The sequence below is a fragment of the Dunckerocampus dactyliophorus genome, chromosome 8 (assembly GCF_027744805.1).
Source record: "Dunckerocampus dactyliophorus isolate RoL2022-P2 chromosome 8, RoL_Ddac_1.1, whole genome shotgun sequence".
Taxonomy (NCBI): domain Eukaryota; kingdom Metazoa; phylum Chordata; class Actinopteri; order Syngnathiformes; family Syngnathidae; genus Dunckerocampus; species Dunckerocampus dactyliophorus.
The window spans coordinates 29,887,516-30,174,629 of NC_072826.1; the positions used below are offsets into that span (position 1 = coordinate 29,887,516).

At 41.0% G+C, this 287,114-nt stretch overlaps 9 protein-coding genes, 2 long non-coding RNA genes and 2 other non-coding genes across 28 annotated transcripts; 11 read left to right on the top strand and 2 right to left on the bottom strand.

The window, feature by feature from the left end:
- The first annotated feature begins 5,344 nt into the window (after nt 1-5,344).
- vhl (von Hippel-Lindau tumor suppressor) lies at nt 5,345-8,404 on the top strand. Its single transcript, XM_054784654.1, has 3 exons — nt 5,345-5,781; nt 6,091-6,213; nt 7,271-8,404. Exons 1-3 carry the CDS (start codon nt 5,595-5,597, stop codon nt 7,462-7,464), a joined length of 504 nt encoding a protein of 167 aa, XP_054640629.1. The 5' UTR covers nt 5,345-5,594; the 3' UTR covers nt 7,465-8,404.
- Nucleotides 8,405-10,779: 2,375 nt separating this feature from the next.
- On the top strand, nt 10,780-21,154 carry tatdn2 (TatD DNase domain containing 2). Of its 2 annotated transcripts, none has more exons than XM_054785368.1 (7): nt 10,780-10,976; nt 12,145-12,421; nt 12,493-12,786; nt 15,540-16,448; nt 16,525-16,652; nt 17,594-17,777; nt 20,386-21,154. In XM_054785368.1, exons 2-7 carry the CDS (start codon nt 12,155-12,157, stop codon nt 20,524-20,526), a joined length of 1,923 nt encoding a protein of 640 aa, XP_054641343.1. In that variant the 5' UTR covers nt 10,780-10,976; nt 12,145-12,154; the 3' UTR covers nt 20,527-21,154. The 2 variants fall into 2 exon arrangements, with proteins under 2 accessions (XP_054641343.1, XP_054641344.1); XM_054785369.1 differs by lacking the exon at nt 10,780-10,976 and adding an exon at nt 11,162-11,325.
- A 111-nt stretch (nt 21,155-21,265) lies between these two features.
- On the top strand, nt 21,266-29,975 carry ccdc174 (coiled-coil domain containing 174). The gene is made up of 11 exons (XM_054785370.1): nt 21,266-21,424; nt 21,555-21,662; nt 21,734-21,834; nt 21,910-21,968; nt 22,045-22,186; nt 22,259-22,354; nt 22,432-22,568; nt 22,642-22,736; nt 25,979-26,123; nt 26,213-26,356; nt 26,877-29,975. Exons 1-11 carry the CDS (start codon nt 21,383-21,385, stop codon nt 27,509-27,511), a joined length of 1,704 nt encoding a protein of 567 aa, XP_054641345.1. The 5' UTR covers nt 21,266-21,382; the 3' UTR covers nt 27,512-29,975.
- A 14,781-nt stretch (nt 29,976-44,756) lies between these two features.
- LOC129186876 (FYVE, RhoGEF and PH domain-containing protein 5-like) lies at nt 44,757-80,027 on the top strand. Of its 4 annotated transcripts, XR_008572312.1 has the most exons (22): nt 44,757-44,919; nt 46,996-48,925; nt 51,723-51,876; nt 53,665-53,723; nt 53,798-53,828; nt 57,180-57,331; nt 57,431-57,587; nt 62,294-62,384; nt 62,466-62,516; nt 64,194-64,252; nt 66,905-66,976; nt 68,084-68,152; nt 69,956-70,039; nt 70,232-70,311; nt 70,376-70,472; nt 70,539-70,676; nt 70,798-70,900; nt 73,876-74,015; nt 74,087-74,212; nt 74,297-74,451; nt 74,635-74,928; nt 77,407-80,027. XR_008572312.1 is itself a non-coding variant. In XM_054785585.1 (21 exons), the coding sequence occupies exons 1-21, from the start codon at nt 44,910-44,912 to the stop codon at nt 74,669-74,671; spliced, it is 3,795 nt and encodes a 1,264-aa protein (XP_054641560.1). In that variant the 5' UTR covers nt 44,757-44,909; the 3' UTR covers nt 74,672-80,027. The 4 variants fall into 4 exon arrangements, 3 of the variants coding, with proteins under 3 accessions (XP_054641560.1, XP_054641562.1, XP_054641561.1); XM_054785585.1 differs by having other exon boundaries at nt 74,635-80,027; XM_054785587.1 differs by having other exon boundaries at nt 70,376-70,421; nt 74,635-80,027.
- On the top strand, nt 72,557-72,638 carry trnas-cga (transfer RNA serine (anticodon CGA)). Its single transcript has one exon. It is a non-coding gene; the product is annotated as a tRNA-Ser (tRNA).
- On the top strand, nt 72,878-72,959 carry trnas-cga (transfer RNA serine (anticodon CGA)). Its single transcript has one exon. It is a non-coding gene; the product is annotated as a tRNA-Ser (tRNA).
- Nucleotides 80,028-85,752: 5,725 nt separating the features above from the next.
- On the top strand, nt 85,753-113,028 carry prkcda (protein kinase C, delta a). 3 transcript variants are annotated; one of them, XM_054783442.1, is made up of 18 exons: nt 85,753-85,860; nt 91,282-91,415; nt 91,474-91,673; nt 91,754-91,820; nt 95,829-95,985; nt 96,372-96,403; nt 98,843-98,928; nt 100,684-100,813; nt 100,891-100,991; nt 101,930-102,026; nt 102,112-102,242; nt 104,049-104,222; nt 104,286-104,377; nt 108,050-108,112; nt 108,223-108,361; nt 110,132-110,320; nt 111,596-111,724; nt 111,811-113,028. In XM_054783442.1, exons 2-18 carry the CDS (start codon nt 91,307-91,309, stop codon nt 111,967-111,969), a joined length of 2,055 nt encoding a protein of 684 aa, XP_054639417.1. In that variant the 5' UTR covers nt 85,753-85,860; nt 91,282-91,306; the 3' UTR covers nt 111,970-113,028. The 3 variants fall into 3 exon arrangements, with proteins under 3 accessions (XP_054639417.1, XP_054639415.1, XP_054639416.1); XM_054783440.1 differs by having other exon boundaries at nt 104,049-104,377; XM_054783441.1 differs by having other exon boundaries at nt 85,776-85,860; nt 91,285-91,415; nt 104,049-104,377.
- Nucleotides 113,029-113,272: 244 nt separating this feature from the next.
- Nucleotides 113,273-125,808, top strand: rft1 (RFT1 homolog). Of its 5 annotated transcripts, XM_054783448.1 has the most exons (13): nt 113,273-113,475; nt 113,550-113,635; nt 115,423-115,545; nt 115,618-115,909; nt 115,992-116,126; nt 119,170-119,430; nt 119,503-119,647; nt 121,507-121,612; nt 121,703-121,952; nt 122,018-124,492; nt 125,236-125,366; nt 125,534-125,600; nt 125,664-125,808. In XM_054783448.1, exons 1-10 carry the CDS (start codon nt 113,413-113,415, stop codon nt 122,180-122,182), a joined length of 1,626 nt encoding a protein of 541 aa, XP_054639423.1. In that variant the 5' UTR covers nt 113,273-113,412; the 3' UTR covers nt 122,183-124,492; nt 125,236-125,366; nt 125,534-125,600; nt 125,664-125,808. The 5 variants fall into 5 exon arrangements, with proteins under 5 accessions (XP_054639423.1, XP_054639421.1, XP_054639422.1 ...); XM_054783446.1 differs by having other exon boundaries at nt 122,018-125,366; XM_054783447.1 differs by having other exon boundaries at nt 125,236-125,600.
- A 3,616-nt stretch (nt 125,809-129,424) lies between these two features.
- On the bottom strand, nt 129,425-139,642 carry ruvbl1 (RuvB-like AAA ATPase 1). Its single transcript, XM_054783450.1, has 11 exons — nt 138,956-139,642; nt 137,964-138,050; nt 137,751-137,883; nt 134,331-134,482; nt 132,737-132,826; nt 132,299-132,448; nt 131,610-131,673; nt 131,324-131,522; nt 130,413-130,515; nt 130,224-130,315; nt 129,425-129,762 (listed from the first exon to the last, which is right to left on the bottom strand). The coding sequence occupies exons 1-11, from the start codon at nt 139,094-139,096 to the stop codon at nt 129,603-129,605; spliced, it is 1,371 nt and encodes a 456-aa protein (XP_054639425.1). The 5' UTR covers nt 139,097-139,642; the 3' UTR covers nt 129,425-129,602.
- eefsec (eukaryotic elongation factor, selenocysteine-tRNA-specific) lies at nt 139,352-159,919 on the top strand. 4 transcript variants are annotated; one of them, XR_008572150.1, is made up of 8 exons: nt 139,352-139,623; nt 139,703-140,079; nt 142,037-142,244; nt 142,317-142,413; nt 145,504-145,668; nt 147,337-147,960; nt 150,404-156,523; nt 157,448-157,597. XR_008572150.1 is itself a non-coding variant. In XM_054783444.1 (8 exons), the coding sequence occupies exons 2-8, from the start codon at nt 139,785-139,787 to the stop codon at nt 157,627-157,629; spliced, it is 1,728 nt and encodes a 575-aa protein (XP_054639419.1). In that variant the 5' UTR covers nt 139,352-139,618; nt 139,703-139,784; the 3' UTR covers nt 157,630-159,919. The 4 variants fall into 4 exon arrangements, 2 of the variants coding, with proteins under 2 accessions (XP_054639419.1, XP_054639418.1); XR_008572151.1 differs by having other exon boundaries at nt 150,404-154,960; nt 157,448-157,571; XM_054783444.1 differs by having other exon boundaries at nt 139,352-139,618; nt 150,404-150,560; nt 157,448-159,919.
- A 62,289-nt stretch (nt 159,920-222,208) lies between these two features.
- On the top strand, nt 222,209-223,305 carry LOC129186640 (uncharacterized). The gene is made up of 3 exons (XR_008572273.1): nt 222,209-222,404; nt 222,568-222,636; nt 223,163-223,305. It is a non-coding gene; the product is annotated as an uncharacterized LOC129186640 (long non-coding RNA).
- A 14,059-nt stretch (nt 223,306-237,364) lies between these two features.
- On the top strand, nt 237,365-254,213 carry LOC129186722 (uncharacterized). Of its 2 annotated transcripts, none has more exons than XR_008572284.1 (3): nt 237,365-237,468; nt 242,123-242,292; nt 254,156-254,213. It is a non-coding gene; the product is annotated as an uncharacterized LOC129186722 (long non-coding RNA). The 2 variants fall into 2 exon arrangements; XR_008572283.1 differs by lacking the exon at nt 254,156-254,213 and adding an exon at nt 243,395-244,202.
- gata2b (GATA binding protein 2b) lies at nt 246,147-260,599 on the bottom strand. Of its 2 annotated transcripts, XM_054785251.1 has the most exons (6): nt 260,442-260,599; nt 259,916-260,344; nt 259,209-259,784; nt 258,151-258,296; nt 252,413-252,538; nt 246,151-248,596 (listed from the first exon to the last, which is right to left on the bottom strand). In XM_054785251.1, the coding sequence occupies exons 2-6, from the start codon at nt 260,139-260,141 to the stop codon at nt 248,318-248,320; spliced, it is 1,353 nt and encodes a 450-aa protein (XP_054641226.1). In that variant the 5' UTR covers nt 260,142-260,344; nt 260,442-260,599; the 3' UTR covers nt 246,151-248,317. The 2 variants fall into 2 exon arrangements, with proteins under 2 accessions (XP_054641227.1, XP_054641226.1); XM_054785252.1 differs by lacking the exon at nt 252,413-252,538 and having other exon boundaries at nt 246,147-248,596.
- Nucleotides 260,600-287,114: the final 26,515 nt, after the last annotated feature.

Genomic DNA, 287,114 nt, shown 5'->3' on the forward strand with positions numbered 1-287,114 from the left:
TTTTCCACATTTTTGCTGTTTTTTTATTTTATTTTATTTTAATCTGTAATTTTTTTATTCATATTAGGACCTTATTCCCATCATATTTTGACTTTATTGCCATTATATTCTAACATTTTTTCCCAGACCTAATTTTCCCCCCAAAAAAGAGATTTTGATTTAAATTTATGAGAAAAAAAATCATGCATTTACGAGAAAAAAGTAATATTACAAGAAAAAGTCATACATTTTTTAGAAAAATGTCGAAATATTACGAGAAAAAGTCACAAATTTCTGAGAACATAGAAAAAGTTGTAAATTTACAAGAAAAATCTTGAAATATCAGAAAAAAGTTGTAAATTTACAAGAATAAAGTTGTAAATTTATGAGAACAAAGTCGTAAATTTTCAAGAATAAAGTTGTAACTTTATGAAAATAAAGTCATAAATTTACTAGAAAAAGTCGCAATATTATGAGAGAAAAAAAGTCATAAATTTATGAGAAAAATGTTGTAATATTATGAGGAAAAAGTCGTAATATTGTGAGAAAAATGAAAATGAATTAAATTAATGAGAACAAAATCATAAATTTACAAGAAAAAGTCGTAAATTTACAAGAAAAGTGTCATAATATTATGAGAAAAAAGTTGTACATTTATGATAACAAAGTTGTACATTGACAAGAAAAAGTCATAAATGTATGAGAATAAAGTCGTAAATTTATGAAAATAAAGTCTTGTAAATTTACAAGAAAAAAGTCATACATTTACAAGAAGGTCGTAATATTCAAAGAAAAAAAGTCATACATTTACAAGAAGGTCGTAATATTCAAAGAAAAAAAGTCATACATTTACGAGAAAAATGTTGTAATATTACGAGAAAAAAGACGTAAATTTATGAGAACAAAGTCATAAATTTATGAGAAAAAAATTGTAAATTTACGAGAAAAAAGTCATAAATGTTCCTGAAAAATGTCATATTACGTAAAGTTGTAAATGTTCGAGAGAAAAGTTGTAAATTTACAAGAAAAAAAAGTCGTAATATTACGAGAATAAATTTCTGATTATTTTAATAATTGGTAACTTTATTCCTGTAAATTTACAACTTTATTATTCTCGTAAATTTACGAGTTTATTTTCGAAATCTCCGATTTTTTTTTTTAATGTGGCCCTAAAATACTCCGTTGAAGTTTCTCATAATATTACAATTTAAAAAATGTCTTTATAATTTAATTCAATTTTAAGTGTATGCTACTAAAATTGCATTATTTTTCCTCATAGTATTACGAGTTCATTCTCATAAAATTTGTACTTATTTTTCCTCGTTAGAATACGCCTTTTTTTCTCTTAATATTTTGACTTTACTCTTGTAGCATTAGAACTTTTTCCGCAAGCTAACTGATTTTCCACAAATTAGAACCTTCGCAGCTCCCCGGTGCCTGCAGCACTCGTGCACGGGCAGACACCTTTCGCCCTGCTGCTCGCTCGTGTTGGCGGCTATTTAGACAATAATGGTGTGTTGACTCTGTCAGTGGATCGTTAACGGCTATGCGAGCTGGAAGCTTCATTCCTACAGTATTGTCTCTTGAGAAGATATACAGTACCTGCACAGTATACACAGTATGCACAGTATACTGTAGTGGGATAAAAACTGTACTGTAATGTGAGATATTGTAGATAGATAGATAGATAGATAGATAGATAGATAGATAGATAGATAGATACATAGATAGATAGATACATAGATAGATAGATAGATAGATAGATATGCGGTGCTGGCAAACTAACACACGGCTTTTAAATCTCACACGGCGATTCAAGTGGGTTGCGATATCGGCACACGTGATTCACATCTTCCTCATACTCGTGGCACCCTTTTGTGACTGCTTGTGGCCTCCTAGACTGCTTGGATGGACAGTAGCTGCTTTTACCACACTTCTGGCTTTAGCCACACTTTGTTGTTGTTTAACTCGCATGTTTTGCTGTACTTGCTGCTGTTCTCAAATACCCAAGCGAAAAAAATACGCTAGTACACGGGGGTGTTTTAGGGGCATGTTTTGCTTTTTCTTTGGATTTTTGCACCACGCATACAAATGTGGGAAGAAAAATGGACTAACATATTTTTCTAACTACACTGCTCAAAAAAATGAGAGGAACACTTGGAAAACCCATCAGATCTAAACTGGGGGGAAAATGATGTTGAATATGTTGCCTGATAATAAGTGGGTGATGTATTAGTAACAAAATGATGCCACATCATTTGATAGAAATGAAAATGATCACCCTATAGAGGGGGGAAATCAAAGACACCCCAAAAATGAAAGTGAAAAAACGATGCAGCACACTGGTCCATTTTGCTAAAATGTCATTGTAGCAACTCAAAATGATTCTCAGTAGTTTGTGTGGCCCCCACGTGCTTGTACGCATGCCTGACAACGTGGGGGCATGTTCCTGAGACTACGGATGGTGTCCTGGGGGATCTCCTCCCAGATCTGGACCAGGGCATCACTGCGGTACCTGGACGCATGGAGGAGATTCCAGGAGACAGGTAGTTACTCCAGGAGAGCTGGACAGGGCCGTAGAAGGTCCTTCAACCCTCAGCAGGATTGGTATCGACTCCTTTGTGCAAGGAGGAACAGGATGAGCACTGCCAGAGCCCTAAAAAATGACCTCCAGCAGGCCACTGGTGTGAATGTTTCTGACCAAACAATCAGAAACAGGCTCCATGAGGGTGGCCTGAGGGCCCGACGTCCTGTAGTGGGCCCTGTGCTCACTGCCCAGCACCGTAGAGCTCGATTGGCATTTTCCATAGACCACCAGAATTGGCAACTACACCACTGGTGCCCTGTGCTCTTCACTGATGAAAGCAAGTTCAACCTGAGCACATGCGACAGACCGTGGAGAACGTTATGCTGCCTGCAACATCATTCAGCGTGACCGGTTTGGTGGTGGGTCAGTGATGGTCTGGGGAGGCATATCCCTGGAAGGACGCACAGACCTCTACAGGTTAGATAACGGCACCCTGACTGCTATTAGGTATCCGGATGAAATCCTTGGACCCATTGTCAGAACCTACGCTGGTGCAGTGGGACCTGGGTTCCTCCTGGTCCACGACAATGCCCGACCCCATGTGGCTAGTGTATGCAGGTAGTTCCAGGAGGATGAAGGAATTGATACCATTGACTGGCCCCCACGTTCACCTGACCTAAACCCAATAGAACACCTCTGGGACATTATGTTTAGGTCCATCCGGCGCCGCCAGGTTGCTCCTCAGACTGTCCAGGAGCTCATGGATGCCCTGGTCCAGATCTGGGAGGAGATCCCCCAGGACACCATCCGTAGTATCATTAGGAGCATGCCCCGACGTTGTCAGGCATGCGTACAAGCACGTGGGGGCCACACAAACTACTGAGAATCATTTTGAGTTGCTACAATGACATTTTAGCTAAATGGACCAGTCTGCTGCATCATTTTTTCACTTTCATTTTTGGGGTGTCTTTGATTTCCCCCCTCTATAGGGTGATCATTTTCATTTCTATCAAATGATGTGGCATCATTTTGTTACTAATACATCACCCACTTATTATCAGGAAACATATTCAACATCATTTTCCCCCCAGTTTAGATCTGATGTGTTTTTGAAGTGTTCCTCTATTTTTTTGAGCAGTATATATTAGATCATCATAACTCTTAGCACTTTTAAACTTCTATTTGTCTTTTTGATACAGTGGAGTTTTTGAGAAAAAAGTCGTATATTTATGAGGAAAAAAAGTTGTAAATTTACAGGAATAAAGTTGTGAAGTTGTAAGAAAAAAGTTGTAAATTTATGAGAAAAAAAGTGAAAAAGACAGGAATAAAGTCGAAAATTTATGAGAAAAAAGTTGTAAATTTATGAGAAAAAAAGTCATAAAATCACAAGAATAAAGTCGTAAATTTACGAGGAAAAAGTTGTAAATTTATGAAAACAATCATTTTAAAATGACAGGAATAAAGTTGTAAATTTATGAGAAAAAAATTCATGAATTTACTAGATTAAGTTGTACATTTACAAAAAAAAAAGTCTTACATTTATGAGAAAAAAAAGTCATAACATTACAGGAATAAAATCGTAAATTTACAAGAAAGAAGTTGTAAATTTATGAAAGGAAATGTTGTAAAATGACAGGAATAAAGTTGTAAATTAACAAGAAAAAAGTTGTACATTTATGAGAAAAATAGTCGTAAAATGACAGGAGTAAAGTCGTAAATTTATGAGAAAAAAGTTGTAAATTTAGAGAAAAAAAAAGCAAAAATGACAGGAATAAAGTCGTAAATTTATGGAAAAAAAAAAAGCAAAAATGACAGGAATAAAGTCGTAAATTTATGAAAAAAAAAGCAAAAATGACAGGAATAAAGTCGTAAATTAATGAGAAAAAAAGTCATAAAATTGCAAGAATAAAGTCGTAAATTTACGAGAAAAAAAAGGTAAATTTATGAAAAAAAGTCGTAAAATTACAGGAATAAAGTTGGAAATTTACAAGAAAAAAGTTGTAAATTTATTAGAAAAAAAGTCATAAAATGACAGGAATAAAGTCATAAATTTATTTTAAAAAAAGTCATAATATTACATTCGCTCAAGGCCAAAGGTCACATGAGTCCCCCCTTTTCATAGCTGTCTCAGGCAATGCCTGTTACAACAGAGTATTAAAATAATCTAATTTTGAGAATAAAGTCATATATGTATGACTTTTTTATCGTTAATTTATGACTTTATTCTCATAAATTTCCGACTTTATTCTCTTGTAAATTTATAACATTATTCTCCAAATGTCAGATTTTTTTTTCAATGTGGCCCTAATACTGTCATATTTTAACTCTTTTTGCGCTTACATTGTTTGTATTTTTTACAACTTTTTTTTAAACCCTTAACCTCCTCTGTTTGTCTTTTTTACTCTTTTTGCACCTGCGCTTTTTTAAAACTCTCCTCAAACTTCTACTGTTTTTCTTTTTAATTCTTTTTCAACTTCCACTTTTCCTCCGTTTGTTATTTGAAATATTTTTCAACTTCTACCGTTTGAAGGTAGAGGTGCTACTTACTAATCTTTTCTTTTCTTTTTTTTTTTTAGTAACAATGAAATACAAAACACCAGAGATAAAATATACATTTCATTTAAAAGGCACAATCTTCCAGAACAATAGTAAATGGTAAAGAGTTACATAAGTGTAAACTGCCACTGCTATATTCAAAATGCATGGCATAACTCTCCATAATCAATCCATATATACAGTGTGTAGTACATGTACATGTATTACCAAAAGCAACACTTATTTGTCCATTCGCGTCGCAGTGACATCACGTCCCTTTTAGCCAATCGCCTTAACAACAACCATGTGACGTGCTTTGTAACCGGAAATGGAGAGGTAAACATACAAGCCTCAGTGTAAGGGCTGTTACGTTGTTTTTTGGTTGTTCTTTTTTAAGCAGCGTTTGTGTTTTTGGTTTGAATAATTTAAACCAAGTAGGTCGATTAAAGTAACAGCCCTCGCTTTTTCTTGTACACCAGTTAGCGTTTGTTAGACGACTACTCGTAGTCCAAATAACAAAGTTAGCATTAGCGCTAATTTACTCGCAGCACCGATGTCTCAAGATGGGGATCAGCCGCTGCCCTTGGTCCGCTCCCTAAACACCCGCATTCCCACGAGTGTTGTCTTTTGCAACCGCAGTCCCCGAGTGGTGCGGCCACTGTGGATAGATTTCCGCGGAGAGCCACAGCCGTACAACGACTTACAGCCAAGGACTGGGCGAAAAGTCACAACCTTCGTGGGTACGGCACAGCACTTGTACATTGATACCAGTGAGCAGGGGTGGGGGCGGATCGTTACAGATATCGATAGTGTCTGGTCGATGGTTGGGATTTTTGCCGCTAACTGTGTCCAATAGTAAATACATATAACAGATATTTGTGAAAGTACAATTAAAGAGACCGGAAAAGTCACGCTAGCATCAATCCGATATACTGATACTTTCCTGGGTTCAGATACTATCGATATTTGTATCGATCCGCCCACCCTTCCCAGTGAGATGGTCACGTTGTTGGCGTGTGTGTGTGTGTGTGTGTGTGTGTGACACCCAGGCCATCCGTGGATGTTTAAAGATGCAGAAAGTGATGATCTGCTGAGGGTGAACGGCAAGGAGCTCTTCCTTCCTGCTCTGGCAGCTGGTGGAAGTGCTGCCTTTGTAAATATCACCTTACCAGGTGAGCCTCAGTGTGTCATTGCCACTTCAACAACTTGTACAACACAGCTAATACGATATATAAACCCTTCTCCACCAAATGCCCAGGAACTTTTAGTACTCAAAGTTCTTATGTCCTTTCGGGCTAAAGTGGAAAAGGGGCGACTATAGTGTGGTTTTATTCAAGATGAGGGAAAAGTGCGCTTTTTGGTCTTTCTGTGTGTTCTAAAGATACAAAAACAGGTAAAAAAAAAAAGAGGTAGCTAATTAATACACGTAATGGGACACAACTATTCCGCCTATGAAAAAAGCTCCAACAAGGTTTAGTGGTTTTCTATCCATGCCGTGAGCATGTAGTAACAGGTACATTCATCATAACATGGAATACTTATAGTATTTCCATGCTGTGAGCATGTAGTAACAGGTACATTCATCATAACATGGAATACTTATAGTATTTCCATGCTGTGAGCATGTAGTAACAGGTACATTCATCATAACATGGAATACTTATAGTATTTCCATGCCGTGAGCATGTAGTAACAGGTACATTCATCATAACATGGAATACTTATAGTATTTCCATGCCGTGAGCATGTAGTAACAGGTACATTCATCATAACATGGAATACTTACAGTATTTCGGGAACTTCCTTCCTGGGTGCATTGATTTCATATAGCAGCATCGAAAGGAACGCGACGCCTAGCATCAAAAACAAAAGTAACTAGCCTCTGGTGTGGCGAGGTGTCACTACGGCACTAATGTAGTTCTTTGGCGTAGCAATGTTAATAACAATAACGATAGCTTGATTAATATGCAGCTCACGTTATGGAAATGGAGCCTTGCTGGCGCTTTTTGGATTTTTCTTTCAGAAGGCTTTATAAACAGAATAGGCGAGTCCTGTTACGCGCATTCTTAGCTGCCTCTGTTTGGATTTTTTATTCATCGTCGTGGTACCGTTTAACTCTGTTTGGGGAATTCAGGTTTTGTTGAGCTGCATCTTGAGCACAAAGCCCGGGTTCGTTGAGCCCCCCGCCGATGACTTGAACCACTTCTTCACCTTCCATCTTTGACGCAGTTTACAGCCTGAAGGACCGCGCCCTCCAGGTGATCCGACGCCTGGTGGAACCGGACGACTACAGAAGTTTGGAGATAGCGCGCAGTCTCATCGAGGAGCTGGAGGATCCGCCCAGTTTGACCAAGAGTCTACGTGGCTTGAATCAACAAGTAGAGCGCCATCTCCTAGACAGAGTCCAAGGACAGGGGGAGTGAGTCACAAAAGCCCCCGCCGACTCTCGGACTGGACGATGAGAGGCCAAACAAGACTGAACTCTTCTTTTGTATTCGTAGTAGTTTGACCAGGTGGTATTTGTCAAATGTCATCCAAGTGTCTTCTGTGAAGCTGTCAGTTTTCTTTATTGCACCGCCGGCCCCTTAAATGGAACACTTGCTACACTACACTTGAATATTTGTATTTGTATTTGTATTTGTACTTTATTTATCCCACAGCGGGGAAATTCACTTGTTACAGCAGCAAGCAAGATACGCAAGTAAAGAATACATAGTGACTACAACATGGTTCAGGTGGTTCAGGTGTTGTAGAGCCTGACAGCGGTCGGAATGAAGGACCTGCAGAACCTCTCCTTCTTACACCGTGGGTGTAACAGTCTGCTGCTGAAGGAGCTGCTCAGGGAAACAACAGGGTCATGTAGCGGGTGAGAGGTGTTGTCCATGATGGATGTCAGCTTAGCCAACATCCTTCTCTCCCCCGCTTCCTCCACGGAGTCCAGAGGACCGTCCAGGACAGAGCTCGCTCTCCTGATCAGCCTATTGATCCTGTCCCTGTCCGTGCTGCCCCCTCTCCAGCAGCCCACAGCATAGAAGAAGGCTGATGTATATGATATATGTATATGATGAATATGTATACTGTGTACGCTGTCTGACTGTGCCGTGATGTCTCAAATCCATCACGACTGTTGCAAACTTCTCTCTTTTTTGGGAATTGGGAATTGCAACCACTCTGGTTAGTCGCTCCCATGCCGACGACGGAGGTGGCCACGATGTCAAGCTTTGAGCAGGAGCTGTATAAGATCATCTATTGGTGTCAGCTTTTATCCAATAAACTCAGCAACATAACATTTCCAACATACAGTAGCTGGACACGCGTGAGTGATGTTTATAATAAATACTGTAGCACAGCAGTAGTGATGTTTGTGTGTGCTGATGTGGTGGCGGCATTCCAAAGCCAATAGATGCGAGACGCCACCTCCAAGTTTCAAACTGTCCAAAACGTTCATCAGAAACTCGGAAGTCACAGGGCGATATTGTCAGACAGAGGTGGGTTTGAGATGGGGTTTTTACCTCCCCTCATCGCGGAGCGTTTGGTATAACTGGCACGCAAAATGTCTCCCTCGGAAAAGTGTTTGTTTGCAAGTGAGCTCGGGGGAAGTTACGACAGGCCGTTAACGTCACAGGCAGGAGAATAAGGAGTAGCGCTTGTTTTGCTCACCCGCACAGTACTGGTAGTCTGTCCTCACTGAAGCGCTTTTTGAATTACCGGTCGTCGGATTTGTTGGTATGACGTCATATCGTGTGTTTTATTTTGCTCATATTTGTGATCAACAAATTGAAAGCAAAATCACAAAATCATTCAATGATCTTGAAAAAAATCAACTAAAAGCTATCACTATCACACAAGGAGTATTATATAATATTATATATTATTATACATTTACAAGAGTATTCTCGTAATATTACGACTTTTTTCTTGTACATTTTTGACTTTTTTTCTTGTAAATTGACATTATTATTTATTTCAATGTGGCCCTAATAGTCCGTCGTGGTATCGCCAATGGTGGCCCTGTTGTAACTTGGTCCACTCCTATTGTTGCCGTAGTGTTTCTCCAAAATTTCTGACTTTATTCTCGTAAATCAGCGGCGTCAAACTGGTTTTCACCGTGGGCCACATCGCAGTTATGGTTATCCTCAGAGAGACACTTTTTATAATTCTATTTTCGAATTTTGTTAATTACTACATTCATTTTTCATTAATAACTAATAAAAAAATAGTCATTTTAAATTGGATTTGGAAGGTTTTCTGTCAATATTGACAACAAATACATTTAGCAAGAAAGATTGTCTTTTTGATTTTAAACTATTTTTTAAAGTTGTTTTTGTTAGTAATATTAATTTTGTTTTTACTTTAATCTATTTTTAAATGTATTGTAAATGTAACAGTAAATGTTGAAATTATTGTAAAAATGTTTTAAATACTACATTTTAAAAATATTATTGTAAAAATATTTTTATATATTAAAATTTTTATTAATTTAAATATTTATGTTAAGTAAAACAAAATTATTAAATTGCAGCATATATAAAAATACAATAATATAAATATAATTTTACAATAGTATAAAAGTAAAATCATGAAAAATACACCTTAAAAAAGTAAAGACAAAATTAATTACAAAAAAATTAACAAAATTACAATATATACAAATATTTTTTTAAAAATAATATTAAAATTAAAAAGTGTCCTTTTGACATGCATTATTTCAAGGCTTTCGCGGGCCACATAAAATGATATGGCGGGCCAAATCCGGCCCCCGGGCCTTGAGTTTGACACCTGTGTCGTAAATTTACAACTTTCAATAAATGTGCGCCATTTGTCTCGCAAATTTATGATTTTTTTCTCATGCATGTCGCTATTAAAGGTTGTTCTAACACTAACATGTCCCGAGAGCTTGATGAGAAAAATCTATCATCTCTGTCACACTCTTGTTTTTTTTAACCACTTTTGAAGAAAGTCTTCCTGAAAAAGCCTCCTTCCTCACGGATGTGATATCGCGTCAAACCCGCACCTAGCCCTGGGTGTACGCCCACCACTTTGTAAAAAAAAAAAAGGCAGGCTTCACTACACATCTTAAAACACAGCCTGGCAAGTCTGCCAAAATAAAAATAATAATAAAAATGTCTATTTTTGACGCTCTTGTCTAACTTGGATTGTGCCGCTGCATCGAGGCACAACCGTACACTACACCGGCTCGCTCCTCCCCTCCAAACCCTCCTGCTAGCTTGACGTTGAAATTCTCCTCCGCTGTCGGATCGACGTTTGCGATAAAAGCGACGCGTAGCTCCAGTGGCCCACCTCGTCCCTCTTGAATTGTTCACTCATGGTGAAGGAAGCTAACAAGCTGCATGCATAAAAGCACAGCGCCTCACATGCATTTATAAAAGCATTTTACATTATGAAACCACCAGTGACGACGATGACGCAATTGATGAAGACATGTAAGGCGTGCAAAGGCTTCAAAGTGAAGGACTTGCTCTTTTGTGGCGCCCCCAGCAGGAAGTACGAAGTACAAGCGAAAAGCGCTCAGCCGTTCAAACCTCACACCAACAAGTACGGCATTCTGTATTGTTAGCTGCTAGTCTCAGTGTTTGTGCCTCTTTCACGAAAATAAACCAATAATTTATTAATTTTCGTTATTGTCAGGCTAACTAAGAAGTGTCGAATCATATTTTGAAATCTGTATAGGCTTAGGCACCAAATCTCGCGAGATGAGATCAAAGCTGAACTTTGTCGCCATCTGGCGTTAGCGTCTCGCCGCTTAAAAAAAATGAGCAACCTGCTCCAGACAATCCACTCAAAAATGAAACTTTGCTAAAAGTCAGTCGAACAAAAGTTCGTCCAAGCTTTCTGGTAGGGGCAGCCTCAGTTGAAAGGTTGCGAGGGCACACATCATTCCATCAGAAAACCTCTACTCTTCCATCAAAAGAAGGTAAGATCTTCCGACATTTTATCCGAATAAACTCCACATAGAGACGCCGGCGTCGTGCGTTTTGTGCGTGGCCGCCACGTTTATAATGTGACGTTTAGCAAGTCTGTGTTTAGTTGATCACTATTTCGCTTTGAAAAAAAGGGAACATTTTGATAGTACAGGCAAGTTAACGGCGGTGACGCGCAATGCTGAGCTAGCTAGCGAGCACTTAATTGGTTAAAGAGCGGCATGCTAGCTAATAGGAGCACCACTTCTTAAGTTTCCACTTGTGTAGCATAAAGTAGTCACTTCACTTACGACGACGAAGAAAAACAACAACGATAGAATAGTTGATTGAGCCTAACGTAAGGTAAGAGGTCTTACCCTCAAAGGTTCCATTCAATAGAACTGGACTGTATCATGCTGGCACGTATTTCTGTTATTTTGGCCTTTTTTGCTGTAAAATAAGTAGGAATCACCTTTTTAATGATGCTAATAATAGACACATTAAATGGTGACAATAATAAACATGCTCTTCTGTTAAATTAATACCTATGTGACAGAATCTACAATACATTGTGTCTTTTTTCATGAATTTTGTTAGTTGTTGGCACAGAGTTGGAATCCCCTGTGGAGTCTGCATATTCCCTGGTATTGGGTTCCAATACAAGCGTAATCTGAAATTTGATTTCCGATTCTTGAGCAACGTCTGTGCTTTAATGTTGTCGGCAAGCATAGCCAAAAGAATATCAGAAAAACGTAGCCTAAAGAGTATCAGCAAACGCGGCTGTCTTCACACATGCACTGCACATTGGCGCCGTCTGACGGCCACACAAAACAGTCGTTATGCGTCGAGAGGAGTTTATTACAGCCTCATACCACATCAACAATAATGATTTTGTGTTTCCTGACTGTGCTTCAGGATGAGCGCTTGTGTGTGCGTGGAAGCATTGCATGTGTGGAGACGGCTACGTTGGCTGATGTTCTTCTAGCTAAATTTGCTGATATTCTTTTGGCGTATTAAAGCAGAAGAGCTCCGGCATCGGATATGTATGTAAATTCCGGGATTGGGTTGGAATTGGTGAAGAAAATGCATTCCTACCATGAGTGCTTGTTTGTGTGACCAAAGTCAGCTGGGATAGGCTCCAGCTCGCTAAGTGTACTAGTGTCTTTTCTGGCCGGCATCTAGGTTCTCCGACATGGACAGCAGCAGGAAGAAGGTGACTTTTAAGTGGCTGCGAAGGGCCTCCTCGCCACCCCCGTGTTTCCAGGAGAGAACGCCCTCTTTGGGAACAATGCTACCGAAAGAAGGTTTGTCCCTCAGTGAGTCACCTGGACCAGGCGACTTTGCTGAGCTCAGTCTGGACACCCCCAAGAGAAAGGCGGAGGTGCTCTGTGATGTGGCCGCCTCTCAAAGCAAAATTGAGCTGAGGAAGCGCTCCAGGTTGAATTTTGACTCATTCAAGGTAAATAAATGTGTTTGACAAGTCACACTCGGGACTTATTGACGTAGCAAGGTTGTTTTGTCATCTCCCAGGACTCCAGTCAGCTGGTGTCTACAACAAGCGACGCATCCGCTCACCCCTCTCACTCCTTCATCATGAAAAAGAAGGACAGGACGCCAGAGGAGGGGTTAAAGGCTATTTACAAGAGGGCTTTAACCGCAGCTGTCGGCAGCAGGGCGGTGACGCGCACCCCAACCAAAAGCGCACTCATCCCTTCGGCACAGCGGGAAAGTAAATGTGAGGATAGAAAAGATGAGCGGTCCGCCTCTCGGGTTGGTGTTTCAGTTCTGCAAAAAGATGACGCACAGGTGCAAGCAGGTGGAAAGGTAAGGCCAGCACACAATGAGAATAGAAATATACTACCTTTTATTAACCGCATGGGCAGTTTTAAGAAGCATTTTTAGCACTTGAGTGTAAAAATAAGTTAAAATGAGGGATGCTCCGATTGATCGGCATATGCCGATAAACGCCTTTCAACGCACTGCAGCCTGTAGCGATCCCTGCGTGCAGTGTAGTGTCTTGGCTAGCATCCTCCTCCTGCTTTCCTTCACTCTGTGCAGGCGTGCCAAAACAAAAACAAACACGTCTGCCGGGTCGGACTTAACTGCCAACGCACAGCCACGAAAACTATCGCATTACAAAAGCTTTAATTGAATATGGCATTGGAGGCCACATACATTTCTGAATTGCTGGGCAAAATTGTCCATTGATGTATCTTGCAAGGATCTTTGCATTGAATTAGCAGGCATTTAGGCATTTTATTCACTAACCCATAAAGCACACACGCTGTGCTGGGAAGAATAGATGGAAAATGGAATTCAAAAAAATTTAAACGGAAAAAATTAAAACAAAACAGATTTCATAGGGCCCTTAGCGTGGTCCAGTGGTGGCGGAGAAAGGCAGAGCAGAGACAACAAAACGACAGAAAATGAGCATGGCTGAAGGCGGAGGACAAGCGGAGACTATAGATGAATGGGGGAGGTGCCGCTCTAATATGGAGGTGCTTTGGTTTCTATAGAGCAGGAGCGGAGCAGGAGACCACGATATGCAAAGTTCGCAAAGCAACGCTGACGGCAAAAGGCGGGAACACGACAGATTTGTTCTGCCATCTCGAGTGCAAACACAGAGTGTGTCATGAAGCGTGATGCAGTGTCAGCGAGCACATCTACACTGACGCAGGCAAGTGCGTGTGTGGGTTTTCTCCGGGTACTCCGGTTTCCTCCCACATTCCAAAAACATGCATGTTAGGTTAATTGGAGACTCTAAATTGTCCATAGGTATGAATGTGAGTGTGAATGGTACCCTGCGATTGGCTGGCGACCAGTCCAGGGTGTACTCCGCCTGTTGCCCGAAGTCAGCCGGGATAGGCTCCAGCATGCCCCCGCGACCCTAAAGAGGAGAAGCGGTATAAAAAATGGATGGATGGATGAATACGAAACGCAGACACTAAACGCACCTGCTGTATTGCGCAGTTTGGAACCAATCAATCAATAAATGTGCGTCTTGTCATATTGTGATCTTGTCATAACGTGATACATCCAAAAAATATTGTGATACACGCTAAGGTCCATATCGCCTAACCCTGTTTTGAATCAGTGTCAGTTTTGTTATTAAAAACGGAGAAATAACCTGGAAGTGCTCTGAAGTTGACATTGTGTGTCCGTGCAGATGTCAGCTCATTTGCATATACACGCGTCCTTGACTGACTGATATCAACATGGTGTGTGGAACACGCTGTTTACCTTTAATGGGCTGTAACGTTTTGTGGGAGTTTGGTCAAAGTACATGTTTTGGATGCAAAATGAGTTGGGGTGATATTAGGGGCACTCCGATCGATCGGCGACCGATCAGTATCGACCCATTTCCGTAAAAAAAAAGCATGGTATCGGCATATACTGATACTTTATTCGTAACGCCGACCAACTCTGCCCCCTACTACTGCAGCATGCCGACTGCGACTGTCGAAACTCATCGCCAACGCGTAGCAAACCCTGTGCACGGGAGGCGACAAGCGGCTGTGACCAGCCACAACGGGGAACGACGCGCTCACATCCAGAGCGAATTGCAAGAGTCTGCCACGGTTTTGATTGGCTGTCAGGTGTGGAGGAAATTTTGGGGTATCCGAGTAGTTCAGAGGAGGAAAAGCGGTACTCTTGCTAGTATTGAAGATGAGCTCACGTAAACGAATGTAAACTTACCCGATATGTTCCCGTGCCGCTGCTTTTTTCTTTACATCTCTATATTCTTTTTCAGAAATGTCAAGTAGCTCCACGAAATCTGACATGCTGAGTATTAATCCGTGTTTAGCGGCGAGAGCATACTGATTAGCATCCTGTCCGCTCGTTTGTCGATCGAAGAAACTCCTGCTGATTGGTCCTTGTTTGGGTTGAAGGAAGCCGGGAAAATAAATGTTACAAAAATGAGTAGCTCTTGGCCATTTTCATTTTGTAAAAGTGGCTCTCACAAGAAAAACCATTGATGACCCCCAACATAGCCAATAGTACATTTAAAAATGTACACACCTAATCTATGTGATCGGTATCGGCAGCATAAAACCCTGATCGGAGCATCCCTGGGTGATATACTTCGGGAATCGCGGCAGCGGACATGTAGGTTCCAGCGTTTTGTGTGATTTATTTTATTGTCTTTGACACAAAACTTTTTCATGTCATAAAATGACGACGCACAAACGGGCTGAAATTGACATCAGGTGGCGTTATATACATGACAGGAAAAAGGTTTTTGATCGTGTAACACGCGACACACACAGCTAGCAAGGAGTGCACTCTATAGGGCGTAGCAAAGAGAGCGGATATCGTACGATTAATTGGTGTATTGATTCTGGTGACAGGCCTACCTGTCAGTCAATGAGGTCATGTTCTGTTGTTAAAAAAGCTTTAAAACGTGAGATGAGGTTCAACCAAAAGCTCCGTTTTACCCGTCGCACGCAAACACTGAATCGAGAGTTTGTGAACATTAGACGATGATGTCATACAGCACCCCGGCCACCAACCCAATGCCACAGATAGATTGCAGTCCTGTGGGAAAGAACGCCTCCGGTCCTGTTGTTGTGTTTCAGAGTGCTGTGCTCAAAGAAGAGGCCGACACGACACAGGAAAGCTTTTCTCAGCCCTCCCAACACTTTGTGTCGCCTGAACCTCAAGCCGAGGACGGCGATTCGTCCCTCCCACTTCTTGAGGTTGTTCCAGATTCTTTGTCTTGCTGTATGACCTCTATGGATGACCCTTCCGACCGATGGCGGTACCTCACGCCGTCGTTAAATGACAGCTTTGGAGCGACAGCTTCCACGGGCGACATCTGGGACACAAGGAGTATCTCCATGTCCCAGAGGACTGTCTTTGTGTCCTGCAAGCAGCAGCAAACTGCTGCAGCCGGAGTGGACGCCAAGACGGCGCGCTCCCTCAGCATCATCGATTCAGCAGACCCCTTTGCACTGCCGCTAAGTTCACCCATGAGAGCAGGAAACTCTGCAAACACACGCAGGCGATCGTATGCCAGCTCTTCCGTCCATTCCCTGCCTTTCTCATCTCTCCATGACAGCAGCCCCAGGAGAAGACTGTCCATGGGGGACCTTGAACCCACTTGGACACGCTACCCCTCCAGTGCATCTGGCTTCATAGACACCCATTGCCATCTGGACATGCTCTACGCAAAGCTACGCTTCCGCGGATCCTTTGGCCGTTTCCAAAAAGTCTACAGCAGCAGCTTTCCCGACGAGTTTGGCGGCTGCATCACAGACTTCTGCAACCCCCGCCTCATGGCGCAGGAGGCCTTGTGGGAAGATTTACTGGCTGAGGACATGGTCTGGGGGGCGTTTGGGTGCCACCCTCACTTTGCCAATGAGTACTCCGACGTCCATGAACGCAGCATACTGAAAGCCATGGGGCACCCGAAAGCGGTGGCGTTTGGCGAGATGGGGCTGGACTACTCGCACAAGAACTCCACGTGTTCCGATAAGCAAAAAGAGGTAAGCTGAATCAGGATTGTCAAACGGTCTGTCTGTTAGGCGTGGTGGAGCAAGAGAGTGTCGTCATTGTGTGAAGGTGTTTGAGCGTCAGCTGCAGTGGGCTGTGGCCATGAAGAAGCCTGTGGTCATCCACTGCAGGGATGCAGATGACGACCTGATGAGAATCCTGAAGAAGTGCGTCCCCAAGGATTACAAAATTCACAGGTCTGTATTTTCAACTTTTAGCAGTTACACCAGGGGTGTCCAAAGTGTGGCCTGGGGGCCATTTGCGACCCGCGGCTGTGATTTTATCGGCCCGCAGCACAATCTTAAAATTGAATTTAACAAGGAAATTTAAAAACAGCAGCAGCAGCAGTGTAATCTAGCAAGGATAAAAAGCCATCATTTCACAAGAATAAAGTAATAGTATGAGGAAAAATGTCATTTCAGTCGCATGAAGTTGAAATATTTAAAAAAAAAAAAAAAGAAGCTTTTTTTCTTTTTTAAAGTAAAAAAACAATGGATAAAGTTGTAATTTTTGGAAACCACGTTGGGGGAAATCTATAACATGGGAATAAGATCAAAATATTAGGAGAAGAAAGTTGAACTATTTGGAAAATTATACAAAAATAATCAACAGCAGAAATTAATTAGAAATTAGAGAAATTGGAGTTATGTCAAAATATTAAGAGAACAATTTTCTAATGAGAAAAAACTTTTATGAGAATAAATTTGTCAAATGAGGAAAAATATCACTTTAGTAATGTTGAAATAAAGAAAAAATACAGTATAGTTTTAAAAGATATCAACTTATAATTACGAGAAGAAAATTTACAAGCGGAAAGCTGAAATGAAATAGTTGGAAAATAAAAAAAAAACATCAGAAATGGAAAAAAAAACAGCTGTAACTTTACGGGAATAAAGTAAAAATATTAAGAACAAAAGTCATAATCAAATGAAGAACGAAAGTCTCAATTTTACAAGAATAAACTCATATTATTATTATTAAGTTAGGTCATTTTTAGTAGCATATCACCTGTATTACATGAGTTTTTCATGAGCTGCATATAGCTAATTAGCATATGTACATGTGTTGGTTTACAAAGTATCAAAGTGGCCCCTTTTTTGTTTTTGTCTTCCGTGATTTGATGGATTTTGGATCGCAGGCACTGTTTTACAAACAGCTATCCGGTGATTGAGCCCTTCCTGGAAGAGTTCCCCAACCTTTACGTGGGCTTCACGGCCTTGATCACCTACTACAGCGCCTTGGAGGTGCGAGATGCTGTCCGCAAAGTGCCGCTCAGCCGCATCGTGTTGGAGACCGATGCGCCGTATTTCCTGCCGAGAATGGTATGTTCACGTTGACACCTTAAAAGAAATGCTAGCAGTAGTCGTAATGGTGTGTGTGTGTGCTGCATGTGTACAGACCCTTCTCTGGTGGATATGATACCAGGACCACACCTTCATACCAGGAAAACTCCAATACACTAAGTCCCCAACTAACGAACACAATTGGTTCCAAACGACCATTCGTAAGTCGAATTGTTCTTAAGTAGGGGAAAAGGTAATATTAGCAATGATATAGGTACTACATGTACATGTATACATATACAGTATATGTGTATGTATGTAAATATGAGTTTGGATGCAGTAGTAATATTAAACCAGGATAATTAATGAAAAAAACAACAATAAAAATTATATAATAATATGTAGTGATAAATGTTATTTACCTTTGAAGAGGAGTGGTCGAGCATATGTCGTGGTGGTGGAGGAGGAGTTATTGAAAAAAGGACAAATCATCGTGGTTAGACTCTTCTAAAAGAGGTAGTGTTCTGTGGGTGGTGTAGAATTAAGCAGGCCTATTAACTCTTCATCAACTTTAATCACACACTCTGTCCGGGTTGTATCATAAAACTCTTAGCCTTCCTCGCTCCTCTTCCTTGTCTTCCTGTATCTGTTAGTCCCATTAGCAGTGTCAGAGTGCCCTCTGCTGGTCAAACATGAAAAAAATAGACCAGTCGGCTTGTGTTCGTATCTCCAAATGTTCGCACGTCGGATGTTCGTTAGTAGGGGACTTAGTGTACAGTAATTCCTCGTTTATCGCGGTTAACTGGTTCCAGACCCGACCGTGATAGGTGAATTTTAGGATCCCTTACTTATAAATGGAACATTTTTGTAGTTAACAGCGTAGAAAACCTGTTTATGAACTTGTAAATATGCTTTTTAACATCATTAGAACCCTCTAGACATATAGACCTATAGTCACCTTTACACTCCTAATACCCCATATAGTAGACTTAAATGGGGTGTCATGATGAGGCGATACACATGATTGGGTCTGTGAGAATGACACGACATTTTAACATTACTTTTAAGAAAAATGTAATGACAAAATATATACAGTATATTAAAAAAAAAAAAGTGTATCACCATCCATCCATCGATTTTCTATGCCGCTTATCCTCATTAGGGTCGCGGGGGCATGCTGGAGTCCATTCCAGCTTACTTCGGGCGACAGACCCTGGACTGGTCACCAGCCAATGGCAGGGCACATATAGACAAACAAACATTCACACTCACATTCATACCTATGGACAATTTAGATTTTCCAATGAACGTAAAATGCAAGGTTGTGGAATGTGGGAGGAAACCGGAGTACCCGGAGAAAACCCACGCACGGGGAGAACATGTACACTCCACACAGAAACCCAGGTCTTCCCGATCTCCAGACTGTGACTGTGTGGCCAACAAGCTAACCACTACACCACCGTGCACAATCTACTAATTTGATTTCCACTGCATTACCTACATTACACTCTACTGCACGCTGTGTGTATGCTAGCGGCCCGGCCTTATGTCTACATTTTTTATTTCGATTTCAAGTGTAGTTTGTGCACACCTGGAGGTAAGAAGGACTGCAACAAATTAGGATGTGACCAAGTGCACCTGTTGATTTGTCCTAATCAAATATCACTACCACATCACTACTATCAGGAAAACCAGAGTATAGAGCGGGAGGAGCCACCTGCTGTGGCCCAGCAAGGTGCACTGTATTTGGGCACACGCTCCAAGCAGCCGGTGTGACGCCACGGAGGTCTCCGGCAAACCTTTTCAAACGTTTCAGGTGGCTGATAAGGTTTTTTTTGTGTGTGCCATGTTTTTTTTCCCCTCTCATCTTGGAGCATTTTGTACAACCAGCGTGAAACGTCTTCCTCGGAAAGTAAATGTTTGTTTACAAGTGAGCTCAGGGGAAGGTATGACCGGCTTCTTGCGTCACAGGTGGGAGAAAAAAAGGAGCGCTTGATTTGCTCACCTGCACAGTACAGGTAATCTCGACTCATTTGAGCATCATTTTAAACGATGTTATCGGACTACTTCATAATTCCCTCATATCAGCCCAATAATTATCGTGCACCCACAATTTATTTATCATCAGGCCTTGTGCACATGAGACTGTGTTTTTTTCTGAACAAGAAATCTTGTTTTAACTTGAATAATACCCTTATAATAAGTCAAAACGGCATGATTTGGAAATCCATTGATAGAGTGAAGCCACAAAATCCAAAGTGACGAGGGATTACTGCACTGTCTTAACTGCTTCACTAAAACTGATTTGATACAAGGCAGAGTTAATTGGGATCTTTCATAACCGCCCCTTGGGCCATTAAAGAATGTGATTAAAAAGATGATATTTGTTTTAATAAAAATGAATGCCACACTTGAATCACAACTCTGTGTTAAATATGAAATCCCATACACTGCACTGTTGCCTAGAAAGAAAAACAGCAGCATCAGATGCAACGTCGTGGTGGATATGAATGAATTTACATGTTAGACATGCTTTTCATCCATATCCGATAATGTCCACATGTGAGTGCATGAAATATATTTTCCCAGCAGCCTGAATGAACTACTAAACTCCGTTTGTATTCCTGCATCTCTCCCGCTCTGACAGGTGAGCAAAGACCTCTGCAAATTTTCCCATCCGGGAATGGGCATTCACACCCTGCAAGAGCTGAGCCGACTGAAGGGGGAGGACATACCCACGGTCCTGACCACCATCCGAAACAACACCACTCAGCTTTACGGCATCTGAACCTGACAGTCGATGGGCTCTAATGTTAGTTTGTGGCTTACGTAGCCCTTGTTCTGTATTTATGTATGTTGGAGAGGAGGAAACTTAAGGTTTTACTGTTATTCTTTATAAGCCTCTCTTGTTTTTTGGTTTGTTTGATTCAGGATCTTTAATGTGTCCTTTATGCAGATACTGTTTAGTTTGACAGTGTGCCAAACATATTAAACTGTTTAAATCCTGCAGTTGTCTTTTTCAGCGATACACGCAAGAAGCTACAGCACATAATATGTGGAATGTACACGCTAAAGCACATTGTTGGTTGAAGGAAGCAGCACTAAGGGACACCACTTAGATGCAATGTACCTTTGTAGGGCTTTTTATTTTGAGATCCAGCACCCGAAGTCTTAAGTGTCTTACAAGGTGTACATCAAGTGTAACTAGAAGAATGGGTGGAAAACACACGTTGCCAGGTGAACACTATTCAGCCATGTAGGTCAGAGCACTCTTATGTTCCTGATGGTAGAAATAAGCCTAATGAATGCATTCTCCGCCACTCAGATGTGACCTTTTTTCTTCAGGTGGACATGATTTTTTAAAATTTATTTAAAGCACGTTCGTTGTTGTTCAATGTGTGACTCAGCTGCCCGAGTGCTGTTTTGTCCAAATTTAGCACCTATTTACCGAATGGGACTGCAATCCCTATCTGCTTTGCCGCAATGATAACTGGTGTAGTATAGCAGTATGGCCACTAGTTGGTGGTATAGCAGCATTGCCAACAAGCAAAACCGTAGAAGAAGTTCAAAGGCCGTCACTTAACATGTACAGTTACGAGTCTACGACAACTGTGTGCTAATTGTACTAAACAAAAGATTTAAAAATGGATAAAAAGAAGAAACCGTTTGACGTGACTGCCTCCTCGGTAAGTTATAAATTTGACGAGCATCGTCAACGCCGCGTGGCGTTTAAATACCGCTTCCAAAACTGTGAACGTTAGCAAACATGCTAACATCAAGTTCCATGGCTGGACTCGTGTCGCTTGTTTCTAACAGCTTGTGGACCTTAAAGCCGAACTGTACAGAAAGCAGGAGCAATTCAAACAGGAGCGACTTGGGCAAGAACATTCCGGCGCTGCATTTAAACCCAAACCCAAAGTTAAGGTAGGGATTGCTTTCACGTCTTGTGTCCAAACGAGCTGTGTGCTCAGGCTGCTGCCTTGGTCCATCTGCAGAAACCAAACGTTTGGACCAAGCAAAATTCGGGTGTTTCTGCAAGAGCTGACAAGGATGCAGAGCAGCTGGCCGAGGAGCAGAGAAGCATTGACAATGCAAAGTAGGTATTGCTCGGATTCTGTGGCCTTAAACATCAATATCCCGTGGTACTTGATCAGTTTGCGGTTCCTTTCAGGAGCAAGCTCGAGGAGAAAGCCAAACTCTATGAACAGATGACAAAAGGAGACTTTCCAGGTCTGTTGTATGTCACACTCCAAGTGCATCTCATTAGATGTGCTTGGCATGTACAATAATGTATGTAATGTATCAGACGAAGAAACGGAGGGCTTGTACCTGGTGGATTTTGCTCAGAAGATAATTGACAAAAGAAGAGAGGGACGCGCAGAAAGTGAGGATGAAGAAACGGGAAGATTGTCCCCAATCCCCCCTCCTCAGAACCCAGATGAGGAATGGTAATAGTCTATCACATCTGCTTCCATGTTGACCTGATACAACACTTGATCGTCTCCTTTCTTTCTTTCTAGGGTGGACTTTGTGGATGCATTGGGAAGATCTCGAAGGTGTATGAAGAAAGACTTGCCAGATTTTAAGAAAATGGACCAAGACCTTCATGGAAATGGGTAATCGACATTTAAAAAAGTGTTTACAGCATTGAACGGCACACTGTACACCTTTTTTTGGAATGCGTTCCTTCTAGGAGAGTGACCACTGACAAGACCTTGCTGTCAGAGGACATGCGGCGAGAGCTCCAGAGGCAGGAGTGGGAGCGAGAAGAGGAGGAAGCTCTGAAGAAGCCGGTTGGACCCATCCACTATGAGGACATCAGGGCTCAAGGTTGGCGATCGTTGGGGCGCCAGTGGTTGGGAGTTGACGTTCCTCACTTTGGTGCTTCTGTGTCGTCTCACAGAGGCTCGGGAGCTCGGTGTGGGCTACTTTGCCTTCTCTCAGGACGAGGAGCATCGGAGAAAGCAGAGGCAGACGCTGGACATGCTCCGGGATCAGGTGAGCAGCTCCGTTTTAATGTCTTCTGAAATATTTCAGAATATATTTGATATCTTTTTAAAGGGCAATGCTTTAGGAATGAAACGTGGATATACTTTAGAGTAGTCAGTGAACAGCTTGTATAGCGATATAGATTTTCAGTAATCCCACGTGGTTAATTGGTTCCGGACCCGACCGTGTCAAATAAGGTTTCTTATTTATAAATTCCATTTTTTTTTGTAGCTGCAGCATAGACAACATGTTGGGTCCCTGAAACATTATGAGAGCCCTCTAGAAGTTAAATAACACCCCTATAGTCACCTTTACACTCCTTTTACCCAATATAGTAGACATAATAAGAGAAAACAAGACATTAATGACCTTCTAAATTGGCGTTTGAACATTATTAGAGCCCTGTAGACATGAAATAACACCCCTACAGTCATCTTTACACTCCTTTTACCCAAGATAGGAGACATAATAAGAGAAAACAAGACATTAATGACCTTCTAAATAAACTTTTGAACATTATTAGAGCGCTGTAGACATGAAATAACACCCCTATAGTCACCTTTATGCTCCTAATACCCAATATAGTAGACATAATAAGAGAAAATAAAACATGATATAGACCAGCGGTGTCCAAATTATTCCAGTGAAGGCCATGTAGTGAAAAATGAAAGGATGCAAGAGCCACTTTGATATTTTGTAAAGCAACGCTAAGAAGCTATATAAATACAGGGTCAGGCAAAATGATCTGACACATTTGTAGGTTAAATAAAAGGCAAATAAAGTGAAGAAACAAGAAAGTGTTTTATTTTGGAAAAGTACATAGAATGCCATTCTGTTTCATTATGTTTTCAAAATGAAATCAGTCAAATGGGATCCATTATTGTCCACACACTCAGTGCAGATCCAGTAGCTGTGAAGTTGGTAACCATAACAAGATGGTGTTTGCTGCTACGGGATCATGTCTACCAAGATTGAAGTGCAAACGGAACGCTCGTTGTGTTGCAGTTACAGATTCGTTTGTTTTGATAAACGTTTCCACAATGAAAGCGTGATGCTCAGCAGTCCAATTCATGGCAGCGACTGAAAAAGAAACGAAAAACAAGGGCATCATAAAGAAACAAAGCAAAATGGCATTATATGGAAAAAATGGCATTATATGTACTTTTCGAAAATAAAAACACGTTTTTGTTTCTGTACTTTATTTGCCTTTTATCTAGCCTACAAATGTGTCAGATCATTTTGCCTGACCCTGTATATATAGTTCAAGAAAAAAGTGTATCTGCGCTTTGTGATGGAGGTGAAAAAGCACTTTTGCTTTTTTTTTTTTTTTTTTTTAATGTTCCAAATATTTTAACTGTCGTCTTAAATAATTTTTGTACATTTTCTTTTCGTAATATTATCACTTTATTCCCATAAGATTTGGACTTTATCCTTGCAACACTCCGCAACTTATTTTTCCGGAAATGACAAATGTATTGGTTGTTTTGTTAGTTTGCCATAATATCTTACTCGAGGTGGGGTCGCGAGGGCAGCAGCCTAAGCAGGGAAGCCCAGACTTCTCTCTCCTCGGCTACTTCGTCCAGCTCCTCCCGGCAGATCCCGAGGCGTTCCCAGGCCAGTTGAGAGACATAGTCTCTCCAACGTGTCCTGGGTCTTCCCCGAGGCCTCCTACCGGTCGGACGTGCCCTGAACACCTCCCCAGGGAGGCATCAGGGTTCTCATAATATTATGTGTTTTAAACAATTGTCTTTTTTCTTTAATATTTTTAACTTAATGCTACTAAAATCATGTTATTTTTTCTCATAATAATGTTATTCTCGTAAAATTAAGACTATTATTTTCACATTACTCTTTTAAAATGTTGTTTTTTCCATTATTTGCTGTTATTTTTGTTGTTGTTGTTGTTGTTTTCTATTCAATACCAAAGGCGTAGTTATGTTTTCATAAACTCGATCCCAACAACGTATTTATACGCCCTTTTTAAGTTTTTTTTTTTGTCCCCGAGAGGCAAAAAGATGTGATGACGCAATTTTTCACTAATGGATTCCACTTTCAGAGCAATTTTAATTCATAAAAATGACCACAAGGTGGCAGAAGTGCGTTTGATAAGCGCTCATGTCGAAGGAGAAATCACACGTGACAGGAAGGAGGAAGTGGAAGAGCGTGGAGGAGTGTAGCGTGCTGAAGGTTAAAGCATTGTAGCGACATTTTAACGCGTGCACACGCATGCACACACACAGTTCAGTTCCGAATGTGAAAATTGTAACTAGTTGATGGTGTTATATTTGTAAATAAATTGTTATTTTGGTGTAAAACAACCCTTTTTGTGTTGTTTATGCTGGTATAGTTGTTTAGATATTTGAGCGGTCGCAAAAGCAAAAAATATTTGTGTCAAAGTGAAAGTTATGCTTGAAATGGATCTTTTCACAAAAAGCTGCTTTTCTCCCTTTTTTTAGTCAGGAACTGATATTTTCCTGAAACTTACCTATGTTCTACTGCTGATTACTAAAGAACGCAAAAAGGTAGAAACAGTCTTTTTTTCCCTGATGAAAGACGGGAGTGTAATGTTTCTTTTGGTAGGTTCCATGTTTATATAGCAACACAACACAATATTCTGTGTGCCTTGAAAGATCAGTTAAAATCGTATAAAATCTTAAAAAATGGCTGGGATTGAATGAGTTAATAATATTTTTAAAATGTGCGGCAGGCCAATTGGAAAAACAGCCATGGGATAAAAATGGGTCCCGGACCGAACTTTGGACATCGTTGACATAGACTGACACATGCTAGCATTGGGAAAGTTCCTTGTTTGCGTACTTCCTGTCCTGCACAGTACTTCCTGTGGTGGTAACATCACTGACACCTGGTGGCCTGTATTAAATACTGCATATCATCACAACTTCTTAGAATGCGCCTTCTGAATGCCTTATATTTCTTTTTTAGGTTCCATCCATCCATCCATTTTCCTCCACTTATCCGGGGGCAGCAGTCTCTTTACGTTTAGGTTGTTTAGCCATTTTTAGACTTGAAAGTGCTAAATTTAGGCAAAAAATGTCAAATTTGCTTACATGTGCATATTTTTGACGAATGATAGGCCGTATTCAATTCATATCTTTTTGAAAAACTGTGACAGAGTGAAGCCGCGAAGTAGCGAGGGATTGCTGCACGGCCCTCTGAAAATGAGTCAACACGCTGCCTTTGTTGTTTAAAAAGCGGTACTGTATAATCAAGGTAGCCGCTCCTTATTTCAGACAACAGACCAGCGCAGCAAGCGAGAACGCCTGAAAGAGAAGAAGAAGGCCGTCCTGAAGGCCAGACTGGCCAAAATAAAGCAGAGGAAGATGAAGGCAAAGGGCGTCGTGGAAGAGGAGGAACATGTCGAGGCGGAGAGTGAAGGTTCGAATAACACCATTTTATTTTATTTTTGGTGATTTTAATGAAGATGTTTTCTGTCATTTCAACTTCTGGTGACTTGTTCCTCATAGAAGAGGAAGACGCGATGGCGCCATCGCCTCCACCAGAGGATCCGCCAGAGGTCAGCAGACTGAAGAAGGTGGAGGTGGAGATTCAGGAAAGGAGGGACACCAAACCTGGCGTCCCTCATGTCCGAGAATGGGACCGAGGCAAAGGTACCAAAGGGCATCGCTGCAGGAGTTGCTCTTTTGTTGCAAAGTAGTATTTTTAGCCATTTTCATAGGTAGACACTATTATGCTGGCTGTTAGCATGCTAGCAATGCTACCATGCTAACATGAGCACCCTAGCATTTTTTGTGATTTTCATGAATATGAACTTAAGCAGACACTTAATGCTATCATGCGAGGTGTTATCACGCTAATGTTTGCAAGTTAGCATGCTGCCATAATTAACATTTTTAGCATTTTCAGAGGTAGACACTTCTACAAACACTTTGCGCTATTATGTTAGGTGTTAGCATTGTTAGCGTTTTTTTTTTTAAAAGTCCTTTCATGGTATGTTTTCATGGTCAAGGAATTTAAATATGAAGATAAAATAAATGAAGGACTGTTCTATGGTGTAAATCCCAATATGGGGGGAACTATGGCGCTTGGCGGAGGTCGGCGCTCTGAGTGCTTTTCTAGTTTTAAATTCAAAGGCATGCGCATTGAATTTGATTTATTCTTTTCTTCTAGAATCCATGTTCAGTCAGTGGAAAAGTCGGCGTCAGGAAGAGCGAGAGTCCGAGTTTGCGCCTCCCACTGCATACTTTACAGATGAGAAGCGGCCGAGACCTGCAAAGATACACATCCCTGAGAAGAAGATTCCCAAAATGCCCTTCAAGGGGATCCAAGTCCCAGATGGGGCAGCCGAGAGCCAGGAAGACCCGCAGCCTGCCCCTCTTGAAGTTGCTCCTCCTGGTCCTCCACCTCCTCTGCACAACCCCCCTGTCCAGCCACAGCCCCCGCCCCCATGTCGCCCTCCTGCTCCTTCTCCCCCCGTCAACCTCCAGTGTCCACCTCCTCCTTTTTATCCCCTTTATGCTCCTCCCCACTTTATAAGTGCACCTTACTCATTTCCTCCCTTTCCACCGCCTTACCACAACCAGTATCCTCCACCGTGTCCGCCCCCGATGCCGGGCCAGTTCCAACCTCAGCCACGCCCTCAACCCACAGACCCCATCCAACCTCAGCCGCCCCCTCAACCCACAGACCCCATCCAACCTCAGCCGCCGCCCCAACCCCCAAAGCCCGGCCAGGCTCAGCAGCCTCCTCAAGGCTCTTCCCAAAGCCTGGACGACATGTTGTCCTTCTACAGGAACGCCACCTGATGGTGTTTTTTTGTGTGTGTGGGGTGGGGTCTTTAAGAAGAAGGAAAGAAGGTAATGTCTTCAAATGAAAATGACATGCATGAGCATCAACATGATGAAGAAAGTTAGATTTCCCACACCATCAGAGGAGCTGTGGCTCATCCCACCTCACTCATTTAGTATTTCATAAACGGAAGCAATCTGATTTCATGCATGATTCTCACTTGGCCACTTCATTAGGTACAGATGCAAATACAAGGGCTTTGTCCGACTTGCCATTAGGCAAACGGGGGCATTTGCCTGAGGCGGGGGTAGGGGACCTGTGGCTCGGCAGCCAGATGTGGCGCTTTTGAGGACTGCACCTGGCTCTCAGACATTTCTTAACACAACATTTATTTATTTACATTTTTTTGATGACATTTTAAAGTAAAACATTACAGAAATCACATGTTCAAAATATAAAACGTTCGTATTTATTTTAATCCATCCATCCACTTTCTACCGCATTTCGGGTGGCCGGAGCCAATGGTGAAGTATTTCCTTTATGAGGGGGTGGCTTCAATGTTTGTAATGTTTTAACAATCTTATTAAAAACAATAAACTCTGAGACTTTTTAAAGCCTAAAATATTGTACGGCTCTCATGGAAATACATTTTAAAATATGTGGCTTTCATAGCTCTTTTAGCCAAAAAGGTTCCCGACCCCCCTGGCCTAGGGTCCCGAGATGTCTCAAAAAATTATTGATAAATGCAAGGTTAGTCGCACAACAGGTGTGCTTGAGCTTAATCATAAGGACTCGGGTATGATCATTATTTAAAATTCTGTCTATCATACCATACCTGAGTCATAACGGCTTTACATATGGGGCCGTGGGGGATATGTAAACAAACAACCACGACTAGACTACTAAATAATTTGCGGTTCCTTGCAAATATAAAAAAATATGTTTTTTTGTTGTTTACCTGAATTTCAAATGACTCCCCCAATTGGAGACAATGTTTATACAACCCCTGGCAAAAATGATGGAATCACCAGTCTCGGAGGATGTTCATTCAGTTGTTTAAATTTGTAGAAAAAAAGCAGATCACAGACATGACACAAAACTAAAGTCATTTCAAATGGCAACTTTCTGGCTTTAAGAAACACTAAAAGAAATCAAGAAAAAAAGATGTGGTAGTCAGTAACAGTTACTTTTTTAGACCAATCAGAGGGAAAAAATGACGGAATCACTCAATTCTGAGGAAAAAATTATGGAATCACCCTGTAAATTTCCATTCCCAAAACTAACATCTGCATCAGATTAGATCTGCTGGTTAGTCTGCAGTTAAACAGGAGTGATCACACCTTGGAGAGCTGTTGCACCAAGTAGACTGACATGAATCATGGCTCCAACACAAGAGATGTCAATTGAAACAAAGGAGAGGATTATCAAACTTCTTAAAGAAGGTAAATCATCACGCAATGTTGCAAAAGATGTTGGTTGTTCACAGTCAGCTGTGTCTAAGATCTGGACCAGTACAAACAACATGGGAAGGTTGTTACAGGCAAGCATACTGGTAGATCAAGGAAGACATCAAAGCGTCAAGACAGAAAACTTAAAGCAATATGTCTTGAAAACAGAAAATGCACAGCAAAACAAATGAGGAACAAATGGGAGGAAACTGGAGTCAACGTCTGTGACCGAACTGTAAGAAACCGCCTAAAGGAAATGGGATTTACATACAGGAAAGCTAAACGAAAGCCATCATTAACACCTAAACAGAAAAAAACAAGGTTACAATGGGCTAAGGAAAAGCAATCGTGGACTGCGGATGACTGGATGAAAGTCATATTCAGTGATGAATCGCGAATCTGCATTGGGCAAGGTGATGATGCTGGAACTTTTGTTTGGTGCCGTTCCAATGAGATTTATGAAGACGACTGCCTGAAGAAAACATGCACATTTCCACTGTCATTGATGATATGGAGCTGCATGTCAGGTAAAGGCACTGGGGAGATGGCTGTCATTACATCTTCAATAAATGCACAAGTTTACGTTGACATTTTGGACACTTTCTTATCCCATCAATTGAAAGGGCGTTTGGGGATGATGAAATCATTTTTCAGGATGATAATGCATCTTGCCATAGAGCAAAAACTGTGAAAACATTCCTTGAAGAAAGACACATAAGGTCAATGTCATGGCCTGCAAATAGTCCGGATCTCAATCCAATTGAAAATCTGTGGTGGAAGTTGAAGAAAATGGTCCAACCTGCAAAGCTGATCTGGCAAAAGCAATCAGAGAAGGTTGGAGCCAGATTGATGAAGAGTACTGTTTGTCACTCATTAAGTCCATGCGTCTGAGACTGCGAGCTGTTATAAAAGCCAGAGGTGGTGCAACAAAGTACTAGTGGTGTGTTTGAAGTATTCTTTTGTTGTTGTTTTTTTCATGATTCCATAATTTTTTCCTCAGAATTGAGTGATTCTGTAATTTTTTCCCTCTGATTGGTCTAAAAAAGTAACTGTTACTGACTACCACATCTTTTTTTTCTTGATTTCTTTTAGTGTTTCTTAAAGCCAGAAAGTTGCCATTTGAAATGACTTCAGTTTTGTGTCATGTCTGTGATCTGCTTTTTTTCTACAAAATTAAACAACTGAATGAACATCCTCCGAGTTTGGTGATTCCATCATTTTTGCCAGGGGTTGTACATTATTACATATTATATTACATATTTTTCCTGTGGTTTTTGTTAAAATATATTTCTATATCAGAAAAGAGGTTATTTCTATTTTGTAACACAAACAAAAAAAATCAGCAAAATGTTAAATGATTTTAGTCACTCTCTTTTATGATTCATATTTTGTACAGACGAGAGCATAGTGAATTGTATGAAAGTAAGAATAAAAAGTAAAGGATGATGACCATGGATTTTAGTGGAAAAAGGGATGGGATATGCAGTTCAAATGAAAATGTCTTTCTAGAGGAGTAAAACTATCATTGCTATAGGGGAGTGCTGAGCCAGGGTGCACAGTAGAATTTTGTCCCAAAGGCAATGAGAATTGGAAGGGGAAAAGTACATTTAATATAGCCAAAAGATAGACAATAACGTATCAAATGGTTTTTAAGGGACGAAGGTTGCGTTACTTGAAGGAATGGGAGAATCTCCCCGCTTTTTAATGTAAAATATAGATGTTCTGTTAGCCTCTTCATCAGCTTTGTACACTATGTACGCTGTGCCAATGTAGTCTGCTACGTACGAGATGAGTGGTAAGATGGCCGCTCTGTGGCTTCAGCGGCTTGCACGGGCGCGTGCGACGTATGGTGTATCCAGACTTATTAGTACAGATCAGTGGGGTTACCCCAGTGGAGCGGAGAAAAGGAGAAGACTAGAAGAAAACCACCAGAGTTTTTTTTTTTTAATTAAAACTGCCGAAAGTATCAACGTCACAGCCACAGCAAACGTGGACACGTAGACGGCAGCAGCACCGCCAACCGTCCGTCAGCGGAGAGTCCAAGCTCTTGTGATAAACGTCAACTGACCGCACAGACGCTAAAGGCAGCGGATGTATGACTATTTTACCAACAACCACTAGATGGTGCAATTTCTTTTTTTATTGTTTTTTGTTGCACAAGCCACCAGAAAATTCTGGATTGATGGCCGCCTGTGAGTTGTAATAGCAGATGAATGTTTGTAATCGGCTTGTTTCATATCGACCTTCGAATGAGTCCGCACTGTCTCCTTCATTCTCCCACTACGTACAATTTCATCACGAAGCACAGACTAAAAATAGCGTTTAGCGCCCCCCCCCCCCCCCCCCCCCCCCCCCCCCCCCCCCCCAGGGGACATGGAGAAAAAAAATGATGGAAAAAACAAACTTTGCGAGAGCTAGCAAAACTGTTTGCATTAAAAGTATTGTACTTCCACTACTTCCGTGTTCAAAGCGGATGTTTGCTTTGTGACTTGCAATTAAGAGCAGCACATTAATTGAGACTGATATGACTGTTTACTTTTAGGACAAGCAGTGCACACAGTGAAAGAGTCCCATGTATGGCTGTTCAATGTATTTTCTTTCAAGTACCCGTGTCATTACGCAATCTGTACCCGAAACGCAAGCGGTTCTACGCATGTGCAGAACGCGTCTACATCCGGTGGGCATATTTTTAGGCAGTCACATGTTAGGCGTGTGTAATCTACGCCGTAGTTTCGCAAAATGGGGTACGCCATTTGTGATAGGGAGTAGGTGAACAAAAATGAGCCTAACTCTCACAATTACGAGTGCGCCTGAACGCCTCACTGCGACAAAAGGAGTGCATGGAGTTGTTCATTGCTTGAATGGGGCTTTATTGTTGGTTGTACAGTATGTATATTTATTATTGTGATTGTTAAACTGTAACCTTCCATTTAGTATTAAGTGAAAATGCAGACTTAAACCATAGCCGTCATGAATGGACAAAAAAAAGTCAAGCTCAAATTCAAGCCATTCAAACGGAAGGATGACAACATCAGAGTGGAATAAAAGACATGCAGGATGATTACTTATCTATTTATCAGTGCTCATGTGAAACTTTATTCAATTGTATTAAATTTACGGCTTTATTCTCGTAAATTTAAATCTCGTAAATTTACGGCTTTATTCTCCCAAAGACTTTTTAGTGTAAATTTCTTTCGGAACTTTATTCTTGTAAATTTACGATTTCATTATTGTAAATTTAAGTCTCATAAATGTACGACTTTTTTCTAATAGATTTACGGCTTTTTTCTTGTAAATTTACAACGTTTTTTTGTCAAAAATGTACAACTTTTTTCTCGGAAATTTACAACTTTATTCTTGTAAATGTATGACTTTTTTAGGAAGTACATCTTTTTTTTTTTTACATTTTCAGGTTTATTCTCGTAAATTTACACCTTTTATTCATGTAGTTTTACGGCTTTATTCTAGTAAAGTCTTACAAGAAAAAAGTTGTAAATTTACGACTTCATTCTTGTCAATTTAAATCTCCTAAATGTACAAGATACAAGATACAAGATACAAGAGAGTTTCATTGTCATGTGCATAGTAAAACAGCAGTTATACCATGCATACAACTTTTGTGTGTAAATTTACGGCTTTATTCTCATAAATGTACGACTATTATTCTTGTCAAAAAAAGTCAGAAATTAATGAGACTTAAATTTACTTAATTTAAATTTTTTGTCATAAATTTTTGACAGTTTTGTGTAAATTTACAGCTTTATTCTTGTAACTGTACGACCTTTAGTGTAAATTTACAATTTTATTCATGTAAATTTGCGACTTTTTTTCTTGTTTTTTTCTTGACTTTTTTCTGACTTTATTTTGTGTAAATTTGCGTCTTTATTCTTGTACATTTACGACTTTATTCTTGTCAATTTACGACTTTATTCTCGTAAATGTGCGACTTTTTTTCTCGTACATTTGACCTTCTCCTCGAAATGTCAGACTATTATTTTTTCAACGTGCCTCTGATGCTCCGTCGTAGCAGGCAGCCATGCGTCGAGCGCACGCCGGCGTAAGCTCACGGCCCATGTGATTGGCTGACTCGCCACTTCTATGCATCTAATGACTTTTTAGGGAGGGGAGGGTTCGTCCCACTGACAGGTCCGCCTGTCTGAGCGCCACCAGTCTGAGAAATGATATCAGCACACAGATGTGGCACTTTAATCCAACCACGGCTGGGGACAAAAACAAAAAAGAAAAGGGCTCCCTGCTTGTCATCACAGGAAAATAAAAGTGAGCATCATCATGAGGAAGCCAACTGAGAGACTGTAGAGGGAGCATTTTTATTTGAACGTGGTACTGGTTGGTCTTGGTTTGAGTTGGACCTCACTGAGGGCCGCATACTCAAACATCAAAGGATGAAACCAACCTGTGTAGATCCGTTCTTTATAGTGAAAGCAGAAACAGCCTCCATTAGTATCGTCACAATAATAATGGATTCAATTTTATGTAGTGCTTTGCAATGCACTCAAGGCGTTATGCAGTCACACGCTGGTGGTGGTAAGCTACATCTGTAGCAACAGCTGCCCTGGGGTAGTCTGACAGAAACATGGCTGCCACCAAACATGCACTCACGTTCGTGGCAAAGTACGAAGCTGGCGTGTGTCACCGTAGGGATTGTAATGTAAAGGTTCCTGGTGAAGACAGGTTGCAGGGGGAACGGTATAAGGCAGACACATTCCAGAGAGTGTCATCTATCGTGGCTGACTACGGCGTATCATTAGTCACATAATATGGAAAGATAAAGGTATATGCAGTACTCCTAGTACCCACTAGGTGTCAGTAATCTCAGACAATCCCCTCCCATTCAGTGTGGAAGTGGTACGTTTTTGGCTTCTTTTTCCTTCTTCCCACTCAATCTTAAACCCTTTCATAATGTTTGTGTCCCTGCGGTGATCCCGTAGCCTGCGCATTGCAGTTGAGCAATTTGGGGTAAACAACGAATAATAGGAGTGTCAGGTGACCATAGGGGTCTACGGGGCTCTAATAATGGTAAAGATTGTAATTAAACAGGTTTTCTATGCTCTACGAAAATGTTTCATTTATTAAAATTGGCAATTGAGTTATCGCGCTCGGGTCTGGATAGAGTTAACCGTGATAAACGAGGGATGATCCTCTATTTGGATGCCTGGAACGGAATAACTGGATGTGCATTATTTCTTGATTGGGTTTTAGTACGTTTGGGATTTCATCCGACCTTTCGGAAAGGATTGATGACGAAAATGGAGGTTTTGTGCCCCCCTCCTAGCGTGACCGTAATGATGCTGTACTTTTTTTGGAATAGTTGAAGCCACGTTTCAATTGTATTAACATCACAAACCTGATCCAAAAAGCCTCGTCTTCCCTCAAAGAGACCATCTCATAATATCCCGGGGCGCTTTTGGAAATGCGTTTTGTCGCCTCGCCACGGCGTGCTTGATTTAAGCGGTTGAGTCTTAATGACCTATTATGCTTAATGGTACCCGCAGCACTTCCTTATACCCTCCACTTGCTTTTATGTTGATGCTTTGCCATTCAGGGAGGGGTCCTAAACTGATCCAAAAAGCTCATCGTGTATTTTTGTCTCCATTTGACTGCCTTGTAAAATTGTCGCGTGTGGCGCTCCGCTCGATGAACGTGGCCGCCGTCGTTAAAAGTGAGCCGTCGTAAAAGCGCCCCAAAGGCTTAATTAAAAATCTCGCACCGTTGAGGGCCTTGTTTGAGCTTGAACCGTGACCAGAGTGCCCTGAAAACCACAGGAATACCAAGTACACTTTCCCACCCACGAGCTGGAAGAAGGACATTCAACCTCACAACGCTTTAGGTTTCATCACTTTATGTTACTTCTCAACCACTGTTGCAAACGTCATTTCCCAAAGCAGGAGTCCTCATTTAGAAAAGGAATGCTTTTGTAATTACAGCATAGAAAACCCGTTTACAACCTTCTAATTACACTTTTTAACATTATTAGTGCCCTCTAGACATGAAATGACACCCCTATAGTCACCTTTACACTCCTATTACCCAATATAGTAGACGTAATAAGAGAAAACAAGACATCAATGACCTTCTAAATATGCTTTTTAACATTATTAGAGCCCTCTAGACATGTAATAACACCCCTACAGTCACCTTTACACTCCTATTACCCAATATAGTAGACGTAATAAGAGAAAACAAGACATCAATGACCTTCTAAATATGCTTTTTAACATTATTATAGCCCTCTAGACATGAAATAACACCCCTATAGTCACCTTTACACTCCTATTACCCAATATAGTAGACGTAATAAGAGAAAACAAGACATCAATGACCTTCTAAATATGCTTTTTAACATTATTAGAGCCCTCTAGACATGTAATAACACCCCTATAGTCACCTTTACACTCCTATTACCCAATATAGTAGACATAATAAGAGAAAATAAGACATCAATGACCTTCTAAATACGCTTTTTAACATGATTAGAACTCTCTAGACATGTAATAACACCCTTATAGTCACCTTTACACTCCTATTACCCAATATAGTAGCCATAATAAGAGAAAATAAGACATCAATGACTTTCTAAATATGCTTTTTAACATTATTAGAACCCTCTAGACATGTAATAACACCCCTATAATCACCTTTACACTTCTATTACCCAAAATAGTAGACATAATAAGAGAAAACAAGACATTAATGACCTTCTAAAAACGCTTTTTAACATTATTAGAGCCCTCTAGACATGTAATAGCACCCCTACAGTCACCTTTACACTCCTATTACCCAATATAGTAGACATAATAAGAGACAATAAGACCTACACTCCTGATCAAAATGTAAGGAGCAGCTTAAAAGTGTGAAGAATGTACACGTTTCACTGTTGGAGCTTAAAGAGGTTTTAAGTAGAGCTTCAGCCTAATAAAAAAAAAATACACATATTTTCATATTACGACTTTAAAAAAATGTGCTTGACTATTTGGAGTCGATGCTGCTAAAATGACATTACGGTATTTTTAATCCTAATATTACATTGACTTTATTCCCGTATTGTGATTTTACCCCCCCCTCCCCCATCTTACTTTTCCAAAAATGACACCTTTATTTTGTTTTGCGTTTTTCTCTTGATATTACTTGATATTACTTGACTTCAACAATTTTCTTCTTTAATATTTCAACTATATGCCACACATTATTATTATTCTTACAAAATGGCTGCTGGCTTGTTGTGTCTTGGCCAGGCTAATGTTTCAAATGTTGCAGCACGCATAACGGCTAAGCTGTGTGTGTTTGCGTGTGTGTGTGTGTGTGTGTGTGTGTGTGTGTGCGTGTGTGTGTGTGCGTGTGGCTGGATCAAATAAAAGACCTTAGCTGGTGACTGTTGACACTGCATGCTCCCTCCTAATGGCCTCATAAAATGTGCTTGTGTGCAAAGAAAATGGTAAAAAAAAAAGGACTGAAAGGGACGAGTGGTCTCATTGCTAGTCTCCTCTTGTCCTCTTGTCTCCTCTTGTGCCGGCCGTGAACGCATGCAAGGGAGTCCTGTGAGGGCGGTTTGACATTACACTTTATTGACTTGGCGTGGACACACTCTTTGGCCCCGTGGGGACACCGAACTTAAAGTCACGTTAAAGTGGGGAGGAGACGTGCTCTTACTTTACTTGATGCTGCGCCCATGTGCTTCGTCTTCAATGTTTGACACTCTGCAAGCCTCATAGGAGCTCCTTTAATACGCTGCAGTGCTGTGCTGTGCAAAGTTCACCTTTTCAATCACATTCTTTCTCATTGGAATATCACACTTTGTCCCCAGACCGGGGGGGGCCTACCTTTTTACCTCCAGCGAGGGCCACATCGTGAATTTACAACTTTTTTTCTTGGAAATTTACGACTTTTTCTCTTGTCAATTTACGGCTTTTTTCCCCAATAAATTGACAACTTTAATCTCGTAAATGCACGATGTTATTCTCATAATAAAGACTTTTTCATGTAAATTTATGACTTTATTCTTGTGACACCACAACTTTTTTTCTTGTAAATTTCCAACTTTTTTTTCTTGTAAATGTAAATGTTTTTCTTGTAAATTTACAAAAACATTTACGACTTTATTCTTGAAAATGTACAACTTTATTCTCGTGAATTCACGACTGTTTTTCTCGTAAATGTACAACTTCATTCTTGTAAAGTCACAACTTTTGCTCCATAAATTTGCGACTTTTTTCTTGTGAATTCACAACATTTTTCTCCTAAATTTATGACTTTATTCAATTTCACACAAAGCACACAACATTTGCCAGGTGTTCCCCCCACGTCATGCCATCACTCTTATTTGGACTACCTTCCTTTGGAAAAGACGACACAAAGAAGCTCACCGCCGTGTTTTCCTCACGCTGATCTAAAGTTAGACTGGTTGTTTAGTTTTTTTCCTAGCATCCTCTTGGTCGCGTAAGTAAACCTTACTTTCTAAGACCGAAGCTTTCTAAGTGCTGCTTAACTCCACCTCATCCTCGTGTAACAACACAGCATACAGTATTTTCAATTATTGATCAATTCATTACATTAGTCTATATACTGAACATCATTTGACATGTAATATGTATTATTTAATGACTATTGTTTATTTTTTTATATATTTTATGTAATCTGTGTTTCTATTTTTACCGTAATTTAAATGAATTTTAAATATTTTTTTGAATATTATTCAATATTTTTAATTTAAATAAATGTGAATGAAAAATTCCGAATTTTACATGTTTTATGTATGTCATATGTATTCAATATTTTTTATTTCCACAATAATCCCAAAAAATTATTTTATTTGATTAAGAATGAATTCAAACTTTTTGCAATTTTTAATAATTTTGTGTCATGTGTAATATATATACATTTATATACTGTATATATATATAATCATGGAATATAACAGATTTTTAATAGATAGTATAAATAGAAGTACATTCTTTTGAAGTACATTTCTAAATATTTTTATGCATTATGTATTTCTCTTTGTACCGTAACTTAAATTGCTTTTACATTTTTCAAAACATTTTTATTCCAAAAGTATTTTTAATTTAAATAAATAAAGCTTAATAATTAAAAAAATATATTTTATGTATTATTATTTATGTCAAATATTTTTAAAAATAAACAAAACACATATTTTATTGATGAATTCAAACTTTTTGGCATGATTCATCATTTGCCATCATGTATATTATACTGTATTTATTATCATGGAATATGAGATATTTTTCATATCTATATTATAAATGAATATAGTATAATGTGTTTTCTTCTTTTGAAGTTAATTTGTATATGTTTTACATATATTAGATATATTTTTTATTTTGACAATTATTTAATTTAAATTCTTATTTTTTTTATTTTTACTAACAACATTTTAAAAAAATATATAATTTTGTATGATGTATATTATCTGTATATTAATATTCTTTTAAGTCATTTTTAAATCTATTTTTTGTACATTGCATTTATTTTTTATTTTTACAATTAGTCTGTTTAAAATATATTTTTAATAGCATTTTTATTTATCATCAATGAATGAAAAGGACTTTTTCTAAATGCGTACCGTGTAGGGAGTTGATGCGATCTGCCTTTTTATGGCAGCGCTATGCCTTCCGCGCTCCACTTTTAGTGCAAAACAGGCAAACAGTGACAGGAAGGAGTATATCAAGATGGAGTTCCTTTTTTAGGCCGCTCAATTGTTTCACCCCTCCCAGCAGGAGGGAGGAGGAGACGCGCTCCTTCCTGGCCTGATGCAAATGACAGAGAGGCAAGCGTTTCATCAGGTTATTATCACACACTTCCAGTCGATTTTTGCTGCTGTGGGGCCAAAGTGATGTGGTCGTGAGCCACAGTGTGAGCAGGACAACAATCCACACACACCAGCGTCGTGTTGCTGTTGTTGATGATGACGATGGCGTCACCGCTCAGCTCAGGCAGGAAGTACATCCTCTCTTTTTCACCTTCCTGTTCCGCTTTGGAGTAAAGTTTGTTCCCAGGGATGGGATGGGAACTGCCGACGAGACTCTCCTCCGGTCCTGTAGGTGGCAGTCACGCATGTTACAAAGAGCTGCAGAAGCAAAAGAAAAAGTCATGTTTTCACTATTATCTTTTTTTTTTAATGCTGGATTCCTTTATCTTCATCCTACTCTTCCAGAATCCTGCCCTCAAACAAACCAAACCAAAGTGAAAAAAATAACGCAGGCAAAGGCGCATAGACATAATAAGAGAAAATAAGACAAAGAACACCTGTTTAACACCTTGTAAATATGCTTGTAAACATGATTAGAGCCCTGAAATAACATCGCTATAGTCACCTTTACACTCCTATTACCCAATATAGTAGACATAATAAGAGAAAATAAGACACTGATGACCTTATAAATACAGTTTTTAACATGATTAGAGCCCTCTCGACATGAAATAACACCCCTATAGTCACCGTTACACTCCCATTACCCAATATAGTAGACACAACATGAGAAAATAAGACATATTTTGGGAGAATGAACAGAACAAGAATTTCATTGCATAGCAGAACTACCTGTTTTACTGTGCATATGACAATAAAAACTCTTGAATCTTGAAATATTGAGCATAGAAAACCTGTTTACTACCTTGTAAATACACTTTTTTAACATGATTAGAGCCTCTAGACATTAAATAACACCCCTATAGTCAACTTTACACTCCTATTACCCAATATAGTAGACATAATAAGAGAAAATAAGACATAGAAAACCTGTATACCACCTTCTAAATACGCTTTTTAAAATTATAAGAGCCCTCTAGACATAAAATAACATTGCTATAGTCACCTTTACACTCCTATTACCCAATATAGTAGACATAATAAGAGAAAATAAGACATTGATGATCTTATAAATACACTTTTTAACATTATTAGAGCCCTCTAGATATGAAATAACACCCCTATAGTCACCTTTGCACTCTTATTACACAATACAGTAGATATAATAAGAGAAAATAAGACATACAAACCCTGTTTACCACCTTCTAAATATGCTTTTTAACATTTTGACTTACATATATTTGTAAGCCTAATCCGTTCCAAGATCTTCCCAAATTCACCCCTTTGGCCCTTCAAAATATTCAAAGTCCACCAAATATGGTGGGAAAATATAAGAAAACGTTAGCATAAACATAGTAGAGCAACATTCCAATATAAAATAAGGTAATAAATAAGATTACTGTAAAGGAATAAAACTGAAAAACAAAAACAATCCTACCGTTCAGGAGATGTCTTGATCAGGAGTGCAAGTGGAGGCAGGAAGGAGGAGGAGGACTAGCCTGAGTTGAAACACGACTCAAAGAGTCTAAGAGTCAGCTGGTCTCAGACAAACGCACACGCACTACACGATAATGCTGTGTGCAACATTTTAATTTGTAACTTAATTGTTTAAGTTAGTTTAAGGGGGACTACGAAGAGGAAGGAGTTTGAAGGGAGAAGCCTGTCAATCACACAAACTCACGTACGCGCTGTATAACTCAGCCAATGAGATGAGAGCGGAGGCGGTGCCCCGAAAATCAGCCAATGAGAGCGTGCTGCGTCAGAAGGCGTCACCAAGTGTTCACCAAGTGAACTTGCACTGACTTGAGGCATTAATAAAGTTGATTAAAAAAAAAAGACTTGCACTGACTTGACGCTTTATGTTATATGGAATTTCTTGTCAGGTTCTCGGTGTGGTTAGGACCCCAGATGCAGAGGCTTAGAGTTCGTGTGGTCATTCAGGATTTTTAATGACAAAAAGTGCAAGAGAGAGTAGATCCAAAAACAGAAAACGATGGTGTTGTGGCAAAAATAGAGACAAAAGGCAAATGAAAGTTACACCATGAAGAAAAGTACAAACACTGGAGTTAGCTGGACGGCAGGGAGGCGGCAGGTCCAAATGGGCATGGAACAACGACTGGTAGCAGAAGCACTCGGGTGTGTTGCCAGCAGAGGCGAAACAATGAACCAGCGGCTGCCAGCTGTGGGTAGTCTGCTTAAATGAGTATTGGGTAATTAGCCACAGGTGTGCCCAGCGTCCCCGCCTCCAGCCCGCTTAAGGTGTAACTGCAACCATAAAGGAAAAACAAGCCAGAAGAAGGCAGGTACCACGCAGTGACAACCACAACAAATGGTAGTCACTAGCACATTGTGACATTTCTTTTGTAATACGAAGCAAAAACTTGACATAAATTCTTTATGTTCAGTGGAATTTACATAAAAGGAGGTTTATGTTATGCGAGGTACTACTGTATTTCAACTTTCTTCTTCAAGACTCGCTGTAAATTTTCTTCTTGTAATATTATTATTATATTATCATCATAATATTTACACTTTATTCCCATAATATTCTAAATCCACAACATGCATTTTCCAAAAATAGCATTATTTTGTTCCCCATAATATGACAACTACATTTTTTTTCTTTAGTGTTTCAACTGCATGCTACTAAAATTAAATTATTTCTCCTCATAATATTACAAGTTTATTTTCTTAAAATTTAGACTTCTTTGTCGTTATAATACAACTTTTTTCTCTTAATATTTTGACTTTATTCTCGCAAAATTACAGCTGTTTTTTCCATTCATGCCATTTTTCCCTTGTCATTATAACTTTATTCCCACAATATTTTTATTTTTTGTAACATTATTTTTCCACAACATAATTTTCCCAAAATTACAAGTGTATTTGTTAAAAAAAAAAAAAAATAATAATAATATTACGACTTTTAATAAATAACCTCTTTCTATAATATTTCAACTTTATGCTACTAAAATGATGTTATTTTTCCTCATCATATTATGTCATTGTTCTTATTCGATTCATGCTGATTTTTCCATTTTTGCTGTTTTTTTATTTTTATTTTTCTTGTTAAATGATATTTTGCACTTTTGACACCCCAGGTTTAAGGTGTGAGCTCATGTTTTCCCAAATAGATGATTACACGTGCAGTTTTTTCACAACCTCAATTCAGAAGTAAAACAAAAAAAACAATAATGTGACTGCGCTGACTGCCTGTGACTCACGATACATGACACATTGTTTACATGCACGCCTCACGTCTACGAGGATGTCAAGTGGGCTTTTGGCAGGAAACTGGAGAGCAACTTCCTGTTATGTACACTGTTGTTTGGTCATCTGCTGTCAGGTGTGTATATTGTTTTTTTTCCTTTAAACAACACATGTAGGGAAAATAATGGCTTAGAACACAACAATTCAAAGCAACTTGGGGGAAAAAAATCTCCAACAACGAGAGAGAACATAAAAAAAAGATGTGTGTGGGTTTTTGTTTTTTTTGCTATGGTTAGCTTTATATTTAAGAAAAATAAACATGACATAATTCCCCTTTTACATAGGAGTACAGTAATCCCTCGTTTATGGTGCTTACTGTGATAAGTCCATTTCCTCAAAGTAGGATTCCTGATTTATAAATGGAATATTTTCGTAGAGCGTAGAAAACCACCCTCTAGATGTGCTTTTTTAACATTATTAGAGCCCTCTGGACATGAAATAACACCCCTATAGTCACCTTTACACTCCTATTACCCAATATAGTAGACATAATAAGAGACAATAAGACATAGAAAACTTGTTTACCACCTTCTAAATACACTTTTTAACGTCATTAGAGCCCTCTAGATATGAAATAACACACCTATAGTCACCTTTACACTCCTATTATCCAAAGTAGTAGACATAATAAGAGAAGATAAGACATATAAGACATAGAAAACCTGTTTACCACCTTCTAAATATGCTTTTTAATGTCATTAGAGCCCTCTTGACATGAAAAAACACCCCTATAGTCCCCATTACGCTCCTATTACCCAATACAGTAGACATAATAGGAGAAAATAAGACATTAATGACTTTCTAAATACGCCTTTTGACATTATTAGAGTCCTCTAGACATTAAATAACACCCCTATAGTCACCTTTACACTCGTATTACCCAATATAGTGGACTTAACAAGAAAAAAATAAGACATTAATGACCTTCTAAATACGCTTTTTAACATTATTAGAGCCCTCTAGACATGAAATAACACCCCTATAGTCACCTTTACACTCCTATTACCCAATATAGTAGACATAATAAGACAAAATAAGACATCAATGACCTTCTAAATACGCTTTTTAACATTATTAGAGCCCTCTAGACATGAAATAACACCCATATAGTCACCTTTACACTCCTATTACCCAATATAGTAGACAGAATAAGAGAAAATAAGACATTAATTACCTTCTAAATATGATTTTTTAACATTGTTAGAGCCCTCTAGACATGAAAGAACACACCAAAAGTCACCATTACACTCCTATTACCCAATATAGTCGACATAATAACAGAAAATAAGACATATTGAGCATAGAAAACCTGTTTACCACCTTGTAAATACACTTTTTAACATTATTAGAGCCCTCTGGACATGAAATAACACCCCTATAGTCACCTTTACACTCCTATTAGCCATTATAGTAGACATAATAAGAGAAAATAAGACATAGAAAACCTGTTTACCACCTTCTAAATACACTTTTTAACGTCATTAGAGCCCTCAAGACATGAAATAACACACCTATAGTCACCTTTACACTCCTATTATCCAAAGTAGTAGTCATAATAAGAGAAGATAAGACATATAAGACATAGAAAACCTGTTTAACACCTTCTAAATATGCTTTTTAATGTCATTAGAACCCTCTAGACATGAAAAAACACCCCTATAGTCACCTTTACACTCATATTACCCAATATAGTGGACATAACAAGAAAAAATAAGACATTAATGACCTTCTAAATACGCTTTTTAACATTATTAGAGCCCTCTAGACATGAAAAAACACCCCTATAATCACCTTTACACTCCTATTACCCAATATAGTAGACATAATAAGACAAAATAAGACATCAATGACCTAAATACGCTTTTTAACATTATTAGAGCCCTCTAGACATGAAATAACACCCAAATAGTCACCTTTACACTCCTATTACCCAATATAGTAGACAGAATAGGAGCAAATAAGACATTAATTACCTTCTAAATATGATTTTTTAACATTGTTAGAGCCCTCTAGACATGAAATAACACCCCTATAGTCACCTTTACATCCCTATTACCCAATATAGTATAGATAATTAGAGAAAATAAGCCATTTGAGACAGTTTACTTTGTAAGGGAGCAGAATGGGTGGATGTCGGAGGTTCAGAGTTGAGTTTTAGCTTGCTCTGGGTTATGGCCGCATCATTAGCCCATGTTATTGTTATGTTATTGTGCCTGGTGTGAGATAATTTAAAGCTGCAATAATTGATTGCTCTTTATTTGACCAATTATTGGTATTGTGCCTTTTCCACAAATTACTTTCTTCTGCTTTGTTGTGTGTTTTTTGTGTAATTTTAGAATGTTTTATGGGAGCCAATTTATAAAAATAAACATTAGAAAAATTTAAAAAGAGCTGTGGTTTTACAAAAATCCCCCTGCCACACTTTGGGCACATGCAGGATGTTTACCAAGTTCCACTGCAGCCATGCTGTAAGGCAGCACAACCATGTGATCTCTCCCAGCCAATCAGCAAAGAAAGGTAAAGATCATAAAGAAAAGCCTATACTCTCTCACGCTGCCTCGCTCTCTCTCACGCTGCCTCGCTCTCTCTCTTCTCTGTCTACCTCTCTCTCTCTCTCTCTCTCTCTCTCTCTCTCTCTCGCTCTCTCTCTCTCTCTCTCTCTCTCTCTCTCTCTCTCTCTCTTTCTGTCCATGGGTGTGAATGGCGAAGAGGAAACATCACTTTGGTCCAAACGGGACAAACAACAAAGATCCCGAAGTGTCTCCTTTGGTTTGGACTCTTTCTTTTTGAAGCATGTTGCGTTCGTAAAGCTGCTCTTATGGACGACATGTTGGGGACACTGGCTTCGTTAAAATGAACACAGGTGAGTCTTCTTTTAAACAGATGGCATTTTAAAACACAAATCATCATCATTAAGTATGTTTTAGGGGTCAGCTCGTCAACAAGGTGGGGGGTGAGCAACGCGAAAGTATCACTAATATGCTGTATTAGTTCAGCTAGGAGAGTCCAGTTAAAAATAATATTGGAAATTTTGATAAGTATTAGTAATAACCTAAAATAGCTAGCTAGCTGATCCACACGTGCTCGTTAATCCCACTTTACCATTACTAGGTGGACGTTTTTCATGTGAAACACATTTTTTATACACATTTTCTAATCAACCGAAGCTTAAGTCTGCTCATGTTTTCGAAAAGAAATACTGCACATTTATCACGTCGACGTTGAGGTGGGCGGATCGACCCGAATATCGGCAATATGGATACCAAGGGCAGGATCAGTGGCAAGTCAATGCTAGCGGGATAACATCTATATATTTTAGTTCTCATCTTTCCCAAATCTCAGTGTGTTTTTTGTTGGTTGTTCAGTTCGCAATAAAGGAGAATATCCTGGCTCCATACAAGTCAGACTAAGAGAGAAATTCAATTAATTTAGTTTTACTGCTTTACTTGATAAAGATATTTATTCTTGAACTTGAACTATTTCACTTTGTGTGTAGTTCAAGTACCAACTTTTGAATTGAACTACTACTATATATTTTGAATTGAACTACTAAATACATTCACGTGATAAAGATATTCTCATGTATTGAGAATAATACACGTTTATATTTATAGTCCATGTTATATTGTAGGATATATTTGTAGGACTGGAATCAGAGCCAATAATCATTTCTGCTTTTGTTGAGTTATTTTTGCAGTATTTATTTAACTCAAACAAGGGAGTCATTTATATATATTTTTTATAATGTTACATTGTCCCATATAGTTGTGTTTATACAGCCGTCCCTCACCGCTTTGCGCTTTGAATTTGGAGGCTTCGCTTTTGGTTTTATGATAATTAAATATTTTGTTTGTCAAAAATATATTAATTAATAAATCATGTTTCCTGGTTGAATAAGATCTATTATTAGTATAATATACAGTATATATATATATATATAAGTATTTAAAGGTATATATATAAGTATATATAAGTATTTTTTTTGCCTAAATGAGGCATTTTCCATCATTAAAATGTTTAAATTAAGTCAAATAGAAATATAAGGCATTCGGAAGACGCATTGAAAGACGTGATTATATGTAGTACTGTACACCGGCCACTAGGTGTCAGTAATGTGACTGTAATGTTGGCTGAGACACACAAGCACCAGACTTAATGGCCGGAACAGCAGGCTTTTATTGCAGTGCTCACAACAGGGACAATAACCCGTCATAAAAACACGGGCTACTGTTGCGACTAAAACTCAACTCTGAACCTCCGACGTCACTTCCTGTCCGCCCATCTACTCAGCTCCCCTACCACCTGAACACATTTACAGCAACACACATGAGCACGAGTCTTATTTATGTCTTATTTCCTCCTATCTTGTCTACTATATTGGGTAATATGAGTGTAAAGGTGACTATAGGGGTGTTACTTCATGTCTAGAGGGCTCTAATTATGTTAAAAAGTGTATTTAGAAGGTCTTAAACATCATGCTGTAACTACCATAATATTCTGTTCATAAATAAGGACTCCTAATTCACAGAAATTCACTGATCACGGTCGGGTGTGGAACCGATTAACCACCATAAACGAGGGATGACTGACTTGGCAGTAGCAAAAGTATTGGCTATAATCTGCAGTATGTTCCACCCCTGCGTGGTCATTGCCTGTTGTGTCACTAACGCTGCTGTGCAGTAGCTGTGTTTGAAATACATGCACAGTTACTTTAAAGGAGGCTTTTCAATCACAGGAAGCCACTCAGGAAAATCCCTTCCATTATTTTTTGTTCTTCCAAGGGTGTACAAGCATTCTGGAAATATACTCAAAGTCGAAACTTTATGGAGGAGTACAGCCTTGACTTAATAGATATACTCATCCGTTACACTTTGACCCCACGAATGATCTATTTTAAGGCACAACATCTCAGTGTTTCCTTTTCCTGTTGCTCTTGCAGACAAGCCCTGTGTTGCTCCAAAGCCAGCATTTGTTTGTCCCGCCCGCCTGACGCTGGCGTCGGCAGCCAGGAGTCCCAAGCCCTCTGTCGCCCCCAAGCCCATTCTGAAGCTCCATTCCAGAGACTGTCTCTTGACAGGCACCCTGGAAGGATGTGTGAATGGGGGCGTGGATGGAGACGCAATGAGAGGTCTGAAGGAGGATGAGCCTCACCCGGAAAAGAAAGAAGAGGCGTTGCAGAAAATGGACGAGGACTGTAGACAAACGGAGGAAGCGGACTCCCTGGACGGACTGTGGACGACTGACTCTGAGGAGGCGGTGGAGATGATTGACACCACGGACGTGACAGAGGACATGGACGAGGACGCGGGCGAGGCGCTGGCTGACGCAGACGGCCTCTCGATGGGGGACTTTTCTGTTAATAGCGTGGATGAGGAGAAAGGGGTGAAGAAGAGGGCGCGGGGACAAGACAAAACGGACGATGAGTCTCTCGCCGATGATCTCCTCAGTGAAGCGTCTCCCCCTGATGGTGGAGGACACCAAATGTATCACACGCTAAAGTGGCAGGTTGCCTTGGAGGTGAGTCCAACTGACCAGCCGTATTACGTGGCGCCGGAGGACATTATCAATAAAGACTTGACCCCAAGTTATAACGGAGATTGTCCCCTGTCACCACAGACGTGTTTTCTCGGTGGTGTTTTAGCAGGGAAGTATCACACAAGTCATGGCAACCAAGGTCCACGAAGATGCAGAGGGGGTGAAGAGCACAAACTAGACACCTTATTGTGTCATTTGTACTCCCAGCCCAAGTTTAGGCTGCTGTGTAACTCTCATACCTCAGAAAACCGCCTGAAGGACTTGGAGGTGCGCAATGACCCGGGCACCTGTGGCGATCACCTTTACGAGGATCCGGGCGACGATAGTTCAGAGGGTGAGAATGTCTTCCCTCTAAGCAGGAGGACAACGGGAATGCGCTCACGCTCCCTGTCACACAACCTGAAGAATGATGCAGGGGACCGCCTGGTTCACGGACCCTGCATGAGCAGATCCAGTCAAAAAGGACCCGTGTTGAGCAGCAGCCCCACGTTGAGGAGCCACTCCAAACCTCACTACTTGGCCCTCTACCCCTCCTCCCCCCACGTCCACAGAGACACCCAAGCTTTCCCGTCCGGAAGTTTCTCCAGATGTTCACCTCTGTCATGCAGCGGTCTGTCCACGCCCTCGTCAGTGGTGGACATCCCTCCACCTTTTCAACTGGCCTACATCACCAAGAGGCCCATCACGAAGAGCACGCCCTCACTTCTCACCGATGTGGACTCCTCGGAGAAAAACAGGAAGAAGAAATCCTCCATCAAGCGCTTCCTGATGCTAAAGTTTCGGCGGAAACCAGAGAGCAAGCCAGCCGTGGTGGACTCGCCCTCATCGGAGTCCTCAACCGACTCCAGCCGCCTCACGCGCAGCAGACTGTTAGATCTGGATAGACACAGCCTTGGGAGTTCCCCACATCTCCGCTCGCACGCCGCATGCCAGCCTCAAATGTCTCCTCAGCCAACACCCGCCTTCTTGTTCTACCCGGAAACCAAAAGAAAAGGAAGCTCTGTGGCCTTCCTCAATCGTAGCGTGGTGCGGGTGGAGTCCTTCGAGGACCGCTCCCGCGTGCCTTTCTCTCCGCTCCCCCTCACCAAGCCTCGCTCCATCTCCTTCCCCAACACGGGTAGCTCCGACTACGAAAATGTGCCCGCCGTTAACTCGGACTATGAGAATGTTCACATCTCGCAATGGAGGCCCCTGCGCCCCCGGGATCTGGGGGGCTTCTTTGAGCGTCCGCCAAGGGTTCTGTCCACTACCAATGAGACGGACGGGTACGTGGACATGAGCAGTCTTCCTGGATTTGAGTTCAAGACGAAGTCACCTGTACAGGAAGAAGAGAGGTGAGTGTTCATGTAGGCTAATGGAGATGACTTACGCCTAGATCAGGGGTGTCAAACTCGTGCCATGGAGGGCCGAGACACTGCAGGTTTTCTTTCCAGCCAGTCAATAAAGCAGGTGATTTTAATGATCAACACCTTCAGTTTGAGGGAAGGAGCTCATCAATTAAATCACCTGCTGACGAAACTGGTTGAAGAGAAAACCTGCAGCGTCTCGGCCCTCCAGGGCACGAGTTTGACACATGTGGCCTAGATTATGCTCCTGCATTGATATGCTACGCCGGCTTCCGCTTTTCCGGGTCCAATGGCACGTCGTAGCGCGCCACCAGTCCTGGACTCCCGGAGCACCCCCCAGAGGTTGCATGCATTGACTTGGCATTTTTGCAGACCTGCCAACATGTATGCCTTTGTCACACTTGGCTTGCATTTTGAGCCTTTCATAATACACTTGTACGCTTCACTGCTCTCCAGGTATGCATTTAGTAGGATTTCTTTAGTTTCAGTTTTGAGTTCTGTCTCTGAAACGTGCATTATGTTCCTGTGTGTAGGCACCGGCATACGCTACAACGTCTCTCTCTTGTGTAGCGTGACGCCAAGCCCACATTGTGGAAGAATATCATCATATTACGCATGAGCACGTGTGGTGGGCATGTTTTGATCAATGAGTCATGTTTTGCAAGAGGATACATTTGTATGATCGGCCATGCCATGCTGACATAAACGCCTCCTTCCCTCCTTTGCTGTTGGCCACGCCCACATCATGATTAATAGTCACACAGCTTTTCTCTTCTCGGTCCACTCAGGAACAAGAGATTGTATCTCAGCACGTTCTCTGCATTCTTTAACATTTCATTGCCTGCACTAGCAAAGTGGTACACACATATACAGTACACACTGTATACAGTACACTATATAGTATACTGTATATACAGTAGTATATATACAACATATATATCAAATGATTACAGTTTTAATCAGTTTAACCACTACTGGGACAAAGAGGCTTAATAGCTGAAAAGATTCTCACTCTCTTCTGTGTTCATTTCATATAGAGCCAATGCATTGTATTGGTACTTGTCTTGTATATTTCTGAGTGTTAATTTTTTTAGTGTTAAGTTACTGTGTGATGAGTTTAGCGTTCTTTGGAAGATGACACCATGACTCAGACTGTCAAACTGAGTAATGACATCCTGCGATTTCCAGTAGGTTGACAAGCTCGTTGTGCGTTTTTTCATAGCTCATGATTGGCTCCTGTCAAATAAAGAGATGCCTGGTCGTCACGGACTCGTGTGTGCCACAGTATGTCATTTTTTGACGTGGACATGTGCGGCTTATAGTCCGGTGCGACTTACACATGTGCAAATCTGTTTTTCTTTCTAAATTTAGTGGGTCCGGCTTAAACACCAGAAATTATGGTAAGTAAATAAGTATGTAAATAAGTAAGAAACAATAAATACATACAAAATACATTTTAAAAAAGTTTAAAAAGAGTTTTAAAAAACCTAAAAAAAATCAAAAATACAATTAAAAACAATAAATACATACATTTAAAAAAAAAATAAATGATGAATCACCATTTGCAACTATATCTGAAATATGCCCATTTTTACTGTATTTTATGAACAGAAAAACATACAGGATGTACAGGAAGTCGGTATCAGCGACAAGTTCCATCCATTTGTCATTTATCATTATTTTGCATTGTGCATGTAAAACTATAATTATTCTCTGTAAAATGTATTTTTGTGTGTCGAGTTTATATTATTTCCTTTGGAAAAACTGTCTCGCTTTTCATACATTTTGATTTGAACTTCTTTTTACACTTGCTTGGATGACACTTTTGAGTGTTTATTTCAACATGGGTTGTACAGCTAATAATGGTTGGAGCCTGGGAGAAATGCATTGGCTTGACATGACATGTTATGGGAAAACTGGAAGTCAACTGGTGTCACATGACGTGTGGTTGTGTTGGAAGTTGTGTAGATAACGGTACTACTAATATGAATGCTAATTCCTCTGCCATTACTCTTCCATCCCTAAATAAAAGCAAGAATGGTACTGTACTGCTTGATGGTATCATTAGGGCTTTCTGTGTATGGTTTGAGCTTCGAGGTAGAAGAGAATGATCCTGTAGAGCACAGTATGTATACTTTAGTTGTTTAGTTGACTGAAAAGACCAATTTAGCAGCTGGTTGAGACACAAGTGGTGCATTTTGATGCTGTCAGTGGAGCAAAAAGGCTTAGTCAAGCAGAAGGACAGTCGATAGTTTGTATCTCCTTAATGGTTTTATGGCAGTACTGTTTTTTCCACATGTCCAGAGTCAGCGTTATAAGAGACTAATGTAGAACGTCTGTTTGTCGTTTCATCCAGAGTTGACAGCAATGGGCCATGCTGCTCTAATGTAGACATATGTTGTTCATATGTGACTCATTCACATCTCAGCGGGGTTCAGTCCACCGATGCTCGGCGTGAAGACGCAATTGCATCACTGGTGTAACGTAAAGAGGCGTTCTTATTTGCATACAGCCTCCCGCTCCCTGTCGAGTTGCAGCCGTACATTGAGGCTTCCCTGCAGGCCCACATGGGATGACTTTATTGGCCCCACTAAAGCTTCAGTGTTTGAACAGTTCACACTTGCTTCCAGCAGGTTTATTATGGGGATAATTCAACACGGGCTCGGACGGCTAATGAAACTGATTTAGCGGCAAATTAAAAGCTTGAGCATGCCAGTGTCACGTACGCCCACAGGACGCTTTGTTGGGCACAATCTGATGTGTGTCTCTGTGCTCCACTCTGCAGTGCCTACACGGAAGCCTACAAAGTGTGTCCAGTGGCTGTGGTCCCTCCAAGCAGCCCGGTGACTGGTGTCAGCGGGCCCACTGCAGCAGAGGAAGACAGCGGACGGATCTCTGAGGAGGAAGACGCAGGCAGTGAGAGCCCCTATGAGAGACAGGTACAATTGGACAGACAAGAAGATTTATTCATCAGAATTTATAGCAGGAAAGCTGCAATACTCTTGGAAATAAATATGGACACTAATGAACAGGAGTGTCACCAGGTGCTTGCACAAGACGAAACGATGCGTGAGATTGGGTCTACGAGAATGACAGGAGACGAGATTTATTTTAAGAAAAGTACAATGAAAAAAAATAAGACAATATATTGCAAGCTACTAATGTAATTTCTACTACGTTACACTCTTGTGCACTGTGTGTGTTTGTGTGTATGCTAGCGGCCCCACCTCCACCCACTGAAACAAAGAGACTGTATGACTGACAAAAGGCCTCACTCCATTCATGCCGTTGTTCTATGGAACAAACGCGCCAAGGTGCTGGAACCGCTGCCCAGAGTGAACTCTCTTCCTGCCTGTTTGGAGGAGAACAAACACGCATGCACATGCCAATTTATTGATGATGCCGTTCATTTTCATTTATTGTGTGATTCATTCATTTATTATCGGCCCAGGCCCAGTGCCCAGGAGGCCAGGTTTTTTTCTGAATGAGAAATCTTGTCATGTTTTAATCTGGCAAGATCTTGGGACACCCCTACAAATGAATGATTATGTAGAGAAGTAGCACAGAATTCATAACATAAATCAAACATCTTAAGTCAAGGGTGTCCAAACCTTTTCCACCGCAGGCTGCATTATGAAGACTTGAACCACTTTTAATCAATTTTGGACATTAAAAATGCTAAAAGCAATCCAGTGTAAGTTACTATATGCTAAGATGTCTGAACAAAACATCCACATCTTATTGGTTATCTGTGACCAAGCTAATTAGTGTAATATATTCGGACACTGGACAGTGCAGGTAAAGTTTCCTAGATTGTTGTTGTTTTTTAGAGGGGAATCCGGGAGAAAGCCCGAACACCAGGCGCTTGCCTGCGAGCCCCTCCCCCGGGCCTGGCTTCAGGGTGAGGCCCCGGTATCCCATGTCCGGGCGAGGTGCGGTCCCTCCTCTTGTTTTTATTCATAGCGTCTTCTGAATCGCTCTTTGTCTGGCCCTTCACCTAGGACCTGCTTGCCTTGGGAGACCCTACCAGGGGTATATAGCCCCAAACATAGGTCCTTGGAGTCCTTCGGGGTCTTCACGAGTGAGGGATGGGTGGAGTGTGAGGTCGACAGGCGGATCAGCTCAGCATCTGCAGTAATGCGGTCGCTGTACCGGACTATCGTGGTGAAGAGAGAGCTGAGCCGTAAGGCAAAGCTCTCAATTTACCGGTCAATCTACGTTCCCGCTCTCACCTATGGTCATGAGCTTTGGGTCGTGACTGAAAGAACGAGATTGCCGATACAAGCGGCTGGAATGAGTTTCCTTAGGGTCCTTAGGACTCACCCTAAGAGATAGGGTGAGGAGCTCAGAGTAGAGGCGCTGCTCCTTCACATGGAGAGGAGCCAGTTGAGGTGGCTCGGGCATCTAGTCCGGATGCCTCCCGGGCATCTCCCTGGTGAGGTGTACCAGGCATGCCCAGCCGGGAGAAGGCCCCGGGGCAGACCTAAGACACGCTGGAGGGATTATGTCTCACAGCAGACCTGGGAACGCCTTCGTGTCCTCCCGGTGGAACCGGAAGAGGTGGCCGGGGACCCGGAAGTCTGGACTTCCCGACTGACACTGATGCCCCCGCAACCCGGACCTGGATAAGCGGAAGAAAATGGATGGATGGATGGATGGACGGATCTGCACATTGTTTGGAGGAGAGACAAAATGCTTGTTGCAATGAAATATTCACTCCTTCACAGATAGACGGGCGATCGCGAGCCTTTTACATCGCAACGGAGCTGCTGGATACTGAGAGACTGTAAGTTGCATTGCAAATATTCATTCAGGATGTGGTCCTGTTAAACTGAGTGTACATTATTTTTCTGTTCATAGACACGTAAGAGCCCTCAAGCTTCTCCAGGAAGTAAGTGATGGATCTGTGCCTTCTCTTCTCTTTTTATGTCTCATACTTGAAGGAAAAGTGCATTTTTGGGGGGGAATTTTGCCCATCAGTCACAATCCGTATGTGGAACATGAGCACACATCTTTGTCTTTTCTGTGCGTTCTAAAGACATAAAAACAGCTTAAAAGAGGCAGCTAAGAATGCCTAAGAAAAACCTCCAAAAAATGCCAACAATGTTGTATTTAAATAACTGACCTGTATATTAAACCAAGCTACAGCGACATTGTTATACACCAAGAAGTATTTTTCTGACGTAGTGACGTTACCAAGAGGTAATGGGCCCACTCCAAAACAATGCAATAGGACAGCAATGCGTACTGACTGGGAAACAAGAACAAGCATATATACAACTACGAATACACCAAGGACAGTTGTCCGTCTGGTCCAGCTGGTCTGGGGGGTCTTTTCCGGTTTATTTTGGGTAGGTGGGTGGTTAGCGCCAAACAATTCTTCCTTTGTTGTGATGCAGTCTCTTGGAGCAGTGTCCTCCTCACCATACACACCAAGCCTTTCCATCCATGGTAACACTGTATTCCGCTCAGTGCAGCACAAACACTCCATTTCTGTCAGCATGGCTTGGCAAGCTCCACATTTACACCACCAAGTCATGCCGGTCCTGACTCGGTCCTGACCCCCATCTGCTCTTCTTGCGGGCTCAGCTTTTAAAACTTGTAGATCATCCTTCGTATATATTCTCATATTTACATACATACACATATACTGTATATGTATACACGTACATGTAGTACCTATATCATTGGTAATATTACTTTTGTTCGACTTAAGAACAAATCGACCTGCGAACGTTCGTCTGGAACCAATTGTGTTCGTTAGTTGGGGACCTAGTGTATTAAGGCCACATTGAAAAATAAATAATAATCTGAGATTTCCAGAATAAAGTCGATAATTTCCGACTTTATTCTCAGAATTTTTTTAAAAAGTTGTAAATTTATGAGAAAAAAATCGTAAACATACAAGAATAATGTAAACGTACAGTTATGTAATGTTATAAATTTATGAGAAAAAAGTAGTTCAAAAGTTACAAGAACAAAGTTGTAAATTTACAAGAATAAATTCATAAATTAACAAAAAAAAGGTGCACATTTACGAGAAAAAAGTAATAAATTTACGAGGAAAAAAAGATGTAAATTTATGAGAAAAAAGTGTTAAATGTGTGAGAATAAAGTGTTAACATGAGGTGTGATGGTGTCATACGTGTCAGAGGGAAAATAGAGCACAGCTCTTCAGGAAGGAGATAATTTTAATACTCTGTCATAAACAGGCATTACCTGAGACAGCTATAAAAATGGGGGACTTATGTGACCTTTGGCATTGGGCAAAGGTAATATTACAACTTTTTTTCTCGTAAATTTATGACTTTATTCTCGTAAATTTATGACTATTGTTGAAATCTCAGATATGGCCTAATACACGTCAGAGCAAGCAGCCATGCTTTGATCACATGCTGGAGTAAGCTCACAGGCCATGTGATTGGCTGCCTTGCCACTTTTATACAAATTTAAATTTACAACTCATAAATTTACGACTTTATTCTTGAAATCTCTGATTATTTTAATACTCCGTCGTAGCAGGCATTGCCTGAGACATCTATGAAAAGGGGGGACTTATGTGACCTATGGCCTTGGGCAAAGGCAATACGACTTTATTCTTGAAATCTTTCAATTTTTTTGTATTAGGGCGACATTGGAAAAAAAAATCCGACTGGCCACTTTTATACAAATTTCTGAAAAAAAAAGTTGTACATTTCTGACTTTTTTACTCGTAAATTCCCGACTTTTATTTTTGTAAATTTACGACGTTACTCTCGAAATCTCAACATTTTTGTTCTTTTTCAATGTGGCCCTAATGCTCGTCGTATTATTCAAGATTCAAGATTCAAGATTCAAGAGAGTTTTATTGTCATGTGCATGGTAAAACAGCAGTAATACCATGCAATGAAAATCTTATTCTGTTCATTCTCCCAAGAAAAGAAAGAAAACACAAGAAAGAATAAAAACATAAGAAACAAACATAAATACCAATAAATTAAGCAACAACAACAGAAGAGACATTAATACAAATAAATATACAAATATATAAATAAATAAATAAAGTGCTATGAGTGTGTGCGTGTGTTGCGTGCGGCGTGTGTGAGTGCTTCGTTGAGAAGCCTGATGGCCTGTGGGTAAAAGCTGTTTGCCAGCCTTGTGGTCCTGGACTTCAAACTCCTGTAGCGTCTGCCTGACGGTAGGAGTGTGAATAATGAGTGTTGTGGATGTGTGCTGTCCTTGATGAGGTTGTGTGTTCTTCGTAGGACTCTAGTTTTATAAATGTCTTGCAGTGAGGGGAGGGCTGCCCCAACAATGTTCTGTGAGGTCTTGATCACCCGCTGGAGTGCCTTCCTATCACGTGTTGTACAGTTACCGTACCAAACAGTGATGGAGGGGGTAAGGACACTTTCCATAGTGCATCTGTAGAAGCAACTCAGGATTGTGGTGGACATGCCAAATTTCCTCAGTCTTCTCAGGAAGTACAGTCTCCTTTGGGACTTCTTCATAATTTGTTGGGTGTTGTGAGACCAGGTGAGGTCCTCGCTGATGTGTGTGCCAAGGAACTTGAAGGTTTTCACCCTCTCCACCTCAGTCTCATCAATAAACAGGGGTCTATGCGGCTCCTTTTCCCTTGTTCTTGGGTCAATGATCATCTCTTTGGTCTTATCTGTATTGAGAAGGAGATTGTTATCACGACACCAAGCCGTATTATGTATTATGTATGTATTATGTATGGAAGTATTATGCCGCTATTGTTGACGGAAGTAGCGTTAGTTCCTATTTTTGGGCCCTGCGAAATCAATGCGTCCAGGAAAGACGTTCCGGCAATGTTTAAAATGATCAAAATACGGCAAAATACTGTAAGTATTACATGTTATCATGAATGTACTTGTTACTACGTGCTCTCAGCATGTATATACAACCATGAAACCTTGCTGGACGTTTTTTAGAGGGCTTTATAATCAAAATAGATGTGTCTCATCATGTGCATTGCCAGCTCCCTCATGCTGACCATTTTTTTCTCTTTAGAACGCACAGAAAAGGGGAAGACATGTGCTCATGTTTCACATAAGGATTGTGGATGATGGGCAAAATTCCCCAAAAAGTACCAACACTATAACACGTCCCATGCAATAACACCATTCATAAGATATACCGTCTTGCAAAAGTGCCGCACAGAAAGGCAATGAAAACACACAAGAGGAAATTGCGCCTTAATTGGAAGTGTGTTGATTCAAAACTCCCCCGACCCATGGCACAGGATTTTCGAGGAGCGGTCGGCGCCGCGGCCGGGGACGACGGAGAGCCTGCTTTGGATGACGGAAGACTTTGTGAGATCCTCAACGAGCTGCCTGATGTTTACCTCCTGCACCGTAGAATCCTCAACGAGCTGGAGGATGGAACCCGGCGCTGGTGAGACACTTGAAAATACTTCCTAAAGTACGTCACCTCTGCCATCCTCTGCTGCGCATGCTCATTGACAGCACCCAACTTCATCCTTCGCCGATTCAGGGAGGAGAGCCAGAGGATAGCAGACATCTTCCTCTGCAGGAAGGCAGAGTTTTTAGTCTTCACCACCTACATTGGACACTACGACAGAAGCATCAATCTGCTGGATGAGAGCTGCATCGCCTCGCCTGCCTTTGCAGCCATCGTTCGCCAGTTTGAGGTCAGTGACACAAGTGGGACGGGGCATTACCTCACCTCATTTGCATAGTGATGCAATGATGCACGCATTTGCATGTAACTGTAATGGAAGCTGTAGGAGAGGGTCAAAAAACACAACAAAATGTTTACAACTTTAAATGAACTTTCTTCTGTCGCTTGTTTTTGTCGATTCATGAAATGTCACAAACAAGACGGAGCCACCTGCACCCACCGGCCCACAGCAGCACCGCTGCTCATTGAGAAGAGCCTTTTTTCTTTTTTTTTTTCCTAGAAAGCCCACAATTTATTTCACTGATGATGATGTTCGTCAAGCACCTTCTTCTTCGGCCATTGAACGCACCATATTTATGAGCCATGACATACAAAAGTGAAACCTAATACGTTATGTTCTCCGACGCTGCCACAGATTAATACACAGGTGTCTAACTCATGGCCCAGGGTGCCAGATTCGGCCGCCATATCGTTATATGTGGCCAGCAAATTACTCACGTTAAAAAGAAATATATATTTTTGACAATTATTTCATTTTTTATTAATTATTGTTATTATTTCTTTTATTGTACAATTGAAATAAAAAAAATGTAAATGTGTGTGTGTGTATATATATATATATATATATATAGTATAAAAAAATGTATAATTATTATTTTATTGCATTATAAAATAATTTCAGTCATTTAAAAAAATCCAAAAGACACAATCTTTCTTGCTAAAAGCAACTGGAATTTCTCATTGAACAGGATTATACAGTCATTGTATACGTGAATTTCTGCTTGGCACCTTGACTTCTGACTTCAGTGTTAGTTAGTAAATACACAATCTAAGTAACTAATCCAGTGTGTAATAAGATCATGAGATGATTATGCATTTATATGGTTTCACACTTACAGGCGGCCCTCTGAGGGCAACCGTAACTGCGATGTGGCCCACGGTGAAAACCAGTTTGACGCCCCTGGATTAATCAATCTACCAAGTAGACGACAACCTGCCATGTTCTTTAACTTAAACACACATCTATGCCTCTGAACCAGTTCAAAACTCTCTTAACTAGATTTGTCACTTATCTTAGTATCTTCAAGGGTCTGATTACTAGCTAAGTCGCCAACACAGACCCTTTGCTACATCTTCTTATTCCCTGACTGACCAGGTGTGTATGAGGTGTGTTAACAAGTGGAGTTACACAGACAGTCCCATTAAAATGTGTTTATGAGGTCACGCCAAATCTGGTCACGGCGCTCCAACTTTATTTGTGGCGGGCTGTCAGTTGCCATTGTTCACTCGTGACACGAGCATTGTTGGCGCCCTAAATATGTCTCTCACACCTATGAAATGCGTTTCAAGTATAAAATGCGTCGGCATAATGCCTAATGAATGATAACGGAGGATGATGCATGATCACATGGAATCAGAGGTACGGTGCAGCCTCTGGCCTGGACGTCTAGCGGCTAGCAGACTGGACTCCAAGCCGAGTCACTGCATACAACTATGGTGCGTTCAAGGACCGCCGCAAAGTATCAGTGAAGCATAGGCACATAAATGTATAAAAAATGTGGGCTTTTTTTTTAGCAGGTGTACATGTATGCTGTATCTGCATTATCACGTATTTATATTTATTTTTTTCAGACATTGAGGCAGTGCGTATTTACAGCAGTGATGGACATATAGAGTGCAGATTTACATACGTGAGGGGGTCACAGAGCACAACTCATCAAGCATGTCATTAAATAAAATGAAATGAAAAGTGGGCTGTATACAGTGTTCCTTCGTTTATTGTAGGGGATGGGTTTACAAAATAGCCTGCAATAAGTGAAATCTGCCAAGTAGCCAACTATATTTTTTTAATATATGTTTTAAGGCTGTAAAAGCCCTCACCGTACACTTTTCTCACATTTCTCTCTTGTTTAAACACTCTCAAAGTTCAAATTTTGTTTGGATTTTAACGATCGACCTACTAGGTTGGACACAAGAAATTATTAAATGACTCCGACGTATTTCACTCTTCTGACTGTGCCTCGTCGTCCTGGCGCCGTTCCGCTGTACTGTAGCTTTTTTGTATCCATTTTAAAACATATTGCTCCCGTCCTGTGGTATTTTCCTCACACGGTTAGCTTTTTCTGTTTACAGTATTGGCAGTTAGCAAGCAGCTCACAAGGTTAGCTAGTTTGGTAGCAGTGACCACAACAGGAGACGGCACAAAGGAGATTGAAGACAATGAGACAGAAGACAATGGACGGTCTAGTGGGCCGTAGGACTGGGAAGATAATAAATGATTAATTAATCACACGATAGACGAAAATGAACTGGATAATCAATATATTGCCATGTGCACGCGTGTCTGTTTTCCTCGTCTATCGCCTCCAAACAGACAGGAAGAGGACACTCTGTGCATCGGTTTCAGCACCTTGGCGTGTTTGTTCCATAGAACAACAGCATGAATGGAGTGAGCCCTTTTGTCAGTCATTCAGTCTCTTTGTCTCGGTGGGTGGGGGCGAGGCCGTTAGCATACACACACAGAGTGCAGAAGAGTAACATAGTGGACATTAAATAAGGAGATTGCAATATATTGTCATATCTTTTTTATATTTTTTCATCTCGTCTCATTCACGTCGACCCAGTCTTGTGTATCATCTCTTGAATTGTCTCCAGACGCCCCAGTTGCCAACTTATGGTGAATGAGATGCCTTGTCTGCGGGAAAAAAACGTCCTATTTTCGTAAAAACATATATATATAGATTTTTGAGCAACAGTATGCAAATTTATGAGTATGCGCCTTACTGTAGAAAGCTTTCTCCACAGTTTGAAATAAGCTCGTACGTCTACAACAACATTGGAGAGTGAATTCTTTCAAAGGGTGCCTGTACATGCATTGTATTCCCTCCGGAACCTCAAAGGGCAGACGTCAACTGTGCTTTTTTTTTTCTTTCTTTCTTTTCAGTTGGCCCAGTTGCAGCCGACTTTTAATGCGGTTGACATTTCAATGGCTGCACACGTGCATTCTGCACACTTTCCTGTGTTGGAAAGGTCTTTTGGTCATAAAGAATGGTGTGACAGTGTAGCTCTTATTCAGCTGTAGACCACATCACCGCAGCGGAACATGTATTCATGATTGTATTTTAACATTTGCCACGGTACTAGCGGGAGTCATGGTTAGAGACAGTGCCAAGGAGTAATGGAAAGCACTAGAAAGACTCCAAATTAAGACATGCCATTTCATTCAAGCATTCTCAAACCGGGGTCCATGAAATCTAAGAACCATGAATTAATTAATGCAATCCTTATATGACCTCTGTTGCTATTCTGTATTGAAATTCAAATGAAATCAAATGAAATATGCCTCCTAATATAATGGGAGGGGAAACATTAGCTCTAAAAAAAAAAAAAAAAAAGTTTTCTCTCATCTGTCTCTCAATACCGTTTTGCACATTCAGTCAGAGGACTTGAATTGACCCACAGTTAATGTGGTGTTCCAGTGTGAGTTCACGACAGTCGTCGCTCGCTATGTCACTCCTTCAGTCTATCGCGTTTTTTCAAACATTCACTCATTCATAATCACTACTTTGTGGTTGGATATTGCCTATTATGAGTAAAAAATATATGCACATTTAAGCAAATTTACCTAAATGAATCATTTTCAAGCATAACAATGGCTAAGCAAATTAATTCAATGGATTGAAATACAAATACAAGGCAGAAGACGTGTTAAAATTGTGATAGTAGTATTCCACATTGGTCGCTAGGTGTCTAACTAACACGGGCTACTGTTGCGGCTGTAACCCACGACATCACTTCCTGTCCTCCACACAGAACACATTGACTGCACCACACGAGAAAGGGTTTTATTTGTCTTAAATGTGTTATTTTCTCTTATTATGTCTTCCATGTTGGGTAATAGGAGTGTAAAGGTGACTATAGGGGTGTTATTTCATGTCTAATGTTAAAAAGCGTATTTAGGTCATTAATGTCTCATTTTCTCTTATTATGTTGACTATATTGGGTAACAGGAGTGTAAAGGTGGGTATAGGGTTGTTCTTTCATGACTAGAGGGCTCTAATAATGTTAAAAAGCGTATTTAAAAGGTCATTAATGTCTTATTTTTTCTTATTGTGTCTACTATATTGGGGAATAGGAGTGTAAAGGTGACTATAGGGGTGTTATTTCATGTCTAGAGGGCTCTAATGACGTGAAAAAGCGTATTTAGAAGGTCATTAATGTCTTATTTTTTCTTATTATGCCTACAATATTGGGTAATAAGAGTGTAAAGGTGACTATAGGGTTGTTATTTCATGACTCGGGGGCTCTAATAATGTTAAAAAGCGTATTTAGAAGGTCATTCATGTCTTATTTTCCCTTATTATGTTTACTATATTGGGTAACAGGAGTGTAAAGGCAGCTATAGGGTTGTTCTTTCATGTCTAGAGAGCTCTAATAATGTTAAAAAGTGTATTTAGAAGGTCATTAATGTCTTATTTTCTCTTATTATGTCTACTATATTGAGTAAAAGCAGTGTAAAGGTGACTATGGGGTGTTATTTCACGTCTAGAGGGATCTAATAAGGTTAAACGTGTGTTTAGTCATAACAGGTTTTCCATGCTCAAACTATGAAAATATTCCATTTATAAATAAAGAATCCTACCTGGTGGAAATTCACTGATCATGGTCAGGTATGGAGGGATTGCTGTATTACAGAGTGTTTTTTTGTCTCCACAGCAGCAGAGTCCGTCCGGCCAATCCATCTCTCTCAAGCAGCAACTCCTGCAGGTGATCGTGCGTGTGGCTCAGTACCGCATGATCCTGACAGGTGACCCAAATGTTTCTTTTCATAAAGTTAACTTAAAAAGAAAAGCAGTTTGAATGAACTCGTCCTCACTCTTGCTTTCAGATTACTTGAACAACCTCTCCCCTGATTCACAAGAATATGAGGACACCCAAGGTACACTTAAAACACGTTGAAAAAAAACAGTATGGACACACGCTCACATGGGAGTCTTACTGTAGCTTAATGGGGACTTCCTTTCATCCGGCATGGGCAGGTGGTCATCGGAGAGCCAATTTAGGTGTTTTATACGAGAGCCAGCAGTGGACTTTTCCCCAATGACTGGAATTCATCAGCGTGGTAGCGAATATGAAAACAAGGAAGTGTAAAACGTGCCAAAATATTCTGTGACTGTCTTGGATGAAAGTGCAAGGAGGAGTTCGACATTTGCGGACCGACTTTCAGGCCATGTTCACACAAACATGGGCACTTTCATTTAAAAAAACGCGCATTTTTGTCCTGCCCACATAAAAACACATTCACTGGCTGTGCAATCAGAAGCCTGAAAAAGCTGACTTGGTCTTGCATTCTGACACTTCTGTTCATCAATATAGTGATATACAATCCTGATCAAAATGTTAAGAGCAGGTGAAATATGTGAGGAATGTACATTTTGCACTGTTGGATCTTAAGGAGGTTCTAAGTAGAGCTTCAAAATGCAAAAAGAACAAATGGGAGTGAGACAAAAAAGTAATAGTAATAAAAGTAATTTATTGCAAAGAAGCATTAAAGTGAAATAGGCTGTTCATCAAAAGTTGAGGAGCACAGCCTTTAAAAGGCAAAATGCTGACAAAAATGCAGATTGAGAAGTGGAAGGCCCAAAACAATGTCAGCGGAGTATCCCACTGGCTGTCCGTCAAGACACGGAACCATCCTCGGCCCAAATGAAGGTTGTTACCGGTACCGAGTGCAGACGCCATCTGCCAGAGAAGAAACAACATCTTCAAAGGCCTGGTCGCCTTCAAGGTTTGGAATTAGGTTTGGGACATTGAAAGGTGGAAGGAAGTTTTATTCTCCCTTGACGGTCCTGATGACTTCCAACGTTACTGGCATGACAAGGAGATCCCACCTGAGATGTTTTCCGCAATCACGATCCTTCAGCGGAACAATGGAGCTTCAGGTGGCACAGGGGTGTCAAACGGCAGCCAGCTAGTGGAGATGTTGCATCCCTCATGATTGAAGGCCCTCGTCCGTGTGGTAATGACTGGCTTTTTCAACAGGACAACGCTGCACTTCACAGAAGAATAAAATCACTCGTTTGGACCATCCTGCGTGTTCCCCTCTTCTAAACCCAATGGAGAACATTTAGGGATGGATTTACAAAAATGGACGTGAGTTCCAGACAGTGAATCCATCTTCCCCACCTGGAGCAACATTCCCACTAGCCTCCTGGAAACACTGGCATCAAGCACACCCAAAGCCAACAAGAATGGCACAGCTACTCATTACTCACTCCTTTTTTTACACATTTTATTCCTATTTTAGTTTTTTTTACAACAGCCTATTTCACTTTAATGCTTCGTTGCTATGAATTGCTTACGCTAAACATTTTTGTCTCACTCCCATTTCTTCATTTTGCATTTTGAATCTCTACTTAGAACCTCCTTAAAATCCAACAGTGCAAAATGCACATGCTTGACATGTTTCAAGAGCTCTTAGTGTAGTGTATTACATGTACGAGGCCGTGTACATTACCTTTAAAATCAGCAAAACAATCAAAGTTAACCTTGAGCTTTGCTCCCCATTGGCTACAGCACTTTAATGCCAGCATGATTTTTGGTTGTCTTTATTCAGCTGCCATCGTGATGGTGTCAGACATTGCAGACCAGGCCAATGACAGTTTGAGACACGGGGTGAGTATCAGGTCCTTTACCTCCAAGCTGGAGTGACTGAAACCTGAATTCTGTGCTCCATGTTCCTCCTGTACAGCAGGGGCGTCCTTTGTCCAGCGAGGGCCACATAGTGAAAAATGAAAAATGAAAGGTTGCAACTTTGCCACTTTGATATTTTGTAAAGCAACACGTAGATATGCTAAGAGGTTATATAGATTTCAAGAAAACACTGCATCTCAGCTTTGTCATACCGATGAAAAAGCATATTTGTCTCAACTTCACTCTTTGCTTTTTTCCCCTCATTTTTGCTGTTTTTTTAATGTTCCAAATATTTAAACTTTCTTCTTTACAACATCTTTGCAAATGTTCTTCTTGTAGTATAATATTATGACTTCATTCCCCAAATATTTTGTCTTTATTCTCATCGTATTTTGATTTTATTCCCGTAATGTTTTCACTTTATTCTCATATTATTTGGACTTTATTCCCGTAATATTTAGACTTTATTTCCGTAATATTTAGACTTTATTCCTGTAATGTTTAGACTTTATTCCCATAATATGTTGACTTTATTACCGTAATATTTTGACTTTATTCCCATAATATGTTGACTTTATTCCCGTAATATTTTGACTTTATTTCCATCATATTTTGACTTTATTCCCCTAATGTTTTGATTTTATTCTGATAATATTTTGACTCCATTCCTGTAATATTTTTACCTTATTCCCATAATATTTAGACTTTATTACGATAATGTTTTTACTTGGCTGCACGGTGGTCTAGTGGTTAGCACGTTGGCCAATACAGGAATAGCCTGGAGATCGGGAAGACCTGGGTTCGATTCTCCCCTGGGCATTTCTGTGTGGAGTTTGCATGTTCTCCCCGTGTGCGCGTGGGTTTTCTCCGGGTACTCCGGCTTCCTCCCACATTCCCAAAAACATGCAGGTGAGGTTAATTGGCGACTAAATTGTCCATAGGTATGAATGTGAGTGTGAATGGTTGTTTGTCTATATGTGCCCTGCGATTGGCTGGCCACCAGTCCAGGGTGTACCCCGCCTGTCGCCCGAAGTCAGCTGGGATAGGCTCCAGCATGCCCCCGCGACCCTAATGAGGATGAAGCGGTATAGAAAATGGATGGATGGATGTTTTTACTTTATTCTCATAATATTTTGACTTTATTCCCATAATATTTATACTTCATTCCTGTAATATTTTCAGTAATATTTTCACTTTATCCCCATGATATTTAAACTTTATTCCCATAATGTTTTGATTTTATTCAGATAATATTTAGACTTTATTCCTGTAATATTTTCTGTAATATTTAGACTTTATTTCTGTAATATTATGACTTTATTCGCATAATATATAGACTTTATTCCTGTAATATTTTCTGTAATATTTAGACTTTATTCCTGTAATATTTAGACTTAATTCGCATAATATTTTGGCTTTGTTCCTGTAAAATTTTGGCTTTATTCTCGTAATGTTTTGCCTTTATTCCTGTAATATTTTGACATTATTCTCATAATATTGTGACTTTATTCCCATATCTGGAGAAAGTCTTTCCAGGAGAGTGGAAGCTCTTCACGTTCCGCTTGTCAGGCGTCTCATTACTTTTGTTGTATATCACCATAAAAGCTTTGCCAACGTGCAAATGACCAAACGGGAAAAAGTGCACTGTGGTGGCATTTCAAGTCGGATGGACTACAGCAGGCAAGCAGAACAAGCGATGATTTATTTCCTTCCCTTAATGAAGAATGTGTGCGACTCTTCACGGCTCAGAAGATGCCGACAAAGCTGACGGGGCAGAACGCGAGCGACCTCCAACAACACGGTGCTGCTGGGAGATGACACATGCGCGAGTCCTTCTCACACGAGCTGTTTTGAGTCAAGGAGCAGCCGCAGAAAGCCTCACCTTTGCAAAATCAAGTCTCCAAATCCACCAACAGTCACTTTCAGTCGCCTTTCAAGGTCCAATATTGTTGTATTTGTCAACAATTTTAAATGAAAAGATGCCATAATGGTGGATTGGGAGTGAGTTGCCCGCATTCTAGCCTTGATGCTGGAATTTAGACAGCTTTAAAGCATTTTTAGTAAGCCCTGCTGGGAATGGGTACACGCCATTTTGTGCGTCTGCAGCTTTAATGCTAATGAGCTGTGTTTGTCCACGTCCACTTTATCACTTTTTACATAGACTCTGTAACTTGTAATGGATGTCATATATCACATACAACAATGTCACATTAAGGAGCCGGACAGGAGGTCACAAATGTTAGCAACGCTAGCGTAGCTATGTGATGCTAAAGTGCTCACATTGCACGCACATGTCAACAGCAACGTTGTGCTAGGTTAGCCTGTTCGCATAAAGAAAACAAAAAGATCAAACTTACAGCTCCCACGTCTGTGGCTGACTGACTTCAGGCTGCATTTTAAGATGTGTCGTGAAGCCTGCTATTTTTTTTAGAGAGTGCACTTCATCCACTTTCTGCATATACACTGTAACAACAACATGACATTATGCAGTGGGACAGGAGACAAACATTAGCAACACTAGCATAACTAAGTGATGCTAAAGCGCTAACGTGACACTCACGTTTGAACAACAGTGTAATTCATTGATTTTGCCCATTCCTCGTAGCGTCTTAAAAACTGTGTTTGTTGTGTCAGGAGAACCTGCTGCGTCTGGTCAACATCGAGTACAGCGTGCACGGCCAGCGGGACCTGCTGCAGCCTGGTCGGGTATGACTCCAACAACTTTGCATTGTTCCACTCCGCCCTAAGCCACGCCTCTTTTAGCCTTTACAGTTTACACAATGACCCAAGCTGGCCTTCTGCAAATCTGAACCAGAGTGTAGAGGGGAGGAAGCCACCTGCTGTGGCCCAGCAAGGTGCACTATATTCGGGCGCACGCACTGAGCAGATGGTGTGACGCTATGGAGGTCAGGAGAACCAGAGTATAGAGGGGAGGAGCCACCTGGTGTGGCCCAGCAAGGTGCACTGTGTTTGGGCTCAGCCGGTGTGACGCCACGGAGGTCTGTGGCAAACATTTTGTAGTTTTCAAACATCGCGGCGCTGGCATTTCAAGTGGCTGATAAGGTTTTTTGTGTGCTCCGTAGGTTTTTCCCCCCGCATCGCGGAGCATTTTGTACAATGTGCTTCCTCTTAAAGTGAATGTTTGTCTACAAGTGAGGAACTTATGACAGGCTATTAACGTCACAGGCAAGAGAAAAAAGAAGCGCTTGATTTGCTCACCCCACACAGTACGGGTGATTTTGCCTCATTGGAGTATTATATTTTTGTATTAATTATTGGTTATCGAAGCGGGCCGCACGTTGGCCACACAGTCAAGAGATCGGGAAGACCTGGGTTCGAATCTCTGCTGGGCATCTCTGTGTGGAGTTTGCATGTTCTCCCCGTGCGTGAGTGGGTTTTCTCCGGGTACTCCAGTTTCCTCCCACATTCCAAAAACATGCATGCATGTGTGAATGATTGTTTGCCCTGAGATTGCCTGGCGACCAGTCCAGGGTGTGCCCCGCCTCTCGCCCGAAGTCAGCTGGGATAGGCTCCAGCATACCCATGACCCTAGTGAGGATAAGCGGCATAGAAGATGGATGGATGAGCTATTTTGAATGTTATCGGTTATCCGTGTGACATCATAATTCCCTCATATCAGCATGATAGTTACCCCTACTGTATCCTGGATGCCTTTAAGTGTTTCTTAGTGTGTGAAAGTGTTTTTGTGCCGTTTGTGGGGGTCTTGGAACTCAAGCGCTTGCATCTACTGTAAAAATTTTAAATGTGTGTTGTGATCACTTTTGAGCAATAGTGTTTTTGTGTGTGTGTCAGGTTTTTGTGAAGGAGGGCACCTTGATGAAGGTCAGCAGGAGGAGCCGACAGCCTCGTCATCTGTTTCTGGTGAGCGCTGCTTCCTGTTTGTGCTTTACGTGCTACGCTGATGTTGACATGACTTTCTGCCTGCTTCAGTGTCATGTGCTCTAGATGCGTTGGTTGGTATGTACTGTATCTACTGTATACACATAGACAGAAGGCAGGCCGTTTCCCTCTGGTCTATTTCTACAGTCTATGCCAGGACCGCTCTATGAAGAGCCTGTTTTCCTGACAGGATGTTTCTGGATGTTGACTTCCTGAGGCGCTGACAGCACAGGGAAGATCAAAACTTCCGAACCAGCTCCTCCTGGTTTAGATTGTGCTCTTCACTTGTTGGGTGTTCTGTAGTACAGTACCGTACAGTAATCCTTTGCCACTTGGCGCTTTGAAATTTGCAGCTTCGCTCTATCACGGTTTTTCAAAAATAAATTCAAGAATAAATCATTCTGTTTCTTGGTTGAATACGGCCGAGTATTAGTCACAAAATATGCATATTTTTAGGACATTTTACATATTTTTTCACCAAAATGTAGCATGTTCAATCATAAAAATGGCTAAATGAAGTACAAATACAAATATAAGGCGTTCCCTCGTTCATAGCGGCTAATTGGCTCCAGACCCGACCTCGATAAATTAATTTCCACGATACAGGATTCATTGTTAATAAATGGAATATTTTTGTAGATACAGCATAGAAAACCTGTTTATGACTTTCTAAATATGCTTTTTAACATTATTACAGCCCTGTAGACAAGAAATAACACCCCTATAGTCACCTTTACACTTGCATTGTGCAACTCATATGCCGAGCGTAATCTAGCAAGCTAAGCAGTTAGCCTGGAATTTATTTCTTCTAAACTTAAGCAGCCATAGGAGGATAACTTTTTTCCTACTCTATCACGTGGGACATACCATGGCTGACTTCATATAGTGTTAAGGTAATGTCATGTAAGCTAATGTCTCAATGCTTCCTGTCATTACTGCCGCCTAGTGACCACAATGCCACATACCACTTGCATTTACGTATGTTTGGACTAATAATACTCCATAGTCTACCACTAAACAGCCATCATTCATTCATTTCAGAAAAAGTGCAACCTTCCAAGGCATGTAGTACTGTACGCTGGTCACTAGGTGTCAGTCATGTTACTGTAATGTTGGCTGAGACACTCAAGCACCAGACCTGATGGCTTGTATTGCAGCTTTGAATGATCTCACAACAGGCACTCTAATCCCTATTCCCATAGCCCATGCCAAGATAAAATCCCACAGCAGGGAAATTCACTTGTTACAGCAGCAAGCAAGATACGCAAGTAAAGAATACCTAGTGACTACAACATAGTTCAGGTGGTGCAGGTGTTGTAGAGCCTGACAGTGGTCGCCTCTAGTTTTTAGTGTTGTGTGTGCATACATATGTCAATTTCAAATATTTCTCCAGTTTTGTTGAGAAGAGTAGTTGTATTTTGGTTTATTTTGTTTTACTTTAGCTGTGTGAAAACGTACCACATTTGGGACTTTAGGAATAAAGGCTTAGTGTGTTCTCCATGACCAGCGTTGTGGATTATCCTAAATGAGCTTTTCTTTGGAGCACAGTTAGTGAATGAAGTGCACTTTTGTCCCCATATCTGACTGATTTTTGGTATTATTCAATTGTTTCTTGCCTAAATGTCTTCTACAGTATGTGTGCTAGAGTCAAACAGTGAGGTCAGTATGAGATCCAATACAAGAGCTTACAGTACCACCTGGTGGACAATAGCCGCACGTGCAACATTTGGAACGGCCGGAACATTTGCCGTCCTTCCAACGATTCTGCTGTCTTTGTGTTTCCAGATGAGCGATGTGCTGCTTTACACCTACCCACAACAGGATGGCAAGTACAGACTGAAGAACACGCTGTCGCTCACCGGGCTGAAGGTCGGCGTCACATGACGTTTACGTGACATTACCACCTTGACAGAAATCACTGATGCTTGTCTGTCAATATTGTGCAATTTTCCAATTTGTTCAGAAAAAAGAAGTGAAAAATATCGCTTCATGTGGATTTTTTCTTCATGTTGCAACCTGCCACTAATTACAATGAAACTAACTCCACTTGTGTGCTTTTAGGTTACAAAACCCATCATGGAAAACGTCCACAACGCATTGAGGATGGAGGGGACAGACATTTCCATCACTTTGTCTGCAAGGTGTGTGTCTGATGCTCATTATTTCAAGTATTTATCTAGTAAGGGTGCGTATTCATTTGCTCAGCTCCTTCCTTGAACGAGAGGACTGGTTTTCCGCTTTGAGTCGCACTGTGAGTGAACATGCCCGAGGATGTGCGCCCTCCGACAACTGCTCAGGAGAGGTGCGCACGTCTCTTTAGCGCCACTGCCCTTGCCGTCGCTCTCTACTGATGTGTGTGTGCGTGCAGGTCAGAGATGGTCTTGGGCTCACGTTAGGAGAAAAGCCCCCCACGCTCGTCCCGGTGTCCCAAGTCATGATGTGCATGAACTGCACTTCGGACTTCAGCCTGACTCTGCGTAGACATCACTGCCACAGCTGCGGGAGGGTACGTCACCATGCAGATAACACATCACAGGAATGCACATGAACAAAGCTACTGCAGCTGCTCATAATAATAATAATACTAACTGTGAAGTGTCCCTGTGGCGGCCCTCCTGCTGCCACAGATTGTGTGTAGGAGCTGCTCCAAGAACAGATATCCACTCAAGTACTTGAAGGACCGTATGGCCAAAGTGTGTGACCACTGTTACAAGGAGCTGAAGAAGAGAGGTGCGAATGCTAAACGTGCTGTTTATTACAATTACATAAGTCCACTTTACAGAACTACTTGAATTCTACTGAAATCAACACCACACACACTGCACAGAGCACATGAAGGAGAAATCAAATAAAAAGATCAAATACAACTAGATTACTGCAATGTCTGAAGACACTGCGTGTGACTTCTCAAGCCTATTGAGGTGGGGAAAAACAAAAATAAGCATAAAAAGGAATAATAAAAGGAAAAGAAGGAATACAAATTGTATGTGAGTTATACGGGTATTCAAGACTATGACATCATGAAAGACAAAATACGTATGACTTACAGTACGTTAAATGTTAGAGGTGGCCTTAATGTCTGGATTGTGCGGAACGATTTGATGTTGGAATTGTTACAATTGGTTGAAAAATGTTGAAGTACTTGAGTAATTGAGATCAAAGGAATATCCATCCATCCGTTTTCTATGCTGCTTATCCTCACTTATCCTCGCGGGGGTACGCTGGAGCCTATCCCAGCTAAGTTTGGGGGAGAGGCGGGGTACACCCTGGACTGGTCGCCAGCCAATTGCAGGGCACATATAGACAAACAATCATTCATACCTATGGACAATTTAGAGTCGCCAATTAACCTAACATGCGTATTTTTGGAATGTGGGAGGAAGCCGGAGTACCCGGAGAAAACCCACACACGCACGGGGAGAACATGCAAACTTCACACAGAAATGCCCAAAAGAGATTTGAACCCAGGTCTTCCGGATCTCCTGACTGTGCGGCCAACATGCTAACCACTAGACCATCGTGCAGCATCAAAGGAATATCCTTAAGTTAATTACTTTTTAAATATGAAAAATAGATATCCCTAACTGTGCTTAATGATTTGATGTTGGGATTGTTTGAAAAATGTTGAAGTAGTGAAGTACCGAAATCAAGATCAAAAGAAATGAGAGTAATTAAGATCAAAGGAAAAGTTGGAATGTGGGAAAAAGTAGTACATTTTGGAATGTTAGTTTGAAGCGCTGGATGTGTGGAATGATTTCATGGTGGAATGGTTTGACTGGCTTGAGAAATGTGCGAATGGGGGAAGTTTGAAGAATGGCCCATTCATTTTCCATCGGGAAGAATTCTGTGGAATTTTTGGACTTTTGGAAAATCTGGGAATTTTTAGAAAAAACTGAAACGGTTGCATATGATTCCCGAACGAGCTGAACGATTTGCTTGAATGGTGTGAATTGGTTGAAAAATGAAGGAGGACAAAAAAAACGCGGAATTGATGAACAAATCGTGGAGAAACTTCTACAGTATGTGTGAAAGCCCTGAATGAAACAAAATAGTCATGAAAAAGAGAGAACACTCCTTACTTTTATCCCTGTGGTTGCCCTGCGCACTGGAAGGGGCTTTGCAAGGGAGGGAGAGACCGGAAGCCGCCTAATGACCACTGTCCATTTCATAAGAGCAGATCCTTTCACGTCAGGGAACGATATGCAGTTTTTCGGGATTCCCTGGTGGTCCTGGAGAATAACCCTTGTACGTAATCATAATCATACATAGAAGGGCCTTGTAACCACCAAACATCGTAAGACAAGGACCGCCTGTGTTGGCGACACGATGCTACAACTGCCAAGCGTCAAGATCAACAAATTAAATGCAGGGGTGCGGGTGGCTGTGGCTGCGATGGCCGAGAGGTTAAGGCGTTGGACTCGAAATCCAATGGGATCTTCCCGCGCAGGTTCGAACCCTGCTCGCAGCGTTGGTTTAGCTTGCTTTAATTTGTCACGCCGAGGAGTCACTTTCAGAGCCTTTTACGACGTCCTATTTCACTTCCGTAGTTAATGGCTTTCCTTTTCCTTGGCACACTGACATCAGATGAGTATGCCTTATGCTTGCAAGATATCACAAGTATTGATTAAAAAGATCAAATTTGACATATTGTTTGCCTAAATGATTTGGCGTATTCTAGAAATAAAATGTATTGATCCTGCTTAAGTGGCTGTGATGGCCGAGAGGTTAAGGCGTTGGACTCGAAATCCAATGGGATCTTCCCGTGCAGGTTCGAACCCTGCTCGCAGCGCTGATGTGTCTTCCTTTAAATACTGTATATGTGTTTCTTGCAAATAAAATATTAACAATTGCATATAAATAGATAAAGTAATGCGTCTGTGTAGGCTCTCAGTCGTACAGGAGTTGTCCATCGAGGAAAAGGCTTCTTGAGACGTCATCTGTACTTCTGTGTAGAAGGTGTCGGACGTTTCGCTCCTCATCCGAAGAGCTTCGTCAGCAAACTAATAAGTGCTGGTAGCTTAAGGCCTAAGCTACCAGCACTTATTAGTTTGCTGACGAAGCTCTTCGGATGAGGAGCGAAACGTCCGACACCTTCTACACAGAAGTACAGATGACGTCTCAAGAAGCCTTTTCCTAGATAAAGTAATGTCAATAAAATGCCAGTAATATTCGAAGACATGTAAATAATTCAAGTAATATAAATAATATGCAAATCACAATTTAGTTTTATCTTGCAATTAAAGTATTATCAATTGAATGTAAATAAGTAAAGTAATGTCAATAGAATACAAATAATAATTTAACACTTTAGTTAATCATTAGTTTTAGCATAGCAACAAATATTAAATGTATATATTTCTTGCAAAAAAATCAATAAAATACAAATAATAATTTAACACTTTAGTTAATAATTCGTTTTAACGTAGCAAAAAATATGAAATATATATATATATTTCTTGCAAAAAAAATCAATAAAATAAAAATAATAATTTTACAGTTTTTTTTGCAAATAAAATATCAATAAAGTATTATAAATAAAACACAAATAATAATTCAACAGTTTAATTAATAATTTGTTTTAGCATAGCAAAGGATCTCAAAGTATTAGTTAGTTGGTGTTATGGTGTCTCAATTGCCCCCAAAAAAGAAGCCCATCCTGAGTTTCACTTGAAGTCACGGTTGTTTAAAATGTCTCCGCACTGCAGGAGAAGACACGTCTGCGCTCCCGGCCAAGAGCAGCCCTCGTCTGAGCCGCGCCAGTCGCCCTCTCTCTTCCGTCTTCCAAAGCATCCATCCTCCAAACATTTGGAGGCATCGCAAAGGCACCCTCTCCTTCAACCACCAGGTGCACAAGCAAGGATCGGTTGCGCGCCGCTAAAAGAGCCAGAAGTGACACCAGCCTGTCGCCTTCCGCAGGTGAGCACGTCTGACGGGGGCTCCATGAGTGGCAGCTTGCATCGCAGCAAGAAGAGCAAGAGGAACTGGAAGAGACTGTGGTTCCTGCTGAAAGACAAGGTCCTTTACACCTACAGAGGCCAAGAGGTGAGGGGATGCATGCATTCCCCTTTGACCTTTTTGTCACGCCGTGAAAGGTGCAGAAAGCAGCCATCGTGTCTGTCTGCGCAGGAGAAGGTGGCGTCGGAGAGTTTGCCCTTGTTGGGCTTCACGGTGAAGTTACCCGACAACCTCGGAGGCGACCAAGAGGCCAACGTCTTTCAGCTGTACCACAAAAACACTTTGTACTACACCTTTAAAGCAGAGGACAACCACACGGCCCAAAGGTGAGAAACATGCTGCTCCGGCGTGATCGTGTTTTCAGTGTGGGGGTGGAATGCTGCAAACACTTGTAATCATCAATATCTGATGATCATTTCCATGTATTGATCCTGCACAGTGAGAGATATGATATTGCGCACGTTGTCTTTATGTTGTTGTTAAATGTGTACAACCTGCTCATTACACAGGTGGGTCAACGCCATGGAGGAAGCCACCCTTTTATAGGACCACGCAGCGTGCCACGTGCCTCTTTGTGAGGGGGCACTGTCACCTTCTTTTGTTTTTGTGTCTTTTTTTTTCTTTAAACCTCCTGCCAGCAGGTGTGATGCTGTGCACCACCTGCCAAGTCATGTGACCTCTATCGCCATCCGCCGCTGGTCAGCACAGTAAAGTCCTAGAAAACAATGTTGAAAGACTGTGAAGCATTCAACGTTTTCACTTGAAAAAAAATACCCTCATCTTCAAGTATTACATTTGGAAAGGTATGTATTCTTTGAATTATATTTTCTAGGGCTGCACGATAATTATCGGGCTGATATCAGGGAATTATGGCATCATACAGATAAGTCTGACAATATTAAAAATAGTTCCAATAGCTGATAATTTAAAAAAAAAAGTGCTCCAATTAGGTGAGATTACCCGTGCTTTGCAGGGGTGAACAAATCAAGTGCTACTTTTTTCTCCTGCCGGTGACGTTTTAATCCACCGGAAATGCTAGCACCGCATTTGAAAAGTGCAAAAGGTTTGCCAGAGACCTCAGTGGCGTCACACCGGCTGCTCGGAGTGTGTGCTCGAATACAGTGCACCTTGCTGGGCCACGCCAGGTGGCTCCTTCCCCTCTGTACTCTGGTTCTCCTGATTGTAGTGATGTGGCAGTGATATTTGATTAGGACAAATCAACAGGTACACTTGGTCAGATCTGTATTTGTTCCAGTCCTTCTTACCTCTAGGTGTGCACAAACTACACTTAAATCCAAATTTTAAAAAGGTAGATATAAAATAGTATCATGTCGGTCTTGAGAAGAAGAAAGTTATCTGTATCAGTTTGGGAAAAAAAAGATATCCCGCACCTGTAATAATTTCCTTTCCTAAAGAAGCATCTGAAGTGCTATAATGGTTCATGCACAGTGGATTTTTTTGCACAGAAGCCGTAACAGAGTAAAAGTGCAATGTCAGCACAACAGTTATGTTTGGACTTGTTGATGTATTGAGCTTATTTCTAAGAGGATTCTATTAAAAACCAAGTAAAGGAGAAAGCATAACAATGGGAACCATCTGTGTCCTGCTAATGGCTGCTGGTCTCAATATTGACATTTGGCAGGCTATTATTGACTTGGTGGGTCTCTGTCCTTGCAGAAGGACACGCTGTATGTACAGCATATACAGTACGTACATGAATGCAAACATTGGCCCTACTGCACTCACACAGGCCCTTACGCACAAGTCAACAGTTTGTGCAGCACGGCCGGCAAAAGGCCACCCGTGCCTGTTCTGCTTCTCCTTTCTGCCACCCCCCCCACCCCCTGGCTTGCTGACCCAGAATATTGTTAAGCAGGGGGCCTTCTTTCTGGGGATCTTGAGAAGCTGCAGACAGACTCATCCCTACCCCTAACCCTCGAAATAGTGTTTATGACGTTCGAAATATGTTTTTTAACATTATTAGAACCCGCTAGACCTGAAATAACACCCCCATAGTCACCTTTACACTCTTATTATTCATTCATTACATGACATTGCAACTTTTATGCTGCAGGGACTCGAGACGGCCGCCAGCTAGCGAGCTAACCAGTTAGCCTCCAATTTATTTCTTCTAAACTTAAGAAGCTAAAAAGTTACCACTTCCACACGGGAAGGGAGGAGAACTCTTTTCCACCCCAATCATGTGGGACATGCCGTGGCTGACGTCAAGGCTTCATGCATTCCTGAGTTTGTAAACAGTACGTACAATATGTTTCAACAACACAACATAAAAAATGACTGAAGCGTGTCCACGCAAGTATTGATCCGATACCGATACTGCCAAAATGATATGGATATTAAATACAGATACAGTAATCCCTCGCCACTTCACACTTCAAACTTCTACTACATTTCTTTCAAAAGTATAGTCATGAATAATCACTAGCGTCCGTGTGGAGCAATCAAATGACTCCTTCCTGCCGCCATAAAGGATATCACTAACAAGGCACACCTTCAGCTCGTCTGGTAGCTCCACCCATTCAAGGAGAACCAAAATGAAATGAGAAGAAACAATGAGCCTAGATGGAGACACGAAATCAAAACAGAGAAACCAATAAGGTGCTCACCTGAGGCAGGATCACTGCACAGTGTGACAATTTTCTCTTATTATATCCACTATATTGGGTAATAGGAGTGTAAAGGTGACTATAGGGGTGTTATTTCATGTCAAGAGGCCTACAATAACGTTAAAAAGCATATTTAGAAGGTCATTAATGTCTTATTTTCTCTTATGTCCACTATATTGGGTAAAAGCAGTGTAAAGATAACTATAAGGGTGTTATTTCATGTGTAGATGGCGCTAATGTTGTTAAAAAACATATTTGAAAGGTCATTAATGTCTTATTTTCTCTTATTATGTCTACTATGTTGGGAAATACCTTGGTCGGCAGCAGGGATTCATTCCCACATCCGTTGAATTTGCTTCTCTGCAGACAAAGCTCGTTTTCTGTGTTTTTTGGTCAAAATCAGGTGTTTTTGCTGAAAGTACCCTATGTTCTACCGCCAATATCTAAAGACCCAAAAAGGCTCGAAACTAACTTTTTTTCTGATGAAAGAAGAGAGTCTAAAGTTTCAATGTTTATGTAGTCTTAAAACTCTGTCTTCTGTGGGTCTTGAAAGTTGAGCAAAAATGCCCAAAAACTGGCAGTATGGAGCTCTGTGCTCTGAACATGGCTGGCCGTCAATGGGTTAAAGATGGAAGTTTTTCTTACTACCCCCAGATCCCCTTGTCCTACACATTACGTAAAGCCGGAATGGAGCAGATGCACCACGGCCCAGTCGGGGGTCATTTCGGGGGGGAAAGAACACTGGCACATGTCCAAACAACTATTGGTACAATACGAGGGACCAAGTGACACTGTGGTGCCGCACAGAGAAGACACCACAGGACGCCACGGGCAGCATGAGGGTTGGGGCGCCCATGGGGAGGATTACACTTGACCTCATGGGGCCTTTAAATGACAGACACAACTGTTACATCCTCGTTGTACAAGACTACTTCAGCAAGTGGGTAGAAGCCTACCCCATCCCCCATGAGCAAGATTGTGTCAGAGTGGGTATGTAGATACGGGGCCCCACACACACTACACAGCCATCAGGGAACCAATTCCGAGTCAGCAGTATTCCAGAACATGTGCCAGCTACTCCTTTCCACCCACAATCAGACGAGCAGGTGGACACTTGCAGCCGCCGCTGAAAGGTGTCACTGGGACTGGGAGTTAATGCTGCCCTACACAATCTGGGCTTATAGAGCAACCAAACACGGTTCTACCGGACTGACCCCTAATGTGATACTGTTTGGTTGAGAAGTCACCGAGCCCGTGGGCTTAGTGGCTGGACAATAGTGCTCGTCATAACACTACCAGCTTGCGTGGAGAGGCCCTGGGAAAGACCTCTGAAAGGGTAAAGGCCCAGTATAAAGTTGATACCGCTGTGTGCTATTTAATTAAAAGCACCCAAAGAGTAAGGAGCAAAGTTCCTGCCAGTTTGTGATGGCCCGTACTTGACCACTTGGTGTACCAGATACAGAAGGGGTCATGACAAGTTCAAGGTCTACCACTCCCGGACCATGCTATGCAGCAGCTGGATCCTTGCAGGCTCCCAACGCATCAGCACCACTGGAGGTGTCACCCCCAGCTTCTGACAAAGAATATGACATCCGCATCGCACCTCTTGAGCTGTGGGACACCCCCCCTCCAACAGTGACCAAAGGGGACGATGGTTCCAGTCCACCTGTTTCAGTGTACCCTAGTCCATCTCCTGCACAGCCTCAGCAGAGTGAGGCTGCTACTCCACATTCAGTCTTCCCACCACGGCTTAGACCGCCAAGGACAAGGAGAGCACCTGATGTGTTTGGTGACTGGGTTAATCACTAAACATCGCTACCGATGCACTTCTACCTGAGTCAGGGTGGAGGCGGATCGCTGCCCTACTGAGTGGGGAAAAAAAAGTGTTTGTGAATCCATGGTGAGTTTGTTTACATGCACTTCAAGTAGCGCTATTCCTATTCTATGTGTTGCAAATTACGTGCCTTAAGAGTTATGGGAGTCGTGGCTGCTAAGATGCCTTTTGTGTGCTGAAACAACGACAGGCTTAAACATTCCACCATGTCGATCTTCCACCATGCCTCCAAGCACGCTACACTTTATGCTGACTGGCTTTAAAATAGAGCTGTCAATTGATTAAAATATTTTATCAGGATTCATTGCATTTTGTCCATAGTTAACTCATAATGAATCACATTTAATCACAGACAGAAAGAAGATTTTATCTATAATATGTAGGGATTGAAATCATTTTGTGGTGAATGATTTGATACGTCACCTCTCAACTACACAAACATGGCGGTGTAGGAGACAGAGGATGTTTACAGTGATTATAGCCAAGATTTGAGCCATGGGTCAATAGTTTTGGAGGAGAAAAGAAGGGAAAAACATTTGGAGATGGAATAGAGAACTTGCAGAACATGGACTTGCGCCTTAAGACATGCGGATGAAGATTGGTCGCCTTCAATACACAGAATGGTGAGTGTAAATTACTCTGGAGTTGCTTATCTTTCAGTTATTGTTTTAAATCAACTTCTTAATGAGAGTAAAGTAGTCTTCATAGCCTAATTTAGTTTATATTTTGTCACCACCCACCGTCACAATCATTCATATAACATGTATAATGCTTCGCAGCCTTGTCGCTATCATGGAATAGTGTTTAGAAGACATGATGTAAACAAGACATGACTTACTCTGTTCTGTGGCAACTTTGAAATAGTGGTGAGTGTTTTTTTTTTTTCCCGGTACTATTCCGTTGTTGGAATAGCATTCTTTTTCAAAATGCGTTTATAGTGTACTTTCGAGCCAAATGCTTCTTGGAAAGGTGTTCCTTTACAGCAGTAGCAGTCATCCGTGAAATGATCACTGCAAAAAAACAAACAACAAACTGGAGGCGGGTATCCGTCTGTCTCTGGTTTTCTACTTTGTCCAATGTTGTCTTAAACCTTCCTCTTTTAAAAAAGAAAACAAACAGTATCACTGGGATACTGTGAACATCCAGCAGCAGCACAACATTTTGTCATGACTACTATTTGGATGAAAAATATACTGAACCAAGTCCACCATCTACCTCGACAAGCGTTTGTTTACTCTGCTTTAGCTGAGAGGTGTCACTTTCGAAATGACACTTTACTACTACAAGGAGTTTGTCATGGCTGCCTCCTTGAACAATATGTGTCATTTATGCAAATTTACCCTTCGCTTTCAAAAGACTAACAATGTAGAACATAATTACAAACAATATATTTACTTTGTACACATAATCTGTACTCACAAAGACAAAACGTTTTAGAGCAATCATGCTTTGTTCATTCGTAAAACTAGTACAATTTAGAATTTTTTTAATTTATGCTGTAATAATTATTTACAGTAAATTAAAAAGAATACAAATTCAAAGGAGTAATGTGTTTTTTACTGTTTCGTTATTTTAATTGATCCATTATTATTTTTGTTTATTTCATTAAAAAAATCCTAGTACAAATATATTTTTTAATTACGTTGTAATGATTCTATATAATCAATTCAAAGGAATAAAAATTCAAAGGAATAATGTCTGACTAATTTCTTTATTGTTTCTTTATTTTAATTAATTATCGTTTCATTATTTTATCCATTTTTATTTATGCAATCAAGGGTTTATTTTCGTCCAAAAAAGTAGTCCAAATAATCATTTAAAAAGTTCTAATGATTATAATAAATTCAAAATTCTAATTCTATGACTGTTTACTTATTTTAATTGATCCATTATCCATTTTTTTCATTTTAAAAACTAGTACAAATAGGTTTTTAAAATTATGTTGTAATAATTAAAATAATAAATTAAAAGGAATACAAATTCAAAGGAATAATACATTTTTACTGTCTAATTATTTTAATCGATCCATTGTCCATTTATATTTTTGCAATGATATTTTTTTTCATTCGAAAAACTAATACAAATAATATATTTTTTTAAAAATTGTGTTCTATTTGTATATAATAACGTACCTCTTTGGGCCTTTTGAAACAGCGGCCTCTGGTGGGCAGCTGTGGAACTAAAAAATACTCACGATACATGTACTACAGCAAACATTTTTATTGTCGCAATCGTGTTTTTTTAACATGATAAATACTAGTACAAATAATTGTATTTGTTTACACTTAATAATTTCACGAACCTCTTGGCCTTTTGAAACAGACAAGTTCGATACGACACTAAACATTAGAATTGTTGCACACCCACACACACGCGCACGTGCGAACAGAAGACCTGAAACTGAGTCGGCCAAGCTGCGTGCTTCACTGCAGAAACGGGCAAATAGGACAGCCGCCCATTCTTTAAAGATGGTTTAAAAATCATTTACTGTGAAAACAAAAAACCTTTTTTAATCATGTGGCGTTAGGAGCTTGAATGTTAAATCGCGTCTGACTTGGATTAGGCATAAATATTTCCCAGCCTGATGGAAGTATACCTTTGGCTAAGTGTATCCCATTGGAAACAAACGTGTTTAAGTGCAAGTCAAACGAGTCATTCAAAATGCATGTGTTTGAATAGGTTTATGATCTGGATGGCTGTTTCCCTATGATTTAACGCGGGGAAAGTCACTTTACCGTGTTCCACTGCTTAAGTGTGGCTGATTATCGTAGATTTCATCATATTTTTGGAAATGAAAGAAAAAATGGTGACAACATTTTGGTATCGTTTGAATGCCAAGCAGATCCAAGGCCAATATTGCCCATACCACTGACATTCATATCTATGATACTGGGTGATATATTGGGCGATGTCTATGATACTGAGTGATATGTTGGGTGATATCATGGCTACGATACTGGGTGATATTTTGGGTGATGTCTATGATATTTGAGTGATATGTTGGGTGATATCATGGGCTGTGCTGTAAAAATGACATGGATAGAAGACACAGTTTCAGATCATCAAACAAATGTAAATATTAGTCAATGACAACACAACTCAACACAAAACGCAGTTCTTTAATGAAACGTTTTTATTATTAAGGGATAATAATAAGCTATGGTTAGCTATGACAACAGAAGAAGTACGCACCTGAACTAAATAAAACATCTCAGGAAAAGCAAAGCAGGCGGACACACAACAGGCAAAACAGGAAATACTACACTAAAGGCATAAAACAGGAACTGAGGCATACTGTAAAAGTGAACACAAACCAAACTATCTGGTGGGCTAACTCAAGGAGCCTGACAGTACCCCCCCTCCAAGTCCAAAGTCAAAAAGAGGCAGGCATAGGTGTTGGGAGAACCCCTGGTGGGTCACCAGCGGGAGCCCTCCGGGGGTTGGCCGGGAAAATGAACCCAGCGATGAAGTTTGAGTTATTTGACCCATTTCGTGAAGTTGGATCATTTCCTGTGACACAGTCTTGTGCCGTGGCACAGAGGTTGGGAATCAGCGGTCTAGATTTCCTCCATTCCAGCCTAAGAGGTTGACGCGCTGCTTTCTCAGTGCATTTTCATCCTCGGCCATGTCGTGTGGGCAGATTGTCTCGAAGAAATAACGATCAAAAACAATCACGTTGCTTTGGTGTTTGTGGGAGTGCGCTTTGTCGCGTGTATCTTGTGTGCAGCTGGCATGCTGCAAAGCAGAACCAGTAAAGCACAGCACTCTCCTGTCCTACTTTGCAAAGTCTTTGCAGCCCACGTTACACCTTTCCCACCTCCCTGGAAGCTTTAAATACACGCCTCCCTCCTTCATGAGCAGGACAAACAGCCCTCCTGCTGTGAAGCGTGATCTGTTCCGATGTGACCATTCTGTCATCCGCAGCAAAGCATTAAGGCTTGCCAGCAAGGTCGGCAGCTGAGGCGAAAACAACGTCATTGAAACCAAGGAATGGCTTATTTTAGCACACTTGAGGGGGCGCTTGGTGCTCTGCAAAGCTCCTGAACCGATTTGATGACCTTATTGAGTGCTAATGTGCATATTTGTTCTCTGCAAAACAAAGTCCAGGCTGGTACTGGTGGATGGTGGCTCTGTATTCATTTAGCGCCTTTAATTTGATGTTGTCCCTGTCTTAGTTTCGCAATACATAATAAATATGATCAATCAGATGGCTGTAACGTACCCATGTTTTACTGGTGTGTGGAACATCTTTCCCGGTGACTAGCTGAATACGTCAAAAAAGAATGACAGAACGTAATAAAGTGAGAAATAGTACACAGTGGTTCAGGACTCTTTTTCCTTGTACCCTTGCCAACATCAACTGCTCGTATTGTTTCGTGGAAACGCTCATCTTAGTGCATTGTTTGAGCTCCTTGCTCAATCCGTTCCATCATTTGATTCCACGTACTGACATGCCGAAGGTTTTTAGCGTTGTTCTCGCGTAGAAATGTTTGAAGTTCAGTTTTTCCCTGAGGTCGTATTTCTCCTCTCATGTCGAGAAGAATTGTGTGACATTCTTAGGGAGCAGATTGCTGTTTGCTTTACGCATCATTTTAGCTGTTTGAAGATCAACCAGATCATCAAATTTGCATAATTGTAATTTTAGAAATAGATGGAGGTAATTTTTATATTCTGCTCTTTTTTTTCTTTTTTTTTATCAGAAATATTTTTTTAATTGAATTTGCACAAAGTCAAAAACAAGTGTACACAATGTTTACTGGAAGTTTGAACAGAACCAGAGAAAAGCAAAAATAGCTTAAAAAATCACAAGTCCGGTTCACCTGCGGTGCCAAACAGTGCATTTAATCTTTTTTCTGCTCTTTTTACCAGCTCAGGCTTCAAGAAAGTCTGCTAAAATGTACTTTAAAAAGAATGTCGTTGCCACTGCCGTGCAAAAACCTCGGCCATCGAAAATAAAAGGTGTGAAAAAGGACCCGATTGGTATCAGCGGAGTGTCAAACATAACTCACAGTACGCATGTTGCTGGTGATGCTGACTAGGGTCATGACATAACATTCCACACCCGTCACATGACCAAGCAGCGTGCATTGTTGAGCCTGTGTGTGCATTCACACGTGTCTGGTGTGCTCAATGCGTCCCACGGGTTGGTTGGTTGGTTGGTTGGTTGGTTGGTGGCAGCGGGTGTGTGTGCCAGATGGAGAGCAGAACGAAAAGGGGCTTTAAATATGTGTGTGTGTCAATCGGGGAGGAGCTGAAGTTTTTAGTGTGGGCTCACCTGACGTTCATACACATACACATACACATACAAATACACACACACATACACATGCACATGCACACACACATACACATGCAGAACAGTTGCTCTATGACTGAATACATTCATGTCATTCCTGCTTTTGTTGTTATTAGCATGATTGAGTGCTATGGACATTGAATCACTGTCACTGTGATGACAATAGCTCCGCTGGCTTTGTTTCGTAGACGTTTTCCACTGGCATGATACCAGCCATGATCCTTGCATAAGCGCTGTATACACTACAGTAGAACATGCTTCATATATTTCATAAGAATGTTGTTACTTCACAACAAGAAAAGATGCTGGAGGCGGGAGCCACATTTTCCACCTCCTCATTAGGGTCCAGCCATATGTATTTGTGTGTGTGTATGTGTGAGTGTGTGAGTGTGTGTGGCTTCTTTTAACGACAACCGCCTCCATAAGCAGTGCATCACTACACCATCACTACTCTTGTCTTAGTGTGAAGTTACTTAGAATAATAATAACATTCACAATCAGCACTATTTGTCATTATTATTACCGTATTATTTAAAGGGACCCTGACGATGAACTTTGCTTACATATGTTATGTATTGTTTGTAATCATGTTCTACATTGTTCCATTTTTGAAAGCAAACTGTAAATGTGCAAAAATTACATTTATAGTTGATGCCGCCAGCTAGCTCTTATCTCAGTATATTTTTCATCAAAATGGTAGTCATACCAAAATGTCGTGTTGCTGCTGGATGTTTATATCTTCCCAGTGATATTGTACGTTTGTTGTCTTTCCCAAAAGAGGAAGGTTTAAGACAACAATGGATGAAGCAAGTGCAGAGAACGAGAGACAGATGGACGCACACCTCGAGTTCTGATCTTTGCGGTGATCATTTCACTGATGACTGTTATGAAGGAACATTTTTACAAGAAGCATTTGACTTGGAAGGGTCATCACATTTTGAAAAAGGAAAAAAGACAAGAAGAACGACGTCAAAGTTGCCACAGACCAGAGTTAGTCATGTCTTGTTTACATCATGTATTCTAAACACTATTCCACGATAGCGACAAGGCTGTAAAGCATTATACATGTTATATGAACATCTTTTCACAGCCATACGTTTACTGCGGGCGGCGGCGAAATATAACATAAATCAGGCTATAAAGACCCCTTTATGCTCATTAAGAAGCTGATTTAAAAGAATAATCAAAGGATGAGCAACTCCAGAGTAATTTACACTTACCGGGGATATATATATATATTTTTAAAAAAACAACAGGAGGGACTGCACCTCGCCCGGACGTGGGACACCGGGGCCTCACCCTGAAGCCAGGTGATCGGGCCCTTACCCGTGGGCCCAGCCTGAAGAAGCCACATGGGGTCCGCCTCCCGTCGACCCACCACCTGCGGGAGCTATGTGTGTTGGGTGGCGGTCGTGGGCGGATGCCTGGACGACCGGGTCTGTTTCTTCGGACATGGAACGTCACTTCTCTGGTGGGGAAGTAGCCAGAGCTTGTGCGAGAGGTTGAGAAATTCCAACTATTGATGTTGTATTATTATTATTATTATTATTATCATTATTATTATTATTATTAGTGGTAGTAATAGTACTAGAAGGATATGTATTACTATTATTATTATTTCAAATATATTGATATATTTCAAATATAAAACATAACAAACAAACAAACAAACAACTGAAAATAATATTTTATTTATCATAAGCCATTCGGAAATAAATGTCTGATTGTATGAATTAGTCTTTATTTATTTTTGTCGTTTTCTTTTGTAATTAAAAAACCTAACTAAACTAAAGAGACACGCCATCATGGATGCGCGTTCACGTATGCGCGCGGGCGTCAGGTAGACGTCACGATGGTGCCGCCAGGGAGCGGGAGCGCGCGCCGCCGCCGCCACACTTCCTCAATCAGAGAGTAGGAGGGAAAAAAAGGAGGCGAAGAGAAACAAGAACAAGTTTGCGGTCCTACAAACAACAACGAGGTAAGTCTGTCCTTAACTTGCATTTTGTTGGTTTGTCGAGCGTTTCACACCCTTTTACGTGTCCCCGTTGAAATAAAAAACATATTTGTCGAGACTTTAAAGTCACCTTTTGATGAGTGTGACATTAGCTAGCTAGAAGCGATGCTGCTGCTGCTGGATTTTTTTTAAAGTTTATTTGGCAGTAAAATAAGTAAGATGAGCTGGTGCAATGGTGGAATATGTCAAATATGTAAAAACAAAAAAGTCCACCAACCAACTTTTGCCTTTGGCGCCGATAAAATCATTCTTGTTTGTTTCTGCTGTGATGGTGTGTTGTTTACATTACACTTGATTTGTTTGTACAGGACTAAACAGTTTGCGCTTCGGTAAAAGGACAAAAAAAAATTGAACCCCCCCCAACTAATCCCCATCCATCCAGTTACTATACTACTTGTCCTCGTTAGGGCCCTTAAACACTAACAAGTGAAGAGCATCGAAATAGTACAGTATTACGCTCCTGTCATATAGAGGATCTTTGCTCGTGCTTCTCTTAATTTGGACTGTATGACTACATTAGCCGTTTGGTGAGGTAAAAGTAATAATAATAATAATAATAATAATAATAAAAAGAAACCGTAAATAATAGAGATGTTTTATTTGAGGTTACCGCATCAACTGATGCCGATGTAGGCAGCGTGTAATTAACACATGGTGCTGCTGTGGGGAAAGGTTTACATTTTTAAATGTGAGAAATAGATATCCTTAATTGTGCTGAACGATTTGACGTTGGAATTGGATGAAAAATGTTGTAGTGAAGTAATTAAGGTCAAAGGAAAAGTGGGAATGATGTCGGGAAAAGGTGGAATTTTTTGAATGTTAGTTTGAAGCCCTGGATGTGTGTAATGTTTTCATGGTGGAATGGTTTCATTCATTTTTTATTTTTTGGAAAATCTGGGAGTTTTTTTAAAAAACTGAAATAGTCGCATAGGATTCCTGAACGAGCTGAACGATCTGACGCTTGAATGCTGTGAATCGGTTGAAAAATGAAGGAGGAGTTAGCGGACAAAAAATGGCGGAATAAATAAAAAAAAAATATGGAGAAACGTATTCAAACAATAATGGATTTGATTTTATGTAGCGCTTTTCAAGACACCCATGGCACTTCACAATAAAGTGAAGCCGTTATTCATTCCCTCCTAAAGTCACACGCTGATGGTGGTAATCTACATCTGTAGTCACAGCGGCCGTGGGGTAGTCTGACGGAAACGTGGCTGCCAATTCGCAGGTGGGTGAAGTGTCCAGAAACCGGACCTGCTCTTCTCTCCTGAGCCGCTGCCGCCCAAAATGATTATATGAGCAATAGTCGATTCATGCATTCACCAATACGAACCCAATGAAATAATGAGAACACATGGTATCAAACATCTGTAGATGTACAAAGTTCTGACAAAGAACAACAAAGCGGCCAAGAAGAAAGTTGCTGCGTGACTCGGGGTGATTCTTCTTGAGCTGTGATGTTAGATTAGAAGTATCGAAGGACGCTCCCCCCCCCGCTAAAAATAGCCATCAGAGGTGGCGTACGCTGTGTTCTGTAAAAGTACCACGGGTCAGCAGCGCTTCTGCTGTGGAAAGGATGACGCCGGCTTGCCATGATGGATGGGAAAATGTGGGCAGAAAGTGCATCTCCTAACGGCGCCCAATCTCAAGTGTTAACACCACAGGTGTGTATGTTATATAATAATACATAATTGAATAAATATTAATTCATTCTTTCATTATTATATTTATTATTGCTCTTGTATTATTCAATACTAGTAGTAATGGTATTATTAGTATATGTGTTTAAAAGAAAACTAAAATAGAAAAACCAAAAACTTCCCAAAAGACAACATTTATCAGACAACGTATTGTAATATTCATGAAAATAATATTTTATTGATCGTAAATCACAATAAAATGTCTGATTTGGTTAATCAAACAATTATATCCTATTTATTACTTTTTTTTTGTTTTTTTATGTAAAAAAACAAATGACAACACAAAACAAAAAAGAGACGTTTGCCAGAGAATAAGAAGACGGGGCAGGAGGGATCGGTGTTGCCAACTTTGTTGCTATAGCTCACCAGTAATCGGACCCTTTTAGATACTCTTTTTCCCAAAAGTGACACATTTAATCTCGTGGAGAGCCTTTTGGCGACTGACATGAAAGCACGCATCACTTGTCTCAACGGGCAGCTGGGACGTAAGTCTTTGTGGCAGGCCATTTGACACATGATGCCATTCAAAAACAATATATTTTAAAACAGTACATTTCAATACAGCGTACAAACCATATGATTTAACGGTTAGATTTGTTGATGTAGACGTGAATCTGAATAAAGAAGTAAACTGTGTAAAAGTGGCATTCTTCCAGTATGGCGTAAGGCCGCCGCGCAAGCTTTCAGGCGCAATGATAAAAAGGGTTATACATTTTGGAAATACTGGCAATTATTGTGTTTTAAAAAAATAACACGCAGTCAGAAATCCCACAGTTTTGCATGTTTAATGCGAGCGGCTACTCGTCCCACTTTGTTGGACGGTCCGTCTGAACGCACCATCTCACTTTTCACCCGCGCGGCACAGATATTTATACAAGTATTGATGTTTTGATTTCACAATCAATTTGAGAGCATGAAGAGATGGTATTGGAACAATCGATATTTTAGCATCCGTCCGCACATCAAACTACCTTGTAACTTTGTCCCACGCTGCACAGATAGACTACTATACTGTGTTTTTACCCTTTATCTTACACCTCATATTAGCTCCCAAATGATGATACTATGTGGGAATACATAAAAGGTCAGGTTTGATGACCTTATTGAGTGCTAATGTGCATACAGTATTTGTTGGGTACACAACCTCTCTGAAACACAAAGTCCAGGCTGGTACTGCTGGATGGTGGCTCTGTATTCATTTTGTGCTTTTCATTTGATGTTGTTCCTGTCGTAGTTTTACACAATACATTCTAAATAAGGTCAATTAGATGGCTGTAATGTAGGCGCTGCTACTGTTTACATCCATTCTCGTCTCCGGTGACGGTAAGATACGGGAGCATGCATGACAATCCTTTCGCCGACTTGTTCAAGACAACCGGTTGCTAGTCTTGCGATACCAGGTGGATGTCTCTACAGTTGATTGGTCTAAGGATGTGTGACTGATTGTTGTCCGCTCACATCGGTTTATCCCTCGCAATCCTACAAGCAGCGGATGGGATGGAAAGCGACATCAGCAGTTCTGAGCATATTTGTTTTGCTTTTCATGTTTTTTACTGGCTTTTTGCAAGTACCTCACGGCTCATGATGCAAATTTGACGCCAACCTCCGCACCCGCCCCTGCCGCAAACAGACTGCAGCCCTGTGGGGAACACTGCTGACTTATTACTGTATCGGTCTTATCAGAGCGCAGAAACTAATTTTTGTTACTAATTCAATGATTTGGGACTGTTCTCTGCCATCCATCGACCATCTCACCTCTATGTTTCTGCATCACCATGCACTGGTTGGCACATTGGCAGCAATTGTGAATGCATTGTTGCATTCAAATTGAGACGGGAAGCCAAGTGTTCTTCTGTTGCAATAAACCTGTTAGCTAAGATTGTGGAGTAACAGTCCTTGCTAGCAACCACATGTTTGTGTCATTCAATTAGCACACGCGCTGCAAGGAGCCCATACATTGTCCATATGCAGAGGAAGTACAGTAACAGACATGTTGTATTTTTGGAGAAAGGCGCAGCGTTGCAGTGTGTACGGACACCAATCAATCATGACTGACCTCATTCACGCAGTACACTGTTTGTATTGATTACACTCCAAAACTCAGTAGCCACCGTCAATGAGTGACTTTGGTGCAGGAAACCCCGCCCCCACCAAGCCACCACCGCCACCACTTCTCTTTCTTAGTGCACATTTTGCTCCCCATCTTGCTTTTCTGGTGTAAGTGTGGGCGGTTACGGGTTTAGGAATTGCACAGCTTCCCGTGGAGTGCTGAAGGCTTGTTTTTGGAGTAGGGACATGTCGAGGCTTGCTTTGTGCCGCGCAGGCACGTCCTCCATCTTTGGAGCTGTCGACTTTCAGGCTACCTACCCACATACTGTACACAGACACTGAACTGGAGTAGCATTTGACGTGATAGTCCAGGGGCGTCAAACTGGTTTCCAGCAAGGGCCACATTGCAGTTATGGTTACCCTCAGAGGGCCACGTATATAGTTCTATTTATCATCATTTTTTTAATAATGTATAATAATTCATTATTATATTTTTCATATATAACTAATTAACAATTGGATTTGACAGCAAAAATGATTAACTTTTCTGTCAAAATGGACAACAAATACATTTAACAAGTGCCTTTTTGATTTCATTTAAAAATTTTGTTCACTTTTTTAAAGATTTAAGTATATTTAAATAAGAAAAAAGTAAATATATATTTAAGGAAATTGCAATAATATTACAAATAATAATTAAAATAATATAAAATATAAATATTAAAAAGTAAAAAGAAAATTAATATTGCAATTATAAAATATATAGAAATATTTATAACTGTTGTTAATAGTGAATAATACTTTATTATATTGATTTCATTAATAACAACTAAAAAATAGTAATTTTAAATTTGTTACAATATACGATACGATATTACAAATTATATAAAATATAAATATTCAAACGTAAAAACAAAATTGATATGAATAATAAAATTAAAAATATATAGAAATATTGATAATAATTTTGTTAATAATGAATAATATTTTTATATAAATTTTCATTAATAACAAATAAAAATAGTCATTTGAAATTGGATTTGACAACAAAAAATATGAACTCTTTTCGTCAAAATTCACAACAAAGACATTTAGTGAGTGTCTTCTTGATTTAATAAAAAAATGTAATCAATTTTAACTTAAGTTAAAAGTAAATGTGTAAAAATATTTTACAATAATATTACAAATAATAAATAAAATAATAAAACTCTAAATATTAAAAAGTAAAAACAAAATTAATATTAATAATTAAATGAAAATATATGTACTGATACTTTTTAAAATAATATTAAAATAAGTGTCTTTTTGATGTGCATTATTTCCATGCCACATAAAATGATATGGCTGACCGAATCCATCCCCCCAGGCCTCGATAGTCCTTGACAAAACCCATGTGAAATTTCTGGTAGTAATCGGCATAACCCTCATTTGAACCACCGACAAAAATTCAAGTGTGAACGCGCCCTTTGTCTATCTCCATCTGCTCAAAGGACAAATATTGTAAAAAAAAAAAACCAACAACAAAAAGCCACATTAAGGATGCGGTGTATGATTGTTTGGCTAGTGGAGCTCATGGGGTGTCATTTGATATGTCCGCCAGCCAGGTAACAGTCCCTTGTTTATCTGCCTTTGCTAGCAGGTGACTCCTGGCACTCGTCACCATGCCTCCTTTCTTGAGGATCGCCTTCAACGCCTTTGAGCTGGGCGTCCTGGCCCCCCTACCCGATCCCCCTTTCTGTGCAATCAAGATGAAGGAGGCCAAGACGACAGGTAAGAAAATCTGCATGAGCAAAGTCTCCAGGAAAGTCACATCATTTGTTTTCCCCAGAACGAGGCAAGATACTTGTCCAGCAGAAACCCACCATGTATCCCGCCTGGAAGGCCAGTTTTGACGCACACATCTACGAGGGCCGTGTGCTGGAGGTGCTGCTGATGAAGACGGCGGAGGAGCCGCTGGCTGAGGTCACTGTTGGCGTGTCTGTGCTCGCCGAGCGCTGTAAGAAAGCCAACGGGCGTGCTGAATTCTGGGTAGGACGCCTCAGTCGGGCCTGTTTTGCCAAGCTGTGGTAAGGCCGTGACAGTTCCTGAGTGTGTGCTTTTGTGCTCAGGTGGATCTCCATCCTTCTGGTAAGGTGATGATGGCAGTGCAGTACTTTTTGGAAGGAGCGGATTCAGGTAAAAAGATTAGTATACTTTTATGATTGACTAAATTATCTTGAAGTGCACAAAATCCCTCACTTTGCTTAAAGTTTTACCGTTCCATGCATCCATCTTGTTCCACTTATCCGAGGTCGGGTCGTGAGGCCAGCAGCCTAAGCAGGGAAGCCCAGACTTCCCTCTCCCCAACTACTTTGTCCAGCCTCCTCCTGGCGGATCCCAAGGCGTTCACAGGCCAGTTGAGAGACATAGTCTCTCCAACGTGTCCTGAGTCTTCCCCGAGGCCTCCTACAGGTCGGACGTGCCCTGAACACCTCCCCAGGGAGGTGTCAGGGATGCATCCTGACCAGATGCCCGAGCCACCTCATCTGGCTCATCTCAATGCGGAGGAGCAGTGCTTCTACTCCAAACCTCTCCCGGATGACAGTGCGGAGAAAACTCATTTTGCTTGCTTGTACCTGCGACCCGCATTATAAGATCCTGCCCAAGTGGAGGAGTTTAAATTTGAGCATTCCAACATGGAATAATACTAACATTTTTGCTTACTGTAACTTTGTTTGGCGTCATAGTGTCTTATTTTGCAGTCTTAGTAAAAATAAAACACATTGTTCAGAACACTCAGAAATACGCAGTGCGCTTGAACGGCTCATTAGATACGTGGTTGTTCATTGTTCTGTGTGCATTTTCAACAAATAAAGCAACCACACACACATAATGAAGTTTATTACATGATTCCCTTCCTGAAATCTGTCTGTAGTGTCCCAAGTGGAAAAGAACCACTATCCAATCTTCACAGAGACTGATAGAGTTGTTCATCGTTCCATGTACGTTCTATGAGCTAGTAAAACGCACACACACACACACACATATCTTAAAGATGATTAAATGGTTCTATGGCTGAAATCTTTCTATAGTGTCCCAATTTAAACAAAAAAAAAACAACTATCCATTCTTCACAAAGGCTGATACAGAGTTGTTGATCATTCAGTGTGTGTACTATGAGCAAATAAAACACCCACACAGACATCATCAATCATTCCATTCCATTCCATTCCATTTTCCTCCGCTTATCCGGGTCCGGGTCGCGGGGGCGGCAGTCTCAGTAGGGAAGCCCAGACTTCCCGGTCCCCGACCACCTCCTCCAGCTCCACCGGGAGGACACCAAGGCGTTCCCGGGCCAGCTGTGAGACATAATCCCTCCAGCATGTCCTAGGTCTTCCCCGGGGCCTTCTCCCGGCTGGGCATGCCCAAAACACCTCACCAGGGAGGCGTCCGGGAGGCGTCCGGACTAGATGCCCGAGCCACCACAGCTGGCTCCTCTTGATGTGAAGGAGCAGCGGCTCTCCTCTGAGCTCCTCCCAGATAACCGAGCTCCTCACCCTGTCTCTTAGGGTGAGTCCCGCTACCCTAGGAAGAAAACTCATTTCAGCCGCTTGTATCCGCGATCTCGTTCTTTCGGTCATGACCCAAAGCTCATGACCTTAGGTGAGGGTGGGAACATAGATCGAACGGTAAATTGAGAGCTTTGCCTTCCGGCTCAGCTCTCTCTTCACCACGACAGTCCGGTACAGCGACCGCATTACTGCAGACGCTGCGCCGATCCGCCTATCGACCTCACGCTCCAACCTTCCCTCACTCGTGAACAAGACCCCGAGATACTTGAACTCCTCCACCTTGGGCAGCACCTCATTCCCAACCCGGAGGGAGCAATCCACCCTTTTCCGACTGAGAACCATGGCCTCGGATTTGGAGGTGCTGAGTCTCATCCCAGAAGCTTCACACTCAGATGCAAACCGTCCCAGTAAACGCTGCAGGTCACAGCCCGATGAGGCCATCAGGACCACATCGTCTGCAAATAGCAGAGATGAGATCCTAGTGCCCCCGAACTGGACTCCCTCGACACCTTGGCTGCGCCTCGAAATTCTGTCCATGAAAATTATAAACAGAATCAGTGACAAAGGGCAGCCTTGGCGGAGGCCAACGTTCACTGGAAACAGGCTTGACTTACTACTGGCAATGCGAACCAGGCTCCTGCTCCAGTTGTACAAGGACTGAATGGCACGTAGTAGCGCGCCACCAATCCCATACTCCCGGAGCACCCCCCACAGGACACCGCGAGGGACATGGTCGAATGCCTTTTCCAGGTCCACAAAGCACATGTAGACCGGTTGGGCAAACTCACAAGTACCCTCCAGTACCCTTGCAAGGGTGTAGAGCTGGTCCAGTGTTCCGCTACCAGGACGAAAACCACATTGCACCTCCTGCAGCCGAGGTTCGATTAACGGTCATACCCTTCTCTCCAGCACCCTGGAATAGACTTTCCCAGGGAGGCTGAGGAGTGTGATCCCCTATAGTTGGAACACACCCTCCGGTCACCCTTCTTGAAAAGGGGGACCACCACCCCAGTCTGCCAATCCAGAAGGGAATAGTCGGGCCGGGATCTGTCTGTCTATAGCAGGGGTCACCAACGTTTTTCCTTGTGAGAGCTATTTTTACAAAATGAAAATGGCCAAGAGCTACTCATTTTTGTACCATTTATTTTCAAAGCTTATTTTAAACCCAAACAAAGCGAATATGCTTGTTTTACCAGAACATTAACAAAATGCTGGTGTCCACAACTCACATTTTGTATTTCAGAATGCATTTCTTTCTACTTTCATTATTAACTGGAAACCTGAATGAAAAGCAGGCTTGCGGTCACCTCATGTGGTCGTGGGGGGCTACCTGGTGCCCGCGGTCACCACGTTGGTGACCCCTGGTCTAGATTGTCCCGACTCGTAAAGAACCACGATCCAGTCTTCACAGGGACACCAAGGTGTGGATACTTTGTTTGGGCACCAAGGGCATGAAAACCGAGACATAATTTTGGCAATGTAAAAAAAAATGTAAATAATTAATGTCAGAAGATGTCGTGTCACAAGATCTCGCAAGATTACAAGGTGACAAGATTTCTTGGTCAGAAAAAAGTGTCTCGTGGACACTAGTCCTGGGACGGTCATAAATACATGTATGAATCACAGATTCAATGAAAAGAGTAACTTATAATTTAATATACAGTATTGCCATGTGCATGCGTGTCTGTTTTTTTCACTCTGTGCATTGCTTTCAGCACCTTGGCGCGTTTGTTCCATAGTGAGCCCTTTTGTCAGTCATACAGTCTCTTTGTCTCGGCGAGTGGAGGCGGGGCCGCTAGCGTACACACAGCGCGCAGAAGAGAGTAACGTAGCAGAAATTATATTAGTAGATTGCAATATATTGTCATAGATTTTTTCATATTTCTTTATGGTACTTTTCTTAAAAGTAAAGTTAAAATCCAATCTCGTCTCGTTCTCGTAGACCCAATCTCGTGTATGGTCTGGTGACACCCCTGTCATATGATATAATATACTGTAGAAGGTTCTACGGTATAGAAAATTCCTGGCATTGCTTATCATTTTACCAATGCAGCCTGGAATAATGCAAAAAATTTTAGTGAACTTGTAACGAAATCATACCTGGAAATTGAATATGTACATGTTTGCTACGCAGTAAACTGTAGCTAAAATGTGTATACAGTATAGCTCATATTAAAGTTGCAGGTGAGCCTAAAACCTAATTCGACTTCTTTTAAAGCCAAAGTATTGACCTTTAAGTACTCACGGTAGCCCCCCTGGTGCGGAATAAAGAAAAAAGTGGAGCCCAAACACAAACGTCTCACATCCTACAGCGAGACTTGCGTGTGTTCATGAGAGAGCCCTATGAACCTTGCAAGTGGCTGATTGAGAAAAATGGGTTTTCAGAGCAAGTGAGGAAAGTGGGTGACTATTTTTTTTTTTTTCTGCTGTCGCCTAACTTGAGCATTCATCAAATACCAGGCTGATAAAGCCTTATCTGTTATCCTTGCAACACGTACACACACACACACACACACACACACACACACACACACACACTTTTCCTGCACTCTTCCAAAGCACGTAAAGTATGAAAAGAAATGTACAGTAAAAGTGGATTGTGACGTGTCAGGCGCTCTGGTATCTCTTACAGAGAGTAAGCAGGCGGCCAAAGAAGAAGAGGCTCCCACCCTAAATCGCAGACGAGGTGCCATCAAGCAGGCCAAGATCCACTTCATAAAGAACCACGAGTTCATCGCCACCTTCTTCAGGCAGCCCACATTCTGCTCTGTGTGCAGGGAGTTTGTCTGGTTGGTGCAGCCTACTTTCTGCTCCTATAAACAAACCTTCATGGGAATTAAAGGGGGAAGGGCAGATCTTCCTGCTCCACTCTGCCAGTCTGATTTCTGTCACACTTTTGAAGAAAGTGCAGTTCTCCTCTCCAGATGCACCACCCACTTGTTGTTGTGCTGTTGGCATATTCACCCTAATGGTGGCACGCCTCCACATAAAACTGGTGAAACTCTTTGTGGTCTCACCTGACAGGAAGTTGACGCAAAAGGGGAATGGTTACACAAACCGGCAGGGGCGCACCACAGCTGCCGATCATCACGTGCAAAGGATCAATCACTAAACTATTCAAACTGATGTCATCACACATTGATCGTATGCTAATCGTGTTTCCTTTCCCTCGCAGGGGACTCAACAAGCAAGGCTACAAATGCAGACGTAAGTCATTCTAACGTTGTGCTTGTAACCCTTTAACTCATTCAGGGTCCCTGACATGATTCATCAACTTGGCGTAAATATGTTATATATAGTTTGTAATTACGTTCAACATTGTTCGATTTTTCTGAAAGCAAAGGGTAAATTTGCAAAAATGACATTTATAGTTGATGGCGCCGGCCACGATGAGCTAGCTCTCGCAGTTCAGCGTCATTTCCGGAAGTGACGCCATCGGGGTACTATCGCTCAGGTAAACAAACATAGCGGCGTATGAGACACAGAATGTTTACAGTGATTATAGCCAGGATTTGAGCCACGCTTCAATAATTTTGGAGGAAGAAGAAACATTTGGAAATGAAATAGAGAACTTGCAGAGCGTGGACTTAATCCTTAAGACATGGAGAAGACGATTGGTCGCCTTCAAAACACAGAATGGTAAGTGTAAATGACTCTGCGGTTGCTTATCCTTCAATGAATGTTTTAAATCTGCTTCTTAATGAGCGTAAAGGAGTGGTTATAGCCTTTTTGATTGTACTGTATATGTGGCCGCCATCGCAGCTGCTGTCACCGCTACCCCCACAGTAGACATATGGCTGTGAAAAGGTGTGTATATGACATGTATAATGCTTTGCAGCCTTGTCGCTATCATGGAATAGTGTTTAGAAGACATGAGGTAACAAGACATGACTTAGTCTCTTGTGCCAACTTTGACATAGTGGTCGTTTTTGTTTTTTGCCATGTGTACCGGCGGAATAGCGTCCTTTTTCAAAATGCATTCTTGTGTAATTTCAAGCCAAATGCTCCGAGTAAAGGTGTTCAGATATTGTGAACATCCAGCAGCAACACAACATTTTGGAACGACTACTGTGTTGTTGAAAAATATACTGAACCAAGTCGACCGTCTACATCGAGAAGTGTTTGTTTACTCTGCTTTAGCTGAGAGGTGTCACCCCGATGACGTCACTTTCAGAAATGAGGCTGAACTGCGAGCTATTTTGTCATGGGTGGCGCCATCAACTATAAATGTAATTTTTGCAAATTTACCCTTAGCTTTCAAAAATGGAAGAATGTAGGACATAATTACAAACAACATATACAGTAATATATTTAAGGACAGTGGATGAATCACGTCCGGGACCCTTTAAGTCTCTAAGTGACGTATACCAAGCATTTTAGTGTGCTTGTCATGTGACTACCCCAGGACCTGGCTTCCCTAAAAGACCGTGAATGTGTCAAGTAAACACCTGCGGGAGCTAGCTAATTTCCAAAAGCTTATATTTTGTTTTTAAAGTGCTCATGACACCGAAATACGTTGGAAAACAAAAACAACATGAAAGTACTCCCTTAATGAAACATGTTTGTCATATTGCTGTCATAGATAAATAAACCATCTTGGTTGTGACATCACTGCGTTCCGGGTACTAGATTCGAACACATGCTGCCATTAACTCACCGCAAAGCCAAGAAAGTGACACATTCACAACAATAACACAATAACCACATTCACTCATATTGTACGATTTATTGCACACACAAAAATAAAAAATTTTTGACCGGCAATATGTGACACAGACAACTGGAAAATAAAAGACCAGGGATCAGCAATTGCTGCTTATTTATCTCTGGGATGAAAGCCCATACAATTATTCTGAGATTCCTCGAATTGATCTAGTCACAAAATATGTATTTACTGATTGAGACTGACAGATAGGCTAGAAAGACGAGTGACTGCAAGCAATTCAGGTCTAGACAACTTAAGGGGGACACCGGCCATGAACGCACGCCAAGAAAGTGACATGTTCACAACAATAACAACATTCATTAATATTGTGTTGTGAGGAGTATGATGTGTTTGACTGGAAGTGATACAGTGGCTACAACAGCGTGTTCATTAGGAATTAGCACTGCATTAGCCACCATGAGCACCAGGCTGGCTACCATGGAGCATATTAGCAGGAAAAATGGGGATTGACTAACGCTTTTTGACTTTTTATTTCCATCTGGGCATTATGGAAACATTTGGCCCACGACGTTTGCCGAGGCAAACAAGCTTGCTCCGTCGCCTCGCGGGTTCCAGCAAAAGACTTCAACACAATGAGCAGGCATAATCTAAACAAATATACAACAAGCAACAGAAACTCATCCAGAACTGGACCGTAGCAATTGAGAAAAGCAGAACTTCCAGGTGACGTCACCCGGAAGAGTTGATGAAAATTTACAATTATAAATATTTCAATATTCGTTTACACATCTAGCACAGGAAATATGCTTTTCAATGGCTTTTTTCAAGGCAGGAAGAACAAGATTAACATGTGTTTTGGTGTCATGAGCGCTTTAAAGGTCATTTTAAACCCTCGTTTTAAACAACTCTAATGCTGTCGTGGGGTGTCTATCCCCACATTTGTAAGTAACTGCAAATATTGTGTGTATTTTCTTGGCCAGAATGCAACGCAGCCATCCACAAGAAATGCATCGACAAAATCATTGGCAGATGCACCGGCACTGCTGCCAACAGTCGGGACACTGTGGTATGTAACACATCTCTCTGCACGACACAATACACACTCCCACTCACATTATACACATTACACACTCACGCACTACCATGTCTCTAACTGTCACGCCAAGATCTTTAAAGGAAAAGTGCACTTTTGCCCATCATCCACAATGCCTATGTGAGACATGAACACACGTCTTTCTCTTTTCTGCGCGTTCTAAAGATATAAAAACAGCTAAAAAGACGGAGCTAAGAATGCACGTAGTGGGACGCACATATTCCGCCTTACAACACCTCCAAAAAGCTCCATCAAGGTTTTCTGGTTTTCTATCCATGCTGTGAGCATGTCGTTAACAGGTACCGTTCCTGATAACATGGAATACTTTTAGTATTTTGGGAACTTCCTTCCCGGGTGCGCTGATTGAAAACACAGTATCAGTGGCGGCCGCTCCCAATATGTAGCGTTAACCTTTCGCTAGTGGCCAGAGGCTTTGTGAGCGAGCATGTGGTGACCCATAGCGAGCTGGCATGGTGTGGCGAGGTGTCACTACGCCAGTAACGTAGTTCTTGGGCGTAACAATGTTAATAACAATAACTAGAAAAGCACTTGGAGAGTACAGACCTCCGCCAAGCGACATAGTTCTCCCCCATATTGTGATTTACAGCATAAATATTAGTCCTACATGTATTTTATCTCCATATTTAGATTCCTTGACCATGAAAACATAGCATTAGCAAGTGGATTCATAATATCATCAATATTACTTCAGTAGTTATAAAAAAAAAAAATGGCATTTTCCGTAATGGAGGTTTTCTTGGTGATCTAGCTCCATAGCTTTTAAAGATACGACAGATCCAGATTCCACAGTGTCTCCTATTTTTTCATATTCTGGATTAGAGTATCCGGAATGATACCATGATCTGGATCAGTCTTTGATATTTTATAGAACCTGTTGAAAACTTCTGTTTTTTTTCCCAAGAGCTCTGACCAATTTTTGTGGAGTTATATACACAAATGGCGAAAATCGTCCTATCTTGCATTGTTAAAGAACCCTTTAAAAAATGTCTGGATCCAGAAGGTGATCCGGATCAACCCCAAAATGTAATCAGTCCTTCCTTATCACTTCCTTATTCCGACAATTCCTCACAATTTCATCCAAATCCATTCAGAACTTTTGAAGGTATTTTGAACACAAACCAACAGATAAAGGCCAGCAAAAACACAACCGCCTTGGCGGAGGTAATAACAATGTCGCTGTAGCTTGGTTAATATGCAGGTCACATTATGGAAAGAGAGCGTTGTTGGCGCTTTTTGGAGTTTTTTTCAGAAGGCTTTATAGGCGGAACAGGTGCGTCCCATGACGTGCATTCTTAGCTGCCTCTTTTTAGAGCTTTTTATATCTTTAGAACACACCAAAAAGATAAAAATGTATGTTCAAGTCTCACATAAGCAGAATTCCCCGCCAAAAGTGCACTTTTACAACAGAGGCAGACACCAGTCAAGGTCCATGTCCTGTCAGATCATCAATATTAAGGATAAAGATGTTGACTGACCTAGATAAGAGCTTGATGGAATTGATCAAGCACAAATATCCACACTGGGGGGGACATGCAAGATGGGTGGGGTCAATGAAGGCACCTTTGGGAACAAAACAAGAGTTTGGGAGTTGAGAAAGGCGACAAGATGAGGCAGATGTGCAAAGCCATGAGGTGTTGCAGACCCCTCACACGGATTCCTTCCTTACGGCTCAGTAACGGCGACAACGAAACTTGTTTGTCCCCGCAGTTCCAGAAGGAGCGCTTCAACATCGACATGCCGCATCGCTTCAAGGCCCACAACTATATGAGTCCCACTTTCTGCGACCACTGTGGAAGCATGCTGTGGGGTCTGGTCAAGCAGGGCCTGAAATGCGAAGGTAACACCTGGCAGATATGAAGGACCTGACCGCTGGCCAGCACGGAAGTGGGAATCTGGTCTTGGTTGTGTTTGCAGATTGTTGCATGAACGTTCACCACAAGTGTCAGGATAAAGTGGCAAACCTTTGTGGCATCAACCAGAAGCTACTCGCTGAAGCGCTTACACAAGTCAGCCAGGTGAGAGCAAAGCAAAGCTGCTACCCGCAACGGATGGTGGGTGATTGTTGTTCTGTATTGGCTTACCTGTTCTGTATTGTGCATTTATTTTTGAGTTAAAATGAACTCTAGGGCCCGACCGATGAGGATTTCTTTGTCTGATTCCAATATACGGGACAAACATTTTTTTGATGACCGATACATGGGGCGATTACATTTTTCAACCAGAAAATTCCCGTGGAAATTGTGATGTGCATGCCCCATGTTGTGTGCTCCTATATCGTGCCATGTATAATTTAGCATTGTGACATGAGTAAACCACCTAAAATGCTAACATGCTAGCGGTTAGCATGCTAGCGGTTAGCATGCTAGTGCCTAGCAAGATAGCACTATGTACCGAAAGTGCCAAGGCATTTCTGTATTGTCCCTGCATCATGCTATGTCTGTATTTACTTGAGAAAATTAGCTAAAATAAACATGCTAACAGTTAGCATGTTAGCATCAAAAATGCCAAGACTTTCCTATAGTGTTCCAACATCATGCCATGTGCACTGTGTGTGTCCGCTAGCGACTCCGCCTCCACCCACAGAGACAAAGAGTCTGTATGATTAACAAAAGGGTTCATTCCGTTCATGCTGTCAACGCGCCAAGGTGCTGAAAGCAATGCACAGAGTGAATCCTCTTCCTGCCTGTTTGGAGGCGGGAGACGAGGAAAACAGACACGCATGCACATGGCAAAATATTGAGGCCGGCAAAATGGTCATTTCCGTTTATTGTGAGTAATTAATTTGTTTATCATACCAGGGCCTAGTGTCCACGAGAAAAAACATTTTCTGAATGAGAAATCTTGCTACACCCTTACTGTAAAGTCAAACCCCCCCCCCTACTGTATGAAACGTATGTGTGGATGTGTTGCCCTGGTGTCTTCTTGGAGAACGACTTCTTCTTTTCACCACCAGAAATCCTTCATTCGCCGTTCTGATCCAAACCTTCCAAATCTGCCTGATATCGGAATCTATGATGAGGTTAATAAGCTGTCTGAACTGGATATCAACGGTCAGTGGAACCTTGCCTTTCCAAACAGGACTGCACTGAATGATACAATGGAATAACATCCCCTCCTCCATTGTTTGTTTATTAGATTCAAGTCAATATAGCAGAATATGGGGCGGGTCCAGTCCTCGGCCTCAGACACGCCTGACTCATCTGACCCACATCAACGTGGACGACTTTGTCTTCCAGAAGGTCCTGGGAAAAGGCAGCTTTGGCAAGGTAAGCAAGCAGCTGTCGTGTTCAACACCAGCCAGGGTTGATCAGATTGGCGAGTGAGAGTCATGGTGAGGGATAATGCCAAGGAGAAGCCAGAGCTTGAAAACCCTCTTCTGTCGTCGTCATTGTTTGGGCAATATAGACAAAGACAAGTGGGTATGATTGTTCAGGAGATATGGGGAACTATGAATCAATACTGCACTTCTACCAATATTCCAGCAATATTTACTTTGATATATCCTTTGTTAATTTTACTTTTACTGTGTCTTTGTCAACTATTTCATCAGCTATAATCAAGTTATTACCGTCATTAAGTCGCTTGTACATTAAACAAATGGATTGCGACTGATGTGAAACGGATGAGGGGTAGGATTACGGTAAATAAGCTTTGCTTCTTCCTGCCCCTTTTGGGACGTGAGGAATTGTGAATGGTGTGATGTGATGTGCTGTGCTTCAGTGTCATTTATGTGTTTATGTGTTACGTTCAAGATGGTTACCATTACTTCACTAAACATAAAATCATCATTCACACTCTTCAATCTGTGGAAGCTTGTTTCCACCACTGAAAGAAAAAAAACTTACATAAAAAAGTCCAAATTATTAGATAAAAAGTTGACATTATGAGATGAGAAAGTCAGAATTATGAGATAAAAAGTCTAAATTATGAGATAAAGTCATAATTATGAACTAAAAAGTCAAAATAATGAGATAAAGTCAAAATTATGATATAAAAATTTGAAATTATGAGCTAAGGTCATAATTATAAGATACAAAGTCGAAATGATGAGATAAGAAAGTAAGAATTACAAGATAAAAAGTCGAAATTACGAGAAAGTCATAACTATGAGATAAAAAGTCTAAATTATGAGATAAAAAGTCAAAATAATGAGATAAAGTTGAAATTATGAGATAAAAATGTGAAATTCTGAGATAACAATTTTAAATTATGAGATAGTCATAATTATGAGATACAAAGTCGTAATTATGAAATAAAAAGTAAAAATAATGAGAAAGTCGAAATTATGAGGTAAAAATTTGAAATTATAAGCTAAGGCCATAATTATGAGATAAAAAGTCATAATCTTTAGATAAAAAGTCAAAATAATGAGATAAGAAAGTGGAACTTATGAGATAAAGTAATAATTATGTGATAAAAATTCAAAATTATGAGATAAAAAGTTCTAATTATGAGATAAACAGTTGAAATGACAACATAAAATTTCATGATGAGATAAAAAGTCATAATTATGAGATAAATAATTGAAATTGTGAAATAAAATTTGATAATGATGAGCTAAAAAGTGGAATTATGAGATAAAGTCATTATGAGAGAAGTCATAATTAGGAGATAAAAAGTTGAAATTGTGAGATAAACATTGATATTGCTGAGCTAAAATGTGTAAATTATGAGATACATGTGCATGTGCCGAGTGCCATGTGACGAAGGCGCCAGTGAAGGTGGCACATGCCCAGTTTTATATGTTCAAAGACAATACATTCAAAGTCTTACTATGTCTTAATACTGTATGTCTACTATATTGGGTACTAGGAAAGTAAAGGTGACTATAGGGCTGTTATTTCACGTCTAAAGGCTTCTATAAAAAGCGTAAGTAGAAGGTCATCAATAGGTTTTCTATGCTCTTAACTATGAAATGATTTCATTTCTAAATAAGGAATCCCATTTCACGCAATTCACTTATCATGGTTGGGTCTGGAACCAATTAACCGTGATACATGAGGCACGACTGCATATCATAATCATCATGTCATTTGTAAAGACTCCCCCCTAAAAGATGATGTGTGCGTCAGGTTCTCTTGGCAGAGCTGAAAGGTCGGGAAGAGTACTTTGCAGTGAAAGCTCTGAAGAAGGATGTGGTGCTGATGGATGACGATGTGGAGTGCACCATGGTGGAGAAGAGAGTCTTAGCTTTAGCCTGGGAAAACCCTTTCCTCACACACCTTTACTCAACTTTCCAGACTAAGGTACATCTTATCATATTGTATATCAGCTGCAGTGACAACTCACAACGGCGCTGTTCCCTGCAGGAGCATCTATTCTTCGTGATGGAGTACTTGAACGGCGGGGACCTCATGTTTCACATTCAGGAAAAAGGACGTTTTGATGTCTGCAGAGCCACGTAAGAAACGACTCCGCGTTTGTTGCTCAGCAAAGACATGGAAAGCAGATGCGAGCAGTGTTTATTCTGCATGCGTCCTATCTCTTTGTCTTCCTCACTTTATGGGATTTTTTTGGACTTTAATATCATCGACTGTACCTCGATGGGCCGAGGCCGGGCTGGCGTCCTTTCACTGTGCTCATTGCTCATGAGCACAGTGACCTTGTAAGGACTCAGCTCGTCTAAGTGCTTGTGTGCAGCTTGTAGAAGGAGCTATCAGTCACCACTGCCAATATGTGTGCATTTTCCCTACCCGCCACGCATTTTTGACGCTTCAATAGCAGGTAAATCAAATCACGACTGTCTTGACACTACCTACACCCACCTTGCAAAAAAAGGTAAAATGATTCATTGCACCTGGGAGGACTCACAGTAAAGGTTGCTTTAAGTGTTGCTCTTGCAGCCTGTTTTACACAACACAGCATCATGTTCCCCGCAAAGAAAAAAAATCAGGCTACCAGAAGAGAGAGACAGGAGAGGGAAAGATTTGCTTCCTTTCTACAAACCTTACTTTCAACTACAGTCGTGTCTCGTTTATGGCGGTTAATTGGTTCCAGACCCGACCGCAATCAGTCAATTTCCGCAAAGTCGGATTCAGTATTAATAAATAGAATATTTTCATAGTTAGGGCATAGAAAATCTGTTTATAATCTTCTACATAGGTTTTGTAAACATTTTTAGAGCCCTCTAGACGTGAAGTAACTCCCCTATAGTCACCTTGACACTCCTATTACCCAATATATATAGACATTATCACAGTAAATAAGACATATTGGACATAAATAAGATAAGCTCCTTGCTGTTTTTTTCTGGACAGCGTACTTCCAGAGTAATTCCTTGCGGCTTTAGATGGCTTTACACACGCGTTAGCCAGTATAGTAGACACAATAAGAGTAAATAAGCCATTTAAGACGTAAATAAAACTCTTGCTACAGCAGCGTCACAGTAAATGTGTTCCCTAGGGAACGAACCTTAGTGACGAGTCTAGTGCCTGTCTCGTGGAACAGTTACTGACACCTAGTGGCCAATGTAGAATACAGCACTACATGCTGTTGTATTTGTATTTTAGTTCATGTAGTTAGTTCATTTAGCCAATTTTATGCTTGAAAATGTTTCATTTAGCCCAAAAATAAGTACAATTTGATTACATATGCATGGTTTTGTACTAATAGCATTTAGAGAATTAAAAAAAAAAGAGCAGTTATCAGAGCTATTTTTTAATGTTATCAGATTTAGCATATCAGACCGACAATTAATCAAGACGTGCACCCCTAGTATAAGGTCTTTAAAGTACACACACACACACACAATAAGTTACAACCATCTCATCTCCTTCATGTTGAAGCAGAGCATCTGGCCTGGCTGAGCGACTTTGCCCAGTGGTTATGTACTTCAAGGAGAAACACAAAAGAACAACATCAAACACTAACAACATGGAATGACCCTACAAGCAGGAGATGATAGAAGAAACATGCTTTTTTTTGTTTTTTATCTTGTCTTGGCTTTGGTCTCTGACGCTCCTCTGCCAATGATGGCAGGATGATGTTTGGATAATCTTTCCTACAAAGAGATGAGCTTCTCTCCTCAGGTGACATTTAAAAGAAATATTATGCCTGCTGCTTTCCAGTAGATCTGATGTGCTTGAATATGTAAAGGCTCTGTGTATGTGCGTGTGTGTGTGTGTGTGTGTGTGTGTGTGTGTGTTTGTTTGCGTGTGCGCATCAGTGTGCAATGGAATGTATGTGCTGCACTTGGTGATGCAATATTGTTTCCTCAGGCAGTAACTGAACTGCCCACCGAGCGTCAAAAGGCCTGTTAATCTACACAGACCTCGCTCTAACCGAACGACAAGCAGCACATTTAAAATGATTTATATTGGCTTCTTCACAAACAGCACATAGACTTTTAAGTACACAACAGTAGAAGCTTTTTAGAAATCATTGCAGAAAATAAGTAACTTAGGCCTTTTATAAGTATTCCCTGTGCAATAATTTCATCAAGCAAGAACCCCCAAACCAGAGAAAAGCAATTTTAGTTGAGAAAAAAATGTAAAAGACAGCACTGTTGCATGGATATCTGATTTCTTATTGTCCAAACCGGCGCTTGTCTGTAGTGTTCATGTTTGAAACATTTGGGAATACAAATATATACTGTGGAAAGTCTGTGTTTTCACACAGGACTGCAGTCTACAGTATTTGTGCCTATTTCAATGTATATGAAATATTCTGTAATTTAAAATAATGAAAATATAATTATATTTTTAAATAAAAAAATACAATTTCAATGCACATTAAATATTTTTTGTTAAAAATAATAAAATAAAGTCAAGAAAATGTAATATAATTTAATTTATAATTTAAAAAGGTAAAAAAAACCCACTAAATAATACCACAATTTAAATATTTTTTAAAAAGTATTAACATAATACAATAAATTATTTTTAAAGTTTAAAAAATAATACAATGCATATAAAATATTTGTATGAAAAATAATATAATGAAAATATAATTGAATTTCATTTATAATTTAAAAAAAAACACAAAATAGTACCACAATTAAAAAAATACATTAAAATAAATAATTTTGGTGTGAAAAAAAATTGTACAATTACAATGCATATAAAATATATTTAATTCAAAATCTAAAAAAATATATAATTATTTTATATTAAATTAAATTATTTTATATAAAAACACAAAATAATACCACAATTTAAATATTTTTTTAAGTATTAAAATAATACAATAAAACATTGTACACTTACAATGCAAATAAAATAATTTAATTTGACATAATAATATAAAATAAAGAAAATATAATTTATAATTTAAAAAGTAAAAAAAAAAACACAAAATAATAATACCACAATTAAAATATAAACAAAATATAAAATTACAATAAAAGTATTTTTTAAGTTTTAAAAAATACACTTACAATGCATAAACAATATTTTTAATTAATAATATAAAATAAAGAAAATATAATTTAGTTTATAATTTAAAAAAGTTAAAAAATATATAATACCACCAAAAAAAATTGTATTTAATATAATATTGTATTATATTAAAATAATACAATAAAAAAATGTATAAGAAAAACAAGTGTCTTTTTTTGTTTGTTTTTTTGCATTATTTCCAGGCTTTTGCAGGCCACAAAAACAATATGGTGTTCTGAATCTGGCCCCTGGGCCTTGTGTTTGACATCTGTGTCTTCTAGGATAGATAAAAGGATAGATAATAGTAATTGAATAGGAATAATTGTGTTTAAATCGTAAAGTCATAGAGTGTTATTTTTATATATCTCATACAATGTAATTACAATAAATAGTATAATGATATGAAAATAAGCATTCATTGAATTTGTATGTTATTTAATAGTGTTGTTTTTTTCCTTGTCTGTACTTGACACGCGTGACAAGTGAAGCGCTTCAGAGACACACGACTCTTTTCATCTCGCAGCCGCTGTTGGGTTTCACCTGATAGCAGCATTACCGGCTTTCCTACCACTCCATACGCACGTCCTCCTCAATAATTCACGTTTGCGCTGAAACGGGTTGTCGTCGTAGTCTCGCTTCCTGCCCAGTGGCGAGTTGCTGACATCTGGCTTGTCTCTGCCTCATCTTTGTCTTTGCAGGTTTTACTCTGCTGAGATCATTTGTGGCCTTCAGTTCTTACATTCCAAAGGGATCATCTACAGGTCAGACAGCTAGCCTGCTTTATGGCACGTTGTGTCGCATGCTTTTGGCACAATAAAGTTCAGTCCAAGTTGCAAGTATAAAGCTTATTTTGTTGTGTTTTTTTTTTCAGAGATCTAAAGTTAGACAATGTGATGCTGGACCACGAGGGACACATAAAAATAGCTGACTTTGGCATGTGCAAGGAGAACGTGTTCGGAGAGAACCGCGCCACCACTTTCTGTGGCACACCTGACTACATTGCCCCTGAGGTGGGCGGTGTGATGAATGTATCTCGCTTGCTGGATACTCGCTGCTCTGCAAACAATGCGGGGAGCCCCCTGCGCAGAAATCCAGCATAGTCGTCCCTCCCTCGCAAATATCGCAGTTCGTTTATCGCTGATGATGGCTGTTTCGTGGTTGCATACGGCCTCCATCCATCCATCCATCCATTTTCTATACCGCTTCTCTTCTTCAGGGTCGCGGGGGCATGCTGGAGCCTATCCCAGCTGACTTCGGGCGACAGGCGGGGTACACCCTGGACTGGTCGCCAGCCAATCGCAGGGCACATATAGACAAACAACCATTCACACTCACATTCATACCTATGGACAATGTAGAGTCGCCAATTAACCTAACATGCATGTTTTTGGAATGTGGGAGGAAACCGGAGTACCCGGAGAAAACCCACACACGCATGGGGAGAACATGCAAACTCCAAACAGAAATGCCCAGGGGAGAATCGAACCCAGGCCTATTATTAGTAAAAAATATAGATGCATATTTAAGCAAAGTACAAATACACAGCACTACATTCACAATTGTGAATGTATTCTAGATTTGCCACTGGGTGTCAGTGTTCGTCACTTAGGTTACAGAGGGAACACATTCACTGTGACACTGCTCCAGCAGGGAGTTTTATTTACGTCTTACATGGCGTATTTACTCTTATTCTTTCTACTATATAGGGTAACACGAGTATAAAGGCATTTAAAGCCACAAGGAATAACACTGGAAGTACGCTGTCCATAAAAAAAAACAAGAAGGAACTGATAACGTAGGAGTTTCTTATGTATGTCTAATATGTCTTATTTTCTCTTATGTCCACTATATTGGTTAATAGGAGTGTAAAGGTGACTATAGGGGTGTTATTTCATGTCTAGAGGGCTCTAATAATGTTAAAAAACATATTGTTTTTATTAATACTGAATCCTACACGTACTGCGGTTGGGTCTGGAACCAATGAACCGGCATAAACGAGGGATTACTGTCTCTTTTATCACAGTTCATTTGTTCCAGGCCCGACCTTGATAAGTAATTAAGTAAGGATTCCTGATTTAGAAATGGAATATTTTCGTAGTTAGTGCTTTAAAAAAAACACCTTTAAAATACACTTTAACATGATTAGAGTCCTCTAGACATGAAATATCACCCCTATAGTCACCTTTACACTCCTGTTATCTAATATAATATAGTAGATATAATAAGAGAAAATAAGACACATGCTCGTGTATGTTGCTGTAAATGTGTTCTGGTGCTAGGGGAGCTGAGTTGGGGTGGCAGACAGGAAGTGATGTCGAGGGTACAGAGTTGAGTTTTAGCTTTGCGTGGGTTACGACCGCAACAGTATCCTGTGGTAGGGGGCAAACATTTACACACCACTTTTTTTTTTAAGCCCCCAAGGGAATATTGTTTGCATAAACTTGAACATGAAACATTATGAAAGAGGAGTCAGGTGCCATTGAAATGAGGAACAGGTTTGAACTACAGTAGGCCCCCCTCTATTACGGGTTGAGCTTTGAGACCACACCTGCACATGGTGAAAAACCTCCAGTAAATGTTAAGTCCATAAAAATGTCTATTTTTGACACACTCCTCCCCCTCTAAACCTTCCTGCTAGCTTGACATTGATGTTCTCCTCCAATTTCAGATCAACATTTGTAAAAAAATGTATTGTGTTCTTTTATTGGTGAAAATGATGTACTAGTGTTTGTGTGTATACCAACAAGGAGGCTGATTTGTCCTGTGATGTTTGATGGCAGATCCTGTTGGGCCAGAAATATTCTTTCTCAGTGGACTGGTGGTCGTTTGGCGTGCTGCTGTACGAAATGCTTGTCGGGCAGTCCCCCTTCCACGGAGACGACGAGGATGAGTTGTTTGAGTCCATCCGCATGGACACCCCTCACTATCCCCGCTGGATCAACAAGGAGGCCAAGGAGCTGCTGGAGCGGGTCCGTACCATAAGTGCCATACACCCCTAATCAGAATGTTAAGAGCAGTTGAAAATGCCAAGCATGTACATTTTGCACTGTTGGAGCTTAGGGAGGTTCTAAGTAGAGCTTCAAATTGCAAAAAGAATAAATGGGAGTGAGACATATAGCAATTTATTGCAAAGAAGCATTCAAGTTAAATAGGCTGTTCATCAGTGTAAGGCAATAGCTCAAAAAAAGCCTAAAATAGGAATAAAATGTCTAAAAAGGAGTGAGTAATGAGTAGTTGTGCCATTCCTGTTAATGAGGTGAAAAATGGCTTTGGGTGTGCTTGATGCCAGTGTTTCCAGGAGACTAGTGGGAAGGTTGCTCCAGGTGGGGAAGATGGCTTCACTGTCTGGAACACGCGTCCATTTTTGTAAATCCATCCCCAAATGTTCTCCATTGGATTTAGAAGAGAGGGAACACGCAGGATGGTCCAAAAGAGTGATTTTATTCCTCTTTGTGAAGTCCAGCTTTGTCCTGTTGAAAAAGCCAGTCATTACCACACAGACGAGGGCCTTCAGTCATGAGGGATGCCCCCTGCGATATCTCCACATAGCCGGCTGCCGTTTGACACCCCTGCACGACCTGAAGCTCAATTGTTCCATTGAAGGATCATGATGGTGGAAAACATTTCAGGCGTGATCTCCTTGTCATGCCAGTAACGTTGGAAGCCATCAGGACCGTCAAGGGAGAATAAAACATTGAAGGAGACCAGGCCTTTGAAGATGTTTCTTTTCTAGCAGATGGTGTCTGCACTCGGCACCAGTAACAACCTTCATTTGGGCCGAGGATGGTCCCGTGTCTTGACGAACAGCCAATGGGATCCTCGGGCTCAGGACCCGTGTCATTTTTTTGGGGTCCTCCACTTGACTTTTATTGTTCCATGAGCCTCAGGATGTTTGAAGAAGCCATGGCAGTGTGAATACCTGGCACTAAATTGCATTCAATCCACATTTTTGCCAACATTTTGCCTTTTAAAGGCTGTGCTCTTCAACTTTTGATGAACAGCCTATTTCACTTGAATGCATCTTTGCAATAAGTTGCTTTTTTGACTTCTTTTTGTATTTTGAAGGTCTACTTAGAACCTCCTTAAGATCTAACAGTGCAAAATGTACATTCTTAACATTGTTCACCAGGTGTTACCATTTTGATGGGAGTGTATGTATTTAATTTACATATCCTAGTGATTTGACAGTAAGAATTGAATGCAGGCATTGTTTTCCTATCTTTGTTGAATTTGTCTCTCTGCAGCTGTTTGAAAGAGACCCAACACGCAGGCTGGGCATCATGGGTAATATCCGTTTACACGCCTTCTTCAAGTCCATCGACTGGCAGGCCTTGGAGAGCAAAGAGGTGGAGCCACCCTTCAAGCCCAAAGTGGTATGACACACACACACACACACACACATTCTGTCTGTGATGTTTCAAGTTTGGTGCTGAGTGTGTCCATTTTCCGCTGATGACAGCGAGCAGCCAATGATTGCAGCAACTTTGATCGCGAGTTCCTGAGTGAGAAGCCTCGCCTGTCCCACAGCGACAAGAACTTCATCGACTCCATGGACCAGTCCGCATTCGCCGGCTTTTCTTTCATCAACCCCAAGATGGAGCTCCTTTTAGAGAAGTAACTCTGGGATGAATAAGTGTTAGGGGTCGCGTACCTCGTCTTTAGGTACAATCCACTTCTTGTGTCACATGGTTCAACTTGCCAATCAGCTGGTCCGCCAGCAGTGTTTGTGTGACCGTATTGTAAGCACAAATGACTCGCCTTTAGGTACAAGTAGATTGTTAGCGCATTACGAGGAACTGGCACTGTATAAATCAACCTTATTGGATTTGTGTGCATGCATCTAGCTATTGTGTAGCCTCAATACATAATAATAATCATAATATTAATAATAATAGGGTGGTAGGCTGAAAAACTCGTACATTCCATTTAATGCAGGGGTGTCCAAAGTGTGGCCCATATGATGGTTTGTTTGTTTATTTTAATAAAATACTCCATAAATTTCAAGTTTGTGTATACAGTAAGGCAAATCTGAATTCTTCTCCTCTTAACGCGGCCTGCTCCCCCGGCCACGCCTACTCTGCTGCCATGAGGCAGGAAACTATGGCTGTGAAGTCTTTAGCTCCCGAGTAAACTAAAAAATCCTCCCATTGCTGCTCACTTTGGTCTAGATAAACAATTCTTCCATCTGAAAAAGCACTTTCTGGCTGCCATTTTCAAGAAAAAGCAACAAACGATACTGACCAAGTAGCCATACATGTTTGGTTTTAGCGCGTTTTACAAATTTAGGGCCCAAATTATTTCATTTGTCAGCAGGAGTTTGAACACTTGGACACAGTTTGGATTTTTTTGTCACTGCTGCCATCTTGTGTTGTATTTTTGTAGTGCTCAGTTCAAACCAGTAAGAAATACAAATTTAAAAAATAAATAAATTCTTCATTAAATGTACATACAGATCAACAAAAAAGGGATTCTTTGTTTTAATATTTTTTGTGCAATTCCTTCCTTTGGCTGGATGTTAGGGCGCTAAAGAACATAGCTGAAATTGTGTATATATAGATAATAAAAGTGTATATTGGTGTAACATGTATATTGGTCGCTGTGGATGTTTTGTTTTTTTTTTTAACCGTCTCTATCTCTATTTTGCATCTAATTAAAAACCACCAAAGACTCCAAACCACACCTGAGTTGGATGGTCTTTTTTTTGAAGCAGGAAATTATTTTATCACACTTTCACAGCGCTTCACTTTTCCCACATTTCATTGCAAAATTTGGCAGGAAGCAAAAGAAAACAAAATAACAATTGGCATATTGCAAACTCACTGATCAGTGTGCAAACTGGATTGGATGAACACGTGAATGTACGCCCGCAGCAACGTCATACGTATCACGTGTGACGTCATCGCGCAAACCACGTAGTACAATGTGTGCGGAAGTGGGAACCCTATTGACTTTCTTGTGTGCTCAACCTGGTTCTTTCCACGTCGTGTACAACATTTAAGTTGCACTTTTATGTCGAAAATTGAATGGTAACTTAAAAGGTGAAGCGAGAGAAAGGCTGACAATGAGCTCTCGGGACGTGCTGAAGAACGCGTCCACTCTGGCGTCTTACAACGTGTTGCTGCAGGTGAGTTACTTCTTCCGTTTGTGTGCGTGTAAAAAAAAAAAAAATGCGTCCAAGTATTACATCCTTCTTCGCAGGTGATGTTCCGTGTGCTCACCTTCCTGTTGAACGCGTTCACTCTACGCTTTGTGTCCAAAGAGCTGATCGGGGTGGTGAACGTCAGGTAAGATGCGTTTCTCATCATCGTGTAGCTCAATGCTAGCTAGCTTGCCCACTAACTGGAGATGTGCAGATCGATACTCGCATATCGATACCTCGGATACCAGCTGTTGATGCCGCAAAATTGATTCTCAAATCAAAATATCGATACTTTTCATACTTGAGTCATTTGTGAATAGGTTTAATTTTTATGGAAGTTCCCAATTAATGACTTATTTTAATGGTGTTATTATTTTACTTATTTTCATTTTTAGTGTTTAAAATATCATTTTGACATATTTTATATGATTTTGTTTTTTCCTGTTGTTGCACATTAGCTGGGCTGTATTCGAAACCACCCCACATGCTCAAAATACTTCAGGGTTTAAAATAAATTACCGTCAAACCCGTCTTAGCGGCCACCTGTATAGAACGGCCACCTGCCTATAGCGGCCACTGAAAAATCCCCCGCAGAAAATTTACGTGTTGTAGACCCTGTGTATAGCGGTCACCTGTCTAACGCGGCCAGCGGCCACCCATTTTGCATCCCTTGGTCAATATCTGACCGCATATAGCGGCCAAAATACCGACTCAAGCAGAAGCTTCATGCACGAAAAAGTTGTGTTTTTTAAGCAATGAAGCCGTCGTGTGTAGACTTTAATTACTGAGTCGTAGCTCAGTCACAATCATTCACGAGATCCACACAAACTGTCAGTTGTTCGACATTAAAAAAGCCGTCTTCTTTGGAGCTTGTTGCAGACAGTGACACCGTTTATTTCCTGGTGTGAGACAATGTGCACTGGTCAATACTGTAATGCCCCTTGTTGTGGGGAAGGAAAGACTCACGTCCCGATGCACTTTAATTTATTTATTAACAGCGGTTTATTAACCTAGTAGTTCTTTACAACTTTTATCCGCAGTCCCACAGTGCCCTCTACTGGTCAACATGTAACAGTATAATTATATGTATCTGCAAACACAACAGACATGTTAATATGTGCGCACACAAATTCAAAATGGCCACCAACCTGTCTATAACGGCCACCTGCCTATAGCGGCCACTTTTGCTTATTTCACACATAGTGGCAAATGGTGATTAATCATGATTTATTAATTTGAAAACTGATTAATTTGATTAAAAAATGTAATCATTTGACAGTCCTAATCAATACTCATTGATTTGTGGCCAGTAATTTATGTTTCTGTTCATAAAATACATCAAAACTGGGCATATTTCACACATAGTGGCAAATGGTGATTAATCATGATTTAATAATTTGAAAACTGATTAATTTGATAGAACATTTAATCATTTGACAGCCCTAATTCATTCGCATTGATTTGTGTCCAGTAATTTATCTTTCTGTTCATAAAATACGGCAAAACTGGGCATATTTCACACTTAATGGCAAATGGTGATTAATCATGATTAATTTGATCAAATGTTTAATCATTTGACAGCCCATATAATACGTATTGATTTGTGTCCAGTAATTTATCGTTCTGTTTATAGAATGCAGCATAACTGGGCATAAATGGTGGTAAATGGTGATTAATCCTGATTCATTTATTTGAAAACTGTGATTAATTTGATGACATTTTTTTACTCATTTAACAATAAGCTTTGTCACGTGTAACACAGAGCTTCAGATGGAGGCTTTTTGTTCATGAAATGTATTCAACTTGTTGGCGTAGCTACATTGGTTGGTCGTAAAGAAAATGTCAAATGTGAAAGTGGCCCCCACCCACGTTCCTTGATTTTTCAATATGCGTCCCTAAGTGGAAAATGTGTTGTTGTTTTCGTGCTTGCAGGCTGACCCTCCTCTACTCCACACTGGTATTTCTATCCAGAGAGGCTTTCAGAAGAGCGTGTCTGAGTGGTGATACGGGGGGGAAGCACAACTGGAGGCAGCATGTCAACCTGCTGTGGATGACGTAAGCATCATAAGTGGCTTTATGCTTAAGTGAGAGTATTGTGACAAAAATACCAGAGGCTTCCCCTCTTAGGTTGCCTCTTGGTGTCACATGGGGAGTCCTGCTGGCTTGCGTGTGGCTCCGGCTCCTGGAGGTCCCGGATCCTCGAACGCTTCCTTTCTACGGCCCCGCCGTGGTGTTGTTCGCCCTTGCGGGGGTGCAGGAGCTACTGGCCGAGCCCCTGTGGGTGCTGGCTCAAGCTCACATGTTTGTTCGACTCAAGGTGGTCGCAGAGAGCTTGGCCATGCTGGCCAAGTGCATCGTAACGGTGGTGCTGGTGGTGTCGGCTCGGGAATGGGGGCTGTACATCTTCTCTGCTGCTCATGTGAGGAATATGGTCCAAGTTCACAGTATTTGTTTTTCATTGATGTTGAATGAACTTACATTACCTGCTTGGTGTGCCCTAGCTGGTGTACACAGGAGTGCTGGTGCTCTGCTATGCTGGGTACTTTCTTCGCTTTTTGGGGTCCGAAGAGGCCAGCAAGAGGGATTTTCCTCTGCGCAGTGTTGGAGATCTGCTACCTCACAAAGCTAGTGGAGAGGTATATCTTGCAATTTAAACGACGGGCCACTTAGACACATTAACTCATCCAATCGCAGCCATTTTACAAAAGACAACTTTTAGACGATTATGGCTGCTCTTTCAAGGCACACAGAATATTGTGTTGTATGGCTCTACAAACATGGAACCTACCAAAAAAAACATTAGACTCCCCTCTTTCATAAAAAAAAACATTTGTTTGTACAGTTTCGCATTCTTAAGTAATCAGCAGTAGAACATAAGTAAGTTTCAGGAAAATATCAGTTCCCAACTAAAAAAGGGAGAAAAGCAGCTTTTTGTGAAAAGATAGATTTCAAGCATAACTTTCACTTTGACACAAATATTTTTGCTTTTCTGACAGCTCAAATATCGAAACAACTATACCAACATAAACAACATAAAAAACATCAAAATAGCCATTTAATATATAACACCATCAACTATTTACAATTTTCACATTTGGAACTAAACTGTGTGTGCACGCGTGTGCATGTGTTAAAATGTCTCTACAATGTGTAACCTTACACTCCGCCACCCTCTCTCACTTCCTCCTTCCTGTCATGTGTTATTCTTCCATCCACACAATTCCCGCTCTTATCAAATACACTACTACCACCTTGTGGCCGTTTTTATGGCTTAAGATTGCTCTGAAATGTTAATGCATTAGTGCGTAGTTGCAACATCGCCTCTTTTTGCCTCTCACGGAAAAAAAATGTAAAAGACGTATAAATAGGTTGTTGGGATTGGGCGTTGGGGTTTATGAAAACGTGTAACGGCCGCTGTCAGGCTCTACAATACCTGCACCACCTGAACCATGTTGTGGTCAATATGCTTTACTTTACTTTACTTTACTGTTCTCTTTACTTGTCTTGCTTGCTTGCTGCTGTAACAAGTAAATTTCCCCGCTGTGGGATAAATAAAGTACATACAATACAGTACAATACAATAAGTGCGTCTTTGGTATTGAATGAGTTAAGGGGCTATCCACACGGGAATGTTTCGGGCCAAAACAGCAAAAAAAGTGTTTTATGGTTTCAGCCTTTCATCCACACGGAAACAACCCGAAACGCTATTTTTTATTTTTAAACTGAAATTTGATAACGCCGGCTTGCCGTTGGCGTGTAGACAAGCGGAGCCGCTACGTTCCGAAAACGAGAAGTGACAAGCCAACACGGTATCTGAGTACTTGGACTGGCATGACCTCACAAAAGTGGAATACCCACTTTGTCGTCAGTCCAGACGAGCCCTGGAAAGCGGAAGACGACGGACGTTATGCCCATGTGTTGTTTCTTCTTCTATAGTTTGGTGTCACGTGGTTCTGTGTGTCTGTTTACAGCGCCACGCGTGGGTACATCCTTTTTACCCGGTGATCCCTTCCCATCTGGATCGGGCTATGAACTAATCCATGTCAGCACGAAAAAATGGTATTATGCCAATATCGGCTAATATCAAATATCAAAGCAAATTAGTGTAATACCATTAATGTTGAATTCATGTCATTTTACGATATGCCAAGGGCCAATTAAAAAAATGAGCTGTGGGCTGAAAATGGCCCCCAGGCCACACTTTGGACCTCCCTGATCTGATGTATTGACCCCAATGTAAGATATCAGGGGGGTTTTGCTACAAAATTTCCTGAAAAAGACGAGTTGCCTGATATTGGGGATGGAGAGGTTTATACATGCAAAACAATGTGCTACCAAGCTTTTCTTCCTGTCACTCACACACACTCACTGCTGGGAGAAAGAATGTCTGAAAAGTAAGGCTGTCAAAGTTAACGCATTAACAGAAGTTTCCTTCAACGGTACTATTTTGACGCGCGATTAACGTGCGTACGTCCTGTTTGAGCCTGGGCCAACACCGCGGTTTGAGGAAATGCAGCGTTGACTGTGGAGCCACAAGCGGGAGCAAATATTGATGAGAAAAAGGGTATTTTGATTGGTAAATTTAGCTTCAGAGCCCTGACAGATGGCTCCCGCAACAAGACCAAAGTTATTTGTGTCTACTGCCGCCTGCCACAGAGAAGCCAGAAGTTACTGGAGCGCTGCCGATGTTTTTTATTGTCATTTTTACAGTGGTACCTTGGCATACGAGTGTCCCAACCAATGTTTTTTAGAGCTGATTTTTTTTCCCCTTGAACTACAAGCTAAAATTTTGGTTACGAGCTGCTATTTATTGGCAGGCATAGCTGAGGACAGCTGTTTGCGGGCTTGTGTCAATTTGACCATGGCTGGACATGAGAATGCATGTAAATAGCATTAGCAGCGTGCTAGCTAGTCACCGGAAAAGATTTTCAACACATCAGCAAAGCATACGTACAGTACCTTACAGCCATCTAATTGCTCTTATTTATGATGTATTGTGTACAACTAAGGCAGGAACAACATCAAATTTAAATGAATACAGAGCCACCATCCACCAGTACCAGCCTGGACTTTGTTTTTCACAGAGGTACACTGAACAAATATACACATTAGCACTCAATAAGGCCATCAAATCTCACCTTTATGCATTCCCACATAGTATCAGCATTTGGGAGCAAATATGAGGCGAAAGAAAAAGGATAAAAATACGGTATAGTAGTCCACATGTGCAGCGTGGGACAAAGTTAGATGGTGCGTTCAAGTACACTCAAACAATTGGGACAAAACGCCGCTCGTGTTAAACATGCAAAAACTGGGATTTCTAACTATGTTATTTTTTAAATAAAATAATGGCCCATATTTCCAAAATTGATATTGCTTTAGGTGAAATTTGATGTAGTTATCGTTGTAGTTGCGTATGGAAACGTTTACCACAAGGAGATTTGCATCACTACTTACTATATGTGCAAAATGTGATTCAATATTTTAATCGATTGACAGCCGTTGTGAAAAGATGTTAGCGTACAACAGTTGTGTGGAGTTACGAAGCGATATTTAAGATGATGTTGATGACAGAAATATGATATCAGATTTTACTGCAGTCGCTCATATTGAAAACATGATTTAAAAATCTTTTATTTTTCTTATATCCAGCGTTGATATCTGCTTGTGTACTTTCAGCCGCTGGTGGATTGGAGCGTGGCCCGGCTCACCTGGAGCTTCTTCAAGCAGTCCTTCCTCAAGCAGATCCTGACGGAAGGCGAGCGCTACGTCATGACCTTCCTGAACGTCCTCAGCTTCGGGGAGCAAGGCGTCTACGACGTGGTCAACAACCTGGGCTCCATGGTGGCGCGCTTCGTCTTCCTGCCCATCGAGGAAAGCTTCTACGTCTTCTTTGCCAAAGTTCTGCAGCGAGGGCGCCCTGTCCAAAGCCAGAGAAAGGTGCCACTCCTTGAGTAAATGTTTTTTTTATTGACTGTTTTTGGCTCATACAGTTGTTACTGTTATCAACAGGAAGATGTTGCTGTCGCAGCAGAGGTGCTGGAATGTCTGCTGAAGCTGGTGCTGGTGATTGGACTCGTCATTGCCGTGTTTGGATACGCCTACTCTGGCCTGGCACTGGACATCTACGGTGGCTCGCTGCTGAGTAGCGGCGCAGGTAACACAGCATGCCAAAGCAGCTAATGGAGTATAGGCTGTCAGTGGGTAGAACCGGGACAGTGGAGCCAACTCACCCTGGCCGATGTGTACTTGTGGACGGGAAGAGTGAGAAGAGAGTGTCGGCTGTCATGCCACAACTGGTCAAGACATCAATATTTAGATATTATGATGATGATGATGATTATTACTACACTTTTAGATTGAGTCTAATAGCTTCCCATAGCGGCCTTTACAATACACACACTCACCCTCCATCCAGTCCAATTTATTTATATACTTTCTTTATATAGCACATTTATAAACGCAGTTTCCAAAGTGCCGCACAAAGTTGTGAACGAGCAAATAATAAAAAGTAAAAGTTGGAATTGAAACACATTGGTGCCTTGGTTAACGTCATTAATCCGTTCCAGAGGGTCAGACTCACACCAAAACGGACTCTAACCAAGGCAAGTTTTCCCATAGAAAATAATGTAAATCCAATTAATTTGTTCCAGACACCTAAAATTGTTAACACTAAACATATTTTATAGACAATAATTGTAGTTTTACATGCAGAAAATGATGCAAAAATACCGTCTACAGAACACACTATTTATTTCATAATAATTTAAATGAAAAACAGATTCGTCCAAGCCACACGTTTCCACGTCGATACATGGGATATTTAGTACACACAAAAATAAACAAAACATAACCGGTAGCTCACCTGTCATTGCCTTCTTGATTCTTTTCTTTAAAAAGACCAGACGTCTTGCTGAACGAGCTTGCGACGGAACATGGAACCTGGCAAGGTGCGCTGTGGTCGGACACACTCTCCAAGTAGCTGATGTGGTGCCCCGGAGATCAGGGGAATGTCAGGGGCTGAATAAGGTCCATTAACTCATTTTTCAAAAGACAACCCTTTCAGTAGCGGCCATTTTAGACCATTTGGACTGATCTTTCAAGGCCCACAGAATATTGTTCTTTAGTAATCAGCAGTAGAACATAGGTACGTTTCAGGAAAATATCAGTTCCCAAATAGAAAAGCAGCTTTAAAAAAAAAAGATACATTTCAGGCATAACTTTCACTTTGACACAAATATTTTTTGCTTTTGTGAAATCTCAAATATCTAAACAACTATGCCAACATAAACAACACAAACAAGGGGTTGTTTTACATCAAAATAACAATTTATTTACAAATATAACACCATCAACTATTTACAATTTTCACATTTGGAACCAAACTATGTGGTGCATGTGTGTGCACGCGTGGGCGTGCTTGTGCTAAATTGTCCTGACAATGCGTAACCTTCTGCACGCTACACTCCTCCATGCTCTCCCACTTCCTCCTTCCTGTCAGGTGTGATTTTTCCATCCACATGATCCCTGCCGAGCTCTTATCAAATGCACTTCTGCCACCTTGTGGCCATTTTTATGGCTTAAATTGCCCTGAAGTGAAATCCTTTTGTGGAGAGTTCACCTCTTTTTGCCTCTCGCGCAAAAAAACGTAAAAGACGTGTAAATACGTTGTTGGGATCGGGCTTTCGGGTTTATAAAAACTTATAAATACATCTTTGGTATTGAGTGGGTTAATAGCTGGCTTTCTAGACGGAATAGGTGTGTCCCATTACGTACATTAATTAGCTGCCTCTTTTCATCTGATTTTATTTCTTTAGAAGGCACAGAAAAGAGGAAGACGTGTGTTCATGTCTCACATAAGGATGATGATGGGCAAAATTCCAAAAAAAGTGCACTTTTCCTTTGACAGAAAAACAGAAGAGAAAAAAAGCTGACTCGTTCACCTCAAAGAGTCAGTTCTAAGAAGCAGATTGTTCATGACGCGCCCGTCGCTAACTGCGTGTGTGTTTTGTTCAGGTCCTAGTCTGCTGCGGTGCTACAGCTGCTACGTCCTCCTGCTGGCTGTAAACGGCGTGAGCGAGTGTTTTGTGTTTGCCGCCATGAGCCAGGAAGAGGTGGACAAGTATGAAAGACGTAAAGATTGAAAGAAGATTCCGCCAGATTGCTTTAACACAACTTAACGTTTTTTTTGGTTTGTTTATTTACCGTGTAGGTATAACGTGGTGATGCTGGCTCTGTCTGCGTCTTTTCTCCTGCTGTCCTACTTGCTGACGTGGTGGGCGGGGGGCGTGGGCTTCATACTGGCCAACTGCCTCAACATGGCCCTGCGCATCTCGCACAGCATCCTGTACATCCACCGCTACTTCCTGCCCAGTCCGTGGAAACCCCTGCAAGGCCTGCTGCCCTCGCCGCTGCTGTGCGTGGCGCTTGCCGCCAGCACGGCGGTCACTGTCGTTAGCGAGGTATCCTTACGCGCTATTTTATTGTATAATTTTATAACTTGTATAACTTTTTTTTCTGGTTGCAGGGGGTTTTGTGCTGTGACGGCGGCTGGCTCCTCAGGCTGGTCCACGTCGGCGTGGGAGCAGTGTGTCTTGTGTTTGTGCTTTTAGCCGTTCTTCTCGCAGAAAGTCGACTTGTTGCATTTGTGAGGACGCAGCTTTTGCCCCAGTACGGCAAAAAACACACATAACGCACGGAAAACGGCACGCAAGTCAACTTCTCTTTCATGGACGCAAGTACAGTACAGTATGGGAATGTGTGCCGACAATATTCCCTCAGAGGACACTTCATTAGGTACACCCGACACCCCTAACATTCCCATTTCATTAGGGACAATACTACACGTGTATAAAGTAGTCTGAGTACAGCTGGTATGACATATGCTAGCCACTGAAAATGAGCGAGCACCGCACAGGCAGCACTCGTGCAGCCCCAGACTGTATGCAAGACGCACTTATCTTTCTGAAGTATGCTCCCTTGAGAAGATACACTGTAATACAAATGTGAGGGGTGTACTAATACAGTAAGACTTGAAGCAGCTTCATATACAGTACAGTAGGATGATGAGTACCTGTAGTACTGTGTGATGATGTATTAGGGCACATGGTCGGTCACTGACTATTTCTTTGATCAACTATGAGCAAATTGAAGGGTTGTTTACCATTTATTTTTTAAATACCATTTTTAATGGTATGGGAGACTCGCCGTCTGAATGTTCTGAACTCGTTTCCGTGCCGGGGCTTGACTTTTAGCTTCTTTAGACGGCTGACTAGACGAGAGTGAATCAAAAGCGCCCCTGCTGCACTACAGCATGTACTGCAGAGCCTTCTCAGATCATGTAGTGCTCATGCTGCTGGTTTACGTACACTCCAGTCGCCCCTCATTTATGGCGGTTCATTGGTCCCAGACCCGACAACGATAAGTGAATTACGTTCTTGTGTTAAGAAATTGAATATTTTCATAGAGATGGCATAGAAAACCTGTTCACCACCTTCTTTTTTTTTTTTTTTTAATTTTCTATCTGTTCACCACCTTCTAAATACACCTTTCAACATTATTAGAGCCCTCAAGACATGAAATAACACCCCTATAGTCACCTTTACATTCCTATTACCCATTATAGTATACATCATAAGAGAAAATAAGACAAATTGGATATAAATAAAATAACATAGACTCACATGTTAGCAGTTCCTTGTTTTTTTCTGGACAGTTTACCTCCAGCGTACTTCCGCCATTACAACACATCGATGTATTGTAATGGCGGCTTTAAATGGCTTTACACTCATGTTACCCAATATAGTAGACAGAATAGGAGTAAGTAAGCCATTTAAGATGTAAATAAAAGTCCTGCTTGAGCAGCGACACGGTAGATGTGTTCCCTAGGGAACCTGAATGACGAGTCTAGTACCTGTCTCACCGCCGTCAATTACTGACACCTGGTGGCCAATGAAGAATACAGCACTACATTTACAGTTACAATGCTTCTTCTGCCTTGTGTTTGTATTTTAGTTCTTTGAGATATTTTTATACTTGAAAATGCTTCATTTAGGCCAAGAATAAGTACAATTTTCTTCAATATGCTTTTTAATTATTATTATTATTTTTTTTTTTACTAATAACAGGCCGTAATCACTCAACTCTGTGAGCAACCGTGAATGACACTCAACTACTTAGCTTGTTAGCCTCCTTTGTTGCCAGGAAGGCTGGGTGCAAATTTAGGTATAATATAAGATTCAATATCAAGTAAATAAAAGGCAATTATTGCCGATACTGACACAAAAGCATAAACCTGAGGGGCAACTGAACGATTCAATTCATTCAAAAGGTTTTTGATTCAGAACTGCCAGATTTTGCAAGTTATATGTAGCATTCTGGCCACTAAGAAAATAAATCAGATATTCAAGAGTTGGTATCATAAGTATCGACATTTCAGTACATCACTGTAAATTATAGTGATGGACATTTCGGCTCTTTTTAGAGAGCTGGTATACATAAACTAGGGGTTATTAGGACGGAACAAATACCAACTAGTGCTGAGGGAAGGAAAAAGGAGACACAACATGTCCAGAGAGCGCTCTCAACCTGTGGGTACCCGCGGTGGGCTTTTAACAAATGTCAAAAGAAGAGAGTAGGGAAAGAAACCCAAAAGCCCACAGAAGCAAAACGGAGAGGAGTGGTAGTCCCTTATGTAGCTGGGGTCTCCGAAAAACTCCAGAGGATCTAATGGCATCTCAAGAAGCCTTTTCCTCGTTGGACAACTCCTGTACGACTGAGAGCCTACACAGACGCATTTGCCTTTAACAGAAAAAAAGGCGAGGAAAAAACCCTACTCGGCTCCCAATTTGCTCCCAGTGACGCGAACCGGCTCCTGACGTTCATTTCAAAGAGCCGGCTCTTACTGCCGATTCGTTCGGGGCCGACCCATCACAATCGCACTGCATGTAGTCATTCACGGCATGTCCGACACCACGCAGTTTTCCCATTCCGTGTAGAAGTGGTAAGGTTTCTGCTTCTCACTGTGTCCTTCTTCCCCACTCCGTTTGTAATACGTAAAGTGTAGAATGAGTAACTTGGAGAGGCTAATTAGTTGGCTCGCTAGCTTGCTATGCTAACGTTGACCGTCTTATGTGTCCCTGCAGTGATCCCGTAGCCTGCGCATTACAGTTGCGCAGTGTGATGTAAACGGAGAATAATAGAAGTATAAAAGTGACTGCATTTCATGTCTACGGGGCGCTAATGATGTTAAAATCGTATTTAAGAAGTCATTAAAATATATTCTATGCTCTAACTACGAAAGTGTTCCATTTATTAACATTGAATCCTTCTTGGTGGAAATTCACTTAAACACGGTCGGGTCTGGAACCAATTAACAGCCATTAAGGAGGGACGACTGTTTGTACAGTATGGTTGTGCGTATGTACATGTAATGTATTGTAGCGTCGTCACTGACGCTACTAAAGCCACAAGAAGTTAGTTGAACAACAAGATTTTTATCGCACTCACAACCAAACGACACGGCCCCACCGCTGGTGCGTTCATAGCAACCCAAAACAATCAGACAACCAGAAGACAATCATACATAACTTAGGGTCGCTCCAGTATTTACTTCCTTCTCATTTTCTTCTTGATTTGTCTGGAAGAATGGATTTTTCCCCGTGTAAATATTTTATGGAAGAGTGGGACTAAATGCCACGCCTCAATCATGTAAATCAAGGCACTTTTTTTCTTTATTTTTGTTAGGCGCTAACAAGGATTGTAGGCTTGGTGGAAAAGCGCTGCTCTGTTTTTCCTGTTTACTCGTTCCCGCCAATATCCGTGAGGGATGGGTGATGATGTCATAATGGAAAACAAGCAGGAAACATTCTTTTCAGGTCTGCCTTCTTCACTTCTTGACTTGAATTTTGTGGAGCTGCTAAGCTTCTTTCCAATGGCACACACACACACACACACACACACACACACACACATCTTGTGTAGGAGGTGCTTTCCCCCTCATGACATCATTTGTTGGTCTTTAAAAACATTTATTATCCCCTAGAGAATCCCTGCTAGGCTGACTTGAGTGTACAAGCGGACGACACTGAGGACCAACATGTCTCAAGTAGGTAAGAGCGCTTTCCTCAACGTGTGTGTGGTCCACATTGGCAGTCTTCTTCTGCTTCATCCAGCCAGGAAAGGTACGCCAAGAAGAAGAAGAAGAAGAAGCAGTGCAGCGTCCTGCAGTGAGAGAGGACGACCTGTCTGAGGCAAAGAATAAACTTGGTAGCGGCGGACCAAAGAAGAGTAAGACGCTGCAAGTCATGTATGAGTGCGGTGAGCACACACACACACACACACACACACACACACACACACACACACACGAAAGCAGATGAACACACAGTACGTATGTGCTTAAAGTAATTCCACATTAGCATTTACGGTGCAGTACTTCGTTTAGGATGTAGAAAGTTTCCACTCCATATAGGGACAAAGGAGGGACCTTTCCCCACTGGACTTAAGTGTGTGCGTGTGCATCCTTTTTATACGGCAAGCATTTAATATTTGGAAATATTAAAAAAAAAAAAAAACTCAAGATAATTATTTTCCTACATGTTCTAAACACCATTCTTAATAATGAATGAATAAATGATATTTTATATTGTATTTTATTGATAATTAAATCAAATAAAGTGAAATAATCTGTTCCAGGGTCAAACTGTCGCCATTTTAAGACATATCAACTTTTTTTTTAATTTAAAGTGAGATCATTAAAATTATTGTTATAGAATAAATTATATTTGTTATGTTTGATTTTATGTTTATAAAATGTTCTATTTACATTATTGTTATAATATTTATTATTAATGAATTTGGAAAAATCTCCATAATATGAAGTGAATGAATCCGTTCCAGGGTCAAACTGTTAGCATCATAAGACATAAGTAACATTTTAATATTATAAATGCTCATATTTGGAAATATCCTATTTAAGCACCAGATGATTATTATTTATAACTTTATTGTTACTTTGGACAGTAATTTAAAAAATACCTTTATAAATTATTAATAAATAGTATTGTTTTGTTTTATTTTAACATGTACATTTTTGTATTATCTGTAGTATTATTATTATTGTAAAAAAAAATACAAAAAAAAACCCTTATAGGAAATAATGTAACATGAATTAGTCTGTTCCAGGGTGTCAAACTGTCTCCATCATAACACATTTATGAAGTGATTGTTTTAAGCAATATTTTAATATTATAAATGTTATATAAGAAACATTTGGAAATATCCAATTTAAGCACCATATTATTTTATTTAACTAAAAAAAAAACTTTAGACAATTATTTAAAAAAGTGTTCATTTATTAATTAATATTATTTGATATTTTATTTTAATATGCATAATTATTTTTATCTGTATTATTATTGTTATTATAGTTATTATAGGATTTATTATAATTACACAAATACAAAAAAAATCCTCATAGGAAAAATGTAATGTGAATTAGACTGTTATCGAAAGGTTTTTTTTTTAATAAAAAGTTGCATATAATTATTTTAAAAATATTGTCTTTATTATTCTTATAATTTATGACTTATCATAAATAATATCCATATATAAATAAACAAAAGTCTGCATAGGAACTAATTCGTAATTAATGTATTGTAGGAATGAAGGGTGTTGGCAGAGCAATACTGACACCTAGTGGCATTGTGTAGGTGTTGCAATGAAAAACGTGTACTCTATGTCTGGTTTGTCCTGGACAGAGACGATGGGTAAAGTGGCTCCATCCGTGTTCAGCGGGGTGAGGTCAGGAGGAGAGACGGCGTTGAACACGCGCTCATCCCCACCCGCCCAGAAGTAGACGACCGCTTCCTGCCGCGTTTGTGACGTCACGTCGCTGGTCCACCACTGAGGCATGTTTATTATTGTGCTAAAAAAAAAAAAAAAAAAGTTTATTATTGTGCTTGGATTCTACATTGAGGGCTGTTTTGGTACATTGTGGTAACCAAAATATTAGAAAGAACTGTCAGTGTGACACATCAACAATAATAAACACATTATATCACAGAGTCAATCAAAAGTGCGCGTTCTTGTAGTATATTTGATAGTTTATATTGGATCTCAGCCCCTCACTAGATCTATAATCTGTAACTATAATATAGTTTTTCAAATAATGTATAAACGATCGTATGATTTCTGGTTGAATATTGCCTATTATTAGTCCAAAAATATATAAAAAGACAATAATATGTAGTATTGTGGTCACGAGAGGTCAATCTTATGAGCCATGCCGTTCATTACATTAGCTTGCACACTGCACTGATCTGTACTAATAAGTCTGGATGCACCATTGGTCAATGACTTGTGAAGCCACGCGGCCGCCATATTACCGCTCACAAGAAACACTTCTCGGACCATGACTTATGTGAGAACTTGTGAGTTGTTAAGTCTGTTGTTAGTTTGTTACCCACTCACACTAAATGAAAGGTTAGTCCTCAGACTAACCTCGCACAACAGGTGTGCTTGAGCTTAATCATAAGGACTCGGGTATGATCATTATTTAAAATTCTGTCTATCATACCATACCTGAGTCATAACGGCTTTACATATGGGGCCGTGGGGGATATGTAAACAAACAACCACGACTAGACTACTAAATAATTTGCGGTTGCTTGCAAATATAAAAAAATACGTTTTTTTTGTTTTGTTTACCCGAATTTAAAATGGACCCCCCCATATGGAGACAATGTTTATATATTATTACATATTATATTACATATTTTTCCTGTGGTTTTTGTTAAAATATATTTCTATATCAGAAAAGAGGTTATTTCTATTTCATAACAAACAAAAAAATCAGCAAAATGTTAAATGATTTTAAAACTTGTCCAAACTCACTCTCTTTTATGATTCATATTTTGTACAGACGAGAGCATAGTGAATTGTATGAAAGTAAGAATAAAAAGTAAAGGATCATGACCATGGATTTTAGTGGAAAAAGGGATGGGATATGCAGTTCAAATGAAAATCTCTTTCTAGAGGAGTAAAACTATCATTGCTATAGGGGAGTGCTGAGCCAGGGTGCACAGTAGAATTTGTCCCAAAGGCAATGAGAATTGGAAGGGGAAAAGTACATTTAATATAGCCAAAAGATAGACAATAACGTATCAAATGGTTTTTAAGGGACGAAGGTTGCGTTACTTGAAGGAATGGGAGAATCTCCCCGCTTTTTAATGTAAAATATAGATGTTCTGTTAGCCTCTTCATCTGCTTTGTACACTATGTACGCTGTGCCAATGTAGTCTGCTACGTACGAGATGAGTGGTAAGATGGCCTCTCTGTGGCTTCAGCGGCTTGCACGGGCGCGTGCGACGTATGGTGTATCCAGACTTATTAGTACAGATCAGTGGCACACTGCCGATACTGGCTGCTAAGCTAGCACAGAGTCAAAGACTGACATGCCATCGCTGAGAGAGGTAAAAAAAAAAAAGAGGTTGTACTCTCATTCCGTCTGGAAGTGATAATCTTTTGTCACATTTGTCCTCTTTCCTCACTCCGTCTGAAAACATTTAAGTTTAGAATAGGTACATTACAGAGGCTAATTAGTTAGCTCGCTACGTTGCTATGCTAGTGGCGGCCGTCTGTTATGTCCCTGCAGGCATCCCGTAGCCCGTGCTCAATATGACGTGAACAATGGATCAAGGAGTGTAAAAATGACTATTGGAGTGTTATTTAATGTCTACAGGGATCTAATGTTAAAACCCCTCAGGCTTTCTATGCACCATCTACGAAAACATTCCATTTATAAACATTGAGTGATATAAAATCTGGAACCAATTAACCATGACAAACGAGGGCTTCATGTATACTATATAAGTCATTCTTCTTGGTATGCAAAGTTAATAAATGTAGGAAAATGTATTAAACCAGTCTTGGAAAAAAAACCCCATTTTATTCCACAGTTATTAGTCAGTAAAAGCGCATTAGAAGTAGTCCACCACTTGTTACATCTTCATGATCCATCCTTTAGATAGATCATGATGAAGACATAACAAAAATAATAATCTAAAGAACAACAAAACCAAATCGGAGTCTGCGGGCTCTCAATCACGTTTTCATTTCATAAATTTGTGATGCTGATCTTGGAGGATTTTGGCGGAGGACTTGGCGTCGTAAAAGAGCTCGTTGATCTCCTCCACCTGCTCTCTCTCCACTGTCTCTTTGCCCTGAACGCGACCCAGCAGGCTGGCCGGGGTCAGCAGCTGCACGGCGTACCTGAACACACGCACGGGAGACATGGACAGGTGTCACCTTTGGGACACCAGTAGCTGTGTGTATGGGGAGGGGGGGACACTATTATTTTTCAACTTGCACAATGCATTGGAGTGTATGACAAAACGGGAATGAAACCGTTGCTCTCTGTGACCACATGGTCCCTTATTAACAACACGGCAGCAGCAGAACCAATGTTGTAAGTGAGTTAAGGAGTCCTGAGTACAGCCAGTGTAACACGCACACCAACCGCCAAGTGGCCGCATTTTAAAGCGCATGCAGAGCACTATTGACATAAAGCTGCTGACCGCTGGTGATTCGTCAAATAAAGCAACTGCCAAAAAACACAGGACCTTCATACCGTACATGTAGGTAACCTCATGATGTCCTGACAAAAGAATTGGGACATAATGCTGGACGCACCATTGGTGTACTGTCCCAATACTTTTGTCATAAAGTCATACCTGAGGGTGGTCTTGGCACCGATCTCTGCCAGGTGTGTGAGCGCTTCCTCGCTAATGCCGAGCCCTTCGGTCTGAGCACGGATCTTGATGATCTGGACCATCGGAAAATAATAATAATAATAATAATAATAATAATAATAATAATAATAATTGCACATCAGTCAGGACAAATGTGTGTTTGATGCTGACCTGCTTCATCTCCTGCGGCGTGTACAGCATGGTGCGGATGATCATGACTCTGTCCAGCAGGTCCAGTGGAATGCCGTGCGGTGAGCTGATGTCCTCGGTGCCTCTAAACAACGGCAGACAAACCCAAAACTCTTAGTGGCACATTCCAAAAATACAAGACTGGAACATTACACGTCCAGAACACCTTTACGTCCAGTTCGAGCACTATAGACCAACCCATTTATATTCTGCTTAACACTGAATCCTCTTTTCTTTAAAGCTGCTTCCTCCGACTGGTTTGTTGCACTTCTTAAGCACCTGGGATGATTTTAGTCATCTGTTAGCGATCAGAAGGACCTGTTAGTTTTTACTATAACCGGAACAACCTGAAAGGAATCTCTGGACCAATACCGCGTACTCTTTTATATCACAGAAGATCTCTTATGACGCTCCTTTAAAAGATAATAAAATAGTGGGCACGAGCATAGAAGCGTGATAAAAGGATAAAACTCCCATAACTCCGCCTTGAAGATGACCAATGAGCTCAAGTCCTGGACCAGAATCTCAGTCCCACCCTGAGGTGTGATGATGGATTAAGAAGGAAGATGCCTTACTCCCTTCCTTGCAAATTGCATGTTTACAAACAACATCATCATCTCTCGCACACAGATATCATTACTGGAGGAAAAAACCAAACCGATATAAACCCACATCTGACTTTTATGCCAGTATCGGCCGATAAATACCAAAGTCACTCTCTGGTGGTGGAGGGGGGGTCCTCACCCTTCAAGTCACTTTATTGTAGAATAGCAGTGATGATGCACAGAAAAGGAGTGGGTTACCCAGCATGCTTTGAGGCACTGATTAATTGGTTCTGATTGGTCTCCATATGCCCCCCCACTCGATATGTTGACGTAACAGTGATGTCATACCTGATCAGACAGTTCCCCCTGTTGGACGCGAACACGACGATGGGGGCGATGGTGCTCTCCAGGGCTCGATGGAGGTACGTGAAGCACTCGATGTCCAACATGTGGACCTCGTCCACAAACAGCACGCCCGGCACCAGCTCGGCCACGCCCTGGTCGATGTAGCGATTCACCACCTTGTTGATCTCCGCTCGAAGCTTGTCTGCAAGGACAAAAGCGGACGGCGAATGACACCGGGGAAAAAACGCAGAAGCAGCAAGCGGTGCCGTGGCGCAGGCCACGCCCCTACCTGTGATTTCTGTCTTTTTGGGTTTCATCAGTTGGCCCATCATGGACAGGATGTCCTGGCCTCCCTGATGACAAAACACAACAGTGCTGAGAGTGCAGACCAATACCTTCAATAATGGCTAACCTGAGAAGCTAAACTTTGCCAAATCACTATCACTGGCTGACTACAAACACTACTATTGGGTGTGCGTGTTACGTGGGGCGTGGCTCGCAATGTCGGAGCAGGAAGAGGGCGGGTTATTATAACACACAGTACCTAACCAAGGTAGCTTCAAGGTGTCTTCTCCTGCTGTTTGTTTTTGGCTTCTTCGTTTCTGTCTTCCTGTTGTCTCTTCCTCGCATTCTTTCTTTCTTTCTCGTGTTGAACATTTTCCTCGTTAGAGCATAGAAAACCTGCCTACCACCTTCTAAATGCGCTTTTTTAACGTCATTAGAGCCCTCTAGAAATGAAATAACACCCCTGTAGTCACCTTTACACTCATATTACCCAATATAGTAGACATAAGAGAAATTAAGACATCTAAGACATAGAAAACCTGTTTACAACCTCTTAAAAAAGTTTTTTTTTTTTTAATTAGAGTCCTCTAGACATGAAATAACACCCCTAAAGTCACACTTACAAGCGGTTTTTATAAGCGGGTTTCACCGTGATGCACAGAAATTGTGAAAAAGTGTTTTTTTTTTAAATACCTGCGGCCTGGCGTTTGCCACGTCAAGGTCATGCAGCGTGACATCCTGGACGATCTCCTTCTTTTTGTGCACGTCGCCTTTGGGCAGCGGCACGTACTCCTCGGCCTCCAGGTCAAACTCTGTGGCGAACGTGTCGCAGCGACCTTGCCTCTGCGGCGGCGAGAGAGAAGCGGCAGACGGGGGTGAGGTGCAGGAATGAAAGGAGGCCGAGCAGGTGCGCTCATTAGGGCCGAGCGCTTTGACAGACGCCTGTCAGCGCTCCCCCCACCCGCCTCTCCTTGTGCGCTCTCATGCACGCCGGCCCACCCGCCGCCATGAAAGGCGCCGTCGTGGCGGCCTGTCAACGCACACTGCTGTTTGCAGACGGAAGCATATCTCTCGCAGAAAGCTCGGAAAGGAAGCGAGGAGAGATGGAAGAAGGGCGAGTGCCACGGCTACCTTGACGGCTCCGCTGTTGGCTTCGATGTAGATGACGTCTCCCACCTCCACACGCTCCTTCTGAAGGCTCTCGTAGATGCTGGGGTCCAACTTGGGGGCAAAAGACAAAACCACGCAGGTGAGACAAAAGTGTTGGGCCACGTGGCCGTGCAGGCGAGGTGTAACGTGAAGAAGCGTTGTTGACAAGATGTGTGCTAGTGGTAACACGAGAATTGTCTCAAAATGTTTAGCGGTAATTACGGGAGTCTAGCTCCACCCCTCACTGATTCATTCATCTAATAAGAGGACGCCGCCTCTCTTTGTTAGTGTGTGTTTGGAACAGGGGTGTCACGAGACGAGACACTCTATGTGTGTATGCCAGCGACCCCGCCTCCACCCACCGAGACAAAGAGACTGTATGACATGCCTTTGTTCTATGGAACAAACGCTCCAAGGTGCTGAAACCAATGCACAGAGTGAACCCTCTTCCTGCCTGTTTGGAGGCTATGAACCGCAAATTGCGGGAATGTGTGTGTATGCCACTTTTTTATAACTTTGTCTGTATGCACATTTTAGGTTTCTGGCGCCCGCAGACTTTTAGTCAGAATTCCACGCACATTTTTGAGCACTTGAGGGGAAATGGCTAAACTGATGAGAGCTTTTTTTTTTTTTTTTTTAAATAATACTGTATTAGTGGGAGTGTCACAAGGTGTCACGAGATTACAACGTGACTTATTGTTCAGAAAACTGTCTCGCAATAAATAAATTAATCACGATAAATGAAGCGTGTAATTTTGCCGGCCTCCATGTATTGCCATGTGCATGCATGTCTGTTTTCCCCGCCTCCAAACAAGCAGGAAGAGGTTCAGTCTGTGCATTCGTTCAGTGTCTAGATGCTTCATCCAACAACGGTGAACAGAGTGAGACCTATTGTCTGTCATACATAAAAATACGCTGTTGGGATCGGGCATTTAAAAGTGGTAGCAGCATAAAAAGCAGCAAAACAAAGTAGCCCACCTCAAACATATCCACCCCACCCAGTTTTCCCACCTGGGAAAAAAGCCTTCGTCCGGACTGTCAACACTTCCTGAAACGTTTGGTCAGCAAAGGAAATACAGACGAAACAGTGCAAAATGGTATGTGTTCAGAGAAAGTCATGATCAAATGAATGCTGCTCTTTAATACGGTTGAAAAGCCAACATTTCAAGAAATGCTGCAAACGTCTGACAGACGGAAGGAATTGCCAGTGAGAAAATACATGTCACAAACGCCAATTCCAGAACTTTACAGAGTGGAAGATGACATATTAAAGGAAATACTGCATTATTATGATACATTTGTTATTATTCCTATATATGAACACAACAGTGGGTTACATCGGCTCAAAGTCTTTTTTGACAATATCGTTGAGCATCAATTTGTGGGACAATAAACATTTCAAAACGCACCTGCATTGTTTAGTGACTCGGATGCTTGCCCAGTCAGATTTTTTTCATTGTGCTTTTCTTAAAATTAAAATCTGGTCTTGTTCTCGTGGGTTTTTGATGACCTTATTGAAAAAAAGAAGTACTGTTCCACGTAAAAGACGACTGACTCTCATGAGTCTCATTCTGACCTTGAGCTGCTTGGTGCCCTTGCCCGTCTTCAGACCGATGATGACGTGGCTGATGGTCTTCCCGTAGCCCCCCATTGGGTTCTCCGTCTCGCAGGGGGTCAGCTCTGTCACCTCGCCCTCGTACACCTCCTTTGTCTCTTTGATACGCAGCCCTGCAGAGGAGGAGCGGGACAGCATGGACTCAATCCCGCCTTTGTACGCCGCAACCCTCAGATGTGCTACCACGGTCAAACCGCCCCGCTCGTGTGCACGTGACCGTGGACATTCCTGCCGTGGCTGCTGTTCCGCTTGTGTGCAGCAGGTGCTTCGGATCACACAGTGTGAGGCAGGGGCCGCGTGTCTAATTGGTACGGTGCTGACAAGCTCACTGGGGTTCTGGTGGGGGAGCTTCGGTGCTGACGGCCACCTCTTCATCTACAAAAGGTCCCTTTCCTTCCCCGCAACAGGTGCCATCGACTTTGCCAGCGCATCTCAACACCAATCTATTCTACAGAATGCTACACACAGTTCTAGCCAAGGTATTTATGTGGAAACTCATACAGTGGTGGGAAAAAGTGTTTGCCCCCTTCCTGATTCCCTCGTTTTTTGCACATTTGTCACACTTAACAGGCCATCAGGCTTCTCAACGAAGCCTTCACACACGCCGCACACAACACACGCACACACTCATAGCACTTTATTTATTTATTTATATTAATGTCTCTTCTGTTGTTGTTGCTTAATTTATTGGTATATATGTTTATGTTTCTTATGTTCTTATTCTTTCTTGTGTTTTCTTTCTTTACTTGAGAGAATGAACAGAATAAGATTTTCATTGCATAGTATAACTGCTGTTTTACTATGCACATGACAATAAAACTCTCTTGAATCTTAAATCTTAAATGTTTCAAATCATCCAACAAATGTAAATATTAGTCAATGACAACACAACTCAACACTTTATGCACTTTTTAAATGAAACATTGGTATTATTAAGGGAGAAAAACATCCAAAGCTACATGTCCCTGTGTGAAAAAGTGATGGCCCCCTAAAGCTAATAAGTGCTTGGCCCCCCTTAGCAGCAACAACTGCAATCAAGCGTTTGTGATAACTTGCAATGAGTCTCTTCCAGCGCTGGGGAGGAATTTTGCACAATTGTTGTCATTCAGCCTCATTGGAGGCTTTTCCTTGTTAAGGTCATGCCACAGCATCTCAATAGGATTCAGGTCAGGACTTGGACTAGACCACTCCAAAGTCTTCAGCCATTTAGAGGTGGACTTGCTGGTGTGTTTTGGATCATTGTCCTGCTGCAGAACCCAAGTTGCTTTCAGCTTGAGGTTCAGCTTCTCCTTCAGGATTTTTTGGTAGACAGCAGAATTCATGCTTCCATTTATGCTTCCACAACAGCCCCACACCATCACACTACCACCACCATATTTTATTGTTGCTATGATGTTCTTTTTGCTGAAATGCCAGATGTAATGGGACACACACCTTCCAAAAAGTTCAACATTTGAGTATTTTCCCAAAGATCTTGGGGATCATCAAGATGTTTTCTGGCAAAATAGAAACGAGCCTTAATGTTGTTTTTGTTCAGCAGTGGTTTTGGTCTTGGAACTCTGCCATGCAGGCCGTTTTTGCCCAGTGTCTTTCTTATGGTGGAGTCATGAACACTGACCTTAACTGAGGCAAGTGAGGCCTGCAGTTCTTTGGATGTTGTTGTGGGGTCTTTTGTGACCTCTCGGATGAGTAGTTGCTGTGCTCTTGGGGTCATTTTGGATGGCTGGCAACTCTTGGGAAGGTTCACTGCTGTTCCATGTTTTCACTATTTGTGGATAAAGGCTCTCACTGTGGTTGGCTGGAGTCCCAAAGCTTTAGAAATGGCTTTATATCCTTTTCCACACTGATAGATCTCAATTCATCTCACTTAAGTTATGTTTTAACAGGATGGGGGCAATCACTTTTTCACATAGGGCCATGTAGCTTTGGATGTTTTTCTCCCTGAATAATAATTTTAATTTAAAAACTGTATTTTTTGTTCAGTTGTGTTGTCATTGACTAATATTTACATTTGTTAGATGACAAACATGCAAAAAAGTACGAAATCAGGAAGGGGGAAACACTTTCTGCCCTCTGTTCGCTGTGTATGCAACAACTTCATTTGGAAAGACAACAAGCTGGAAGATGTGTTGAGAATATTAACTTCACGTTTTCTAAGTATAATAGTAGAAAATGTAGGAGTGGAATTCTTTCTTCATGTGTAAAACAGTGTTGAACGTGTTTCATAACTGTAAGACGCATATTATTGGGTTTAGAGTATGAAAATGGACATTTTGGGGAGTTTTTTTTACAACCGATCATGGAGAGTATTGGAACATAATCCCCACAAATAGCTGGGGGGCGCTACTGTACGGTCATCCCTTCACTCTATCACCATTTATAATATAATAATAATTATATATATATATATAAAACAACATTTATATAATAATAATAATACAATAATATTTTAAAAAAATAGGAATAAATAGTCTTGTTTTGTGGTTGAATACAGCATATAAAATATGCATATCTAAGCAAGTTTGACATATTATGAAATGAAGTAAAATACAACTATAAGGCATGCAGAAGACATAGTGAAATGTAGTATTCTACACTGGTCACAAGGTGTCAGTAATGTTGCATTCATGAGACAATATACACCTCAGGAACTACTGTACAAAAAGGAATGACAAGGAACCCTCCCAATGCTAACATGTGAGTCTACATTTTGCCTGAAATAGCTTATTTTCTCTTATTATGTCTACTATATTGCGTACTAGGAGTGTTAAGGTGACTATAGGGGTGTTATTTTATGTCTTGACGACTCTAATAAATCTTAAAAGGTGTATTTAGAAGATCATAAACAGGTTTTCTATGGCTTACATGTCTTATTGTCTGTTACTATGTCTACTATATTGTCAACAAAAGTGTAAAAGTGACTATAGGGGTGTTATTTCATGTCTCGAGGGCTTTTATTAATGTTAAAATCATATTTAGAAGGTCGGAAACAGGTTTTCTTTGCTCTTACGACAGAAATATTCCATTCACTCATCAAGTCGGCTCTGGGACCAATTAACCGCCATAAACGAGGGATTACTGGATATAAATACAACTCACCTGAACACAGGCGTGGACTGAGACACATGGATGGTGGATGATTCCATTAATACCAATATAGTTTCATTCATAGTGTGGGGAAAAAAACCTTGTATGTTCTCTAAATGTAATAGTTTTTTTTAAATTATATTTTTGTATAACGCTGCTGATAGTTTATTCAAATAAATAGCACATAAGAGTAAACAGACACTTTAAGGCACCAAAATAATACATTTTAAGACTTCCCCTTAAAAGGATCTGTGCAAACATAGTAAAACGCTAGTGACAGGAAGTGACGCTCACCGATGGCCCGCCGGAAATTCTCCATCAGTACTTCTGTCTTTTTAATCTCCGAGGAGTAGACCTCGCTGCCCACCATGGGGCAGAAAGGCACCTTGTTGCCCAGCTCCTGCGCTATGGCTAAAGCCAGCGCCGTCTATACAGGAGAAGAATAAAACATAAAAACACTAGAGCACGCATTTGTACTGCTCATGCTGATATGAAATGTTGCGTCACCTTTCCAGTGCCTGGTGGTCCAGCCAGTAAAACCGCCCTTCCTGCCATCTTCTTGGAGCGGATCAGCTCAACAATGATGCCACAAGCCTGGAAAACCCATTGCAGAAATGCAGAAAGCTGTGACAGGGATTGCATGATGCATACTTCAAAGACAACCTGCTACTACTACGATGGGATGCTCAATTCACGCAAAACACACACAAAGGCCAGGAAAAACATAACTGCAATATCATGCAATTCATTATTTCACACATTTTTGGAAGAGATAAACAATCCTGCTGCACTAAAACAAACTATACAACACTCTTGATAGTGTTGCAGTTCTGACTAAAGGTGAATCTAAGCACAGTTTAATCATTTATAAGATTTACACTTTTGAGTCGTATATTTCACTACTTAACCCCTATATAGCTCCCATATGCGCAGTCTTCGTCGAAAACCCATGAGTCCGTGAAACTTGAGTCTTCGTCAAGCACCCGCGAGTGAATAATGGTTCGTTTAGTCGAGTCTGTGATGCAGCTAGGGTAGGAAGGGGAAAGCAGAGTTGATTTGAGGCAATGAGCGGATTAGTTGCTTTTCCCAACGGATTTACACATTTACACAAACGCAGCTAGAGTAACAGTAGCAAAATTAGCGACATGTTAGCTGGTTTCCTTGTGTAATTGCTAGCGGTACCAGGGGTGGTCAGTGAACGAGTTAACGGAGACGAGCACCCGCGGGTACAGGAGCAGTCAAACCAAAACCCTCGCGAGTTTTGAACGACTCGTTCACGACTCGCACATCTCTGTTACGCACTCAAAAGTATGGAAGTGATGGAATTGAATCACAGCCTTTGTGTTCTGTTTACACAAAGTGTGCAACAGCGACTCCACGTGCTAGCCGACTTAGCTTAACGGCGCAGGCCGGACATAGAAACACACTATTTCGTGCTAGCAAAAGTGTTAACTCCTGGAACTTCAAACAATAGAACAATAAAGCAACATCAACATTACCTCCCTTGCAGCTTCCTGCCCCACCAAACCACACGCCGTCTGTTTAGCGTTACCGGCCTCATCTAAGCCCAGTCCTTTGACGTGACTGTGAGAGGCGATCCGCTGAGTCTTCGTGGTGCTCTTCACCTCCTCAATCTTCATGGTTGTGTGTACAGTTTGTGCCACAAAACTCGGTTAAAGTCTTAAGAAAAATGACCACTTGCGCTTCGATTGACCACTTGCCGCCGCAATCGCCGCCGAAACTCAAAACACAAGAAGAATGGTTTCCATGTGGGGTTACTAAGGAAAGTTGGCGGAAGTGTTACCTCCAAGGCCCCGCCTGTTTTTGAGTTATACGCCACACGATTGGGTAACGACAGCACAGGGAGCACATTAATTGGCTGTGACTTTTGTCAATTATTACTATTATGGAAATTTGGCTTGTAGGCTTTTTATTTCCGGTTGCGTTTTAAGTTTTCCGTCGTAGTGGAAACAGCTAGAACATTAACCGTCAGTGAAATAAATGTCAAATAAGTGTGTAAAATAACAGTAGAAGTAGAGGTTTTAATAGCACTGTGAATATATGTTATGCTTACATATATAGCGTTGTTGGAGTTGCTTATAGCAAGTAAACGCTACTCAAGCTAACACGAGGAAGAGGCGACGTTCACGTCAACTTTTGCAGTAATGTGAGCTTTATATGTATAATTTAATACAGTATTATGTTGTGTAATTATGTGTGTAAGTATATTTCTCGTATAATTACAGTGTCGGGCAGTGACAATATCACCCGAGTCCATGGTCCAAGCAAATAACAGAAAGTGCTACTAAGAGGTGACCGCTGGTGAACATGGCTGACAGTCGGACCGAAACGTTAAATTTCAACGTCGGGGTCCTGGGACATGTCGACAGCGGCAAGACGTCGCTGGCTCGGGCGCTGAGCAGCACCGCCTCCACGGCAGCCTTCGACAAGAACCCCCAGTCCCGCGAGAGAGGCATCACCCTGGACCTCGGCTTCTCCTCCTTCACGGTGGACCTTCCGGATCACCTGCGGGACAGCGAGGGCGGGCGGCCGTATGACCGCCTGCAGTTCACCCTAGTGGACTGCCCAGGACATGCCTCTCTCATTCGGACTATTATTGGAGGTAAGGCATTTATATTTTACCTTTTTTGTGAAAGAGAAAATTATTCATTTTCACTCCTGTTGTCCCGCATAACTCCAGCAGGGGGCGCCAGCCACACAGCGCAGTACACTATCGCCTCAATTTTTTCCTTATTGCTTCACAACGAAATAAATATACATGGACTAGTCCAAAATGTATTAAAATATGAATTGCATGCAAAATTATTTTGTCACAACCCCCTCTTGAGTGCACAAATTAAAGTGTTCTATGCACAAATAAGCAAATAAATCAGTCATGAAATACATAAAAAGCATACATATTTCCGATACAATTCAAATATTAATTAATTACTGGTCAGTTTAATGCATTCACACTTTTAAAAGCTTTTTTAAGTAAATTTGGTAACATTTGAATAAATGAATGCATTGCGTTTACTTCATTTTGGAACAAACAAACTGGTTTGAAACAATAATGTCACAAAAATGAAGGAGGATGTTAAAAAGACAAACACAATAAGTGAATAAATACATTGACCATGAAATACTGTACATGAGTGAATGGGTTCGGTACCATTATTTCAGGTTCATAGTTTAATAAGAATGACACTTTTAATAAATGCGTTCACATTTGAAAGTATCTCATTGACCACAAATCCTTCATACATACTGTACATGGTATTTTTTGTAAGAATATTGTACTTTTTATGGGATTGGATAAGTTTGGACAACAACGCTCCATTTGACATAATGTGACCTGCATATTAGCAAAGCTACAGCGACATTGTTCATTAGCATGTGATCCTTTTGGCTATTTTCAAAGCTATCACGTTACAAAGACAGTGCTTTCATGTTAGGTGTTAGCATGTTAACAGTTAGCATGCTAATGTCAGCATGATAACCTTTAAGCCACCGTTGTACTGCATGTATAAACGTACATGATGACTAAGCGCTATTATGCTAGGTGTTAGCATGCTAACAGTCAGCAGACTAGCTAGAGCATTTCCGTTTGGCGTCAGCTCGTCAGGGTTTGGGATTCGACAGGGAGTGCAGCATCGCAGTTCGGGGTCAGCATCGCCAGCAGTCACACGAAGTTTCTTCCGAAATTTCACAATTATAGTTGCTATCAACATTGTTACGCCCAAGAACTACGTTACTGGCTTAGTGACACCTCGCCACACCACGCCTGCTAGCGACTAGCTTCACCACACACTAGCGAAAGGCAACGCTACATATTGGAGCTGCCGCCACTGCTGCTGTGTTTTTGTTCCTTTCTATGTTGCTATGTGAAATCAATGCACCCAGGAAGGAAGCTCCCAAAATACTAAAAGTATTCCAAAAATTGAAGGCTGCGGGACCACTTTGATAGAAGACAAAGAAAATGCAACAGCTCATCATATATCTCATAAATAATGCATTTATTGGACTTTTTAGGGTATGTGGAGCCAATAAAACTTGTTTCAGGCCCAAAATGGAGGCCGCGTTGCACTTTGGACAGAGTGTATCATCATTGCCGCGCTGTTGCAGAGTCACTTCAGATGTTACACGGCACTGGAAAAACATGATGCTGGCGCAGAAATCCAGCGGAGGGCACATGTTAGAGATTATGCTGGGAAGGAGAATGTAGCGATTGGGGTGTACATATATTAAAACTCCCCCTTGTCCCTCCCTGGTCCCAAATGGGGAAAGGACAGGAAAGCGATGGAGCCAAGTGGAAGCAGAGAAAAGCGCAGGAAAGCAAAGTCAGGAAAGACAACCAAGCGTGCAGCAGCTCTAGTTTCAACCCTCCAGCCTTATTCTCCTCATTTCTTCCCTTGTTGGGCTGTTTTTCTTGGACTCGTGTGTCCTGTCCTGTTTGCACGTGTATTGTCGGTCACCATCACACTCATTTTTAGCACAGGCGCGCGTGCACGTGCTAAATTCACTCAACAAAGTGTTGGTGTGTGTGTGTGTGTGTGTGTGTGTGTGTGTGTCTCTCGTAGGAGCGCAGATCATCGACCTGATGATGCTGGTGGTGGACGTGGTGAAAGGGGTGCAGACTCAAACCGCCGAGTGTCTGCTGATCGGCGAGCTGACCTGTCCTCGCATGGTGGTCGTGCTGAACAAGACCGACCTTCTGCCAGCCAGCAAGAGGCAGAGCGCCGTGGAGAAGATGACCAGGAGACTACACAAAACGCTGGAGAACACCAGGTCTGCATTGTGCGACCGGAGGCCGACTTTCATCAGTTTTAACGCATCTTTTCTTTCTTTGTTTTTTTTTAGATTTAAGGACTGTCCAGTCATTGCAGTGGCAGCCAAGCCCGGGGGCCCCGAAGCTCCTGACGCAGAGGAACCGCAGGGGGTATCGGAGTTAATCGAGGTAAAAACCCTGGCTCCCTCATGCATCTGCGACTGATTTAAATGCCCCCCATTGTGTGACCTTTTAGCAATAATACAGTCCTGATCAAAATGAACAGCGGTTGAAAAATGTGTAGAATATACATTTTAGGGATTATCCCGATCCCATCTTCAGGATCGGGATAATCGGCTGCCGACCGACTTCCGCCGCGAGATCAGGTTGATCCGGTTGCCGTACAACGTTGGTAACTCTGGGCCACACTGCAACACGGCAGGTGCGGTAATGCGCCTCAAAGCTGCTTGCTGCTCGACTCCCGCCAGCCGCAGGAAGATGAAAAGGCAACACCACCATGCAGACATGTCCGCCGTGTACCGTGGGGGAGTTAGTTTGGCTCCGTAGCTACAGCGGTAGTTCCCCCTCACTGTGCCCGGACTGCTGTGTCATGGTGCGGGGAGCTCACACCGGAAGTGCCCCTCTACCCGCTGGTTGTTTATACTAGGGACCGTCAATAAATTACTATTGCGTTTGAAGAGAGTTTGTTTAAAAAAAAATAAAAAAAAAAGTCATATATTCTAAATGACACCACAAATGGATCTTATAACCATGTCACATGATTAGTCCTACCCTGAAAGTATTTTGCACGCCCATTTTTTTCCAATTTAACCTTTTATTGGATGGACTTTTATTGGATTAGGGACCTGACTCACAGAGGTTTCTTCCAAAAGCCAAACAATATTGTTGGTCATACTGTGAAATAAAAGACATTCAGCCATACTTTGCATTATTTTTAATGCTTTGACGAGCTATTTTCATAAATTCATGTTTGTAACAAAAGCTTATTATTATTTAAAATAAAAAAAAAAGAATCGTTATTGGATTGGTTCAGCAAGACTAAAAAAAATCATCTCGGAAGCCAAGAAATGTGGACCGGGACATCGCTGCTACATTTTGCACTGTTGGATCTTAAGGAGGCTCTAAGTAGAGCTTCAGCATGCAAAAAGAAGAAATGGGAGTGAGACAAAAAAGCTATTCATTGCAAAGAAGAATTCAAGTGAAACAGGCTGGTCAAAAGGTTATTAAAAAAAAAAAGAAGCCTAAAATAGAATTAAAATGAGTAAGTCACGAGTAGCTGTGCCATTCTTCTGAAAAATAGCTTTGGGCGTGCTTGACGCCAGTGTTTCCAGGAGGCCAGTGGGAATGTTGCTCCAGGTGGGGAAGATGGTCTGATGTTAAAAAGCGTATTTAGAAAGTCATAAACAGGTTTTCTATGCTCAAACTACGAAAATATTCAATTTATTAACATTGAATCCCGGATCACAGAAATTCATTTATCAGTCTGGAACCAATTCAATTTTCCAGTAATGATGAGAAATGAAGTGTAGTGCAGTTGTCATTTCAATTAGCATCGTGCCGATCATTCTTCTTTGCCTCTTTTGATGTTATGAAGAAAAGTAATGTCACTTTATTAGCAAAGTGGTGAAATATTGGGGGAAAAAAGTTATTTTTTCAAAGTCATAATATTATGACAAAAAAACGTAACAAATAAACAAAATAAAGTTGTCATTTTTGTAAAATTAGGATGGGAAAAAATGATTATGTTACAAGAATAAAGTCAAAATATTATGAGAGTAAAGTCATAATTACTAGAAGAAATTTACAAGAAGAAAGTTGAAATAGTTGGAAAATGTAAAGAAGAAATGGAACCCCCCCCCCAGCTATAATAAAAAAAAAAATTGTCAAAATATAAAGACGAAAAAACTAAAAACGAAGTCACAATTCGACATTTTAGTAGCATAGAGTTGAAATAAAAATAACTCATTCAATCCCATCCATTTTTCAAAATAGCGTCCATTTTAAAGCATTTTGACTGATCTTTCAAGGCACACAGAATATTGTGTTGTATGGCTGCAGAAACATGGAACCTACCAAAAGAAACATCAGACTCCCGTCTTCAAGTTTCAAGTTTATTAGCCATATCAACAGTATAGGTATACAGTTGCTAGGAATGTATTTGGTGCGCTCACAGTTTGACAATACAATCACGACAATACAACTCGAGAAACAAAACTAAGGAGGGGTCAAAAACAGCACATAGAAGACAGGAATGACGGCGTATGAACATTGAAAAAGTGTATCGGTAAAGGTGCATGGTTGTACGGGGCTGCTGGAGTAACAGCGTGCAAAATAAGCAGAAGAGGTAGCAGGTCGGTAGTGGAGTCCAGTAAGTGTTAGCGCACATTCAAGTGGCGGATGGCTTGTGGGTAGGTGCTGTCCCTAGAACGTGTGGGTTTGCATGTGATGCTCCGGTACCTTCTACCTGTCTTTCATCAGGAAAAAAAAGTTTGTTTCTACCATTTTGCGTTCTTTAGTAATCAGCAGTAGAACATAGGTACGTTTCAGGAAAATATCAGTTCCTGACTAAAAAAAAAAAAAAAAGAGGGGGAGAAAGGATTTTTGAAAGGATACAGAAATATTTTGTGCTTTGGTGACAGCTCAAATATCTAAACAACTATACCAACATAAACAACACAAAAAGCATCAAAAATCAAAATGTATCTACAATACAATAAATATATATAATATAACTATAACACCATCCACCATTGGAACTGAACTGTGTGCGCAAGCGTGCGTTTTAAAATGTCCCAACAATGCGTAACCTCCTGCACGCTACACTCCTCCACTTCCTCCGTCCTGTCATGTGTGTTTTTTTTCCATGCAGCTTCACATGCCAAGCTCTTGTCAAATGCACTTCTGCCACCTTGTGGCCATTTTCATGGCTTAAAACTGCTCTAAAAGTGACGTCCGTGAGTTTGCCCCACGCAGAAAGACGTTGGGGGTTTATAAAAACGTACAAATACAAGTTTGGTATTGAATGCTATTATAAACGAGGGGCGACTGTAATACGGGACCTTTTTAAATGCACCAACTGCACACAAGGGGCTAAATACATGAGTTCCGTTATATCCTAGTAAAAGTAGCAATTTTTGTGATTAGTGACTTGTTCCAGAGATCTCTCCCGCCTTGCATTGGATGACATTAGATCGAGCGAGTGTGTTCCCTCTGTAAGATAAGTCGTGGGTTTTCACATGTATCCTTCCTCCTGCTCAGCTGTTGAAGGAACAGACGTATCTCCCGCGGAGAGACCCCGGAGGCGACCTGCTGATGGCGGTGGACCACTGCTTCTCCATCCGTGGCCAGGGGACGGTCATGACCGGGACCATCCTGCAGGGGTCGCTGGCCGTCAACGACACGGTGGAAATCCCAGCGCTGAAGGTAAGAAAGCGGGCACTCGATGCGTACTGTGTGCGCTCTATCGTTACTTTCTGCAAATACTGAATATCTTTGTCGATGCTGCAATGAAAAGGGGGGGGGGGGCGAGGCCGAGTGCCTGTGTTAGGCAACCTTAGACCTTAGAACTAGGAGCGCTGCACATGCCATCTCAAAGGCAAACCAAACACTTCTCATTTTCACCTCATGGTGGCAGCAAGTGCTTACTTTAAAAGCCGTTTTATTTTGGCTGCTCTGCCAGTGATGCAATGATTGATGGTTGATGGTCAACCAGCTAGATATTATACTTTATAGTGGCGGTTTCCAAAGTTATCTTCCGCTCAGAGATTATAATACACTTGGGGCATCCTCCCCTACGCCCCAAAAATGTGTGTTTATTTAATTTTATTTTTTTCTGGTGCGTATTGTTTGTCGTGTTGTGCTCCCCCCAGGCTCTGTTTACTCTCACAACGTTGGAACTAAAAAGCAGCTGACTTTGCCTTTAAGCATGACTCAAATTAGCTTAGAAGCTTTGGGGGAAAAACATGTCGTCGTCTTCATTTTGGCCAAACTGCTGCGCCCCCCCCCCCAGGGATGGCCCACCCTGCCCCACACTTTGAAGGCCGCTGCTCTGTAGTGTCTCTTGCGTCAGATATTTCATCATTTGATCATTATTATTATTATTATTGTGTAATTCATTATTTTATTATGTTCATTAATTTATGCAATATTTATATTACTTTAATTCATGTTATATGTATTTTATGTATTTAATTAAGTAAAAATGAATTTGGCCACTTTCTTAGTTAAATCATGATTATTGTCCCTTCACAAAAATGTTATTGTTTGCTTTCAAACAGTTATCAAGTATCCTTATTATTATTATTATTATTATTATTGAATTAATGCTACAGTATTTCAATATATGAATTTATATATAATTTGTATTAATTTAATTAATGGAATATATATATATATATATATATTTTTTTTTTTTTTAATTATTAAATACTAATTAAATTATGCAATTTCTTTTGCTAATTTTGTCATTATTTAATTTATATATCATTTAAATAATATATATATATTATGTGCATTAAGTTAATGAGTATATTTTTTATTGTAATGAATGAAATACTACTTAAATAAATGATGACAATTTTTTTGTTACATTTTAATGAAAGTTTTGTCATGGAAATGGTATTTTATTTTGTATTACATGTGTTTGAGATAACTGTATCATTACTGTTATTATTGTTTAATGAATGTTATTATATCATTTAAAGTTTGAATTTGTTATTTGTATTAATTTAATGTAATATTTATTTTATTGTAATCCATTAAATGCTAATTAAATATTTTTTTTAATTCAATCTTGAAAGTTCATGAAAATTGTTTTTTTTTTTTTAGTTTTGTAGTACATCCATGAATGTAATATTTATTTTATTCTAATTAATTCAACGCTCATTAAATAAATGGTGACAATATTTTTTTGTTAGATTGTAATGAAAAAGGTATTTTATAGTTTGTATTAAATGTGTTTGAAGATGTTTTAATTATTATTCTTGAATGATTTAATCAGAAGTGCTGAAAGAAAAGGAATTGTATGAAAAGTGTTTGAGGCTGTTGAGATGTTTCTACTTGAGATGTTATTCTCTCGCCTCCTCCCATCAGGTGACCAAGAAGGTAAAGTCTATCCAGATGTTTCGGAAGCCGGTCTCGGGGGCCATGCAGGGGGACCGCGTGGGTGTGTGCGTGACCCAGTTTGACCCCAAGCTGTTGGAGCGGGGCGTCGTGTGCACCCCGGGCTCCCTGCGCACCGTCCACGCGGCCGTCATCTCCGCCAGAAAGATCGGCTACTTCAAGGGCTCCCTCAGCACGCGGGCCAAGTTCCACGTCACCGTGGGACACGAGACCGTCATGGCGAGGGTGACCTTCTTCGGCCTTCCCGAGCCACGTTCGGACACACCCGACCTACAGCCGTGCTCGCTGGAAAGCGCCTTCGCTTTGGACAGGGAGTACGTTTACCAGGAAGACTACGTCACCGCTCAGGGAGAGTCCGGCTCAGGCCCCGACCCAGAGCAGTGGGCATTGTTGGAGTTCGAGCGTCCGGTCACGTGCCCTTTACTCTGCCTGGTGATCGGTTCCAAGCTGGACGCCGACATCCACGCCAACGCGTGCCGCTTGGCCTTCCAAGGACGCCTGCTGCACGGCTTTGAGGGTAAAGGCTACGCTGAGAGCGACCTCCCTGGCCTGCTCATCTACAAGACCAAGCACAAGGAGGGACAAGTGGAGAGGGTGAGTGCTCGCTCAAAGCTCTCATTTTAATGCGCCCTCGTTATCACTCGCCCTCGTTTTTGCCTTTGCCTCTATGCCCTCTCCGTCACCCCGCAGCCCTCCTGCTGATCTCGCTTCTTTGAATGTTTCTCATCGCTGGTGGCACTGGAGCATGGCTCGCACACAAAGCCCACATTGTGCCTTCACAAACACACACGTACACACAAACAAGCGTGCCCTGGTGTTTGAGACATGTGGGTGCACATGCCTGTGTCACAGACGTGTGTGTGTGTGTGGCCGCCTGACGCCGCTCGCTCCGTCTAGCTGTCAGAGACTGGCGCTGTTTGGACACACCTGAGTGGCGCAGGAATACCCACATGACTCGTAGTTCAGATGACTCGTCTTCCCCGTCGAGCATCTGACTCGACAGTTGTCACTCGCTGACTCAGTCTTTAAGGATTATACAAAAACTACAAAAGTGAATTTTATTTTTTTTGTAGAGCAGTGCCACAGGGGGCATGGAGGAACCCACAGAATCATGGAAGTTTATTTTTTTTATTCTAATCATACCGGCCATCTGCGTGTTACTCTCCATGAACCAGGAAGTAGCTGCTAATTACCCAACCCATGCACAAACAAACACAATTTGAAAAGTAACTAGAAAAGCACCTCCGCCAAGCGCCGTAGTTGCCCCCCATATTGTGATTTACACAAATATTAGTCCTACATTTCTTTTATCTCCATATTTAGATTGCTAATGTTAGCATTCTAGCAATGCATGTTTTAAAATGAAACTTTTATTATGAAGGGAGAAAAAAACATCCAAAGCTACATGGCCCTGTGTGAAACAGTGAAAAACCTAATCCCTGGTTGGGCCCCCCTTAGCAGCAACAACTACCACCACCATATTTTACTGTTGCTATGATGTTCTTTTTATGAAACGCCAGATGTAATGGGACACACACTTTCCAAAAAGTTCAACTTTTGAGTATTTTCCCAAAGGTCTTTGGGGTCATCAAGATGTTTTCTGTCAAAATTGGGACAACCCTTAATGTTGTTTTTGTTCAGCAGTGGTTTTGGTCTTGGAACTCTGCCATGCAGGCCGTTTTTGCCCAGTGTCTTTCTTATGGTGGAGTCATGAACACTGACCTTAACTGAGGCAAGTGAGGCTTGCAGTTCTTTGGATGTTGTTGTGGGGTCTTTTGTGACCTCTTGGATGAGTCGTCGCTGCGCTCTTGGGGTCATTTTGGTTGGCCGGCCACTCCTGGGAAGGCTTACCACGAGGGGTGTAACGATTCATTCACTACAGCTGCTCCCGAGTATGGAGCCGTGAATAAATGTGTCTCCCGCAACAAGCAAGAGGCCAGCTACGAACGTAACAAGATGAACATCCATAACTGCACACTTGCTGAAGTGGTCGGTATGGCAGAAAAAACAATAAGAAGGTACGAATTGTGCAGTAAGGGATGTGCAAATGCTTAAAATGGAAATTTCCACCCAATTTTGGCTATGTGGAGGCTAGCTATGACTGGAAGTGTGTCTTGTCCTGCCCTCTCCTGTTTTTTTTAATTTTTTTTAACCCATTAAATAAAAAAAAAGAATATTTTATTTATCAATTGGAAAATGAAAGTGTTATGCAAAGATTGATGTGAACTTGACATTTCCCAAATCTCTTATAAAAGTGTTGTAAAGCAGCAGCACATCAAGTTATTTGGGTTTGTTAAAAATATTTTTTTATGCTTTCCGCCGTGCCGACCCTCGTGTCGGGGTCAGGTTGAGGTCGGAGGGTCAAGTGTGCAACAAGTTTCCTGCTGTTTGCACCTCAGAGGTGTTGACTGCTCCAGTCCGCAACTCTCAAGTGAAACAGTGCGTGCGGGAGGTCAGAGTGACGTCATGTGACAGTCGCCGGTTATTTCAAGGCATGCAAAGCACGTTTTTGTGTGTGTGTGTGTGTGTGTGTGTGTGTGTGTCAAGACACATTGTTGGCATTGTGGCCTCATCCAGTCGCTATTCCTATGGTCTGTCAGACGTCTGTAGCCACTGTATGGTTTTTATCAGTGCATCAGTCATGCTTGAGGGACGTGAGGGTCAAATGTTCAAGAGTGAATGAGGGTTAGGCCCCAAAAAAAAAAAAGAGGACGAGCTAGTGGTGGCGGAGGAGGCTCTGAGACAGAGCGGTGCCCTCCTGTTATCAGATTAGTGGCGGGTTAGATGGGCTTAGTGATGGACGATAAGCAAGGAATACAAACAAATATAGCATCAAATGTGCAGGAGGAAGGAGAGACAGCCAGGCGGCGAGGCTGGAAGAATGCACCAGTGGTGGTGGGGTGGATGAGGGCGCAAGACAGAGGGTGAGCTGTTCTCATGGCGGGGACCCATCTCGCTGACATTTCCGCAGCTCTAATGAGGTGAATTCATTCCGCACTCGGCCCGCTCACTTCCTTCCTCGTTCTTTCACGCGCAGGCGACCGACGACTACACCGTGATCGGCCGAAACCTGTTCAAGAAGGAAACCAACCTGCAGGTCTTTGTGGGGCTGAAGGTCACGCTGTCAACGGGCGAAACGGGCGTCATCGAGGGCGGATTTGGACAGAGTGGGAAGTTCAAAATCCGGGTGCAAGGTAAGGGGGCGGGCACCAAGACTAGAACGTCAGTGTCTGCATCAGTTACACGAGGGGTGTAACGGTACGTGTGTTCATGCAGTAATCCCTTGCCACGTCACGCTTCCAATTTCCCAAAAATATATCAATAAATAAATCATTCAGTTTTGTGTTTGAATAGGCCTTACATGAGTCAAAAATATGCATATTTAAGCTAATTTTATGCAAGTCTTTTTTTGTCTTAATGAGGCATTTTCAAGCATAAAAATGTCTAAGTGAAGTAAAATACAAATATAAGGCATTCCAAGTAGTATTGTACACTGGTCACTAGGTGTCAGTGATGTTACTGTAATCTTGGCTGAGACACACAAGCACCAGACTTGATGGGCGGAACATCCGTCCATCCATTTTCTATGGGTATGCTCGGTGAGAGGCGGGTTACACCCTAAACTGGTTGCCAGCCAATGGCAAGGCACATATAGACAAACACTCATTTTCATACCTATGCACAATTTAGAGTGTCAACATGCTAACCACTAGGCCACCGTACGGCACAACAGGCTTTTTTTGCAGCTTTGAGTCATCTCGATTCAACGAGGTTTGGGCATCGCGCGTTGATGTAATCAGGGGCTAACATTGCGATTCCCCCGGGGTCGTGCAAATGTTTTTATTTCGATTCTTAGTTTCGAGGCCCACTTCGTCACCCGGAAGAAATAGCTGCGAGCACCAGCGAAGAAGAAGTGGCTAAAAAGTGTGGCTTAACTTAAAAAAAAAAAAAAAAAAAAGAGCGTTCGGCTCATGCAACACAAAGATATCATGCAACTCAGTGATATCATGTGACAATATCATGCAACACAAGGATATCATGCAACTCAGTGATATCATGTGACAATATCATGCAACACAATAATACCATGTAAGTCAGTGATATCACACAACACAATGATATCATACAACTTGTGATATCATGCAACTCAATGATATTATGTGACACAATAATATCATGTGACAATATCATGCAACGCAATATCATGCAACTCATTGATATCATGTGACAATATCATGCAACACAATGATATCATGCAACTCAGTGATTTGCAACGTAATATCATGCGACACAGTGATATCGTACAACTCAGTGATATCATGCAAGACGATATCATGCACCTTAATGCGACAAGGATATGCAACACTATCATGCAACACAATTATATCATGCAACTCAGTAATATCACACAACAAAATGATATGCAACTCATGATATCATGCAACTCATGATATCATGCAACTCATTGATATCATGCAAGACAATGATATCATGCACCTCAATGCGACAAGGATATGCAACACTATCATGCGACACAATGACATCATGCAACTCAATGATATGATATGCAACATTATTATATGAAACTCAGTGATATCATGCGACACAATGATATCATGCATCTCAGTGATGTAATGCAACACAATAATACCATGCAACACAGTGATATCATGCAAAGGAGGGTGCACCACCAACATGACACATTCATGGTGCAAATATAATAATTTTATCACCCTGCCTCCTAAAAAGCATCGGAATCGAAAGTCGTTGGGAACCGGAATTGTAATCGTTCAAATTCAAACGATGCCCAACCTTTCTCACGACAGGCATAATAATCCCTAACACGGGCTACCAGCACAAATCTTGTTTATGTCTTATTTTCTCTTATTATGTCTACTATATTGGGTAATAGGAGTGTAAAGGTGACTATAGGGGTGTTATTTCATGTCTAGAGGACTCTAATGATGTTAAAAACCGTATTTAGAAGGTCGTAAACAGGTCTTCTATGCTCTAACTATGGACATAGTACATTTATAAATAAGGAGTCCTGCTTTGCGGAAATTCACTTTGGGTCTGGAACCAATTAACCGCCTTAAACGAGGGATTTCTGTGTTCTGATTCTTTAGTGTACTATTTCCACGCTAGTTTTTATGTGTCATTTAAAAAAAATCATTACCGCTGTTGACACAAAAACTAAGTAGTCTTCTGGTTTACATGTTTTCTCCAAACCCTACCCAAAATGAACCAAAGCGTCACGTTAAAACCGATGTACGTACCGAGCGGTGATCGCACCGTACCATTACACCCCTACTTCACACCCAAAACTTTTTTTTGTTTTTTACCCTGATCCGGGGTCAGGGAAGATTGTTGTAAGTATATATATTCAGGATGTGGTAAAGAGCGGCAGGGTTGACGTCTCCAGCCGCATTCCCAGGATTCCTCCGGGGATTGCCTGTGTTCCGGGGGAAGTCTGCTCTCTATTTATTTTACCTTCTGTTGCTCCAAACCCACTGCTCCACACCAGGAGGGGAGAGAAAACAAAAACATATCCAAGTCAGAGCCTCATCCACATCCTCTTCACTGCATCTCTCACACACACACAATTTGGGGAAAGGCGGAGCTGCTTACGAGGTTTCAGGTTAATAGTTGGTTATTTCTTCAATAAAATATGACCATTGTACTTGGTGTTTTATTTCCAGCATAGATAACAATGCGTATTCATGTGGATAATGAATGCTCAACTGTAATGCGCAGGCTACGGGATCACTGCAGGGACACGAGAGACAGCCATGGCTATAAACGCTAGCGAGCTAACTAGTTAGCCTCCAAGTTATTTCCTGTATTTTAAACTTAAGAAAGGATTTAAAACCAAGTGGGGAAGAAGGACATAAAAGCCAAAAACATACCACTTCCACACGGAATGGGAGGAGAACTTTTTTTCCCCCAGTCTATCATGTCGGACGTGCCATGGCTGACTCCATGCCGTGTGACGCTAATCTACTGTCATGTCCCAATAATGCAGTGGCCAAAATACTACATATACTTTTGTCCTTCAATAGCGTTGAGCAAGGAGTGATAATCGAACCGCGATACTGTGAGGGACTGTACTGACAAATCTAGCGACTTTTTCTGGTCTTTGGAGACTCGTATGGCTCTTCTCAACGAGCAGAGGGTGCTCCTATGCGCCTTCCCCCACCTGAAAGCACTCACAGGCGGCTTCGTCTTGAAACAGAAGAAAGTTCATTTAGTATTTTGAAACATTTGTTTCATGTGCTTTTCATGTTGTTGGTTTTTTTTTGCTTGCTTTTTATTTCCAACAGCGTACATAAAAACAACACACACGTGCATGACGGCTAATTATGCAAATTATACGATCTGTAATGGCACGTCATAATCACATACAGAATAATGGAAGGATTGGGGGGGGCACTCAGATCCAGAATTAGGTATTCCTCTTCTGCCGCTTGTTCCGGTGTACGATTGAAGAGCTTGTCCAGTTGCTCTATCCGCCGCAGCATTAAAGATGCTGTAGGTCAATATACTGTCTGATACAGTGGTGCCCCCTTCCTGATTTCTTGTTTTTTTGCAAGTTTGTCACACTTTAGTCAATGACAACACAAGTGAACACAAAATGCAGTTTTTAAATGAAACAAAAAAAGTCCAAACCTACATGGCCCCCAAGAGCGCTCATCCAAGAGGTCACAAAAGACCCCACGACAACATCCAAAGAACTGCAGGCCTCACTTGCCTCAGTTAAGGTCAGTGTTCATGACTCCACCATAAGAAAGACTAAGTGGTGGTAGTGTGATGGTCTGCTTCAGGACCTGGAAGACTTGCTGTGATCAATGGAAGCATGAATTGTGCTGAAGGAGAATGTTGGTGACCTCAAGCTGAAAGCAACTTGGGTTCTGCAGCAGGACAATGATCCAAAACACACCAGCAAGTCCACCTCTGAATGGCTGTTTCATTTCAAACGTGCATTTTGTGTTGAGTTGTGTTGTCATGGAGTAATGTTTACATTTGTTTGACGATCCCTAACATTTAAGTGTGACAAACATGCAACAAACTAAGAAATCAGGAAAGGGGCAAACACTTTTTCACACCAGTGTATATGCTTTGTGTTGTAGGTGACAAAGGAAATTTGGGTAATATCTAATAATAAATCCTATCAAGAGTCCATTGATTGTATTTTTGAATTGGCTGCTCCATGTTGGATAGTAATAATCCTAATAACACTGCTATGTTAAGTGATGTGTCACTTCCAGGCAGGATGTCTCCACAGTGTAGTGAATGAAACCCAAACTATGTTGGAGCGTGTGCATGCTGGCGTAGCCACAACTAGCAGAGATATCAAGCCGGCGTAACGAGCCTGACGTTGGCATAACGATAACGGCAGGAATGCTGGCGCCGTGATGCATGAGGCCAGACAGACAGCGTGTCAAGCAATAAAAGCAGAACATTGCCTACCTTCCGTGTCCTAAACCGCCAGCAACATTAGTAGCTGCTTTCAGTGGCGGACACACACACACAGAAATGTGACTCAACTCGCACAACGTTTCTCCTGGAGTTGAGGTCAGAGCCGACAGACAGGAGGGTACGTGTCAGGGTTGGTCATTTGACTACATTTTCATCCATTAAGCCAGTTGCTGTTTGATGGAAACAACAATCCAGCGGAACCTCGGTTAGCGTCATGAATGTGTTCCAGATGGTCCGACTCAAACCGAATCCATTTTTCCAACCATGCGGTGCGCAATGTGATGTAAACAAAGCTGGAGGTAATGTCGGAATGTGCGTCTGTGCGTGTCAGATTGGCATGAATAAACCAATCAAGTGACAAACGTCACAGTGAGGACGGACGGCAGGCTGATGGCCGTCTTCATGTTCAAGATACTACAACAACCAGGAACATCCCCAATGCTAACGATGACTTAGTATGTCTTATTATTGCTTATCTTGTCTGCTATATTGCGTAATAGGAGTGTAAATGTGACTATAGGGGTGTTAGTTCCTGTCCAGAGGGCTCTAATAATGAAAAATGAATTCTTCAGGTGCACTCTGTAGCCCGGAAATTACGTCAGTTTGCTGTCTAGAGCAGTGGTCCTCAACCCCGCACAGTAAGAAAACATCATTTCCATTATTTCATATTTTTTATGTTTTATTTTGAAAAGTGGCCGGATTCTCTCTGTTACATCCGTCTCACTTGACGCATGTCCGTGGTGCATGTGCTAACTTTATCTCATGCCGCACAGATAGACTACTACTGTATTTTTACCATTTTTCTTTCACCTCATATTTGGTGTGAAATGCTGATACTATGTGGGAATGCATCAAGGTAAGATTTGATGACTTATTGAGTGCTAATGTGCACATTTGTCTCAAGTTAATTCATGCTAGCACACTTCCTCTTACCACACACGTCAAACAGCCATGTAATCATCTCTCTGGAAACACTTGGCTGGAACTTGAACTGGTGGATGGTGGGTCAGCATTCATTTTGTGCTTTTAGTTTGATGTTATTCATGTCTTAGTTTTACACAATACATCATAAATAAGATAAATTAGATCGCTATAATGTACGAGGTTACGCGTTGTGGAAACATTTTAAAGCATGCACACACATAGTTTAGTTCCAAACGTGAAAATACTTCATGGTAGGGCTGGGTGATATGTCCATATTTTTAAAGGTCGATATTTCTTCTAAGCACGATATCGTTGATATCCACAAAGACTGGATTTGATGCGGAGGTCTCATGTTTCAATGGTGCCGCCCGAGTGGCAGCTAGTTACAGCAGCTCCGTATTTTCAACATCGTTTTTCGTGTTTAATTGTGCTTTATTCGTACGTCCTTATTGTTTTTCAGCCATACTGCCCCCTTCAGCAAGTGTGCAGCTATGGATGTTCATCTTGTTATGTTTGTAGCTTGCCTCTTGCTTGTTGCGGGAGACGCATTCATTCACGGCGCCGTTGTTTACACTCGGGAGCAGCTTTGAGCCACACACCACTTTGCTACGGCGAGCGACCGGAGATCCCCGCGGCGATACAGAGGAGAGAGGCTGCATAGCGGGAGTGAAGCAGCGATAGCGGAAAAGACGGCATCGAGCGTGTTTAGCGTCTGTCATCATGGCTAACGTGATGGAAGAGCTAACGGCGCTAACCCGTGAGTGCAGCCTGATTCAGACTGAAGATTATATATTATTTTTTCTGTATTTATTTCAAAAAGAGAATGGATTGTTTTATTTCAGCAGCTAGTTTTCTCTAAGATTTAAAAAAATGTTTATAAAAGAACTTTGCGCGCATATTTGGCTTTGACTTTGTCTAAACTCACTTTGTGGTAAAAATATCGGGATGTGTATTGTACAGTATATCGGGATATGAGTTTTGTTGATGGTGCTATATTTGTAAATGAATTGTTATTTTGATGTTTTTGGTGTTGTTTATGTTGGTATAGTTGTTTAGATATGTGAGCTGTCACAAAAGCAAAAAAATATTTGTGTCAAAGTGAAAGTTATGCTTGAAATGTATCTTTTCACAAAAAGCTGCTTTTCTGTCTTTTTTAGTCAGGAACTGATATTTTCCTGAAACTTACCTATGTTGTACTGCTGATTACTAAAGAATGCAAAAAGGTAGAAACACACTTTTTTTTCCTGGTGAAAGACAAGAGTCTAATGTTTCTTTTGGTAGGTTCCATGTTTATATAGCAACACAACACAATATTCTGTGTGCCTTGAAAACACAGTCAAAATGCTCTAAAATGGACGCTACTGAAGGGGTTGTATTTTGGAAAATGGCTGCGATTGAAAGAGTTCTTAAATGCAATATGTCCGTACAGCATCAAAAGCCTGTTTATGACCTTATTAAAACACTTTTTAACATTATTAGAGCCCTCTAGACACGAACTAACACCCCCAGAGTCAACTTTACGCTCCTATTAATTAATATAGTAGACATTTATTAATGTGGTCTTAATGTGTCTTACTTTGCGGACATTCTAGTAATTGAATTCCAACCCACCTCCCATTTTCCGGGATATGGGTTCACGGGTTTTTCCGTACACTAGCATGACTGTGGATCTTCTCCACAGAGGGTCTTCGCCCGGACACCAAGCAGCTGCTGTCCTCGTCTTCCAAGAAAAAAGGGAAGGCGGGCGGCAAAGACGGAGCCACGATCGAAGAGGAGCCCAAAGCGGACGCGCATCACGTCAACATTCACTTGAATTTCAAGCGCTACGTCTTTGACCCCCACAAGAAGATGGTCCAGTTGTGACCCACGACGGACGCGGAGACTCGTTTCCCTCGGAGAACCACTGCCGGCTCAAATGAAATGATATCAAATGATGCCAGCGCGGCTACGGAAGGGAAAACCAGTTGAATTTGAGATGAACTCCATTTACTTTCTCAGCATAATCGCAAAAATCTGATTTGCAAATCATTGACTGTTTGCACACACATCTGATAACATGCATTATAAAAACAATCATGCTCTTATCTCTTTCTTCCTCTGCCACGACGCTTAAAGGTCACTTTTGTAATGATTGAATGAGTCATGCACTCATGTTCTTCCTAATTTTTATAGATTTTTTTTACATCATTTCTTGTACGGAAGGTTTTGACCCTGAAAGTTAATTATGTCACGAATAAAAGAACTCCTTTCTGAAGCTCCATTTGCCGCTTTATTATTTTAGCATCAGTGCTGTTACGAGTGTAATTGCCAGGCTACAAAATAAGATGATTTAATTAGCAGAAAAAATGCATTTACCAAAACAGAAACTCCTAATAGACGTCACGCTGACTCGAGGCATACACTCCTGATCAGTAAGACCCGCTGAACAATGTGACGAATGTACATTTGGACTGTTGGATCTTCGAGTACAGCTTCAAAATGCACAAACAATTTATTGCAAAGAAGCATTCAAGTGAAATAGGCTGTAGTGGGAATTTGTGTAAATCCATCCCCAAATGTTCTCCATTGGGTTCAGATGAGGGGAACACGCAGGATGGTCCAAAAGAGTGATCTTATTCCTCTTTGTGAAGTGCAGCGTTGTCCTGTTGAAAAAGCCACACAGACGAGGGCCGTCAGTCATGAGGGACGTCCCCTGCGACATCTCCACGTAGCCGGCTGCCGTTGGACGCCCCTGCGCGACCTGAAGCTCCATTGTTCCGTTGAAGGATCATGATGGTGGGAAACATCTCAGGAGGGATCTCCTTGTCATGCCAGTAACGTTGGAAGCCATCAGGACCGTCAAGGGAAGCTGAACGTCCTTTTTCACTTGAATGCTTCTTTGCAATAAATAGCTTTTTTGTCTCACTCCCATTTCTTCTTTTTGCATTTTGAAGCTCTACTTAGAACCTCCTTAAGCTCCAACAGTGCAAAATGTACATTCTTGACATTTTTCACCTGCTCTTAACATTTGGATGAGGAGCGTAAAAAGGTCCTATTTTTTTCTAAAGAAAAAGCGCGACTGGGTGGGTTGTGCAAATGTATCCCAGTATCCCATTTTTCATTTTATGAATGACGTTGCTGCAAAGTGTCGCGAAAGGCAACCGAAGCAGACGTCTGTGAAGCGGCAGCGTGGAGGCCCTCGCCGTGCAGTGGATGATGTCAGCAAGCCGCCTGTGAACGCCTGCGCTGCTTCTATCTCGGCAGGAATCTGAGGAAATTGGAGAGAGCGGGAGGAGCGGGAGCAAGAGGGGACACTGGAAGGTTTGTTCCCCTGAGTGACAGTCCTTTTAGTCTTATCTCCTCTCCTTCCTCTTATAGAAAAGCAGGCGGGGAGGAGAGAGGAAAACAAATTCTCTTGTCTTACGCCTCCACGTTTTGCTTTCATTCGTCATCCTGGAGTCTTTTTTTTCCTTTTATTGGACCGATCCAACGCATCAATTTCAGCTTTTTCCAAATATTATTTACATTGCACACTTCAACTCTGAGACCTTGCACCCCCACAGGCTTGGCCCTGCCATCACCTTCAACCTCCTAAGCAAGGTCATTTTGGTCTTCATTATTTACATTTTTCATCTAAATTATTGGTTATTTTCATTCTGCACCTAAATTGTATTTTTCATTCAACACCATTTTTTTTCTATTTCTATTTATTCTGCACCAAAAATCTTCAATTTGTTACTTTCAATCTACGTACACCAAATGTGTTCTGTTTATCTTTTTCATTCTGCACCAATTATTTTCATTGTACACCTATTTTTTACATTTTCACTGTACAGTATTTTTGTACTATTTTCATTCTGCCACAAAATTCTATTTATTTTCATTCAGCTCCAGTTTTCTTTTGTTTATTCTCATTCTGCACCAAAGTTCTATTTATTCTACACCGATGTTTTTCTATTTGTTGTCATTCTACATCCAAGTTTTATTTATTTTGAGGCTACACCAAAATTTTTAATTTTTGTTCTACACCAATTTTTGTATTTATTGTTTTCATTCCACTCCAACAGTTTTGTATTTATTCTTTTCATTCTGCACGAAATTTCTTCTATTTATTTTCACTCTGCAAAAATGTGATTTATTATTTACATTCTACGGCATTTTTTTCTATGTATTGTTGTCATTCTACACACCAATTTTTAAAAATTATTGTCATTCTTCACTGATTTTTTAAAATTTAATATTTTCATTCAACACCAAAATTCTTCAATTTTTTTCATTCAACATTATTTTTTTCAATTTGTTCTTTTCATTGTACGCTAATGTTCTTCATTTATTTTCCTTCTACACGTACATTTTAGTTATTGAAATTCTACACCAACATATTTGTATTTATTTTTATTCTACACAATGTTTTAAAATGTATAATTTTTAATTTTCATTCTGTAATTTTTTCATTTTCATTCCACACCAAAATCTTTCTATTTCTTATTTTCAGTCTGACCAAAATGTTTGCATTTTCATTCTGGGACAAAAAAAAAAAAATCAAAATTTTTACATTTATTTTCATTCCACACCACAATTCTCCTATTTATTATTTTCACTCTACCATTTTTCCCCATTTATTATTTTCATTGTACACCAAATTAGTTGTCATAATTTTTATTATGCCGTTTTTTCCCCTCTCAACTAGTTTGACATTTGCCAAGCCGTGGAAACCATGTAAAAAATGTAACATGCCGAAAAAAGTAACATGCCAAATGTCAAAAAGTAACACGTCAAAAAGTAACATGCCAAATGTCAAAAAGTGACATGTCAAAAAGTAACATGCCAAATGTTAAAAAGGTAACATGTCAAAAACTAACATGCCAAATGTCAAAAAGGTAACATGTCAAAAAAAGTGACATGTCAAAAAGTAACATGTCAACAAGTAACATGCCAAATGTAAAAAAAAAAGTGACATGTCAAAAATGTAACATGTCAAAAAGTAAAATGTCAAAAACTAAAATGTTAAATGTCAAAAAGGTAACATGTCAAAAAGTAACATGCCAAATGTCAAAAAGGTAACATGTCAAAAAAGTGACATGTCAAAAATGTAAAATGTCAAAAAGTAACATGTCAAATGTAAAAAAGTGACATGTCAAAAATGTTACATGTCAAAAAGTAAAATGTCAAAAACTAAAATGTCAAATGTCAAAAAGGTAACATGTCAAAAAGCAACATGCCAAATGTCAAAAAGGTAACATGTCAAAAAAGTGACATGTCAAAAATGTAAAATGTCAAAAAGTAACATGCAAATGTAAAAAAAGTGACATGTCAAAAATGTAACATGTCAAAAAGTAACATGCCAAATGTCAAAAAGGTAATATGTCAAAAAAGTAACATGTCAAAAATGTAACATGCCAAATGTCAAAAAGGTAATATGTCAAAAAAGTAACATGTCAAAAATGTAATGTAAAAAAATCCCCACTTTTGTTGAAATTGTACATTTTCCGTAACACTAATTCCCTTCCATATTCACAATCCTTAATAATGGCCATTTTGCAGCTGATTCAAACCTTTCCAACACCAAAACATTCAGGCTGTCTATTTTTGACATTCCAATCATTCCCGCTTTCCCAGGAATTCCACATTTTGCGTCTTCCTCATGGCTTGTCTATCGCTAGCCATGACTCCCGCCATCCAAAACGTGTATTTTCCTGACCAGGTAGACGTGCGAGGTGACTGTTACATGTCAGCGTGTATCGCAAATGCCCGCCGCTTGGCGCCAGTTTAGCCGCTGGAGTCTTTTCCGCACCTTCCACTTTTCCAGCTCCTTGTGATGGCCGACCCTGAGGTCAAGCCAGTAGCTGAGGGTCAGCAGGCTGCCAGCTGTCCGAGGTTTGCTGATGGAAAACTTCCATTGATGTGCGCAGATAACCGCCATGTTCCTCCCACACAAAGAAGCGTTGGGGGGGGGGCAGTTGACAAGGCTGAGGAAGAGGACGGTGGCAAGAGGAAGCGCTCCAAACGTGTCTCAAGGCAGAGGAGATTGAAAAGACTAATTAGCCGCCATTTGACTGATAAATGGTGGCAACATTAATTAGCAATTTAAGTGGCGGGGGGGGGGCACAATCACCAAACCAACGGCAAAAGCACAAATACTTTCTTTCTTCATAGCAAAGCCAGCATGCAGCGTTCTTAGCACTATTTCTTCTTCTCATTCCAACGTCAAAACGCTCAGGATATCTAGACTGACGTATTTCTACATCCCCAAATTTCACACTTTTCACAATTCTCTAACACAAATTCCCTTTCATATAAAGTGCACTATTTTTTTTTGGGGGGGGGGGTTGTGCCCATCATCCACAATCCTTATGTGAGACATGAACCCACACGTCTTTCTCTTTTCTCTGCTTCTCCTGACCTCCGTAGTCGCAGGCCGGCTGCTCGGAGCGTGTGCCCGAATACAGTGCACCTTGCTGGGCCTCAGCAGGTGGCTCCTCCCTCTCTATACTCTGGTTCTCTGTGACAAGATTCTATTTATTATTTTCATTTAACAAATGTTTTTTTTCTATTTGATACTTTCATTATGCACCAAAATTCTTCTATTTATTTTCATGACACACCAGCATTTTTCCATTTATTTCCACCCTACACCTACATTTTATTTATTTTCATTCTACACTACCATCTGTAATGTCTTATTTTCTCTCATGATGTCTACTATATTGGGTAATAGGAGTGTAAAGGTGACTATAGGGGTGTTATATCATGCCTAGAGGGCTCTAATCATGTTAAAAAGTGTTTTAAAAGATGATCAACAGGTTTTCTGTGTCTTATATGGTTTATTTTCTCTTTTGTCTACTATATTGGATAATATGAGTGTAAAGGTGATTATAGGGGTGTTATTTCATGTCTAGAGGGCTCTAATCATGTTAAAAAGTGTATTAAGAAGGTGGTAAACAGGTTTTCTGTGTCCTATATGGCTTATTTTCTCTTATTATGTCTACTATATTGGGTAATAGGAGTGTAAAGGTGACTATAGGGGTGTTATTTCATGTCTAGAGGGCTCGAATAATGTTAAAATGTGTTTTTAGAAGGTAGTCAACAGGATTTCTTTGCCTTAACTACCAAAATATTCCGTTCATAAATAAGGAATCCTACTTTGTGAAAATTCACTTATCACGGTTGGGGTCTGAAAGTAATGATCCTCCATAAACGAGGGATTACTGTAATTCCCAAATACTAACAAAAAGATATTTTCTAGGTTAACATTCGGGACATGACGATGATCTCCCTGAGAGGGTGGAGGGGAAGGGACGCCATGTTGGTTAGTTTGTGATGACTTTCTTCTTGAACTCAGGGGGTGTTCGTCACCTTCTTGGACCCCCCAGCCATAAGAGATAAGGATGTGATGCATCCTTGGTCCGTGTTTGTATGCATGTTGCTTTGACACAGCTGCGCCTTGCTAATGAACGCGATAGAATCGCACTCGACCCCTCAAACCTCACCAGCAAACGTTAATTAAAAGCGTGATTAAAAATGGCCGTGGTTTAATTAATAGCACCACAGCCTCTTTCTTTCAGTCCACCTCTCCCATTTCCGCCAGCGGTTATCTCCCACCTGCGCAGCTGTGGGAATCTTTTAGCGGGAATTGTGCCGCTATTATCGCTAGAAAGTTCTTCCATGATTGGAAATCATTCAGGCGTCTTCCCGCCAACGTGGGTCCTTTTGCAAATGAAACGGGCTAATTAGCCCATCTCTTCTTAAATCTGCAAGGCCGACCCGAAACGCCAGACGGAAAGAAAAGGCTCGAAGACGGCCATTGTTCCTCCGTCATCGCCGAATTGTAAGCACGTCCGCCGCCGCTGTCTCGCCGCGGCTGAGGAAACAAAACATGCAAATGAGCTGCCAATTCAATCAAGCGGCGTTATTGATGAAGTGTTGCCACATCGCACAGTCACGCGCATTCACCGCAATAAGCTAACATCAACACACGCCAGCTGTCATGTATCAGCACTTGCACAATAAGCTAACATCAATACACACCAGCTCAGCAGAGCCGCGCGGGTCAGGGGTCGCCTGCCGCATCACCCCCAACAATACCAGCCAGGGTTTGTCTGCTGGCTGATATCATCTTGTCATGCTCTTGCTCTGAGGCCAGCAAGGAGATTCCGTCTACATGTTAGCATTGACCTGCTACCCCAACCCGCTAGCTACACACCAAACGCTTTTTCAGTTTTTGTATTTTCTAGTCAGTGTGTGCTAAATGAACCATCTGTATTTGCACCACTCTACATACACTTCTGGAAGTAATGCTGTCGATTCTAACCTCTGGCACTCGAAATACCAGAATGATCTACTTATTCTATGCAAATATGTACAGTGTACTATAGTATCGTATACCAGACTATAATATAGGATAGGATAGGATAGGATAGCATAGCATAGCATCGCATAGCATAGCATAGCATAGCATAGCGGTGTGTATTTCAATTCCCAGATTCAATGCCCACTTCGCCAACCGGACAAAATATCAGCGAACACCAACGAAGAAGAAGCGGATAAATAGTTTGGCTTAACCTCATTAAAAAAGAGTGCGGTTGTCTCAGTGCAACATTTGCAACACAGTGATATCATGCAACACACTGATATCACGCTACTCAATGATATCATGCAACACAATGATATCACGCTACTCAATGATATCATGCAACACAATGATATTATGCAACTCAATAATATTATGCGACTCAGTGATATCATGCAACACAATGATATCACGCGACTCAATGATATCATGCAACTCAACGATATCAGGCAACACAATGATATCACCTTACTCAATGATATCATGCGAGTCAATAATACCATGCAACTCAATGATTCAATGATATAATGTGACTCAATGATAAATTTGCAACTCAATGATACCATGCAACTCAACGATATACAACTCAACGATATCATGCAACACTAATATCATGTAACACAGTGATATCATGTAAATCAATATCACGCGACACAGTGATATCTTGCAACTCAATGATACCATGCAACTCAATGATATCATGCGACACAATGATATCATACAACTCAATGATATCATGCAACTTGATGTCATGCGACATAATGGTATCATGCAACTCAATTATCATGAAACTCAGTGATATCATGTAATTCAGTGGTATCATGCAACACAATTATATCATGCAACTCAACGATATCATCCGACACAATGATATCATGCAACTCAATGATGTCATGCGACATAATGGTATCATGCAACTCAATTATCATGAAACTCAGTGATATCATGTAACTCAATGGTATCATGCAACACAATGATATCATGCAACTCAACGATATCATCCGACACAATGATATCATGCAACTCAATGATGCCATGCGACACAATGGTATCATGCGACTCAACGATATTATGAAACTTAGTGATATCATGCGACTCAATGAGATCAGAGATACTTTATTAATCTCGAAGAGAAATTTGCATAAATCATACGACTCAGTGATATCATGCACCACAATGGTATCATGCAAGTCAATGATATCATGAAAGTCGCTATCATGCAACACAATGATATCATGCAAAGGAGTGTGCACCACCAACATGACACATGCTGGTACCTGGTCTTTGATGCGCTACGTTGGACTTCCTGTCAGCACTGAGGATGAGGGAATGCGGTGTGTCTCATGCCAAAGTAAGCCAGGGTTTCAGGATGCTAGCTGATGTCATGGAAGTCGGCTGTAAATGAAGGTCCGGAGCCACGGCTAGCCAAGTTCATCATTCGCACAGTACGTCTCCGTTAGCAACAGTCACGGGATCTTCAACACTCACATAACACACTTTCCGCCTTCAAAATAAGAGTGATTTTGGGCTACATCCTGTTTACTTGCGTTAACAAAATAAGAGTGTAATAAAAAAATAGACAACATATGAAACAATGAATTCAGACATTTCATCCAAAAAGAGCTCTGGTTAGCACCCTCCTTTAAACCATGCAAACTTGGATGACCCCGCCTCTAAAAAGCATCGGAATGAAGAATTGTTCGGAACCGGAATGGAAACAAGGAATCGGAACGGGAATCATTCAAATTGAAACGATGCCCGACTCTCATGTTCAGCAGTCGGAAAAATGACCAATAACCTCCTCGCTGCCTCAGACAAAGGCCTCGTTTCAGTGTAAGTTTTATCCGACCTTACAGCAGCATTCCACACAACTAACCACCAAGTTCTAGCAGAGATTAGAACACGCCCTCGGCAATAAAGGAACTGCATCCAAATGCTTTCAGTCCTGTTTGTCAGATGGCCTGCACTTTGTATCCATTAGTAATAAAGAATCCAGACACATGAATGTCAGTCATGGCATCCCACAGGGTTCCATGTTAGGACCGGTATTGTTCAGCCGTTATATGTCCCCCTCAGGCAGTATCAGTAGGAAACACTCCATTAACCAAACTAATCAGCTGTCCAGACTCCGGGGGGGTCTTAAAGACGTCAAGAGCTGGATGACCTCAAACGTTTAACTATTAAACTCGGATAAAAGTGAAATCATAGTCCTCGCTTCCCAGCACCTCAGAGGCAAGATTGCAAATGATATTACTGCCCGAGATGGTCTGGCTCGCCCCCCACCTCCACAGAAACCTTGGTGTCATCTTCAATCAGGATCTTTCCTTTCGTTCCCAAATACAACAAGTGTTAAGAACAGCATTTTTTCATTTACAAAACATTAAAAAATAAAAAAATTCCTGCCACTACCAGATGCAGGAAAACGTGTTCAGGCTTTTGTGACCTCCAGGTTGGATTATTGTAGCTCTGTAAATAGTACGCATTTTGAAAAAGGATGCTATTTCGCTGGTACACAGGAAAAAAAAGTCAAGGACGACCACTACATCAAAGTTGGCACAAGAGAGTCAGTCATGTCTTGTTTACATACATACAGGTAATGTCTTCTAAGCACGATTCCATGATAGCGACAAGGCTGCACAGCATGATACATGTTATATAAACATCTTTTCATAGCAACATATTTACAAAATAGACAATGAAACAGGCTATAAAAAGCCGTTTATGCTCATTAAGAATCGAAGGATGAGCAACTCCAGAGTGATTTACACTTAGCATTCTGTGTTTTGAAGGCGACCAATCTTCATCTCCATGTCTTCAGGCTTAAGTCCCTGTTCTGTAAGTCCTCTGTTTCCTCTCCAAATGTTTCTCCCTCCTCCAAAACGACTGACATATGGCTCAAATCTTGGCTGTAATCACTGTAAACATCCTCTGTCTCCTGCTTGTGTAGCTGAATGATACTACTCCGATGGTGTCACTTCTGGAAATGAGACTGAGCTGCGAGCTAGTCCGTCATGCGAATTTACCGTGCGCTTTCGGAAATGGAACAATGTAGAACAAATTACAAACAATATATAACATATTTAAGCAAAGTTGACGAATCGTGTCAGGACCATTTAACACTGACCATAGCTTGCTAGCTCACTAGCTAGCAGCCGTCTTGAGTCCCTGCATAAGAGTTGCAATGTGATGTAAACAATGAGTGTAAAGGTGACTTTAGGGGTGTTATTTCATGCCTAGAGGGCACTAATAATGTTAAAAAACGTGTTTAGAAAGTCATAAACAAGTTTTCTATAACTATGAAAATATTCTATTTGTTAATATTGAATTCTGTATCACGGAAATTCATTTATCGCGGTCTAGAACCAATTAAACGAGGGACAAATGTACTACCTTCCAAAGGATGAAGGCTCCTTTTGTTGAAAGTGTCATTGAGTTGGGATAAATAAAAGTCAGTAGTAAGTCAACAGCTTCTAATACGTCACCACTACAGTTAGCGTAACATCCTCAATGCTGACATTAGGGAAGTGACTAAGCTATCAAATTAAAGGTTTTCAAGGCGTGTAAATTGGTCATTATAAAAATTCAGTGCAAGTCATTTGGATGTTGCCTGTGTGTGCAGCAAGGAAAAGGAAAGACGTGTGGGCGTGACAGAGGCCAGAGAGGAAGACATATGGCTGTCATGGCTAAAAAGGCCAATGACATGGCACCTCGTGTGGCGCCTCGTGCAGCATCATGGCCGTCACGCTGCTTTCTAACACTCACGGGGCTGCTGTAAATAATATCAGAGCACAGGCAGAGGTCAGAGGCTGTGTGTAAATGCACACTGCCTGGGGACACGCTCCCACACAAATAAAATTGACTGTCACCAGAAACCACCAAACTGAATGCATATCGATGCAAAATGGTTGCGACCTTGACCCCGCTGAGAAACAAGGCTTTTATACAGCAAAGGCTTTTCACAAAATGTTTCAGAATGGCATCCTTCATTTTCCTCTACGTGACCCTCAGTGGAAAAAGAAGGGTCGTCTTATATTTGGCTCAATAACGTAATACATGTGTAAAATGTGTAAAAGGTGACAATATTGCTCTGCAAACACTTTCACGCTCCCTCTCTTGTCTTGTCTAGTTTTACTTTATTTTAGTTGGATTTCGTGTACAGTAATCCCTCTTTATGGCGGTTAATTGGTTCCACACACACCGTCATTCTGCAAAGTGGGACTCCTTATTTAGAACTGGAATACTTTGGTAGTGAGAGCAGAGAAAACCTGTTTACCACTTTCTAAATATGCTTTTTAACATTATTAGAGCCCTCTAGACATGAAATAACACCCCTAGAATACAGTCAGCCCCCACAAACTCACAGATAAGCTCCTCACACTTGGCCTGTCACCCTCCCTCTGTAACTGGGTGTTTAACTTTCTAACAGGCAGGCCCCAGTCAGTCAGAGACCACAATCGCACATCCAGCTCAAGAATTGTGAGCACTGGGACCCCCCAGGGGTGTGTGCTGAGTCCGCTCCTCTACACGCTCTTCACCTACGATTGCGTGGCCTCCCAGAACAACACCAGCATCATTAAATTTGCGGATGACACTACAGTCATCGGACTGATCACTGGTGGTGTTGAAACATCATACAGAAGAGAGGTGGCGGACCTCATAGCTTGGTGTCGTGATAACAATCTCCTTCTCAATACAGATAAGACTAAAGAGATGATCATCGACCCAAGAACAAGGGAAAAGGAGCCGCATAGACCCCTGTTTATTGGTGAGACTGAGGTGGAGAGGGTGAAAACCTTCAAGTTCCTTGGCACACACATCAGCGAGGACCTCACCTGGTCTCACAACACCCAACAAATTATGAAGAAGTCCCAAAGGAGACTGTACTTCCTGAGAAGACTGAGGAAATTTGGCATGTCCACCACAATCCTGAGTTGCTTCTACAGATGCACTATGGAAAGTGTCCTTACCGCCTCCATCACTGTTTGGTACGGTAACTGTACAACACGTGATAGGAAGGCACTCCAGCGGGTGATCAAGACCTCACAGAACATTGTTGGGGCAGCCCTCCCCTCACTGCAAGACATTTATAAATCTAGAGTCCTACGAAGAACACACAACCTCATCAAGGACAGCACACATCCACAACACTCATTATTCACACTCCTACCGTCAGGCAGACGCTACAGGAGTTTGAAGTCCAGGACCACAAGGCTGGCAAACAGCTTTTACCCACAGGCCATCAGGCTTCTCAACGAAGCACTCACACATGCCGCACGCAACACACGCACACACTCATAGCACTTTATTTATTTGTATTATTTATTTATTTATTTATTTATGTATTTATTTGTTTGTATTATTTATTGGTATTAATGTCTCTTCTGTTCTTGTTGCTTAATTTATTGGTATTTATGTTTCTTATGTTCTTATTCTTTTTCTTGTGTTTTCTTTCTTTTTCTTGGGAGAATGAACAGAACAAGAATTTCATTGCTTAGTATAACTGCCTGTTTTACTATGCATATGACAATAAAACTCTTGAATCTTGAATCTTGAATCTATAGTCACCTTTACACTCCTATTACCCAATATAATAGACATAATAAGAGGAAATAACAGATTAATGACCTTCTGAACATGCTTTTTAACATTACTAGAGCCCTCTAAACATGAAATAACACCCCCATAGTCACCTTTACGCTCCTATTGCCAATATAGCAGACAGAATAAGAGAAAATAAGACATTAATGACCTTCTAAATGTACTTTTTTAACATTATTAGAGCCCTCTAGACATGAAATAACACCCCTATAGTCACCTTTATACTCCTATTACCCAATAGAGTAGAGGTAATAAGAGAAAATAAGACATTAATAACCTTCTAAATATGCTTTTTAACATTATTAGAGCCCTCTAGATGTGAAATAACACCCGTATAGTCACCTTTACACTTCTATTACCCAATATAGTAGACATAATAAGAGAAAATAAGTGATTGTGGTGATCTTGTCACATGAACAGGGGTGTTACTACACAAAACACTACCTATAATTGCTGTATAAACACAAAAATGGCTGCACAGCATGTAACCGGCATGTAAACACACACAGGACAACTACCACTGCTATGAATAAAAAATTAAGTAATCTTACTTCGCGGAAATTCTCTTATCACGGCCGATTACCAACTAACCGCGATAAACGAGGGGTTTCTGTAATTGATGCGGACCAGCAGCCTCCAGCGGCCCCCAGGTTAGTTGAGACCCTGTTCTCCGGGAACGGTTATTACAACAATAGAGCTCTAGACGTCTTTGCAGGTCCCCCCGTACTCGCCTTTGCACCGTACAGTAGTACCACATCAGCGGTGTAGGAAAACATTCTTTACGTTTCAGAATCTGTGCTCAACGTCCCGTCTCCAAAGCCGCAAAAACCTTCCAAAAAAAGCAAACACCAGGATATCAGATTAGGAGTTATTTATTGTACCCGCAGGCTTTTCTAATGTTCTGTAATGGCCCAGTGTATACAGAACTAATCCTGGACTGACAGGCTGGGACAGTGGGGTTGTGATGGCTTTGGACTGGGGCTAATGGGGGGTGGGGGTTGGGTGGGGTGTCACCAGACCAGGCTTTCAGAAGAGCAGAAGAAACGTGACACTGCAAGATGTTTATGTATGTTTGTGTTATTTGTGTTATGTTTGTATATTTGTATCTATGTACTGTATATTTATGGATATGTTTATGTTGATGTATGCTAGCTGTCCGTCTACTGTAATTGCAGCAGCGGGCTTGCATGGTGAGTGAGGGACGCACGTGAGAGAAACAAAGATGTTCGAAAGAGGAGTTCCATCTTTACTTCTTTTCTGACAAATACTTTAACTCCATCTAAGTAGAACAAACGCCCCTCACAGTAATCCCCCCCCCTCCGCCTCCTCCTCCGCTGACTTTAATTTGATTCCCCCCCTCTCGTCTTTTTTTTTTTTTTTTTTTGGGCCCTTTGGTTGTCTTCCTTCCCTAATTAGCTCATATCCCTCTGGTTTGCCATCGCCAGGGTGATGACATGCACACACACACACACGCACACTCACACACACACGCAGGCAGTCCCGCTTCCTTTCACTTGTCTCTTGTAAGATGCTCACCAGAAAGCCCAGCGTGGTAAAGTATTACAATTAGGGCTGTCAAAGTTAACACGTTAATCACGGACGTTTCCTTCAACAGCACTGTTTTTTTTTTTTAATGTGTGATTAACGTCTTGTTTGAGCCTCGGCCCACACCGTAGTTTGAGGAAACGCAGCGGTGGATGTGGAGCCACAAGCGGGAATTAAGCGGAAATGGAGAAAGAAAAGGGTATTTTGATCGGTGCGTTTGGCTTCAAAGGCCTGGCATTTATACAGGGCTACCTTGGCATGCGAGTGGTTTTTACATGCGAGCCGTCTCTCTGCTGATTTTTTGCTTTGACCTGTGAGATCAAATTTGGGCTGCTATTTACCGGCAAGCATAGCCGAGGACAGCTGTGTGGGGGCTTTTGTCAATGTGACCGTGGCTCAAGACGAGAATGGATGTAAATAGCATTAGCAGCGCGCGAGCTAGTCACTGGGAAAAAATGTTAACACATCTGCAAAATATACGTAGATTATAGCCATCTAATTGATCTTATTCATGATGTATTGTGTAAACTAGGACAGGAACAACATCAAATTAAAAGCACCAAATGAATACACAGCCACCATCCATCAGTACCAGCCTGGACTTTGTTTTTCACAGAACAAATACACACATTAGCACTCAATAAGGTCATCAAATCTGACCTTTATGCATTCCCACATAGTATCAGCACTTGGGAGCAAATACGAGGCGAAAGAAACAGGCTAAAAATACAGTATAGTAGTCTATCTGTGCAGTGTGGGACAAAGTTAGATGGTGCGTTCAAGGACTATCCAACAAAGTGGGACAAATCGCCGCTTGCATTAAACATGCAAAAACTGTGTTTAAATATAAATATGTCTTGATTATCGTTGGCCGTACGGCGCACCTAGCGAACATGTTAGGGGTGTCACAAGATCTCGCGAGATTTAAACGTGACAAGATTTCCCCTTCAGAGAAAAAACTGATTGGTGGGCACAAGGCCTGGGACGTTATTAAATTCATTCATTAATCTCGAGGGTTGTCACGAGACGAGACGGGGCGACACACGAGATTGGCTGCACGAGAAAGAGACGCGATTTTAACATTACTTTTAAGAAAAGTACAATGAAAAAAAACAATACTGTAAACTGCAACTCATTTCATTTCTAACACTCTTCTGTACGACGGAGCATTCGGGCCACATTGAGGAAAAAAGTTGTAACTTTACAAGAATTAAAGTCATAAATTTACCAGAATGAAAATCATAATGTTACCTTTGACCAAGGCCAAAGGTCACATTAATCCCCTGTTTTCATAGCTGTCCCAGGCAATGCCTGTTACGACGGAGGATTAAATGAGATTTCCAGAATAAACTCGTAGATTTACAGGAATAGTAGTTGTAACTTGATGTTTCAGGCATGGCCTGAGACAGCCATGAAAAGGGGGGACTTGTGTGTCGGGGGCGGGGTAAGGAAGGCGGAAGTGCGATGATGCAAACCCGTGCTAATCTCTTTGAGCTATGCTCTACTTTCCGTCTGACATTGTACTTTTCTTAGAAGTAATGTTAAAATTGTGTCACCCAATCGCGAGTATCGTCCCATGTGTGTCTCGTGACACCCCTCGTGGTTCATTTATTATCGTCCCGGGCCTAGTGCCCACCGACTTGTCTGTTAGGCGCATCGTACGGCCCCAGGATAATCATTTTATTATTTACATTATTTACATTATTTTCATCGAAAACCAAATCCTACAAAGTAACCACGGGTCCCGCCCTCATGTGGCCCCAAAGCAAGCAGATTGTAACATCTTAACGCGCACTTTCCTTGCACGTTTGCACCAAAACGGACCGGCTTCTTCTTTGGCCTGAGCGACTCCAGGCTACACAAAATGGAGGGGATGACTAATCTATTTTTGCATCATCTTGCGTCGTCTCACGAGAGCAAATAAGGTAAGAGATGCAAAGTACGAGCTCAAAGACACACGTATTGTCACATGAATACGTCTCTGCTGCTGTCAATCAAACCCGGGCATTATTATTACTGTTATTATCTCTCTAAAGGCAGAATTGGTGATACAGCGTTCATTTTTAGTAATAATTGGCACATGTGAGCGTCTTTAAGTTTGACTTGGCTCGTCCTTGATCGTTAAAGCGCCGTATCACAGGGAAACTGCTTTCCCCAAGTTCACATTTCAAATATTTCCATTGTATTGCGGGGCTTTCATTTATTTTTCTAATAATCCCCGGAGGCGTCCGCCAGACTGTTTACTCTCTTTGATTTTCCGTACTGTAACTTTTTTACTGCGAGTGTTAATTAACCTTCAAATGAAGAAATTACAGCAAAGCTGCACAAGCGGGCACGTACCGGGACAACAATGAAAAGTACTTTTTTTTTTTTTTTAACCGCCCACAGCACCCCCCCCACCACCACCACCCCCCGTCCCGCGTTTCATCTGAGGTGTTCCCCACATGCCGCGTGCGTCTTTCTCCCGCTCCCCTTCACTACCCTCTTCTGTCGCGTCAGACGACACGCCGGCCCGCGTTTCTTCTCTCGTCCTCGTTTGTTTTGTGCACCAAAAGTCTCCACGCAATTCTGCCTTCTTTCAACTTCCGTCTGCAGCGCTGGAAACCAACATGAAAGCTTCAAAGACGCAAGCTATCTGCCTTTGGCTTCAGAAGCACTTCATCTCGTCTGGCTCTTCTTCCTTCTACTTGTTTGTGTTCATTGGACTTTCTATTATTGGGACTGCAAGCTCTCATGAGCAGCTGGCTTCCATGAAAAACTCATTCATGCACTCCCGACGAAAATGTTAAGAGCAGTTGAAAAGTGTGAAGAATGCACATTTTGCACTGGTGGATCTTAAAGAGGTTCTAAGTAAAGATTGAAAATAAAAGAAGAAATGGGAGTGAGACAAAAAAAGCAATTAATTGCAAAGAAGCATTCAAGTGAAACAGGATGTTCATCAGCTGATCAAAAGTATAAGTAAAAAAAACCTAAAATAGAATGTCTAAATGTCTAAAAAGGAGTAAGTAGCTGTGCCGTTCTTGTTAATGAGGTGAAAAATGGCTTTGGGCGTGCTTGATGCCAGTGTTTCCAGGAGGCTAGTGGGAATGTTGCTCCAGGTGGGGAAGATGGATCCACTGTCTGGAACTCATGTCCACTTTTGTAAATCCATCCCCAAATGTTCTCCATTGGATTTAGATGAGAGGAACACGCATTATTAAAGCCAGTCTTTACCACACAGACGAGGGCCTTCAGTCATGAGGGATGCCCCCTGCGACATCTCCACATAGCCGGCTGCCGTTTGACGCCCCTGCACGACCTGAAGCTCCATTGTTCCATTGAAGGATCATGATGGTGGAAAACATCTCACGTGGGATCTCCTTGTCATGCCAGTAACGTTGGAAGCCATCAGGACCGTCAAGGGAGAATAAAACTTTCTTCCACCTTTCAATGTCCCATGTTTGGTGCTCTCCTGCTAATTCCAAACCTTGAAGGAGACCAGGCCTTTGAAGATGTTGTTTCTTCTCTGGCAGATGGCATCTGCACTCGGCACCAGTAACAACCTTCCTTTGGGTCGAGGATGGTCCCGTGTCTTGACAGACAGCCAATGGGATCCTCGGGTAACTTTTTTGTTTCATGAGTCTCAGGATGTTTTTCAGAAGTTTGAAATGACCGTCTTACTGCGTCCAACCTCAGCATCAATGGCGGCTGCGAGAGGCCTTGCTTTTGCCCCGGTCACAACCCACCGTGCGTGTTTTTAGTCCGTACATTTTTTGGGGGAGGCCACGGCCACCATGTTTTTCTGAAAACGAGCGGCGAGAGCAGGGAGGGAGTGCGTCACTCGTAAATATAGGACGACCTTCCGAGGTTCTCCAGAAGTCCCTGCTGCTGCTGCCTCAAGATGCGGCCCATCCCCCGCAGAGACTCCGGGTTCTCATGCAGCTTCAAGTGGCAGCACCCCTCCCCATGATCAGACTATGGTGTCACCATCTGACCCGTCTTTGCTCCTCCTTCTCCTCTTCCTCACTGGCCCTCTCGTCGCCCGTTTCTGTTGGGCCTCTCTGGTCGTATCTGCTGCCTTCTTCAGCATCTTGGAGACAAAATGTTGGCACTCGTCCGTCAGCTTGGCTTTAGTGCACAAATGAGTGCGCACGACGTGCGTTGTAAGTGCACGTACTTCCTCGGAACGGTCCGCTTGGGTCATTGGACAGTTGAACTGGGGAAGTGCCGAGTAAGCACGGAGTCAGTGCGTTGTGTGCTCATTGGCTGTAGAGGGCATGCGCGTCACTCCTACTGGGGTGAATCAGTAGCCCGACGCAGCCCGAACGCAGCGAAAGTTCCTCCTGCACTAAAGTTGCTACTTTCTCCCAAGTCTGTACTGAGGCGGTAGGCACCACGTTCGGATCCCCAAATTTTGCCCACGTTTTGGCAAGCAGACAACACGCACTTGCAAGTACGGCGGGTTCTTTTTTTGTCTCGCTCCCATTTCTTCTTTTTGAATTCTGAAGCTGGACTTAGAACCTCCTTAAGATCCAACAGTGCAAAATGTACATTCTTCACATTTGTCACCTGCTCATAACATTTTGATCAGGAGTGTATGAAAATGACTGCAACAATCGCTAACCCTTTCACAAAACACTCTTAAAGGGCCCCTGACACGATTCATCAGCTTTGCTTAAATATGTTGTTTGTATTGTTTGTAATTATGTTCTACATTGTTCCATTTTTAAAAGCGAAAGGTCAGTTTGCAACAATGACATCTGTAGTGGATGGCGCCAGCCATGACGAACGGATAACTTGTGTCCTCGATATAGGCATCTTAGCGCTCAGCTAGTTTATCCTTAATCGGAAAATGGAAGTTGCATCTCCGTGTGTAGTTTCAGACATCTGTTCACCATTGCCGCGGGGGAGCAAGAGCGAATCAGAAGGGGAGCTTAATGTCAGCTGACTGGTGTCATATGACATCTACAAAGTGACGTTTATGCGACCCAAACTACCTTTGCGATCTACCGGTAGCTCGCGATCGACGTAATGGGCACCCCTACCCTAACCCCTTAAGGCTTAGGTCCATGTTCTCGATTTCATCTGCAAATGTTTCTTCCTCCTCCCAAATCTTATTATAAATCTCAAATCTTGGCTACGATGACTGTAAACATCCTCTGTCCCGTACTCCGCTATGTTTGTTTTACTCCGATGGCGTCACTAACGGAAATGAGACTAAGCAGCGAGAGCTAGCTCGTCATGGCTGGCGCCATCAGCTATCAATGTCATTTTTGCAACTTTACCGTTCGCTTTCAAAAATGGACCAATTTGGAATATAATAACCAACAAGGTAGAACCTGTTTAAGCAAAGTTGATCAATCATGTCAGGGAGCCTTTAATTTGAAAGCTTTTTAATTGGCTTACATTTGACACCTGAGCAAACCTACTTTCTCCCAAATTGTAAAATGTACACCCTTTTGTGTTACCCCTTGTCTCACGAGTGCCCTGATTGGCTGATTCATGCGGTGTTTACCGCCCCCAATGGGCCTTTGTGGCCCCGAGTTTGCCGTTATCAGATCTTTGGAGGCGTTTATCATCAGGTGTGTGTACATAGCATGCTTGCACGGGGTGGGGACAATGGAGGAGACGACAGAGGCCACTGGAGGGGGACTGATTGTGCAAGGGAGCCCCTTTGTCATCCTTCTTCTTATTAGTCCGCATCTGCGGCTTTTATGGAGCCTTCAATCTGCACTTTGCATCATGGCTGCTGTGAGAAACATGACTTATTTATTACGTGCGTCACACGGTGGGTGTTGGTGGGCAATGACGGTGACCTTTTCCGCCACGCCAGCTAACCTCCTACCCGTCTCTTTGATACAGCGATACCAGCGCCCGCCCCAGGTCCAAAACCAAACAATGTCCCGCAAAAGTTGAAGCAGCCACGCTGTGCAAGATGTTTAGAAGAATGAACATTTTTGCTATTTGGGCTGCGGTTTCGGTACCTTTTTTGTGTGTTTTTTTTCTCCCAAAATTCTCTCCTTCATTTATTTATTTTTTCTGTGTATTTATTTTCTATTTTTTTTCATTTATTTTTCTAATTTATTCACTTATTTTATTTTCTATTTATTGTTGTTTTAAATATTTTTTATTTACTTCTCATTTATTCACTTATTTTATTTTCTAATTGTTGTTTTTTAAAATATTTTTTTCATTTATTTCTAATGTATTCACTTATTTATTTTATTTTCTATTTATTTTTGTTTTACATTTTTTTTCATTTACTTCTCTTTTATTCACTTATTTTATTTTCTGTCTATCTGTTGTTTTTAACCGTTTTTGTTTTTTAATTTTATTTTCTATTTATTGTTTTTTAAAAGATTTTTTTCCATTTATTTCTAATTTATTCATATATTTAATTTTCTGTCTATTTATTGTTTTTTAAATACTTTTTTTCCCATTTACTTTTAATTTAATCACTTATTGATTTTATTTTCTATGTATTGTGTTTTTAAAATAATTTCTTTCCATTTATTTCTAATTTATTCACTTATTTTATTTTCTGTCTATTTATTGTTTTTTCATTTACTTCTCATTTATTCACTTATTGATTTTATTTTGTATTTATTGTTTTTTTTTTAAACAATTTGTTTCCACTTATTTCTAATTTATCCACTTATTTTATTTTCTGTCTATTTATCGTTTTTTTAAATACTTTTTTCCCCCATTTACTTCTAATTTATTCACTTATTTTATTTTATGTTTATTTGTTTTTTTAAATATATATTTTTTCATTTACTTCTATTTTATTCCCTTATTTTCTTTGTATTTATTGTCATTTTTGTCTTCATTTACTTCATTTTTACTCATGTATTTATTTGATTTTGTATCTGTTTTTAATACAATTTTGTCTTCATTTCCTTGTAATTTATTCACGTATTGATTTGAGTGTTGCTGAAGGTAACTTTGCTTGAAAGACATGAAATAGCGTATATTGAGAGTAAGATGGAAATAATATTCAAGTAATAGATTTGTAGAGTCCATCATCCACTTACGAGTTTCGTGTGTTTTAACAAAAAGATGAAAGGTTTTGGGCGTGGGAGGGGGGTCGATGTGGGGCCTGAGGCTTGAGCGTAGCGTCCCACGGAAAGGAGCCATTAAAACGGAGGATGTATTTATTTTTCCTCCCGTCTTTGCATTTGGCACGGAGCGCAGGAGTCAGGCAGGATGGTTTGGGAATGATTTGGAGGGGGCCATTAGAGGCGCTTGCTTGATTATGAAGGCGCTTGTATTTTATCAGCCATGTCTGCGGGCTGAGTTGTGCGTCCTGAAGGCTTCCTCTTTGCCCAGACGCTGGTGGAAGTGGAGCTTACGTTCTCATGTGCTAGCAAAGCTAACGTGATTAGATGAACATTTGCCACTTGGGGCCACCGGGATCACGTCTTTGTCTTTTATGCTTTTTATGCTTGAAACAAGAAAAATGTCTTGATTCGCACAAACACGCTTTCTCATTTCTGAAGGATGACAATATGCAAAAAAAAATGATACCGAAGGAGCTACGTCACAAACAAACGCCGCCATTTAACTGGAGGACTCGCGCTCGTTGCCACGATGCCCGACACTTCCTCCTTGCTCTCCCCGTACCCTGGCGACCAGGGCGAGTTGGCTCCATTGCCCTTTTTTAAATATGTATCGTTTTTTTAGCCTTGTTACACTAAATAAAAAGAAATATATAAATAATATTTTAAAAAAACAGCAGAAAAGGGAAAAATGGAGCAAAATGCACAATAAAATATTAAAAAGCTGAAATCTTCATATTAAAAACAAATAACGCTAAGGTTTTTCTTTAAATAGCTATCACTTTTTATGAGTCTTTTCACAAAATAAAACGATTATATTTTAAAAATAACCATAAAATTACTGCAAAAATAGGACAAACAGGCATAATATAACAACAAAAAGCTGAAATGTTGAAATTCAAAACTAACTTTTAATATGTATCACCTTTTTTTTAGTCTTTTTGCAAAATAGAAATATATAATGATGATAACATATAATAATAATAATAATAATACATTCAAAATAAAAAAAACAGCAAAAATTGGTAAAATAGAGCAAACGGCATATATAACAAGGAAAAGCTGAAATGTTGACATTAAAAATGAATAACATAAAGCTTTCTCTTTTAAAGGGATAGTTGCGTCACAAAAATGCCTTCTCAAAAAAATCAGACGTCACAAATGTGATGCAAATGTTTTCATCTTTTGAACGCACAGTGTTTTTAGAAGCCAAACTCTTGACTTAATAGTCCCCAGCAACTAAGCGGAACGACGTTCTTCATCACAGAAATCTGACCAGAACTGGACTTAGGAGACCGAGTGGCGGGTAAGTCGCTGTTATCGGACTACGCTGCTGATGGGGGTGTCATCTAACTTCACGTCGAAACATCCCAACTATCCCTTTAAGATGTATCTCAGTTTGTTTTTGGTTTTTATTTGAGCCTTTTTTACCTTTAGCCTTTTTATCTTTAATAGAAAATGCATCTATTGGATTTTTAAAAATTGTATTACTGATAAAACTTGTCTGAACACAAGTTTCTTGAAAGCAGAATAAAACAATGTGGAGTCTAATAATAATAATGATGATTATGATAATGATAAGAATAATAATACAAAAATATCAGCGGGGTGTCCTTGAAACGTAAGCGCATGGCCTTGGACATGGTGTGTGTGTGTGTGTGTGTGTGTGTGTGTGTGTGTGTGTGTGTGTGATAAGAAAGTTGTGATAGTTTTTGGTGTGCCGGTACTGTACTGTACATCCCCATGCAGTTGAAAGAAGAAGCTGCTTTTCAAAGGTGAGGGATGTGGTGGGGGTTAGCGCTGAGCTTGTCATTTCTCAACTACAAAGAGGCCTCCGTTTTTGGACGCCACCTGTCACGCAGGCGATGAGTTGGCGCCACCCACAGCAGCCGCTTGAGGGGGCGACGGAGATGAGTGGTGCAGAAACACCCAAACAAAGTCAGGCCACAACAAAACAAACAAAACAAACACACGCACACACGCACACACACACTTTGCTGTGGCACGTAAAGACACAACAAAGAAATAGGTCGCAAAACCCACTGTTGACATTTCAGGATCCCCCCAACCACAAAACTGACCTCATTTTCTCTCGGCACACACATGCAATACTTTTTAGACAAAAGTCATGATTTATTTGATTGTTTTCTTTCTTACTGTATTTGTATTTGTAGTTTCTTACCTATGGAAACCCCCCCCCCGCCAATGAAAGACAAAAACATCCCTATCCTAAGTCATCGTTCAAGATTCAAGATTCAAGAGTTTTATTGTCATATGCACAGTAAAACAGCAGTTATACTAAGCAATGAAATTCTTATTCTGTTCATTCTCCCAAGAAAAGAACGAAAACACAAGAAAATGAATAAGAACATAAGAAACATAAACATAAATACCAATAAATTAAGCAACAACAACAGAAGAGACATTAATACAAATAAATAATACAAACAAACAAACAAACAAATAAATAAATAAATAAAGTGCTATGAGTGTGTGCGTGTGTTGCGTGCGGCGTGTGCGAGTGCTTCGTTGAGAAGCCTGATGGCCTGTGGGTAAAAGCTGTTTGCCAGCCTTGTGGTCCTGGACTTCAAAGTCCTGTAGCGTCTGCCTGACGGTAGGAGTGTGAATAATGAGTGTTGTGGATGTGTGCTGTCCTTGATGAGGTTGTGTGTTCTTCGTAGGACTCTAGTTTTATAAATGTCTTGCAGTGAGGGGAGGGCTGCCCCAACAATGTTCTGTGAGGTCTTGATCACCCGCTGGAGTGCCTTCCTATCACGTGTTGTACAGTTACCGTACCAAACAGTGATGGAGGCGGTAAGGACACTTTCCATAGTGCATCTGTAGAAGCAACTGAGGATTGTGGTGGGCATGCCAAATTTCCTCAGTCTTCTCAGGAAGTACAGTCTCCTTTGGGACTTCTTCATAATTTGTTGGGTGTTGTGAGACCAGGTGAGGTCCTCGCTGATGTGTGTGCCAAGGAACTTGAAGGTTTTCACCCTCTCCACCTCAGTCTCATCAATAAACAGGGGTCTATGCGGCTCCTTTTCCCTTGTTCTTGGGTCGATGATCATCTCTTTAGTCTTATCTGTATTGAGAAGGAGATTGTTATCACGACACCAAGCTATGAGGTCCGCCACCTCTCTTCTGTATGATGTTTCAACACCACCAGTGATCAGTCCGATGACTGTAGTGTCATCCGCAAATTTAATGATGCTGGTGTTGTTCTGGGAGGCCACGCAATCGTAGGTGAAGAGCGTGTAGAGGAGTGGACTCAGCACACACCCCTGTGGGGTCCCAGTGCTCACAATTCTTGAGCTGGATGTGCGGTTGTGGACTCTGACTGACTGGGGCCTGCCTGTTAGAAAGTTAAACACCCAGTTACAGAGGGAGGGTGACAGGCCAAGTGTGAGGAGCTTATTTGTGAGTTTGTGGGGGCCGACTGTATTAAAAGCAGAGCTATAGTCTATAAATAGCATTCTGACGTATGTGTCCTGGCCCTGTAGGTGAGCAAGGGCTGTGTGGATGGCAGTGTTGACTGCATCATCCGTGGACCGGTTCTGGCGATATGCAAACTGTAGAGGGTCCACAGTTGCCGCCGGGATGCTCTTTTTGATGTGGGTCATGACTATTCTTTCAAAGCACTTCATAACAATAGGAGTGAGTGCTATAGGGCGATAGTCATTCAAGCAGGTCACGTTGCTCTTCTTGGGTACGGGCACTATGGTGGTGGACTTAAAGCAGATCGGTACAGATGCTTGTGCAAGCGACAGGTTAAATATGTCAGCAAGCACATCAGCTAGCTCTGATGAGCAAACCCGAAGTGCACGTCCTGAGATGTTGTCTGGGCCTGCTGCTTTTCGTGGGTTTGTTTTGTTCAGAACCCTGCGCACATCAGCTGATGTCACCATGAGAGGTGAGTCCTGTGTGCTCCCCAGGTTCAGCCACCCTCTCTGCTCTTCAGGAGTTTGGGTGTCAAAGCGGGCATAGAACTCGTTCAGCTCATCAGGAAGTGTGGTTTGGCTGGACGTGGCTACGCTACTCCGCTGTCGATAGTCTGTGATGTGCTGGAGCCCCGCCCACATGCGCCGAGGGTCTGAGGTGGAATAGTAGCCCTCCAGCTTCTGTCTGTACTGTCTTTTGGCCTCTCGTATGGACCTCCTCAGGTCATATCTGGCCTTTTTGTAGTCCTCAGCGGTGCCCATGGCAAATGCAGTCGAACGAGCACGTAGCTTAGCCCTTACATCACAGTTCATCCACTGTTTTTGGTTAGGGTATTTTCTGTAATACTTGGTGGTGGTAACAGTCTCTATGCATGTGCTAATGTAGCCAGTAACAGCAGAAGCATATTCATCCAAATCAACAGTACAATCTTCCCTCCCCGCTGCAGTTTTAAACACATCCCAGTTTGTGCAGCCAAAGCAGTCCTGAAGTACTTGATCAGTTTCTTCATTCCACACTTTAACTGCTGTACGTACAGGGGGAGCTTGTTTAAGAAGTTGTCTGTATGTTGGATAAAGGAATATGGAGATGTGGTCAGCCTTTCCAAAGTGGGGTCTTGGAACAGCCTTCAAAGCACCTTTCATGTTGCTGTAGACTTGGTCCAGGATGTTATTTTCTCTTGTCATATGATGAATACAGCGTCTGGGTGTTTTGTCTCGTGTTTATCAATGATGTCATGCAGGAGGCCTAGTGCGTTAGCGGTGTTAGCTTGTGGTGGGATGTAAACAGCAGTTAAGTACACAGTGCTAAACTCATATATATAATAAAATCGTTCAGATGGGACGATGAGATAAAAAGTACAAATTATGAGATAATTTGAAATTATGAGATTAAAAAATCCAAATTACGAGTTAAACAGTCATAATAATGAGATAAAGAGTCGAAATTATGACATAAATCCAGATTTTGAGATAAAAAGTCATAATTCTGAGATAAAAAGTCATAATCATGAGATAAAGCGTCATAATTATGACATAAGTCAAAATTCTGAGATAAAAAGTAATAATTATGCGATAGGAAAGTCATAATGATGAGATAAACAGTTGAAATTATGACAAGTCAAAATTCTGAGATGAGAAGTCTGAATTATGAGATAAACAGTCATAATTATGAGATAAACAGTCATAATTCTGAGATAAAAAGTCATAATTATGAGATTGAAAGTCATAATTATAAGATAAAAAGTCATAATTCTGAGATTAAAAGTCATAATTATGAGATAAACAGTCAAAATGATGACAAGTCACAATTAAACTTTGAAACTACTATACTTAAGAGTAATGATTAGTATTTGAAATTCACTCTTTTAAAATTTACAGGTCATCAAAGTAGTTGATATCATTCACGATTCAATTGAAAACAGCAATAAAGATAATGACACATAATTCCTCAATAGTTGTGTTCATAACCTGAGTAATATGTCCGTCAAAATAGCTGCTTAGCGTCCACTTCATGTATTACGTCCGCTTAGCTTTTGCTGTCAATCATCACAGATAGACAATAATTATTACAAAAGGGAATTCAGCCAAAGTCAAGGCAACACATGAACTCATTCAATACCAAAGACGTACGGTAGGTATATGTTTTTATAAACCCAAACTCCCAGTGCCAACAACGTATTTATACGTCTTTTTGCGCGAGGGGCAAAAACAGGTGATGATGCAACTCTCCACTAATGCATTTCACTTTCAGAGCAATTTTAAGCCATAAGCCATAACGGCCACAAGGTGGCAGAAGTGAGCTCGGCATGGATCATGTGGACGGAAAAATCACACATGACAGGAAGGAGGAAGTCAGAGAGCGTGCAGAAGGTTACACATTGTAGGGATTTTAGCACACACACACGCGTGCACACACACAGTTCAGTTCCAAATGTGAAAATTGTAAATAGTTGATGGTGTTATATTTGTAAAGAAATTGTTATTTTGATGTAAAACAACTTCTTTTGTGTTGTTTATGTTGGTGTAGTTGTTTAGATATTTGAGCTGTCACAAAAGCACAAAATATTTGTGTCAAAGTGAAAGTTATGCTTGACATGTATCTTTTCACAAAAAGCTTGTTTTCTCCCTGTCATAGTTGGGAACTGATATTTTCCTGAAACTTACCTACTGTATGTTCTCCTGCTGAACGACGGAAAAAGGTAGAAACAAACATTTTTCTTCTGATGAAAGACGGGAATCTAATGTTTGTTTTGGTAGGTTCCATGTTTCTAGAAACATAAAGAAAGTTGCATCTCCGTGTGTCCTTTGAGACGTCTGGTCATCACTTCATCTTTGCCTCGGGGGAGCTCCAGCAAATCAGGAGGGGAGCTTAATGTCAGCTGACTGATGTCATATGACCGACCCAAGCTACCTTCGCGATGGACGTCACGGGCACCGCTGCTCTACCACAACTTCTTACTTACTGTCTTGCGTGGCCTTCCTTCTTTCCAGCTAAAACACGTGCGTTCAACTCATAAAAATTCACTTTAGCGTGAAATGTTGCCATTTTGGGCTTGACTTGATACCTTTTATGCGTGCTTATATGAAGAGTTAGGCCACAGGGGAGCTTTAGAGGCTGTTCTACTGCCGTTGTCTGCCACGGTTAATCGGAATTTCTCGGCAAACAGCAAAATGCAACAAATGCACAGGCAAAAACACTCATGGTGTTTTCTGTAAACATCTCCAGCAGAGTGTTACACGCAGTGTGGTGGCTGTCCGTCAGAGCAGAAGGAGGCGTTGGTAAGTGATTAGGCAGCCATTAGAGCAGCGCCATCTTTTCATGGCTGCTGCAACCAAAACAACGTCTGAACAGGGCAAGTGGTGGAGGGCATTGTGTGTGTGTGTGTGTGTGTGTGTGTGTGTGTGTGTGGGTCAGAGGACGTTTGAAATAAGCAGTAGATGTTAAATCTGCCTGACATTTTGCGTATCCGTTACTGCGCCGACACAGAAGAGCAAAAGCAAGAGTGTAAGTGGGAGATGAGATCAATAGAGACAGAATGGAGGATTGATTCCGTCTTTTAGATCTTTCAGATTAGTGGCTCCGTCTGAGACAAATACCGAGGCTTACTCGAGCCACCCGGGTGATACTCGTGAAAGCCCGTATCGCACTGATGCAATTTTTTTTAGATTTAGATTTAGAAGAATAACAAAAACATTTAAAAATACAAAGACATCTAAATAAATAAAATGATCATAATAAAAACATAATCAACAAAATTAAATAAAAATTTGGGATTTTCTCAGGTTTTACAGGACGAAAAGACAAGGTGCCACTTTTCATGGGGGGGTGTAGTCACGCTTGCCATGTCTGCCTACTAAAGTGTCATTTCGGTTGGGTTCAGTTTCTTGAAGTGCTTGGTTCACTTCATTTTCGGTACAGAAAAGGCAGAAAAAAATGACTTAAAATGCTTTTATTTAAAAAATTAAAAAATAAATAATTATAAGCAACCCATTTGGGTGATATTTCAAATAAATTAGACTCGGAGTTTTAGTCAGTCAATAGAAAAATAATAATAAAATAAATAGTTTAAACATTGTGGTGAAACGTGCTGGACATGAACACTTAAGTAGCTCGGTGTTGCGCGTGAAGCCCATCCATAAATAGAAAAATAATAATAAAATAAATAGTTTAAACATTGTGGTGAAACGTGCTGGACGGTTACACTTAAGTAGCTCGGTGTTGCGCGTGAAGCCCATCCATCTGTCGTAAGTGAAATAGCGGACATGTGACAGCTTTTAGCTTTTTCATAAAGTGCTGGTGTAACTTTGTGGCTAAAGTGAGGACGTAGCGAGGTTCAAGAACTTCAATCTTTTACACTCATGGACAAAATGATGAGAGCAGCCTTGTTTCTTCACTTTATTGATCCATTGGAATGCCTGCCACAACTAAGAGGTACATTTGTTTGGACAAACAGAACGATGATAACAAACAAGCTCATGAGAGTTGAATGTAGAGCTGATATCCAGCAACTTCCATGCTTTTCTTCATAATAACCAAAACCATTTAAGTTCTTCCATGAATAGCTGTAGCATTGTACTGCCAAACCATGCAACTCTTATGAGCTATTTTCGTTGTCATGGTTATATTTGTCCAAACAAAGGTACCTTCAGTTGTATCCCGATATCCGTGGAACAATGTCGACACGCAACTGTGGATTGATCCACTTGCCTTTGTCCATCCCTAATTTGACCAGGGAAGCCAGAGTGTTCCCAAACAGGAGACCGCAGTGAGATGGGAGGGTCTTCCAGCTCAGGCTTCTCGCTTGCATTTGTCACGCTTGCGAGCTACTAGCGTTCCCCCCCCTCAGTCAGTAGTGTCCGACACTCACAAGCGTCTGTGCGGAAACTCCCCCAGGACAGTTCCGGGTAGATCATTCTCGTAATAAATTTAATGAGAAAAATAGCATCAAATATAACCGAAAAGGTACGCAAGTGGACCGAAACAAACCAAACATGCAGAAGCGAAACGGTTGAATACATCCATGTGAGCCGTTACACCCCTGCTGCCTACTAAGGGGGTGTCAGAAGATCTCGCAAGATTTCTCGTTCAGAAAAAAAGAATGTCTCGTGGACACTCGGCCTGGGACGATAATAAACGAATGAATGAACCACACAACAAATAAAACCGAACTGCATCATTTTGCCATGTGCATGCGTGTCTGTTTTCCTCATCTCCCGCCTCCAAACAGGCACTCTGGGCATTGGCACGTTTGTTCCATAGAACAACGGCAGGAACGGAGTGAGCCCTTTTGTCCATCATGCAGTCTCTTTGTCTCGGTGGGTGGAGGCGGGGCAGCTAGCATACACACACAGTACAGAAAAGTGTAATTTAGTAGAAATTAAATTATAGATTTCAGGATATTCTCATAGATTTTTCATTGTATTTTTCTTAAAGGTAATGTTAAAAGCTCGTCTTGTCTCGTAGACCCAATCTCATGCGTGACACGTGTTGGTATCCATCCCATACCAAGGAAACACAGGGCCGGTATCACCGGTACTGACGCTGAAATCTTTCAGAAGAAATGAAATTTGTTGATCATGATTACACTTGGATTAAAAACACAGAACAAAGATTTTAGGCAAACAAAAAAAACAAAACACTTTTATCGTCCATCGCCATGCCGTGCTTCAAATTTCGCAGCTTCACTTTATCGTGGTTGGTCAAAATAAATTCATAAATAAATTATCGCTGTTTTGTGTTTGAATATGGTTGATTATTAGGCCAAATTGTAGCACATTTTACACATTATTGGGCTAAATGAAGCATTTTCAAGTATAACAATGCCTACAGTATATGATGCAAAATACAAATACAATATCATCATCCCTTTCTGTATCTGATTGGATTATCACTCCCTCACTAGCCTGTTATGCATGTGGTGGCCGTTTGTTATGTCCCTGCAGTGATCCCGTAGCCTGGGCAATGTGATGTAAACAAAGAATAATAGAGTGTAAAGGTGACTATAGGGGTGTTACTGTATTTCATGTGTAAAGGTCTCTAATAATGTTAAAACGTGTATTTAGAAGGTGGTAGACAGGTCTGCTATGTCTTATTTTCTCTTAGTATGTCTACTATATTGGGTAATAGGAGTGTAAAGGTGATTATAGGGGTGTTATTTCATGTCTAGAGGGCTCTAATAATGTTAAAAAGCGTATTTAGAAGGTCATTAATGCCTTATTTTCTCTTATGTCTACTATATTGGGTAATAGGAGTGTAAAGGTGATTATAGGGGTGTTATTTCATGTCTAGAGGGCTCTAATAATGTTAAAAAGCGTATTTAGAAGGTCATTAATGCCTTATTTTCTCTTATGTCTACTATATTGGGTAATAGGAGTGTAAAGGTGACTATAGGGGTGTTATTTCATGTCTAGAGGGCTCTAATAATGTTAAAACGCGTTATTGTCTCATTTTCATTTATTATGTCTATTATACAGGGTAATAGGAATTTAAAGTGCCTATAGATTTAATTTGGTGGACTTTACAAACAAATTTTATATTTTTGTTATACTTTTTTTCTTGTTTATTCTAAAAATAATAATGCATCACAATCAGTGTCGGCCTAGTCAAGACTGTAAACACCCCAAATATTCCACTTTGTATCAAATTTTTTTTAAATATAAATAATGATACTAATAATTTCATGCATATATAGAATATTTTTTTGGTTTCCATTGTAAAAAATTGGGATGACAAAAAAAAAAGAGAAATATATAAAAATGATGAAAAAAACATTCTAAGTATGGTTAGATTTGAAGTTGTTGACGACTGAATGCAAATATGTTTACGTTACATTCTTATTAGACTTTTATTAAGAAGGAGCATTTTGGGACCCAAGGGTCAAACGTGTGACAGGAAGAAAAGCTCGGATGCATGAAACTCCTGACCTGAATATAAGATGACCCGATCTTGCTACATAGCGTTAATATTGAATAGATCACCTAATGAGCTGATTTTACAAAGCATGCCCAAGCTAGCACGTATTAGCATCCATAATTAGCAGCTTCCAGCTTTGTAAGCATGCTTTTTAATCACGCTTTGCTGCTATTATTGCATCGTTTGTGCCTTTTATCAAGCGCTTGCACGTGTGCGGTTTATGCTAGTGTGCGGAGAATTGCCTTGAAAGCTTGCAGTTGCAGCGGCGGCCAAGGGGAAGAAGGAAATTGCATCCTGGTCACTCCACGGGTTGGCGCTTCACCCGATGCCCTGCGCAGATTGAAACCACGTCACGCACTACCTTGAAGACGGATAATGAGATGATGAAAGTGCGTTTTTAATGCGTACACGGGGTAACGGCGGCCTGTAATTAACCAGAACACCGACGGGATGCTCTTGATTGGCAGGTGAAGTTGACATGAAACAATAAACAAGTCTTCCAGCGAGAATTAGCGCCAGGAAGTGTTTCTGTGCGGATGGCTGTTTTCCAAATGAGATGAATAAATTGAGTGGCTTAATTATTGTCGGACGCTTTGAGCTATTATTCTCCTCTGTGGGAAGGAGATGGGGGGAATGAGCGGTGGGTTTATGATCCCTAGAAGACAAAATGCAATCTGGCGTCCTCCTTTCTGGTGCCTGATGGGCGTAGCTTTGTGTGGCGGGTCACCGTGAGATGTCAGGGAACCTTGTTGAACACGCACGCCGCACTGTCAAGGTGGAAGCTGTAGAGTCTTCAAGGTAGTCCTATGCGATACCACTGCTTTCGTTTCCAATCCGATACCGTGTCAGCGATACCAATCCAATAACAATACTTTGTGCAAATTCCCCGAATGTGTCCTTTTACATTGTAGAATATAAACATGGTACGCATCATCGCATAAAGAAAACTAGACCTTAGTGGTGTCCGAGATTGGCTTTTTTGCCGATATCCGATATGCCGATATTGTCCAACTCTCAATTTCCGATACCGCTATCAACCGATACCAATATGTGTGACATCACATATCTCCTGTCGCGGAACGAGTGGATGCCTTTCAAGCAGCGCTCTTTGTTTATTCAAGCACATTTTCACCACATCGGTGCCGCATCGGTGTGATTGCTTGTTTACCCATTGAGGTAAAGAAGCGGTATCGAGGCATCAGAGCTGGGGCTAAGATGAAAGTCTAACGGCTAGCAAGGAAGTGGTGGGCTTGCACTGCAAACGGTGGTGTCATCCTGGCCATGTGAACATTAAAATGTCCATCTATCTAGTATTTTTTTTAAATCGGTCCTCATTATCTACCGATATCACATTTTTATGCCAGTATCGGGCTGTTAATATCAGTGGGCCAATATTATTGGACGTCCTTACTTGACATCAGAGTCATTTATTTTTTTGAAACCCTGTTGAGGTAGATGGTAGACTTGGTTCAGTTTATTTTTTATCAAAATAGTAGTCATGCCAAATGGTTGTGTTGCTGCTGGATGTTCATAGTATCCCAGTGATACTGTAAGATAGTTTTCTTTTACGAAAGAGGAAGCTTTACGACAACAATGGACCAAGCAAGTGCAGAGAACGAGAGACAGATGGACGCCCACCTGCAGTTCTCTTCTTTGCAGTGATCATTTCACTGATGACTGCTATGAAGGAACACATTTACAAGAAGCATTTGACTTGTAAGTACAGGAAAAGGATGCTACTCTGCCGGTACACAAGGAAAAAAAAGACAAGAAGAACGACGTCAAAGTTGCCACAGAACAGAGTAAGTCATGTCTTGTTTACATAACGTCTTTATTCCACGATAGCGACAAGGCTGTAAATACATGTTATAAAGACATCTTTAGAAGGATAAGCAACTCCAGAGTAATTTACACTTAACATTCTGTGTTTTGAACGCAACTCATCTTGATCTCCATGTCTTAAGGCTTAAGTTCACGTTCTGAAAGTTCTTTATTTCATCTCCAAATGTTTTTTCCTCCTCAAACCTATTGGCACATCGCTAATATCTTGGTTGTAATCACTGTAAACATCCTCCGTCTCGTAAGGCGCTATGTTTGTGTACTGGAGTGATAGTACTCCGATGGCGTCACGTACAGAAATGAGGCTGAACTGCGAGAGCTAAGCTCGTCATGGCTACATGGCGCCATCAGCTATAATTGTCTTTTTAGCACATTTACCGTACGTTTTTTTTTATAGCATATCAACGTGCATTGTGTTCTGCGTCCTGATTGGCTAAGGGACTGTGGACCATTGTCAGTCAATCTCCTCCGTGCCTTCCTGTGCAGTAGAGAACGCGTTCATCTAGCCGAACTTACATAAATGTTCGATTGCTAGCAGTGTGACTCTGAAGTGCTTTGTTTGCAAATGTATCCTCGACAACACCCACAATGTAGAGGAAACGTTCTGCACCCTCAAAGGCACCTGCGGTCGCACCCAAGAGGCAGAGGAGGGGGATGCTAACCGTCGAAAAACAAGTTGGACTTGTGGACATGCTGAAGGAAGGTAGACGTTGCGGCCGTAGGGCGCCATTACGGAACAAATGATTTTATTTTGTTTTGTTTGTTTGTCCCATAATATTAGGATTTAAACAAATAATTTCCTAAATATTTCAACTCTATGCTGCTAAAATGAATACAATTATTTTTCCTCATATTATCACAAGTTTATTCTCGTAAAATTGCAACAATACGACTTTTCCCTTTTGATATTTTGATTTTATTCTTGTGGAATTGAAGCTGTTTTTTCCATTTCTGCTGTTGTTGTTTTTTAAAAATTTTCCAGCTATTTCAACTTTCTTTATGTGAATTTTTTTCTCCTAATTATGACTTTATTCTCTTAATAGTTTGACTTCATTGCTGTGACGACTGTGCATTTATTTGAGCATTTTGCACGCGAAATGTCTTCCTCGGAAAGTGAATGTTTGTTTACCGGTGAGCTCAGGAAGGTACGAAGGGCCATTAACGTCACAGGCAGGAGAAAAAAGGAGCACTTGATTTGCTCACCAGTACAGTAATTAAATTAATCTTGCCTTGTTGGAGTATTTTTTTATAGTAATATCGGTTATCAGAGCAATCGGATTTATTGGTATGATGTCATAATTCCCTCATATCGGCCCAATAAGTAGCAGTCCAATAGTTATTGTGCACCTAGGCCTGCCAAGATAACACATTTTTCCGGTTGATAATTGTGCTACAAATTATCGTTGATAGACGATGTTATCGACAACATTTTTTTTGTAAAATTTTTTCAGTCATGAGAGGTGTAATTCACATTTGAACCACTAGATGGTACTCAAGTATAGTGTACCTGTGTGAGCCACATTAGCTTGACACAGAAGTTGCCTATGTTGTTTAAAATGTGTGCCATATATGCCATATAACTATACTGAATGGTTGCATTTCTTTTGCAATGTAGCGAGCGACACTGTCTGAGAACGCGCACCATTTTGCACTGTTTTGTTTATATTTTCCGACCAAACGCCTCAGGAAGCGCTGGCTGTTGGGACGAAGGCTCCGCTGCTCGAGGCACCTCCGTCGGTAGTTTTTTTGTCCCAGTTGAAAGTCCGTGTCGGTCATTGGTCATGCGCTCACCTCGTTCATTCTTTTTAAAACCCAAACATTCCCACAGTGGGGCTGTCAAAAACCTGCTAACAACTGCTAACCCTCTGTATCCACTCACTAGCAGCCTCGTAAAATTGCAGCTTTTTATTATCGTGCACCCCTAAATTAAAGCATTCAAATAAATGAATACTTCTAAAGAACTACCATAAGAATGGAATTTATTCACAACTCACACGTGGCTCCGTTGACGAACGTTTGCAGACAAACATTACCTCAAATGATTGACGGGTCAAAATGATCGATATTTTGATTTGAGAATTGATTTTAGAGCTGGTATGAGAAGTATGGATGATTCAGTACCGATCCTTTAAGGCCCACACATGCTCTTCTAATAAGCACAAGTCCATCACTTCACACTAACGCTCCGCTCCCCCCCACCTACCCAAGGTTCCCCGCTGAAGCGGCCAGGTCGTGTTGGCGTGTTTGATTGAGGGTTCTCCCTGGTGTCTTCATCCGTGGGGACCGGCGGCCCGCTCGCTCGCGTCGGGACTCCAACAATCACCCTCTCCTCTTACTTCTCTTTCGTCTGTCCGCCGCTGCTCTTTCTCCGTCTCCTCCGTCCGCGTCCTGGGGCGCTACAAAACCCCCGTATTTATTTATCTATCAGCAGACGGAAATGGACTCCCACCCAGGGAAGAGGGGTGAGACAGAGGTGAGTAGTGACGACGGCTGCTTGAATGTGTGTGTGTGTGTGTGTGTGTGTGTGTGTGTGTGTGTGTGTGTGTGTTCGTAAAGGCACTACGATACAGTACGTGTGTATGTGGCGCTTTTGCATTTTGCATGTGAGCAAAGTTCAACCAGAGTTGCTGTTGCCATGTAAATCCCTTCTATCCAATCAGATGCACGAAGAAAGTCATTTGTGGAAAAGGCGTCATGAGAAAAATACAAATGCAAGCGCTGTTGAAAGTGAAAGTGTGTCATTCTTCAGTTGTACAATAACTTGGCCTTTTGGGGGCCTACGAGTAAAAAGTCTGACGTTTTAGATCTCATTTACTCCAGCAATAATAAAGCATCATAATCACTGTTGGTACCAGTGGGATGTAAAGACCTCATTCCAAATATTCCACTTTGCGTCTCATTTTAGGATTTTTTTCCCATTGTAAAAACCCTGGGCTTTTTATGACAAAAATGGCATAAAAATAATAAATATAAAACAAATACAAATTTAAAACAAATATAAAAATAATAAAAGATTTGATATGGTGAAAGTAAAAAAAAAAAAGTATATTACATTTCTGTAAGTTTTACAACACAGTACGCAATATTACCAGAGCAAAGACGTAAATTTATGACAATTTATGAGAAAAAACTTGTAATATTACAATAATAAAGTTGTAAATTTACGAGAAAAGAAGTCGTACGAGAATAAAGTTTTGAATTTATGAGCAAAATGTCGTAATATTACAAGAATAAAGTCGTAAATTGGTGACAAAAACCTCGTAATATTACAAGAATAAAGTCGTACGAGAATAATGTCGGAAATATACGACAAAAAACAGAATAAAGTTGTACATTTAGGAGAAAAACTAAAAATATCATGAAAGTAAAGTCGTAAGATTTGTATCAGAGGGAAAATAAAGCAAAGCTCTATTTTCTCTTGGTCCAGCGACTAACTTCAGGAAGGACATTTTCCTTTTGCTTCAGGCAAGCTTTTATTTATAACGTGGCAGCAAAACAAAGCGTTTAGCATTGAGATTAGCATGTTTAGCCCTTCTCACTTCCTCCTTCCTTACCCCGCCTCCTCCACATGCCCTTTTGGAGCCTTTCGGTCCTTGCTGTTGGACAAAGAGCGTGAGACCACAGAACAGCACCTTTGTTTTAAACAGCTTTTATGTATTTCTCACAAAACACCTGCACTTTACAAAGTATGTGTGTTCATATACATTGTTTACTGTCCCCTCCGAGATTTGTACATTTATCACGTGTGACGTGTGCTGCTGACCTCTTGGCCTGGTCACCCTTGTAAAAGAGATCCTGATCTCAACGGGTTTTCTCTGGTTAAATAAAGGTTAATAATAATAATAATAATAAAAGGCCGAGTCCCCCCTTTACATAACTGTCTCAGGCAATGCCTGTAACAAAGTTACCACTTTTGTCTCGTAAATTTACGACTTTATTCTTGTAATGTTCCGACTTATTTTCTCGACAATTTATGACTTTATTCTCGTAAATTTCCGACTTTATTCCCGTAATATTACGAGCAGAACCCGCCCATTGTTTTCTGTGTTCTGATTGGCTGTAGACCATTGTCAGTCAAACTCCTTCGTGCAGCGCTGCCTGTTTCCTGTTGTATGATCGGTAGCTGCTAGCGATCATACATGCTGAAGGAAGGCAGAAGTTACGCGGCTGGAATACTGGAATACTGAATCTTCAGTTCATGGAGGACGATGATGAGGAACATGTTTTAACAGGGATACAAAAACGCTGCAGCCAAACGGCGCCAGGACAAGGAGTGACAAATGTATCATTTCTTGTGTCCAACCTCGTAGGTTGATTCAAACAAAATTTGAACTTTGAGCAAGAGAGACATGTGAGAAAATGTTCATGCCTGTCTGAGAAAAGGGTATAAAGTGTATGGTGGGGGCTTTTACAGCCTTAAAACATGCATAATAATTGTACAAAAATGTAGTTGGCTACTTGGCGGATTTCACTTATTGCGGGCTATTTTGGGAACATATCCCCCACGGTAAACAAGGGAACACTGTATCATTAACTCAAAAAATAATAACGCATCAAAATCGATTGGTATCAGTTACTGACCTTGTCAAGGATGTAAAAATCTCACCTCGAATATTCCACTTTGCATCCAATTTTTGGGCAAGTATGGCATATTTTGCGTTTCCCCATTGAAAAAACTCAAGTAGCATAAAAACACAACAAATATAAAAATAATCTAATATTATGTATGTGGTTAGATCTTAAGTTGTTGAATGTTTTATGTGGTGGAAGGAAAATATATATATATATATATATATTACATTTTTTATTAGACTTTTATGAGCCGGACCATTTCTGGACCCATCCATCCACCCATCTTCTACTGCTTATCCGAGATTGGGTCACGGGGGCAACAGCCTAAGCAGGGAGGCCCAGATTTTCTTCTCCCCAGCTTGTTTGTCCGGCTCCTCTTGGCGGATCCCGAGGTGTTCCCAGGCCGGTTGGGAAACATAGTCTCTCCAACGTGTCCTGGGTCTTCCGAGGCCTTCTACCGGTCGGACTTGCCCTGAACACCTCCCCAGTGAGGCGTCCGGGAGGCATCCTGACCAGATGCCCAAGTTACCTCATCTGGCTCCTCTCAATGCGGAGGAGTAGCAGTTCTACTCCGAGTCTCTCCCGGATGACAGTGTTTCTCACCTTATCTCTAAGGGAAAGCCCAGCCACCCGATGGAGAAAACTAATTTCGGCCACTTGTATCCGCGATCTTGTCCTTTCGGTCATTACCCAAAGCTCATGACCATAGGTGAAGGTAGGAACGTAGATCGACCGGTAAATTAAGAGCTTTGCCTTTTGGCTTAGCTCTCTCTTCACCACAACAGACGGATGTAGAGTCTGCATCACTGCCAGCACCAATTCGCTTATCGATCTCGCGTTCCATCCTTCCCTCACTCGTGAACAAGACCCCAAGGTACCTAAACTCCTCCACTTGGTGCAGGATCTCATCCCCGACACCCACCCTTTTCCAGGCGACCACCATGGACTCGGACTTGGAGGTGCTGATCCTCATCCTGGCCGCTTCACACACGGCTGCGAACCGATTCAGTGAAAGTTGAAGGTCACGGCTCAATGAAGCCAGCAGGACCACATCATCTGCAAAAAGCAGAGACCCAATCCTGCAGCCACTAAACTGGAACCCCTCAACGCCCGACTGCGCCTAGAAAATTCTGTCCATAAAAATAATGAACAGTATTAGTGACAAAGGGCAGCCCTGGCGGAGTCCAACCCTCACTGGAAACCCTCACTGGATCCGACTTATTGTCGGCAATGTGAACCAAACTCTGACACCGGTCATATAGGGAACAGCCTGAATTAGCTGGTCCGATACCCCATACTCCCGGAGTACTCCCCACAGAATTCCTCGAGGAACACGGTCGAATGCCTTCTCCAAGTCCACAAAACACATGTAGACTGGTTGGGCAAACCCCCATGCACCCTCAAGGACCATGCTGAGAGTGTAGAGCTGGTCCACAGTTTCACGACCAGGACGAAAACCACACTGCTCCTCCTGAATCCGAGATTCAACTATCCGGCGGATCCTCCTCTCCAGAACCCCTGAATAGACCTTACCAGGGAGGCTGAGGAGTGTTCCACGATAGTTGGAACACACCCTCCGGTCCCCCTTCTTAAAAAGGGGGACCCTGGTCTGCCAATCCAGAGGTAATGCCCCCGATGTCCACACGATGCTGGAGAGTCGTGTCAACCAAGACCAAGCAATCAAGCAACCTCAGCCCCAGAGATAGGAGAGCCCACAATGGAGTCCCCAGGCTCTGCTTCCTCATAGGAAGACGTGTCGGTGGAATTGAGGAGGTCTTCGAAGTATTCTTTCCACCGATCGACAACATCCCGAGTCGAGGTCAGCAGCACACCATCCCCACCATACACGGTGTTGACTGTGCACTGCTTCCCCCTCCTGAGACGCCGAATGTTGGTCCAGAATCTCTTCGAAGCCATCCGGAAGTCGTTCTCCATGGCTTCTCCGAACTCCTCCCATGTCCGGTTTTTTGCCTCAGTGGCTGCCAGAGCCGCAGACCGCTTGGCCCGCCGATACCTGTCAGCTGCTTCCGGAGTCCCATGAGCCAAAAAGGCTCGATAGGACTCCTTCATCTTGACGGCATCCCTCACCACTGGTGTCCATCAACGGGTTCTGGGATTACCGCCACAACAGGCAACGACCACCTTACGGCCACAGCTCCGATCAGCTGCCTCGACAATAGAGGCACAGAACATGGCCCATTCAGACTCAATGTTTGCCACCTCCCTCGGAACATGGTCGAAGCTCTCCCGGAGGTGGGAGTTGAAACTTCTTCTGACAGGGGACTCTGCCAATCGTTCCCAGCAGACCCTCACAATACGTTTGGGCCTGCCAGGTCTGACCGGCATCCCCCCGCACCATCGGAGTCCGATGATACGACCACAAAGTCAATCATGGAAGTGTGGCCTAGGGTGTCCTGGTGCCAAGTGCACATGTGGACACCCTTATGCTTTAACATTGTGTTTGTTATCAACAATCTGTGACGAGCGCAGAAGTCCAATAACAAAGCATCTCTCGGGTTCAGATCAGGGGGGCCGTTCCTCCCAATCACGCTTCTCCAGGTCTCACTGTCTCTGCCAACACGAGCGTTGAAGTGCCCCAGCAGAACAAGGGACTCCCCTGACGGAGCACTCTCCAGTACTTCCTCTAGAGACTCCAAATAGGGTGGGTATTCTGAACTGCTGTTTGGCGCATAAGCACACACAACAGTCAGGCCCCGTCGCCCCACTCGAAGGCGGAGGGAACAAGAATTGCCACCCCTGCCCGTCGCCTCTCACTGCTGGCAACACCAGAGTGGAACAAGGTCTATCCCCTCTCAAGAGGACTGGTTCCAGAGCCCTTGCTGTGCGTTGAGGTGAGTCCGACTATATCTAGCCGGAACTCCTCAACCTTGTGCACCAGCTCAAGCTCTTTCCCTGCCAGAGAGGTGACATTCCATGTCCCAAGAGCTAGTTTCATGTTGCTGATGATCGGACCGCCAAGGCCCCCGCCTCCTCTGCCACCCAGCTCACTCTGCACCCGACCACTTTGGCCCATGTTGGGACCCATGTTGTCTTTTCGGGCTGTGCCCGGCCGGGCCCCATGGGTGTAGGCCCGGCCACCAGACACTCGCCATCGTGCCCCTCCTCCAGGCCTGGCTCCAGAGGGGGGCCCCGGTGACCCGCGTCCGGGCAAGGAAAAACGTGGTCCAATGTTTTTTATCATCATAGAGGTCTATTGAGCTACTCTACCCAGGACCTGTTTGTCATGGGTGACCCTACCAGGGGCATAAAAACCCCTGACAACTTAGCTTCTAGGATCATCGGGACACGCAAACTCCTCCACCACGATAAGGTGGTAGCTCAGTGAGGAGCCATTTCGGGACCTAATGGTAAAAAGTGTGACTTATACTTAAATAATAACGCAGCAAAGTCAATGTTGGTATCAGTTATTGGCCTCGTCAAGGCTAAAAATATCCACATTGCATGTAATTTTTGGGAAAATCCATTATAATTAATTTCTATTAATATTTTAGAATTTAAAAAATGTTTTGTTCTACCATGAAAAAAAAACAGGGGTTCTTATGACAAAAATGTAATCAAAACATAAATATTTTTGGAAAAAAAGCAATAAAAAGTTGATATCCATGTGTGGTTAAAGCTGAAGTTGTTGAAAAGGTTTTGAAAAACGTGCACAATAAACAAATATTTGTAAGCTACATTTTTGTAGAGGGTAAAAGGTATACCTTCATTAAAAAGTGACTGATGATGGTGCAAGTGTCAGACAACAGCATTGTGGAATAACCTTACGCACAGGCGGGGTCCCTGCGCCAGCTCTGATATTACTGACCTCTAAGGCGGAAACTTGAGGAAAAAAGGCAGAAAAATGCCAGCTTTTGCAGGCAGTGTGAAGATGTGTGCAACAAAATTCACCTAAAAAAAAGTCATTCAGTGTCGTGGCATCATCCATCAAGTATGTATTGATCCAATGTGGTTAGCGTTAGGTTAGGGTTAGGGTTAGGTTAGGGTTAGGATTGGCATTGGCGTTAGGTTAGGGTTAGGATTGGCATTAGGGTTAGGTTAGGGTTAGGATTGGCATTAGGGTTAGGTTAGGTTAAATGTAAATAAATGCATTCACGCATCCATTTTTCCTTGCTTCCCACGGCCCACAGCTTGCATGTGAAACTAATACACATAAAAAAAGAAATGTAATTTTTCTCACAAAGATATGGATCCCCCATAAGGTAAACTGTTGATGAAAACGGTCCACTGTATCTTTTGATAGCTGATTTTTAACCACGTCCAATCCAGATGGCGTTCCTCACACGGCAAAGCTGTCTGTCAGCAGAGGTGAGTCATGGCCGCCCGGTGCACGCATGCATGACCAACACACAACGCAGCGCCGCCCGCCATGAGATGTTCTGATTAAGCTGGCTGTACGTTCCCCCCCGCTCCTTCCTGCTTCCTCTTCAACATCCTTGCGTGACCTGTGGCCGACCTCCCCGAGAGGAACGCGGAGAACTCGACTTGCTGTTGTTGTGTGCGCCGGCATTCTGTCCGTCCCGCAGCGCTGCGTTATCGCCGCCATCACGGCCGCGCGTTCTTCTAATTGCAGCAAGCGGCCATTAAAGTTCGATGAAGTTCAACTTGTAAGTCGGAACTCACGCCTGACTTAACGTTTAAGTCCACTCACACTGTACACGTGACATGAAGTACACTCCCAAAAACACTAAATACACGAATATTATATTTAAATGTGTATTTTATTATAATATTTACATTATTTTTTATTTTTCATTTTCATTTTTAGTTTTATTTGTTTTTAGACTGCACAATAATGCCATATCATGGTAAACATAAAAAACTATGAATTAAAACTTATTCAAATTATATTTATACTTTATTATACATTGCAATATTTAAATTATTTTTTAGTTTTCATTCTTATTTTTGCTTGTTTTTAGACACAATAATGCCATATCACGGTAAAAAGAAAAAAAAGAATGAATTAAACTTAGCTACATTAAATTTATTTTATATTATATATTATACTATTTAAATTCATTTTTAGTTTTCATTTATTTATTTATTTTAATTTTTAGACTAATAATGCCATATAATGGTAATACTTAAATTATATTTATATTATATATTATAAGATTTAAATTCATTTATTTTTTATGTACAGACCTGATCAAAATCTTAAGACCAGTTGAAAAATTGCTAAAATGTGCATTTTGCACATTTGGATCTTAATGAGGTTTTAAGTAGAGCTACAATATGCAAAAGCAGGAAGGGGGAGTGAGACAAAAAACATTTGGAACTTGTAATTTAAACAACAACAACAAAAAATGAAATAGATTGTTTATCAGCTGATCAAAAGTTTAAGTCCACAGGCTATAAAAGATGAAATCTGCTCAAAATGTTCATTTTCTGTCAGGCATTCACGCTGTCATGCCCTCCTGATGGTAAAGCTAAGAAGCTTTCTCTTTTTCAACGTGGTGGGATTGTGGAGCTGCATAAGCAAGGCCTCTCGCAGCGTGCCATGGCTGCTGAGGTTGGGTGGAGTAAATCAGTCATTCTACATTTTTTGAAAGATCCTGAGCATTATGGAACAAAAAGTCAAGTGGTAGACCCAAAAAAATCACACCTGCACTGAGCTGGAGGATCCGATTGGCTGTCCATCAAGACACAGGGCGGTCTTCCACCCACATGAAGGCCCTTACTGGTGCCGACTGCAGCGCAATAACCATCAGACGCCATCTGATGGAGCATCAAACATGGGACATTGAAAGGTGGAAAAAAGTTTTATTCTCTGATGAGAAAAAATGTAACCTTGACGGTCCAGATGGCTTCCAACGTGACTGGCATGACAAGGAGATCCCACCTGAGATGTTTTCTACCCGGCACAGTGGAGGGGGGTCCATCATGATCTGGGATGCTTTTTCATTCAGTGGAACACCGGAGCTTCAGGTGGTGCAGGGTCGTCAAACGGCGGAAGCCGCTTACGTGCAGATGTTGCAGCGGGCATCCCTCATGACCGAGGGTCCTCGTCTGTGTGGTAACAGCTGGGTTCTTCAACAGGACAACGCTGCAGTTCTTCAGGGAGAATAACATCACTCTTTTGGACCATCCTGATTTAAATCCCACAGAGAACATTTGGAGATGGATGGCAAGGGAAGTTTATAAAAATGGCCATCAGTTCCAGACAGTTGATGCCCTTGGTGAAGCCATCTTCACCACTTGGAGCAATGTTCCCACTAGCCTCCTGGAAACACTCGCATCAAGCATGCCCAAAGCCATTTTGGAAGTGATGAACAAGAATGGTGGAGCTCCTCATTACTGAGTCCTACTGAGAACATTTTTTGTTCTGGTTTGCAGAGTTTTTTGTTCTTTTTTGAGCGATGGTCTTAAACTTTTGATCAGCTGATAAACAGCCTATTTCACTTTAATTGTTGTTTTCGATAAATGACTTTTTCAAAGTGCTTTTTGTCTCACTCCCCCTTCCTGCTTTTGCGTATTGTAGCTCTACTTAAAACCTCATTAAGATCCAAACATGCAAAATGCAAATTCTAGCAATTTTTCAACTGGTCTGAAGATCAGGATCAGAAGTGTATTTTTTTATTTTTATAAAATGTTTATAAATTTAAAATGTATTTTAATTTTAGTTATTGTTTTTTTCTCAAGTGGGTCATGACTTATGACCTTTGGATGCTTAGTAACTGTGTTACTCCCAACGCACTTGGCAACGACGGCAAAATAATGTCAGGCGCTGGTAAAAAAAAAAACAAACAACAACAAAAAATCTAAATCAAAAATTTATTATTCATTTATTTATTTATTTAGTTTTACTTATAAACAAAATTCTTATTTCTTAAAATGTATAAAGGCAAACTGCCCACACAAATAAATAAATGAATATGTAAAATGGAGCTAGTTTTCCTCGGGGCATCCATATGTGTATTTGTGGTGACTGATGGGTCAATGCTGGTCACAATGTGACAAAAGCAGCTGAGAACACAACTTCCTGCTTTTTACTGACTTCATTCTTTACTTGTGATAAAAATCCACACTTTAGGTGAGTAAAAACACCTAGCGTGAACATTTCTGCTTTGTTTGGCCACAAAGGTCCTTTTTTTCCTCCCCGTCCTGCGCTGTCAGTGTTCTGAAAAACGTCAACAGGGGGTGGTATTTGAAATAATAATAATATATAGTATGTTACACTAACAGCGCCAAAGAAAACATGCTTAGCTGTCAAGTTCTTGCGGCTCTGAGGAAGAAGAAGAAGAATCCACGTTGACGAAGGAGGATGTCTTTCAATCGGGCTACGACACGGCCAATAACACACCTTTTGCTCTCACGTTGGTGTACATGGAAAGATACAAACGTGTGTGTGTGTGTGTGTGTGTATTTGCATGGTGTGTGTGTGTGTTTAGAGAGAAGCTGCAGCTCATCACCTGCAGGGTCACGTCTGCTTCCTTATCGCTTGCTACCTCTCTGATTGGCTTTTATCAGCCTGCTGCTCCCTGGTTGCCTTTTATCTAAGAGGCCAGCTCCGGGTGTGTGTGTGTGTGTGTGTGTGCGTGTGCGTGTGCGTGTGTGCGTGTGCGTGCATGGTTGTGGCAAGGCTCAGAGGTCTCACTACAACAGAGCAAAAATTGTCATGATAACAAAAGCATTGGAAAGTTCAGGCCCAGCAAGTGATGATATTCAATATTACATCCTTTTCCAGCAGCTGTTTGCCCCCAGCTTCCACACACTCTGCCTTTTTCATCTCTTCTCATGTGTGCACAGGGCAGGAGAAGGTAGTAAGTAGTAAGTACCACAGTTTATACAGCATACACTACAGCACTGGTGTCCAAACGTTTTGGACCCGCGGACCGGCTCGTGTTCCCACAAACCTCCGGCGGAGCAGTGGGGTTGTTTCTATCAGCCCCGATGCCAATAACGTATTTATACGTCTTTTACGTTGTTTTTGCGCGAGAGGCCAAAAGAGATGATGACGCACTTTTAAGCCGTAAAAACGGCCACGAAGTGGCAGAGGTGCATCTGGTGATGTGAGATCATGTGGACGGAAGAATCACACATGACAGGAAGGAGGAAGTGGGAGAGCGTGGAGGAGTGTAGCGTGCAGAAGGTTACGCATTGTAGGGACATTTTCACGCATGCACACGCACACACATAGTTTGGTTCCAAATGTGAAATATGTAAATAGTTGATAGTGTTATAAATAAATAAATAGTTATTTTTTGTGTTGCTTATGTTGGTATATTTGAGCTGTCACAGAAGCAAAAAATAATTACGTCAAAGTGAAAGTTATGCTTGAAATGTATCTTTCCACAAAAAGCTGCTTTTCTCACTGTTTTAGTTGGGAACTGATATTTTCCTGAAACTTACCTATGTTCTACTGCTGTTTACTAAAGAACGGAAAAAGGTAGAAACAAACTTTTTTTTCTAATAAAAGACAGGAGTCTAATGTTTCTTTTGGTAGGTTCCATGCTTATATAGCAACACAACACAATATTCTGTGGGCCTTGAGAGATCAGTCAAAATGTTGTAAAATGGCCGCGACTGAAGGGGTTGTCTTTTGGAAAATGTCTGGGACTGAATGAGTTAATACAGTAGACGCCCCTACAACGTAAATAATCCGTTCCGAGAACCTTTATGTTATAGGGATTTTGGCCAAAGAAAACAGATGGTTTGAAAGAGGAGTAAAGGAAGCCATTTTTGTCAAACAACAGAACCCATCATTGAATCGGAATGGTGGTTTGAGGTTTAATTTGGACCCTGTGTTCAGCAGGTTACTGAGACCAAAACCCACAGCTCTTAGTCTTGCAAATGAGGTGAAGCCAGGGCCGAGCCAGAACAATAGATGCTAACGAGCCAGTATCAGAGTCGTTCATACCCAACTCAGGGAGCGACACTTCCCTTTTATCGGAGGTGCTAATGGCAGGAGAGGATTAGACCACAACTCCGCCCAGGCTTAGTGTAAGGAACCAATAGGAGGAGGGTGTTGGTACACCAATTCCGCCCACTCTTACTGTATTTAAGGCCTAGGCTACCAGCACTTATTAGTTTGCTGACGAAGCTCTTCGGATGAGGAGCGAAACGTCCAACACCTTCTTCACAGAAGTACAGATGACGTCTCATGAAGCCTTTCCCTCATAAACATAGTAGAGTAACATTCCAATATAAAATAAGGTAATAAATAAGATAACTGTAAATGAATAAAACTGAAAAACAAAAACAATCAACCAGTTTCAGGGCGACTACGATGAGGAAGGAGGTTGAAGGGAGAATCCTGTCTCTCACACAAACTCACGTACGCGCTGTATAAGTCAGCCAATGAGATGAGAGCGTAGGCGGTGCCCCGATAATCAGCCAATGAGAGCGTGAAGCATCAGAAGGCGTCACCAAGTGTACTCTGTTAGTCATGGAAAATGTTTCTCTCTCTCTGTGGCGCGACCTATTCAAATCAAATTTCTGAACTTGCACCGACTTGACGCTTTATGTTATATGGAATTTCTTACGTAATACGAAGCAAAAACTTTCCATGAATTCTTTACGTTCAGTGGAGTTCACGTAAAAGGAGGTTTACGTTATGCAAGGTACTACTGTATTTAGATTTTATTCTTTAAGAATTGCTGCTGTTTTTTTTCATTTCTGCTGTTCTTGTTTTTTTTTTCAATTTTCCAACTATTTCAACTTTCTTCTTGTGAATTTTTTGTGTCATAATTCTGACTTTATTCCCGTAGTATTTTGACGTTGTTCCAGGAACGACTGTACATTTCTTTGAATTGCTAAAGGCGTCTTTGGTTGCAGTACTTTCTAGGGTTAATATTTGTCATGAGTGGTTGAATTTTTTATGTTTTTGGGTCAAACAGGGGCCCCGGGGGGCCATTTTCAGCCCGCACTTTGTTTTTTATGGGCCCTTGGCATAACGTAGAAATAAAATAAATGGAATATAATCAGGCATTACACTCATTTTCTTCTTTATAACCCAAAGCTGAGCAGTGGAAGTTTTGTTGAGCGTATTTTGACCTTCATTTTAAAATGTGTCCTTCACTTTTCATTTTTCATGTATGCCCTCGGTGGAAAAAGTTTGGACACCCCTGTTACAAAACATAGCACCGTTTTTATTTCCTCAAGTAAATATGAGGAATATTGTCTGCACTGAACATGTCTGGATGAGAGAGTATGACGAGTCATTAGTACTATTTGGACGTCTGTCAAATCTCCATTATCATTCTTAATGAGGGAAGGACTCTGGAGGAATCCCGCTTTACACGCGCAACCTTCAAAGGTCCTCACAAGAACATCTGAGGCCCTTTTATCGGACAAAGTTGCTCCTTCATTTGAATAATTCTCTAAAAGGGGCCGGCGGGAGATAGGCGTTAAAGCGTGAGGTCTAAAGCCCTGAAAAACTGAAATGAGATCTGGCTATAGGAGCGGCGTGGAGGACGTAGGAGCCCATGATAGGGATTAGAGTTCAGGGATGCGTATCCTTCTCTTCTCTTCTCTTCGCCTCCTCCGCCCTCTCTCCTTTTTTTACTTTACTTATTGCAAAGATGTGAGGGGGTGAACACGCGCGCTTGCTGCGAGCTACAAAAGGAGGGTCGGGGGGCGTCTTTGCCTCGTTACAAGGCGGCGTGATAGCCATCAGAGTCAGAAGAATATTCCGCACAAGCTGCCTGCTAATGAAGCGCTTGTGTCTCATGATGTTCTGACTTCCTTTAATATTTCAACTCTATGCAACTAAAATGACATTATTTCTCCTCATAATATTACAAGTTTATTCTGGTAAAATTGTGACTTTTTTTCTTGTTGGAATGCAACTTTTTCTCTAATATTTTGACTTTATTCTTGTAGAATTACAGCGGATTTTTTGATTTTAGCTATTGTTTTTTCTCCCAACTAGGTCAACTTTTTTCTTGTACATGTTCTTGTCATAATTCTGACTTTATTTCCATAATATTCGGACTTTCTCCCTGTAATATTATAAGTTTTTCCCCAACCTAATTTTCCAAAAATGACAACTTGATTTGTTTTGTTTTGTTTCTCAAAATACTATGACTTTTAAAAAAGGCTTTATTCCTTAATATTTCAACTCTATGCTACTAAATTGAGATTATTTTTCCTCATGATATTACGAGTTTATTTCTGGTAAAATTGTGACCTTTTTTACTCATTCGATTACAGCTTTTTTATCTTAAAATATTTTGACTTTATTCTTGTGAAATTACAACTGTTCTTTCCATTTATTCTGTTTTTTTTTTCATTTTTCCAACTATTTTGACTTTGCTCCTGTAAATGTTCTTCTTGTAATTATAAGATCTTTATTTTTTGTCATATTATGTCATTTATGAGTTATACTGTGGGTGGACAAAACCTTCCTACTCTCTTTTTTTGTATTTTATGACCCTCTAAAATTAATGTTAAATGTTTTTTGAAATTTTAGTTGGTCATTTGAATGTCGTCCATTGTCCATATGTACATTTGCTATTATTTTGTGGAATATTTGAACCAATTGTGTTGAGCTAGAAGTGTAGAAAACCTTTCTATTTTTTAAAACTTTTGTTTTAAGTATTTTTTTTTAACCTCTAAAATGAATGTAAGATATTTTTTAAATAGATGAATGTTTTCATTTTGCCAAAGATCCGTCCACACGTTTGTTATTCTTTTGTGGAATTTTTAGTGTAGAAAGTGTAGAAAACCATTCTTTTTTTTTTTTTTTTTTTTTTTTTTTTAGAATTGAGTTACCTCTAAATTCGTGTAAAATGTTATCAGTTAATATCAGTTGATCATTTTCATTTTGACAAATGCTGCAATGTTATACATGTTTTATTTCCTATAATTCTATTTCTATCCTAGAAGTAATTTTACTGAATGAAAAAAGCTTGATTGTATGAAGCACGTAGCGCCACCTAGAGGAGGCGTGTGTTGCTTGTTAGCTGCAGCGTGTCCTCTGGATGCTCTTCTTCGTCATTAAAAGTAGTGCGTTTCCACAACAACATGAAGTAGTCGTTTCAAAGCGAGCACACCAAGTAAGAACATTCTACATTACGGGCCAAAAATATCTCTAACGCACACACACACACACGCACGCACACACACACACACACGCACACACACACGCAAACACACACACGCGTGCTCTCCCCTTCTTAACCGTAAAGAGTAAATAAAAGTGTCTTGGTTAAATGTGCTTTAAAGATTAGGGGACCACACTCGTAGCTCTTGAGCTGGATAAAGTTTTATTGCAGTGGAAACATAAATTAGCTTTTAAAGGCGCACAATAAAACATTGCCTCCATGTTGATTTTCTATGCTGTTCTATAAAAACATGAGAATATATCGAAGGAACTGGCTTGGATTCTTACGAATCTCAAAACCGGGGGTGAATTATTTGGCGTTTGATTCTGTCAACGTAGAGCAGGTCAAACATTCCAATGCTACTTCCCTATGGGGGGGGGCAGGGGTCCCAACAATTCATTTTATTTTTACAATCAAGCAACGGACAGTAAAAAATGAGCTGCACTTTGGACACCCCCACCCTAAAGATTTCATTGACAGTCCAGATTAAAATCTGCCAAATCTATGTCGATGCTTTCTACCAGGGATTCTCAGCCGATGGGTCGGGGCCCAAAAATGTGTCGTGGAGCCGTTTTCAGTGTGTCATGGGTCTTTGCCATTAGGGATGTCTGATAATATCGGCCTATCATGTTCGGGGTGGCAGGACGTGATGGGTTGGGTAGATAGATCGGTCAATAGATAGATCTAAGCCATTTTGGGGCCGAAAGAGCCGACTCTTTTTAGTGAGCCAAACCAAAACAACCAGCTCTCTAAAAAGACCCAAAATTGTCAATCCATTGGAAATGGCAGGAGGTCTTTACGCCATGTAACAGTCCGACTCACAGTGTCATCTTACAAACAACATTAAACTCATCACACAGCAACTTAACACTCAAACGTTATACCTTGGAAATATACAAACGTGTGTCAATACGAGTTTAATATGAAAAATAGCTCAACATTTATAAGTGTGTGCATTTTATCGGAGGAGAGCGTCCACGTAGAAAGTGACTGCAATGCTGCTTCTGTCCACCGCAGTAAGCCAAAGGACCAAAAGGACAGGGAAATGGTGACGGAGGGAAGGTGACGTCATTGCAGCAGCCCAATGAATGCGGTGCTCAGACGCAATGCATTATGGGAAACCTTGAAAATGTTGGCCTTTTCTTTATTTTGAAGTCACATTGGGACATGTTTGGATATTTGTATAGACACCTTTTGAGTATGGAGTTGTCGTGTGCTGAATTTAGTGCTGTTACTAAAGTGTCTTTAAAAGATGTCACCGTTAGTCAGACTGTTATTACAAGAAAAACGGTTGCATTTAAAAGAGAAAATAAAGTTGCAATTTTAAGAAAATAAGCTCGTAATATTATGTACGACTTTGTTCTTATAATATTATGATGTTTTCTCGTAAATGTACAACTTTATTCTTGTACTATTACAAGTTTTTCTCATACATTTACGACTTTATTCTCGTAATATTACAAGTTTTTTCTCATAAATTTATGACTTTGCTCTTATAATATTACGAGTTTTTTCTCGAACATTTACAACTTTATTCTCGTAATATTACGATTTTTTTCTCGTACATTTACGACTTTATTCTCCTACTATTACAAGTTTTTTCTTGTACATTTACGACTTTATTCTTGTAATATTACGAGTTTTTTCTTGTACATTTACGACTTTATTCTCGTAATATTACAAGTTTTTTCTTGTAAATTTATGACTTTATTCTCATAATAATCTGAGTTTTTTTCTCGTAAATTTATGACTTTATTCTCATAATAATCTGAGTTTTTTTCTCATTCATTTACGAGTTTATTCTTGTAATATTATCATTTTTTTCTCATAAATTTACAACTTTATTCTTGTAATATTATGAGTTTTTTCTCATACATTTACAACTTTATTTTCCTAACATGAGTTTTTTCTTGTAAATTTGCAACTTTTTTCTTATAATATTCTTATAATATAATTCTTATAATATAATCTTATAATTCTTATAATATATTTTTTCTTGTACTTTACGACTTTATTCCCGTAATATTACAAGTTTTTTCTTGCAAATGTACAACTTTATTCTTGTAAATTTGCAACTTTTTTTGTAAATTTATGACTTTGTTCTTGTAAATTTACAAAAAAAAACGTTTTTTGGCATAAATGTGCGGGTCACATGATGTAAATGGAGCGTCGTTGGCACTTTTTGGAGTTTTTTCAGAAGGCTTTATAGGCAGAATAGGTGCGTCCCGTGACGTGCCTTCTCAGCTGCCTCTTTTCTGTCTTTAGAAGGCACAGAAAAAGGAGCAGAAAAAGGAGACCCGTGTGTGCTGATGTCTCACATAAGGATGGTGGATGATGCGCAACGTTCCATAAAAAGTGCACTTTTCCTTTAAGACACACGTGTTCAAGCAGGCTTTTTTAACTCCTAATTGACTGCGAGGAACCGACCCCACCTGTTGTTTCTCTTGCACTTTGAATTGTTTTTATTCAGTTTTGTCTTATTTCAACAATAATTGTTGTATTTATGGCATCTTCACTGCTGTGTGATGCTATCATCTAATGGACACTGGAGCACTTTGCACTGTCTGTCAAACACGCTTTTTAAATGCATTTTACCTCCTTCTTGTTGCACAATCATCCAAAACCTATTTGGAATGAATGAACCGCCAAACACACACAAACACCAACACACACACACACACACACACGTGCACACACACGTTGTCTGCAGACGCTAAAGGGCAAATGCAAATCAGTCCAAAGTTAAACCAGCAAAGAAAGCAGATCTGAACTGGGCTTATTTGCTTAATGCCATTAAAGGCACAATGCCCGTTTCTCTCCCTCTTTTAAACACACACACACACACGCACGCATGCACACACACACGCATGCACCTGCACAAAAGAAAAAGTCATTGTTTCAACTTTCACCCGTGTCGTCTATTTTCTCCCTTGGCGGCCCTCTTTCTTGTCAAGAAGATTTACATGCTCTTTTTTTTCCAGCCTCCTTTCATGCCGAGATTGTCCTCCTTGTACACACACGGGCACACACACACACACACACACACACACACACACACACACACTCCCCTCTCTGGCTGTACAAACACAGCTGACAGGAGGAGCTGGAGGCCCGCGCTGCCATGACAGTCGCGTGCCGTCCAACAAATAGCTCTCAGCGTGCCAGCCAGTGCCTGCGCCTCTTCACATTTGCAGTGTGCGTGTGCGTGTGTGCATGTGTGTGTGTGTATGTGTGTGTGTGTGTGCGCGTCCTCCCTGCAACATGCATCCATGACAATTTAAAAAGTCGTAAATTAACAAGAATAAAGTCTCAAATTTCCCAGAAAAAAGTTGTAAATTTACGAAAATAAGGCCGTAAATTTATGAGAATGAAGTTGTTATTTTACGAGAAAAAAGTTGCTAAAATTACACAAATAGAGTTGTACGTTTACGAGAAAAAAGTTGTAAATTTACGAGAAAAATGTCTCAAATTTACGAGAAATAAGTGGTAAACTTGCGAGAATAAAGTCGTAAATTTATGACAGTAAATTAGTTAATTTATGAGAAAAAAGTTTTAAAGAAAGAATAAAGTTGTAAATTTACAAGGAAAAAAATGTAATTTACAAGAAAAAAAGTCATACATTTAAGACAATAAAGTCAGAAATGTATGAGAATAAAGTCGTAAATATATGCGAATAAAGGTGTAAATTTACGAGAATAAAGTCATACATTTACAAGAAAAAAAGTCGTAACTTTACAAGATTAAAGTGTCAAATTTATGAGAAAAAAGTTGTAAATTTATGAGAATAAAGTCAGAAATTTATAAGAATAAATTTGTTAATTTATGAGAAAAAAGTGGATAAAATTGAAAGAATAAAGTCATAAATTTGTGAGAAAAAAATAAACTTACAAGAATAATGTCTAAAATTTACGAGGAAAAAAAGTCGTACATTTACGAGAAAAAAATCTTACATTTATGACAATAAAGTCGTAAATTTATGAGAATAAAATTGTTAATTTACGAGACAAAAGTCGCTAAATTAAGTTTCAAATTTACAAGAAAAAAGTCGTAAATGTCATAAAAAAGACTGGCAAACAAAATAATGGATTTGCAAGCAAAAACAAAAAGTTGCAAACAAAAAAATAATTTGCAAGCAAAAAAAAGGTTGGAAACAGACATAATGGATTTGCAAGCAAAAAAAGATTTGCAAACAAAAAAACTAATTTGCAAACAAAACTAATGGATTTGTAAGCAAAAAAAAGTTGCAAGCAAAAAACTGATTTGCAAACAAAAACAAGCTTTGCAAGCAAAAAAAAGATCTCAAAAACCTTATTTTGCTTGAAAATCCATTAGTTTTGTTGCAACTCTTTTTTTTTTTGCTTGCAAATCTTTTTTTTGTTTGATTGGATAGAAAAACACAAATTTCTCTCCATATAAGTTGAGCAGCGCTAGGCAACGAGCGAAAATGTGAAGCTGTCAACTTGTTGTTCAGCGCAGCTCTTAAGGTGTCGGGGAGCGAGGGTCACCAAGGTAGTGTCGCACATCAACACCAGCTAACATGCGTTACAAGTAAGCATTCACTCATGCGGTGAAAACAATAGAGTACGTCCAAATATGGAAGTGCGACACACTTTTCATCTCCCTAAAAATGAGGTGGAGCCTGACGTAACTCGATTGTTTTTGTTTTAGTCACCAAAAAGTTCCACCGCAGACTTTGGTCTCCATCGGGTTAATTGAGTTTCAATCTACTTGACTTGCTGTGAAATTCAATTACTGCTTACTCGCCAATTCCTCTCATCAATAATACAGCAGGAATCTTTGGCAAAATCTATATTTTCCTCTCGCTATCTCTCTCTTTTTTTTTAAGACAAACCTTTGCCCTTGTGGCGCTGCCGTTTGCCTTTGCAGCTGCTATTAAAGACGGCAAAAATGCTCGTTGTCATGGAAATGAGGGCTGCTGCTGCTGTTTTGTGTGTGATTGTCTTTGTCTACGCGATGTTCACACCTATAAATGTCATACATAGACTCCTTATTACCTTTTTCATACATCTTTGTCCAATATTATTCATATAGTCCCAGAGGTGCCATAATAGTCTTTTGTCCAAAATGCTGGAATTGACAAGACTTAAGAGGGATTTTCGTAAGCCCTGCTGGGAACACACCCTTTTGTGTGTCTGTAGCTTTAATGCTAATGTGCTGTGTGTGTCGTCGTACTTGATACACTTTTTATGTACACGCTATAACTGTGGTTGCACTTGTCCAACGTAATAGATGTCATATATCACGTACAGCATAACAACACATCAAGGAGTGGGACAGGAGGACACCAACGACACTAGCATAGCTATGTAACACTTTAGCAGCAACATCATGCATGCTAGCTTCGCCCATTTGCTGAGGAAAAAAGCAAGCGATCAAACCTGCAGCTCCCACGTCTGTGGCTGACTGACTCCAGGCTGCACTTTAAGATGTGTAGCGACTTTGTTGTCAAAATATTACGACTTTTTTTCTAGTAAAGATTGGACTTTATTCTAGGACATTTTTTACTTTATTTTCCTAAATTTATGACTTTATTTGTATTACATTTACAAGTCTATTCTTGTATATTTACGAATTTTTTACTCTTTTACTCAGAAATTTACAACATTATTGTCATAAATTTACTGTTTAATTCTTGAAATATTCCGACTTTTTTTCTGGTACATTTACGACTTTATTCTTGTGAATGTAGGACTTTATTCTTGTAATATTACGGCTTTTTTCCAGTAAATGTACGACTTTATTCCGGTAAATTTACAACTTTATTCTTGGAAATTCACGACTTTATTCTCATCATATTATGGCTTTTTTTCCTCGTACATTTACGACTTTTTTTTTCTCGTAAATTTACAACTTTATTCTCGTACATTCACGATGATATTCTTGTAATATTGCAACTTTTTTTTCTAGTAAAGTACGACTTTATTCTTGTAATGTTATTCCTTTTTGTAGTCATTTTACTACTTTATTCACGTAAATTTACGATTTTTTTCTCATAACTTTGCAACTTTATTCTTGGAAATGTATGACTTTTTTCTGGTAATATTACGAGTTTTTTTCTTGTGAATTTACGAATTTATTTTCATGATATTCTGACTTTTTTCTTGTAATTTACAACTTTGTTTCTTGTAAATCTATGACTTTATTTTCATAATATAATTTACAACTTTTTTTCTAGTAAATTTCTGACTTATACTATGACTTTTTTGTAGTAAATTTACGACTTTATTCTGATAATATTCCCACTTTTTTCTCAGAAATTGATGACTTTATTCTTGCAAATTTAGGACTTAATTTTTGTAAATGTATGACTTTATTTGTAGTACATTTACGACTCTATTCTTGTACATTTACACCTTTTTTCATTTTCATTTACAACTCTTTTACTCAGAACTTTACATTATTGTCATAAATTTACGATTTAATTCTTGAAATAATCCGATTTTTTTTCTAGTACATTTACAACATTGTTCTTGTAATATGACGGCTTTTTTCCAGTAAATGTCTGAATTTATTTTGGTAAATGTACAACTTTATTCTTGTAAATTCACGACTTTGTTCTCATCATATTTTCTCTTACATTTACGACTTTTTTTCTCATAAATGTACAACTTTATTCTCATACATTTCCGATTATATTTAGTAAATCTAGTAAATTTACGACTTTATTCTCGTAAAATTTGGATTTTTTTCTCCTAACTTTATGAATTTATTCTTGTAAATGGACGAGTTTTTTCTTGTAAATTTTCAACTTTTTTTCTCGTAAATTTACGACTTTATTCTCGAAATCTCAGATTGTTTTTATTTTTTCAAGAAAACAAATATCAGCACAAATGGGGTTAAAAAAGAGCAAGGAGCACTTGTTCAGCTTCGTGGAGCAGAGATGCAGGTCTTTCTTGAAATATGTCCAACTTCTCAGCAAATATCTGACAACATATCAAAGTGGCATCCTTTCATTTTTCACTACGTGGCCCTCGCTGGAGGCCCTGCCTGGCGTGGGTACACATACTGCATGGCTGTGAAACCATCATGTGAAACACATTTAGTGTGTGAGTGTGTGAGTGCTGACAGTTTGGCGTTCGCATTTGAAATATGCGTCATAGATGGATGTTTTTGTCATAAAAGAGGTAGCGATGGATGTCTTTTGCTGGATGGCATTTAGAAAGCACTCTGCAGCTGCCTCCTGCTACATGGCACCTAGCACACACACACACACACACACACACACACACACACACACACACACACACACACCCCCACACAGTCCAGGGGGCAGTAAAGTGGTTATCTCCCTCTCTCAGATCCTAATCTGACAGCAGCTCCAGCCTGTTGCCAGGTTACCCCTGGGGCGTCAATCTCCATTTAAATCCCGGCCGCCTCCCCACCCGACCATCAGCGCCGGCCCTGCACGCCCGACGCTCCCCGAGGGTCCGCTCTCTCCTCCCTCGCCCCTCCATCGGGACGGCGGCGGCATCCACCAGCAGGTGACACGCGTCTGCTTTGGGATCAGCTGCCACTCAGGAGAAGATGTGTCCTGATTGAATAGAGGGTGCCGTTTGTCCTGCAGGCTGCTCTGAGTGTACTTTGGCGCTGGTACACACACACACACATGCACATGCACACACGGGATGTGGGCTGAGTGTGTGACGGAGGCTTGTAGCTGTGGGAGGATGTGGGCAGCGTCTGCACAGCCGGCCCGGCTCAGAACCTATAAGGGGAAATGATTGAGAGATGGTCCGATAGGCACAGAACCTTCTTCTCCGACTCGTCCTGGCCTGATTATTGAATGGACTTCCATCGTGTGTGTGCGTGTGTGTGTGTGCGTGTGCGTGTGTGTGTGTGTGTGTGTGTGCGTGTGTGTGTGTGTGTACATTGACCCTCACCCGGAGGTCACGCATAATTGCAGGGAAAACACAAAGACGAGGCCGCTGAGAGGTCATGCCGGCACGCCGGTTCACCCTCTCACAAGTGGGGCGTGTTGGACTGCTGGTGGGCGGGAAACATTTCCCTGTCACATGACTTGACCTGCTTAGGAGGAAGTCATTGCGTCATTCTCTGATATGAAGGACACCAGGGACAGATGGATGCATGTGCAACACAAACCCACGCTAATAAGTTGAGCAGCGCTCGGCGACAAGCTAAAAGCCCGAGCTGTCACACAGCTAGCATCCAAAAAAACATCCAAAGCTACATGTCCCTGTGTGAAAAAGTGATGGCCCCCTAAAGCTAATAAGTGGTTGGGCCCCCCTTAGCAGCAACAACTGCAATCAAGCGTTTGTGATAACTTGCAATGAGTCTCTTCCAGCGCTGGGGAGGAATTTAGCACAATTGTTGTCATTCAGCCACATTGGAGGCTTTTCCTTGTCAAGGTCATGCCACAGCATCTCAATAGGATTCAGGTCAGGACTTGGACTAGACCACTCCAAAGTCTTCAGCCATTCAGAGGTGGACTTGCTGGTGTGTTTTGGATCATTGTCCTGCTGCAGAACCCAAGTTGCTTTCAGCTTGAGGTCACCAACATTCTCCTTCAGCACAATTCATGCTTCCATTGATCACAGCAAGTCTTCCAGGTCCTGAAGACCATCACACTACCACCACCATATTTTACTGTTACACCATTTAAGCCTTTTACATCAGATGTAATGGGACACACACCTTCCAGAAAGTTCAACTTTTGAGTATTTTCCCAAAAGCCTTGGGGATCATCAAGATGTTTTCTGGCAAAACTGAGATGAGCCTTCATGTTGTTTTTGTTCAACAGTGGTTTTGGTCTTGGAACTCTGCCACGCAGACCGTTTTTGCCCAGTGTCTTTCTTATGGTGGAGTCATGAACACTGACCTTGACTGAGGCAAGTGAGGCCTGCACTTCTTTGGATGTTGTTGTGGGGTCTTTTGTGACCTCTCGGAGTCGTCGCTCCTGGGAAGGTTCACCACTGTTCCATGTTTTGGTCATTTGTGGATAATGGCTCTCACTGTGGTTGGCTGAGTCCCAAAGCTTTAGAAATGGCTTTAGAACCTTTTTCACACTGATAGATCTCAATTTATCTCACTTAAGTTATGTTTTAACACTTTTCCACACAGGGCCATGTAGGTTTGGATTTCTTTTCTCCCTTAATAAAAAAACTTTCATTTAAAAACTGCATTTTGTGTTGAGTTGTGCTGTCATTGACTAATATTTACATTTGTTTGATGATCCGAAACATTTAAGTGTGACAAACATGCAAAAAAATAAGAAATCAGGAAGGGGGCAAACACTTTTTCACACCACTGTACATCAAATTCAGGATGAAATATCTTTCAATACTTATTTAAGATGTATTTTCGTACCAGGGATATTCTATCTTAGATTAATTTGCGTATCTTAACACCTAACACGGGGGTGTCCAAATGTTTACCCCACGACGAGGGCCACACTGTGCAAAATGAGAGGATGCCGCTTGGATATTTAGTAAATCAACACACGTCGACAAGCTAACAGGTTCTACATGTTAGCATCTCAGCTTTGTCATATACCTGAAAAGCATATTATTATCAACTTTGCTCTTTTTTTCACTATTTTTGTTGTATAAATATTATTCAAGTCCATGTACAAAAAATAAATAAAAAAATCCATAATATTATGACTTTATTTTTGTAACATTATAACTTTTTCCCCAAATGACAACTTTATTTGGTTGTGTTTGTTTTTTAAAAGATAACATATTTTTTCGTGAACTGTTTCAACTCTATGCTACCAAAATATTCCAAGTTTATTTTTGTAAAATAGTGACTTTTTTTCTTGTTAGAACACAACTTTATTCCCATAATATTTTCCAACAATTTTAACTTTTTTTTGTAAATTTTCTTCATCATCATTATGAATTTATTCTTGTAACATTATGATTTTTTTTTTTACCACAATGTAATTTTCCAAAAAATGTTTTTTATTTCTTGTTTGGTTTGATTTTCATAATATTACATTTTTTTAAACTACTTTTTTCTGAAATATTTCATATTTACGCTATTAAAATGAAATTATTTTTCCTCATAATATTACATCATCCTTGTGAAATTTGGACTTTTTCCTGTTAGATTATGACTTTTTTCTCTTAATTCCTGACTTTTGTTCTTGTAAATTTACTGCTGATTTTTCCACGTCTACTGTCGTTTTAGTTTCCTCGTTAAATTCTATTTTTTTTATTGTTGTCGCGTGGAAGTGTCGTTTCCAATCACTGATGGATGGGGATGCCATTGTCACCTCACATTGCAGATGTTTCCCGGGTCTTCTCATCTCTGGCTCTTTTTCATCCAATTCCACGCGAGTGAGAAGTTGACAAGCGTTTCTTGGGGTCAAACTGGAGAAATAAGCTGCCCCGAGTGCAGCTGGATAAGACTGAAATGCTCCGCTGTCAGCTTCCCGCATCCCCCACCTCCCTCTTCCCTGGACTCAGATTGTTATCGTGGGTGAGCTTATTGCTTCCTGAGGAGACCCGGAGCTGCCTTCCCCTCTCGACTTTATGTTCCTGGATAAAAGGTAAAGCCAAATTATTACTACACTCGCAATAAACTGGACAAAAGTCAGTAAAGTACCTCCAAAAAGGTGGGCTGCCTGCTTGGCTTGTGTTTCCTTTTAAGGTCACGGCAGGGAAGATGCCTTTAATGTTCTAAACGTACTGTAGCTGCAACGCAGGACCTTCCTGTCCACGACTGGCCTCCGCATAAGCGCTTGTGGAAATAACCCAAAGGCAACCTTGCACATTTACTTGTGACTTTGGCTAGAGACCCAAGGAGTCCACCAATCACTGCCTCGCGGCGGTGGGGGGGGGCTTGAAGGCCCGAGTGAGCCTAGAAAAGGGTTGGGCAAACCCGTAGACTCGCGGGCCACGTTGGGTTCAAACCTCTGGCGGAGGGGCCGTCTATACAGCGTATGGGACAGACTTGCTCACATTAGCGATGCTGCTATTGAGTATTTTAGTCAACGACTATTCTACCGAAAATGTGTGCAATTACTGGAGTAACCGGAAAAAACATAGTGAACGTCCAATTGGTTTAAGTTTTTAGATAATCGCGACTTTTATTTCCTAAATTCACAGGAGGTGCTTAGGAACAAACCGTATTTTCTTGGGTCTGAAAGATGGTGCTTGTGTAGATCTCTGCTCTTAGAGCGATCTATGGGTGCTCTGTTGTACGTGTCTGTTATTGTATTTACTACTGCTACCAATAGAGGGCGTTGTATGTGAGAGTTGAAGACGTGTGCAGCTGGAGTAACGATGTCATCCCTCCACCTCCTTAGTATGTGTAAATGTAGAGACACAACAGTCCTGACTAAGGCTAAGGGAGAACCCCACCCCCCAACCCTATTGAGTTGTGCTTTCTTATTGGCTGTAGACTACTGTCAATCAATCTCCTTCGCATCGTGTTTCCTGTTGTATGATGGAGAGACAGTCTGACTCTGAACTCTGATTGTTTGCACGTTTTCTCACAGACAAAACCCACAATGTCGACGAAACGTTCTGCACCCAAAAGGCAGAGGAGGAAGCCAGCCGTCACACAAAAAAGTTGGACCTCGGAACTGAAGGAAGGCGGCTGTCGGGCGCCATTACGCAATAACGAATCTTGGGTTCATGGAGGACGAGGAGGAGTAAAATGCTGCCCCAGCAGCAGTACGTTTTAACAACGTGCATGCAACGAGGGGGAAATGTGCAGTGCTGCTTGATAGACCCGCCTTGCAGCATGTTTGCTTGATGATGATTGTATTATTATAATGACTGCACATTACTGGGGTAACCTGAGACACCCACCTACCCCCGCCTGACACCCACTGTCCTGCTTGACTCCTCCTGCGTCCCCTGATTAGATTGGCCTGCTCAAATTGTGCAACAAACATCCTTTAATGGACGTGGTTTCACATACACAAACATCCGCCACACCTCAAAACGCCGGCGAGATGATTTGTTTATTCTCCGTAAAAGCTGCTAATGAGCAGCAAATTACTGACAACCACTTGAGCGCATCAAGTGGCTCGCTGCTCGGCTTAATGGAGTTAACTCCGGACCAATCCAATTACGGGCCTGCGTGGGGGCCATTGGAGCCTGTGGGCTTCGAGAGGGCGGGGCGGCAGGGAGCGTGACCCCCGGGGCGGCTAAGTGTCATTATTTGCTTTGAAAGTGATTTTTAGTCAACGTGAGGAAACATTCAGGGAACACTAGCACAGTAAAAGGGCTGTGTGGCCATGCGGATTCACTCTGTGCATTGGTTGTCATAGAACAACGGCATGAACAGAGTGAGCCCCTTTGTTAGTCATACAGTCTCTTTGTCTTGGTGGGTGGAGGCGGGGCCGCTAGCATACACACAGAGTGCAGAAGAGTGTGACGTAGTGGGAATTAAATTAGTAGAACGCAATAATTTGTCATTTTAAAAAGAGTACTTTTCTTAAAGGCAATGTCAAAATCGCGTCTCGTCTTGTTCCCATAAATCTAACCTAGTCTATCGTCTCGTAATCTCATCTCATCTCATCTCATCATCTCATCTCATGACATACTGGTTCGGTGTATAGAGTGGGAGGAGTCTGCACTTTGCACTTTGCTGGCGTTTCCGGCAGCTGATTTTTTTGTGTGCTTGATGGGGTTTTTTTGGTACAACGTCCTTTTTCTTAAAGTGAATGTTTGTTTACAAGTGAGCTCAGGGGAGTTACGACGGGCTGTTAACGTCACAGGCAGGAGAAAAAAGGAGTGCTTCATTTTCCCACCCGCACAGTACGGGTAATCTTGCCTCATTGGAGCGTTTTTTTTAAATTATCGGAGCTATTTAAAAAAAAAAATGTTTCCCTTTCGGAGTTAATTTTTAACGTTATTGGATTTATCGGTATGACGTCACAATTCCCTCATATCGGCCTGATAATTGTAGTGCACCCCTACTAGCTTCCGTATGTGGGATGCACGTGTGGCGCACAACACGCATACAGAGTTCGCAAGTGCGACGTACGAAAAAATGGACATTTTGCCCAAACCTGACAGCACCAAAACACATGAAAGACACACGTTGGCTGTACGAACGACGCACGAAGATGTATGAACTCTGTAAGTTTGTCTTGCAACCTGAAAAAAACATAAGCACCTGTAGAGTTTGGCCGGTCTGCTGCTCGAACATCAGCACATCACACGTGCGCCCTCCGCGCTTTTGCACTTTTTTACACCACAAAGCTAAAATGTGCATGTTTTGTTCAAATAGCTTCACTTATTGATTTACAGTGAGTTGCTGTTAGCATCTTTAAAGGGTCATCAACTTGGCTTAAACGTGTCACATGTTGTTTGTAATTACGTTCTACTAGCTCGCAGCTCAGTCTCATTTCCGGAAGTGACACCATCGGGGTACTATCACTCAGGTAAACAAACATGGCGGTGTCTGAGACAGAGAATGTTTACAGTGATTGCAGCCAAGATTAGAGGGATACGTTAATAGTTTTGGAGGAAGAAGAAACATTTGGAGATGAAATCAAGAACTTGCAGGACATGGACTTGAGCCTGAAAACATGGAGATGAAGATGTGTCGCCTTCAAGACTCAGAATGGTAAGTGTAAATGACTCTGGAGTTGCTTATCCTCAGATTATTCTTTTAAATCATTTTTCACAAGACAACCCCTTCAGTAGCAGCCATTTTAGACAATTTTGACTGATTCTTAAAGGCCCACAGAATATTGTGTTGTATGGCTATAGAAACATGAAACCTACCAAAAGAAACATTAGACTGTCATCTTTGATCAGGAAAAAAAGTTAGTTTTTCCGTTCTGTAGTAATCAGTGGTAGAACATAGGTAAGTTTCAGGAAAATATGAGCTCCCAACTAAAAAAGGGAGAAAAGCAGCTTTTTGTGAAATGACGTTTCATGTGTCATGTTTCATGTATAATGCTTTGCAGCCTTGTCGTTATCATGGAATAGTGTTTAGAAGACCTTATGTAAACAAGACATGACTTACTCTGTTCTGACTTTGACGTTGTTCTTCTTCTCTTGTTTTTCTCCTGTGTACCGGTGGAATAGCATCCGTTTCCAAAATGTGTTTATAGCGTACTTTCAACCTCGTTCTCTGCCTTTGCGTCGTCCGTTGTTGTCTTAAACCTTCCTTTTTTGGGAAAGAAAACAAACTTACAGGATCACTGGGATACTATGAACATCCAGCAGCAACACGACATTTTGGCATGACTGCTACTTTGATGAAAAATATACTGAACCAAGTCCACCCTCTACCTTAACGAGCGTTTGTAGAACGTAATTACAAAAAATATTGAACATATTTAAGCAAGTTGATGAATCATGCCAGGGACCCTTTCATGGAGAAAATGTATCAAAATGCCAAAACACATAAGGCGTGATGATGGTTGGAAGTTTCGTTTGACTTTTGAGGCATATTTTATCCGGAGAATGTGGGTTGAAATAAAAAATGTACAGCACTAAAACGCGACCAAAACACTTTCATGACCGTTTTGGTGGACTTAAAACATTTCCTGTATCGTTAAGAAAGACCCTGGAACGGACTATTCCTCTCCCCATGATATCCTGGGGGGGAAAGTAGTTACATGATGTGTTTACGAGGAGATGATGTCGCGTTGAGCGGCGCTTCTTGCCGTGATTGATGTTTTTGTGGACCATTGGTGAGGTTAAGGATACGCATCTCCCTCTCAGATGCTACTTTGTTTTTCTTCTGCTTGGTGTGAGACATCAGGCTCGCTCGTGACCCCGCCAGGTCAGCGGGAACACAGCTCTCGGCCGCCTGGGTCAACTTTATTTAACGTCTGGCAACGTCGGGGGCTGAAACTCCAAGCGGGCCCGTTCATCAAAGCTAATGCAGCTTTGACGCCGCCGTATTTTCTCCACTCCATTGAAGCTCCATTACCTCGGCCTTGCTTCCTCATTCCCTGTCCTCCCTCCTCTCCTCGTTCAACTGGCTCCATTACCAGTAGCCCCCCCTGCCCCCACCCTTTCATTCAAGCCGCTCCCCCTAGGCATCCCAAACCTCATTTGCGCAGACATGTTTAGCCAGCACAGGAAGCAAGCCGTGCCCTTAACAAAATTACAGTCCAGCCAGCGAATGAGCCGCGGGGCTGGTCTGCAGGGACCAATCACAGAGAACCTCCACTCCACCACTTCCTCCTTTGAAAATCTTAAAACATGTCCTTTTTTTTTTTTTTTTACTATTCTGACGATCTGTGTGACGACGTTGGACCTGACCAGCAGCTCACCTCTCCCGACGAGAAGTAATGTGGCGCTTTGAAGGACGTGAGCGATAAGAACTAATGACGCTGATGTAAATGTAGCGACTCAGGGTGCATGGCCGCCGCGCTCTGATGGCTATCTCTGCGGCGCCTCAGTAATTTGCGTCTGAAGTTTACTCTATTAATGGAAACTCTGCTTTTCCTTTCCCCCCCTCTCTCGTGTCCTTTGCTTTCTCTGGCATCCTGCATTCCAAGGAAAAGAAGCCGATGTGCAGCCACATTAGGCAGTGGCGGAGCCAGAGATGTTTCATTGGAGTGGCCAAGGTGAGACCATTACTCACATAGGGTGACAGTTTGATACCTGAATTGTCTGGATGGCCAGCGGGGTGGCCGCAGAGTGACCAGTAGTTTTGGAGAGTCTATTAGAGCAATTAATAGCGGAGCAGTGTGCTGAGGATATGTTTTCAGTGCGTAGTTTCTGGATTCTGCTCACCATCATGGCAGCCAGATCATCGATGGTTGCAAACGTACCTAGCGCTTGCAGTTCACGCAATGGACAGCTCCTCCACACAGAGAGTTGTGTGCTGCAGTGAAATGTGTCCAAGGGGAAACGGCGGTTAGGCTGAACTAATGTGCCGCACCACAGAGCCGCCTGTGTCAAAATTGTCCCCCAGCCGTGGGGGAGGACACCACATTCTGTTCCCGCTTAACTTGGTGGCGTTAAAAGAGAAAGAGCGCACTCTCAATAATCTCCTGATCTTTATAAGTATAAAATATGCACACAAAAAAGCCTCGGCAAGGCCGGCTTGTAAATTTGAACGCTACAGTTACTTTCACTCCTGTCCTTTAGGTGGCGGTACTGTGCAAGACAAAGTGCTTGACATCTACTAAAGACGTGTAGGAGAAGAGGACCGTAGACCAGAATGCAAGGAAAAACTTTGACAAATTCAAAATTCACACAATCTGAACATGTAAATAAATAAATAAATCACGTTGGATTTTGCATATTGAAGTGTTTTTTTAATGCCAACAATAAAGCAATATAAATGCAATAAATAAATAAATAATATATCTATATATAATACACAAAATTGTAAAAAAATAAAGATAATATCTAAAAATAATTAATAAAAATGCAAATTAATTGTATTATATTGTCAAATAGTTAATAAAATATAATATTAAAATTTATATTGCAACTATTTGTGAATTATTACAGTGTTGTATATATTTCCTGACCTCTTATTTGTATCTATTTAATAGCCTTTTTTGACGTAATAAGCATTTTAAAGGGTCACTGACATGATTTTCCAGCTTTGTTTAAACACAGTCATGGAAAAAAACATTAGAGCACCCTTGTTTCTCCACTTGATGGATTTCATGATGATAACAAATATAGCTCATAAGAGTTTCATTTGAGAGTTGATATCACTTAAGTTCTTACATGAAAAGCTATAGCATTGTCCTGCCAAACAATGGAACTCTTACGACCTATTCTTGTTGTTTGTTGTTTGTCGTTGTTCTATTTGTCCAAACAAAGGTACCTTTAGTTGTATCAGGCATTCAGATGAACAAGAAACTGAAGAAACAAGGGTGCTCTCATCATTTTTTCCATGACTGCATGCTGTATATTGTTTGTAATTATGTTCTACGTTTTTTTAAAGAACCGTACCGTACCGTTAAATTCGTAAAATGACATTTTTGTACGTGGCGGGTGCCATTTTGGTCTCAACTCCTTGAAAAGGGGCGTTTCCCAGGTGGGCGCAGCTGTCAGCTTACGCCCTGGTAAACGAACCCTGTCGATTTGGCTCAGTATATTTTTCACCAAAATAGTAGTCATGCCAAAATGTTGTGTTGCTGCTGGACGTTTACAGTATCCCAGCGATACTGTAAGTTTATTTTCTTTTCCAAAAGACCAAGGCTGAAACAACAATGGACAAAGCAACTACAGAGAGCGACAGCCCAGTGGACGTACCATCTCGGGTTCTGTTCTTTGCAATGCTCATTTCACTGAAGACTGCTATTAAGGAACACCTTTACGAGGAAGATTTGGCTTGAAAGTAAAGTATAAATGCATTTGGATGCAAGATGCTATTCTTGATGCTATGCTATTTGTCTATACAGTATATATTTATTACATGACAGGAGTGCCCTGCTGTTTTAAGAACCTACTCCAAAAATGCTAATCAAAGATCCTCCATGTTTTCTGCTGTTTTTAAGGACCTACTACAAAAATACTTGTCAAAGATCCTCTATATGACAGGAATGCTCTGCTGTTTTTAAGAACCTACGATAAAAATGCTAGTCAAAGATCCTCTCCAGGGTGTATTAAAAAGGTAGACTCTCCAAAAAGTAGCCACTAAAGTTCCAATTGAATCTTTTCATGAAATGTCTTTATTTGCAAATGTAGGTATGGACATCATTCTTGGGTGTGCTCTGCTCTTTTTAAGAACTACAACAAAAATGGTCGTTAAATATCGTCTATATGACAGGAGTGCCCTGCTGTTTCTAAGAAACTACTACAAAAATGAGCAAGAGAGAGAAATAGCCACAGACTCCCTGCAATGATACTAAGTGACATGCCATTGAACACACTGTTGCTCACCTTCTTCACTGAGACAGGGAGGGGTAAAGTTATGCTGCTCACGCATCTGTTGTTAAATCTGTTCAAAGGGGGAGGCACAACTGATTTAGTAATACATGCTAAGCATTTACCTGTGATGATTAAATGTTGGTTAAAAAGGAGTGAGATGTAGGCTAACACAACATGCTAACACTCTGCTAGCTTATTTCATTGTGGACATTAAGCTAACAGGTTCATTTCCACGACACCCAGACTGGCTAGGCTACAAAAAAACCCACACAAAAAACGGGTCACATATTGGCACTCTTTTCGTTTGCCTTTCTTCTCTAAGCTGTCAGTCAGCGGCCCTTGGAATTGTCCTAATTTGAACAGAAAATTATGGGGGGGGCACATCTGGCCGCACTTGGGACACCCTGGCATTACTGTGAAGTGTTCAGTGAATGTTTGGAGTACACACCTTACCTCCTTTGTACCAGACATCTCAACACGCGCGTGTGTGTGTGTGTGTGTGTGTGTGTGATTCCTGTTTAATATTCCAGGGTTGTCTGTGGTCTTGAGAGGACCAACAAGCTTCCATTAAATTTCTGCATGCAAGCGGGAGGGAAAGCCATGCGAGCTATCTTCACATCCCTCATTCCAATCACCTCTCTCTCTCTCCCTCTCTCCCTCTGCATGCCCTCTGCTCAGGTAATTAACTTCTCCCTCCATCATCTCCCTCTCTGCTTCTTATCACTGCTCCATTCTGTTAAAACTATCAGCCCTGCTGCCATCTTTAATGCCTGCACTGGAAGGCACGGAATAATCCCAAACCAACACCTCCACTTCTTTTTCTTCCTCTTCCTTCTTCTTCTTTTTCCTCTTTCTTCTTCTTCTTTCATCTTCTTTTTCTTCCTCTTCCTTCTTCTTCTACTTCCTTCTTCTTGCTCCTTTTCCCTTCTTCTTCTTCCCTCATCCTTCTTCTTTCTCCTTCTCTTTCTTCTTTTTCCTTCTTCTTACCCATTCTGCTTCCTTCTCTTCTTCCATCTTCTTCTTTCTTCTTTTTCTTTTTTCTCCATCTTCTTCTTTCTTCTTCTTTTTCTTCTTTGTCCATCTTCTTCCTATTTCTTTTTTTCCTTCTTCCTCCTCTTTCTTCTTCATCCCCTTCCGTCCTTCTTCTTTCTCTTCCTCCTTCTTCTTCTTCCTTCTTCTTCTTCCTTCTTGCTCTTCCTCCTTCTTCATTCTCTCTCTTCCTCCTTCTTTTCCCTTCTTCTTCTTCTTCTTCCTTCTACTGCCTCTTCCTTCTTCTTCATTCTCTCTCTTCCTCCTTCTTTTCCCTTCTTCTTCTTCTTCTTCCTTCTACTGCCTCTTCCTTCTTCTTTGTTCATCTTCTTCAGCTCCCGTCTTTCTTCTTCCTCTTCCTATTCTTCTTTCTTCTTCTTCTACTTCTTCTTCCTCAGTCACATCACTCCTGACACCCACTCCTAACCATTCAATCTGTTTTTTTTTGCTTAAAGAAAAGAAAAGAGCTTTTCATAGATGAATTAAACACGTTATACTGATCTGTGAGAGGTAGACGTTATCCCTACTGACCGGGTCCTGATTTAGGACACACACACACGCACGCACACACACACAGACAAGGTGAGCAAAGACAAGCTAAATCTTGGACTTTTGAAAGTCTGAGGGATTAAGAAGCAGATTGTAATTGCTTCACCCCCCGCCCCCCCAGCAGCTTCCATTTGTATTGACGAAGTGTTAGCTCCCTGTCGCACACGTCTGTGGACAAAGACGCAGCAAAGCGAGCCTTCAGTGCTAATTCCTGGTTTATGAAGTATGAAAGGTAAAGTAGCTGTCAGACCGTCCAATAGGAGACACAAAGACCAGCGTGATCTTTCGGGCAGATAATCCCAAAGCTTGATTCCCACATTGTGATCATGGAGGGCTGATTGAATGTCACCGCACTCCTCTCTCTTCTTTTTATCCTTCTCTCCTTTCATCACACCCTCTGTGTGTGTGGCGGCGCTCGCACGCCTACAGGCCAAGTGTTAAGTGTTACATGCGTGTGTGTGTGCGTGTGTGCGTGTGTGTGTGTGTGCTGAGCATTTGGTCCAGATTGTGTGCGGTTTAACCCATATTGTTAAAAAATAGTCAAAGATCATCCATGACAGCAGCACTCTGCTGTTTTTAAGGACTTGCTAGAAAAATGCCAGTCAAAGATCTTCTCTATACCAGGACCACATACATACCATACACTTGTCAAAGATCCTCCATATGACAGGAGTGCTCTGCTCTTTTTAAGAACCTACTGCAAAAAACATGCCAGTTAAAGATCCTTTATGTGTTCTGCTGTTTTAAAAGACCTACTGCAAAAATTTTAGTCAATGATCCACTATAACAGATCTTTTCTATAACAGTAGCATGCTGCTGTTTTTAAGAACCTACTACAAATATGCTTGTCAAATATCCTCCATATGACAGGAGTGCTCTGCTGTTTTTAAGAACCTACCGCAAAAAATGCCAGTCAAAGATCTATTCTATAACAGGACTGCTCTGCTGTTTTTAAGAACCTACTGCAAAAAAACATGCTAGTCAAAGATCCTCTATGTGTTCTGCTGTTTTAAAAGACCTAATGCAAAAATCCTAGTCAAAGATCCTCTATATGACAGGAGTGATCTGCTGTTTTTAAGTACCTGCTACAAATATGATAGCCCAAGATCCTCTACATGACAGGAGTGCTCTGCTGTTTTTAAGTACCTGCTACAAATATGCTAGTCAAAGATCCTCTACATGACAGAAGTGCTCTGCTGTTTTTAAGTACCTGCTACATATATGATAGCCCAAGATCTTTTACATGACAGGAGCGTTCTGCTGTTTTTAAGTACCTGCTACAAATATGCTAGTCAAAGATCCTCTATATGACAGGACTGCTCTGCTATTTTTTCAGGACCTACTAATAAACGCTAGTCAAAGATCCTCTATATCAGTGGTCCCCAACATCCGGGCGGCGGCCCGATACCGGGCTGGTGGATGGTGGTTCGGCATTCATTTTGTGCTTTTAAATAGATGCTATTTACTGTATGTCTTAGTTTTACACGATACGTAATAAATAAGCTAAATTAGATCGCTATAATGTACGAAACCCTCTCCCCCGGTCCGCGGGAGATTTGTGGGAACACAAGCCGGTCTGTTGGTCAAAAAAGGTTGGGGACCACTGCTCTATATGACCTGAGTTTGCTGATGTTTTTAAGGACCTATTCCAAAAATGCTGGTTAAAAATCCTCTATCTGACAGGACTGCTATGCCAAGCTGTTTTTGGAAGGACCTAGACTGCCCACTATACTACTGATGACCACACCGTGGGCCTCCAAAACTCACCATACTCCCTCAGGTGCTTTTCTTCAAACGCTGTATTAAAGCGTTTTAACGTGCGACCGCCGCAAGGTAGTTTTTGTGGCATGTGTTGGTAGTTAGTTTAGGTTCCACACGGCAGACATGATTGTTGTTGTTTTGAAGGAAAGTGGGAGGGTGGGAAGGATCGCTGCGATCTGCGATAGTGCCAACCACAGGTGATCGGCTTTTGTGATTGCCGTTTATCGCCATATGTCGATCATGTGACGGAAATCGGCCGATACTGATCAGAACATCCCTACTGAAATGTATCTGAAATATGGCTAACGTCTACTACTGTGAGGAGTATATAAAAATGTCAAACATGTGCTATGTGACATGGCTTCACTGATGTTTTTAATGCCGAATGCCTGGCCAAAGATCCTCTATTTGACAGGAGAGTTTGTGTGTCTCAGTCTGTGTGTTGCGGATTTGTGAAATTGTGTTAAATTGGCCCTCGGGCCGCAATTTGGACGTCATTGATATAAATTGTGGTACAAAAGCAAAAAGTACAGTAGGCTATATAAGTAATAATAAGAAAAGTAACAAATAAATCAATAAAACAATGAATAATCTAATAAAATAAATAAGCATAAATAATAAATACATATAATAATCCATGTTATTTCTCCCTGCCAATTAGGTATATACAGTATCATACAGTATATGGTGTACTGTAGGTATATGATGGTGTTTGTTGCATGTTAATAGCTTCATTTGGGTGAGGGTCTTCCAAAGCTCCTCTATTTTTTCATATTATGGATCAGAGTATCCGGAATGATTCTATGATCTGGATCAGTCTTTGATATTTTGTACAACCTGGTGGAAACTTGTCGTGTATTTTTTATTTCCAAGTGCTTTGACCATTTTTTTTGTGGAGTTAAAAGCACAAATGCGGAAAATGGTCCTATGTCGCAATGTTTTAAAAAAATTCCTGGATCCAGACAGGGAAAATGTAGTGGCCTCTTCCATACCCCATTTCCAACAATTCCCGAAAATTTCACCCAAATCCATTCAGATCCATTTTCAAGTTATTTTGAACACAAACAAACAAACAAGCAGATAAACGTCGCAAAAACAGAACCTCCGCGCTGCACTTGGCGGAGGTAATCATTTTTTAAATTTTAGTTAAAAAAACTTTATTTTCCCCAACATTTCAATAATTTTGTTTAAAATGACACGTCCATTCATGCTCATTGCGAAATAAATGTGGTAGATATAGATTACGGGTAAGAGGGTAGATTGCTGGTTAAGCTAAACAGGAAACAGTTTTGTAATATGACCATAAAAATAAAATAGAGCTGAGAAGTATCTCTCCACTTATCTTCATCCCTTTTGCATGATTTGCATCCCCTGTGCACCTGCACCTGACAGCGACATCAGATAAGGTGAAGGTTGGCGCTACTTTAGCGTGCGCAACAGTAACACACTCACGCGTCTATCAGGCAGGAAGCCATCATGCAAATCAAATACAGAAATGGCTTTGCTTTAAATGAAGCACACGTCTCCACTCGCTCACATGCTGGTTCATCCTCCATCATGGCCTCAGCGTATGGAAACCACACACTATCGGTCTCTCCATTCAGGCCTCATGCTTTTGTTGCCGTGGTAGCCAAGCCCGCCTCTCTTTACACCTTTTGTGTGTGGAGCCCAAGACCTGATTCACACACTCGCTACACACACTTATCCCTCCTTTACGACCCGCGGACAACACAAAGACTTCCTGGATTGTCAACAGAAGCAATGCGTTCATGCCAGTCCAAGATCTTCCATGACAGGAACGCTCTGCTGGTCTTTAGGACCTGCTACGAAAACACTAGTCAAAGATCTTCTATACAAGTGGAGTGTTCTGCTGTTTTTTACAACCTACTATGAGCATGCTAATCAAAGATGCTACACTATACTATACAGACTGGAACTATCTCAACCTACTGAAAAAAAAAACCCCACTAGTCAAGTCAAAGATCCTCTATATTACAGGAGTAATGTGCTGCTTTTAAGAACCTACTGCAAAAAACACGAGTCAGTGATCCTCCATATGACAGAAGCACTTTGCTGTTTTATCAAAAATCTAGGGCAACAACGCTAGTCAAAGATCCTCTATCTGACAGAAGCACTCCTGTTTTTAATATCTAGTATACTGTAAAAACAAAAAAAATGCTCATCCAAGATCATCTACAGTATATGACAGAGCACTTTGCTGTTTTTTTTAAGGACAGAGGCAAAAATGCCATTCAAAGATCATCTATATACAAGGGGGACATTGTTGTTTTTAAGAACCAGAGATCCTCGATATGACAGAAGAGCTTTGCTGTTTATTTTAAGAATCTACGGCAAAGATGCTTCATATTACAGGAGAGCTCTTGTTTAGAAAACCAGCTGTGAAATTGGTAGTCAAAGATCCTTGACAGGAGTGCTGTTTTTAAGAACCTACTGCAAAAAACACGAGTCAAGCACTTTTTTTTTGTTTTTTTGTTAATCTACGGCAAAAACGCTATTCAAAGATCCTCTATCTCACAGGAGCACTCCTGTTGTTAATACCTACTGCAAAAAGTTCTTGTCAAAGATCATTTATATGACAGGAGCACTTTGCTGTTTTTTTTAAGGACACAGGCAAAAATGCTAGTCAAAGATCCTCTGTGTCACAGGAGAACTGTTTTTAATACCTACTGCAAAAATGCCAGTCAAAGATCCGCTACCTGACAAGCTGGTGCACTATGCTGTTTTTCAGGATCTGCAAAAACAAAAGAAAGATCCTCTATATGATACGAGTGTGCAGCTGTTTTAAGGATGTACTGCAAAAATGCCTGTCAAAGATCCTCTATATGACTTGTTTTACTGTCCATGTCCATGTTTGTACTGTAAAACTGTGAGTCAAAGATCCTACATATGACAGAACTGCTGTGCTGTTTTGAGACCTGCTACAAAAATACAAGTCAGAGATCCTCTACAATACGACAGCAGCGTTCTGCTGTTTTTCTTCACGGATCGCATCGCGTTGAGCCGAACGGTGCGGCCGCTAAGATACAATAAAAAAAGAGGTCCTTTCTGAAGAGGTCTCACTTTGCCCACAGAGTAATGACATGGGCGGTGGTGTTGTGGAAGGGTCCTGTGCTGTCCTCGTGGGTCTGTTTGATTGTGTGTAAGTGGATTAAGATAGACAGACAGAGATGGAGCCAGAAGGACATTAATGCTATTAGTACCTGCGCACCGCACAGCTCTGACCCGTCGTCAATCCAAATCTATTTGGCCGCGACCGACTGGTGATAAAGACTTTCAAATGAAGAGCACTTTGCCCTCCGTGTGATAAGCTTTCCTTGCAGGGCGGCGAGCACACTTAGCGGGTATTAGCATGTTGCATGCTGGGAGGAGCTTTCGGGACCGTATTTCATGCACATGGACGAAATTCCATCATGTAGAAAGTGCAAAAAAGGAAACTAGTGATGTACGTTCGTGAGTGGTTGCGCCATCCTGATAACCTTGCTGCCTGGCCTCCATTATCTCTTAAAGGACCACATCATTGGATTAAGCAAGCATCTGATATGTAAGGGATACCTTCCATTATTAATTACTAAGTGCAATTACGGATGTACGGCCAATGGGAATTACACGGGAATTACGCTCTAATGCTGTGGTTACCGTAAGGCACCTGGATTCTGGTGAAATGGTCACATCTGGGAATAACTGTATGACTTACAGTATCCGTGCTTCTGCATTATTCTGTCCGTGTAATATCAGAGGCCAGCTGTATTTTTAAAATATTGTCTCGGGCTAGTCTGGGAGGATAACCTCCTTTTCTCCTTGTAACAGCGGCCAGAACCCACGACCCCTTTCTAGCATTAGATGAGGGGAACACGCAGGATGGTACAAAAGAGTGAGGTTATTCCTCTTTGTGAAGTGCAGCGTTGTCCTGTTGACAAAGCCAGTCGTCATTACCACACAGACGAGGGCCTTCAGTCATGAGGGACGCCGTTTGACGCCCCTGTGCAACCTGGAGCTCCATTGTTCCGCTGGAGGATCCTGATGGTAGAAAACATCTCAGGTGGGATCTCCTTGTCATGCCAGTAACATGGGAAGCCATCAGGACCGTCAAGGGAAAATAAAACTTTCTTCCACCTTTCAATGTCCCATGTTTGGTGCTCTCCTGCTAATTCCAAACCTTGAAGGAGACCCTTTGAAGAGCTTTTTTCTTCTTAAAAAGATTTTTTAAAAGTGTCTTTAATATTTTAACTTCATGCTACTAAAATGACATTGTTTTTTCTCATAATATTACGTTATCCTTATAGTACAAATTTTTTCTCTTAATATTTTGTCTTTAGTCAAATGACTTTCTCATTATAGCTATTGTTGTTGTTTTTTCCAAAATATTTCAACTTTTTAAAGTATGTGCCATAAATTTTCCTTTTGTAATGTTATGACTTTATTGACAAAATATTACAACTTTTTGCCCAACTTAATTTTCCAAAAATGACAGCTTTTATTGTATATTTTTTGTTTCTCTTAATGTTATGACTTTAACATTTCTTTAGTATTCCACCTCTATACTACCAAATTGACATTATTTGTCCTCATATTACAAGTTTATCTCCAAATTGTGACTTTTTTTCTTTGAATATTTTGACTTTATTTGCATAAAATTACAGGAGTTTTTTTCCCATTTCTGCTGTTTTTAAAAAATATATATATTTTTCCAAATATTTCAGCTTTATTCTTGTAATTTTTTTTCTCGTTGTATTTTGACTTTAACAGGCAATTTTGTGGGCTTGAAGGGGACGAAGCCTTTGAAGATGTTGTTCCTTCTCAGGCAGATGGCGTCTGCACTCAGCACCGGTAACAACCTTCATTCGAGCCGAGGATGGTCCCGTGTCTTGACGGACAGCCTATGGGATTTTTGGGGTCTACCGCTTGACGTTTTTGTTCCATGAGTAGGACTGTCACGATAATCGATAAATCCATTTAGAGAACGATTTAAAAAACAACAGGTTGATAATTATGACGCGATAAATTGACATGTGCATGTTAGCGTGTGTGCTTCATCTGCTGGTCTCTCTGTGCCGCACAGGTTGGATGACAGGATGGTTGACTCTGCAGTTGTCTGTGTGCTTTGGTTCTATAGTGGAATGAACAGGGAGAGTGAGCCCTCCTGTCCTCTCAATCAGCCTCTTTGTGGAGGCGGGGCCACTAATGAGTGGGCACGGTGATAGCACGGTGATAGCAGTTGCTAAGGCAAATGCAACAGCCCCAGTGTGGGAATATTTGGTTTTACACAGAATGAACAAGGTGAACACATGAATGTCGCATTTGTTCTAAAGTAGTGACGAGGAAAAAGGGGAACACGACCAACTTGCGCCGAAAGACGGAGCGGCGAAGACAATTCTCATACAAATAGTCCCGCGGAACAGCATGTGGGAATCGCACCACCTCGGGGAAAAGTGAGTGTCACAAGTCTGCCACCCCCTTGCGTCTACCTTTTCCTGTGAAGCAACAGCTCCTCCCGCAGCACCATGACGCAGTTTGTTTGGTCCCCCCGTACAACAAAAACAACAAAAACAAAGATAAAACCGATCACAGTGAGCTGAGTGGAGCGGTGAGCCAGGCACACACTTTTCTTCATACAATGAAAAAATTGGTCTCAAAAATGCAGATAAAGTCGATTATCGATGATAATTTGTAGCACAGTCATCGACCAGCAACATTTGTTATTGTGACCGGCCTATCCATGAGCCTCAGGATGTTTTCCAGAAGTTAGAAATGACTGTCTTACTGCGTCCAACCTCAGCATCAGTGGTGCGCTGCGAGAGAGAGGCCTTGCTTATGCAGCTCAACAATCAAAGAGAGAAAGCTTTCTTGCCTTTGCCATCAAGAGATGATGACAGTGTGAACACCTGACACTAAATCACATTCAATCCACTTTTTACCAACATTTGGCCTTTTAAAGGCTGTGATCTTCAACTTTTCATCAACAGCCTATTTCACTTCAATGCTTCTTTTTGTCTCCCTCCCATTTCTTCTTCTTGCATTTTTAATCTCTACTTGGAACCTCCTTAACATCCAACAGTGCAAAATGTTCATTTTTTAAATGCTATACTGTATAAAGGATATTGGAATAAAAATGGTGTGTTTTTTCTCACCATTCATGACGTTCATGACGGTATTTTCATGTCGCGATCGGCACAAAAATGCGCCATTGCCGGAGCGTTTCAAAGGACGCCTTGATGAAGATGTTCCTGCGCGGGGGGAGATGCTCTAACACACTGAAAGCGGCGCTGTTCATTTGTCAGGAGATGGATTGCAGTCATTGAGAGGGAAAGCTTTTAATTTGGCGCTGGTGTGGTAATTAGGTTTCAATTGGCTGCGCTCACTAAGAGGAATGAGCGAAGGTAATGAAGTTACTGTGTGTGTGTGTGTGTGTGGGTGTGTGTGTGTGTGTGGGTGTGTGTGTGAGAGAGAGAGAGGCGCCAGGGCCGCTTGGGGTGGGGAGTAGTCTAGGTAACGCACGCCCCGCACATTTAACATCTCATACTCATACTAATTTGTTGTGTAATGGTGTTTATTGTGCGTATCGTGGGCCTTTTATGCTTCAGTTAAGTGGGCCCGGCGCATTACTGTAATGGGGATGGGTCATGAAAACACACTGAAACCCGATCTAGAACCTCTCCCTCACTTCCTCCACTTGTCTTCATAATACCTCATAATGGCGCTTCCGTCTCATTCGTCCATCGCGGTCCCTAACGTCTCCTTCCCATGATGTCCAAACTGTGTTGATGTCATTAATGGCGGGGAGAAAGGACAGAACGCTCAGGTTACCCAGGAAGAAGGCAGGTAAAGTGCATTGTTACACACACACACACACACACACACTCATGGACACACATTCATGATCATAATTGTTATTATGATGCACACACAATACACTGGTGGTTATGTAGAAATGAATGATGTGGTCTACTGTATGCTGTTTGTTTGCACATACGCTTGTGTGTGTGTGTGTGTGTGTGTGTGAGGCGGTGGGCGCATTAACCGCATAACGACCCCGGTGTGACCCCTGAGAAGCGTGTAGGCGCCGGGTTCAGTCTGACTCTTGTCACATGATCCCCTGTTGCCCCCCACCGCCGCCACCGTTCACAATGGCGTATTAATCTGTGCACGTGCCACTCGCGGAAACACACAACTTTGCAAGGAAGGACACGAAAATAAAGGCGTTCTTTGTTTCGAGTGAACGTCTGCTCTGCTGTAATGTAAATAATGATGACTGTATTTCTGGCAGTGGAAGTACGGCACACTTTTCTGCTTTTCTGAAATCTACACTGTAGCTCATCCAGTGCTCACAAAGAGAAATCAAATCAAGTTAAGACCGTTTGTCCAAGTCAATGCATTTTGTGTTGTGGAATTTCCCAAACAAATGTACCATCATTCTAAAAAAAAGTTAAATATAAATATAATGATTTCTTTTTTTTTTGCATGTTTGTCCCACTTAAATGTTTCAGATCATCCAACAAATGTAAATATTAGTCAATGACAACACAACTCAACACTTTATGCACTTTTTAAATGAAACTTTTTATTACGAAGGAAGAAAAACATCCAAAGCTACATGTCCCTGTGTGAAAAAGTGATTGCCCCCTAAAGCTAATAAGTGGTTGGCCCCCCTTAGCAGCAACAACTGCAATCAAGCGTTTGTGATAACTTGCAATGAGTCTCTTCCAGCGCTGGGGAGGAATTTTGCACAATTGTTGTCATTCAGCCTCATTGGAGGCTTTTCCTTGTTAAGGTCATGCCACAGCATCTCAATAGGATTCAGGTCAGGACTTGGACTAGACCACTCCAAAGTCTTCATCCATTCAGAGGTGGACTTGCTGGTGTGTTTTGGATCATTGTCCTGCTGCAGAACCCAAGTTGCTTTCAGCTTGAGGTCACCAACATTCTCCTTCAGCACAATTCATGCTTCCATTCATCACAGCAAGTCTTCCAGGTCCTGAAGCAGACCATCACACTACCACCACCATATTTTACTGTTGCTATGATAATGTAATGGGACACCTCCCCTTCCAAAAAGTCAGACTTTTGTCTCGTCAGACCACAGAGTATTTCCCCAAAGGTCTTGGGGATCATCAAGATGTTTTCTGGCAAAATTGAGACGAGCCTTAATGTTGTTTTTGTTCAGCAGTGGTTTTGGTCTTGGAACTCTGCCATGCAGGCCGTTTTTGCCCCGTGTTAGGGATATGCACAACTGTTATGTTAGAGCAGGGATCTCAAACTCAGTTTCATTGGGGGCCCGTGTCAAGTATTGGGAGCAGGGGTGGGAATCATCAACTAGTAAAAGCAGTTTTGTAACTGACATAGTAACAGAAAATATTTCAAAAATAATACATTCATAGGCTTTTTCTGTTTTACAAAAACATTTTTGGTTGGATTTTCAATTTAAGCCATTATAATCCTAGTTTTTATCATTCTAAATGTAGGTTGATAAAAAGATAATAAACAATGCTGGCATAAAGAATTAGCAGGAATTTTATAACCGATAAAAGAAAATGATAGCAAATAAAATAATGCATTTACAGTGTCGACTTTTTCTGTGCAGCAAAAATGTCTTATGTTTAGGTTGTATTGAGATTAAGGATATTTTGTATGCACGTACTTTTTTTCTGTAGGCATTCACTTAATCTAAATTGATTTACCATAACTAAATACAAACATCTGAATAGAAGTGAGTGTAGGAGTGGCACCATTGATGATAAAAAACTCAAAAAACTTCAAACTTAAAAAACAAATTAGAAAAAATACAATTAGAGATTTATAGATGCATCTGCTTTACAAAAATGTTTCTTTTTGCTTAGTTTTTTTAAAAGTTTTTTTTAACACCATTTATGCTAGCCTTGTGACTTTTACTCTTTTATATTTTGTTTTCATTTCTTGTTTGTTGTCATTTAAAATGTGTGTCTCTGCTTTTACACGTTGTATGTGGGTGTCATCAACTATCTTTGCTGATTGACATCTCATTTGACCAATCAGAGGCCAAAATATTGAGTCTGCTTCACTAGACCACGTGAACAACTCCTGTAGCCAATCACAAACGTTGATTGACTTGCGTCCACGCTTGGTTGCTTTGTAGCGGGAAAATGTCATTTCTAACAACAGAGAAAATACTTTGGAACGTCTAGGAGGCGGCGCAGTTCAATGGATATTTATAAACATGACATTGGAAGGTAAGACTAATTGTTATTCTATATGACTTTTGGCCCCTTGGCTGCTGGTTTCATTGTCGTTTGTTACAGGCTTTCAATGCACTTCTGGAAGAAATATGTGGCTGTTAGCTGTATGTAGAGCTAGCCTTGTTAAGCTAGCATGTTCAAGTTAGCCCTGTTAAGACAGCAGGTTCGAGTTAGCCCTGTTAAGCTAGCTAGTTTTGTTGTTGATGTGTGTTTGATCAGAGCACATATGTATATGTGTGTTTTGGACTTTTTCTTCTTTAAAACAACACAGAACTTGATGTAGCAAGTAAATACCTCGCCGCCTAAAGTGGTTGCTCCTTGGTAATACGGGTAGGTTGGACATAACCCTGCTAGTAAACAACACGGAGGAGGTAATAACGGCACGTATTTTCTCCCCCCAGATAAATGAATTATGATACATCTGTGTGGCAACAGTTACACAAGTCGAGGTGACTGAATGACTGAATAGCGTATACATTCAGATGATTAATAGTGCTGTTTAACGCTGCTTTTCTTTGCCTCCCATTCCGTAGCGTCCTTGGACCATGCCTAACTACGACACATTGAAGAAAAAAATAATCTGAGATTTTGAGAATAAAGTTGTAAATTTAAGAGTAAAAAAGTTGTAATATTACGAGAATAAAGTGGTAAATTTAGGAGAATAAAGTAGTAATATTACGCGTTAGGGGGAAAATAGAGCATAGCTCTTCAGGAAGGGAGGAAACTTTCCTCTTGCTTCAGGCAAGCTTTTATTTATAACGTGGCAGCAAAACAGCAGTTGAGCATTGAGCATTTAGATTAGCATGTCTAGCTAGCCCTTCTCGCTTCCGCCTTCCTTACCCCGCCCCCTCCACATGCCCAAGGCCACATATGCTAAGTACCGTCTTTTCATAGCTGTCTCAGGCAATGCCTGTAACATAAAGTTACCAGGTTTTTTTTTATAAATTTCCGACTTTATTCTCGAAATCTCAGAGACACTCGTAGAAAATGCTCATTTGAAGCACTTACATGTTCTATTCTGTAAAGTGAAAGCAACAAGTCATCAGCCGACAACAGCTCCTCTCAAATACGTCGATGCCTTACTTCAAATACTTACTTCTGGTCCTCTTTACACTTGGGTGGGGGTGTCACAAGATCTCTCCACGTGAAAACCTGACAAGATTTCTTGCTCAGAAAAAATAAACAGTCTCATGGGCACTGGGCCTGAGACAGTAACAAATAAATTAATTTTTCACACAATAATGGAAATGAAGTGGATGATCAATATATCGGCACATCTACGCGCGTCCACCTCCACACAGGCAGGAAGAGGGTTCACTCTGCGCATTCGCACGTTTGTTCCATAGTACAAGGGCATGAACGGAGTGAGCCCTTTTGTCGGGTGGGCGAGGCTGCTAGCGTACACACATTGCAGAAGAGTGTAACGTGGTAGAAATTAAATGAGTAGATTTTACATATTTTCTTAAAAGGGAGTGAGGTTTACTAACTAACTACAGTAACTTTACTACACTTGCGGATGCCAATGGGTGGTTGTGTCCACATGTGGCCCAGGGCAATGGTTCACCAAGGTGTACGCCTGGCACCATAACAAATTTTGCTGGATGATAATTGTCTCACAAATTATTGCTGATTGTAAACATTATTTTGAGACCATTTTTTTCATGAATGTAGTGATAATATATGGCATAATAATGCTGGTACACCGTATCAAAGTAACTTTCATTTCTCAAGAGTATTTAGCATTGTAACTGGAATGTCAAGAGCTATTAAATTAAATCAAACAAAAAAAAAAGACAGATTAACTCAATGAAAATAAAATGGACTCTCAGTCTCTTTTAGTGAGTTGTGTGTTTTGATAAAAAAAAAAAAAGGTCAACACTAGACATTTCCTGTTATTTTCTGATGGGAGGCGTAATGACACAGCTCCCCAGGACGATGGAAAATGAAACCGGTGTTGAAGTCGGTTCGCAGGCAACACTAGTTCCACCCGGGCACCGACTGAATCCAGCACCAACACCAAAGTTCGCTACAGTGGAAAAGGGGTGTCCGGTACATATCAGGGGTCAGTTCTAACTACATGCTTTAGCAAAGAGGTAAGTTTTGAGGTGACTTCTAAATAGGAAGAGGGTGTCTGCCCCCCGGATTGAGTGGGGGAGATGGTCCCACAACAGAGGAGCCTGATAATGAAATGCTCTGCCTCCCGTTCTACTTTGAAGAATTCTACGATTGGAAAGTAATTGTACATTCTGGGTGCGCAGTGTTTTCCTGGGTTGATGGGGTTCTAGGAGCTCTTTAAGATATACTGGTGTTTGACCCTGTAGTGCTTCATATGCAAGAAGGACCATTTTAAACTCAATTCAAAATTTGACAGGTAACCAGCGCAGGGTTTCCCCTAGGATTTTTTGAAGCTGTTGTGGTGGGCTGCATGGGAGGGCGTACTGCCGCCGCTATGTCGTGCCGCTGCTGCGTCTGCAATTTTTTTAAATGACAAATAGCCATTTTTTGAATGACTTATTTATTATTTATTTAATTATTTCTTTTCCAACAACTAGCCGAACCTGAACTGAGAGCATTGCAATACTGTTTAATTTAATGGCAAAGTTACCGAGAGCACTGCCAACATTTAAATGGCAAAGCGCATCTCCGCGCAGTGTGCTCATTTGTCATTAAATACAGGTGTCATGGTTGAATACAACACTTATAAAACTACTAAGGGGTGAAGCAAATATTCTACTCATCAGCTGGTGAGCTACTGCTAGCTTACATGCTACCTGTTGGAGACCCCTGTGATAGCGTCACTGTCTAAAGCTGAACACACTACAACAACTTGGACACGCATTAGTGTTTTGAAGACAACCCATCAGTATTATAATGCTAACAAGATTGTTAAGTGACACTTTAAAAAAGTAACTTGTGATGATAATGGATGATTGATGTATCTAATGAACGCAATACTTTAGCTCAGAGCTAGCTAGATGCTGCCAGCCAGGCATGTAAACAAAAATGCCAGAAAGTGGAATGATATTGAAACGTGAGCGATCACACACGCGGGCATAGATAGGCTTAGCATGTGACAAGCCATCGTTAATTGACTACACATTTTATGGGCTATTGTTCATTCTCCCGATAATAAGAAATAGTGTTATATGGGAACCATGACAGCTGAAATCTAAGTCTATCAGTGTGGAAAAGCTTATAAAAGCATTTCTAAAGCTTTGGGACTCCAGCCAACCACAGTATCCAGCCAACCATTATCCACAAATGGCCAAAACATTGAACAGTGGTGAACCTTGCCAGGAGTGGCCGGCCAACCAAAATGAGTGCAGCATCTACTCATCCGAGAGGTCACAAAAGACCCCACAACAACATCCAAAGGACTGCAGGCCTCACTTTCCTCAGTTAAGGTCAGTGTTCATGACTCATGACAAGACTGTGTGCAAAAACGGCCTGCATGGCAGACTTCCAAAACCAAAACCACTGTTGAACAAAAACAACAATAAGGCTCATCTCAATTTTGCCAGAAAACATCTTGATGATCCTTTGGAAAATACTCTGTAGTCTGACGAGACTAAAGTTGAACTTTTTGGAAGGTGTGTGTCCCATTACATCTGGTGTAAAAGCAACGACGCATTTCAGAACATCACACCAACAGTGAAATATGGTGGTGGTAGTGTGATGGTCTGCTTGGAAGACCTGCTGTGATCAATGGAAGCATGAATTCTGCTGAAGAAGAATGTTGGTGACCTCAAGCTGAAAGCAACTTGGGTTCTGCAGCAGGACAATGATCCAAAACACACCAGCAAGTCCACCTCTGAATGGCTGAAGACTTTGGAGTGGTCTAGTCCAAGTCCTGACCTGAATCCTGTTGAGATGCTGTGGCATGATCTTAAAAAGGAAAAGCCTCCAATGTGGCTGAATGACAACAATTGTGCAAAGATGAGTGGGCCAAAATTCCTCCACAAACGCTTGATTGCAGTTGTTGCTGCTCAGGGTGGGCCAACCACTTATTAGCTTTAGGGGGCAATCACTTTTTTACACTGGGCCATTTAGCTTTGGATGTTTTTTCTCGCTTAATAATAAAAAGTTTCATTTCAAAACTGTGTTCAGTTGTGTTGCTATTCACTAATGATTTAATGAAACATTTAAGTGTGACAAAAAAAATAAGAACTCGGGAAGGGGGCCAACACACACCACTGTATGTACTGCTATTCAAGCTGTCCACTGACTTTCATTTTTCTGGTGCTGTCCCTTGAGAAGCTATACTGTAATATGAATGGATACTGAAATGTGACAGTTGTACTCACTTTTGTTAGACACTGTAATCTGACTAAATTGTTGTGTAGGCTAAGTAGGTTTTTCCATGCTATTGTTTTCCCTACAAATGAATCTGTGCTCAAAATATTCTGTACTTCACGCCCAGAAATAAGACTTTGAAGTCAGGCATATTGCTGAATTGCTTGCATTATTCTCACATTGTCTCATTCAGCGTCAAATATGTGAGCCCATGTAGGTGTGTGTGAGCATGCATGCGAGCTGTTTAAAGGGGTCAAAGTGTTTAGGAAACACACATTGTGTGCAGGCTCCTTGACTTGTAGCGGCTGTGAATGCCTGCAGTGATTTGTGTCTGCACAAAACCTCTTTTCTGCAGGTGACAAAACATCCTCATTATAACACGGCCGTAAAAAGGACAATCCAGCAGGGTGTTGCGGTCGCAGCGACAATAGCCCCCTGAAAGGAAAGATGTGACGAAGCTGGTGTGCGCAGATGAAGGGGGAGGGGCTTCCAATGAGTCTTGTGCAGCAGCAGCAGAGGCTACAGGTGAGGAGGATCCATGTCTCTTTTCTTTTATCGCCACTCTTTCTCCTCTCAGCGCTCACGTCCATGTCTCCAGTTTCCCTTGGCCCAATTTCCAGCCCGCGCCCCACCTCAGTGTGTGAAAGTTGTCGACTTTGTGTCTCGTCTTTCTCACAAAGCTGCTTCTTTTTCCTTGTGTGAAGCAATAGGAGATGGCTTGTATGCCGTTTGTGATCAAATGTCATAAAACGGTAACCAGGATTTCACCATTCTGCACACAAACGGCCTGATCCGTGGAGTGAGAGTAACAAGGTGTCTGTCAGCAGTGGTGGAGGGGTTACGCTGACACGCTATATTAGAAAATTAAATGATAAAAGAAAAGTAATAAAAGGGAGAGGAAATGAAAAGCTGCTTGATGGCGCAGGGTGATAAAGTTGTGTGCTTGTCACAAAGGCAATCAGCTCAAATTAAAAAGGAGAATGTCACAAGCCAACAAGTCACATTTGCCTTGACACCTTTGCCTCGCTTGTCTTTTTACCCAAAAAAAACACCTTTTCAATTGCCTGTGTGTCCATTCAAAAAGCAAGGCAATTGTAAATCCAATTCATCCGTTCCAGACACCCAAAGATGTTAAAAACATTTTATAGACAATAATTCTAGTTTTACATGCAGAAAACAATGCAAAGCTATTCTAAATGATGAATGGATGGACTTATGGCAAGATCAAATTCAATAGTGTTTATTTCTTTGGCCCTATGGTGGCTTATTTAGCAGTCACACACTGTAAAAATGCACGGATAATGAGTCGGCAACACGTTGGGTGCTGTTCAGATATTCCAAAACATTCTCAGATTTTCCAAAATTCCAACACACTTAAGGAAAGTATACAGTAAGTATGCACTTCAGTAACTTAGCATGTACTTTAGACACCTTGCTCTACTGAGGATGCCCCCCAAGTACTCCACTGCTACCCCGTCGCCTTCACCTTCAGCTTCCATGGCGAGGCACTTGCCATCTTGGAAGTTTGTTTGGGCTCTTTTTCATGCTGGAAAACTGGCATGCGGCCAGTTTCTGCTTCACAATGTCACTTTTCATGTTGAAATGTATGTTTCCTGCTGCTCCACAGTGCCGGCAGCCCTCCTGCAGCCCCTCTGCAGCCCCGGACCCTGACGCTACCAACCCTATTGCTTGACTGTGCAAGACAATTGTCTAACAGTTTAGTCAGTAACAATATGTTGACTCATTTTCAGTGGATAGCAAATATATACCACTCAAGACGCGGTACACTGACTACTCTTCTATACTCTTCTATTTCTATAGTATTGTCCACTGTAAAAACACAACTATAATAAAAATGGTTGCTAGAATGGGAGGGAGGTACTGACTTGTGTGAGATACTGTATGGGCCAGCATATCCAAGATGTGTTGTTCCTACTTCCGTCTTTGCTGGCCTAGATACCCCACCTCTCAGATTTCCCGAAGGCTGAGCCTTGGGCTTTTTGTCAACGGTGTTATAAGATAGCTTGGGCCAGGACGCCCAGTCCCAGGGGCTGCAACATTGGCCCAGTGCAACTTTGTGCCTTCTTCCTCCCTGTGAGACCCTCCCTCCTCCTGTCAGTAGTGCAAGCGGCGGGAGAAAAGAGCCGATTGTTCAGAGACAAGAGAGATGAATTTGTCTGGCCCAGACAGGTGAAGAAAGGCAGTCTGAAAGGGACTTGTCAGTGGCTGAGGATCACGTGGCTGGAGAGTGTCCCACATTTGAGTGAGAATGCAGCGTGTCAACTTCTTCTACCTTTTGTGCACAGATGTGAATTCCTTCATTCTCACTTTTCTGAGGAGGTTTTATGTCAGCTGAAGGGTTTACGGGACTTTATACTTGCCAACACCATGGTTGGGTACACCTGCACAGTCTACTGGGATCCGACACAAGAACTGTACCAACAATCTGCCTTTCCAAAGATAACAAGGCTGAGTTGTGAGTTTCAGCTGGTGTATCGAATCCCATTGGATTGTGCAAGTGTGCAAATGTACCCTGAGACAGGTGGGTCCAGCACTGTCTATGAAGACCGATGCCGTGTCTCAGATCGAATACTTTCATCAGTATTGTCTACACAGTGTATTAAGTTCTTGAGTGTGTACTACTCTTCCAATTCGATTACTGTTGTTGTGTACGTACTGGAACTGATGATCACAGTATTTTGCCCAGGTATGTCTCGGTACCATATTGAAAGTTTTGTAACGAAAAATCAGATTAGCAATATAGTCGTCCCACGCTATATCGCGTTTCGAATATCGCTCCCTCAATATATTGCAGTTTTTCCAAAAATAATAAATGATGGCTGTTTGGTGGTTGACTATGGCCTATTATTATTCAAAAAATATTGAAAGACAAGTTATATGTAGTTTTGTGGTCACTAGGCATCAGTAATGTTATGAGACATGATGTTTAACGGTGCCAAACAGTGCATGTAACACGGCTATTTAAACAGTGCGTGTAACACATCTAGTTAAACGGTGCCGAACAATGCGTGGAACATGCACAGTTAAACAATGCCGAACAGTGCATGTAATATGGCTAGTTAAAATGGTGTTGAACAGTGCATGTAATATGACTAGTTAAACAGTGCTGACAGTGTGTAATACGGCTGCTTAAACGGTACCGATCAGTGCCTGTAACACAGGTAGTTAAACAGTGCCGAACAATGCGTGTAACACATTGCTAGTTAAACGGTGCCGAACAGTGCGTGTATAATGGCTAGTTTAACAGTAGCCACCGGAAAAGCCATCCATTGCCATCCTCATCCACCTTGTGGGAACTTAAACCACTAAAGTCGTCTCCCTCAGTGTCATAAGTTAAGTTGAGCAGCGGTATCCAGCGAGCTAAAAGTAAGAGGCTGTCAATCACTGTGCTGCAGATTTTTGGAGGTAGTCAGGTAGTGAGGTAGTGAGGTTTGACCAACGTACTACCACACCTCCACTAGTTGGCATCCGTTACACATGCACACTCTACTTGTTTGTTGGATTCTATTGTAACAGGTAAAATGGAAAAAGATTCAAACTTTTAAAAGTGTATAAGCTGTTACGTTTAACAGCTCCAGACAATTTTTCTTTAGTAGCCGAGGGGCAAAATGTCTCTCTTGATAGTAAAGGTTGCCGACCCCTGGCCTAGGTCATGGGGACCTGAAGATCTCCTGGACATCCTAATATGTGGGAACAATGGATTACTTGCTCCTCTTTCATCTCTGTTATATCGTCTTGGCTATATTTCTGCTAGTTCACTCCTCCAAAGTCACTGCTGGCTTTGTTTTAGCTTCCAGTTATTGAGTTAGCTAGAAAAACAAATGGCGTGAGCGGGGAGGATGTGTCTGCAATGGAGCTACGTTTGCTTGTGAGCTGATTTACAGTGGCCACCCACTTCCAAAGTCACCCTTTCAACTCTTTCTAAATCTTTATGGGAAGTACCTCCTTCCATTGCGGGCTCGCACTCACAGGGAGGATGTGACATTTTTAAAGTGTCTGTAACTAATTCCTAGGGCAATGTAGGCGGGCCCAGAAGAAAGATGGAGTAAGTGCTTCCAGGGTCAAATGTCAGGGACACACTGAGAAGGGACCGCATGCTGCACTTAGATTGACCCGTGTTATGTCGAGGCATTACAGCTCTGGTTCAGTAAAACTTGGATTTTTATGTCAGGGGTGTTCAAAGTGCGGGCCGGGGCACATGGATGACCTGCAGCTCCTTTTTTTTTAATTTAAATTTTTATTTTTTTTTAATAGACTGCGGCACATTCTCAATATACAATTGAACAAGAAAACTGAAAAAAACGACAGCAAAAACTGGCAAAAAGAGCAAAAAAGCGTAACGTAACAAGAAAAAGTTAATACTAAGAAGACTATTTTGAACAACACAGGCTCAACACACACACACACACACACACACACACACACACACACACAGTCTCCAGTGCTACTTTGTGCAACTGCAAATGTTATGTATATTTTTAATGTATAACTATTAGGGCTGTCAAAAATAGCCGTTAATGGCAGTAACTAATTTATTTAGTTAATTACGTAAAAAAAAAAATTTGCGTTTGCTGTTATTAGTGGTAGCATAGTGGGGTAACACAGAGTGTTACTCTCTTTTATAACTTTATTCTGACCCGAACACGTCAACAGCAGTGTAATTCCAACACCATATGTATGTCTCCAACTCACAAACATGTCTCTAGTCCTCCCTCATTGTCACGAGACAACCGTGAGACACATTCACGGACATTCCGAAAATCACAACATCTAACTCTTACTGCGGAAGTACAATTTGATGCATTTAAGTATGCTCGGAAATCCCAGAAAATACATCTACACTCTTTGTCTTTTAAAGCAACTCTTCAAGGCTCATGGTTAAAGTGTTTATCAAATGTTATGCTACGATTAAAGAGGCTAGTGACTAATGACTTTTCAGACTTTTAGCAGGAGTTAAATTTTCAGTTCATTTGGAGCTGTGAATACATACAAATATAATTGTGTCTTGTCACATATCTTTTTGTTCATATATATTTTTGTTAATAAAATACAGTAAAAATGGGCATATTTCACACATTCACAGTGGTGTGAAAAAGTGTTTGCCTCCATCCTGATTTCTTTTTTTTTTTTGTTTCAGATCATCAAATTTGAATATTAGTCAATGACAACATAACCGAACACCAAATACAGTTTTTAAATGATTTTTTTTATTATTAAGGGATGAAAAAAAATCCAAACCTACATGGCACTGTGTGGAAAAAGTGATTGCCACCCCCGTTAAAACATAACTGAGATGAATTGAGGTCTTTCAGTGTTGAAAAGGTTATAAAACCATTTCTAAAGCTTTGGGACTCCAGCAAACCACGGTGAGAGCCATTATCCACAAATGACCAAAAAGTGGAACAGTGATGAACCTTACCAGGAGTGGCCGGCCAACCAAAATGACCCCAAGAGCGCAGGGATGACTCATCCAAGAGGTCACAAAAGACCCCACAACAACATCCAAAGAAGTGCAGGCCTAACTTGCCTCAGTCATTTTATCTACAATGAAGCATGCTGAAAAACGCATAGTCCGGTTGATGTAAAATACTGTCACGTTTGCCCAGACGTTGAGAGAATGACGATGAGGTGCTCCATCAAAATCACTTTATTGAAACCAAAAACCACGCCAAAACAGCCATAGCCGTATATCCGCAGTCGTCTCCCGCCCCCTTTTTCTCATCCAATAAGCAGTCAGGACACATTGACGGCCCTGGTGACGATCGGAAAGTAGACATTTCAAGCTGGAATGAACCGTCACGAACATGGTTATTTTCAACAACTCCATCCAGACGGTGGTCTTGTTCGGCCCGCAACCTCTTGAAGTCGGCTTTAGGTTTTGGCCCCCTGTGTTATTGAGTTTGACACCCCTGCCATAGAAAATCACACTTTCATGTACGATGATTTCCTGCAGTGTGAGTGCGGGGCAGAAGGAGCGGACGTGATCGTGTGAACGTGATCTCTTTATTTCGTATGAGTATAAATGATGAGCAGGTCAGAAGAAAGCGGTTTTAGCTCAAAAATACTGTATTGTCCTAAGTGGGACAACAGTATTTGTATTATGATCAAGGTGATAAAGCAGTGGAAAATAAATTATCTGAATAACAATAATTACAATTAACAGTCTCAAATTAGAAATCATAAAGCTGTTTTTTTTTTTCTTTTTACATTTTTGTGAGGGGAAAAAAAAATCCAGCATATTTTCATTGGATGGTGAGGGGGATTGAGTTTGTCCCCTTCTATACAATATTCACAGGTAGGAAAAACGTGCCAGCGCAAAATAAACCACAATGCAGTCATGCTGTCAGGTCTGTTGGACTAAAACCTTCAGGTGCAACGATATCATTGTGTGTGTTTAGTGCCCACAGGTCCAGGTCAACCAGTCTTTTTCCATTAAGAATTAGGTACCTATAGACTGGCCTTGTTTGGTCCATACCATTTGCATAATCAATCAGAAAAATCCACAAATGTCTTTACTTAGTGATGTTGTCTAGCCCATGGCCGTCACCATGTTGGAGTGGTGCGGGTGGCCAAAGGACGGGTGTATTGGGGTGGGAGTGGGCAGCATATGTCCGGCATGGCTGAAAGGCGGCAAGTGGCCCATGGACATGTGTCCTGCCAGGGAGCTGAAGGTAGAGTTCTTGTCATGAAGACTTTTGGTATATTCCTCATAGCTGTCACTGGCCCGCTTCATTTTTTTGGTCTTGCTGGACATTTTCCTGTTTCTCGTTTGTATTCCCTCTTTTTTCATGGTCAGGGGTCGGTTCACCTGTGAGGGGAAAGGGAGGTTCTGTTACTTAGGGCGTTAGTGACCATATCAAAAATACAAGTTTTTTGCTGCACATGCCATTATGTTGCTATTAGAGCTGCCACTAATCATTGTTTTCTTAGCCCCTGCCCACACTGGAACGTTAGTTTGAAAAAAATTCACATCCACACTGTGCCGGTTGACTAAATAGTTGCATCCAGATGGGAAGGGATCACTGGGTGAAAAGGATGTAACGCAAAAGTCACACCCACGTGTGGTGCTGTAAACACACATGCAGATGGAACCACGAGACACATCAAACTGTAGAAGAAAGAACACATGCGCATACACTGGTGTGAAAAAGTGTTTGCCCCCTTCCTGTTTTTTTATTTTTTTTTGCACATTTTAAGATTTTTGCACATCTTAAATGTTTTAGATCATCAAACAAATGTAAATATTAGTCAAGGACAACACAACTGAACACAAAATGCAGTTTTTAAATTAAACTTTTTATTATTAAGGGAGAAAAACATCCAAAGCTGGTCCTGTGTGAAAAAGTGATTCCCCCCTAAAGCTAATAACTGGTTGGGCCCCCCTTAGCAGCAACAACTGCAATCAAGCGTTTGTGATAACTTGCAATGAGTCCCTTCCAGCGCTGGGGAGGAATTTTGCACAATTGTTGTCATTCAGCCACATTGGAGGCTTTTCCTTGTTAAGGTCATGCCACAGCATCTCAATAGGATTCAGGTCAGGACTCTGACTTTGACGAGGCCACTCGAAAAAAAATGCATTTTGTGTTCAGTTTTGTCATTCAAGATTCAAGAGTTTTATTGTCATATGCACAGTAAAACAGGTGGCTCTGCTATGCAATGAAATTCTTGTTCTGTTCATTCTCCCAAAAAAGAAAGAAAGAAAACACAAGAAAATTAATAAGAACATAAGAAACATTAATACCAATAAATTAAGCAACAACAACAGAAGAGACATTAATACAGATAAATAATACAAATAAATAAATAAAGTGCTATGAGTGTGTGTGTGTGTTGCGTGCGGCGTGTGTGAGTGCTTCGTTGAGAAGCCTGATGGCCTGTGGGTAAAAGCTGTTTGCCAGCCTTGTGGTCCTGGACTTCAAACTCCTGAAGCGTCTGCCTGACGGTAGGAGTGTGAATAATGAGTGTTGTGGATGTGTGCTGTCCTTGATGAGGTTGTGTGTTCTGCGTAGGACTCTAGTTTTATAAATGTCTTGCAGTGAGGGGAGGGCTGCCCCAACAATGTTCTGTGAGGTCTTGATCACCCGCTGGAGTGCCTTCCTATCACGTGTTGTACAGTTACCGTACCAAACAGTGATGGAGGCGGTAAGGACACTTTCCATAGTGCATCTGTAGAAGCAACTGAGGATTGTGGTGGACATGCCAAATTTCCTCAGTCTACTCAGGAAGTACAGTCTCCTTTGGGACTTCTTGATTTGAAATATTGACTAATACAAGACTTTAAGCTTGTTTGATGATCTCAAACATTTAAGTAGAACAACCATGCAAAAAAAAAAAAGAAATCGGGAAGTGGGTCAAACACTTTTTCACCCCACTAAGTCCTTCTTTTTCTGGTTTCTAAGGCTCATGTAGACATGACGAAGTACAATTACATCTACGAGTCATTTTGGAGAATACCATAACCAAATATCAGGAGAATGTCGACTGGGGTGAGTCATGTCAGTGCAAATATTCAGATATGAATCGGTTTGTCGTCACAGCTCATTTAAGATCACTTGACGGCGACGGGTCGGGGACGTCATCGTTTAGGTGCGGTTCGGCTGTCTACACGTAAACGACAAGCCAGCGTTTTCAGATTTTCCCACTCTGTAAGCAGTTTTCAAAAATACCGTTTCAGGGCACCGAGAACGCAATTTCCGTGTGGATGAAAGACTAAAACCATACAGTACTTTTCCATGGATAGCCCCTTGGTCGATTCACCTGAAGCTTGTTCTCTGGATTACTCGAGTAATGGGTTAGGCCCTAGACGTACCAAATTAACATGAACCCAACACAAACAATTAGTGGTTTGGTCCTCAGCATATCAGAAAACAAGCAAAAATGTCAATCACTATTTTCATTACCCAAATCTAATGAGTGCTTGCCTAAGATACAAAGATAATAGGTCTGCTATCATTGATGACTAAGGAAATTCAAAAATATTCACATTTGAAAAGTTGAAATTAGAGGGTATTCACATTTTTTTAATAAAAAAAAAACATTCATTGAATGCCAAAGTAGTATAATTTGGCCTGTAGTCTCATTGCTTTGTGGTATTTAAACCGGTTTTGGTTTCGTAGGGATGTAACCGTAACCTGTCCACGTCATAAAATCACATATTGTGGCACGCAAGAGTCCGTGAGGACCAGGCAGCTCTTTATTTGACAGGAGCCAATCATGAGCTATGGAAAAAAACTCACAACAAGCTTGTAAACCACCGGAAATTGCAGGAGGTCATTATTCAATATAGCAGTCTGAGTCACGGTGTCATTTTACAAAGAATTCTAAACCCATCACATAGCAACTTAACTATACAAGTACCAGTTACCAGTACAAGTGTAAAATAAAAAAACAACTATTTTACTTATTTTAGTTTCCCCACAATGCATTTAAAAATTGGATAGATGGATGGATGGCTGCCGAGGTGGCGAGAGGGAGCCAGAGGGGCCCTTTGCAGCTCCCTGGCAGGCACCAATGAAATACTTTGCTTGGATGAAATGCATTATGGGAAAACATTAAAATAGGCGTTTTTTTATGTTAAACTTATATCGGGACTTGTATATTTCCTTTTGGGTGTTAAGTTGCTGTGTGATGATTTTAGCATTCGTTGTAAGATGGCACTGTGATTCAGACTGTTATATTGAGTAATGACCTCCATTGATTTCCGATGTGTTCACTGATAGCTTGTGATTGGCTCCTGCCAAAGAAAGATCTACCGTTTCCTCACTGAATCGCGAGCGGCACAGTTTTAAGTATATTAAAGATGTTGGTTGTGAGTGTTCTTTCTCACATCGGTTTTATGCAATCTACCGACCTGTAATTGTTGTTGTATACTTATCACTGACAAACCGAATAAACACGTATGACTTTCAGTCTGTTTGTGTTCATTTGTGAATACAAAAGTGACGTTTTGGTGTTAAAATACGGCGCCGCCGCTGTTTGATACGTTTCTACACACCGAGCTGCGTCAGTCATATCACATATTCTTCAAGAATATTCTCACATTAACAAGGTAGGTTTTACTGTATCCATACACTGAAAAAATCGGACTTATTTCAGCCTCTGTAACTTTAATTTTGTCTTCTTTTTGACGTTTAGGAACCCAAACATGGTATCTTTTTCATCATACCGGTACCTATTCCTACTTCTGAACATGTGAAATACATAGTTACCAACGTCATTATGTATTTAGCACAAAGAGTAAATGACACGACTCCATTGTGTTATACTGGCTTGTATTGTCCCTTAGTGCTACTTTTAAGAAATATCACCTCACTCTTCCCTTGATAAAATGCATCCTGAGTAGCTGTCTTAACGCTGTTCATATGGATCCTGGCCCTGTGGTTTCACTCAATAACAGTCGCACCATTGTGGCCCTCAGGGGGATAACCATGGAAACAATAAAGCACAAAGGCAGAGAGCAGCCTCCAGTGCAAGTGGTGTGCGCGCGGGTCAAACGACTCTCACTCTCCTCTCTCCTGCCTCTTTGGCCTCAACAATCAGTGAAACCTTCCCCGCTCCACTCCCAGACTACTGGACCCTGTCGGCTTTGTGCGGGCCCAACCTGGCGATCAGCACTGAGACTTACATTATGCAGTTTGTAATAGAGGCCGCAGGCGTTGCACACCGGGTCTCCATTAGCGTTGCGTCGCCAGAGCGTTGTGGTGGTCGTCTGACAGTTAGCACAACAGGTGCCTGCTCGTCTGGCTGCCGACTGCAAAGAGACATCAGTCCATTAGAGCTCATGCATGCAAAGAACACTTCCACACTTTCCTGTCATGCAGTGCTTCTCAATTAGTGGGGCAGGTACTAGAGTGCGGTTTGGTTCGCATTCATACTTAGCAAATAATGCCCACTTAAGCATATGCTGGAATACACCGCGCATGTCCATCCATCCATCTTCTACCGCTTATACGAGGTCGGGTCGCGGGGGCAGCAGCCTAAGCAGGCAAGCCCAGACTTCCCTCTCCCCGGCCACTTTGTCTAGCCACTCTGCCACTGCGTGCGAGCGCTCCGCACCATGACACAGCAGTCTGGGCACAATGAGGGGGAACTACCGCTGTAGCTACGGAGCCCGCTATCCAATGTGAAACTAACTACACCGTGGACATGTCTGCACAATGGTGTTGCCTTTTCTTCTTCTTGTGGATGGCGGGAGTCAAGCGGCAACTAGCTTTGAGGCGCTTTACAGCACCTACCGTGTTGGAGTGTGGCCCAGAGTTACGAATGTCATACGGCAACAGGATCGGCCTGATCTTGTGGCGGAAGCCAATATTATCCGATCTTCAAAATACAGCAGATCGGCAGCCGATCCCGATCCTGAAGATGGGATCGGGACATCCCTATTGTCATATGACATAGCATTGTACAGGTATTTCCCTGTGCTTCAGGATTCTTCTTCCTTATAGCTGCTTGTACTGTTTCTTCAAATTGCTAATTTTACTGCCTAAATCCCCAAAGTGGAGTACGCGTACCCCCAGGGGTACACCAGTTGTTTTGGGGGTGCCAAACACTCACAATTACGAGTACGACTGAACGCCTCACGGCGCAGGGAGAAGGGAGCAGAAAGGAGACAGAGCATGAAGTTGTCTATTGCTTTGTGTGCTTCATATGAACAAATAAGTAAGCTTGATGATTATTGCCTGCATTAAGCACATTTCATCTTGAAGATTTCATTTATATGGCTGTGAAAGGTGAAAACCTGTCACTGTGAGTGGGCATTCCCACTAAAATGAGGCTTTATCGTTGGTTGTATGTTTTTTTTTTTTTTACTCCGGATACTGCTCTATTGTGACTGTTAAACATTCTCCTTCAATGTGGTATTAAATAAATATACAGACCGAAGCCACCGTGAGCGGACAAAAAAAGTGATGCACAAATTCAAGCCATTAAAAGGAAAGAATGCCAACATCAGACTGGAATAAAAGACATGTAGGATGGTTACTCATCTATTTATGTGAAACTTGATCAAAATGTCACCAAGCAAAATACACATTTTGACATTTTTGAAGTACTATAAAATGAATTAACCAATCATTTGTTCCACATACTGATATGCTGAAGGTTTTTAGCGTTGTCTGTGCGTGCAAGTGTATTTTTTCTGAAGATCATATTTTTCCTCTCTTCATGAGAAGAACTGGATGACATATTTTGGTAGCAGGTTATTGTTTCCTTTATGCAACTTGATCAAAGGAACCGCACTAGCACAGCAAAGGAACTCCTTTTTAAATGGACCAAAAATGTGTGAACATGTCCAAACATTGCTCCTGTGACATTTGAAATGCATGATCACCACCACCTAGCATGATATCATTTCTATGTTTGCTTGCAGGACTGTGCAGCAGCCACCTAATGGATGTCTCTGACACTTTGTGAAGAACTGAGGCAAGGACAAATGAAAAATTGTAAAAGAAAATTGTACAATTTTGCTGTGTATCTGTATCTGTTACCCTTCCTTTCCATAGCATGAAGGTATGAATCTTAATGACAACATTCAGGCAGACACAGGAAGTAAGTATCTGCTCTATGAAAGTGTACACCAGCCCTGAAAACCCTTCAGACCGGCCCACATGTTCAGTTCAAGACTTGGGACAGACCATAGAGACCATAGCGTGCTCCTGTCACTTACAGAAGATCTTTGACGAGCAAATTTGCACCGATTTCCTTGACAACAGCAGAGGGTTCTTGTCGCAGAGAAACTTTGACTCGCTTTTTTGCTTTAAGTCCTTAAAAACAACAGAGCACTCCTGTCAAATAGAGGATCTTTGACAAGCATATTTACACTGGATTCATTAAAACAGCAAAAGATTCCTGTCATCTTTTACAAGCATTTTTGCAGTAGGTCCTTTAAAAACTATGACGGAATATTAGGGCCGCCTTGGAGAAAAAAATTTTTTGAGATTTTGAGAATTAAGTCGTAAATTTACAAGAATAAAGTCATAAATTTACGAGAATAAAGTTGTAATATTAGGAGAATAAAGGTGTGATGGTGTCATACGTGTCAGAGGGAAAATAGAGCATAGCTCTTCAGGAAGGAAGGAAATTTTCCTCTTGCTTCAGGCAAGCTTTTATTTATAACGTGGCAGCAAAACAGCAGTTGAGAATTTAGATTAGCATGTCTAGCTAACCCTTCTCACTTCCTTCCTTACCACGCCCCCTCCACATGCCCAAGGCCAAAGGTCACATAAGTCCCTCCTTTTCATAGCTGTCACTCTCATAATATTACGAGTTTTTTCTTGTATATTTAGGACTTTAATTCTCGTAAATGTACGACTTTGTTTTCAAAGTCTCATATTATTTTAATACTCCGTCGTAACAGGCTTGCCTGAGACAGCTATGAAAACGGGGGACTTATGTGACGTTTGGCCTTGGGAAAAGGTAGTATTGCGAATTTTTGTCTCGTAAATGTATGACTTTTTTTCTCGAAACTCAGATTTTTTTTTCAATGTGGTTCTAACACTTATAGAGGATCTTTTACAAGCATATTTGCACCAGATTCCTTAAAACAGCTAAGGATTCCTGTCATGTAGAAGATCTTTTGCTAGCATTTTTGCAGTTGGTCCTTAAAAACAACAGAGCACTCCTGCCATATAGAGCAGGGGCGTCAAACCCGTTTTCCCCCATGGGCTCCATTGCTGTTATGGTTACCCTCAGAAACCACATACACGTATAATCACCTGATATTATTGCACATTTGATCATGATCTTTTTAGTTTTGTACTGTTTTACCAACAAACTTACGTTGAAAGAAGTCAAATTATTGTTGTTTGTTTATTGTAATAAGTAAAAATATATATACATACAGTCCTCTGTGTGGGTGACGCGACGTAGCGTAAGCGATTCCTCAAGGCAGAAAAAAACTTTACTTTTTGTAATGGAGGTATTATGCAGGACCGCATAAAACGATATAGCGGGCCAAATCTGGCCCCCAGGCCATGAGTTTGACACCGGTGATTAGGGGTGCAACGATTCCTCGAATAATTCGAGTACCTTGATTACAAAAAATAATAATCGAGCTTTTTATTTCTACGTTTAGGATTTATAAATGCACAGCCATCAACATCATGTAATATGTCATTTAGTCTTAGTAAATTTCTCTTCTTTCCCAGTAAATAGTTACAGTCTGGGGTGCATAGATTTATCTACAAAAGCACCATCATGCAGTCCATCACACCCAAGAAAATACACTTTGTTCCTATGCACAATGCCAATTTAAGAAATAAAATGCTTGATTATCTAAAAACTTCAACCAATTCGTATTTGTAATTACACTTTAACCAAGCAAAAATGTTTTTTTCCCCGATTACTCAATTTTAATCGAAAATATATTCAGTAGAATACTCGATTACTAAAATATTGGACAGCTGCAGCCCCACCTGTGATATAAAGCATCTTTTGCTAGACAGCAGAGGAAAATGATCAATCCAAAATGACCATGAGTTGAGACTTTACCTTACTTTAGCACATTTTAGGTCAAATAGTTCTGCACTTGTGCAGAGCTTTCATGCTTTTGTTTTTTTGTTTTTTTTTCCTAAACTACTAAAAAAAAAACACATTAATTTTAAAGACGGATATATGCATGCCATGTGTAAGCCAAGTACACGTAAAAAGCAGAAGACAACAGCCCCCATAGTGTTTCCACAACTTTACTAATCCCCTTTCTCTACTTGTTTTTTTTTTTTTTTTTTTTTACTTTGCACCAGCTTTGACCACTCAAAAAATGAGGTCTGAGTCTTTTTAAGAGGTCGCGGGAGGAAACAGACGCTGGGCCCGCCGCTTTATCTGGACCGGTCAGATATCCGGATAGGAAACAACTGAAAGGCTGCTGCCACCGAACACAAGAGTCCCTGCCGAGCCATACGGAAAGCGGGTGTGATATATGGCCCTATACGCTGTTATTACTGAAACGTGTTGAAGTTAAACGCTCATACATTTTGCATCAATCGCAGGCTTGTTTTCTTAGGGCTCCCTCTAGATTTAGGCAGAATATACTTAAGATACAAACCGTACATTGCAAGGGAATAACAACTATTATTCATACTCACTTTATTGTTATTTTATAGTGATTTCACTGCTGCTGCAAGGCACTTTTAGTTTATTATAACATCAAACTTGCTGTAATAGTACACTGGATTGTTGCTGCCTGTATTAGTCGTATTATATGATGGCTGCAGCATCGTATTACTAGACATCACTTATTTCAAGCTTTTATTGCCGGCATTTATCTGTTTTTATGTTTGTTTGTGTTCAAAATAACTTGAAAAGTTCTGAGCAGATTTAGATTACATTTTCAGGAATTGTTGAAAATAGGATAAGGAAGAACTGATTAAATTCTGGGGTGATCTGGATCACCGTCTGGATCCAGGAATTTTTTTTTAAAGGATTCTTTAACATTTCAAGATAGGACCATTTTCTGCAATTTGTGTATATAACTCCACAAAAAAATGGTCAGAGCACTTGGGGGGAAAAAATACAGAACAAGTTTCCAACAGGTTGTACAAAATATCAAAGACTGATCCAGATCATGGGATCATTCCAAATATTAGGATCCAGAATATAAAAAAATTGGGGTCCTCTGGAATTTTAATCATAGGAATCATGCAACAAACACCATGATATAAAGTACAGCCAAGACACTGTGAAATCTGCATCTGTTGTATCTTCAAAAGCTATGGAACTAGATCACCAAGAAAACCACCGTTACGGAAAAAAATGCCATTTTTGTAAATGACTACTAAACTAATATTGATATTACTGTATGACTCCACTTGCTAATGCTGTGTTTTCATAGTCAAGGAACCAAAATATGGAGATAAAATAAATGTAGGACTAATATTTATGCTGTAAAGCACAATATGGGGGGGGGAACTATGGCGCTTGGCAGAGGTCTGCGCTCTCAGAGTGCTTTTCTAGTTTTTAATTGTGTTGCATGTACGCCACATCACCTCTGCGTGGTAGCAAGTACATTAAAGCCATCTTCTCAGAAAGCCACAGATGACCTTTTGAAAGTGGCGTTCTGCTTGTCGCATCAAATCCTCCATGCAGCGGCAGCATTTATCAAAGGCATCATTTCGAGGGACGCTATCAGTGGTAGTTATCAGGGGCAGCAGCAATAATGATAGCAGAAACAAGCACCATGGTCCCGCTCGGCTGACATCTCGAGCTGGAGGGGCAAGAGGTGAGCCTGAGACACAATTCCTGGAAACTCTTTGGGAAAATATAACTTTCCTGGAATTGTGTTCTGCCTCCACCCTCTCAACTGTGCAGTCTTTATATTTACTACCCCCACAAACACACACACACACACACACACTGCAGTGGACTCACCAGTCTGCGTTTAGGTTTGATGAGTGGTCGGTTCTGGCCGTTCATCTTGTGGTACAGCCCGCAAGCGTTGCACAGGTAGTGTCCGGTGCTGTCACGTCTCCACAGAGGCGTGGATGTGGCGCCGCAGTTCACACACTCTCTGCCCTCTGGAAGCAAGAACACACATTCATGTCACATTGCTGGGAAATGGCGTTATTATTCTACAGTACGTTTTACCAACAGGCCACAAATGCACCTTCAGTCACATTTACAAAAACAGAATACGGAACAATGTGACAATATAATTCATCTATACACTGTGCGTGCGTGTGTGTGTATGTTTTTTTTTTGTTAAAAAAAAAAATGAAGTGATTAAAGAAAGCAGCTTAAATTCTATGTAATATATTTATCTGGTGAAACACTCAAGTACCCTCTGAAATAACTACCAACAACAAAATATGATAATCTTATGCAAGATAGACAACTTTAAGCTAAATATTTGAGCTTTTTGGGCAGTATGCGTGTACCTGATCTTGCATGCGTGCATGCATGCATGCATGCATGCAGTTCAGCTGCTGCCAACTCCGAGCTAATTACAGAGACACGCTTAACAAAAGGATTATTGTCACTGTGCAGCCTCATGGTTTTTTTGTCATCGGGAAAGACTATTATTGCTGTTTTCTAGTCTTGACTCAATTTCATAAATCACACATGAAATTTACTGCCAAATCCTGGCAGCATTTAGAGTCCAAAATAAATTAATCTGTTTAATTATGACTATCTCAAATTGACTTTAGCCTGTTATGAATAGAATTTTTAAATGGCATCGTTTAATAAACTAACGTTTACGGTCTTTATCCTAATTAGGTTAACAAACATACAAAACATTCACTGGGGAAAGTGTCTGTTAAATGGTAGTATGAATATATTCTTCATTAATTATGAAGATGGCAAGTCACGGCTGTAAGAAATGACTTTCAATTCATTTATAGTGCGTGCATATTTGAAATATACATGTATATTTGAAACTGAAATGTATAATATACATGTACGGGGTGTATGATTTGGCGTGGACTCACCGGTGCAGGACCGAGTCTTGCCTTTGCTCTTGGGGATGAAGCTGGCAGGCAGGCTGCCCGGGTGGAACAGACTGCCGCCGTACTCGTGGGCCGAAGGCAGCGAGTAGGTGGGATACGTCGGTATGGGGTGGTGGGTGGACGCGCTGTGAGCTCCCATGGAGGCCAGGCTGCTTCTCATCGGGCTCGAACCCTCCATCTTCATCCCCTCGGACAGCGAAACGTGATATTTAATAGATTCCTTCTCGTCCGTGCTCGGCGAGGCCGCCGCGGGGTCTGGTGAGACATCCTTCGGCGGCGTCGGGGGGAAGGTGTACAGGTGCGGGCTCGAATGGGACGGCGGCGTGAGGGAAGGCGCGGAGGCCGCGTTTGAGGTGCCGCTGCACGGGTAGACTGCCGACAGGCCTCCGGGGGAAGCGGAGCCCGGGTGGTGGAGACTGGGCTTGCTGAAGGGGCTCACGGCCCACGCGTTGTGGTGGTGGTGGTGGGCTGACAGAGCCGCTTTGCCGCCCTCCAGCCATGAGATGCCCGGGCTGTGGATGAGATGAGGCCGGCACACTTGAGTGCCCGTCAGGCGAGCTGTGGAGGGAACAACAGGCCCTTTAAAAAGTTTTGATGCTATAGGCTCGATTAAAGTAAATGACTACATTCCATGTAATTAATGTCATTATGCTCTATATGTTCATAAAAGTGTCATTATTTTTCCCTACCGTGAGCCTGGCTGTACGACACTCTGGCCCTGGCAGGGTTGTGGTAGTACGGGTTTCCTTGAGAGTCCAGGTGGTTAAAGAAGACGTCCACCTCGTCCGGGGGCAGCAGCTGTGCCGAGGGCTCCATGTAGTTGTGGCCTAGGCTGTGATGGTGCGAGTCCGGGTGCTGTCCGTTTAGCATGGCGTGGGGGTGCATCCAGCGGGGCTGATCAGCCGCTACATCCATCTCTGTCTTGTTATGCTAGTCGATTTATTTTGTTTTTTTTACGAAGGGGGGGCAGATATATCCAAACAGAGAAAACACGCGAGATGATGGAGAAGTTTTCTCTCTTTTCTTTTTTTCTTACACCTTTCTCGTTCTAGAGATGTTGACCATGGTCGTTTGTCGTCCAAACTAAATTCTCTTGCACATGAAATCCTCTTGGAAACCTGCAGGAAACAAACGCAAATGTTCAAGTTAGGGAAATAAAAGCGGTGCATGACATGAGAGTCACACAACTTGCGCGGTGAAATGTGACGTACTTACTTGGACTAAACTTATTTTTTTTTATCCTCTGCCGTCCTCCAGGTTGCCTCTATATATCCGTGTGCTGTTCTGCCGGTTCCGTGCGGATGTTTGTCAAGAGAAGACTCGGTCCTCTGGGACTTGAAGCAACACGTAACTGTGGCGGGCTGACAGCGAGCGGCCACGATTGTCAAAGCTGTGGGCGGAGTCACCACTTTCCCCTCAGCCAATGAGAGGCTCTGCTACACTGCTGGGGGCGGGGCATTCGGACACAACGCTAAAGGTATTTTTTCAAGATATAATCTTCATTTAAATGCACTTTGGCCTGATGTGATGTGCGTCTTAGTGGGCGTGTATTTATGATACATTTAAAATCCAACTCATTAAAATAAAGAAAAATATGTCTAGCAAACAGATTAGTTTTCGTGTGTGTGTGTGTGTGTGTGTGTGTGTGTGTTGGTCCTCCTCCCTGCTTTGGTGTGATTGACAGGCAATAATTGGAGTGGGAGCGCGTGCAGCCTCTGGACTTCCACTGCCGCCTGCTTGACGCCGTTTGGTGACGTCATAGCATCAGAGGGAGGGGGGGAAACGATTCAGGACTTGAACTTTTTTTTTCTTAGCCTTTAAGTGGTAACGCAATAGGAATAGAGAGAATTTGCCCAGCAGATGAACTCTAGAAGGACACTGCAAGTTCCATTCATTTACTCTGCAATTGTTATGCGCTACATCCAGTACCGTATCACTTTGATTTTATTAGATTAGATCAGATTCGATTAACCAGTGGCAGCATTCCCATCAAAGCAACACTGGAGTGAACTCATCAAGAGGAAGTGACACCCACTAATCAACCTGTGTTGTTGTTGTTCACACATACTTAATGCTTGTTTGTCTTAGCAGAGTTCTGCAGGTCAGTACTGGTACTCACACTTTTTACTCAAGTATCACCTCAGAAATATTTGCAGGTCTTTTGCTGTAAACACAGTTTTTGTAATAAGCTTAACTTTAAAAAAAAAACAGCACAATCGATCGTTTTTACAGCACAAACGGAGCAGGAAAGAAGGAATTTTGGTGTCATTCAGAGCATGTTGGAGGGGGCTGATTATGTAATCACAGGATATAACTCAAAAACGAGAACAGCACAAACGATTGCGAGCATTTTTGTTTAATTTGGAGAAAACAGGGCTGGGCAAACATAGATTGACCTATGAAGTTATCTTTAATAACTCAAAATGGAAAAGGGCACAAGCAACCAATTTAATGTCACAAGCTCAAACGATTGTGACTATTTGTTTAATTGGGAGAAATTGGGGCTGGGTGAGCTTAGATTGACATATACAATACAATAATCTTGGATATTTAACAGCACAAACCTTTGAGACTGCGAATCGCCACGAGTTTGCGATTCAGCATTCGCAGAGTCGCAGAAAAAACGGGGCTGGGTGAACATAGATTGGACTATGAAATCATCTTTAATAACTCAAAATGGAAATTTAACAGCACAAACACAAACGATTGTGACTAATCTTTAATAAGTCAAAATTGAAAACGGCACACGCGACCAATTTAACAGCACAAACCTTTGAGACTGCGCTTTGCATGGGGTGGGGTGGGGCCAACTTAAAAAAAAATGTTAATTTATTTGTGGAAAACCTTCATTTTTATGCTTTTTCTCAGGAGAAAAGCCATTTTATTCACCCTAAGTCAGTAATAGTAAATCCATGATATGAATGTGCAGTATAGATGGCGGCACCCTTTACGTCTTCGGCAGCTTGCGGCAACTTTGCTACAATCCAGCCTCGAAACTCACAGCGAGGTGAAGTCAAGTTAACTTCTGATCCAAAGTGGTTACTGGAATTACGACAGGCCAGCGGTGTGGATTATGTAGACGTGGCATCGGAGGAACACCCGCTATAGCCGGGAGCGGCCTTCGGAGCAACGGAACCACGCGGTTGTCGCGGTAGCCTGACGACCAGGCTACATCTGTTGTATCCATCGTCATCAGTGGTGAGTGCCTATACATTTAAAACGTCTTTAATAAGTGTGTCAGCCATATGCCAAAAATAGACATGTTTACTTTCAATTCAATTTCAGTGAATCTACGTTTAGTAATCTTGTATATTTTTCTCATCTTTTGCTAATTGAAAGGAATCATTTGCTCCTAATAAATGCCACCAGTGGCACTTGTGCCAGTTTGAGTATAAATGTTCTAGGTCATTTATATGCTCCACTTACTTGATTGTGGCTTGGGTGTTATGCGGAGGTTGTGCAAGTTGTAAATGCACATGACTGCACAGCATTTGGGTGATGAGAGTGATGCCTGCAGGTGGGGATGCAACCAAAGCAAAGAAGAACGGAAAAAGAATGAGATGAAATACTGTCCCGTTGGCTTGCAGTTCGCCATGCCCAATGTGAATGCTATTCTGTTTACTGAGACGCTTCTCAGAAAATAACATTGTAAGGAAAATGGCGACTAGACTGAAGCGAGGGGCGGCATGCAGCATTACAGCTCATCAGCATGATAATGTGAACACACACTTGCTTGCTGTGTGAGCCCCCTTTGATCCTGATGATAAAACCTTATCAGCGACAAACATCCATTTTAGGCCTTGACATTAATTCAATCCCCTCCTTTTTTTTTTTTTACACCCCCCACCGCCCACCCCTCCATGACGATCCAAGGAGAGAAAGAGAGATCTCAACACACTAGAATCTTATTATCATGCACAGAAACGGAAGTGGCTTTGGCCTATAATTAATAAAAAATGTTGTCATGTTGTCAGTTATTCGTAGTAATTGGATCATTAAAAACCCCCAAAATTGTTATGTTATTAGTAGGCGCCTTCACGGCGGTAACTCATTTATTTCATTATTTTTAGTGTAATTAACGCATGCGCACCAGGTCATGTTATGACGGCAGACGGAGGCACAGTCGTGTCTGGGGCTCTTTAACTCATTCAATCCCAGCCATATTTCAAAAGACAACCCCTTCAGTAGCAGCCATTTTGACTGATCTTTCAAGGCACACAGAATATTGTGTTGTATGGCTATATAAATGCAGTTCTGCCACCTTGCGGCAGTTTTTATGGCTTAAAACTGCTCTAAAAGTGACATCTATTAGTGCGCAGTTGCGTCATCACTTCTTTTTTCCCTCTTGTGCAAAAAAACGTAAAAGACATATTAATACGTCTTTGGGATCGGGCGTTCGGATTTATAAAAACGTTTACAGTGTTCCCTCGCTATATCGCGGTTCACCTTTCACAGATATTTTTTAGTGCTTCTTTTTTTTATTACAGAGTACGAACGCTGTTGCAGGCCAGGCCTGGCCCTTTAAGAAGAATTGCATTGTGGGAAGTTGAGTGTCTATATCTTCCCTCTCTCGTCTGTCTGCACCGCCCATTGTTTTCTGCGTTCTGATTGGCTGTAGACCATTGGAAAAAGCAGCTTTGGCTGGCTAGATGGCGTTAGATGACGCCATCGTCTAATTTGCATATCACTTGCATGTGATGTTGGGAAAAAAGCATAACCTCGTAGGAGAGACAAAAAAATGAGTAAAAACACCTTAAAAATAAAACAAAAATGGCTACTAAGAACGTTTTTAAATGAGCACAAGTAACAGATGATGCTGTGTTCGCTCTTTGGCTCACATTAACATGATCAGTGGTCCGTGAGCAGCACACTCTTCTGGTGAATGTATGTAATAGCACCTGGTTTATCAATGACTTACATTTACCCCAAGAATTGTAAAATAATCCACTTCATTTTACAAATGAAGCGTAGCAATAGACTAACAATAAAATATAAACACACCCTCCTCTTTTATCCAGGCAGTGTGCTGCGGAAGCTGACTGTGCACTGCTGTCTTTGGGTGGGGCGGAGCTGTCAACAGCACCCGCTGTTAGCGCAGTGAGAACAAGATGCACAACAATACGTGCTTTCACTTTTCAGTCCCCAAATACCGGAAAACTCCCCCAATGACGCCAGAAAAAGTCACTAGATTTGTCGCTAGGCCCTTTTTAAGAAAATACGTCATCAAGGGGTGTTGTGATGTCGCCAGTTCAAGCGACAAAATCGCCAAGTTGGCAACACTGGCTCCAATAATCCAGGCTGAAAAAATAGTGGTTGGTATGGTCAGATTTTGAGAAAAGGTCTCATTAGCACCGACAACTAGATAAGTAAGCACACCTTTGATCCCGGTTCCCCGCGCATGCGGTGCCAGGATTGGAACATACAATATAATGCACCCCTGTGGTTGCGTTTTCAGGTTGTGACAAAATGCGCGTGACAGCTGGTGTTTATATGTGGACACACTTGTGTGCATTTTTTTGTGTCCGTTCATAACTGAAGTGTAACCAGTTGCGGAAGATGATGGGCGGATTACGTATTTCCCAGCATGCGTTGCGGTAGTTAAAATGATGACTTTTGAGTGTCTTATACCTCTTTAAGGTGTTATTTTGGACAGACGGGGTGTAACAGTTAAAGTGCCGCCATTTTTTTTCGTCATGTCCGGTTCAGTTATTTGGACTTTTGTTCTGAATCTGGTTGTGAATTTCCTGCTGTGTCCAGTATTGTTTCCGCATTTGAAATCACGCAGATCGCCGGAAGCACTTTGTTTGATAAGGTCCGTGAGGCGGGCCATCTCACTGCTAACGGTTCCGCGAGCCAGATGAAATTGTGGCGCGGGCCGGATTTGGCCCCCGGGCCTGAATTTGACCCATGCGTGATTTCAATTTTTAGTTCATTCGGAGCTGTTAACACATACAAATACATCAAATCATGTTATCTTTTTGTTGATAAAATAGACTAAAAGGGGCATATTTCACACAAAGTTAATTCATTGGAAAACTGTGATTAATGGGATTAAATTTGTTAATCGTTTGACAGCATTAATTATTAGTTTTATACTATTTACTCTTTTTTTGTGTGTCTGTCAAAATATTTATTCATGAGATACTGAATTTATTCTTCACATTTTTCTTTTACGGGTGGGGAAAAAATGAAGATGGGGATGAAATAAACTCGACTTCTTCCTTCTCCGTTTCGGACGTATTGAATCGCGTTGTGTTGCAAAGGTGATGCGCTTCAGTGTAGCTTTGCAACGCGTGCATAATGTCACCCTTAATAATATTATTATTATTATTATTACATTGTGCGGCACATGTGTCTCTCATATAAATAAAGCGGAATGCACCTAAATAAGCAATCCAACGCGTGAGGATCCTCGGGTCCCACTGATTATAAGCCATCCCGGGGTAATTTTTCATCGGTGCAGGCTAATCTTTGTTCTTTGTGAAGATAATAAATGGCCTAATCGTTATCAGCGAGCTGCTGGAGGTGTCGCGGAGAATGGGGGCTGATCGGGCCGGGAAATAGGCTCCCAAGTGGCGCGGAATAAATGGTATTCCTTATCGCTCTCCCCCAGATTATCGCCGCCTTTTCAAATTGGCACAACAAATACATCTAATGCAGGGAATGCATCATCGGCTGCTGCAGATCTGGGAGGATGATTGATAGATAGACACGCAGATAGATGCGAGAAGCTTTTTATTTGCACATAACGCGCTGCATGTGCAAAGTCTTTTTATTGTATGCACTGGGCTTCTTCTTCTTCTTCTTCTTCTTCTTTTTTACCCCCTTTTTATTTTTAGGTTATCTGCAGCAGCCATCAGAGGTTCCGGTTCTTTTGTTGTGCCATCGCGAATATTATTTCTTTCATGTCGGATTTGGCTGGATAAGAGTTCAGCAGACACAGCCCGCTTCCACGCTGCATGGGCAACATCTATTTGAATATTACCCACTCGCGTCAAGTATTAGGCGGGAACTTGTTAAACCCTAAGATAGCACATAAAAAAGGATGTTTTACTTCTTGCAAGTGTGGACATGTTAAACGTGAACCGGGCTGGGCTTGAATAAGCATGTTGATAACATGTTGAAGTGTAAACTTGTGATGTTTCTTCGTGTCACTTCGTAAGTTTAACCGCGACCGGAAGGGATGACGCTTGGAGACTGTTTTTTTTAAAATAACAATGATTTACATCATCATTATTGTTTTATATATTTTTATAATTATTTTGTTCCTATTATTTTATTATCATCATACGCTTATTTTTTAAAAATAATTTTATTATTATTTAAATTCATAACAACAGTAACAAAATGACTTTAATAAAATTATACACATTTGATTCTATTCAGAGTATTTTATTTTTACAATAGTTATTATTTTATAATAACGTTATTTATTTTTATTACATATTTGTATATATATATTTTATCATTCTGAATACTATTTGATTATACTTCTTATTAGTTTTCTAATATTTATTATTATTATTATTGTTATTTACTGTATATGAATAACCACAGTAATACAAATCTGTATAAACTTGCTGTTAAACAATCTATTTTATTATTATGGTCAGTATTTGATAATAATTGTATTATTTATATTATTCTGATCATTATTTTTTATTATTTTATTTGTATTTATATGTATTTTTTTACCATTATGAATACCATTGTCTTATCATCATTGTTGTTGTTTTTAGAATATGTTATTATTATTATTATTATTCCAATCCATAACCACAGAAAGACGTAAAAATCTGTATAAACTAGCACTTAAAGATTATCACTGAAAAATCTGAGTTTGCCCAATAACCCATTTTATTATTTATTTATTATTTTCTAATAAGTTATGATCATTATTTAGTTTGTATTCATATGATCTTTTTTGTAGACCTATTTGAGTATTATGGTCATCAGAATTATTATTTTCTAATTATTTATATTATTATGATCAGTATTTTAATATATGTTTTATTATTATGAATACTATTTTTATTGTAATTCTTATTTTTGTGTCCTTATTTTGTTATTATTGTTATTTAAATGGCTCACCAGAGTAAGAAAAAGACTTGCACTAAGAGATGGGAACATAAAAAGCTGCGTGTATGGCGAGTATTTCTTGTGCTGAATGCATACATCCAAACTGCATGCTTTAATAACTTGGCAGCTCGTGGTGCTGCTGCTGATGGTCTCCGGGGTAACGCAGATAACGGTGCACTCATTTTCCATATCTTACAGTCTATTATATTCAAGGATTAGTTCTCCTTCCCACAAAGGTCAAACATCAAGTCAAGCCAGCCGGGAGTGCTCCTCCTCCTCCTCCTCCTGCCGCCTCCTTTTCCTCCTCCTTTTCCTCCTCTTCCAGTGACAGAGCGTTTCATGTTTTCCACATTCAAAGCTGGAGAGATGACCTCTGCTGACATGCACTCGTAGATGCAAGCACAACAATAACTTGGATTTGTGCTTTTCCCTAACAAGGCTTGACGGGGAAAGCTTTCCAGTCGTAACACGCGTGCATAAATTCATCGTGAGTGCTGGACCGGATGTACACGCAAGATTAGGTTTCTCTGAGTAGCTGGGGGAAATAAAAGGCTTAAATGAGTTAAAAATGAATTGCATTTGTTCGTATGGCTCATTTGAAAAGAGTTGCTATCAATAAGGGCCTCGGTGGTGAGATTAGAGATTTGTCCCTTACGTGTGGGGTTGCAGGTTGGAATAATCTAGTGGACAGCGCCACCTAGAGGAGCAGAATCGGTCCCTTTCAATGTCACAGTGACAGGAGACGCAAGCTTTGATATCTCTACTTATTCTTATTTATTTTAATTTATTATTATTATTTTATTCTTATTGTCTTACATTTTTATCTGATTTTTTAATCTTTATTTCAACATCTTTGTTTCCCTTGAACATTTTTTAACATCATTCATCACCATGTATCTGTCCATTTCTACCGAGTCTCTTGTCCGGGGGCAAGCAACCTATGGCTCTAGAGCCACATGTGGCTCTTTTGATGACTGCATGTGGCTCTCAGACATTTCTTAGTGATGTGTCGGTCGCGAACGAATCGGCTCTAAGAGCCGGATCGCCTCGTTGGGAGCCGGTTTACTTTTTTCCTCCTTTTTTTTCTGTTAAAGGTGAATGTCACTGGTCAAGATGTCTGTGGCCACACTGAGCAGGGGGGAGGAGCGGGGTTAAACATGCCAATTGTGCCAATTTGTTTGTGACGATTCGTTCGTGAGAAGAGATTTGACCTAATTTGACTTAATTTGTCCATTGAGCAGGGTCTTTTTTGCATTTTATTTATAATATAACATTATGATATATTTTTGTAACTCTTCATTGAGGTTTAATAATAATAATAAAGAATTCATTAAAAATAATAATTTTATACAATACACATCATTTGGTAATGAATTAATTTAAGACAAAAAACAAAAATCAGAGGAGCCATGTGGGAGCCGAAAGACCTGGCTCTTTTTAGTCATCTGAGCCAAAAGAACCGGCTCTCTAAAAAGAGCCCAAATTTCCATCACTATAATTTATGACCATGTCTAATCTCACGTCGTCTCCTATGCTAAAAAATATAAGCTCATTCTTTAGCAGAAGCCAATCACAAGTCATATGGGAGCTCTCGAGGAGCTTGTCAAACCATCGGAAATCACAGGAGGTCATTATCAATACAACAGTCTGGTGCTGAAATCATCACACAGCAACTTAACACTCAAATAATAATAATAATAATAATAATAATAATAATATACAAGACAAGTACCAAATACAAGTTTAAAATAGCAAACAGCTATTTTAACTTTTACCCACAAGGTCATTGGCCAACGGCAGCCATGCCTGGCGGGCCACCAGAGGGTGCTCATGAGTGCCTCTGACGTCACCATTTCAACTTTTTTTAGTAGATTTTACTTGCTATTCTCAAAATGTGCTGCTACTGATCCTGCCTAAGTAAATCTTACTAAAGTATCATTATTCAAATGCACATTACTAAAACAATAGACAACATTTACAACCTAATATTAAGTAAACACATTCATACAAAGATTGTTCAAATAAATACATTAGTTTCTCACATGATTTACATGTCCAACTAAAATAATATTTAATGTGACAACAAAATATTTTTTCCAGTGCATCCATTCATCCATCCACCCATCCGTTTTCTTCGCTTATCCTGGTCCGGGTTGTGGGGCCAGCAGTGTCATTAGGGAAGCCCAGACTTCCCGGTCCCCGGCCACCTCTTCCAGTTCCACCGGGAGGCTGTGAGACGTGATCCCTCCAGCATGTCTTAGGTCTGCCCCGGGACCTTCTCCCGGCTGGGCATTCCTGGAACACCTCACCAGGGAGGCGTCCGGGAGGCATCCAGACTAGATGCCCGAGCCACTTCAACTGGCTCCTCTCCATGTGAAGGAGCAGCGGCTCTACTCTGAGCCCCTCCCGGATGACCAAGCTCCTCACCCTACCTCTACGGAGGAAACTCATTTCAGCCGCTTGTATCCGCCATCTCCTTCTTTCAGTCACGACCCAAAGCTCATGTCCTGTATTTTTTCAAAGTGCTCTGACCATATTTTGTGGGGTTACCGTATATGCGCAAATGGCAAAAATGGTCTTATCTCACCATGTTAAAGAATCCTTTAAAAAAAATTCCTGCATCGAGATGGTGATGTGGCTCACCCCCAAAATGTAATCAGTTCTTCCGTGTCCCATTTCCGACCATTCCTGAAAATTTCACCCAAATCCATTCAAAACTTTTCAAGTTGTTTTGAACACAAACAGTAAAAGCAGGTAAATGTGTGGCTTTCATGGCTCTCTGAGCCAAAAAAGTTCCCAACCCCCTACTCTAGTCTTTCCTCTTTCATTAGAAAATGGTGACACTTCCGCCCAGGAAGAGAACACAATTGATTGTAAGTATCAACATAGAATTTGTGGTGTGAATGAATGATCAGTAATAGACAAAGTAGACAAGAGGCTGGATGAAGTTTGCCCTCCTTTTGAGACGTGTTGAACTGTGCAAATGTCACCACGTAGTGATTTTTTTCATGTCATTTCTTTCATGTTTAATAAATATACTTCATGTTTTTTGTGCTTGTTCCAGGGTAGACACCTTCAACGCCAAAGGTGTTTGGGATCAACATGACACCACTTCTGTCCTACCAGGTACACAATCTACATCAAACCCTGTGCCACTAGTGGGGTGAAAAAGTGTTGGCCCCCTTCCTGATTTCTTACTTTTTTGCACGTTTGTCACACATAAATGTTTCACATCATCAAACAAATGTAAATATTAGTCATTGACAACACAACTCAACACTTTATGCACTTTTTAAATGAAACTTTTTATTATTAAGGGAGAAAAAAATCCAAAGCTACATGCTCCTGTGTGGAAAAGTGATTGCCCCCCCTGCTAAAACATAACTTAAGATGAATTGAGATCTATCAGTGTGGAAAAAGTTATAAAACCATTTCTAAAGCTTTGGGACTCCAGCCAACCACAGTGAGAGCCATTATCCACAAATGGCCAAAACATGGAACAGTGGTGAACATTCCAAGGAGTGGCCGGCCAACCAAAATGACCCCAAGAGCGCAGCGTCGACTCACCCGAGAGGTCACAAAAGACCCCACAACAACATCCAAAAACTGCAGTCCTCAGTTAAGGTCAGTGTTCATGACTCCACCATAAGAAAGACTCTGGGCAAAAACAGAGTTCCAAGACCAAAACCACTGCTGAACAAAACAACATTAAGGCTCGGTCTCAGTTTTGCCAGAAAACATCTTGATGATCCCCAAGACCTTTGGGAAAATACTCAAAAGTTGAACTTTTTGGAAGGTGTGTGTCCCATTACATCTGGTGTTTCATAAAAAGAACATCATAGCAACAGTAAAACATGGTGGTGGTAGTGTGATGGTCTTCAGGACCTGGAAGACTTGCTGTGATGAATGGAAGCATGAATTGTGCTGAAGGAGAATGTTGGTGACCTCAAGCTGAAAGCAACTTGGGTTCTGCAGCAGGACAATGATCCAAAACACACCAGCAAGTCCACCTCTGAATGGCTGAAGACTTTGGAGTGGTCTAGTCCAAGTCCTGACCTGAATCCTATTGAGATGCTGTGGTATGACCTTGAAAAGGAAAAGCCTCCAATGTGGCTGAATGACAACAATTCAGAAAAATTCCTCCCCAGCGCTGGAAGAGACTCATTGCAAGTTATCACAAACGCTTGATTGCAGTTGTTGCTGCTAAGGGGGGCCCAACCAGTTATTAGCTTTAGGGGAGAATCACTTTTTCACACAGGGACATGTAGCTTTGGATGTTTTTCTCCCTTAATAATAAAAAGTTTCTGTTAAAAACTGCATTTTGTGTTGAGTTGTGTTGTCATTGACTAATATTTACATTTCAAGATTCAAGAGAGTTTTATTGTCATGTGCATGGTAAAACAGCAGTTATACCATGCAATGAAAATCTTATTCTGTTCATTCTCCCAAGAAAAGAAAGAAAAACACAAGAAAGAATAAGAACATAAGAAGCATAAACACATATACATAAATACCAAGAAATTAAGCAACAACAACAGAAGAGACATTAATACAAGTAAATAATACAAATAAATAAATAAATAAATAAAGTGCTATGAGTGTGTGTTGCGTGTGGCGTGTCTGAGTGCTTCATTTGTTTGATGATCTGAAACATTTAAGTGTGACAAAAAAATCAGGAAGGGGGGCAAACACCTTTTCCAACCCCTGTATGTGATGCGTTTTAATCTGGCATCGTTTGCCCGTATCCCGGCAAAAGTCAAATGTTGCAGAGATGCTGCGTTATCTCCTGCAGAGTGTTCTCCATCACTGTGGGCTGTCTTGAACATGATCTCTAATGAGTAATTAGAGGTCAAAGGTTCAATACTTCACTTCCTGCCCTGAGAGTAGCAGGAAGTGAGCGTTTACGGCACCTTGTCACTAACAAGCTGTCAGTCAACGCTGTCCTGGGAGTTGAAGAATTCAAAACACTCCTCAACCTCAAAAGTCTGCTCACCAATTTCAGACTTTTATTTTGTCTCATTTGTTTCCTCCAGGGATATTGTGTGTGTGTGTGTGTGTGTCTACTGGCATAGTGTCACATAAAATAATAATTATATTCCCTGTTCATCTTCAGCTACATTTTTCTGTATTCTCCTCACATAAGGACCAACTAAAAATGTTCACAATTCAAATTTCAAGGCTTCCTAAATTGCGTTTTAGAATTACAACGAAGCCTTTCTCATACGAAATTGAGTTTGAGTTAGGGGTGTCACGAGATGCATGAGATTGGGTCCCTGAAAACGAGATTTTAACATTTTTGTTAAGAAAAGCAGGGTGAAAAAAATCTAACCGGACAAACAAACCGAGTCAAATAACAAAACAAAGCAATGTAGGTGCCTTCTGAAAGGTTTATTGTCCCACAAACTGATGCTCAAACATATTATTGTCATTGACACCAAATAAACCAGTTATGATGATAATAATAACAATGATAATAATGTCTTGTTTACGTCAAGGCTGTCCAGCTGTTCTTTGATAGTTAGAATTGAAAAAGAAATAGCAATTTATAATAACAAATATATATATATATATATATATATATATATATATATATAATACACATATATATATATATATATATATATAGAGAGAGAGAGAGAGAGAGAGAATATATATAGATATATATATATATAAAATATATACAAATATATAGCAAACATTATACTTATATTTAAAGACAAATCTTTGTGTTTTTCTTCAAACATTTTAGTCTTTTCTACTTACATTATGCCTTTTTGATCTATTTTTGCACTTATTTCTGCAATGAGTTTAATTTAAAAAGTGCATGTTATGTTGTCATTGACTAATGTTTACATCTGAAACATTTAAGTGTGACAAACATGCAAAAAAATAAGAAATCGGGAAGGGGGCAAACACGTATTCCCACCACTGTACATACATTTGTTTACTCTACCCAGTGTGGGTAGAATGTACACAGACGTGTCAAATATATCTTTGTTTTTGTATGACTGGAAGTAAAGAAGCAATCAATCAATCAATCAATCAAACCTTGACCTTGTGTGACAGCAGTTGAAACACGGATGTTGAAGTTGGTTGAAGTTTAAAATGTTGTTCCAATTCTGTTTGACTTTCCACACGATGCAAAGCGCCATACATCCCAGCCACACAAGCAAAGGCAGAGTTTGCCATTTGATTCCTTCAAATAAACATAAGATAAAGCCTGTCCCTGCGTGTGTGTGCGTGTGTGTGCGTGTGTGTGCGTGTGTGTGTGTGTGTGTGCATTATATGCAAGCATTGTTACATCTGACTCTGATCCTCAGTGTGGAAATCCAGATTTTCCTCCTCGGTGGTACAATGTCTTCTACTTTGCTTAAGCTCATTCCCAGAGCCAAACCACACACACACACACACACACACTGCTTCTCTCTCTCCCTGTTGTCTTGCGTTCAGGTACACACTCAACATAATCTCTAAACATTCCCAGGAATTCACCAAGACAAATGTTGCCGTATTTCTTCAAAGACAAGGGCGTCACGAGGTCATCCTCACGTGCGTGTTTGTTTGTGTTCGTTTCAGAGGACGCCCACTTATCCTCAATCTTCACCCTCAACGGCCCGTATGGAAAGACTCGGGATGTGGCCTTGGCGCAGCGGTGAGTCCCCACAATGTGCATAAAACATGCACACACACCAACACGCTGCGCTTCATCACTCCTGACGTCGGCAGCGTGGATTATTACGCTCGCCTTTCCTCTTTATTTATTTGCGCTGCGCCCCCCCTCGGTCTCTTCATCCTGCATTGTTTTTGTTTACAAGATTGGGGGGGGCTTTCTTAGAGGTGTGAGACAAGGACCAGAAAAATAACACAGCCACAAAATATGAGGAGTGTCTCTGAATTGAAGTACGTCCTTGCACTTTAACACTGATGACATTGTGACTGTTGCTATTAACAGTATCAAATAATAGTGTAGTCATAATAATAATCACTGTTATTTTTAATTGCTTATAATGTATTTTTAGGAATATATATATTTAATAATAATAGAATAATTTGTATTTATTATTTTATACAACAATAAATATATACAATAAATATTTTTCATTACATTTCATTATTATATTTACAGTATATATATATTTATTTATATCCATACTACATTTATATATTTATACTATATATATATATTTATTATTATTATTTCAATTATTATATATAATAATATAATAATAATAATAATACAGGCTATGAATGATAATACATTGTTTCATAGTGCTATTATTAGTTTTAGAAAATGCTTTAAAATAATTATTCAATGGCCAAACAAAATAATTCATCATCATTTGTAACAAAATCACGTTTAAGAGTGCGCAATTTTTATGTCATTTTGTTACAGTGCTTATGGATTTAAATAGTAATATAAAAAAATAATAAAAGGGGATTGTTTTCAAATTCAGGAATACATTTTGTTGCTGTAGGTATGGATTTAAATAATTCAAAAAATGATACATGATTGTTTTATATTGCTATAAATCTTTTTTTTATCCTTTAAAAAAAAAATCCATCCAACCTAACAGAATGTGTTTCAAATTGTCATATAATCATATGAATCAATAATAATAGTGAAAATAAGAATGGCCATATAGTAATAATGCCATTTGAAACCATTCATACATTTTGTTACTGACAAAATAATTTATCATTATCATGTCATTAATTGTATCAAATTATTTCAAATATGTTTTAAATGTTACCCAAATTCTTCATGGTCATAGTTTGATTGTTTGGGCCGTGCTTAACAAGTCACGTGAAGGAAGAAAACAAGTTTATGCTTACACAACTCAACTTGTATTGGCACAGGTGTACCTAATAAAGTGTCTGCTGAGTGTAGATTGACTTGGCAGGGGGCTGGGGGGGGTCAAATCACCTGACTACATCTATAAGGAACAAATATAGAATGTGGCATCATTAACTCATTCGCAGCCATTTTTCAAAATACAACCCCTTCAGTAGCGGCCATTTTACACCAGTTTGACTGATCTTTCAAGGCCCACAGAATATTGTGTTGTGTTGCTATATAAACATGGAACCTACCAAAAGAAACATTAGACTCTCGTCTTTCATCAGAAAAAAACGTTTTTTTTTGCGTTCTTTAGTAATCAGCAGTAGAACATAGGTCAGTTTCAGGAAAATATCAGTTCCTGACTAAAAAAGGGAGAAAAGCAGGTTTGTGTGAAAAGATATATTTCAAGCATAACTTTCACTTTGACACAAATATTTTGTGGTTTTGTGACAGCTCAAATATCTAAACCTCTATACCAACATAAACAACACAAAAAACATGAAAATAACAATTTATTCACAAATATAACACCATCAACTACGTATATACAATTTTCACATTTGGAACTAAACTGTGTGTGCACACGCGTGTGTGCATGTGCATGTGTTAAAATCTCCCTACAATGCATAACCTTCTACGCTACACTCCTCCACGCCCTCTCACTTCCTCCTTGCTGTCAGGTGTGTTTTTACATGCAAAAGATCCCTGCCGAGCTCTTATCAAACGCACATCTGCCACCTTGTGGCCGTTTTTATGGCTTAAAATTGCTGAAATAAAAGTGACATCTATTGGTGTGCAGTTGCATCATCACCTCTTTTTGCCTCTCGCGCAGAAACCCCCCCCCCCCGTAAAAGACGTATGAATGCGTTGTTGGAGTCAGGCGTTGGGGTTTATAAAAACGTAGAAATACGTCTTTGGTGTTGAGTGAGTTAAAAATGACACAATTCCTGGACACACTTCTGTCCCCACTCCGTGCGACGTATTTGGCCTCCTTGCAAATGTAGAAATGACACGAGGCCCCCAGTGTGGTGCCATCTGTCACCCCTCCTCCTCCCCCGCCCCTCACCACATCAGGATACACTTGTTCTGTTCAATTCCGGTTTCAAACGGAATGCTGCCTCGCTTGCCTGTGTTGCCTTTGCGGGCCTCGTGCAAGCAGGTACGGTGTGGGGGCGTGCGTGTGGCCAGGGGAGGGGAGCCCCTCAACGGCCTCTTCCACTCACACACCTTTTTGAGAGTTCGCCCGCTCCCGCTTCCTGTTCCCCGAGCCTCATTTCACACGAACACCCTTCATCACCATGAGAGCAGATGAAATGATGATGATGATGATTATTATAATAATTGTTTTTTATTATTATTACTATATAAGGTGGCCTTGAGGAATAACTCCTGCATGAAGTTGGTCCATACGTCCCATTCAGACATTCTACATTTCGTATCCACACGTCTCCGGATGTCTTCCACAGACTGCAGAGCACGCCTCTCCTTTTGACCTTTGACCTGAGTATGGCGCCCCCTCTGTTTGAAATGAGACACCACAGCAGGAGGTGTCCAAAGTGCGGCTCCCGGGACCCATGGAGGCGCACAGCTCAATATTTAGCGGTCCCTACACATCACATGTACAGTACGTCCAAATAGTCGTTATGAAAGAAGTCAACAATATCCAAGTGGCCTCTGTGTCCTTACGTCAATCATGAGCACATATTTCTTTTTCCCTTTTCTATGCTTTCTGAAGAGAGAAAAACAGTCAGCATGAGGGAGCTAACAATAAACGTCCTGGGACACACCTATTTTCACTATAAAGCCCTCTAAAAAAGCTAAAACACAAGCTTTTCTGGTTTTCTGTCCCTGCTGTGAGCATGTAGTAACACGTACATTCATGATAACGTGGAACACTTACACTGTTTTGCTCATTTAAAGCTTTAGCAGAACTTCCTTCCTGGGATTAATCTACTGAAAAAAGTCATAATTTTATGAGAATAACATATTATGAGGAAAAGTAGCATCATTTTGGTAGCATAAAATTGAAATATTAAATAAATATGAAGTCATAATATTATAAGAAACAAAAAAAACAATGTATATATACATATATATATATATATATATAGGTATTTTTCAACCATAATATTGTGAGAAACAAACAAAACAACGAATAAAGTAAAATTACTTTGGGAAAAAAGTTATAATATTATGGAAATAAAGTCAGAATAAAGTATTGTGGGAATAAAGATTAAAATTACAAGAAGAAAGTTTACAAGAAGTTGGAAAATGTAAAGAAACAACAGCAGCAGAAATGGAAAAAGCAGCTGTAATTTTACGAGAACAAAAATGGAAAAACAAAAATGAACAGAAAAAAAGTTGCCATTTTAAGAGAATAAATCTGTAATATTATGAGGAAAAATCATTTCATTTTAGTAGTATAGCGTTGAAATATTAAAGAAAACAAATGTTTTCTTTTTTAAAATTTTTGTAAAGTGGTAATATTATGAGTCACAAACAAAACAAAAAAAGTTGGTATTTTTGGAAAATAAAGTTGAAGAAAAAAATTCCACCATTGTGGAATAAAATCAGCATATTATGAGAATAAAGTCATAATGCCACAAAAAGAACATTGGTGGTGTGGCGAGGTGCCACTATGCCACTAACGTAGTTCTCGGGCCTAACAATGTTAATAACAGTCATAATAACAATGTGCTTCATATGCAGCTCACAAAAATGTCTGCTCATTTGGCAAATGGAACTGAGAGCCCCTGCTTTTGTTCATTCTTTACACGGTGCAACACTGCCACCTGCAGGTCACCTGGCCGCTGCTGTTGTGGAGCCAAGTAGTCATGATGTCTGTCTCTGCATGCAACATCATCCATCCATCCATCCATCCATCCATCCTCACTTTTCACTTTGTAAGTGTAAAACACATTTCATGTCTGCTGAAGTTGAAATGCGATGTGAAAGGTGTGTGAAGATGCGGTATCATCACTACTGACTGCCACTCAAGCAGAGTGGATTGTTTGGTGTTTCCTGAAAGGAAACTTACTTTCAAGTGATGGTTTTTCTCATCATTGGGGTTGGGGGTCAAACACTACTCGCAAAAAGCTATGGATACTGTCGTCCCTCGCTATATCGCGGTTTTACAAAAAATATACAAATTAACTAATACATTACAGCACTTGGTGGTTGTGGCTTATTATCAGTCCAAAAACTTAGAAAGATAAGTTGTATGTAGTACTGTGGTCACTAGGCATCAGTAATGTTATTAGATGACATTACCTTTCACATTGCATGGAGACTGGATACTGAGCCAGCACAGCCCCGACCACATGCCATGCCTGAGATGGAATGGAAAAAAGGTTCTCCTCTCATTCTGTGTGGAAGTGGTAAGTTTGTGAATTTACCATATAAAACCTCTTTACCACCTTCTTAATACACTTTTTAACATTAGAGCCTTCTAGACATGAAATAACACCCCTATAGTCAACTTTATACTCCTGGTACCCAATATAGTAGGCATAATAAGAGAAAATAAGACACATTAAGCATAGAAAACCTGTTTACCACCTTCTAAATACGCTTTTTAACATCATTAGAGCCCTCTAGACATGAAATAACACCCCTATAGTCACCTCTACACTCCTATTAACCAATATAGTAGACATAATACTTGTAAGAGAAAATAAGACACATTAAGCATAGAAAACCTGTTTACCACCTTCTAAATATGCTTTTTAACATCATTAGAGCCCTCTAGACATGAAATAACAGGAGAAAATAAGCCATATAAGACATAGAAAACCCGTTTACCACCTTCTAAATACAGTTTTTAACATTATTGGAGCCCTCTAGACATAAAATAACACCCCTATAGTCACCTTTACACTCCTATTAGCCATTATAGTAGACATAAGAAAAAATAAGACACATTAAGCATAGGAAACCTGTTTACCACCTTTTAAATACGCTTTTTAACTTTATTAGAGCCCTCTAGACATGAAATAACACCCCTGTAGTCACCTTTACACTCCTATTAATCATTGTTTACATCACATTGTGCAATTCTTATGCTGCAGGGACTTGAGATGGCCACTAGCAAGCTAACCAGTTCGCCTGGAATTTACTTCTTCATCCTTGTGTCTGAGCCCGTCAAGCACATCAGGATGCTGGAGCTGACAGTCCCGTGGGGAGACCGCCTGGAAGAAGCCTTTCAAAGGAAGCTTTCCACGTGCGTGGAACTAATCCACAACTGTCAGCGGGCAGGATGGAGAGCCAGGTTCCCCCCAGTGGAGGTGGGATGCAGAGGCTTTCAGCACTTTAGGCATCGATGGGGAGCGGAAGAGAAGAGCCATCTAGCGGCAGAGAGGGCCTCCAGATGGCTGTGGCTCAAGAGAGGAGCTCCATGGAGTCATGGAAGCTCGCCAGCTATCTGCTCACAGGCTGGGGTCTGATCAGCCCTGGCTGGGTCACGTGGTTGAGGGTGTATGATGTTGAAAGACCTGAAACACCCAGTGATTCCAGGAACATCACTGAAGAAGTGACCAGAGACATCCTAGATGTATTAGCTCAACTTCTAAACTTAAGAAGCCAAAAACTTACCACTTCCGCATGGAATGGGAGAAGGTTTTTCCACTCTTATTATGTGGGACATGCCAGGCAGTGTTAAGGTAATGTCATGTAAGCTAATGGCTCAATGTTTTGTGTCATCACTGCCACCTAGTGGCCACAATACTACATATGACTTGTATTTCCATATGTTTGGACTAATAATAGACCATAGTCTACCACCAAGCCGCCATCATTCATTCATTTATCAAAATGTGCGTTATAGCGAGGGAGCGATAATCAATATTGTGAGGGGACGAACCTTGGTTAGCAGCCGGCTCGGTTAGCATGTTTGTGGGTTGGCATCAAAAATTCACGCCACAATTTTGCCCTTGTTAGCGTGCAATATGGCGCCCGTCTTGTGGTGTTGGTAAAACACTGCGTGTGTCCAACTGTGTTCTTAACGGGGGGTTTTTAAATCACAAAACGTCTTTCCCTCTTAGCATCTCATTAGCTAGCTTAACAAACTAGCAACCGGAACCAGAAATCACGTTGCCCGTCTTTGATATCATCAGCGGTTGATTCCCAGAAAAACACCTTTTGATAGTTTTAAATGCATAAAAGAATTGTAAATGCATATGAATGATGAATGAAAGAGAAATGAACATTTCAGCTTGCTTTTACCTTCATTGAAGATGTGATTGTTCCCAAAGACTCCACGTGGCAGCGAGATCAACAACCATCACCTTCCTGACTGAATTGGATTTACATGATCTCTTATGGGGAAAATTCATGGGGTTATCGTCCGTTTCTGTTAGAGTGGGACCTTCTGGGGTGAATGAATGGCGCCAGCCAAGGTTCCACTGTATGCAATTTGCAATGCAAAGGCGGGCGGGTTATGCTAGGTGTAGGGCAGGGGTCACCAACGTTTTTCCTTGTGAGAGCCACTTTTACAAAATGAAAATGGCCAAGAGCTACTCATTTTTGTACCATTTATTTTCAGAGCTTATTTTAAACCCAAACAAAGCCAATGTGCTTGTTTTACCAGAACATTAACAAAATGCTGGTGTCCACAAGTCACATTTTGTATTTCAGAATGCATTTCTTTGTACTGTTTTTTCATTATTAACTGAAAACCTGAATGAAAAGCAGGATTGCGGGCGCCTCATGTGGTCGTGGGGGGCTACCTGGTGCCCGCGGTCACCACGTTGGTGACCCCTGGTGTAGGGTATGTAATCTTCCTTTAAAGGAATGTTGCCCATCATCCACAATCCACAATGAGACACATGAACACACGTCTTTCTCTTTTCTGTGCCTTCTAAAGATATAAAAACAGCCAAAAATAATTAATGCACATTATGGGACACACCTATTCCGCCTAGAAAGGCCGTTATTAAAACACCTCCAACAAGCTCCAGCAAGGTTTAGTGGTTTTCTATCCATGCTGTGAGCATGTAGTAACAGGTACATTCATCATAACATGGAATACTTACAGTATTTTGGGAACTTCATTCCTTCCAATCAATGCACCCAGCATTGATTTCACATAGCAACATAGAAAGGAACGCTACACCTAGTGTCAAAAACAAAAACACAGCACAAGTGGCGGCAGCTTCAATATGTAGCGTTACCTTTGGCTAGTGTGTGGTGAAGCTAGTCGCTAGCCGGCTAGTAGCTAGCCACTGTGGTGTGGTGTGGAACTGGCAAAACCTACACTGCACCCTACACTTCTCCACGCTCTTCCGCTTCCTCCTTCCTGTCGTGTGTGATTCTTCCATCCACATGATCCCTCCCCAGCTCTTGTCAAATGCACTTCTGCCACCTTGTGGCTTAAAAGTGCTCTGAAAGTGAAATCCATTAGTGGGGAGTTGCGTCATCATCTCTTTTAGCCTCTCTTGCACGCTAACAATCCCAACACGTTGTTGGGATTGGGATTATAAAACGCATAACTACGTCTTTGGTATTGAATGCGTCAAGGGGCATATGTGCCACATCCAAACGTGTCGCCAGCATGATTCCACTGGATTCTTATTAGTGTATTTATGAAGACGAACCTGTCTTACTAGTTGCTAGTAAGTGAACACATTACCCTTACTTGATGACTGCTTGTCATTTTCTAATGATTTTCTCAAGACCCTTTTTCTACAACTTGCATGACATCAGTTTGAGGGGAGAGCTGCTGCTCTGCTGTATAGATAGATAGATTTGTTCATGAGGTGAAAAATGGCTTTGGGTGTGCTTGATGCCAGTGTTTCCAGGAGGCCAGTGGGAAGGTTGCTCCAGGTGGGGAAGATGGCTTCACTGGCTGGAACTCATGTCCATTTTTGTAAATCCATCCCCAAATGTTCTCCATTGGATTTAGATGAGGGGAACACGCAGGATGGTCCAAAAGAGTGATCTTATTCCTCTTTGTGAAGTGCAGCGTTGTCCTGTTGAAAAAGCCAGTCATTACCACACAGACGAGGGCCTTCAGTCATGAGGGATGCCCCCTGCAATAGCCGGCTGCCGTGTGACACACCTGTGCGACTCGAAGCTCCATTGTTCCATTGAAGGATCGTGATGGTGAAAAACATCTCAGGTGGGATCTCCTTGTCATGCCAGTAACGTTGGAAGCCATCAGGACCGTCAAGGGAGAATAAAACTTTCTTCCACCTTTCAATGTCCCATGTTTGGTGCTCTCCTGCTAATTCCAAACCTTGAAGGAGACCAGGCCTTTGAAGATGTTGTTTCTTCTCTGGCAGATGGCGTCTGCACTCGGTACCGGTAACAACCTTCATTTGGGCCAAGGGTGGTCCCGTGTCTTGACCTCCACTGACATTTTTTTGGGGTATACCGCTTGACTTTTTGTTCCATGAGCCTCAGGATGTTTTCCAGAAGTTAGAAATGACTGTCTTACTGCGTCCAACCTCAGCATCAGTGGTGCGCTGCGAGAGAGAGGCCTTGCTTATGCAGCTCAACAATCAAAGAGAGAAAGCTTTCTTTCCTTTGCCATCAAGAGATGATGACAGTGTGAACACCTGACACTAAATCACATTCAATCCACATTTTTACCAACATTTGGCCTTTTAAAGGCTGTGATCTTCAACTTTTCATCAACAGCCTATTTCACTTCAATGCTTCTCCCATTTCTTCTTGTTGCGTTTTGAAGCTCTGCTTGGAACCTCCTTAACATCCAACAGTGCAAAATTCTTGCACTTGTTTACCTGGCCTTATAATGTCGTGTAGGATATGGTGAGAAAGTCGATATGGAGCTTCTGTAATATAATGTGTTGTTTTCCATCCAGAGCAGCGGTTGAGACAATTGTTGCAGATGTTTGCCTCAGGGGGCACAGAGGTCACCGTCGGTTGACTTTACAACCCTGCCAAGAGTTGCACCAAGATGCGTGAGGTGTCTGTTTTTGCTCTGATATCTCTTTTCTGTTCTTAAGGCGTTAATAAATGACACAAGTCACGGGGGGCACTTCCCTTAATGGAGCTGAGAGCTTCTCAGAGGGATGTGCAGGCTAACCGCTGCCCAGGTTGGGGCTTCCGGCTCTGGGGGCAACTGAGTGCGGCGGTACCCCTCACAGCTCACAGCAGCGCCACTATCACCCCACTCCAGACACGGTGCCAGGATACTGTGGTGACACAACTGCGTGCCGCTGTTCCTCCCTTGTCAACAAGACTGATGGATACAGAAAGGATGAAGAGGAGAGGACTGGAGGACTGATTGATATCTAACGACACCACAAAGCGACGGGTGCGAAATGAAAAGGTGCGGAGAAGATAAACAAAAAAACCTTCAGGAGGCAATTGGAGGAGGAAAACAACCGTCAGTAAGATATTGGAGATGACTGGGAACCGTGTGTCTGCGTTTCACTTCTGACATGAAAATGATGCAATATTCCCTCATTAGCAGCTGGGTGGGAATTTCAGCGCTCGCGTACTCCTCAGAGTTGATCTACACGACCCCGCGTTCAACGACGCACACCAGAAGATCACTTTTTGCACTTGAATGACCAACTGCACTTTGTGTCATCACTTGAATTTGCCAGCATGCGCTTCCGGTGCGAGCCACCAGGGGGCGGAGCATGTTTCCGCCTGTACAGGAACCCAGACAAGCTCATCTAATAAGATCTCTTCACATTACTGAAGCTGACAAATACTGGAAATACATTCACTTCCTAGATGGGGAAGAAGAACATCACTCTGCCTTATCATCATCCTGGATTTCTCTTTTTTTAAAAGAGTTAATAAGATATTACCAATAGTTATGTCACTTGTATTCCTCTACTTATTTATGATTTTATTCATACTGTATGTATCAGTTCATCATACAGTTTTACTCCTGTATTTATTGTTTATTACTCTGTGTTATTATTGAATGAAGGCATTATCATTTACTCAGCGCTTTTAACCCTTTTTTGTTCATTAATTTATTTATTTATTACTTATGACCGAATAATCCACCATTAACATTACCATTACTTTTTTTATTATACAATCTTATCTCCGTTTTTATATTATTAGTACTATCTTAGGAAGTATATTATTAATTTATTCATGTTTGTCAACTTTTACTCCTATTTTTGCTCATTTATTTATGAATTTTTATGAATTTATTTATTCTCTATTATTGAATAAGCTATCAACAATGCAATTAGGGTGTTGCTTATCATATATTCTCCACTTATAACTTTTAATCCTTTATTTAATAATTTATTTATGTATTTATTCTTCTACATCTACTCTACATACAATCTACAAGCAATTAACATGACTATTTTCAGGACATTTTTAAACTTTTCTTTCCCTATTGGGAAAAAGGTGGTGCACGTTAAACACAAGAAGTTACAACGGAGTAATAGGGCCACGTTGGGGGAAAAATCTGAGATTTATGACTTTTATTCTTGTTAATGTGGCCCTAATTCATTCGTTGCAACTTCCTGTATTTAACACGTACCACTTTTTCCCAAATTTCTGAGAAAAAAGTTGTACATTTACGAGAATGAAAGTCATAAATTTATGAGAAAAAAGTCATAAATTTACGAGAATAAAAGCCACAAATGTACAAGACAAAAAGTCGTAAATTCACGAGAATAAAAGTCATAATTATATAAGAAAAAGTCATAAATGTATGAGAAAAAAGTCATACATTTACAAGACAAAAAGTCATACATTTACGAGAATAATAGTCATAAATGTATGAGAAAAAAAGTCATAAATTCACGAGAATAAAAGTCATAAATGTATGAGAAAAAAGTCTTACTTTTACAAGACAAAAAGTCATACATTTACGAGAATAAAAGTCATAAATTTACCAGACAAAAAGTCAGGAATTTACGAGAATAAAAGTAATAAATTTACAAGACAAAAGTAATAATTTTATGAGATAAAAGTAATAAATTTACGAGAATAAAAGTAATAAATTTACAAGACAAAAAGTCATAAATTCATGAGAATAAAAGTCATAAATGTATGACTAAAAAGTCATGAATTTTCGAGAATAAAAGTCAAATTTCGAGATAAAAGTAATAAATTTACAATACAAAAAGTCGTAAATTCACGAAAATAAAAGTCATAAATGTATGACAAAAAAGTCATGAATTTATGAGAATTAAAGTCGTAAATTCACGAGAATAAAAGTCATAATTATATAAGAAAAAGTCATAAATTTATGAGAAAAAAGTCATAAATTTACGTGCAAAAAGTGGTAACTTGATGTTACAGGCATTGCCTCAGACAGCGACGAGAAGGCGGGACTTACGTGGAGGGGGCGGGGTAAGGAAGGCGGAAGTGAAATGATGCTAACCCGTGCTAATCTGTTTTTGCTCAACTGCTAAATGTACCACTTTCATTCTTGTAATTTTGCGACTTTTTCCTCATAAATCTAGGACTTTTATTCTTGTAAATCTACGGCTTTTTTTTCAAAGCGGCCCTAATACTCCGTCGTAGGAAGTGAGCAAACTATCAGTAATTGCTGAGATGGAGAAGGTGTTTAGGATGAAATAAGCTCTGCTCCTTCCTCCTTTTCAGACATGTTGAATTGTGCACATGTAAACACGTCATGTTCTTTATTGTGACTTTCTTATTGACCATAATCATTCCCTTCAGGTATGGAATAGCTTGACATTCGGCTGTGTGCGTGTGCGTGTGCGTGCGTAGTGAAGTGAAGCACTGAGGCGGGTCAGAAGTTGGTCTCAAGTGTGTCTGTGCATTTAGATCAGAGCCTGCCGGGAACCCTCAGTAGTTAACAATAGACTCACGGCTGAATGGAGACACTGACAGTTCATCGTGAACGCCGCTAAAATTGGCGCAAGCGTTCAAAGGCGCTCTCGCTGAGCATGCAGCCGTGTGAGGGAGACACCCACCTGATGCCAAATTCGTAAAGCAGGTGTGGTTTAGTGTGACCTGGACCTGCATGAGTGTGGCGACAGTAAAATGTGAAGAATGGCTTCTGCAAATGGAGCCTTTGAGTGTCCACACAGGTCTACCAGCAATGCTTGTCATCGCCATGCTGACACGGGGCCCTATCGTATACAGTGGTGCCTTGGTTGACGTCATTAATCTGTTCCAGAAGGTCCAACTCAAACCAAAACGTATTCTAACCAAAGCAAAAGTTCCCATAGAAAATAATCCAAATTCAATTCATCCGTTCCAGAAGGTCCGACTCCAACCAAGACGGACTCTAACCAAAGCAAATTTTCTTGCATATTACGTGTTGGCTGGAACCATCGAAACAATGAAACTGTATTGAAAGAAAAGGAAACATAACAAAGCATCATGAGAACCATCAAGAAACGCAAGTTGCATTACTTTGGCCACGTCTTAAGAGCTAAGAACCTCTGCACCCACATTTCCAAGGGCTGTAATTGATGGACGACGGACAAGAGTTAGATAGCGGAGACAGTGGAGACACGACATAGATAGATAAATAGGTGGATACTTTATTTTTCTCCAAGAGAAAGTCAAGAAAATCATCACATGGCTTAAAGGGAAGCAGCAATGGAAAGATGTTTTGGTTTTCAAGGGGAGCTAAAGACCAAAATCCTGTGACCGGTTGGGTACAAGAACTCGAGATTTCCACAAGATCTTGAGAACATTTCTCGTTACAACTTGTCTGCTTTGACGCTTTTTTGATGTATGAATTGAGTTTAAACTGGAGTAAGGCAACAATTTCAAGAGTTTTTGTTTTCGTGGGAGCTAAAGACCTACATCACTGTCACTCCTAAATCTTGTGAACAGTCAGGTACGATATCTTCATTAGATTTTAAAGTTCATGTATGCAACTACCGCTTTTTCGATATGGGAATTGTGTGTCTGTGTGACAGACGCCAGCCGGTGTTCCTCACTCACAGAACCTTCTGTAAAGCTGACTGTCCTGGCTTTTACCTCAACGCTTAGCACTCTTGTTCCGAAGGACTTGGGATCGATTCCGGGTGGCATCTAAATCG

Bases quoted from the DNA above. Each gene is read 5' to 3' on its own strand.
- vhl (XM_054784654.1), top strand. From the start codon at position 5,595: ATGTCTCAAGATGGGGATCAGCCGCTGCCCTTGGTCCGCTCCCTAAAC. The intron at 5,782-6,090 runs GTACGGCACAGC...TGTGACACCCAG, and splicing joins AAAAGTCACAACCTTCGTGG to GCCATCCGTGGATGTTTAAA. The intron at 6,214-7,270 runs GTGAGCCTCAGT...TCTTTGACGCAG, and splicing joins TGTAAATATCACCTTACCAG to TTTACAGCCTGAAGGACCGC.
- tatdn2 (XM_054785368.1), top strand. From the start codon at position 12,155: ATGGACAGCAGCAGGAAGAAGGTGACTTTTAAGTGGCTGCGAAGGGCC. The intron at 16,449-16,524 runs GTAAGCTGAATC...CATTGTGTGAAG, and splicing joins GTTCCGATAAGCAAAAAGAG to GTGTTTGAGCGTCAGCTGCA. The intron at 16,653-17,593 runs GTCTGTATTTTC...TTTGGATCGCAG, and splicing joins AAGGATTACAAAATTCACAG to GCACTGTTTTACAAACAGCT.
- ruvbl1 (XM_054783450.1), bottom strand. From the start codon at position 139,096: ATGAAGATTGAGGAGGTGAAGAGCACCACGAAGACTCAGCGGATCGCC. The intron at 138,051-138,955 runs GTAATGTTGATG...TGGGTTTTCCAG, and splicing joins GGCAGGAAGCTGCAAGGGAG to GCTTGTGGCATCATTGTTGA. The intron at 130,516-131,323 runs GTATGACATCAC...GCCGTTGTTTAG, and splicing joins AGGGGGAACTGTCTGATCAG to AGGCACCGAGGACATCAGCT.
- gata2b (XM_054785251.1), bottom strand. From the start codon at position 260,141: ATGGATGTAGCGGCTGATCAGCCCCGCTGGATGCACCCCCACGCCATG. The intron at 258,297-259,208 runs GTGAGTCCACGC...TCTTGCTTCCAG, and splicing joins CAAGACTCGGTCCTGCACCG to AGGGCAGAGAGTGTGTGAAC. The intron at 248,597-252,412 runs GTAAGTCTCAGT...TTCCCCTCACAG, and splicing joins TCTATTACAAACTGCATAAT to GTGAACCGACCCCTGACCAT.
- prkcda (XM_054783440.1), top strand. From the start codon at position 91,307: ATGCCTCCTTTCTTGAGGATCGCCTTCAACGCCTTTGAGCTGGGCGTC. The intron at 91,416-91,473 runs GTAAGAAAATCT...TGTTTTCCCCAG, and splicing joins GAAGGAGGCCAAGACGACAG to AACGAGGCAAGATACTTGTC. The intron at 91,821-95,828 runs GTAAAAAGATTA...TATCTCTTACAG, and splicing joins TTTGGAAGGAGCGGATTCAG to AGAGTAAGCAGGCGGCCAAA.
- eefsec (XM_054783444.1), top strand. From the start codon at position 139,785: ATGGCTGACAGTCGGACCGAAACGTTAAATTTCAACGTCGGGGTCCTG. The intron at 142,245-142,316 runs GTCTGCATTGTG...GTTTTTTTTTAG, and splicing joins AAAACGCTGGAGAACACCAG to ATTTAAGGACTGTCCAGTCA. The intron at 145,669-147,336 runs GTAAGAAAGCGG...TCCTCCCATCAG, and splicing joins TGGAAATCCCAGCGCTGAAG to GTGACCAAGAAGGTAAAGTC.
- LOC129186876 (XM_054785585.1), top strand. The intron at 64,253-66,904 runs GTGAGTATCAGG...TTGTTGTGTCAG, and splicing joins ATGACAGTTTGAGACACGGG to GAGAACCTGCTGCGTCTGGT. The intron at 70,677-70,797 runs GTACGTCACCAT...CTGCTGCCACAG, and splicing joins ACTGCCACAGCTGCGGGAGG to ATTGTGTGTAGGAGCTGCTC.
- ccdc174 (XM_054785370.1), top strand. From the start codon at position 21,383: ATGGATAAAAAGAAGAAACCGTTTGACGTGACTGCCTCCTCG. The intron at 21,425-21,554 runs GTAAGTTATAAA...TGTTTCTAACAG, and splicing joins TTGACGTGACTGCCTCCTCG to CTTGTGGACCTTAAAGCCGA. The intron at 22,569-22,641 runs GTTGGCGATCGT...GTCGTCTCACAG, and splicing joins TGAGGACATCAGGGCTCAAG to AGGCTCGGGAGCTCGGTGTG.
- rft1 (XM_054783445.1), top strand. From the start codon at position 113,413: ATGAGCTCTCGGGACGTGCTGAAGAACGCGTCCACTCTGGCGTCTTAC. The intron at 116,127-119,169 runs GTATATCTTGCA...GTGTACTTTCAG, and splicing joins CTCACAAAGCTAGTGGAGAG to CCGCTGGTGGATTGGAGCGT. The intron at 121,953-122,017 runs GTATCCTTACGC...TTCTGGTTGCAG, and splicing joins CGGTCACTGTCGTTAGCGAG to GGGGTTTTGTGCTGTGACGG.